General features: G+C 43.8%; 3 protein-coding genes and 2 non-coding genes across 17 annotated transcripts; 2 read left to right on the top strand and 3 right to left on the bottom strand.

The window, feature by feature from the left end:
• Window positions 1-36,707: 36,707 nt before the first annotated feature.
• On the bottom strand, window positions 36,708-36,871 carry LOC122704194. The gene has a single exon (XR_006343805.1). It is a non-coding gene; the product is annotated as a U1 spliceosomal RNA (small nuclear RNA).
• Window positions 36,872-65,633: 28,762 nt separating this feature from the next.
• REEP1 (receptor accessory protein 1) lies at window positions 65,634-195,023 on the top strand. Of its 11 annotated transcripts, none has more exons than XM_043917806.1 (12): window positions 65,634-65,894; window positions 122,812-122,884; window positions 139,465-139,541; window positions 152,870-152,990; window positions 156,984-157,097; window positions 169,131-169,316; window positions 169,537-169,626; window positions 177,015-177,192; window positions 182,069-182,104; window positions 189,329-189,480; window positions 190,192-190,295; window positions 192,013-195,023. In XM_043917806.1, exons 1-12 carry the CDS (start codon window positions 65,863-65,865, stop codon window positions 192,086-192,088), a joined length of 1,239 nt encoding a protein of 412 aa, XP_043773741.1. In that variant the 5' UTR covers window positions 65,634-65,862; the 3' UTR covers window positions 192,089-195,023. The 11 variants fall into 11 exon arrangements, with proteins under 11 accessions (XP_043773741.1, XP_043773750.1, XP_043773745.1 ...); XM_043917810.1 differs by lacking the exon at window positions 65,634-65,894 and adding an exon at window positions 65,922-66,038; XM_043917805.1 differs by lacking the exon at window positions 65,634-65,894 and adding an exon at window positions 66,375-66,635.
• Window positions 96,914-97,052, bottom strand: LOC122704158. The gene has a single exon (XR_006343775.1). It is a non-coding gene; the product is annotated as a small nucleolar RNA SNORA68 (small nucleolar RNA).
• Window positions 195,024-198,525: 3,502 nt separating the features above from the next.
• MRPL35 (mitochondrial ribosomal protein L35) lies at window positions 198,526-205,095 on the bottom strand. The gene is made up of 4 exons (XM_043917816.1): window positions 204,970-205,095; window positions 202,888-203,077; window positions 201,876-202,020; window positions 198,526-198,872 (listed from the first exon to the last, which is right to left on the bottom strand). The coding sequence occupies exons 1-4, from the start codon at window positions 205,010-205,012 to the stop codon at window positions 198,684-198,686; spliced, it is 567 nt and encodes a 188-aa protein (XP_043773751.1). The 5' UTR covers window positions 205,013-205,095; the 3' UTR covers window positions 198,526-198,683.
• Window positions 205,096-212,508: 7,413 nt separating this feature from the next.
• On the top strand, window positions 212,509-252,673 carry IMMT (inner membrane mitochondrial protein). 3 transcript variants are annotated; one of them, XM_043917804.1, is made up of 15 exons: window positions 212,509-212,745; window positions 224,626-224,699; window positions 225,418-225,607; window positions 230,256-230,367; window positions 232,771-232,872; window positions 233,234-233,329; window positions 235,959-236,095; window positions 240,155-240,258; window positions 241,497-241,632; window positions 242,181-242,310; window positions 243,721-243,735; window positions 245,050-245,273; window positions 248,898-249,029; window positions 250,284-250,413; window positions 251,720-252,673. In XM_043917804.1, exons 1-15 carry the CDS (start codon window positions 212,524-212,526, stop codon window positions 252,331-252,333), a joined length of 2,418 nt encoding a protein of 805 aa, XP_043773739.1. In that variant the 5' UTR covers window positions 212,509-212,523; the 3' UTR covers window positions 252,334-252,673. The 3 variants fall into 3 exon arrangements, with proteins under 3 accessions (XP_043773739.1, XP_043773738.1, XP_043773737.1); XM_043917803.1 differs by having other exon boundaries at window positions 232,768-232,872; XM_043917802.1 differs by having other exon boundaries at window positions 232,735-232,872.
• The last annotated feature ends 2,884 nt before the right edge of the window (window positions 252,674-255,557 follow it).

The following is a 255,557-nucleotide window of genomic DNA, read 5'->3' as shown; positions in this document are numbered from 1 at the left end:
GCCCCCAGGGAGTCCCTCTTCAGTCCTAAATCCCTTCTTAAATACTCACCTCTGATTATTTTTCATAAGTATATCTTTCTTTTTTAAGAGATTAGTCTGAAATGTTTTTAACTCTGTACTTTGTTCTTTTTAATCCTGATTTATGTTGCTCTGACTTATTTTTAAAATTTTATTGGCATAGAGTTGATTTACTCCAATAGAGCTGTTGGGTTAGTTTCAGATGTACAGCAAAGTGAATCTGTTATAAATATACATATAACCACTTTGTAAAGTTTAAAAAGAACTTTTTAAAGTTCTTTCCCCATATATTTCATTATAGAGTATTCAGTAGAGTTCCCTGTGCAATACAGTAGGTTCTTACTAGTTAGCTACTTTATAAATTAGTAGTGTATATATGGCTCTGACTTATTTTCATCATCACTTCAGTCCCTCAGTTGTGTCTGACTCTTTGAGACCCTGTGGACTGCAGCACGCCAAGCTTCCCTGTCCATCATCAACTCCCGGAGCTTGCTCAGACTTCTGTCCATCGAATTGGTGATGCCATCCAGCCATCTCATCCTCTGTCATCCTCTTCTCCTCCTGCCCCAATCCCTCCCAGCGTCAGGGTCTTTTCCAATGTGTCAACTCTTCGAATCAGGTGGCCAAAGTATTGGAGTTTCAGCTTCAGCATCAGTCCTTCCAATGAACACCCAGTACTGATCTCCTTTAGGATGGACTGGTTGGATCTCCTTGCAGTCCAGGGGACTTGCAAGAGTCTTCTCCAACACTGATATATTTTAAATGGTATTATTTTATTTCTTCACCTCTCAAGTCTTTAACAGTTTTCTAATTTTATCTTTTTAATCTTTTCATATTTGTGTTGCTTTAAGATGTTTCCTTTTAAAACTTTTATTTTTATGCAATTAAAAAAATTATAACTTCTATAACTTTGTCTTTGATTTTTAATCTTTTTGTTGCTGTTTTTCTCTCTTTAATCTTTTATTATTATTATTTTGCCCTGCTATACTTTGTCATAATATTTTGTTGTCGTTCAGTCACTAAGTCGTGTCCAGCTCCTTGTGACCACATGGACTGCTGCATGACAGACTTCCCTGCACACTATCTCCCAGAATTGGATCAAGTTCATGTTCATTGAGTCAGTGATGCTATCTAACCATCTCATCCTCTGCCGCCCCCTTCTTTTGTCTTCAAACTTTCTGGTGGCTCAGACAGTAAAGAATCTGCCTGCAATGCAGACCTGGGTTCGATTCTTGGGTTGGGAAGATCCCCTGGAGAAGCAAATGGCTACCTACTCCAGCATTCTTACCTGGAGAATTCCATGGACAGAGGAGCCTCGTGGGCTATAGTCCATGGGTTCGCAAGGAGTCTGACATGACTGAGTGACTGACACTTTCAATTTCACTACTATACTTTAACAGTCACTATATTATCTTCAATGTTTTTGATCTTCTGGTTTTACTTGTTTCAATCTGTTTTTCTTTTTTTTTTTAGTTCTTTACATTTTAAATTCCTTGTTTTGATTTATTTTAAAATTTTTATTCTCAAGCTCATTTCTCCTTTGTACCTGAACACTATATTTTAGCTTTAGGATTTATTAAAAGATTACTTGGTACTTTTTTATTGGTATTTATTTTCATATTTTACATTATTTTAAATTCCTTTAAAAATAATTTTGTATTTAAACTGTACCATTGTTTTTACCAGATCAATTATTAAATTTCTGCCTTTGTTTTGAATTTATTTCATGAATTTAAATCACAATTCTTTCCCTTTTCTTTTCATTTTATTTCTCTATCTCCTTAAAAAAAGATAACTTTATCCTAATAGTTTCATCTGTTTCTTCTTTTCTTAACTTCTACATTTTCCTGATGGTTTTCATAATAGTTATCAAGAAGTTGTTGGGAGGTTGAAAGCTTCCACAAAAACTCTCATCACAAGCTGGCAAGATTTCAGCTCTGGCTACAGCTGTCCCTCAGGCTTCTCTTAATAGATTTCACATGTGCCTGCACTATTCAAAAGATTAAAAAAATAACAATAAGGGAAACAAATGACCCCTCCTGAAAAGAATGCCTTCTTGACCATGGAGAGTTTGCTGTGCATCAGTGGAGGGCATGGATTTATCAGACACCATCACTGGGCTTGGGAGCAGCTTGTCAGAATGCAGCCACTGAAAAAATGCCAGAACTACACATGTAGTCAAATGGTGAGATTTCACCTGGGATTGTTTTGTGCTGATGTTCACTGTTCTTGGTCTTTGTTGTTTAATCGCTAAGTTCTATCTGACTCTTTTGTGACCGAATAGACTGTAGTCTGCCAGGTTCATCTGTCCATGGGAAAAATACTGGAGTAGGTTGCCATTTCTTATTCCAGGGGATCTTCCTGACCCAGGGATCAAACCCATGTCTCCTGCATTGGTAGGCAGATTCTTTACCACTGAGCCACCTGGGAAGCCGCTTGGTCCTTATGCTCCTGGAAAAAATGCTTTCTGCAAGCAAGTAGGTGTGAATCTCAGGTCTGTAAGAAATTGAAGCTTCTTTGCTTTTGGGGGAGGGGAGGTGTCATGCCCCAGGGTATGTGGGATCTTTGTTCTCCAACTAGGGATTGAATTTAGCTCTCTGCAGTGGAAGCCAGGATCTGTTATTTTACCTGGACTACCAGGTAAGTCCCAGAGCTTCTGTACTTTCTATAACTCACCTTAAATTCTATATCCAGCCTAGCAGAAGAATCTAACTTGAGTCCTGGCCAAGCTCCCACATCCACAAAGTTATATAGTGGTTTGAGAGCCTTACTCTGGTCTAAGAAACAAGTATGCTTGGATCCTGTCCAGTCGTTAGTCATCTGAGCCAAGTCTCTGCTCACCTATTCCATGCCTTCTAAAGACAGAGGCATCTTTTCAAGACTGAAAAAAAGACAGGATATCCATTCCTCCAAAATTTTACACTTCTTTTGCTAAACTTACACCTGGTTTATTCTTTTTTAAGTGGAATTATTTTCTTAATTTCATTTTTAAATTGTTCATTGTAAGAATATAGAAATATAATTGATTTTTTAATATTGATCTTATGTCCTGCAACCATGCTTAGTTTGTTTTAGTGCTAATAGTTTCTTAAGTGGATTCCTTAGAATTTTCTACATACATTTTTTTCTACATACAATTTTCTATGTATCATCTGTACATAGAGATGACTTTGCTTCTTCCTTTACAATCTGGATGACTTTTATTTCTTTTTCTTGCCTAATTGCCCTGATTAGAAGCTTCAATAAAATGTTCACCAGAAATGGTGAAAGTGGGCATCCTTATCTTACTCCTTGTCATAGGGGGAAAGTGTTTGGTCTTTCACTATTAAGTACGATGTTATCAGTGGGTTTTTTTGGTAGATACCCTTTATAAAATTGACTTTCTTCTTCCCTAGTGGCTCAGATGGTAAAGAATCTCCCTGCGATGCAGAAGATCTGGGTTTGATCCATGGGTTGGGAAGATCCCCTGGAGAATGAAATGGCAACCCACTCCAGTATTCTTAAGAGCCTGGAGAATTCCATGGATAGAGGAGCCTGGTGGGCTACAGTCCTTGGGGTTGCAAAGAGTGGACATGACTGAGTGACTAACACTTTCACTTTCATTCCTAGTTTATTTAGCATTTTACCACTAAAGGCTGTTGCATTTTTGTCAAATAATTTTTTCTGTGTATATTGAGATAATCACATGGTTTTTGTTTTTTTCTATTAATATGGTATATTACATAATTGATTTTAGATGTTAAATCAATTTCATTCCTGGAATAAATCCCACATGGTCATGGTGTATAATTCTTTTTATGTGTTGATGGTTCTGTTTGGTAATATTCTGTTGTGTCCATGTTCATTAGAGATATTGGTCTATAGTTTTGTTTTTTTTTTTTCTTGTGATGTCTTCGTCTGGTTTTGGTGTCTGGTTATTACTGGCTTCATAGAATGATTTGGGAAGTGTAATCTTGCCTTCTGTTTATTAGAAGAGCTTGTGAGAAACTGGTACCACTTCTTTTTAAAATGCTTGTTAGAATTCAGCAGAGATGAATCAGCAGAGATGACTTTTCTTTGTGTGCAGTTTTTTTGTTATGAATTCAATCTCTTCACTTGTTATAGGCCTATTCAGGATGTTTTCTTAAGTCAGTTTTGGTAGTTTTTATCTTTCTAGGAATTTGTCCATTTTATCTAAGTCATCTATTTTATTGGCATACAATTTTTCATGATAGTCACTCAGTCGTGTTCAACTCTTTGTGACCCCATGGACTAGCCCACCAGGCTCCTCTGTCCATGGATTCTCCAGGCAATAATACTGGAGTGGGTTGCCATTTCCTTCTCCAGGGGATCTTTCTGACTCAGGAATTGAATCCAGGTCTCCTGCATTGCAGGCAGGAGTCACCAGGGAAACCCTCAATTATTCATAATATTCTTTTATAATCCTTTTTATTTCTGTATGGTAAGTAACAATGTCCCCTCTTTAACTTTTGTTTCTAGCAACTTAAGTCTTTTCTCTTTTTTTTCTCTGTAAATCTAAGATTTACTAAATATTTGTCAACTTTGTTGAACTTTCAGAGAAACAACTTTTAACTTAATTTTCTATGTTGTTTATTTTCTATTTCATTAAATTCTGCTCTGATCTTCAATATTGCCTTCCTTCTGCTTTCTTTAGGTTTAGTTTGATCTTCCTTTTCCAATGTGCTTTTTTTTTTTTTTTGCTGCACTCCACAGCTTGTGGGATCTTAATTCCCTGACCAGGGTTCAAACCCAGGCCCACAGCAGTGAAAGCACTACATCCTAACTATTAGACTGCCAGGGAAGTCTCTCCAGTGTGTTAAGATGGAAGATGAGGTTATGATTTGAGGTCTTTTTTCTTTCTTTATATAGATATTTACAACTATAAATTTTCCTCCAAGTACTACTTTGGCTGTATTTTATAAATCCTGAAATGTTGCATCTTCATTTTTATTCTTCTCAAAGTATCATCTAATTTCCCTCTTGACTTCTTTGACCCATTGGTTATTTAGGAATATGTTCTTTAATTTCAACATATTTATGAGTTTCCCAAATTTCTGTTTTTGATTTCTAATGTCATTCCACTGTGGTGGGAGAATATAATTTGTGTTTATATTATTTCTATCATTTTTAATTTATTTTATGGCCTAGTATAATGTCTGTGCTGGAGAATGTTTCATCTGCTCTTGAGAAATATGTATATTCTTGTGTTGTTGGGTGGAGTGTTACATTAATGCCTCTTAGGTTTTCAGTGTTCTTCAGGTCTTCTGTTTTCTTTTTCTTCTCGATTTTCTGTTTAATTGTTCTATGCATAATTGTAAGGAAGTATTGAAGTCTCCAGCTCTATTGTTTAATTGTCCGTTTCTCCCTTCAGTTTGGTCAGTTTTTGCCTCTTATATTTTGGTGCCTATATGTTTACAACTGTTTTGTCTTCCTGATGAACTCTTTCAGCATTATTAAGTGACTTTTTAAATCTCTAGTAACATTTTTTTTTTAACTTAAAATCCATTTGTCTAGTAGTAGTGTAGCTACTCTAGCTTTCTTATGGTTGTTGCTTGCATGCTATTTTTTCATTCTTCTACTTTCAATCTATTGTATCTTTGAATTTAACCCATTTTTTTTTCTAGAGAACATATAGTTAAGATCTTATTTGGCTTTTTTAATTCAAGTCTGATAATCTCTGTCTTTCCAATGGATTGTTTCATCCATTCACATTTAATATTTTTACTGATATAGTTGGATTTACATTTACCATTTACTTTCCTGTTTTCTGTTCCTCTATCCCTCATTTCCTGCTTTCTTTTGTATTAAGCAAATATTTACTAATGTGGCATTTTGATTACTATAATGATTTTTCACTACAGTTTTCTAGGTGTTTCCTAATTTGGCTTATCATATACATCTTAACTTATTAGAGACAGCTTCAAATTTATATTAACTTAATTCCAATCAGATGTAGAATAATTACTCCTATATAGCTCTTCCCTTTTCCCCCTTTTTGTGGTATTGTTATACATATTGCATCTATAATTGTTATAATACACTGTTATAATGTTTACTTTATATACTTTGATGTTTTATACAGAGAAGAAAGAACAAGTATATATTAATACTTTCCATTATATTAATCTTTTGCTTGTCATTTCTGGTTCTTTTTATTTGTTCTTATGGATTCCAGTTACCATCTGAGTCATTTCCTTAGCTCAGTGCAGTTTTGCTCCCACCTACCTCCTTTGTGCTTTTACTGGCAAATGTAATTCTATGCTATAGACCAAACAATACATTATATTCATATTATTTATATATATATGTATTGTTTTTTAAATCAGTTGAAAAGAAGAAACTACATGCATTTATATCATCTTTATAAATCACTTACCTTCACTGGTATTCTTTCCTTCCACTCTTAACGCCCACCTTATGGATTCAAATTCTATGGTCACTTGCCTGAAGAACTTCCTTTAGTATTTAGTAAAGCAGGTCTACTAGTGACAAATTCTCTAAATGTTTTGTTTATCTGGGAATAAAAAGATGGCTTTGCTGGATACAGGGTCCTTAGCTGACAGCTTATTTTTTGATCTTTGTATATGTGATCTTTGTATGCCCCCCTGCCTTCTAGTCCCTGTTGTTTCTGCTGAGAAGTAAGCTATTTATTTAGTTCCCTTTTAGGTGATGCATCATTTTTCTCTTGCTGCTTTCAAGATTTTTGCCTTGTCTTTGGCTTTCAGCATTTTTATTATGATGTGCTTGTAGAGCCTTTTATGTTTATCGTACTTGGGATTCATTTAGCTTCCTGGATGTGTAAATTATTGTTTTTCAATAAATATGAGAGTATTTTTAGCCATTATTTCCTCAAATATGTTTTCTATTCCTTTCTCTCCTCTACTTCTGTTACTTCCATTACATGTACATTGGTACTTAATAATGCCCCATATTTCTCAAAGGCTCTGTTCATTTTCCTCATCCTTTTTTTCCTTGCTGTTCTTCTGACTGCATTATCTCTATTGATATAGTTTTTTTTTTTTACTTGATACAGCTTTAAGTTCTTTAATTCTTTCTTCTGTTAGTTCAAATCTTCTGTTGAGTCCCTCTAACTAAGCTGTCATTTACTTTGTTTATTGTACTTTAAAACTCCAGAATTTCCATTTGCTTCTTTTCACAATTTGCATCTCTTTATGGATTCTGTCAATTTGATGCGACACTGTAATAACATTTTCCCTTACTTCTTTAATCATACTTTATTTTAGTTTATTGAACATACTTATAATAGCTACTTTGAAATCTTTGTAAAATGTGACATTCATTCACAGGTAGTTTCTCTTGCCTGCTTTTTTTCCCAGAGTATGAGTCATACTTTCCTTTTGTTGTTGTTGTTGTTGTTGTTATTGTTGTTTTGCTGCAAGCTCAGTCATGTCTGACTCTTTGCGACCCCATGGACTGTAGCCCGTGAGGCTCCTCTGCCCATTGAATTTTCCAGGCAAGAATCCTGAAGTGGGTTGCCATTTCCTCCTCCAGGAGATCTTCCCAACAGAGAAATCAAACTTGTGTCTCTTGTGTCTCTTGCATTGGCAAGCAGATTCTTTGTCATTTGCAACACCTGAGAATGTTTTTAAGAAACTGGATATTGTAGCAACCTCCCCACTCTAAGGATTGTTATTTATTTGCAACTTTGTGTTTAGTGACTAGCTGGATTATTTGATATAGTGTATCCTGCCCATCTAAGAAGGCAATGGCAACTCACTTCAGTACTCTTGCCTGGAAAATCTCATGGACGGAGGAGCCTGGTAGGCTGCGGTCCATGGGGTCGCGAAGAGTTGGACACAACTGAGCGACATCACTTTCACTTTTCACTTTCATGCATTGGAGAAGGAAATGGCAACCCACTCCAGTGTTCTTGCCTGGAGAATCCCAGGGACGGGGGAGCCTGGTGGGCTGCCGTCTATGGGGTCGCACAGAGTCGGACACAACTGAAGCGACTTAGCAGCATCCTGCCCATGGGCTTCCCAGGTGGCTCAGTGGTAAAGAATCTCTCTGCAATGCAGGAGACTCAGGTTTGATCCCAGAGAAGGAAATGGCAACCCACTCTAGGATTCTTGCCTGGGAAATCCTATGGACAGAAGAGCCTGGTGGGTTACAGTGCCTGGGGTCTCAAAGAGTCTGAGCAACTAAACAAGAACATCCCACCCATCCCCACTGTTTAGCTTCTGATGCTGTTCCTTGGGGATGCAGCCTTGGGGTGTTCTTGCAGTCCCCCAGGGATGAAGGTAGTTTTGGTAGGGCTCTTTTTGACTATCTCTTTTCCTGACCACACTCAGCAGTTAAGCTCCACTATCATCTGATTTCTCCATTGTTTTCAACAATGTCCTGAGGGCATAAACTGCTTCTTAGACGAAACCAATAAAATTGGCTTCTAAGAAGGGATAGTTAGCAAAGTCAGTTTTTAAGATTTGATCTCAGGCTGGTTGGATGGCATCACAGACTCAATGGACATAAGTTTGAGCAAACTATGGGAGATGGCGAAGGACAGGGAAGCCTGGTGTGCTGCAGTCCATGGGGTTGCAAAGAGTAGGACATGACTTAGTGACAAAACAAGAAGAAGCTCCTTTCAGCTGTTTCTCTCCGTCAGACTTTTGGAAAAACCAGCTGGCCTCCAATTTAACCTATATGCCTAGTGAGGCCACTAATCTTCCTAACTGCCTTTCACCACAACCTCCACTGTTTCTGATGGTGCTCTTAGGCCTCAAGTTCTCTGTGCTCTGTTCCTAATAAAATCGGTTCCTTGAGAAGAGATTAGGAACTATTTGTTTTATGGCTTATTTCTCTTCTCAGGCAAAAATCTCTGAGTCACAGTTCTGGATCTGGGAGTAAAGACAGAAGAGACCCTCTTCTCTCTGGGTGATACTCCCATTTAGGAGTCTGACATGTGGTAGATGGGTGGGGTGAGGGTGGGTGGGAAATCAGGGCAGTAGTCTCAGATCTTGTCTTCTTTCTCTTGGTGTGAAATCACTGCCTTATGAGCTGGGACAAGGGCAGCTGGGGTCCCAGTATTCTCAGTGGCACCATGCTCAAGGTAGAGCGTCCTCCTTATGAGTGGCAGCTGGGTGAAAAATGGCAGCCTCCACCAGCCAGCCACTTACCTGGCACAGGTAAGTGGGGGCCAGATGAGAAATGCTGATGTCCTGCCTGTTGTGCTGCACCATGCAGGCCTGCAAGGCCTGTCCTTGCCAGCTTCAAACCTAAAGAGCTCAGATCAGTGACAGAGACATCAATGGTTAAATGGATGGAGAAGTTTACACATCTGAAGCAAGGTCCTGGAATGACACACCACTGTGTACGGTGGACAGCAGGCAGGACATGGCAGCAGTCTTTGCTCCCAGGCGGAAGTGGAGATTGCCAGTTATCAGGGAAATGGCCATCAGGTTGGTTCATGTGTTACCAGGGAAACCAGCAGAGGAACACACCCCTCAACGCTTCTTTGATAAGAATAATCATTATCTGGTGCCTGGGGTAAGTATGTGTAAGTTCAGTCCTGTGAGTAGGATATATGTGAAGTAAACACTGGTCAAGCAGGAATGTACAGAGAGCAGGAGAACAGACACTTTGAGTGGCCTGACCACACACTGCCCCTTTCAGGAAGACAGTTCTCCAACTGGGAGCTAAGGAAGAGGTGGGAGCCCTGAGTTCTTGGCTGAAGCAGTCTGGAGTAGAGTCTCCATCCTGCCAAGTTGGAAAGCTGAAGGCAGGGAGCACATCTGGGTTCAAATACCTTGGAATTATTCATATTGATTTTTAAAAAATATTGAATTTTAATATTTTCATGAATAAATATTTGCTCAAGGACTTCCCTAGTGGTCCAGTGGTTAAGAATCTGCCTGCCAATGCAATGCAGGGGACATCGGTTCTATCCCTGGTCCTGGAAGATCCCACAGGCCTTGGGGTTACTAAATTCTTGTGTCGCAACTACTGAGCCTGTGCTCTAGAGCCCAAGAGCCGCAAATAGTGAAGCCTACACACCCTAGAGAAGCCACTGCAATGAGAAGCACATCCACTGCAACTAAAGAGTAGCCTCTGCTCACTGCAACTAGAGAAAGCCTGCTTGCAGCAATGAAGACCCAGTGCAGTCAAAAATAAAGAAATAAAAATTTAAAATATGTGTTCATTTGCTGTATGTCTTTGGGGCCATTTCTAGAGACTTTAAATGATTTTTTAAAAAATTTTTACCAGTTTCACTAGAGAGTGCATCCACAGAGCTCCAGAAGTCCTTTTTCCAAGATCTTTCTTTTCATATTGGCCCAATTAGTAAATCTTTGGTTGTGGGATGCCCTTGGATGGGGAGTAAATGAAAGTGTTAGTCACTTAGTCATGTCTGACTCTTGGTGACCCCATGGACTATAACCTACCAGGCTCCTTGGTCCATGGGATTCTGCAGGCAAGAATGCTGGAGTGGGTTGCCATTTCCTTCTCCAGGGGATCTTCCTAACCCAGGGATCGAACCTGGGTCTCCCACACGGCAGGCAGATTCTTTATCTTCTGAGCCACCAGGGGAGCCCAGAAGAGAGCAAAATATCCCACCTGCTCTCCCTGTCTCCGCTCACTGGCAAGTCAAGATGGCACTGCTTCCTCAGTCAGGAATGCTTCCCCAAGGTGATGTTTTCTTCTCTGTTTGTTACTGCCTTCCAAAGAAACTCCTTGGACTCCAGGGACAGGTGGGGTGGGGTGGATGGGGATCGTGTTCTCACCTGGCCAGAGGGCCTGGGATGTGGCCTTGGCACTCGACACACAGCATTTACCTCCATACCCCATTGTGAGCCTGGACCTAGCTCACAGCAGAGTTTTCTTAGATAGTGATTCCAAATCGCAGTTGTTCCAGAGTCCAGAAAATTCTGTGCCAGGATAATCTGACCCTTAGAAGTGGGGAAGGAAGAGCCAGGCTCAGCCCCTCTCACCCATGTTGGCTGCCCCTGTCCAGTCTAACATCTTTTGTTTGTTTGTTTTGGCCAAGCTGCATGTGGGATCTTAGTTCCCTGACCAGGGATCAAACCCAAGACCCTTGCAGTAGGAGTGCAGTCTTAACCTCTGGACCACAAGGTACGTCCCAAGCTTTTTCAGTAGCAAACTACAGTGGGCTGTCATTGCCTCCTATTCCCACCACCCCAGGCTCTGGGCTGCAGTTACAGTGGCTGCAGGACTCTGAAAAAGGAGTCTCAAACCAACCCAGCCTTTAAAGCCTCAGAAGGGAAATGCTGTTCTAAGTTAGGGGATCTCAAACAGGCCTATCAGCCACCTGGTTGTTAGCAAAGTCTCTCCAGGCCTTGAGTCTATGGACCCTCATCCTCGTGTCTGGTCTTAAGGCAAGTTGCACAGTATGTTTCCACAGTTGCCTGAATGATTCAACTTAATGGCACTAACAATGGGGCTCATTGCCATAATGTGTGCTATAAACTGAATGTGCATCCCTCCATTGAAGCCTAATCCCAATGTGATGGTGCTTGGAAGTGGGGCCTTTGGGAGGTAATTAGGGTAATTTGGGTGGAGTCCTCATGAATAGGGGCTTCCCTGATAGCTCAATTGGTAAAGAATCTGCCTGCAATGCTGGAGACCCTGGTTCAATTCCTGGGTTGGGAAGATCTGCTGGAGAAGGAATAGGCTACCCACTCCAGTATTCTTGGGCTTCCCTTGTGACTCAGCTGATAAAGAATCCACCTGCAATGCGGGAGACCTGGGTTCAATCCCTGGGTTGAGAAGATCCCCTGGGGAAGGGAAAGGCTACCCACTCCAGTATTCTGGCCTGGAGAATTCCATGGACTGCATAGTCCATGAGGTCACAAAGAGTCAAACACGACTGAGCAACTTTCACTTCATGCTTCTCATGAATAGGATTAGTGCACTTTTAAGAAAAGGCTCCAGGCTTCTTTGGTGGCTCAATGGTAAAGAATCCACCTGCAATGCAGGAGATACAGGAGATGCAAGTTCGATCCCTGGGTTGGGAAGATTCCCTGGAGAAGGGCATAGCAACCCACTCCAGTATTTTTGTCTGGGAAATCCCACAGACAGAGGAGCCTGGCAGGCTAGAATCCATGGGGTCACAAAACAGTCAGACATGACCTAACAACTAAACAACAAGAGGCTCTGGAGAGCTCCCTGCTCCATTTTGCCATGTGAGTTTGTAGGGAGAAGACAGACATTGATGAACTAGTAAGAGAGCTCTCACCAGACACCAAGTGTGTCCACAGCTTGACCTTTGACGTCCCAGCCTCCAGAACTATGAGAAATATTAATAACTAATGCTATTATTAATGTAATCCACCAAGTCTGTAGGATTTTGTCATAACTCTTTATATGCTGTCCTAAGAGCAACATGACATCATCTGTGAAACATTCCTCCTAAAAATATTGAACCCGCGACTTCCCTGGTGGTCCAGTGGTTGAGAGTCTGCCTTACAATACAGGGGACACAGGTTCAATCCCTGGTGGGGGAACTAAGACCTCACATGCAGCGGGGCAGCTAAACCTGTGTGCCAGAACTTCTGAGCCCACGAGCAAGACAAGGGAGTCAGTGTACCATAAGGAAAATCCCACATGCCACAACTAAGACCCAACACAGCTAAATAAATAAATATTTTAAAAATACATTGAGCTTAAATGTGATCATGAGAAAACAGCCAAACAAATACATTGAGGGACATCCTGCAAACTAGCCTAGAATCATCACAAATGGCAGTCAACCCTCCCTGAGTATGTGCGCCTAGGAGTAGGAGGGTGGGCTGGTCCTGGGACACTAGGGAGACCAGAAGTTCCTGGGCATCTGTCGCCTGCCCGCTACAGTCCTCAGCCCATCTCTGACCTGAGCACAACAGACTCCCCAGCAAATCCACTGCAGGATCACCCCCAAAGCGTCCAAGGCAGAATCAGGCTGCAATGCCCCTCCCTGAGACATGGTGGAAGCTACTACACTCTTGCTTCCCCTTCTTTTCCCTGTCCTGCTGGTCCCGCTCTGTGATGACTTCTTTCTTGGGAAGTCTCTTGCACAGGAATTCTCCTCTCTGGGTCTGCTTCTGGGGAATCTCTCCAAAGTGGGGACACCCCAACCTAACAGAGATTTTTCTGTGTGCCCTCAGGAACTCCTCCTTAGGCCCTACTCAAAAATTGACACCCTGGTCACTCTCCTAGGCACAGATCTTCTCTAAAACCTGTGTCCTGACTCCTTCCTTCCATTTCTTCTCTAATGCCGCCTCCTCTGCTTCCCTCTCTGGCTGAGATCACTTGCTCCACACATGAATGGAGTGTTCCCCAGAAGTTTTGCTTTTTGTCTTTTCTCTCTACATTTCCTCGCTTGACAAACTCACGTACTGTCAGAGTTCAGCTGTTACCTTCACACTGTGTGTGTTAGTTATTCAATCCTGTCTAACTCTTTGTGACACCATGGACGGTAGCCCGCCTGGTTCCTCTGTCCTCGGGACTTCTCGGGCAAGAATACTGGAGTGAGTTGCTTTTTCTTCCCCAAGGAGTCTTCCCGACCCAGGGATCAAACTCGGGTTTCCTGCCTTGCAGGCAGATTCTTTACTACCTGAGCCACCAGGGAAGCCTGCCAAAATCCATCTTCTTTCTTGAGTTTCAGTCTCGTGGTACTACCAGATACTGGCAGCTCATTCTCACTGTCTAAAATGGGACTCTTGGTATTTCCCTGGGGGTCCTGTGGTTAGGACTCTGTGCTTCAGCTGCAGGTGACACTGGTTTGATCATTACTCAATAAACCAAGATTAAATTCTGCAAGCTGCTCAGTCAAAATAAATAAATAAAATGGGACTCTCCTTCAACAGACTTTGCCCCCCCCCCTCCCCCGTCTCCTAGTTCTGGGACCAGTACCTCCACCCTACTTCAGTATCATTCCAGGCTCCTCACTCTACTTTGTCCCCTTTTTCCAAGCACTTGCCAAGGACTATTGGTCTTGCCTCCACAATTCTTGACTCTTAACCCACCTTTCCCATCATACACCACGTCAGCGAATCAAGTTCATACCCAGGTCTGAGCCCCTCACATTCTCTGTGGTCTTGGGTACTTCTGGTTCTATTCCAAGACATCACAAAAGTTGGAATAGATCCCAGGATCCCAAACTTCTCTCTGAAAGCATCATTAATTAATTCAAAGACTATTGTATCTGCTTATATCTAGTAGATTCACATTATGATATTGATGTCAGAAAATGTTAATATCAGGATTGATAGGCATTTAGGGTCACAGAAAGAATCCCTTTGCACTACGGGGTAGACTGGAAAGGTAACATAATTCAGTTTACCCCAAATCATGACATACTAAAGCCTTTTATAAAAGGTTACTATAAAGATTAAATGAGAGACGTTTATCTCACGGACATGCATTGAATTGGGAAGCTATGGTAATTTGCTAAAAATAACGATAAATTTTTTTCTAAAAATTTTAAGTGTTTTAAAATTAGTTTTATATATTTATTTTTGGCTGTGCTGGGTCTTCATTGCTTCTCGGACTTTTCTCAAGTTGCAGAGAGTAGGGGCTACTCTCCAGCTGCAGTTCACAAACTTCTCATTGCAGTGGCTTCTCTTGTGGAGCATGGGCCCTAGGGTGTGTGGGTTTCAGTAGTTGTGGCACACAGGCTTAGTTGCTCCATGGCATGTGGGATCTTCCTGGACCAGGGATTGAACCTGTGTCTCCTGCATTGGCTGGCAGATTCTTTAACACCAGCCACCAGGGAAGCCCTTTCTAAAACTTTTAAGTACATTGTCAGTTTCTATTATCAAAAGACAAACACCTTGTTCTAATTGTGTAGAAGACAATTACTGACACTATCAAAATAGAATTTAAGAATATTGACCTTTTTCACTAATTATGTCACTGACATGTATTTCCTCCATAGCAACATTTAACATGCATCTATGTGACAGATTATTATTTATATTATCTGCCCATAACTGTAACTTCCTTCTGGGAAATTGCCCCTGCCCTCCAGACACACAAGTCTGTCATTCTTGATACATTGCACTTCCAGCTACCAGTGAGGATAGATCCTAAGGATTCCTGGACCCAATTCCAGTGTGTGTGTGTCTGTGAGTGTCTTTGTGTGCCTATGTGTACGTGCTCACACATGTATGTGTTCATGTGTGCACACATGAACTTCCCCATACCAATAAGTAATTCTTGGATGCCAGCAAGATGTCAGAGATTTCAGCTCAGTTCTGACACTATCTACCTAGAGATAGAATCAGATTCCACAGGTACAGGGCTCTGTCCCACAAGACCACCCTCCACTTCAGACCAATCACAAGCCCAGGTTGCTACCTGTACTTCTCACTGATTGGCTATAAATCAGAGGTTCCCATGATCTCCTCTTGGGGTTCAGTTAATTTGCTAGAATGGCTCATAGAACTCAGGAAAACCCATTTACTCACTAGATTACCAAGTTATTATACAAGGATTATTCTGCATGCTCACTCATGTGCAACACTTTGCAACCCCATGGAACTGCAGCCTGCCAGGTTCCTCTGTTCATGGGATTCTCTGGGCAAGAATACTGGAGTGGGTTGCCATACCTTCCTCCACGAGATCTTTGGAACCTGTGTCTCTTATGTCTCCTGCATTAACAGGTGGGTTCTTTACAATTACCGCCACTTGGGAAGCCCCAATAAAAGGATATCAAAGATCGCAAGTCAACTGCCAGATGAAGAAATACTCAGAGTGACATCCCAAACAAAGGAGCTTCTCTCCTCATGGAGCCTGAAACCTGGCATGGTGGCACTTGTAACTGTTCTTGTTCTCCAATGTGGAAGCTCTCCAAAAAGGGCCAAAAAGTTATCCTTTGGGGTTTTATGGAGGCTTCATTCCATAGTTATGATTGATTAAATTGTTGGCAAATGAGAAGTGATTCAACTTTCAGCCCCTCTTCCCTCCCTGAAGTCCGAGAATAGGGAAGGACTGAAAGTTCTACCCTCTAATCACATGACTGGTTCCTCTTGCATTCAACCCCCATCCATAGCTGCTTCTAAAAATCATCTCTCTTATTAAAAAAAAAAAGACAGCTTTATCACTTAGGAAATTCCAAGATTTGGGGAAGCTGTGAACCAGGAACTGTGGATAAAGACCTAATATATATGAGAAATGTATTTTGGTTATCTGAATGACCAAATACATATTTCTTATAAATTACAGTATCAGAGTGGGTAGTGTAAGCCAAATGCTAGTGATCCCTGGAATCTCCCTGGTGAGTTCAGTGGTTAAGAATGTCTTGCAATTTAGGGGACGAGGGTTTGACCCCTAGTTAAGGACCTAAGATCCCACATGCTGCTGAGCAACTAAGCCTGTACACAGCAACTACTGAGCCAGAGCACCACAACTAGAGGATCCATACGCCACAATGCAAGATGCCCTATGATGGAGCGAATGCCTGTGTGCTGTGGGAATGCCTGTGTGCTACAACGAAATCCAACACAGCCAAATAAAAACAAATTAATTAATTAAGATTTTAAAAATTAAAAAATAAACCAAAAAACATCGATTCCTGGGACTTCCCTGGTGGTCCAATGGTTGGCACTTCATGCTTATACCAGAGGGTTCTGTCTCTGATCAGGGAACTAAGATCCCACATGCTGTGCGGTATGGCCAAAATAAACAACAAAACAACAACAACAAAAACCCATTATTGATTCCTAAGGCATAGTGATTGGGCCAGCAATGAATACATAACTTAAGCCTGGACAATCAGAGCCTTTCTGTAGGACTTCTCTCATTAGAACTTGTGGGAAAGAGCCTTGTTTTCTCTCTGGCTGTATGTTCTGAAGATGCAAGATTGAGGCTGCCCTATGGCCATATATCCTACCCCATGGAGGAGCCAGTCTAAGAGCAAAGGTTAGAATGAAGAAAGGAAAAGAGATTCAAACACAAGAAGAAAGTCCTGACAGTTTAAGCCCTGGATCCAGCTGAATCAGAAAACAGATAGTTTTCTACTCTTTCTGTAGTCTTTTTACTTGAGCCAGTATATTTCTGCATCCTGAAGCTAGTTTGAAGAGTCTTGACTAGTAAATCCTTGTAGGCAGAAAGCATTATCTCATATTGATTTGTGCTTCATGGAATCTAGAGCAAGCATAGAGTAAGGTCTTAATGATGACCCACTTTAAAAACTAACAGACGATGATCTGAGTCAGGTTTAACGGATTCATTTTCTTGGGATCGCCAAGATAAGCATGCAAATACACACAAACATACTCACATACACAGCAGACTGATTTTGACCTTCTCCCTTTTAGCAGAACTAGAGCATATTTGCATGTGTACACAGGCATACACAAACACACACATAAATGCTGTTTTCTGGACATACAGAAACAGTCAAAGGCTAAATTGCCAGAGTAAAGTTTTTTAGGGAATATATCTAGCATTATATTCAATAAATGGAATAAAAATTAGTATATTTTTAAAGTCTTATTTTTCCAGTACTGGGCTTTGTGTTGCTTTCTCCTCCCTTTCATTTGCTGTCCATGGAATCCTGTCAGGTAGATATTATTCCCATTTCACAGATCAGTGAGCTGGAGGCTCAGAGGCATGAAGCTCAAGGCCACACAGCTAATAGGTAGATTGGAATTCAAGAACCAAGCCTGGGTTCGGACTTCCCTGGCAGTCCAAGATTCCATAATTCTAATGCAGGGGGCATGTGTTTGATCCCTAGTTGGGGAATTAAGATCCCACATGCTTTGTGGCACAGTAAAAAAAAAAAAAAAAAGCTTGGTTCCAAGCTCTTGGATCATAGTTTGTGGATTATGAACTGCTCTGAGTTGGAACAGAACATAACAGTTCATTTCTGAAAACACACTTCATATTTTCCAGAATCATAAGAGGAATGTAGGTAAGGTTTCAGGCTAACCCAACTTCTGGGGACTCACCCTCGTGGAAAGAGGTGGGCACCCTGTTTATGGGTGTAGAGTAGTATCTGTGGCATTGGGGCTGGTTTGCTCAGTGAGTCTGTGGAAGCTGCACTGTGAGGAGCAGAAAGAAGAAGACAGTGTTGGGGGCGGTGGGAAGACCAGGGTTATAAAGGGGAAAGAGGTGAAGGCAGAGAGGGAGAGACAGAGACCCAGACTTCCTTGTCCCGAGGCTTATAGTTTTGTTCTTCAAAAGCCAATGACTATCTTCCAACCCATGAACTATCGACTGTAAATTGATACGTATACCCTGGGCCATCTTTCCATTAATAGGATGACAGATGTACACTTATAACACTCTCAGGGCTTCACTGATAGCTCAGTGGTAAATAATCTGCCCACTAATGCAGGCAATTCAGGTTCAATCCCTGATCCGGGGAGGGCCCACATGCCAACGAGTAGCTTAGTCCATGCATCACAACAATTGAGCCTGTGCTCTAGACCCCAGGAGCCACAACTACTGAGCCCACATGCCACAAATACTGAAACTGCTCACCCTAGTGCCCAAGCTCCACAACAAGAGATGCCACTACAATGAGAAGCCCGTGTACTCGCAACTAGAGAGTGGCCCCTGCTCACTGCAGCTAGAGAGAAGCTTGTGCAGCAACAAAGATCCAGCACAGCCAGAAATAAATAGATACATAAAATAAAACAACAACAATAACAACAAAAAACCCAACACTGTCTATTGGGAGGATTTCCCTCCTTTCCTGTCTATCAGACTTGTTTCTGAAGGAAGAGGTAAACAGCATCTGTTCACTTGAGGCCATATCATATACACCCATCTGTAAATTAAGCCTGCCCTTTTCTTTCCACTGTCAATTAGCAATAATTCCCCATGAGGCTGTGGATATGTGCTGAGAGAGAAATGGTAGAACAGTGGGAGCAAGAACCATGCGAGTACAGCTGACCTGCTCATGCAATTTTCTTTAGCTTTTAGACCTGCTGGAGCCCTGTCTTCTGATTACTATTTCCATTATACACTGAATGCTGTTCCAACTTTATGTCTCAGTGGATCAAATAACATCCAGTTCATGAGGGAGAGTTTGGGATGCCTAGTGTCCCATGTTCAAGATTCAATCTCTATCGGGCCCAAACTCAGCCTTGTTCTGATAATTGGTGCCTGGGGACTTGTGGGTTCATGGAGTTTCTAGGCTTCTCTAGGATCACAGGGTTTCCTATGCAAAAGAGGGACTTGTACAAAAAGGCTAACTGAAAGCCTCCATCCTTAACATGGTTTTGTTGTTGCATAAATCAGGATAATAATGACTAGCATGGTTTTCATTTCTATTGCCTTGGTTAAGCTTCGTAGCAATTTGGTGAAGTAGTTTTATAATCTCTATTTAATCAGAGAGGAAAACTAAGACATGGCTCTAGAAGTTAAAGGCCCTGCTCAAGTTCAAGTGGCTCAAAAGTGGTGACACCTGGGGCTTTCCTGATAGTTCAGTGGTTAAGACTTCAAGGGTTCAATGCAGGGGGCAAAGGCTCAATCTGTGGAAGGAGGAATAACATCCCACATGCTGCATGGTATAGCCAAAAGATAAATAAATTTTTAAAAATTAATAAAAGTGATGGAATCTGGATTCAAACTGCCAGCTGCAACATTATTGCTTTACCCATCCAAAGTAGCTACCTAAGATCATGTACACATCATCAGCTTCCGGAGTCTTCTCAATGAAAAGAGTCAAATTAGATTGATCCAGCTTTGGTCAAGAGAGAAGGCACAGGGTGGGGGGGGGTAAGGGTAGGATATCAATGAAAATCAATGAGTATCAGTGGGCATAGGCTGATTTTGTTGAGCTTAGAAGGATCACATTTTCAGTGGTGATAACTACACTGTGATATATATTGAAGTATTTATGGATAAAATAATATTGTCTAAAATTTGCTTTACAAGGACTTCCCTGGTAGTCCAGTGGTTAAGAATCCACTTTGCAATACAGGCGATGCAGATTTGATCCCTAGTAGGAAACTAAGATCCCACATGCCTCAGAGTGACCGAGACCCAGAGCTGCAACTACTGAGCTCATGGGCCACGACTAGAAAGTTTGTGCACCACAGTGAAAGATCCCACGTGATGTGATGAAGATCCTGTGTGCTGCAACTAAGACCAGATGCAGCCAAACAAATGAATAGATGTTTAAAAATAAATAAATAAAATTTGCTTTACAATGGCCAGGAGAAATCAGTAAGGAAATAAGATTGGTCATGTGTGGATAACAGCTGGAGATGAGTGATGAAAATATAACTCATTATGCTATTCTTTTCACATAATAAAAAAATGTATTATATTCACCAAGATAGATCACATTTGGGATCACAAAACACACCTTAACAAGGTGAAAAGTATAGAAATCATATAATATCTGCTCAGATAACAATGGAATTTAACTAGAAATCAATAACAACAAAATATCTGGGAAAATCTCCAAATATTTGGAGACTAAACAACATGCTTCTAAATAACAAGTAAGTCCAAAAAAGAATCTTAATATAAGTTTTAAAATATTTTGAACTAAATGAAAATATAAACTGTATTTCATTTACAAGTTCTACTCTGTGAAAGAAAATGGTTTTTTTTTTTTCCTCCTTTATTTATTTATTTATTTTTTCAGTGGGTTTTGTCATACATTGATATGAATCAGCCATAGATTTACACGTATTCCCCATCCCGATCCCCCCTCCCACCTCCCTCTCCACCCATTTCCTCTGGGTCTTCCCAGTGCACCAGGCCCGAGCACTTGTCTCATGCATCCAACCTGGGCTGGTGATCTGTTTCACCATAGATAATATACATGCTGTTCTTTCGAAACATCCCAACCTCACCTTCTCCCACAGAGTTCAAAAGTCTGTTCTGTACTTCTGTCTCTCTTTTTCTGTTTTGCATATAGGGTTATCATTACCATCTTTCTAAATTCCATATATATGTGTTAGTATGCTGTAATGTTCTTTATCTTTCTGGCTTACTTCACTCTGTATAATGGGCTCCAGTTTCATCCATCTCATTAGAACTGGTTCAAATGAATTCTTTTTAATGGCTGAGTAATATTCCATGGTGTATATGTACCACAGCTTCCTTATCCATTCATCTGCTGATGGGCATCTAGGTTGCTTCCATGTCCTGGCTATTATAAACAGTGCTGCGATGAACATTGGGGTGCACGTGTCTCTTTCAGATCTGGTTTCCTCAGTGTGTATGCCCAGAAGTGGGATTACTGGGTCATATGGCAGTTCTATTTCCAGTTTTTTAAGAAATCTCCACACTGTTTTCCATAGCGGCTGTACTAGTTTGCATTCCCACCAACAGTGTAAGAGGGTTCCTTTTTCTCCACACCCTCTCCAGCATTTATTGCTTGTAGACTTTTGGATAGCAGCCATCCTGACCGGCATGTAATGGTACCTCATTGTGGTTTTGATTTGCATTTCTCTGATAATGAGTGATGTTGAGCATCTTTTCATGTGTTTGTTAGCCATCTGTATGTCTTCTTTGGAGAAATGTCTGTTTAGTTCTTTGGCCCATTTTTTGATTGGGTCATTTATTTTTCTGGAATTGAGCTGCAGGAGTTGCTTGTATATTTTTGAGATTAATCCTTTGTCTGTTTCTTCATTTGCTATTATTTTCTCCCAATCTGAGGGCTGTCTTTTCACCTTACTTATAGTTTCCTTTGTTGTGCAAAAGCTTTTAAGTTTCATTAGGTCCCATTTGTTTATTTTTGCTTTTATTTCCAATATTCTGGGAGGTGGGTCATAGAGGATCTTGCTGTGGTTTACGTCGGAGAGTGTTTTGCCTATGTTCTCCTCTAGGAGTTTTATAGTTTCTAGTCTTACATTTAGATCTTTAATCCATTTTGAGTTTATTTTTGTGTATGGTGTTAGAAAGTGTTCTAGTTTCATGCTTTTACAAGTGGTTGACCAGCTTTCCCAGCACCACTTGTTAAAGAGGTTGTCTTTTTTCCATTGTATATCCTTGCCTCCTTTGTCGAAGATAAGGTGTCCATAAGTTCATGGATTTATCTCTGGGCTTTCTATTCTGTTCCATTGATCTATATTTCTGTCTTTGTGCCAGTACCATACTGTCTTGATGACTGTGGCTTTGTAATATAGTCTGAAGTCAGGCAGGTTGATTCCTCCAGTTCCATTCTTCTTTCTCAAGATTACTTTGGCTATTCGAGGTTTTTTGTATTTCCATACAAATTATGAAATTATTTGTTCTAGTTCTGTGAAAAATATCGTTGGTAGCTTGATAGGGATTGCATTGAATCTATAGATTGCTTTAGGTAGAATAGCCATTTTGACAATATTTATTCTTCCAATCCATGAGCATGGTATATTTCTCCATCTGTTTGTGTCCTCTGATTTCTTTCATCAGTGTTTTATAGTTTTCTATGTATAGGTCTTTTGTTTCTTTAGGTAGATATACTCCTAAGTATCTTATTCTTTTCATTGCAATGGTGAATGGTATTGTTTCCTTAATTTCTCTTTCTGTTTTTTCATTGTTAGTATATAGGAATGCAAGGGATTTCTGTGTGTTAATTTTATATCCTGCAACTTTACTATATTCATTGATTAGCTCTAGTAATTTTCTGGAAGAGTCTTTAGGGTTTTCTATGTAGAGGATCATGTCATCTGCAAACAGCGAGAGTTTCACTTCTTCTTTTCCTATCTGGATTCCTTTTACTTCTTTTTCTGCTCTGATTGCTGTGGCCAAAACTTCCAAAACTATGTTGAATAGTAGTGGTGAGAGTGGGCACCCTTGTCTTGTTCCTGATTTCAGGGGAAATGCTTTCAATTTTTCACCATTGAGGGTAATGCTTGCTGTGGGTTTGTCATATATAGCTTTTATTATGTTGAGGTATGTTCCTTCTATTCCTGCTTTCTGGAGAGTTTTAATCATACATGGGTGTTGAATTTTGTCAAAGGCTTTCTCTGCATCTATTGAGATAATCATATGGTTTTTATCTTTCAATTTGTTAATGTGGTGTATTACATTGATTTGCGGATATTAAAGAATCCTTGCATCCCTGGGATAAAGCCTACTTGGTCGTGGTGTATGATTTTTTTAATATGTTGTTGGATTCTGTTTGCTAGAATTTTGTTAAGGATTTTTGCATCTATGTTCATCAGTGATATTGGCCTGTAGTTTTCTTTTTTTGTGGCATCTTTGGTTTTGGAATTAGGGTGATGGTGGCCTCATAGGATGAGTTTGGAAGTTTACCTTCCTCTGCAATTTTCTGGAAGAGTTTGAGTAAGATAGGTGTTAGCTCTTCTCTAAATTTTTGGTAGAATTCAGCTGTGAAGCCATCTGGTCCTGGGCTTTTGTTTGCTGGAAGATTTTTGATTACAGTTTCGATTTCCTTGCTTGTGATGGGTCTGTTAAGATCTTCTATTTCTTCCTGGTTCAGTTTTGGAAGGTTATACTTTTCTAAGAATTTGTCCATTTCATCCAAGTTGTCCATTTTATTGGCATAGAGCTGCTGATAGTAGTCTCTTATGATCCTTTGTATTTCAGTGTTGTCTGTTGTGATCTCTCCATTTTCATTTCTAATTTTGTTAATTTGGTTCTTCTCCCTTTGTTTCTTAATGAGTCTTGCTAATGGTTTGTCAATTTTGTTTATTTTTTCAAAAAACCAGCTTTTAGCTTTGTTGATTTTTGCTATGGTCTCTTTAGTTTCTTTTGCATTTATTTCTGCCCTAATTGTTAAGATTTCTTTCCTTCTGCTAACTCTGGGGTTCTTCATTTCTTCCTTCTCTAATTGCTTTAGGTGTAGAGTTAGGTTATTTGTTTGACTTTTTTCTTGTTTCTTGATGTAAGCCTGTAATGCTATGAACCTTCCCCTTAGCACTGCTTTTACAGTGTCCCATAGGTTTTGGGTTGTTGTGTTTTCATTTTCATTCATTTCTATACATATTTTGATTTCTTTTTTGATTTCTTCTAAGATTTGTTGGTTATTCAGAAGCGTGTTATTTAGCCTCCATATGTTTGAATTTTTAACAATTTTTTTCCTGTAATTGAGATCTAATCTTACTGCACTGTGGTCAGAAAAGATGACTGGAATGATTTCAATTTTTTTGAATTTTCCAAGACCAGATTTATGGCCCAGGATGTGATCTATTCTGGAGAAGGTTCCGTGTGCACTTGAGAAAAAGGTGAAGTTGATTGGTTTGGGGTGAAATGTCCTATAGAGATCAATTAGGTCTAGCTGGTCCATTGTGTCATTTAAGGTTTGTGTTTCCTTGTTAGTTTTCTGTTTAGTTGATCTATCCATAGTTGTGAGTGGGGTATTAAAGTCTCCCACTATTATTGTGTTACTATTAATTTCCTCTTTCATACTCGTTAGCGTTTGCCGTATATATTGCGGTGCTCCTATGTTGGGTGCATATATATTTATAATTGTTATATCTTCTTCTTGGAGTAATCCTTTGATCATTATGTAGTGTCCTTCTTTGTCTCTTTTCACAGCCTTTATTTGAAAGTCTATTTTATCTGATATGAGTATTGCGACTCCTGCTTTCTTTTGGTCTCCGTTCCTTCAAGGAGGAGCCAAGATGGCGGAGGAATAGGATGGGGAGACCACTTTCTCTCCTACAAATTCATCAAAAGAATATCTGAACGCAGAGCAAACTTCACAAAACAACTTCTGATCGCTAGCTGAGGTCATCAGGCGCCCAGAAAAGCAGCCCATTGTCTTTGAAAGGAGGTAGGACAAAATATAAAAGATAAAAAGTGAGACAAAAGAGCTAAGGACGGAGATCCGTCCCGGGAAGGGAGTCTTTAGAGGACGTTTCCAGACACCGGGAAACCCTCGCACTGGCGGACCTGGGGGAAGTGTCTGCATCTAGGAGGGCAACCTGACTGGGAGGGAAGCAATAAATAAAACCCACAGATTACTGTGCCTAAAAGCAACTCTCAGCAGAAAAGTACCCCAGACACCCGCATCCGCCACCAGCAAGTGGGGGCCGCACGGAGAGGAGCCGGCAGCATTGCTTGGGGTAGGGTCCGGGCCTGAGTGCCCTGAGAACAATCAGGGAGCTTTTGTGAGTTGCCAACTTGAACTGTGGGATAGCGAGAGAGAGAGAGAAAATTAACCAGCCCGAACTCGCTGCCGGCTGTTCGCTGAACAAAGGGACCGAGAAAGTCCAAAGAAGAGCTCACAGACTGCGGACAGGCCCAGACCCGCCGGAGGCGGGAGCAGGTCGCGGCGAGACACAGGGCGCAGGCACCCGACCGGCGCGGGCGGGGACTGGGGCTGGGGACGCAGAGGGCAGAAGGCGCACGCACCCGACTGGCTCCGGCGGAAACCGAGATTGGGACCGTGGAAGGGAGTGGGCGCGCCGCACCCCAGGGAAAGTGCGCCTGTCAAGCCCCTGGCTGCCTGGACCGCTCTGACGGGGAAGGCACAAGAGCGGATGCAGCCTTTTGTTCCGCGCTTTTGTGGAACACCGGAGGGTTGGAGCTGCACGCAGCGTGGGGCGCGCTCTATACGGAGCAGCCAGGAGCCTGAGCAGCGCAGACAGAGAAAGCAGCGCCAGCCTCTCCCCGCAGCGCCAGCCCCTCCCCACAGCACCAGCCCGTCCCCGCAGCGCCAGCCCCTCGCCGCACTGCGACAGAACTAGCTACCTGAATAAGAGTCCACCTCCGCCCGCCTGTGTCAGGGCGGAAATGAGGCTCTGAAGAAACCGGCAAATAGAAGCCAAATAAACAAAGGGAACCGCTTCAGAAGGGACCGGTGCAACAGATTAAAATCCCTAAGTGTAAGCTGGAACGAGGAGATATCTGAAACTGAGCTGAACCCACACTGACCGCAACAGCTCCAGAGAAATTCCTAGATATATTTTTACTTTTTTTTTTTTTAATTTTTTTTAATTTTTTATTTATTTATTTATTTTTTATTAATTTTTTTTTTAAGGAAGAAAAAAAAATTTTTTTTCTTTTTTATTTTTTCTCTTTTATTTTCCTTTAAAATTCCCTATTACTCCCCCATTACTCCTTAACTTTCATTTTCATAGATTTTTACGATTTTTTTAATTAGGGAAAATTCTTTTTTTTTTTTTCTCCTTTTTCTCTTCTATTTTCTATTTTTCTTTTTCTCTTATTTCTTTTAAAGTCCTCTAGTACTCCTCTACTACTCCTTAATTTTCATTTTCAATACACTATAACCTTACCAAAAAAAAAAGAAGAGAACCCCTATTTTTAAACTGAACTTCATATATATTTTTAAAATTTTTTGTGTGTGTTTTGGTTTTTGTTTTTAATATAGTATTTTTAAGAGTCTAACCTTTACTCTAGATTTTTAATTTTTGTTTTTCAGTATATGATATAAATTGTGAACATTTAAGAATCCAATATTCAGTTCCCATTTTTATTCAGGAGTGTGTTGATTATTCTCTCCCAATCTTGACTCTCTGTTTTCTACCTCAGAACACCTCTATTTCCTCCTTTCCCCTTCTCCTCCCAATCCAATTCTGTGAATCTTTGTGGGTGTCTGGGCTACAGAGAACACTCTGGGAACAGACAACTGCATAGATCTGTCCCTCTCCTCTTGAGTCCCCCTTTTTCTCCTCCTGCTCATCACTATCTCCCGCCTCCCTCTCCTCTTCTTCATGTAACTCTGTGAACCTCTCTGGGCGTCCCTAACGGGGGAGAATCTTTTCTCCATTAACCTAGAAGTTTTATTATCAGTGCTGTATAGTTGGAGAAGTCCTGAGACTACAGGAAGAATAAAACTAAAATCCAGAGGCAGGAGACTTAAGCCCAAAACCGGAGAACACCAGAAAACTCCTGACTACATGGAACTTTAAGTAATAAGTGACCGTCCAAAAGCCTCCATACCTACACTGAAACCAACCACCACCCAAGAGCCAATAAGTTTTAGAGCAAGACATACCCCGCAAATTCTCCAGCAATGCAGGAACATAGCCCTAAACGTCAACATACAGGCTGCCCAAGGTGACACCTAACACATAGACCCATCTCAAAACTCATTACTGAGCACTCCATTGCTCTCCAGAGAGAAGAAATCAAGTTCCACGCACCAGAACACCAACACGAGCTTCCCTAACCAGGAAACCTTGACAAGCCAATCATCTAACCCCACCCACTGGGTAAAACCTCCACAATAAAAAGGAACCACAGACCTCCAGAATACAGAAAGCCCAGTCCAGACACAGCAATCTAAACAAGATGAAAAGGCAGAGAAATACCCAACAGGTAAAGGAACATGAAAAATGCCCACCAAGTCAAACAAAAGAGGAGGAGATAGGGAATCTACCTGGAAAAGAATTTAGAATAATGATAATAAAAATGATCCAAAATCTTGAAAACAAAATGGAGTTACAGATAAATAGCCTGGAGACAAAGATTGAAAAGATGCAAGAAATGTTTAATAAAGACCTAGAAGAAATAAAAAAGAGTCAATTAAAAATGAATAATGCAATGAATGAGATCAAAAACACTCTGGAGGGAACCAAGAGTAGAATAACGGAGACAGAAGGTAGGATAAGTGAGGTAGAAGATAAAATGGTGGAAATAAATGAAGCAGAGAGGAAAAAAGAAAAAAGAATCAAAAGAAATGAGGACAACCTCAGGGACCTCTGGGACAATGTGAAATGCCCCAACATTCGAATCATAGGAGTCCCAGAAGAAGAAGACAAAAAGAAAGGCCATGAGAAAATACTCGAGGAGATAATAGCTGAAAACTTCCCTAAATTGGGGAAGGAAATAGCCACCCAAGTCCAAGAAACCCAGAGAGTCCCAAACAGAATAAACCCAAGGCGAAACACCCCAAGACACATATTAATCAAATTAACAAAGATCAAACACAAAGAACAAATATTAAAAGCAGCAAGGGAGAAACAACAAATAACACACAAAGGGATTCCCATAAGGATAACAGCTGATCTATCAATAGAAACCCTCCAGGCAGAAGGGAATGGCAGGACATACTGAAAGTAATGAGAGAGAATAACCTACAACCTAGATTACTGTACCCAGCAAGGATCTCATTCAGATATGAAGGAGAATTCAAAAGCTTTACAGACAAGCAAAAGCTGAGAGAATTCAGCACCACCAAACCAGCTCTTCAACAAATGCTAAAGGATCTTCTCTAGACAGGAAACACAGAAAGGCTGTATAAACATGAACCCAAAACAACAAAGTAAATGGCAATGGGACCACACCTATCAATAATTACCTTAAATGTAAATGGGTTGAATGCCCCAACCAAAAGACAAAGACTGGCTGAATGGATACAAAAACAAGACCCCTATATATGCTGTCTACAAGAGACCCACCTCAAAACAAGAGACACATACAGACTAAAAGTGAAGGGCTGGAAAAGAAAATGTTAAGAGAATGAAAAGTGGAGCCACAGAAAATGTTTGCCAAAGACACATCTGATAAAGGACTATTATCCAAAATATGCAAAGAACACAATGTTCAACAATAAAAAAATAAACAACCTGTTTAAAAAAATAGATAAAAAACCTGAACAGATACCTCACCAAAGAAAATATACAGATGGCAAGTAAGCATATGAAAGGATGTTCAACATCATATGTCGTTAGGAAGTTGCAAATTAAAACAACAGCAAGATACCACGACACACCTATTAGAATGTCCAAAATCCAAAACACTGATAAACACCAAATGCTGGCAAGGAGGTGTAGCAATAGCAACTCTCATTTACTGCTGATGGGAATACAGAATTGTACAGCCACTTTGAAAGTCAGTTTGTCAAATGTTTTTAGTTTAGTTTTAGTTTAGTTTACAAAAGTTTAGTTTTGGTTTAGTTTTAAAAACTAAACATACTCTAACCATGTGATCCAGTAATAGCCCCTCCTTGGTATTTACTCAAAGGAATTTAAAGTTTATGTTCATGCGAAAACCTGCACATGGAGGTTTATAACATCTACGTTCATAGTTGCCAAAACTTAAAACAACCAAGATGATCTTTAGTAAGCAAATGGATAAATAAACACTGGTACATTTAAACCGAGATGTTTATTTAGCACTAAAAAGAAATGAGCTATCAAATTGTGAAAAGTCATGCATATTACTAAGTGAAATAAGTTAATCTGAAAGGGCTACATATAGTAAAATTCCAACTATATAACATTCTGGAAAAGGTAGTAAAAAGATTCATTATTGTGGGGAGGTGGGGAAGGGAGGGATGAACAGGCAGAGCACAGAGAAGATTTAAGGCAGTGAAACTTCTTCTGTATGATACTGCAATGGTAGATACATGTCATTACACACTTGTCAAAACCGATAGAATGTTCATCAAGAGCAAACTACAGGAACTTTCCTGGTGGTGCAATGGCTAAGGCTCTGCACTCCCAATGCAGGGGACCCTGTTTCGATCCCTGGTTGGAGAACTAGATCCCACACTCTGCAATGAAGATCCCGCTTGCTGCAACTAAGACCTGGCACAGCCTAATGAATAAATAAATTTTTAAAAATATTTTTTAAAAAAGGTAAACCACAGACTTTGGGTGATAATGATGAGTCAATATAGGTTGATCGATTGTAACAAATACACCATTTTGGTGTGGGATGTAGAGAGTAGGGAAGGCTATGAATGTGTGAGGAGAAGGGGTATATGGGGAAAACACATGTATATAATATAGCTTTCACAAATGGTAATCTACTTTTAAGAGGGGTGAAGTAGGAAAGAGGGAGCTACGGAATCAAGCAAATATAATGGGTATGAATCTTAGTTTGCTAAATTTATTTTCCTTAAGTCACCTTAATTATGACTCTAAGACTTCATCCTTCCTACAAAATCCATCTCGGACACTCTGGGGCCCCTCCCCCTGATGCAGAAAGCTCAGCTTCTTTGTGTTCTGGTGCCAAATTGAATCTCTGAGACAGAGTTTAGGATGAAGTAGAAAAGGATTCTTTTGTTGACTAAGATGGCTACTCTATTTCTTCTAAGGGATTCTTGCCCACAGTAGTAGATATAATGGTCATCTGAGTTAAATTCATTCATTCCAGTCCATTTTAGTTCACTGATTCCTAAAATGTTGACATTCACTCTTGCCATCTCCTGTTTGACCACTTCCAATTTGCCTTGCTTCATGGACCTAACGTTCCAGGTTCCTATGTAATATTGCTCTTAACAGCATCAGACTTCACCTCTATCACCAATCACATCCACAACTGGGTGTTGATTTTGCTTTGGCTCCGTCTCATCATTCTTTCTGGAGTTATTTCTCCACTGATCTCCAGTAGCATATTGGGCACCTACCAACCTAGGGAGTTCATCTTTCAGTGTCCTGTCTTTTTGCCTTTTCATACTGTTCATGGGATTCTCAAGGCAAGAATACTGAACTGGTTTGCCATTCCTTTCTCCAGTGGACCACATTTTGTCAGAACTCCCCACTGTGACCTGTCCATCTTGGGTGGCCCTACACAGCATTGCTCATGGTTTCATTGAGTTAGACAAGGCTGTGGTCCATGTGATCAGATTGGTTAATTTTCTGTGATTGTGGTTTTCAATCTGTCTACCCTCTGATGGAGAAGGATAAGAGGCTTATGGAGCTTCCTGGTGGGAGAGACTGATTGAGGGGGAAACTGGATCTTGTTCTGATGGGTGAGGACATGCTCAATAAATCTTCAATCCAATTTTCTGTTGATGAGTGGGGCTGTGTTCCCTCCCTGTTATTTATCTGGGGCCAAAGTATGGTGGAGGTCATGAAGATAATGGCAACCTCCTTCAGAAGGACCCATGCATGGACTGCTACACTCCATGCCCTCAACCCTGCAGCAGGCCACCGCCAACCCACGTCTCTGCTAGAGACTCCTGGACACTCACGGGCAAGTCTGGGTCAGTCTCTTGTGGGGTCACTGCTCCTTTCTCCTGGGTCCTTGTACGCACAAAGTTCTGTTTGTACCCACCAAGAGTCTATTTCCCCAGACCTGTGTAAGTTCTGGTAGCTCTATGGTGGGGTTAATGGCGACCTCCTCCAAGACAGCTTATGCCATACCCAGGTCTATTGCACCCAGCCATACCCGAGTCTGCTGCACCCAGAGTCTCTGCCCCTGCGGCAGTCTACTGCCGACCCGTATCTCCACAGGAGCCACTCAAACACAGCTCTGCCTCAGTCTCTGTGGGGTCTTTGTGTCCTGGTGTGCACAAGGTTTGTTTGAGCCCTTTGAATATCTCTGGCAGGATGGGGTTTGATTCTAAACATGATTTCACCCCTTCTACCATCTGCCTAGGGCTTCTCTGCCCTTGGACATGGGGTATCTCCTCACAGTCACTCCAGCACCATGCAGCTGTGCAAAGAATAGCAAGGAGAGATGAGAAAGCCTTCCTCAGTGATCAATGCAAAGACATAGAGGAAAAAAATAGAATGGGAAAGACTAGCGATCTCTTCAAGAAAATCAGAGATACCAAAGGAATATTTCATGCAAAGATGGGGGCAATAAAGGACAGAAATGGTATGGACCTAACAGAAGCAGAAGATATTAAGAAGAAGTGGCAAGAATACACAGAACTATACAAAAAAGATCTTTATGACCCAGATAATCATAATGGTATCTAGAGCTAGATATCCTGGAATGTGAAGTCAAGTAGTCCTTGGGAAGCATCACTATGAACAAAGCTAGTGGAGGTGATGGAATTCCAGTTGAGCTTATTTCAAATCCTAAAAGATGATGCTGTGAAAGTGCTGCATTCAATATGCCAGCATATTTGGAAAACCCAGCAGCGGCAACAGGACTGGAAAAGGTCCATTTTCATTCCAATCCCAAAGAAAGGCAATGCCAAAGAATGCTCAAACTACTGCATCTCACACGCTAGTAAAGTAATATTGAAAATTCTCCAAGCCAGGCTTCAACAGTATGTGAACCGTGAACTTCCAGGTGTTCAAGCTGGATTTAGAAAAGGCAGAGGAACCAGAGATCAAATTGCCAACATCTGTTGGATCATCGAATTAGCAAGAGAGTTCCAGAAAACATCTATTTCTGCTTTATTGACTATGCCAAAGCCTTTGACTGTGTGGATCACAACAAACTACGGAAAATTCTGAACGAGGTGGGAACACCAGACCACCTGACCTGCCTCTTGAGAAATCTGCATGCAGGTCAGGAAGCAGCAGTAGAACCCAACTTGGAACAACAGACTGATTCCAAATTGGGAAAGGAGTATGTCAAGCCTGTATATTGTCACCCTGCTTATTTAACTTATATGCAGTGTACATCATGAGAAATGCTGGGCTGGAGGAAGCACAAGCTGGAATCAAGATTGCCGGGAGAAATATCAATAACCTCAGATATGCAGATGACACCACCTTTTTGGCAGAAAGTGAAGAAGAACTAAAGAGCTTCTTGAAGAAAGTGAAAGAGGAGCGTGAAGAAGTTGGCTTAAAACTCAACATTCAGAAAAGTAAGATCATGGCATCTGGTCACATCAATTCATGGCAAATAGATGGGGAAACAGTGGAAACAGTGACAGACTTTATTTTGGGGGGCTCCAAAATCACTGCAGATGGTGACTTCAGCCATGAAATTAAAAGATGCTCGCTCTTTGGAAGAAAAGTTATGACCAACCTAGACAGCATATTAAAAAGCAGAGACATTACTTTGCCAACAAAGGTCCATCTAATCAAAGTTTTTTTTTCCAGTAGTCATGTATGGATGTGAGAGTTGGACTACAAAGAAAGCTGAGCACCAAATTATCAATGCTTTTGAACTGTGGTGTTGGAGAAGACTCTTGAGAGTCCCTTGGACTGCAAGGAGATCCAACCAGTCCATCCTAAAGGAAATCAGTCCTGAATATTCATTGGAAGGACTGATGCTGAAGCTGAAACTCCAGTACTTTGGCCACCTGATGCAGAGAGCTGACTCATTTGAAAAGACCCTGATGCTGGGAAAGATTGAAGGTGGGAGGAGAAGGGGACGACAGAGAATGAGATGGTTGGATGGCATCACTGACTCAATGGACATGGGTTCGGGTGAATTCTGGGAGTTGGTGATGGACAGGGAAGCCTGGCATGCTACAGTCCACAGGGTCGCAAAGAGTCAGATATGACTGAGCAACTGAACAATAACCAAGAGGGGGAACAACGTAGGGGGTGAGGTGGGGGGAAACACTACATTATCCATAAAGTGAGGCTTCCAGCTCTTGGTGGTGTTCTTATACAGCCATGGTCACACCACTTTCTAAGGCAGCATCCCCTTGATAAGACCGAATGTGACCCTTGGAGGTTAGCATTCCTCTTTTTTTAATCTAACTTCTGTACCTTCTAGGGGAGGTGGGCTGAGGAATGTGTGACTGGCTGTTCCCTCAACACTATGGAAAGAGTCATGGGAAATTAGGGGAAGTTGTCCTAGGACCTCTGTGTCCCTGTCATCCCAGCCAGCCACTTTTCCTCTATGGCTGCTACTGCAGGAAGGCTTGAGGAACTGCTGTATGGTGCCAGAGTTCTGGAGAGAAAAGTGGAACAGAGCTCTTCTGCTTTCCGATCTCTCAGATCTCCAAACTTACATCTCTTTCTGTCCTGCCCATACAGTAGCCACTAGCCACATGTGGGTTATTTAATTATAAATTCATTTACATAATGTAGAATCTGGGAGAAGGATAAATCAGGAGGTTGGGATTAACATATACACATTACTATATATAAATAGATAAACAACAAGGACCTACGTAAAGAGCACAGGGAACTGTATTCAATACTCTGTAAAACCCATATGGGAAAAGCATCTGAAAAAGAATAGATATATGTATATGTATAACTGAATCAATTTGCTGTATGCCTGAAACTAACACATTGTAAATCAACTATACACCAATATAAAATAAAAATTTTTAAATAAATTTTAAAAATTAAGTAAAATCTGAGACTTCCTAATGGTCCCATGGCTAAGACTCCACGCTCCCAAAACAGGGGGCCTGAGTTTGATCACTGGTCAGGGAGCTAGATCCCACATGCTGCACCTAAAGATCCCAAGCACCACAAATAAGGGGCCTCAGTGGTAAAGAATCTGCCTGCCAATGCAGGAGATGTGAGTTTGATCCCTGGATGGGGAAGGTACCCTGCAGGAGAACATGGCAACCCATTCCAGTATTCTTACCTGGGTAATGCCCTGGACAGAGGAGCCTAGTGGGCTACAGTCCATGGGGTCGCAAAGAGTCGGACACGACTAAGCACAAGCATGGTATCTAAGACCTGGAGCAGCCAAATAAGTAAATATTTTTTAAAATGAAGTAAAATCTACAGCTCACTCCTCAGGTACACTAGCCACACTTCAGGGGGCTCAACAGTCACATGTGTCTAGTGGCCACTGCATTGGATAGTACAGAGATAGAATGTTCCCATCAGCACTAAGAGTCCCTCTAGACACCTCTAAAGTACTGTTTTCCATTTCATTTGGATCTGAGTCGGGTGAGAAACCACCAGTTCTCCTGCTTCCTCACTAGCTGTCTTCTATTCCACAGGCCAGGGAGAACTTTTTATCTCCTTTCATCTCCTGTCAAGAGCATGTTTGTGTGTGTGTGTGTGTGTGTGTGTGTGTGTGTGTGTGTTGCAGGGGGCACACATTGGTTAATGACAATACCCCTCTCCTCAGCTTTCCCATTCTTCTTTGTCCATTATTTCCTCAGTGATTCCTGTCATTAAATTGCTGACCTTTCCTCAGGCTCATGAGAAGAGGAAGGAGTCGTCACATGGTGATTTATTAAAAGTGTCGTATCACAATGCAATTCCTTTTATTATAAAGGAAGCTATTAAAATAACTATTGATTACTACTCTTTATTGTTCGACATGAACATTAGACTTTATTGTTGTGTTGCATGCATTTCTTTTTACCATAACTGAGGTCTGTTAAAAAACAAGATTCTTGGATTGCTGATCTGGCCATTCATCCCATCCGAGTGGTTGTTTCAGAGGGAACACTGAAAACAAATGAATTGGTAAATATCTAGCAAATCAGGAGGAGGGTCTTGAGGAGGGAGGGAAGCGGGGGTTCTGCAGTTAGTTAATAAACCAAAATGCCCTGCTGTCAGCTGTGACTCTCAGACACAGAGTTTTATGAGATCATGTTATCATCCTGCTGCATGATTTTGCTCTCTCTCTCCTCTTGCACAAAGAGAAGAAAGATTCAAGGGAAACGAGAAGGGCAGAAATAGACCACTGCTCTCATCCCAGTGGACTGTAAATAGTTCAATGTCTGTGCCCCTGGAGGGAAATCAGGTCTTGAATGTAAGGCTCCAGAAGGAATTGTGAAGTCAAGCTTTCCTCCTGCTACTGAATGCTGGAGATGTGCATATTCCTTAAAATGTACCATGCATTTTCTTTTTTAAAAAATGTGTATTTATTTATTTTTGGCTGTGCTGGGTCTTCGTTGCTGCACAGGCTTTTCTCTAGTTGCAGTGAGTGGGGGCTACCCTCTAGTTGCAGTGCTTGGGCTTCTCATTGCCATGGCTTCTCTTGCTGTGGACCATGGGCTTAGGGTGCATGGGTTACAGTAGTTGCATTTCCTGGGCTCTAGAGCACAGGCTTGATAGTTTTGGCATATGGGCTTAGTTGTTTCTTGGCATGTGGGATCTTCCTGGACCAGGGACTGAACCCATGTCTCCTGCATTGGCAGGCAGATTCTTTACCACTGACTCACCAGGTAAGCCCCACATTTTCTTTTAGTTATGAAAGTCACATATGCTCAGTTTAGGAAACATGAAAAATATAAATAAATATAAAAAAGAAATGAAAAATTAGTCACGATGCAGAGATAAACACTAGTATGATTTCCTTCTGTTTCATTATACAGACACCCACACACCTTTTTTATTTGAACATAATTGGAATATACTATACATAATTTGGATCCTTTTTCTCTTTTTACATTGCATCCTCTTTTCCCATTTCATCAAAAAATCATTTTAAAATGGCATTCATTTTTAATGACGACATAATATTCCATTCTGTAAACACACACATCATTCTCCTGTTGTCAGACTTTTAAGGACTTTTTTTTCTTATAAATAGCATGGTGGGAATTCCCTGGTAGTTCAGTGGTTAGGACTTCACATTTTTATTGTCAAGGGCATGGACTCAATCTTTGAAAGGGGAATTAAGATCCTGCAAGCTGAAAGGTGCGACCCCCTCAAAAAAACCAAAACAAAACATGGGCAATGAACTTTTTTGTTTGTTTGTTTTGCATGTGCCTATTGTGAGTCTTCAGAAGCAAAAACTCTTCATCAAAGAACATGAATTTTTATATAGTTTTTGGTGCCTTCACAGTCAGGTACTCATCAGGCAGGTCTTCACCTGCCAAAATTACAATTTAGACAAATTTAAGCTGTTTTCTGGGCTTCCCTGATAGCTCAGTTGGTAAAGAATCCGCCTGCAATGCAGGAGACCCTGGTTTGATTCCTGGGTTGGAAAGATCCCCTGGAGAAGGGAAAGGCTATCCACTCCAATATTCTGGCTTGGAAAATTCCATGGACTGTATAGTCCATGGAGTTGCAGAGTCTGACATGACTGAGTGAGTTTCACTTTCACTTTCAAGCTGTTTCCTAAGGCAGTGTGCATGTATGCGTACGTGCTCAGTCATGTCTGACCCTTTGTGAGCCCATGGGCTACAGCTTGCCAGGCTCCTCTGTCCATGGAATTTTCCAGGCAAGAATACTGGAGTGGGTTGCCATTTCCTTCTCCAGGGGACCTTCCCAACCCAGGGATCAAACCCATGTCTCCTGCATCTTCTGCATTGGCAGGCAGATTCTTTTTTTTTTTTTTTTTTTAATCAGGGGAAAGCGCGAACGCAGTCCCCCACTACCACAAATTATGCAGTCGAGTTTCCCACATTTGGGGAAATCGCAGGGGTCAGCACATCCGGAGTGCAATGGATAAGCCTCGCCCTGGGAAAACCACCTTCGTGATCATGGTATCTCCCCTGCCAGGTAAGTATGGCAGGCAGATTCTTTACCACTGAAGTACCTGGGAATCCCAAGGCAACATGAGTTCCATGAAAATCAAAGGAAACTATTTTTTCCTGTCCTGAACATTCTAAAATTGTTACAGAGTATGCCAGTTATCAGTTGATTGCGTCTCAACTCCAAATTCACCCTTTTTGACTGCTCTCTGAAAATGAGGCTGGGACCTTGAAATATTTTTTTCCTTTCCCGACTGGCTGTAAAGCTTTGTCAGTAGAGGGTGCTGGAGAGACACTGCAGGAAGCTTTGCTTCCTCATTCCAGTGTGCCTGTCCAGCAGGTTCCTGCAGCAGGCACGGTGTCTCCAGCCCCAGGCTCTGCCAGCACGGAGGGGTGTAGCTTTCCCAGGCACCCTACCTCTGGTTATTTGTAGCGGAATTCCTCCTGTGTCACCTTCCAGAAGCAGCTTTCCCTAGTGCCCTAGACAGCTGATTCCCAGCAAGTTCTGCTGCTGCAGTATCCGCACCCCTGCCATCCTGTGCATCATGGCAGCCCTAGGGGTCGCAGCTGCTCCTTGTATCTATCTGCTACAGCTTTATTCCCTTTGCTTCTTACTAGCCAGTCCTTTGTTATTCCAATCCACTATTATAGTTTATAATTCTTTGCATTAAACCCTTCTTATTCAAATCACTCTGTGGTTTCTCTTTTCTTTAAGAATTAAAAAAATCTGGGGGGCTGTGCTGGGTCTTTATTGCTGTGCAAGGGCTTTCTCTAGTTGCAGCAAGTCAGGGCTACTGTCTAGTTGCGGTAAGCAGGCTTCTCATTCCAGTGGCTTCCCTTGTTGCAGAGCAGTAGTTGTAGCTCTCAGGCTCTACAGCACAGGCTCAGTATTGTGGTGCACTGGCAAAGATGCCCCATGACACGTGGGATCTTCCCCCATTACAGATCAAACCCAAGTCCCTTGCACTGGCAGGTGGATTCTTAACCACTGGACTACCAGCAAAGTCCAGTTTCTCTTTTCTAATCAGACCCTAACTGATCCTGGGGCTAGATTGCCCTGATCTCTCTCATGTGTGATACAGCCTTACTCCTCAGGCTTACTCCTCCTTACTCCTAGGCTCCAACCTAGATCTCAGCTCTGACCCAGACCCAAATATTCTGTGTTGCAGTATTAAATAATCAAAACACTGATTTAAAAGTCGACACGACTGAGCGACTTCACTTTCACTTTTTCACTTTCAGTTTAAGGATATATTAAGTATTATTGAATGTGTGCATGCTAAATCACTTCAGTTGTGTCTGACTCTTTGTGACCCCATGGAATGTAACCTACCAGGCTCCTCTGTCCATGGGATTTTCCAGGCAAGAGTACTGGAGTGGGTTGCCATTTCTTTCTCTAGGGGACCTTCCTGACCCAGGGATCAAACCCACATCTCCTGCTGGGGTGATGTTGTGTTGTGCTTAGTCGCTCGGTTGTGTCTGACTCTTTGCAACCCCATAGACTGTAGTCCACCAGGCTCCTCTGTCCATGGGGATTCTCCAGGCAAGAATACTGGAGTGGGTTGCCTTGTTCTCCTCCAGGGGATCTTCCTAACCCCAGGATTGAACCGTGTCTCTTATGTCTCCAGCATTGGCCTGCAGGTTCTTTACCACTAGCGCCATTTGGGAAGCTCTTAAATACTATTAAGTAATAATAAATTCCTCCTTCTCTGGCTTGCTGGAAATTGCACAGTCCTTCAAGATCCAAATCACATGTCACTGTTTTGTTACCTGAAACCTAGGTTTGTCTTTGATGAGTGTTGAGCCTAAAGACACAACCAAGCCAAAAAGCAGAAGGAAGGATTTATTACTTGCAGCAAGTAAGGAGAACCCCAAGGATCTTTCCCAAAGCAGGTCTCCTGGACAGCAAAACTGGAGGAGTTTTAAGGTAAGAGTACCTACATACTGAGGGAGGCTTGAGCAGCTGAGAATTCAGCATAGAATTGGGGCAAAGGTTGACAGAATCCAAGCTGTAGTTGACAGAAGTCACAATAGTCAGAAAAAGTCAAGTCATTATTCCTTAGATTCCAGTTGATCTGGTTGTTGAGCACTGGAGGGGGTTTTGCACTTGGGGAAACAGCTCAGGAAAACGCTTCAGGCTACTCTTTACTATTGAAACAGAACTGGGAGTCTTTAATGTATTACCTTTGCTTTCATTATTTCTCTTGCCTGAAAACAGTTGTTTGTTTCTGCATTCTTTTGTTCCTTTAAGATCACTAATTACTGAGACCTGTTTGAGAGTAAGCATTGTGACCAGGCTTAGACCCAAAATGGCTTCTCTTATGTCAAGAAAGTCATGCCTGGTTCTCTTCCTCTGGGACCTCTTACCCTACGTACTCACATTTCAGTGATGCTTTCTCTCAGTTTATCAGTGGGAATAAATTCCTTCTTTCCTCTGTGTCCTTAATATGTTTACCCCTTGGCTGTAGAGCAGATCATAGTATGTCGATGGTATGTTTGTCTTGATGGGAAATCAAGTTTCCCATCAGATTGTGAATTTCAACTGAGAAGTAACCATATCTTGTTCACTTCTGTGTTGACTCTTAAGTGCCTAGTTAATGAATACTATGTTGTTATATTAATGGGTAATAAAATTGATACTATGTGATCAACATTTAAGGACAAGAACAACTAGTATAAGATGCACTCTAGATAAGTGGTTCTCAAACTGTAGCTTGCATCAGAATCTTGGAGTGGAGGTGAGGTGGGATTAGGGTGAAGAAGGGAGGATTGTTAAAACACAGATTTCTGAGCCCTACCAATTTAGAGTTTCTAAATCAGTAGGTCTAAGTAGGGGTCCCCAGATCTGCATTTTCAACAAATTCCCAGGTGATGCTGAAGCTGCTGGTTTGGAACCACATTTTGAGAACCTCTATGAGACAAGAGGGCAGGGGGCAGGGCACAATCATTAAAAGAATGACATAGCCACTGAGAATTGGATTCACCAAAAACTGATTAGAAGTGATTAGGTGCAAGATGACAGAAGATTGACTTCCAGTGGATTTCAAGCCTCATTATACTCTCATTGTAGCACATCAGCTAAATGACACAGTACAGGTCCATGATAGTTCCGAGACCCAGCAAAAGAGGCTAAAAATGGGCAGTGGCTAACTTCCTGGAAATCCATGCCCCTTCCCTGAAATCCTCCCATAATCCTCCCACTCATTAGCCTATGACATTAGCCAGCCCGTAAAAATGAACCACTCCCCAACACCTTGAGGTTCTCTCACCTTTTGAGATAGATCGCATTCAGCCTCTGGATTGTGTACCTCTGCTTTCACTTTACTATGACTGCCTTTGAATTCTTTCCAGCTCACCTGGTTACCTGTCCCAGGAACTTGTCAGAGACCCAGGACACAACCATCCTCTCACACCCCATTTTCGTGTAACTTCTTTACAAAAGATATCAATAAATTTGCTTCTTACCTCTTACTTGACATCTTGCTGAATCCCTTCTGCATGGAGACTTAAAGAACCTGAGCTTCATTAAGTCCTGAGATGAGTTTTATAGTTTCAGATGGAAGATTGTGTTTGAGTCCCGTCTGAGTTGAGGTTTCAACTAGGTTAGCCCACCCCCATCTTTCTCAATCTTTCCTCCAAACGTGCTTCTGTCAGCCTCAATGAACCCCAGGTGTGAGAAGACTCCCAAAATGTGCTTTTCCCTAAAGCAGCACCTGTCATAGATTATTTTATTATTATTATTAATTTTAATAAATAAGCCACCTGGCTTGCTGGATCTTAGTTCCCCGACCAGGGATTGACTCCAAGCCCTTGGCAGTAGAATCACAGATGTTTGATACAGAAACTTCAATTAGAGGAAGTTCAAGGACTTCCCCGGTGGCTAAGATAGTTAAGAATCTGCCCTTAGTGTGTGAGACTTAGGTTCAGTCCCTGGGTGGGAAAGATCCCCTGGAGAAGGGAATGGCAACCCACTCCTGTTTTATTGCCTGGAAAAATCCCAGGGACAGAGGAGTGTGGTGGGCTGCAGTCCATGAAAACCTACTAGCATGAATACCAGACAAACCTAGCAACTTTCACTTTCAGAGTTTTCTATTAATTCCTATTTTGTATCCAATTCGGGAATCCTTTTGACTGTCAAGTGGTCCACTACACTTAAAATTTCACCTTCTGTAACAGTCTGTGGCCCTATTTCTCTCCAGTTCTGACACTCTCTGAGTTGGATCTCACGTGGCCGCTTCTGACTAGCTCCGGGAACCTCCCCTGTTTTGTTATTCTCACCCACCTATTCCCGATTCATTCTAGATCCTCCCAGGGCATAAGTGTTGGAGCGGTCCGGGTTTGAACTTGGGTTTCACTCAGGGACTTGACTGAATTGCCCTGCCTGGTGAAGAGCAGAGCTCCTCCTGAAGGCAAGCGGGGTCCTCACTGTCCTGCCCTTCCTCCCAACCCGGCCCGGTGACTTTTTTCGAGCCCTCCCCTCCGGCTCCCCTAGGGGGCGCACGCGCCCCAGGCCAGTCCCAGCGGTATCCCTTCTCAGGGAGCACAGTGGGTCTTTCTATTAGCGAGACTGTCTTCATTGGAAGAGAAATTGGGTCCGCTTGGGCTTAGGAGTCAGATTGCTGGGTCCTGTCTGACCCTGTATTTTTGCGTGACCATGAACAAGTTATTCACCATTTCCGAAACCTTAGGAAACCTTGCAGGATTAGTGTGAGAAAAATACATTTAAAGCACTTGCCACTAGCGTGGTAGATAACGATATTGTAAAACACCTACTTCTGCTTCATTGACTATGCTAAAGCTTCTGACTGTATGGGTCACAACTAACTGTGGAAAATTCTGAAAGAGATGGGAATACCAGACCACCTTACCTGTCTTCTGAGAAATCTGTATGCAGGTCAAGAAGCAACAGTTAGAACCAGACATGGAACAATGGACTGGTTCCAAATTGGGAAAAGAGTACGTCAAGGCTGTATATTGTCACCCTGTTCATTTAACTTATACGCAGAGTACATCATGTGAAATGCTGGGCTGGATGAAGCACAAAGCTGGAGTCAAGATTGCTGGGAGAAATACCAATAACCTCAGATATGCAGATGACACCACCCTGATGGCAGAAAACGAAGAGGAACTAAAGAGCCTCTTGATGAAAGTGAAAGAGGGTGAAAAAGCTGGCTTAAAACTCAACATTCAAAAAAACTAAGATCATGGCATCTGGTCCCATCACTTCATGGCAAATAGATGGGGAAACAATGGAAACAGTGACAGACTTTATTTTCTTGGGCTCCAAAATCATTGTAGATGGAGACTGCAGCCTTGAAATTATAAGACACTTGCTTCTTGGAAGAAAAGCTATGACCAACCTAGACAGCATATTAAAAAGCAGAGACATCGCTCTGATGACAAAGGTCTGTCTAGTCAAAGCTACTGTTTCTCCAGTAGTCATGTATGGATGTAAGAGTTGGACTATAAAGAGAGCTGAGCACCGAAGAATTGATGCTTTTGAAATGTGGTGTTGGAGAAGACTCTTGAGAGTTCCTTGGACTGCAAAGAGATCCAACTAGTCCATCCTAAAGGAGATTAGTCCTAGGTGTTCATTGGAAGGACTGATATTGAAGCTGAAACTCCAATACTTTGGCCACCTGATGCAAAGAGCTGACTCATTTGAAAAGACCCTAGTGCTGGGAAAGATTGAGGGCAGAAGGAGAAGGGGACAACAGAGGATAAGATGGCTGGATGGCATCACCAGCTCGATGGACATGAGTTTGAGCAAGCTCTAGGAGCTGGTGAAGGACAGGGAAACCTGGCATGTTGCAGTCCAAGGGGTTGCAAAGAGTTGGACACAACTGAACAACTGAACTGAAATGTTAGTGGTTATTAAGTTTAGGGGCTTCCCTTGTGACTCAGTGGTGAAGAACCTTCCTGCCAATGCAGGAGACGAGGGTTCAATCCCTGGGTCAGGAAAATCCCATGGAGAAGGAAATGGCAACCCACTCCAGTATTCTTGCCTGGGAAATCCCATGGACAGAGAAGCCTGGCAGCCTGCAGTCCATGATGATCACAAAAGAGTCGGACATGACATAGTGACTAAACAAGAAAAATTTATTTTAGTCACACATCTGTTTTCTCCATCTCCATATTCAGTGTAGACACATGACTCCAAAATAAAATACTCACTCCTGAATCTCTACTTTTCATTGAATAATCTTTCCATCTAGAAAGTTCTAGCTCTCTGCCCTACTCATTTTAATAGTAAATGGAATACCTAGTATTTATTGACAGCTTACTCTCTGCGAGATACTTTAGAAAAAAATCCTCTGAAGCATGAGCTCCTTTAGACTTCAGAACAACCCATGAGGTTGGAATTAATTTTGTCACTATTTTACAGATTTCTCTGCACTGAGTGTTGATCATGTTCTGAAAGTGTTAGTCGCTCAGTCGTGTCCAACTCTTTGGGACCCCATGGACTGTGAAGCCCTCCATGGAATTCTCCAGGTAAGAATACTGGAGTGGATAGCCATTCCCTTCTTCAGGGCATCTTCCCGATCCGGGGATCGAACCCAGGTCTCCTGCATTGAGGGCGGATTCTTTACAGTCTGAGCCATCAGGGAAGCCCAAATCACATTCTAAGCACATATTATCTTCAGCTCTGTTGTCTATTTCTGTTTATGTGCACTTGTCTTATCTGCCCTTCTCTGTTACCTACTGGCTTTTTTACTTTGGGCATGTTATTTATTTCCAAAGGCCTGATGTGAGGCTAAAATGGGATAATGCTTGTAAAGTGCATAGCACACCTCCTGGCATGCTAAGTGCTCAGTAAATGGTAGTTTTTTATCATTACATTATTAACAAGAGCAGGATCATAACCTCTAAGTGCTTTTGCCTCCTCATTGTCTCCCCAGCACCCAACCTTGCCTATTTTTAGTAACAATCTGCTCATTCACTAATATCACCTACACACTGGCTCATTTCATCACCTCTACAGTAGAGAGGGGATGACTGAGCTGTGGATGGCCTCCTGGCCCTGGGCCCGAGACTGGACTTTGCATGGAGCTGTTTTCAGAGGGCGGCTTTGTGGCTGGCTGTCACAAACCCAGGGCCCTGTATGCTTTGCTAACGTGACTGTGATTCCCACTCTGTGCCTTGCCAAGGATGCAGCAAGAGCCCAGCCTCCAGAGAACACGGAGAAAAACAAAGGCCGATCTCCCGGAATTTGGAAAGTACTTGCCTGTATCAGTTTCCTAGAACAGCTGTAACAAATTGTCACAAACTTGGTGGCTTAAGACAACAGAAAGTTATTCTCAAGACTTCAGGCTAGAAGTCTGAAATCAAGGTGTGTGCAGGACTGGTTTTTGGAGGCACTGGGGGGCAGTGGGTTGGGGGGCCTCACTCATGCCTCTGTTCTAGCTTCTTTCTTTCAATATTCACTTTTAAATTTTACTTGTTTATTTGGCTGTACTGGGTCTCAGTGGCAGGAGGCAGGATCCTCGATCTTCACTGTTGAATGCCAGAACTATAGTTGCAGCATATGGGATCTAGTTCCCTGACCAGGGATTGACCCTGGGCCCCCTGCATGGGGAGCTTAGAGTCTCAGTCACTGGACCACCAGGAAGTCTCTGCCTTATCTTCCTATCGTGCCTGGTGATCGTTGGTATTCCTTGGCTTAGAGATGTATCATTCTCAACATCCCGGTCTCCATCATCACAGGGCCTTCTTCCCTGTGTGTGTCTGTGTGTCCTTGCGTCTTCACCTAAGGACAGCAGTTATCAGATTTAGGGCCCAGCCTAATCTGGTATAGCCTCACCTTAACCACTTACATCTACAAGACTCTATTTCCAAGTAAGGTCATATTTTGATTTCCCAGGGGGATATAAATCCTGGGGGACCATTAGTCATCCCACAGTATCCCCTCCCCTCCCCAACTCACCAGTGGGGTTGCTGCTGTTCCTAGGGTGCGGTCCTGGTCCCTCACAGAGAGAGGGTTACATGGTCTACAGAGCCGAGGCTGCACTCAAGTGCGTGTCTGCTCAGTCATGTTTGACTCTGCAACGCTATGGATGGTAGCCCACCAGGCTCCTCTGTCCACAGGATTTCCCAGGCAAGAATACTGGAATGGGTTGCCATTTCTTTCTCCAGGGAATCTTCTTGACCCAGGGATCAAACCTGAGTTTCCTGCACTGGACATAGTCCTGAAAGTAAAGAAAGAACAGGTCTCAGGAAGCAGCTCTAGGGAAGACTCCTAGGTGACTCAGGGAGCCTTTTGACCAACTGCCCCCCTCCCCCCTGCCCCCCCAAACCCCTCAAATGGATTTCTCCAGTGGCTTAGCAGTAAAGAATCTGCCTGCAATGCAGGAGACCCAGGTTTGATCTCTGGGTCAGCAAGATCCCCTGGAGGAGGGCATGACTGAAGTGACTGGGCACTCACGCACACCACCTCAAATGGGGAGAATGGGGGGAGGTCTGTGCGTGGTGGGGCATGCTGCCATGAGGAGATCCTTGGGGAAAGCAGAACAGAAAGTGAGATGGAGCCAGACTGTCTAAGGTCTGTACTAAGACAAAGGTTTCTAACCTTTTGGGGTGGGGGTGAGCAGGTGGAGGTGTCCGTGACAGTTCTGAGAGTCGTGGGAACTCTTTGGAACCACTCCCCAGATCGAAGCTCAAATGCACACATAAAACAATGTTTGCGGGCTACCCTAGTGGTTTGGTGGTAAAGAATCCACCTGCCAATGCCAGAGACTCACTTCAATCCCTGATCTGGGAAGATTCCACATGCCTCAAAGCAAGTAAGCCCATGTGCCACAACGACTGAGCCTGTGTTCTAGAGTCTGGGAGCCACAACTACTGAGCCCCTGTGCTGCAACTACTGAAGCCACGCTCCACGAGAAGAGAAGCAATGGCAGTGAGAAGCTCACACACCACAACTAGAGCAGAGCCCATGCAGCAGCAACGAACACCAGCACAGCCATAAATGAATCAGTAAAATTAAACAAATATCATTTTCACAGACTTTCTGGGGTCAACAGAAAACCTGTACTCTGGAAAAGAGAAACATTACACCAGCACCATCTCCCTGCCTCCCACATGGGCAGGCTCCCTGCTCCTGGGTTCCAGAATTCAGGCTGGAACACTCAGCTTGGAGGGGTCATCAGAGAAGCAGTGCTGTTCTGGATGGAGCGTCAGTTTCCATGGGGAAATGCAAGCCTGCCTCTGTAGAGGGCTTCTGAAGGGCTCTTGCAGCACGGCTGAGTTTGTCATTTGGGGCTTGGTTGTCCTGACGGTAATCCACTTTAATGAGCTCAACAGTAAGAACAGACAAAGCAGCCTTTTCACGTGGTCTGGCTCTGAGTTGAAACGCTTCCCAACTTCACATCCAAGTGTCCCACAAGCATCACTCTGCCATGCCTTGGCTAGCCAGCGCTCCTCACAATAGCGGGGCTCTGGGTGGATTAATTAGAGTTTATGGTAACAATTCAGCCACCTTCCATACAACCTGCTTCTGCCTGGAGAGCAAAAGAAAAGGCTTTAATTAATTCTGAATTAAAATAACTAGAAAGAAATCTCAGCAGTCTACCAATCAGAGAAGGCAAACTTAAAATTAAGCTAATCACAGAAGCCAGAATTTCACACACTCAGATAGCTCAAATTATGAGTGTTGGTCTTGTATTTGGAGGAACTGTTTCCAACTAAATCAATTAAAATATGAAAGTAAAAGATTTGTGTTGTTAAAATAATAGTACACAGTCATTGAAAGTAAAAAAATCAAATATCCAGAATAAATGTGTGTGTATATGTGTGTGGGGAGGTGGGTATATCCATTTAAAGTTATTATTTATGAAGAATTCCCTGGTGGTGCAGTGGTTAGGATTCTGTGCTTTCACTGCTGAAGGCCCAAGTTCAATCCCCAGTCAGGGAACTAAGATCCTGAAAGTCTTGAGATATGGCCAAAAAAAAAAAGTTATCATTTATGGACTTTCATTCTCCAGTTCAGGAAGATAGGTGCTGGTTGTGTCAAGTAACAGGAGAAACTTAAGAGTGCTTCCTTTGTGTCTACTCCCATATTTGCTTCATATATAGGGAAAGGAAAGGGAAGGGAAAGTGCTAGTCTCTCAGTATTGTCTGACCATTTACGACCCCATGGACTGCAGCCCACCAGACTCCTCTGTCCATGGAATTCTCCAGGCAAGAATACTGGAATGGGTTGCCATTTCCTTCTCCAGGGGATCTTCCCAACCCAGAGATTAAACCCTGGTCTCCTGCATTGCAGGCAGATTCTTTTACCCTCTGAGCCACCAGGGAAGCCCTATTATGAAGTCATATGTATAACTTAATTTAAATCTTGTAAATAATCCTGTGGGAGATCACCATTTTGTGGATAAGAAACTGAGTTTCTAAAAGCAAATGTTCAGATAGCTCAACATCATCATTATTGCTGTTGTTGTTTCTACTGAGGTAGACTCTTCTTTCCTGGATAGCCTAAGTGTTATGTTCCCTGAAAGTCAGGTGGATGAACCAGGTTTCCTCTGATCTGGAAATTCTCTACGTGTAGAATCTGCACAGTTCTCACTTGTGGAGTGAGCGCTGCTTGTTTTCCCGGATGTGTCAGCCAGGTGTTCTGGAATGATGGCATTGCAGGGAAGTGTGAACTTCCTTCACTTTTCTCAGCAGGACATTACCCTGAAAGCTAATCAACTCTCTCTGGGCTCTGGCCCAGAGGATCCTGGGCCTTTGGGAAAAGAGGGGTGTGCAGTGAGCTCAGTTCAGCCCTTGCCCAGCCCAGCTGTCTTAGTCCATTCAGGTTACTATGACAGAACACAGTAGGCTGGGTGGCTTAATCAACAAATGTTTATTTCTCGGAGTTCTGGAGGCTGGAAAGTCCAAGACCAAGATGCAGTTTCCATGTCTAGTGAGAACCCACTTCCTAGTTCATAGTCAGCAGTCACTTTGCTGTGCCCTCACTTGGCAGAAGGGGTGAGGTGGGCAACCTCTTTTTTCAGGGCACTAATCTCATTCATGAAGACTCTGCTCTTATGACCCAATCTTGTCCCAAAGGCCCCACATCCAATGGGGATTTTTTTTTCAGTCACATTTAAAAATTTTTTTTAATTGAAGGATAATTCCTTTACAATGATGTGTTGGTTTCTGCCATACAACAATGTGAATCAGCCATAAGTATGCATGTGTCCCCTCCCTCTTGAACCTCCTTCCCATCCCGCAACACAAGTTCCTACTAGCTATCTATTTTACACATGGTAATATACATGTTTCAAAGCTACTGTCTGTTTGCCCCACCCTCTCTCTCCTTCCCTCACTATGTCTACAAGTCTGTTCTCTATGTCTGAGTCTCTGTTCCTGCCAATGGGGATTATTAACATATGAATTTGTGACATGATGAGGGGAGGACACAAACATTCAGTCTATAGCACCAGCTTCGTGAAGTAGTAAATGAACCCCTTAGATGGTCTCACTGACCAGACTGTAACACTCTTGGAAACTGTTAACAGTCTTGAAAGATGTCAGAAAGCTAAAGAGGTTGGGTTGAAGTTGGGGATGGGGGAGAAGCAATCAGCTTCTCCTCTGAGTTTGATACAAGGGAATAGAGATTCTCTGTCTTCTGGAGCGGCTAACCTGGGAGGACAGAAATCTGGGGCTGCTGGACCATCTGTCTTCAGCCCTCTGTGTGGCTACCACCTCCACACAGACACAAATATCAGAGAGGCAGAGTGAGGGAAATACAGCTCTGGTAAACTTGGCATAGCCTGGGAGCTTGTCTAGTGTGTGTGTGTGTGTGTGTGTGTAATTGCTTTACAAGATTGGTTTCGCTTCTGACGTACATCAACCTGAATTAGCTATAGGTGTACATATGTCCCCGTCTCTCTTGAATCTCCCTCCCTCCCACTTCCCACCCTAGTGTTTTTCATTCTATACTCATTCAACAAGTTTATACGTAATACCTGCCACATGCCTACCATTGGGTCATGAACCAAGGAGCCCAAAACCATGGATGGATAAACTAGGCCTATGTTCTCCAGAATTTCCCAATCTGCTAGGATTGAAGGATGTGTCATCAAATATAAGGCATCTCACTACCCCCTGCTATGTGTGAATGAAACTTCAGAAGAAACAAAGTAAGGAGCAGGTTTGCTCCAGTGTTTATGCGTGCTCAGTCATGTCCAGCTCCTTGTGACCCCATGGACTGTAGCCTGCCAGGCTCCTCTGTCCATGCTCAAGACAGGATGCTATATAATGTATAACAGTCAGGGTGATGAGAATAGGATCTTATTTGTGTGCCATAGAGAGACAGCCAGCAGTGGGGAAAGCAATATTAAAATCCACCTACAAGGGGGCATGTGCTGTGGATCGAAACTCCACTCTTCCATAGCTGAGCTGTGGGGAGTCTGGGCTGTGGGTGTGGGCAGCAGGGTGCTCAGAGAACCAGTACCTGGAGCTGGGTATGCCTGTAGTTGGCTATTGATGGATATCCTTCAGCATTCTGGTGTCCCCAGCAGTCAGAATATCTTTGATGGGAACTGGTGGCCCTTTGCACACCTTTTTGTCCCTATGTGATTTCATTTTCGTTTCCGTTCTAGGAATGAACAAACATCTCATGGGAATAATGGGAATCATGTTAAAGACTTTATGAGTCAGTTTCATTTGAGCCTCACAGCCTCACAGGTAAGCAGGGCAAAGATAATTTTCCCTACGTTCCATGTGGAAAACAAAAACCTGCAGCTCGAACAGGTAGTAATTTGTTCCAAGATCAATGGCTCACTTGTTGTGCAGGCAGAACTCTGGAAATTCTGACTTGCAGCACAGTCCACATTGCTTAATCGGCATTGCTTGTCTGGCATGTTATCTTATGAAGCATGCATTAGTAGCTTCACTTGTGTGGGATGAGTTCAGGGGCCCCATAGGTCCTATGGACCCTGAACCGTTACCCCCAAAGAACTTCCCTTCTTGCCCAAGTTGAAGTTTTTGTCTCCAAATACCTCTTTTTTAAAATGCTAGGCTCTTGGGACTTTCCTGGTGGTTCAGTGGTTAAGACTGGGCTTTCAATGCAGGGGGCTGGGGTTCAATCCCTGGTTGGAGCACTGGGATTGCACATGCCACACCACATGGAAAAAAAAAAAAATTCAGGGTTCTTACCTTGAAGACCTTGAAGGTTGGGCTGTTATAACAGGAATACCATAGGCTGTGTGGCTTAATCCATAGGAATTTATTTCTCACAGTTCCAGAGGGGGGGAAGTCCAAGGTTAACGTGCCAACAAAATGGACAAATGTCCTTATTTTCTTGGAGCTTACATTTTAGTGATGATGCTAAACAAGAAAATTAAGTAAAAAGACAGTACACTGCAGCCGCCACCTCTTTAGGTCACCTGTAACTCATGTTTGCTGAAGGCAGCCTGGTCTAGAACAAAAAGCATGGAAGGCTGTCCTGGGTCCCAGGGCTGCCCCTTGCTGGCTGGGTGACCTGGGGTCTCAACGGCCACATCTGTGATTCTGAATGTATAGGCTGTAGAGGTCAGGGGCAGGTGTAACCAACAAGATTACAACTCCCCAGCTGTAGGAACATTTAAACTATCATCAAACATTTCAGGCAGGGGTTTCCCTGGGGGTTCAGTGGTAAAGAATCTGCCTGCCAATGTAGGGGACAAGGGTTCAGTCTCCGGTCCAGGAAGATTCCACGTGCCGTGAGGCAAGTAAGCCTGTGCACCGGTTACTGAAGCCCCACACCCTAGAGCCCGTGTTCTGCAACAGGAGAAGCCATCGCAAAGAGAAGCCTACACACCGCAAGGAAGAGTTGTCCCCATTTGCCACAACTAGAGAAAGCCCACTGGCAGCAACGAAGGCCCAGCACAGCCAATAAATAAATAAAATTATAAAAAATACATTTCAGGCATACAAAATATATAGGGAGAATAGCAACATGAACACTTACGGAACTACCTACCAGCTCTAAGACATGAAACTGTACATTCAGGGTTGGCTTTGTAATGTGTCCCCTTGACTGGCCTAACTGAGTTTCCTGGAATTCCCTTCCCTGGATGTTTATGCTGAATTGGGCCACGAGAGACTTTTCCTGAGATTTGGAGAGGCGAACTGAAGCAGCAGTCATATTATTTCTCACATGTGGGAGGTCAGGACGGTTGCTTTTATTGCACACTCTTGCGTCTCACCTTGGTGACTGGGGCAGCCATCCAGGCCTGCACTGCTCCATCGGGTCCTGCTTTTTCCTTCAGTTTCTCTGACTGTTGAGCCAGGTGTGTGCTAAGCTCTGTGACAAAGGAGGTCAGCTTCTCCTGCAGGATTCCCTTCATCGGCGTTGGAGGTGATGAGTGACTGACATGGCTTTCTGCCCATCCTTGTGGGTTTCAGCTCAGGCCCATGGGTTCTACCTCATTCTCACTCTCCCCAACTTTATATCTGTCTTCCCTTCCTTAGCCCAATTTTCAGCTAGAGCATCATGTTATACACAAATAGGTAGCTGTGTTTTTTTATTTTTGTTACTTTTGGCTGTACTGAGTCTTTGTTGCAGCACAGGGCCTCCATCAGTTGAAGCACAGGGGCTTAGCTGCCCCCTTGGCATGTGCGATCTTAGTTCCCCAACCAGGAAGCGAACCCGTGTCCCCTGTTTTGGAAGGCAGATTCTTCTTTTCTTTTTTTTTTTGGAAGGCAGATTCTTAACCACTGGGCCACCAAGGAAGTCCCAAACAGGTAGATTTTTAAAAAATCAATTTACTGAGGTATAATTTCCACATAATAAAATTCATGTATTTTAAGTGTATGGTTGGTTGTATTTTTTTTATTTTTAAATTTTTAATTGGAGGATAATTACTTTACAATATTGTCTTAGTTTCTGCCCTACCTTAACATGAATCAACCATAGGTATACATATGTCCCCTCCCTCTTGAACCTCCCTCCCAGGTTGTATTTTTAAAACTGCATACACTAGGCTGCATCCATCACAATATATAGAGAGAGAACATTTCTTTTTTTTTTTTTTTTTTTCATTTATTTTTATTAGTTGGAGGCTAATTACTTTACAGTATTGTAGTGGGTTTTGTCATACATTGACAAGAATCAGCCATGGATTTACATGTATTCCCCATCCCGATCCCCCCCTCCCACCTCCTTCTCTACCTGATCCCTCTGGGTTTTCCCAGTGCACCAGGCCCAAGCACTTGTCTCATGCATCCAACCTGGGCTGGTGATCTGTTTCACCATAGATAATATACATGTTTCGATGCTCTTCTCTCGAAACATCCCACCCTCGCCTTCTCCCACGGAGTCCAAAAGTCTGTTCTGTACATCTGTGTCTCTTTTTCTGTTTTGCATATAGGGTTGTCGTTACCACCTTTCTAAATTCCATATATATATATGTGTGTGTTAGTATGCTGTAATGTTCTTTATTTTCCTGGCTTACTTCACTCTGTATAATAGGCTCCAGTTTCATCCATCTCATTAGAACTGATTCAAATGAATTCTTTTTAATGGCTGAGTAATATTCTATGGTGTATATGTACCACAGCTTCCTTATCCATTCGTCTGCTGATGGGCATCTAGGTTGCTTCCATGTCCTGGCTATTATAAACAGTGCTGCGATGAACATTGGGGTGCACGTGTCTCTTTCAGATCTGGTTTCCTCAGTGTGTATGCCCAGAAGTGGGATTGCTGGGTCATATGGCAGTTCTATTTCCAGTTTTTTAAGGAATCTCCACACTGTTCTCCATAGCAGCTGTACTAGTTTGCATTCCCACCAACAGTGTAAGAGGGTTCCCTTTTCTCCACACCCTCTCCAGCATTTATTGCTTGTAGACTTTTGGATAGCAGCCATTCTGACTGGCGTGTAATGGTACCTCATTGTGGTTTTGATTTGCATTTCTCTGATAATGAGTGATGTTGAGCATCTTTTCATGTGTTTCTTAGCCATCTGTATGTCTTCTTTGGAGAAATGTCTGTTTAGTTCTTTGGCCCATTTTTTGATTGGGTCATTTATTTTTCTGGAATTGAGCTGCAGGAGTTGCTTGTATATTTTTGAGATTAATCCTTTGTCTGTTGCCTCGTTTGCTATTATTTTCTCCCAATCTGAGGGCTGTCTTTTCACCTTGCTTGTAGTTTCCTTTGTTGTGCAAAAGCTTTTAAGTTTCAGTAGGTCCCATTTGTTCATTTTTGCTTTTATTTCCAATATTCTGGGAGGTGGGTCATAGAGGATCTTGCTGTGGTTTATGTCGGAGAGTGTTTTGCCTATGTTCTCCTCTAGGAGTTTTATAGTTTCTGGTCTTACGTTTAGATCTTTAATCCATTTTGAGTTTATTTTTGTGTATGGTGTTAGAAAGTGTTCTAGTTTCATTCTTTTACAAGTGGTTGACCAGTTTTCCCAGCACCACTTGTTAAAGAGGTTGTCTTTTTTCCATTGTATATCCTTGCCTCCTTTGTCGAAGATAAGGTGTCCATAGGTTCGTGGATTTATCTCTGGGCTTTCTATTCTGTTCCATTGATCTATATTTCTGTCTTTGTGCCAGTACCATACTGTCTTGATGACTGTGGCTTTGTAGTAGAGTCTGAAGTCAGGCAGGTTGATTCCTCCAGTTCCATTCTTCTTTCTCAAGATTACTTTGGCTATTCGAGGTTTTTTGTATTTCCATACAAATTATGAAATTATTTGTTCTAGTTCTGTGAAAAATACCGTTGGTAGCTTAATAAGGATTGCATTGAATCTATAGATTGCTTTGGGTAGTATAGCCATTTTGACAATATTTATTCTTCCAATCCATGAACATGGTATGTTTCTCCATCTGTTTGTGTCCTCTTTGATTTCTTTCATCAGTTTTTTATAGTTTTCTATGTATAGGTCTTTTGTTTCTTTAGGTAGATATACTCCTAAGTATTTTATTCTTTTTGTTGCAATGGTGAATGGTATTGTTTCCTTAATTTCTCTTTCTTTTTCTCATTGTTAGTGTATAGGAATGCAAGGGATTTCTGTGTGTTAATTTTATATCCTGTGACTTTACTATATTTGTTGATTAGCTCTAGTAATTTTCTGGAAGAGTCTTTAGGGTTTTTTATGTAGAGGATCATGTCATCTGCAAACAGCGAGAGTTTCACTTCTTCTTTTCCTATCTGGATTCCTTTTACTTCTTTTTCTGCTCTGATTGCTGTGGCCAAAACTTCCAAAACTATGTTGAATAGTAGTGGTGAGAGTGGGCACCCTTGTCTTGTTCCTGATTTCAGGGGAAATGCTTTCAATTTTTCACCATTGAGGGTAATGCTTGCTGTGGGTTTGTCATATATAGCTTTTATTATGTTGAGGTATGTTCCTTCTATTCCTGCTTTCTGTGAGTTTTAATCATACATGGGTGTTGAATTTTGTCAAAGGCTTTCTCTGCATCTACTGAGATAATCATATGGTTTTTATCTTTCAATTTGTTAATGTGGTGTATTACATTGATTGATTTGTGGATATTAAAGAATCCTTGCATCCCTGGGATAAAGCCTACTTGGTTATGGTGTATGATTTTTTTAATATGTTGTTGGATTCTGTTTGCTAGAATTTTGTTAAGGATTTTTGCATCTATGTTCATCAGTGATATTGGCCTGTAGTTTTCTTGTTTTGTGGCATCTTTGTCTGGTTTTGGAATTAGGGTGATGGTGGCCTCATAGGATGAGTTTGGAAGTTTACCTTCATCTGCAATTTTCTGGAAGAGTTTGAGTAAGATAGGTGTTAGCTCTTCTCTAAATTTTTGGTAGAATTCAGCTGTGAAGCCATCTGGTCCTGGGCTTTTGTTTGCTGGAAGATTTTTGATTACAGTTTCGATTTTCTTGCTTGTGATGGGTCTGTTAAGATCTTCTATTTCTTCCTGGTTCAGTTTTGGAAAGTTATACTTTTCTAAGAACTTGTCAATTTCTTCCAAGTTGTCCATTTTATTGGCATAGAGCTGCTGGTAGTAGTCTCTTATGATCCTTTGTATTTCAGTGTTGTCTGTGTGATCTCCCCATTTTCATTTCTAATTTTGTTAATTTGGTTCTTCTCCCTTTGTTTCTTAATGAGTCTGGCTAATGGTTTGTCGATTTTGTTTATTTTTTCAAAAAACCAGCTTTTAGCTTTGTTGATTTTTGCTATGGTCTCTTTAGTTTCTTTTGCATTTATTTCTGCTCTAATTTTTAAGATTTCTTTCCTTCTACTAACCCTGGGGTTCTTCATTTCTTCCTTCTCTAGTTGCTTTAGGTGTAGAGTTAGGTTATTTATTTGACTTTTTTCTTGTTTCTTGATGTAAGCCTGTAATGCTATGAACCTTCCCCTTAGCACTACTTTTACAGTGTCCCATAGGTTTTGGGTTGTTGTGTTTTCATTTTCATTCATTTCTATACATATTTTGATTTCTTTTTTGATTTCTTCTAAGATTTGTTGGTTATTCAGAAGCGTGTTATTTAGCCTCCATATGTTTGAATTTTTAATAATTTTTTCCTGTAATTGAGATCTAATCTTACTGCACTGTGGTCAGAAAAGATGACTGGAATGATTCCAATTTTTTTGAATTTTCCAAGACCAGATTTATGGCCCAGGATGTGATCTATTCTGGAGAAGGTTCCGTGTGCACTTGAGAAAAAGGTGAAGTTGATTGTTTTGGGGTGAAATGTCCTATAGATATCAATTAGGTCTATCTGGTCCATTGTGTCATTTAAAATTTGTGTTTCCTTGTTAATTTTCTGTTTAGTTGCTCTATCCATAGTTGTGAGTGGAGTATTAAAGTCTCCCACTATTATTGTGTTACTATTAATTTCCTCTTTCATGCTCATTAGCGTTTGCCTTACATATTGTGGTGCTCCTACGTTGGGTGCATATATATTTATAATTGTTATATCTTCTTCTTGGATTGATCCTTTGATCATTATGTAGTGTCCTTCTTTGTCTCTTTTCACAGCCTTTATTTGAAAGTCTATTTTATCTGATATGAGTATTGCAACTCCTGCTTTCTTTTGGTCTCCATTTGCGTGAAATATTTTTTTCCAGCCCTTCATTTTTAGTCTGTATGTGTCCCTTGTTTTGAGGTGGGTCTCTTGTAGACAGCTTATATAGGGGTCTTGTTTTTGTATCCATTCAGCCAGTCTTTGTCTTTTGGTTGGGGCATTCAACCCATTTACATTTAAGGTAATTATTGATAGGTGTGGTCCCATTGCCATTTACTTTGTTGTTTTGGGTTCACGTTTATACAACCTTTCTGTGTTTCCTGTCTAGAGAAGATCCTTTAGCATTTGTTGAAGAGCTGGTTTGGTGGTGCTGAATTCTCTCAGCTTTTGCTTGTCTGTAAAGCTTTTGAATTCTCCTTCATATCTGAATGAGATCCTTGCTGGGTACAGTAATCTAGGTTGTAGGTTATTCTCTCTCATTACTTGAAGTATGTCCTGCCATTCCCTTCTGGCCTGGAGGGTTTCTATTGATAGATCAGCTGTTATCCTTATGGGAATCCCTTTGTGTGTTATTTGTTGTTTCTCCCTTGCTGCTTTTAATATTTGTTCTTTGTGTTTGATCTTTGTTAATTTGATTAATATGTGTCTTGGGGTGTTTCGCCTTGGGTTTATCCTGTTTGGGACTCTCTGGGTTTCTTGGACTTGGGTGGCTATTTCCTTCCCCATTTTAGGGAAGTTTTAGCTATTATCTCCTCGAGTACTTTCTCATGGCCTTTCTTTTTGTCTTCTTCTTCTGGGACTCCTATGATTTGAATGTTGGGGCATTTCACATTGTCCCAGAGGTCCTTGAGGTTGTCCTCATTTCTTTTGATCCTTTTTTCTTTTTTCCTCTCTGCTTCATTTATTTCCACCATTTTATCTTCTACCTCACTTATCTTATCTTCTCTCTCCATTATTCTACTCTTGGTTCCCTCCAGAGTGTTTTTGATCTCATTCATTGCATTATTCATTTTTAATTGACTCTTTTTTTATTTCTTCTAGGTCTTTAATAAACATTTCTTGCATCTTCTCAATATTTGTCTCCAGGCTATTTATCTGTAACTCCATTTTGTTTTCAAGATTTTGGATCATTTTTATTATCATTATTCTAAATTCTTTTCCAGGTAGATTCCCTATCTCCTCCTCTTTTGTTTGACTTGGTGGGCATTTTTCATGTTCCTTTACCTGTTGGGTATTTCTCTGCCTTTTCATCTTGTTTAGATTGCTGTGTCTGGACTGGGCTTTCTGTATTCTGGAGGTCTGTGGTTCCTTTTTATTGTGGAGGTTTCACCCAGTGGGTAGGGTTGGACGATTGGCTTGTCAAGGTTTCCTGGTTAGGGAAGCTCGTGTTGGTGTTCTGGTGTGTGGAACTGGATTTCTTCTCTCTGGAGTGCAATGGAGTGTCCAGTAATGAGTTTTGAGATGGGTCTATGTGTTAGGTGTGACTTTGGGCAGCCTGTATGTTGACGCTCAGGGCTATGTTCCTGCGTTGCTGGAGAATTTGCATGGTATGTCTTGCTCTGGAACTTACTGGCTCTTGGGTGGTGGTCGGTTTCAGTGTAGGTATGGAGGCTTTTGGATGGTCTCTTATTACTTAATGTTCCGTGTAGTCAGGAGTTTTCTGGTGTTCTCAGGTTTTGGACTTAAGTCTCCTGCCTCTGGATTTCAGTTTTATTCTTCCAGTCATCTCAAGACTTCTCCAACTATACAGCACTGATAATAAAACTTCTAGGTTAATGGTGAAAAGATTCTCCACCGTGAGGGACACCCAGAGAGGTTCACAGAGTTACATGAAAAGGAGGAGAGGGAGGAGGGAGATAGAGATGAGCAGGAGGAGAAAAAGGGGGACTCAAGAGGAGAGAGACAGATCTACGCAGTTGTCTGTTCCCAGAGTGTTCTCTGTAGCCCAGACACCCACAAAGATTCACAGAATTGGATTGGGAGTAGAAGGGGAAAGGAGGAGATAGAGGTGTTCTGAGGTAGAAAACAGAGAGTCAAAAGTGGGAGAGAGTAATCAACACACTCCTGAATAAAAATGGGAACTGAATATCAGATTCTTAAATGTCCAAAATTTATATGACATACTGAAAAACAAAGATTAAAAATCTAGAGTAGATGTTAGACTCTTAAAAATACAATATTGAAAACAAAAACAAAAACACAAAAAATTTTAGAAATATATATGAAGTTCAGTTTAAAAATAGGGCTTCTCTCTCTCTCTCTTTTTTTTTTTTTGGCAAGGTTATAGTGAAATGAAAATGAAAATTAAGAAGTAGTAGAGGAGTAATAGAGGACTTTAAAAGAAAATAAGAGAAAAAGAAAAAGAAAAGAAAAGAAAAAAAACAAGAAAAAAAATTTTTTCCCTAATTAAAAAAATCATAAAAATATATGAAAATGAAAGTTAAGGAGTAATGGGGGAGTAATAGGGAATTTTAAAAGAAAATAAAAGAGAAAAAAATAAAAAAGAATAGAAAGGAAAAAAATTTAAAAAAAAAAAAAGGTAAAAATATATCTAGGAATTTCTCTGGAGCTGTTGTGGTCAGTGTGGGTTCGGTTCAGTTTCAGATAGCTCCTTGTTCCAGCTTACACTTCTCGATATCTATAGGCCCCTTCCAGTATAGTCGGTGTCATCTACAGGGATTTTAATCTGTTGCACCAGTCCCTTCTGAAGCGGTTCCCTTTGTTTATTTGGCTTCTGTTTGCTGGTCTCTTCAGTGCCTAATTTCCGCCCTGACACAGGCGGGCGGAGGTGGTCTCTTGTTCAGGTTCGCTAGTTCCGTTGCGCTGCGGGGAGGGAGGGGCAGTGCTTTCCCCATCTACGCTGCTCGGGTTCCGGCTGCTCTATATGGAGCATGCCCTGCGTTGCATGCAGTTCCAGTTTTCGGGTACTCCACAAAAGCGCGGACTCGGTTGCACCTGCGCTTTGTGCCTTCCCAGGCCCAAGCAGCTCAGGCAGCCAGGAGCTTGACAGGCGCACTCTCCCCGGGTGCGGAGCTCCTTCTCCCCTCCGCGGCCCCAGCCTCAGTTTCCGCCTGCGCCGGTCAAGTGCGTGCGCCTAGTGTTTAGCTGTGACCCTCCCAGCGGATGTCGACCATCCAGAATCTCAGGAAGTCTTTGGTTAGAAACTGGAGGCCTGTTTGCAGTGTGGTAGGGGGCGTGCTGTCTTTGGGGCCGAGTTTGTCCCTTTCCCCTCCCCCCTGCCTCCTGCCTCTGGCGGCGGGGCTGGGCCAATCCACAGCTGGCTAGCTCCTCTGGACTTGCTCGGTCCCTTTGTTCTGCGAACGGCCGGCAGTGTGTTCGGGCCGGTTAATTTTCTCTCTCTCTTTTGCTATCCCACAGTTTAAGTTGGTATCTCACAAAAGCTCCCTCCGATTGTCCTCAGGGCACTCAGGCCCGGTCCTTACCCCAAGCAATGCTGCCCGCTCCTCCATTCTGCCCCCACTTGCTGGTGGTGGATGCGGGCATCTGGGGTCCTTTTCTGCTGGGAGTTGCTTTTAGTCACGTAATCTGTGGGTTTTGTTTATTTTTCCTCCCAGTTAGGTTCCCTCCGAGATTCGAAAACTTCCCGCAGACCCGCCAGTGTGAGGGTTTCCTGGTGTTTGGAAGCTTCCTCTATTAAGACTCCCTTCCCTGGACGGGTCTCTGTCCCTAGCTCTTTTGTCTCTCTTTTTATCTTTTATCCTATCTCCTTTCAAAGACAATGGGCTGCTTTTCTGGGTGCCTGATGTCCTCAGCTAGCAATCAGAAGTTGTTTTGTGAAGTTTGGTCTGCATTCAATTGTTCTTTCGATGAATTTGTAGGGGAGAAAGTGGTCTCCCCGTCCGATTCCTCCGCCATCTTGGCTCCTCCAGAGAGAACATTTCTATCATCTCAAAATTTCCTTCTGCTCTCCCCCAGTCTTCTCTCTCCACCCTATATAAATAGCAGTCTGCTTTCTGTCACTCTAGATTAGATTTGTCTTCCCTAGAGTTTTTTAAATAAACGAACAACCCTTTTGTTGTTGCCTTTTTAAATTTTTCTTAGCATAAAGTTTTTTTTGAGATTCATTCATGTTGTTGCATGTATCAGTAGATCCTGCCTTTTTACAACTGAGCAGTATTTCATTGTATGGAAACACCACATTTTGTTTATCCACCCACCCTGTGGATGGCCATTTACATTGTTTACATTTTTAGCAGTTACAAATAATGCTACTATGGCTCTGTGGTAAAGGATCTGCCTGCAATGCAGGAGACTGGGGTTAGACCCCTGGGTCAAGAAGTTCCTCTGGAGAATGGAATGGCTACCCACTTCAGTATTCTTGCCTAGGGAATCCTATGGTTGGAGGAGCCTGGCGGACTACAGTTCATGGGGTCACAAAGAGTTGGACACAACTGAGCAACTAAACACACACACATGCACAAGAACATTTGTGTACAAGTCTGTGTGATCATATGCTTTTATTTCTCCTAGGTAAAATATCCAGGAGGTAAATGTATATTGGGCCATTTAGTAAATACATATTTCTTTTTTTTTTGTAAAGACATGCATCTTCTAATATTTATGCATTGTATGTGTTTTAAAATACTTTATTTTATGAATGAAATTTTTAAAAAACATTTGGCATTTTATAAACTGCCAGCATGTTTTCCAAAGTGGCTGTGTCATTTTTCATTCCCATCAACAATGTATGAATTCTACTTGCGCTTCCTGTTCATTAGCATTTGGTATTGTCATTCTTTTTCATTTTAGTTGTTCTCCTGGGTGGGTGGGCTATCTCATTGTGGGGTTTTTTTAATCATCATTTTTATTTTTGGCTGCCCTTGGTCTTCATTGCTTTGAGTGGCCTTTCTCTAGTTGTGGTGAGCAGGAGTTACTCTTTTTGCAGTGTGTAGGCTTCTTGTTGCAGTGGCTTCTCTTGCTGCGAAGCACAGGCTCTAGGTTCATGGGCTTCGGTAGCTGCAGCACGTGGGCTCAGCAGTTGCACCTTGCAGGCTGTAGAGCTCGGGCTCAGTAGTTGTGGTTCACTGGCTTAGTTGCTCTGTGGTATGCGAAATCTCCCCAGACCAGGGACCAAACCCATGTCCCTGGCAATGGCAGGCAGGTTCTTATCCACTAAACCATCGGGGAAGTCCTCATGTGGTTTTTTTTTTTTTTTTCCCCTCATGTGGTTTTAAATGGCCTTTCCTAGGCCCTATTTGTGTTTTTCTGGGGACTGTACCAGGCCTCAGTTTCAGCATGTGGGGTTTTGAGTTGTAGCAGGTGAACTCTTAGTTGGGGCACATGGGATCTAGTTCCTTGACCAGGGATCGAACCAGTGCTCCCTACATTGGGAGGCAGAGTCTTAGCCACTGGACCTCTAGGGCAGTCCCCAGGCCCTGTTTCACGACCAACTCATGACGTATGTTCTACTACTATCACCCTCACTTTACATATGAGGAGACAGAGACCTAGGAAGGTTCGGTAGCTTGCCCAAGGTCATGATACACCTAGTAAGAGGCAGAACTAGGGTTCAATCCAGGGACTATTCCTCCAGAGATCAGACTCTTAACTCTTCTGCTACATTATTCTCCCAAGAAGTTTTGGGGTCCTATTACGGGTAGTCATTTATAAGGGGGGTGACAAGAGCACTCCGTCACCTGAAGGGAAGAGTGTGGCCCAAGGCAAAGCTTTACAGCCTAAAGATAGACTTCTGAAGAACCACATGCCAGGAGACAGAAGCTGCAGCTGCCGGTCCACAGTTGAGGGCTGGCCTGGGACGCGTGCCAAGGGCCCCTGGTCTCAATCTCTGCCTTTCCCTGCTGAGCTCTGCCAAACGGCAATGTGGCAGCTCTGCCTGCAATAGATAGCGCAAGATCATGCCTCATCCTCCCACTCCTGCTGCTTGAATCCTGTCGGCACCCAGGAAAGGGCCCCATCTGACTCAGTAACCGTTACAAGAGTCTGGGGGGATGCCAGGGGAAAAACTGTCTTGCGGCCTTGAATCCTTCTGGAAACAGGTGGGGTATAAATTATAAATCAATACATATGCTAGTTCTACAAGGGAAGATGGAAAAACAACAACAACAACAACAACCACAGAACCCTACAACAATGTCAAGTGTCCAATTATGCACCTCTTGAGTCCACGGTACCCAAGGACTAGGGCAGAGCAATGGCCCCTGGACGTTTGAATTTCAAGCAACAGTGACACTTGAAAAAAAAGAAAAAAGGAAGAAACTGAAGGGAATGACGTTAGTTTGGTAGTTTTTTACTTTGCCAGGAAGGACATTAATAAAATAACAACCACAAATTGCTATCACCATGATGTCATAAAAGAAAGGACATATTAGGAACCCCAAAGGTATAAAAGACAATCTCAGATTAAGAGATGGTCTTTTAGATGGCATGCATTAGCTTTATGAAAAGTGCACTATATTGTCTTGATATTTCTCACTGAAAATGCTATCATTGTCAATTTTTTTCATCACCTAAAAGTTCCTTCTTGCCCTTTTGCAGTCAATTGCCTTCCCCCATTCCTGGCATCTGGGAAACACTGATGTATTTTCTGTTACTCTGATAGTTTAAGCAGGAAGCTAGAATTTGCAGAGTCAAAGGTTTTGTCTTGACTAGAATTTCATATAAACGGATGAAAAATTAAAGTCTCTCTTTCCTATTTTCGACTTTAAAAATCCCAGGGGAGAACTTTGGCTCAGCTGATGTCCAGTGCTCACCCGTGGCCAGTCAAGGTAGCAAGGACCTGTGAAAAATGACACTTGAAGGACCAGACAATTAACACAACATTGTAAATTAGCTATAAACTTTAATTTAAAAAAAAAAGATTGGAGGATAGGGAAAATCACTCCTCGATGCAAAATGGATTGATCTTCTCAGAAGAAAGGGTACAGGGAAAAACAGAGTGTAAGTGTCCACCTAAGTATCCATGGCAATAGCAATTCATGTGAGAAATAACTTAAAGCAAACCAGCTGATAGGGCTGTAAGAGATTCATTGTTACAAAGGCTCCATCTATTCCCCTGGCTTGAAGTTTTCCAGGGTCAAGGACGAACTGGAAGGAGTCTATGAAGGAGAGAGTTAATATATGTAACAGTTACCCTGAAAGAGATTGAAAGAAATAGAAAAGCAAATTTCTTCTCTGTGTTCTTTCCTCTCCCCTGCCTGTTTGTGCTGTTGAACATGTTTTTTTCCCCAACCCTTGAATGAAATCTGGTTGGTCCCACTAGCTTCAGGTAACAGAAAGATCTTCAGATATTCTAATCCCAAGAATAGTCTCATTTCATTAATGAAAATGTCCAGTTGTGTGCATCAGTCAAACCTAAGAATTCTATTTCTAGGAATAGGGGGCATCTTCAGGAGAGAAGGGCTTTCCTGGTGGCTCAGTTAAAGAACCCTCCTGCCAATGCAGGAGATGCAGGTTCAATCCCTGGGCCGGGAAGATCCCCTGAAGGAGGAATTGGCAAACCCACTCCAGTATTCTTGCCTGGAAAATCCCACAGACAGAGGAGCCTGGTGGGCTACAGTCCATGTGGTCACAAAAGAGCCGGACATGACTTAGCAACTAAACAACAAAACTAGGAGAGAAATAGCATGTGACCAGCTTCTCTAATTTCCCACCAAAAGTCTCTCTTTAAACTACAATATTCCTCCCGTATCCACCCCTCAACACCACTAACAGCATTTTCTGACCTGGGTGTGGGGAGGGGATGGAGAAAATTCCTATTAGCTTGGTACTGTCCTGATCTGTCTAGCAGGTATTCCAAGCTTTTTCCTGTGGGGTTCTGTTTTCACCAGGCTTCTCCGGTGGCTCAGTGGTAAAGAATCCATTTATCAATGCAGGAGACATCCGTTTGATCCCTGATTCGGGAAGACCCCCTGGAGAAGTAAATGGCAACCCACTCCAGTATTCTTGCCCGGGAAATCCCATGGACAGAGGATCCTGGTGGGCTACAGTCCATGGGGTCACGAGGAGTCAGACATGACTTAGCAATTGAACAACAACAACTATGTTCACCATATTATCTTGAGTAAAGTACGATGAGCCTGGATCAGGAGGTAGAAAACAAAATGTTTTACAGTTTTGTTATACTCACAGTTCCCTGGACAGAGCACATCCTGCACATAGGGCTACTCGCTGTAAACATAGGGGTGGATGACACGGCAGACAGACAGAGGGAAACTGTGGTTTCCGTGGGAAGGAAAAAGCAAGGCAGGATAAACAGGTTTAGGACTAGCTAATTTGAATAATTTCGGTGGGCTCGAGGATATAGAAGCTGTCCCTGGCCATCTGGTACTTGGCCCTGGAGCGATAAGCTGGGTTATGGTGGCCTGTGCCAGAGTCTGATAAGGCAGGTGGTGGGGTGTGGACTTGCTTGGCTGCCGACGAAGGGGAACTGACTAGTCCCTGCTGGACCTCAAACCTGGGTCAAAACAGCGTTAAACAACAACAACTACTACTCTATTACAGGTATTTGATGGGTTCTTTGGTGGTTTAGATGCTAAGTTGTGTCCGACTCTGGTGACCCTGTGGACTGTAGCCCGTCAGGCTCCTCTGTCCATGGGATTTCCCAGCAAGAATACTGGAGTGGGCTACCATTTCCCTCCCCAGGGAATCTTCCCAACCCAGGGATCGAACTCAGGTCTCTTGCATTGCAGGCAGATTCTTCACTGACTGAGCCACCTGGGAAAGGCCATGCACTCTTTGGAGACCCCTTATTATAGAGAATGTCTTGTCTCCCGTTCCCTTATTGTGGGCCAAGTCTTTTTTCTGCCTGTATTGCACCCTTGCTGTCTCTCTGCTCCCTCTGAAGGAACATTTCAGCCTCTTTCTAAGGTCTGAGGTCTCCTCTCCTCTGCTAGGGAGCTGTCTTGGGCAAGTTTCCTTTAAAGAAGGCTTCAAGCTGGCTCTTTCCTGTGTCTCTGGCATCTGACACTGAATTATACATGACATCGCATCAGCAAAGAAGAGGCTCTCAGAAGGCACCATGGAGGCAGTGAGGAAAGCAGCAGCCAAGGGCAGGCGCAGTAGACAAAGGTTTTTCAAGCGCACATGGAACAATGTAACAGGGAGCACGTCTATAATAAGGGCCAGGGTGAGAAGGTTGAGGCACTTTTTCAGTGGCAAAATATAAGGGAGTGCCACAAGACGCAGTTATCAAGATAAATCACATTTTGTGCAATGTTTAAAAACAAAACAAACGCTATAGATGCACATTTTCCCGTTTGCTTAAGACTCCAAAATGGCTCCACAGGGCCCTGGCGCTAGGCAATACCAGCTTCTCTCTTCCTCCAGGGCCCTGGGAGCCACTTCGACACAGAGACGCTGGAGCAGCCTCCAGGAAAGGCTGTCCTTAGGAAATAACCCTTATCTGAGCCTTGAAGAAGGAGACAAGGCATGGGGAGTATAAACAGGGGAGAGGGGACAACGTGGTCTAAGTCCAAAATGCCTGAAGCAAAAAGGCCCGGAGAGGGGATCTGGGCCATGGTGGTAGCTGTGAGTTTGTAGGCAGAGACCAGATTTTGTAGGAACTCTTCAGAATTTTAACCTCGGGAGACACAGGCCCAGATTTGTTTCTTAGGCAGATAACGCCTTGTGAGGGACAATTGGAGAAGTCAGATGTGGATACAGCTAAGTCCCTTACGCGGCCAGCGCGGTATCCGGGCGAGGGATGGCTGTATTCTACTCAGAACAGGTGGACACAGGTTCCCAAAGTCCACGCCTCAGTTTCTCCCCCGGAGCACAGAGGGTGGGGAGGCCCCGGGGTCGCTGCCCTGCCCACTAGGCCACCGCAGGGTCCCCTTGTGAACGGCGGGGGCACCGGGGCGCGCGGAGGAACCGCCCGAATTTAGCCGGGGGACGCGGGGCCAGCGGGGCGGGGCGGGTCCCGCGGGTGCCCGAGCCGCTCGCCGCCCAATCGCCGCGGGCCCGCGGTGCCCCGGGGGGCTGGGGCCGCCGCCGGAACGTGCCGCGGCTGCGCCGACGCGCGAGCGCCGGGCAGGGCGGCGGGCGCGTTCAGTCTGGCGGCGGCGGCCGTGCGCGGACGGACGTGCCCGGAGCGCCGCAGCCGAGCCGCCCCGCGTCGCCGAGCCGCGCCCGCCCGGCCCCCGCCATGGTGGCATGGATCATCTCCAGGCTGGTGGTGTAAGTGGCCTCCTTCCCCGCGTCCCTTCCTTCCTTCCTTTCCCTCCTTCTCCGCCGCCGGCCCCGGGGGCTGCGGGCGCCCCTGCGGAACGCCGGCCCCGGTGGCTCCGGCTATTAATACCCGGCGGCCGCTAAATTTAGCAGGTACAGTAGCTGCCGAGGTCGCGGGCGATCTGGCGGCGCAGGACGCGGCTGCTGCCCTGCGGGGCCGGGCCTGGGGCGCGGGGGACCGGCGGGTGGGGCCGCGAGGGCTGGGGCGCACGGGGCTGCGCCGGGGGACGCGTGTCGCCGCGCCCGGCCGCTTTGTTTCCCCGCTTGATGGGCTTGGTAGAGGCCCCGAGTGGGCGCGCCGCGGGGACACGCGTCCCTCTCCTTGGGGGAGAAACGCTGGCCTGGGATCGCCCCGCCGCTACGCTTTGGTCGGGTGAAATTGACGGCAGAGCCTGGGCGCTGCCTGGAGGGGTAGTCGAGGAGAAGGGCAGAGAGGCAGAGGCGGGGCTCCCCAGGGGGTTGAAAAAGACTCCTTTTTAGGGTTTTCAAATTGACAGCGGCCAAGGGAAGTGGAACGGAGAAGGACACCTCTGAATCTCGCGTCCCCTTGTCTGAGTCCTTTGGCGGGGGGTTTGAAGGAGAGAGAGAGATAGACAGGTATCTCCGGGAAATTTCCAAGTGACAGACGGCCACCCTGACGGTGGCGATGACACCTCCCCGGCCTTGCAGGAGAGCGCAGAGTCATCCCGGGTGAGGCCTGCGTGAAGTCATCGCGGGTGGGCGTGGGGGGCGTTTTCTGCTCTGACAAGCCCCAGAGCTGACTAGACCTTTGAAGAGTTCCTTCTCTCGCGGATTTGCCCTCCTTTGGAGGTAGACATAGCCATCTATTCGAGTTCCTCCCCTTCGTTGACCAGCCTCTCCTGAGTCAGATTTGCCACCTGCTCGGGGAACCGGGGTGAAATTGGTCTGGGAACGGGGGCCAGGTGGTGCGATTCTGGTTTTTTCTTTGTCTGAGAAAGAGGGGCTCCCGACTCTGGTTGATTCTGCACCATCACCCTCCACGTTTGGAAACACCTCCCATCTCCTATCCTTCTTTCCTGATTTTCAAAGAAGCCGGTCAGGGGCCGCTTTCTGAAGCAGTACTTAGCATTGTCTCACGGCCACCATTCTGGGCTTTCCTCTGAAAGCCAGTGCATGTGCCTTTCAGCCCCCCGAGTTGCTCATTCCTTGCGGGCCTGTCCGCAGCTGTTGCCGCCTGCTGGGGGTTTGTCCTGTACCTAGAGGTGGCATGTTAAATATTTAGAAGATTTCTGCAGGCGGGGCTGGCATGAATAACCCAGGGAAGTGGCTGGCACAGCTGGCCCCACCTCATGCCCGATCAAGGCCTATCTTGCCTTCTGGGTGGTTTTATTTTTTTTTTTTCTCTCTGTCCTGAAGTAGTGCTGTGATTGTCATATTTTCAAGTGGCTTCTGGGGGAACTTCAGGGTGGGGCCAGAGAGTTGAGTTGGCCAGGCTGGAGGGCTCACTCTCCAAAGGTCCTGCTGGGCTGGGGCTGGAACACTAAGGAGCCAGGCTTTCTGGGGTCCATGTGTCATAAGGGGTCCGTGTGACCATCTTTAATTTTATTAGCACCCTCAGCCTGTATATGAGGCCACTGAGAGGAGTGGAGAAGAGAGACATAGGTTTGGGTGGGGTCTTAAGGACTTGCTGTTATTTTTGAAAATAACCACACTTCCTAGAAGTGAACAGTTTCATTTCAGAGAATGTGTTGTTTATTTATTTATTTTTAATTGAAGGATAATTGCTTTGCAGTGTTACGTTGGTTTCTGCTGTGCAACAACATGAATCAGCCATAAGTGTACAAATATCCTCTCCCTCTGGAGCCTCCCTGCCCCCTCCCTTCCACACCTCTAGGTCATCACAGAGTACTGGCCTGAGCTCCCTGTGTAATACGGCAGCTTTCCAGTAGCTATTTTACATATGTGTGCTTAATCGCTTAGTCATATCTGACTCTTTGCAACCCCATGCACTGTAGCCCACCAGGCTTCTCGGTCCGTGTGGATTCTCCACGCAAGAATGCTGGAGTGGGTTGTCGTGCCCTCCTCCAGGGGATCTTCCCAACCCAGGGATGGAACCCAGGTCTCCTGCATTGCAGATTCTTTACCGTCTGAGCCATAGTAATATATATATATGTCTCTTCTATGCTCTCAATTCGTCCCACCCTCTCCTTCCCCAGCTGTTAAATGACCATGAGAACTGCTCCTTAGCCCAGGGCCCTCTACTCCAAGGGAGAGTTTTCAGAATTTGGGGTTGTTATTCCCACTGTCAACTCCAAAAGTTCAGAGATACCACCTATCCCTCCAGCCCCCAATTCTACAGAAACCCAATATGTGTCAGTTGTGAATTGTTAAAACCATTTTAATAAGCAGTACCTGTTTTGTATAAAAATGCCTATTCATTATAGGAAAATTAGAAAATGTAGACCAGATAGACTATAAGTCATCTACATGGCTGCCATATGTGCGTGCATGCTAAGTCACTTCAATTGTGTATGACTCTTTTCTGCCCCAAGGACTGTAGCCCACTGGGCTCCTCTGTCCATGGGATTCTCCAGGCAAGAATACTGGAGTGGGTTGCCATGCCCTCCTCCAGGGGATCTTCCCTACCCACCCATTAAATCTGCCTCTCTTGTCTCCTGAATTGGCAGGCAGGTTCTTTACCACTAGCGCCACCTGGGAAGCCCAGCTAATGATAATTTTAAGAGGTGTATTTGTCAAGATGTGTTTTCCTAGGCATATATGCATGTATGTTTGTATTTACCATTCAAGGAGATTATTGATTCAGCCCACATTTCCACACACCCCTTAGCAAAGAGTAGAAATCCCATGTTTGGAGCCAGAAAATCGATTCAAAACCCAATTCTGCCTCTTGCCAACATTCCAGTTCACAGCTCAGATCCAAGGAGACGCTAGTTCACAAGCACTAGTTGAACTTATGTTACTGTTGCAGATATTTCAATGATCCTTGACTGATAAATTGTCGGGCACCACAGAAAGCATTCAGTCAACGAGAATCCCCTCCTTCTATCCTCCAAGCGAGGGTGTACAAATTCTGGAAGGAGCTTTCAGATGTTATTCCTACAGATTTCAAACCGGCTGCCTTGGTGGCCACCTAGCGTTAGTGGGTTGGCTCTGGGCTTGCAGCCCTGACCCCTTTTCTTTGTTTTATATATTGAGGTTCTAGATCAAATGTAATTTGGAGACTATGTGGGTTTTCCTGCTAATAAAAATCGCTGAACCAGTCCTTCCCTCTGTAAAACTCTTAGTGGAGTGTGCCTTGCTTCAGGGCAGGAGGTGAGCTGGAGAAAAACATAGGCACTGTGCCTGTGCCTTTTCCACCTCTGCTGGCCCTTGACCTAAAATGATGTCTTTCAAGCTTTCGAGACTTCTAGTATGAAGTCCTGTGATTTTGTCCACAAGTCCCTTTTCCTGTAAGCAATCTTTTCATGATTCAGTAAGCCTCTGTCACATCAAAGAATGTGTAAGGAAGACCTATCACTGTGTTCTGAGAATGGGGAGGGAGTATCTTCCTTCCAACCCGAGGCATCAAGACAAGCTGATGGCGTCTGGGGACAGCCAGCTGTGTTTGTGGCTGTCTGTGTTGCCATGGACTGTGAGCATTTTGAGGGCAGTGGTGGTAGCTTTTCTTCCTCTTCCACCTCTTGCCCCTTCCCAAGGCTCTTTTGTGAAGTCCCTGGCACCTCAGTGCCCTCAGTAAATGTTGGTTGTGTTGAATGAGGTCAGAGGCCCTGGGATAAGCCAGGGAGCTGGTCAGGGATATTCTCTGGGGATGGAGGTGAGTGGGCACTGGGACAGACTTGTGTCCAATGGGCAAAGCTCTTGGAACAGGAACCAATTTGAGATTCTTCTCTCTTGCCAGCTGTCTTCCTCTTAACTCCCTTCACTTAGCTAGGAAGAATTAAGGAAGAAATATTAGTGCAGTAGCAAGGTAGCCCTTAGGGCTTCCTTGGTGGCTCAGTGGTAAAGAATCCTCTTGCAGTGCAGAAGATGCATGTTCCATTCCTGGGTCAGGAAGATCCCCTGAAGGAGAAAATGACAACCCACTCCAGTATTCTTGCCTGGAAAATCCCATGGACAGAGGAGTCTGGTGGGCTACAGTCTGTGGGGTCACAAAGAGCCAGATATGACTTAGCAACTAAATAGCAACAACAACAAAGTTGGCTTTGTTAAAACCTGGTTGATATCTGCGTGAAACTTGGAAGCTCATTTAGGCCTGGGCTGCCTGCCTTCTTTAAAATACTTTGTTTTCTTTCCAGACAACTCAAGGCCTAGGTGTGAAAGAATTTCAAACTGTGGAGTAAATTCATGTGCACTGGAGGGAATTGGGGGCACACAGAGCGTGCTCTGTGCCTTCTTGGGAGAAAGCACTGTCTTGAAGCATTTATTCCAAGGAGCAGGTGTTGCCTTACTGTCTCTGGACAGACTTTTTTTGATATTGTACATTTGATTACCTGGTCTTAGTTGTGGCAAGTGGAATCTTTAGTTCAGCATGTGGGATCTAGTTCCCTGACTAGGGATCGAACCTGGGCCCTCTGCATTGGGAGCTCAGAGTCTTAGCCACTGGACCACTAAGAAAGTCCCTGGACAGAATTTTGTCTGAGACCCAGGATGTTGGCTAAATGGATCCAGAGCTTCCCACCACTTAACTGGGTTGTTGTTGTTTAGTCACTAAGTTGTGTCTGACTCTTATGTCTCCATGGACTGTAGCCTGCCAGGTTCCTCTGTCCATGGGATTTTCTAGGCAGGAATACTGGAGTGGGTTGCCATTTTCTCCTCTAGGGGATCTTTCTGACCCAGGGATTGAACCCTAGTCTCCTGCATTGGCAGATGGATTCTTTACCACTGAGCCACCAAGGAAGCCACTTACTGGGTTAGTAGACCACAACTCCAACTCACTGCAGGGGGAGGAAAGAGAGTCCTAATTCAACAATAATTTTAAATAACCAATAGCTATGCCAAAAAATGGCCTTTCCTCGTAGCTCAGCTGGTAAAGAATCCTCCTGCAATGCAGGAGACCCTGGATCAATTCCTGGGTCAGGAAGATCCCCTGGAGAAGGGTTAGGCTACCCACTCCAGTATTCTTGAGCTTTCTTGTTGGCTCAGATGGTAAGGAATCCACCTGCAATGCAGGAGACCTGGGTTCGATCCCTGGGTTCAGAAGATCCCCTGGAGGAGGGTGTGGCAATCCACTCCAGTATTCTTGCCTGGAGAAACCCCATGGACAGAGGAGCCTGGTGGGCTACAGTCCATGGGGTCACAAAGAGTCGGACATGACTGAGTGACTAAACACACACACATGTGCTGAAAAATGCCACTTTTCCACATTGCACATCTTTTAAAAAATGTTAATTTTTAGAAAGTGAAAGTCTGATGTTTAAAACAGAGTCTTGGATTGATAGCTGAAGATCTAGCTGAGTCCTAGGGTTGGGATTTGGAGTGTAAAATCTGTGTGCTCTGGGTCAAAGATGGACACATAGAGGAATCTGGAAGGAATGTGGGTTGTCCTTGAGATATTCCCCAACTATTGCAACATAAATGGAAAAAAGAAAAAAACCATACACTCTTAAATATAAGCTTGCTTTTCTTTGGGGCCTGCTCTGAAAAGTGGAATGCAGAAATGTGATCCTGTTAATGGAGGGTTCAGGTGGATTAATGATTTTGTTCCTGGCACTGGGTGTGGTACAGGGTAGGAGCCTGGTGAACGTTTCAGTTGAACTATTGAGAGGAAGGATGCCAGGTTCTAGTCCAAGTGCTGATCTGACCTGCTGGCAGAGTCCTAAGGGCAACTCATACCCGTGCTAGGGCCCTGCTTCCGGTCTGTTGTTGTTGTTTAGTCACCAAGTCACGTCTGACTCTTTGCAATCCCATGGACTGTAGTCCACCAGGCTCCAGTGTCAATGGGATTTTCCAGGCAAGAGTACTGGAGTGGGTTGCCATGCCCTTCTCCAGCTCCCGGTCTATGAGACAAGATTTTTGACCAGCATCATTCTTGGTGACATTCCAAGAGCCATTGCTCCTCTGGGCCCCTTCTTTTCCCCAGATCCCCTAGCTGGCCCTTATGCACCATGTTTGTTTATAAACAGGGGCAAGTATCCGCAAAGAAGTGAAAAATATCAGCTTAGATTCACTGATGTTCTGTTGCCCTGATTTTTGTTTATTAATCCTGCCTGCCTGCCAGGAAGTAGCTTTTGTGCCCTTCTTCCTGCTGGGTCTTAATTTGAAGGGTAGCTGACAAGTGACGGTCTCACCAGGCTGTAATGGCTCAGTCCTCCCCTTCCTTTTAAAGCTAGCTGTCCTCTTTGGGGTATATATTATCTGCAGGGAGATTGAGCCCTGGGAAGAATGAGAGAAGGGAGGATCAGGCCCTCAAGTAGCCACCTGGAGAGGTTGTTATTTTGTATTGTGTATGTGTGTGTGTGTTGTCCAAGGGACTTCAAGAGGGTTGGAGGTGGGGTACACTTGACTGTGCAATAGCCTTTGGAAATTTTAGAAAATATTTATTTTTGTTTATTTATTTGGCAGTGCCAAGTCTTACCTTCAGCCTAGTGGGATCTAGTTCCCTGACCAGGGTTTGAACCTGGGTTCCCTGCTTTGGGAGCACAGAGTTTTAGCCTCTGGACCACCAGGGAAGTCCCTGGCATCTTTGGAATTTTATTGCCAACAAAGAGCCATGCACATGCCCAACTGGTGACCAGGATTCTTGGTGTCTATGGAAATTTTTCCGAGAACCAACAAGTGTTAAGAGAGTTTGCATTTGGGCCAAGAGAATATTTTCCTCTCACTTCTGGGCCTTGGGAAGACCCTGATGGGTTGGAAGTTGGATAGGTACATGCATATGGTTTGTTCTGAACTTTCACATCTCAGCCATCTTCACACAGAAGTGCATTGTTTTCCCTTTGGTTAATTTCAGTTGCCCTGGGGGCCTTTCCTTTGATTTATAGAGAAAAAGTAAATATGAAGAACCAAGTATCTGGTACACAGTAGGGGTGTCTGAAAGAATCTTGACAGGTAACCTGGTATAGTAGCTCTCAAGTGCGGTATGCATACCTCAACCAGGATGGCCGGTGGGTTTCATCTCTTATAATTGACAGGGGGTTGCTTGGGACCAGTCTTGAGATGGGGTATAAACCTGAGTTGGGCTCATTGGTGAAGGAGACCAATAAGTGATTCACGCAGGGAAGACGGTAATGGAGCTTACAGGTTAGTTCAGTGTTTGCTCTTCCAAACTTAGCCTGTTCCGCGTCACAGAAGGTCCATCCCACTGTTCCCTAAATTAGTAAACAGAGAGCAACATCCCTTATCTGACTTAACATCCCCTCCTCATATCCTGTCTCCACCAGGCTTTGAAAATTACATGGCAGTACTACACCCCGGGTGCCTCCTTGATACCAGCTTAGGGAGCTGTCCAGCCAGTGGCTCTGTAGTCTGCCTCTGTCCTCTTCGGCTGATCACACATATGCCACGTTTTCCTTTGTCTTTCACCGGTCTCAGCTCAGTTACGTTCTCCCTTGGCTTCTCTCATGTACTTGTACACTCATAGCCTTTCCACTTCCTTTATGGATGTGGATGGTACTTTGGGCTTCAAAACATATATCCCATTCCCACTTGGTAACATACCCCATCCTACCTCCCTCCACTCCACTCCGCTGTGGACATGGGCAGTGACTCAGGCCTAGCTGCACATTTCCTTGGGCACAGAGATTGGTCCAGAGGTGGGTATGTGACCCTAATGGAACCCCTAGGCCCTTCCCCTGGGTTTCTTGATTTGAAGCTGAGAGAGAATAGACTTGCCTGGGGGACCCAGAACTGGAAAGATGTGAAGTTGGGACTGCTGGTGGCTACCTGGCACATGAAGAACGTGTAGAGACCGAAGAGGGTAATTATGGCAAAGCAGAGGTAAACAGGGATGAGATGCAGGAATAGAAGCAGGAAGCTGGCACCAGAGTCTTGATTCTGGTTTCTCAGGCTCTGGTTCCTGCAGCTCCTCTTTTGAGTCCTTGATCTATCCCATATCCTACAATGCAGGCCTTGAGTAGTGCTTGTAGGTTTTTTTGGCTGTGCCTTGCAGCATGTGAGATCTTAGTTCCTTGACCAGGAATCGAACCTGCATACTACATTGGGAACTCAGAGTGTTAACCACTGGACCACCAGGGAAGTCCCAAATAGTGCTTGTGTGAATTAAATATTTATTGTAGTGGTAAGGATGGGCTGGGTTATGCTGCAGCAACAACCCTTAAATCCCAGTGGCTAGAGACAGCAAAGATTTATTTCTTGTTTTATGCTGCCTGTTCACTGTGGGTTGGCAGAGGCACTCTGCTCATGGTCATCACCAGAGGCTCAGGGTGACTGAGTATTTTTTGTCTCCAGGTGCTATTATTACAACATAAGGCACCAGGATTCACTGGAGTAGGGAAAGAAAATGGAGAGTCATGTACCAGCTCTTAAGTACCTCTAACCAGAAGTGACATGTGTCATTTCTGCTCACATTTCATTGGCCAAAGATCATATGACTAAGCCTGAATTCAACTGGGTGGAGACTTCCAGTCTCACGAAATATCTGTAATCAGCTCCAGTGACCACCATATGTATTGAATGAATGAATCTTCACCAGCTTTGCAAACCTCTACATGGCCTTTTTTTGTTAAAGTTGGGGTAAGATGGGATTTTTTTTCCTTATTGCTACCAGGACAGTGCTAACATACTCCTTTACCTCTTCACAGTAGAAAAATCTTTCTCTCTCCTTCTGACCTACTTTCTTTATCCTGTTGGATAGTTTTAAAAGGAGGTCTTGGGACTTCCCTAGCAGTCCACTGGTTAAGACTCCATGCTTCCACTGCAGAGGGCACGGGTTTGTTCCCTGGTTTTGGAACTAAGATCCCACATATGGCACAATGTGGCCAAAAAATAAAACTTATATATATATAAAAACAAGAACCTAGTGTATAGCACAGGAACTATATTCAGTATCCAGTAATAAACCATAATGAAAAAGAACATGAAAAAGAATACACACACATACATATAACACACACACATATATATTTATATAACTGAATCAGTTTGCCATAGACCAGAAACTAACACATTATTGTAAATCAACTATATTTCAATAGAGACTTCCTTGGTGGTCCAGTGGCTAAGACTCCATGCTCCTAAAGCAGGGGCCTGGGTTTGATCCCTGGTCAAGGAACTAGATCCCACATGCCACAACTAAGAGTTTGCATGCTCCAACTAAAGAGATCCCACTATAATTAAAATATGCTGTGTGCCACAACTAAGACCCTGTGCAGCCAAAAAAAAAAAAAAAAAACCCACAAAGCTATACTTCAATAAATAAATATTATAAAGGAAATATTTTTTTCCTTTTTAAAAAATTATATATTCCTTGTTAAAATTAATTTTTATTGGAGTATACTTCATTTGGGGAAAAGATTTCAAAAAATAAAATAAAATAGATCTTAGCTTTCCCTACTGTTTAAAAACTGTCTAAAGATCTCCCATCACACAGAGAATAAAATTCAGACTCCTCACCATTCTCAACAAGACTCAGCAAGGCCTAGCCTTGCCCACTGCACCTACCTCACTGGTACTGCTCCCCCATTGCTCACTCAGTTCCATCATCTTCTTTATTCCTGGAGGGCGACAAGCTTGTCCCACCCAGAGGCCTTTGCACTTGCTGTGCCCTCTGCCCTGAACACCCTGGAGTGGATGGGCCGTGGCCCTGAACACACTGCCCTGGATCACGCATGGCCCTTTTCCTCTCTCTATTAGGTCTCTGCTTACATGTCATGTATTCAGGAGAGGCCTCTTTTGATCACCTTCTCCAAGATATCCCCCACCCACACCTCTGTGCTCTTGTCCCTCCCTGAAACTATGCTTTTAATTCTTTTCTTACTTGTTTCTGGTCTATCTCTCCAGAGGATATGATCTCCGTGGTTTGTTTTGAGACTTTTTTCTTGTTTTATCTTGTAGCTGTTTTTCGAGTGTCTAGAGCAGTTTAAGCTCATAGTAGGTGTTTAAAAAATATCCAGGGACTTTCATGGTGGTCCAGTGGTTAAGACTCCTTGCTTCCACTGCGGGGGGTCATGGGTTTGATCCCTAGTAAGGGAGCTAAGATCCCATATGCCGCAAGGTCATAAATAAATAAATAGATAAAAATGTGAATGATGACTTTGTATTCCCTTCGGGGTTAGAAGATCTTTTTAAAAATTTTTTATGATGTCTTGATCCTCTTGATGTGTTGTCATGCCCTGTCCACCATCTGCATGCCCCACAGAGAAGCTCCTGTCCCTAAGATTTGTGATCAGAATAAGTGATGTCAAAAGTGAAACTGTATAACTCAGATTGGGACTTGAACCCACAGTCTTTTAATTGAGGCTACACCTCATCTCAGGAGTTAATGAAGCTCGGGTTCTTGATATCTTATCATGGAAAGAATTCAGTGAGAGACAAAGTGATCGGTAAGAAGTGGATTTATTTAGAGAGAAACACGCCACAGACTCAATGTGGGCCATCCCAGGAGGTAAGAGCAGCTAGAAGATCCCTTTTTAAACCTAGGTTTGTAGAACCCTGATTTGTGACCATGACACATAGCTTAACCTCTCTAAGCCTCAATTTTTTTCATCTGTTGAGTGAAAGATTTGGCATCTACCTCTGGCAATATAGAAAACTATATAGCTTGAAACTCCTCCCATAAGAAAACTGAATGAAACATTTTTCTAAAACTTTTGGATGAAATCTAAGTGATCCCCTAAAAACATAGCCAAACTTTTAAGTAAGTAAGAAATTTGCCAAGAGACAGGACAGAGAGAATTGTTTTGCTGGGCTGTAAACCAGTCCTGCAGCAGCCGCACAACAGTCTACCCTGAGATTTAGCTTCAAACAGCAGCCGTTTTGTTATCATCTCCTCTGGCTCTGTGTTCAGGAAGTTGGGCAGGACACGAACCACAAAACTCATTTCTGCCCCGTGATATCTGGGCATCAGCTGGGATGATGCAAATGGCAACGAGTGGCAAACTAGCCATTTCTCACTTTTCATGTGTTCCAAGACCTCTCCACTTGGTCTTTTTATGTGATTTCTCCAGCATGGAGGCCTTGGAATAGTCAAGTTTCTTACATGGTAGCTTGGAGCTGCAAAAGTGAGTGTCCAAGAGGGACTTCCCTAGTAGTCCAGTTGCTAAGAGTTTGGCTGGTCTTGGTGTAGTACAATGTGGGTTCAATCCCTGGTCGGGGAACTAAGATCCCACTTGCCATGGAGCAACTAAGCCTGCATGTTGCAACTACTGAGCCCACAACTGAGCCTGCACACTCTGAAGCTTGTGTTCCACATCTAGAGAGTCCATGCACCACAATTAAAGATCCCACATGATCCCACATGATACTGTCATACGGGATCTTTCCTTGTGGCTTGCAGACTTTCTAGTTGTGCCACCCAGGCTTAACTGCTCCATCTCATTGGGGTTTTAATTCTCCCACCAGGGATCAAACCTGTGTTCCCTGCCTTGCAAGGTGAATTCTTAACCACTGGACCATCAAGGAAGCCCCCTGCAAAACTTTTCATCAGCTGGTCTCAGAAGTCCCAGGACAGTATTTCAGCTGCATTCTATTGGCCAAACAAGTCACTAAGGCCATCCTAGATTTGAGAGAGGGAGTTTACTCTCCCTCTCCATAGGATGGGGAGAAGTAATTTGCAGCCATCTTTAATATACCATCCTATAGGACTGGCCTAACTTGGTTTTAGTATCTCAGTAGAGAAAAGAGGGGCCTTGAGTCTGTGGGGGTAATAAGTCAGAGCTGAATGTTGAATACAGCTCAGACTTGAAGGGCATTTTGCAGCCTAGTCCTGAGTAAAAGCATAGACCCACTGGCAAAGGAAGATGACAGTGAAGTTTGTCTGTCTTGCCCAGGGTTCTTGGTGGGGGGAAACTCTCCCTTGGGAATTTGAAACCTTCTATGGCCCTGTCCTTATATGGATTTGGGGTTTAAATGAACACATTCTGCATGGTCTCTGTACCCTTAGCTGAGAGATTAACATAAACATTGGTCCTGGGACAGCATTACTCCTGCAGCATCTGATAGAAATTAATCCAGCCTCTTTTCTGGTGGCCTAGATGGTAAAGAATCTGTCTGCAATGTGGGAAAACAGGGTTCGATCCCTGGGTTGGGAAGATCCCCTGGAGATGGAAATGGCAACCCACTCTGGTATTCTTGCCTGGAGAATTCCATGGACAGGGGAGCCTGGCAGGCTACAGTCCATTGGGCCGCAAAGAGTTGGACACAGCTGAGCACAAGGACAATGGAAACAAAATTCAGCCCACCAAACTGCTGGTTCTGGTGCTGCTAAGCTGAGGGGAGTTAAGAATAGCCTAGAAAGGGACTTCCCTTGCAGTCCAGTGGTTAAGACTTCACCTTCTAATGCAGGGGGTGTGGGTTCCACACCTGTTTGGGGAACTAAGATCCCACATGTCTCGGGGCCAAAAAAACAAAACATAAAACAGAAGCAGTATTGTAACATTCAATAAAGACTTTTAAAATGGTCTACATAAAAAAAAGAATCTAAAAAAAGAATAACCTAAAGAAAGAACACTCTGATGTCCTTAGTTTGTGTCTATTTCCAGAGTTTCCGTGATTTGTAAGAGTTAATTATTGAGTCAGTAGAAAAGATTACAAAGAAGTGGTTAGGATACACATTAGTAATGGATAATAAATGAATGCTTCTTTACTCCCCAACCAGTTTAAGAAGTAGAAAATTACCTTCATTTTATCAATATATCACTGTTTACAGACATTTGGGGTCTTCCTAGATTTTTGTTTTTCTCTTTTGCTTGTGAAAAGAAAGGATTTCTGCAGTGGACATTCTTGTGTGTGTTTCCTGGTACACCGGTGCACAAATTTCTTTAAGAATGGAATGGCTGACACATAGGGTATATGTATCTTTCACTAGGCCAAATAACATAAATTAAGTTTCCTAGATGTATGGGTCTCTTTCTGGGCTTTTTATCCTATTTCATTAATCAACTTGTCTGACCCTGCACCAGGATCACACTGTCTTCAACACCATAACTTTTACGAAAATTCTTGGTATCTGGCCTGGTGAGTCTCCACATTTTTTCACTATAAATTGCTATCTGAAATGATTTTTCTCCAGCGAAATATATTATTTCAGTTGTGCCATATCTTTACCATCTCTTGCTATTGTCACACTTGGGAATTTTTGCCAGTCTGGTGGGTACAGAATGGAATCTCTTATAGGTTTTAATTTGCATTTCCCTGAATACTAATGAGGTTGAACATCTTTTCATATGTTTATTGCCCATTCATGCTCTCTTTTCTGTGAAGAGCCTGTTTAAGTCTTGCCAATTTTTCTCTTATCCTTATCCGACTGATTTGTAGGAGTTCTTTAAATATTTTAGATGCTAATCCTCTGTCACTATGCATTACACATGTTTTCTCCCAGCTTCTGGTTTATTTTTTCATTTTCTTCGTGGTGTGTTCTGATAAGCAGAAGTTCTTAATATGAGTGCAATTGATTTAGCAATTTTTTTCATTTACAATTTGTACTTTTTGTGTCCTAGGAAAACCATACTTACCTGAAATCATGACGCTATTCTCCTTTATTGTTACTATCGAGCAGTTTTATAGTTTTGTCATTCACATTAATTTCTTAATCCATTTTGAGATGATTTTGGTATATGATGTGGAATAGGACTACAGAACTTTTTTTTCTATTAAAAAAAAATCAATTGTCGTAGCACCGTTTATTATAGAGTGTGTCCTGTCTCTCTACATCTGTGATTTCCAGCCTGTCATAAAGTAAGTTTCCATGATGTGTAAGTCTATTCTGGGCTCTTTATTCTGTTCCTTTGAACAGTTTGTCTGGCCCTGTACCAATACCACTGTTTTCATTACCATAATTTTATGAAAATTCTTGGAATCTGTCCTGGCAAGTCCCCCCCCGCCACCTTCAAAAGTGCCTTAGCCCTTTCTCTTCCATATACATGTTTTGAATTATCTTAAAATTATATGTTACAGCACAGATGTATACACACAGAGACATACACATACTCACTCAAAAATCTTTTGGGGGTTTGATTGTGGTAACATTGATGTTCTTGAGGTACTGAATGTTCCAATCTATTAAACTTGGTCTCTTTCTATGTTTATGATCTTTAGTGATTTTCAATATAATTCTATAATTTTTAATGTAAATATGTATCATTTTTTAGATTTATTCCCAGTTACTTTATGTTTGTTGATGCCTGTGTATTTGGTATCTTATTAAAATTTTCACCTTCCGGTTTGTTAAAATTCATCCTTGTCAAACTATAGATTCTTTTGGGCTTTCCAGATAGTCATGCCATCTGAGAAGAGCAGTGTTGTGTCTTTCCAATAATTATCCCTTTTTTCCCTACCCCTGACTATCCTGGTTAGGATCTCTAGTGCAAGATGAAAAGCAGTGATGAAGGCAAACCTTCTTGTCTTGTTCCTGATTTAAAAAGGAATGCTTCAACATTTTCCCATAAAGTATTGTGCTTGCCATAGGGTTTTCAGAAAACGTTAAACAGTAAAGAAAACTTTAAAGACACTTTTAAAGAAAACTTTAAAGAAACTTTAAACGATAAAGAAAACTTTATCATTGTAAGTTTTGTTTTCATCCTAGTTTGCTGAGAGTTTTTTAATGAATGATATGGTATTTTATCTGATGCTTCCTTGGAGATGATAATGATTTTTTTAGCCTTTAATTTGTTAAGCGACAAATTAGTTTTACCTTTAATCAATTTTGCCTTCTTGGATAAAGGCAATTTGGTCATAAAGTTATTTTTCTTTTTTGTTGTTAGAACAACCTGAGATTCAGTTTATTAGTATTTAGTTTTTCTTTTTAAAATTGTATTTGGAGTGATATTAACTGTGTTATCTTGTCTGGTTTGGTTAAAAAGATTATGCTAGCCTTATAAACCAAGTGGAGGGCAGATATATCCTCCTTTTTATACTCTGGAATAATTTGTGTAATATTGAGTTTCTTTCTTGTGTGTAAGATAAGTGACCTTACCAGTAAAATTGTCAGGGCCAGGTGTATTATTCTATGGAAAAAACTTAACATACCTGTTTGATTTCTTTGATGATTTTAGATTTTCTCTATTTTCTTGAGTCAGTGTCAGTTTAGAGTTCATTCATTTTACTAATTTTTCAAATTTATTGATAGTTAGCAACACTGCTTCTGTCCCCCACTCCTGTTTTCCTCTTTTTTTTTAAAAGCAACATTTATGATTGGGATTAATGTCACTACTTCAATAAGCAAATTACCCCACTGGCGGAAAAAAGGGAATTAAAAAAAATTTTTTTTAACCTAGCTCTCATTAGATATATGGTAGGTGTTCTTACTCTGTCTTCCATATCTCTTCATTTCTTATTTCTGATTCCTCTTTTCTCTTTACTACTAAAAAAAATTATTTATTTATTTGGCTGCATTGGGTCTTAGTTGCTGATCTTCCTTGTGTCATGAGAAATCTTTTCTTGTGGCCCATGGGCTTTAGTAGATGTGGTGCATGGGCTTAGTTGATCTACAGCAGGTGGGATCTTAGTTCCCCTACCAGGGATCGAATCCTGTGTCTCCCACATTGCAAGGTGGATTCTTAACTACTGGACCACCAGGGAAGTCCCTCTGCTGCTTTATGAATAATTTTCTCCATGTCTGTCTCTAATTAGCTGCTTATTTCTGTTTGGTCATACTTTATGGCCTCTGTTCCCTCCACATATTTAAGGACTTTTTTAAAACATTTATTTAATTATTTGTTTATTTTTGGCTGTGCTGTCTTGGTTGCTCTGCGGGCTTTTTTCTAGTTGAGGTGAGTGGGGGCTATTTTCTAGTTTCGGTGTGTGGGCTTCTCATCGTCATGGCTTCTCTTGTTGTGGAGCACAGGCTCTAGGGTCACAGTCTTCAGTAGTTGCAGTGTATCGGCTCAGTATTTGTGGCTTCCAAACTCTAGAGCACAGGCTCAATAGTTGTGGTGCATGGCCTTAGTTGCTCTGCTGCATGTGGGATCACACCCACGTCTCCTGCTTTGGCAGGCAGATTCTTTGCCACTGAGCCACCAGGGAAGCCCCCTTCCACATATTTTAAATTCATGGATCTTTTGTCCGTGCATTATTTGTAATGTCACACATGAATCATTTAGAAACTATTGTCTCACCAAGTTAAATGCAGATCTTCTAAATGTTGACAAATATATGATATCAAAAAATCACTTTCATTAATGTTACCATCAGTCTCATCAGAAAAGTCTTTTAAGTGTTAGGACACTGTCAAATTCATGGTAGGAGAGGAACATTTTCAAAAATTCTAGTCTTTGGTTGAAATATCAAATTTTATCATTGACAACAAACCTTATTTGTTTTTCTTGAAGAAATGGACTCATTTCCTAAAACATGCTTGCCAGATGAATAACCATGGTTTGTTAGTCAATCAAGTAGCCATAGTGTTCTCTGGAAAATAGTGGATAATCAACACATAACTCAATGACCCAAGGGCTTTTCCTCATGACAGTGATCATACGTTGGCATGCAACAGTGCTTAATGCATACTTCCCTTTTCATCACAAAATATTAAGAACAACTGTACTTCAAGGTCAAGATTTAATAAAATCGATGATTTCTGCTTCATCATCAATGACATTCTTAAATGAAACAGGCATTTTTTTTTCCCCTGCTGGGTCATGGTGAGGAATACAGTGACTACTGCCAAGGTTTAGTGCCATTGCCTTGATTCATGCAAAGGCCGTGGTTTTACCCTCTATTGTTTTTGCACCATCAGTGCAAATTCAACGCAGTGAAAAAGGCAGATGTCTTCGTATTATTATTAAAATTGTTTTGACCTCATGAACCCTCTGACAGGGTCCCAGAAACCCCTGGAAAGGGTTTGGGGGTCTCCCAGAAGTCTGTGGAGCCAGCTTGAGAACCATTCACTGTTCTATACAATCAACAATCATCTCCATACTTAAGAAAATCAACTGTCACTCCAGGGCTTCATCCAACATGTGGTCCATACTCAAATTAACCCCAGTTTTTAAGCAACTCTTTATTTTTTTCTTGTTTCTATTTGGATCCAGTTAAAGCTCACACATGGAATCTGACTATTGCATCTTTGATTAACCTAGAACAGTCCTCCCACGCATATGTGTTAAGTAACCTCAGTTGTGTCCAAATCTTTGCGCCACTGTAGACTGTAGCCTGCCAGGCTCCTCTGTCCATGGGATTCTCCAGGAAAGAATATTGGAGAGGGTTGCCATGCCCCTCTCCAGGGGTTTTCCTGACCCAGGGGTTGAACTTGCATCTCTTCTATTTCCTGCATTGTCAGGTGGGTTCTTTACCACTAGCACCACCTGGAAGTCCCAGCAGTCTCCCCACTACCCCCCAAATTTATGGAGACTCTGACTGTGATATAGATGTTCTGGACTTGTCAGACGTGTCCTCATGGTTAGACTCAAGTCAAACATTGTACAGATGGTGAGATGCATTTCCCACTACCTTCTGTCAAGCGGACAGAATGTCAGGCTGTCCTGTGATTGATTATACCAAATTTGTCATCGTTGTTGTTGTTTAGTTGCAAAGTCATGTCCAACTCTTTGTAACCCCATAGACTGTAGCCCACCAGGCTCTGTCCATGGGATTTCTCAGGCCAGAACACTGGAGTGGGTTGCCATTTCCTTCTCCAGGGGATCTTCCCAATCCAAGAATCGAACCCACATCTCCTGCATTGGCAGGTGGATTCTTTACCACTGAGCCACTGAGGAAGCCCACCAAACTTGAGCACTTGGTAAAAAAAAAAAAAAAAAAATTTACAGTTTCTTTAAATCCAGAATTTTTGGTTGTTTTCAATCGGTGGGTAATATCCAAATATCTTGTCTGATACTATTGGAAATAATGATATCCTTTTGAGTGTTCATTTTTGAGGTTCAGAGGTGTAGCAGATAGAATTCTTTTGGTTCCAAGAAAAAAAAAAATACAACTCATGGTGGCTCATATAACTTAAAAGTCTAGGGTGGGGCTGACTTCAGATGAGGCTTGATCCAGCAGCCCAGGGTCAGCACCAGAGTGGCAGGTTCTCTTGGTCTCTCCCCTGCACTGATGTTAGCTGGTTCCCGTTGTGGACATATGGTGATTGCCAGCAGCTTCTAGGGGGTTTGGGGTCCAGGAGGAAGAGGGCATCTCTGTGAGTATCTTCGTGGGACACAAGGAAGCTTCATCCTCAGAAGTTCCTAGCAAGCATCTCACTCTCCTGATTTTGGTTACACACCTGTCTGGTTAGATAGCATCACTGTCTCAATGGGCATGAGTTTGAGCAAACTCCAGGAGTGTGGGAGATAGTGGAGGACAGGGAAGCCTGTCATGCTGCAGTCCATGGGGTTGCAAAGAGTCGGACTCAACTGACAACTGAACAAGCCCAGGTGCTGTCTTTCCTGGCCTGGCTGGCTCAGCCCTGCCTACTTGCTCCCCCGACCTGTGCTTGCCTCATCTCAGGAGAGGTGGCCTCCAAACTCTGATGTCAGCCCAGCCCTGCAGTCTCCTCCCAGTTGTGACTGAGGCTCAGCACTGCCCTAGGGGCAGCTCTTCGAGCTTAATGAGGCTCTGAGGGAGCAGATGCTTTCCCTGCAGGACATGGTGCCGGCCGGGGGCAGGGTGAGGTCAGCGGTGGTTGCGGCAGGCCTGTCACCGGGCTGGGTGAAGTCACTTGGAGTGGGAGCTCTGATCCTGGGAAGACAGTTTGGAGGCAGCTTTCCAGGTGGATGGACCATCCCACTCACCGTGGGGCAGTCCTTACTTTACCCCACAGTGTGTACATGCATGCACAGTCGCTCAGTCGTGTCTGACTCTTTGAGACACCACGGACTGTAGCCCACCCATCTACATGAGACTCTGTCCATGGGATTCTCCAGGCAAGAATACTGGAGTGGTTGCTGTGCCCTCCTCCAGGGAATCTTCCCGACCCAGGGATTGAACCTGCTTCTCCTGCATTGGCAGGTGGATTCTTTACCACTGAGCCACCAGGGAAGCCCCTCTCGTTGGATACAGAGTCACAAACATGGTGGCTTGCAGGCTGAGACCAGCTCACCTGTGCTTATTTGCCTTGTGGTATTTGAAACTTGAGTCATTCACCACATTTAAAATTGAGAGCTGTGGCACCCACATCCAGATTTCTGTCTTCTCTGGAAGACTCGGACAGTCGAGGCCCCAGGGTGATTTGAGCAAGGCAGCATCAGCTGAGCTGAGCAGTGGCTGCCCCTGGGGCATGTGCCCCCGGGTCTACTCAGCCCCACAAGGTCCGGTTACTGAAGGCTGCTGGAGATTACCACTGCTCATCGTACACCTGGTCATTTCCCTCACCAGCCTGATGCAGTATTTCCAAAGCAACCTGGGCAGGTAGGCATTAGTATCCCTGTTTTACCAGTGAGGTAACCAAAGCCCAAACTGATTTCAACATTTGATGTAGGAAAATAGTCATGGCCCAATTCATTCGTGGCTCTGCTGCTTAACAGTTCTGTGAGCTTGGGTGAGTCACTTTGCCTGCCTGGGTCCCAGTCTCCCCATTCATAAAATGAAGGGCTGCTGCTGCTGCTGCTAAGTCACTTCAGTCGTATCTGACTCTGTGCGACCCCATAGACAGCAGCCCACCAGGCTCCACTGTCCCTGGGATTCTCCAGGCAAGAACACTGGAGTGGGTTGCCATTTCCTTCTCCAATGCATGAAAGTGAAAAGTGAAAGTGAAGTCGCTCAGTCGTGTCTGACTCTTCACGACCCCATGGACTGCAGCCTACCAGGCTCCTCTGTCCATGAGATTTTCCAGGCAAGAGTACTGGAGTGGGTTGCCATTGCCCTCTCCAAAAATGAAGGGAGTGGCAGCTAAATGCTACAGGGTCCTAGACATATGCCACCTGATTAGTCTTTGGCTGTGTGCTGCTTGGTTCTGGAGGGACACATCTGTGCCTTGGTCCCCAAATCTAAAGGCAAAACTTGGGTCCAACCTGCCTGCCAATGCAGGAGACATAAGAGATGTGGGTTTTGATCCCTGGGTTGGGAAGGTCCCCTAAAGAAGAAAATGGCAACTCACTCCAGTATTCTTGTCTGGAGAATTCCGTGAACAGAGGAGCCTGTTTGGCTCCAGTCCATAGGGTTGCAGTCTGTCTGCAGAGTCAGACACGACTGAGGCGACTTAGCACAGCACAACCATGATATAAGCAAGTACTTTAAAAAATATATTTATTTATTTATTTGGCTGCACCAGGTCTTTGGCTACACCACCTCATGCAACTGCAGCGTGAGGATCTCTGATCTTTGTTGCAGCAAACAGGTTCTTTTAGTTTTAGTTTTTTTTTTTTTTTAGTTATAGCATGCAAAATCTTTAGTTGTAGCATGCAGGATCTTTAGCTTTCGAACTCTTAGTCACTCTTTATTATAGCATATGGAATCTAATTCTCTGACCAGAGATCGAACCCAGGCCCCTGCATTGGCAGTGCAGAGTCTTAGCCACTGGACCACCAGGGAAGTCCTTTGAGTCACTTCTCATGCAGGATAACGGAACAGTTGCTTATGTGGCTGTTACTTTCTTGAACCAGCACGTAAGGATGGGAGTTACTCAGTGTCTGTGCTGATGTGAATAGAGTCTCCCCAAAGTTCATGTCTACCTGAGACCTCACATACAAAAGACACAAAGATGCGTGCATGCTCAGTCATGTCTGACTCTTTGTGATCCTATGGATTGTAGCTCGCCAGGCTCCTCTGTCCATGGAATTCTCCAGGCAAGAATATTCAAGGAATGGGTGGCCATTTCCCTCTCCAGGGGCTCTTCCCCACTCAGGGATTGAACCCACGTCTCCTGCATCTCCTGCACTGCAGGCAGATTCTTTACTGCTGAGCCATCAGGGAAACCCACCCGAGACCTCAGAATGTGACTTTATTTGGGAATAGAGTCTTTGCAAATGTAGTCAAGTTAGGATGAGTTCACACTGGATTAGGGTTGGCTCTAATCCAGTGACTGGTGTCCTTATAAGAAGGAAATTTGGACCCAGCCTGAGCCATGCAGGGGGAGGATACCATGTGACAGGTGAGGCATTTTACAGCGATGCCTCTGCAGTCCAAGGAACACCAGGGATTGCTGGCAACCTCCAGAAACTAGGAAAAGACAAGGAAGGATTCTCCCTTTAAGCCTTTGGAGACAGCGTGGCCCTGCCGATACCTTGGTTTCAGACGTCTCCCCTCTGGAACTGAGAGAATAAATTTCTATTTTAAGCCATAAAGTTTATGGAAATTTCTTATATCAAGTTTATGGGAACTTGTACTCATGACCGTGCAAAGCCCACAGTCCCCTGCTGGCCTCCCTGTTTTAAGAAGCAGCAGGGCTGCCTGGCCTGACTGTCCTCAGAACACCCGTTCAGGGTCCGGGTACTTGTTCTCGCTCCTTCCCAGTGCTCCTTTGTGTACTCAGTTGCTCTGTCGTGTCCAAGTCTTTGTGACCCCATGGACTGCAGCCCACCAGGCTCTTCTGTCCGTGGGATCTCCCATGCAAAAATACTGGAGCAGGTTGCCATTTCCTCCTCCAGGGGATCTTCCTGACCCAGAGATTGAATCTGTGTTTCCTGTGTTGACAGTGAATTCTTTACCACTGAGCCACCTGGGAAGCCCTTCCAGTGCTCACAGTCATTCAGTTATCCAGTCTAGATTTTGCAGTTGTTTAGGGCCCTCTTGATGTCCTTCTAAAGGACCGTATGCACTGTTCCCTGTGACTATCCCTACATATGTCATGTGTTTTCTATGCTTTGACTTGAGTCCCTGCTACCCTATTCCTGAGGCCGCATCCCTACCTCCCCAAGCTGTATCCCACCCATCTTTAACATCTGCCCTTTCTTCCTGGGCCACTCTAGACCAAGGTGGATTCCGTGTCCTGCCCCCTCAAAGCACACTTTGCTTGCCAGCACCAGTCTTTGGGCAGTATTCTTCCCAGCCGTCTTGAGACATATCACCTGTTTTCTTCTTAACTCATATTTTGTTTTACTTCACCAATATTGTTGGCTTTTCGGTTGGGCTCAGGTCTCAGTCCTTGAAGGTAGACAGTCTATCTTTTGATCCTTTTTCTGCTCTGTACACTTTATACATTGTTAGTATTCAACAGAAATGTAGTGGAGTTTCTAAGCAAGGTAGGTGATAATTTCCTTTGCCTGGGAGAGATTAAAAAACAAGAAAGTTTGACTCAAAGGAAAGTCTTCTTGACGTTTAGGGTGGAAATCATACTCTGGCTCCAAGAAGGTGATGGTATGTCTGTATATATCTTTGGAGTACAAACTCTTTATCCTTCTCCCATTTTAAAAAATGTATTTACTTTTCACTGCACTGGGTCTTGGTTGCTGCACGTGGGCTTGCTCTAGTTGTAGCGAGTGGGGGCTATTCTCTAGTTGCAGTGCACGGACTTCTCACTGCGGTGGCTTCTCCTGTTGCAGAGCATCAGTTTGTGAATTCAGGCCAAGTAGCTGTGGTGCTCGGGCTAAGTTGCCCTGTAGCATGTGGAATCCTTCTGCACCAGGGATTGAACTTGTGGCCCTTGCACTGGCAGGTGGGTGCTCAACCACTGGACCACCAGGGAAGTCCATCCCCATTTAGCCAAAAAGCAACCACTAGGCATTGAACATCTTCTGTGTGCCTGTGTGCCTATGATGGGCTTGAGAAGGTGGTGGTAGATAAGGCAGAAATGACCTTTATCCTCCATGAATGCTTAGTTTTGTGGGAAATATTGACCAAGAGGATATGAACAGTTCTTGACTTGCTGCTTTATAGCTTTTCATTCAGGTGACAGGGTAGAGATAGGACTGGGGAATCAATCCTGGCAGCCAGGATTGTGCTGGATGACCACATGACTCAAGACTGAATCAATTCTGTTTTCCCTCTCTTGGCAACAGAGAAGTGAGATTCAGAGGTAGCCAGTTGCCATGGACTGAATTGTGTCTTCCTCCAATTTATATAGGGGCTTTCTAGGTGATTCAGGGGTAAAGAACCTGCCTGCCAATGCAGGAGATGCAGATTCGATCCCTGGGTCAGGAAGATCCCCAGAGGAGGGATCCACTGCAATATTCTTGCCTGGGAAATCCCATGAACCAGAGGAGCCTGGTGGGTTATAGCCCATGGGATCACAGAGAGTCAGACACGACTGAGCATGCAGGCACAAATTTATATATTGAAGCCCTAACGTCCAATAAGAAGGTATTATATTTGGAGGTGGGACCTTTGGGAAGTAATTAGGTTTATTTATTAATAATTTTATTTATTTAGTTTTGGCTGTGCTGGATCTTGTTACTGTACACGCTTTTCTCTAGTTTCGGTATCAGGGCTTCTCCCTTTGGCAGCTTCTCTTGTTACTGAGCTTGGGCTCTAGGGGGTGCGGGCTTCAGTAGTTGTGGCTCCCAGACTCTAGAGCACAGGCTCAATAGTTGTGGCATATGAGCTCAGTTGCTTCACATCATGTGGGATCTTGCTGGATCAGAGGTTGAACCTGCATCTCCTGTATTGGCAGGTGGATTCTTTACCACTGAGCCACCAAGGAAGCCCGGTAATTAGGTTCAGGTGAAGTCACAAGGATGGCACCCCCATGATGGGATTAGTGCTGTTGTAAGAAGAGGCACCGGAGAGCCCTCGCACCACCCCCTGTCTCTGTGATAGGAGGACCCAGAGAGAAAGCTGGCCATCTGTCAGTCCTCACCAGATCCCAGCCATGCCAGTGCTCTCGTCTTGGACTTTGAACCTGCAGAACTGTGGGAGAATAAATTTCTGTGATTTAAGCCCTCAGTCTGTAGTACGTCGTTATGATAGCCTGAGCTAAGACACCAATTATTTAAGAGGCAGGAGCCGTAATAAGTAAGCATGAGGAGGTGTGCAGGCTGTGTTCTGCCACAAAGAGCATGTGGAAGATGGGTTAGCAGAGAAGGAAGAGTGACAGAGATACTTGGCACAGAGGTGTCAGAAACACTGCCTGCTTTCCTAGGCTCTCCAGTTCCCGGTTCCAGATGCTCCCAGAGCCCAGCTGCCCTGGGGTTCTGACTTTACCCCAGTGTCTTCCCCACAGATTCCCTTTGTTGCTTATGCCAACTTGGTCAGTTTCTGTTACTTACAACCAAATGACTCTCTTCCAAGACCCTCCCATTTTACAGAGGAGGACAATAAGAGCCCAGAGGCTGACTAGTTCAGCTCTCCATTAGCGAGTGACAGAATCTGGGCTGCAGTTCTGGTCCTTAGACCAGCTGTCTGCAGTCCTGCCCTTCTGGGCTAGCGGGATGAACTTGTTAAGCAGACCTGGGAGGCTCTGAGACCCCGAGGAGAAATGCTGTTATTCTCTCACTGCCAGCAGTTTAAAACACGATCTGTGTTGGGTCATCCTTGAAAATGCCTTCCTAACATCACATGTGTTTTCTCCCCTTTTTCTGTAATCCTGTCCAATTGAGCAGCAGGGCTGTCACCACTCATGGTTTGTTTTTTTTTTTTTTTTTTTTGGCCTTTGAATCTTGCATCTAAAAGATTCTTAGCAGCGTGCACTTGGCTGACAACTAAGATCTCCCCAGTCCTTCCTGCCTTCTCTGCATTTGTCTGCCTTTTGTTCTCGTAATCAGATACATGTTTCTATCGAGAACAGGTGATTTTCTCCAAGCTATGTGATAGGGAACACCTGACGCCCATACCCCCATTTGGTTTCTATATTTATGTTAAGCTATGTTTTAAAAATGAGCTCATTGTTAGTTGGAAGATGTGTAAAAATAGAAAGGAAAAAAATATTACTATTTCCATGTTCCCACCGGGACTGCTGATAACATCATAGGGAATCTTTCTGGTCTTTTTCTTCTTATGAAGTTAATTTGTAAAAATATACAGTTGTACTTATACATAGTAACAATTTTGTGTGCTACTTTTCACCTGAAGATAATGTTCTAAACAGTTTTGTGCTGTTTCTGACATTTTGTAAATATCACTTTTAAGGGCTGTTATCCATTCTAGTAAATTGAGCACAATTAAGTGTATAGTAAATCCTTTTTGGCATGTGCTAAGTCACTTCAGCTGTGTCTGACTCTTTCCAATCCCATGGACTGTAGCTCACAGGCTCCCCTGTCCATAGGATTCTCCAGGCAAGAATACTGAAGTGGGTCACCGAGCCCTCCTCCAGGGGATCTTCCCCACCCAGGGATGGAACCCACATCTCCTGCATTGGCAAGCGGGTTCTCTACCACTAGCGCCACCTGGGGAGCATGAGTGACAATAAATAAATATATGAATGTGAAAGCCATGCTCATGTGAGATGTCTTGTTTGTTTCTGACTTTGTACATGTGTGTGACTATAGGGAATGGTATTGTTGGCCTTTGTTTTTCAGATGTTTTCCTTATACAGATAGAATTAGGGATAAACAGGTGTTAGTCTTTGAAAAGCTTTTGATGCGTGTCATCAAATGGCTTTCATATACAGAGCACTGATTCCCCTGCAACCAGGAGAGTGAGCGGCCCTGTCAGAATTTCCTGTATGGTTCTCTGCCCAAGACTCTGAGTGAGAACAAATAGCTGTTTCTATTAGCGTTCTTTGAGGTCTGTCCGGAGAACTCCCAGCCGCCCGTTTGTAGATCGCATGACCCTTAGCAAGAGGGAGGGACATACATTTTGTTCTTTCATTTGATAAAGTTACAGTAACTGTTTGTCTCCAGCATGTGGAAAAATGTTGCCAGTGTGATGCTGTAGATTGTTTTACATGAAAAGCCATCAGTCCTTTTTTTTTTATTTATTTATTTTTTTGATGAGTGGTTAAAGACTACCTAACAATGTAAGCCAATTGGAAGTGTTTTATTATGATCACACTTTTTCAAGCAAAGGTGGGAAAATGGGAAACTAGATTATCTTTACTCAACTATTTTTGTATATTCTGCATTTCAGGAAGAGAGTCCTACAGTTTTGTTTTTTTTTTTATGAGGGTGGGTGGGAAATGTCTTAATTTAGAGTAGGAGCAGAGCACAGGGAACATCATGAGGACCCTGTGAGAACTCCTGTGGTGAGCTGGGCTTGGCTGGATCGGCCAGACTGCACACGTGTGTGTGTGTGTGTGTGTGTGTGTGTGTGTGTGTGCGCGCGCACGCGCTTAGTTATATCCAACTCTTTGGTGACCCCCTGGACTGTAGCCTGCCAGGCTTCTCTGTCCATGGAGTTTTCCAGGCAAGAATACTGGAGTAGGTTGCCATTTCCTCTTCCAAGGCATCTTCCTGACCCAGGGATTGAACCTGGGTCTCCCACATTGCAGGTAGATTCTTTAGCGTCTGAGCCACCAGAGAAGCCCCTGAACAAGGGCAGATGCCCTGTTTCTGTGGAAGGAAATAGGGCAGTGATCTTCAACCTGTGCGTCGGGCCAGCAGTAGCACCACCTGGGATCTTGCTAGAAAGGCAGGCTTGGGCCCTATGTTAGACCTACAGACTCAGACACTCTGGAGGTGGCCCAGCAGTCTGTGCTTTAACAAGCCTGCTGAGAAATTCTGATGTACCTCACATTTAAGAGCCCCTGACATAAGGAAATGGGGGTTGAGGGGAAGTATATGATCCAAGAGGAAATACTGACAGGATGTTGGAGATTGGAGGAGGAGGTGGAAGCTAGGGAGAGGGGTGGTGGGGCCGGTGTGATCACTGGCCTTGCCCGATCTGTGCACCCAGGAGTGTAAGGAGTGTTCTGCCTAGGCAGTTTTGTAGGTGTCTCAGTAAAACTCTGGTTGCAAGTAACAGAGTCCCTTGGACTGCAAGGACATCAATGCAGTCAATCCTAAAGGAAATCAGTCCTGAATATTCATTGGAAGGACTGATGCTAAAGCTGAAGCTCCAATACTTTGGCTACTTGATGTGAAGAACTGACTCATTGGAAAAGACTCTGATGCTGGGAAAGATTGAAGGCAGGAGGAGAAGGGGACGACAGAGGATGAGATAGTTGGATGGCATCACTGACTCAATGGACATGGGTTTGAGCAAGTCCAGGAGAGACTGCAGGTGTGCTGCAGTCCATGGGGTCTCAAAGAGTCAGCTATGACGGAGCGACTGAACTGAACTGAACAGAGATGTGTTTCTGATCAGCTTCAGTGAGAGAGGACGTTTGTGGGAAGGATGTTGGGGTGGCTTCCGGAGTATGAGAGGACAGAGTCCACCTGGACTTCAGGAAGGACTGAAACCAGGAGCTGAGCATGGTGAGAACCCAGAGAGAATATGAGCTTAAAAAAAAGAGACTCAGCTCTGTCCTTATAGAGGATGTCTATCTGTTTCTTTTAGCATGAAATATTGTCTTTGCTTCTCTGTACTTCTTTCTGTCTCTGCAGACATCCTTTTTTGCTTTGGTGAGCATTTGGTCAGACATGGCTATTCAGTGTGTGTGTGTGTGTGTGCTCAGTTGTGTCTGACTCTGTGCCCCCGTGGACTGTAGCCTGCCAGGCTCCTCTGTCCACGAGGTTCTCCAGGCAAGAATACTGGAGTGAGTTGCCATTTCCTTCTCCAAGGAATCTTCCTGACCCAGGGATTGAACCTGTGTATCTCTTGCTTCTCCTGCACTGGCAGGTGGATTCTTTACCACTGTGCCTTCAGTCCTCCTTTTCAGTAACCTGCAGATCTCTCAGCTCTGATTCTAAATTCCTGGGGGTAAAAATCAGAGAGGTCCAGCTGGGGGCCAACAGTGGCGGAATCAGCTTTGGCTGGAGGCAGGGTCCTCTGTTCGTGCCTGGGGGTGGGGATGGGGGGTGGGGGGTGGTCCTTTTAAGAGAGGTGAATGGGCAGCATGGCTGTGCCAAACTCTGTTCCTCAATGCAGTGTTTTCATGGTTACTAGGGTGATCCACGGAGAAGGCAATGGCAACCCACTCCAGTACTCTTGCCTGGAAAATCCCATGGGCAGAGGAGCCTGGTGCAGTCCATGGGGTCACGAAGAATCGGACACAACTGAGCAACTTCACTTTCACTTTTCACTTTCGTGCATTGGAGAAGGAAATGGCAACCCACTCCAGTGTTCTTGCCTGGAGAATCCCAGGGATGGGGGAGCCTGGTGGGCTGCCGTCTATGGGGTCAGAGTCGGACACGACTGAAGCGACTTAGCAGCAGCAGCAGCAGTGTGATCCACTAGTATGGGGAAATGGTTTTTGTTTTCATTCATAATGAACTTAACAGCACACTCTTGCAATGCTGTGGGACCCCTTTGAGGGTTTGTGTGTACTAATTATTAGAAACACTTATTGTTGGTGGAGTCAGGAGGAGGGGATGGGAGGGGAGGAGCTTGTTGGTGCAGAGGGACTGACACAGTGATTCTTTTCCTTTTGGGGGCAGAGTGATAAGTTTTTAAAGCTGCTCTGCCTGAGAGTCTGTGATTACAAATGAAACAACGGAGTTTGGGCATCTAAGCCTGATGGAGGGGAGTGGAGGGAATGGCAGTGACTTGTGTGTTCCTTCTTGAGCACAGTAGACTCACCTTCATCTGGTTGGTGCTGTGGTGTGTTCAGGTCCATGCATCTTTCTTTCCCATGAAATCTAGGACTTGGTTGCTAATGGTTTTACAAGAATTGTTCTTTTGTTTTATTGGAATATTTATAAGTTCTGGGAGACCATAGGGCATACGTGTGAATGGATCTCTACCCACTCTCCAAAGAGGGGAAACTCCAACTCACTGGTTTCCTTCACTGTCTTGGTTGTAAACTGCTTCTCTAACCGTCTCTCTGCCCCTGAGTCATTCATTCATTCATTCATGCATGCATTCACTCATTCCTTCACTCATTATTCATACCTTCTGTGTGCCAAGCACTGTGTAAAGAGATAGACTTTGTCCTACTTCAAGTGTGTTTTATTTAATTTTTGGCCACGCCCTTCAGCATGTGGAATCACAGTTCCCCACCAGAGTTCGAACCCACATCCCCTGCGTTAGAAGTGGGGGAGGTTCTCAACCCTTGGACCTCCAGGGAAGTCCCCTAGAGTTGTCCTGCTTCGTATTTTCGATCACCCGCCTTGGCACTTCCTTTTTAGTTTTCCCTCCTCTGCTCAGCCTTTGGAGGGACCCCCCCTGGCAGAATGTGCCCTGGAAAATGACAGCTCCCCCCAGTCCATATCCAGCTGGCCTGGTCCCAGCTTCCCTGAGCCCCTGGTAGCCCAAACCCACGATGCTCTCACTTGTTTCTGGGATTTCCTCATGTTTTCTCCCTTCCTAAAGTGTCCCCTTCTTCCTGCCAAATCTACCAAGCTCCTGCTCATCGTTCAACATCTGGAGCATCCCCTGCTAATTTAGCAGCCCAGCCTCAGCTCACAGAGCATGGCTGTGGGTGTGATGATCTGTCATTCAGCTAGACTTGAACTTGGTGATGTCTAGGACTGTCCCACTCATCTTTAGATCCCGACAATGATGGATAAAATGCTACTCTGGGCAATAGGATGAGGAAGAAAAGGAAAGGATAAAGAAGATAAAGTCACTCATAATTCCATTATGGAAATGCATTCTGGGGGATCCTTAAGGCTTTTTGAACACAAACATTTTGTGTGGTTGGAGTTACTGTGTATCTTGCTTTCCCATTAACATTAATATATTAATATATCCTTGTGTCCACAATATTTCTAAACAGAATTTTAGTGACCTTTTAAAATTGTACAGTCAGTTCCTTTTTTTAAATTTTTGGACAGCTGTATTATTTTCAGTTTCTTTTGTAATAAAAAGCCATGGGATGTGTTTGTGCCTTAATTTTTGTTTGCCTCCAATGATTTCTTTTGGGTGGGTTCTCAGGAGTACAGTTATTGGGTCAGAGGGTAGCAAAGCTGTAAAGATTTGAGAGATAAGGGCAACTTGCCTCCCAGAAAGATCATACCAATCTCTCCTCCCATCTGCAGTTCTGGATGATTGGGTTTGTAAATTCCTAAAAAAAAAAAAAAAATGGAGGCAGAAAAAAAAAAGAAGCACTGATAGCCTCTTTTTTAAAAATTTTAATTGAAGGATAATTGCTTTACAATGTTGTGTTAGTTTCTGCCATACTTCAACATGAATCAGCCTGATATCCTCTTAACTGGCTGTGACTTCCACCTGGAGGGGGCTTTCCAGGTGGCGCTAGTGGTAAAGAATCCAGCTGCCAATGCAAGAGACAAAGGAGATGCACGTTTGATCCCTGCAACGGGAAGATCCCCTGGAGAAGGAAATGGCAACCAGCTCCAATATTCTTCCCTGGAAAATCTGTCTGGAGGAAGTGGCAGCTTTTCCTGTGTTTGGAGCCCCTGTGTGGAGACAGGCTTGTTGCCTTGCAGTCCGGGGCTGGGAGCTTGGCCCTCAGTGACAAGGGCCAGGGCTCTCAGCATAGCTGCCCCTTCCATGACCCCAGAGCCTCCCAGAGAGACTCTGTGGCTTTCCGAAGTAGGGAGGGAAAGAAGCTGCTTGCTGACCTGTGGGTAGGGCGCTTCAGACAGCAATGCATTGGCTGAACATCCATCATTGAGGAACTCAAGCTTCAGCAAGCCCATCTGGCTTTATAAAATCTACCGGACATTAAAGGAAAATGGAATGAGGGTGAAGCATTCGTTGCTGTCATGGTGCAGGGAGGTCACTACTGTGCATTCATCCGCCTGGGGCTTCCTGGCCAGTTAAGCCCAGGAGCAAACAAAGATGGGTTTCCAAGAGGTCATTCATTTCCAGATAGGAAATTGAACCTGCCTGGAAGCTGAACTTGCACCCTGTTGCACGTATACATCTGTTGAAATATTAAGTATACTCTGCATTAAGCAATTCAGGAGACACAGAGATGTAGTTTCGATCCCTCGGTGGGGAAGATCCCGTGGAGGAGGAAATGGCAAACCACTCCAGTATCTGGCCTGAAAAATCCTATGGACAGAGAAGCCTGGTAGGCTGCAGTCCACAAGGTCTTAAAAAGTCAGACACAACTGAGTGACTAAGCACACAGAACCTGCAAATTCACTTTGAGGGGCACAATTGTAGCCCCCCAAAGGCAATAAGATCCACTTGCTTTTGGCACCCCTGTTTAAACCATGGTATTGCTTATTTTTGCTGATATACTTCTGGAATTGGTGCCATTTTGAGGATACTTAAAAAATAAAATGAACCCTAATCAAGTTTTTATTTTCCAGCTGAGGAGGATCTCACATAGATTATGTTTTTTAAATTGACATTATATTGTCACCTAGTAAACTGAAAAAAATTACTTAAAACATTTAATATGAATGGGCTTCCCAGGTAGCACTAGTGGTTAATAACCCTCCTGCCAATGCAGGAGACGTTAAGATGAGGATTTGATCCCTGGGTGGGGAAGATCTCCTGGAGGAGGAAATGGCAACCCAATCCAGTATTGTTGCCTGGAGAATTCCATGGACAGAGGAGCCTGACAGGCTACAGTCCATAGGGTCACCAAGAGTTAGACACAGCACACAGTACAAATTGAAAAAGTTAATTAAAACATTTAATATGAACAAAATCATGAAGTCAGTATATGGTAGAGATGAAATGCCCTTCTCGGTCTTTAGGGGGTGGTTTTTCTCCTGGCTCTGGCAGGAGCTGGACTAAAGAGGGTGGTAAGCCAGCTGCCATTACCTGGTCCTGGGAGGGACAGGGCTCTGTGCTCCTAGGAGAAAGCCTGCTGTGGTTTCTGCTGAGGATCTGCTCTGAGAGGAGCTTAGAGGCCCTTCAAAGGGAACCAGATGGAGAAGTTGGACAGCTCCCAGCTTCTCTGGCCTTTGACCTTCACTGTGGGTGCTTGTGTTTAGTTGGGGTGATCTGAATCCTTACACAAACATACACTCTGGGTGGGTACTGCTGTACTGAATTTCCAGCTCTCTCAGCCCAGGATCTAGAGCCTCACCTTTTGGTACCATCATAATGAGTTTGTCGGTAGTACTGCAGTGTGAATGGCTTAATGCACATGGGTGCATAATCTACCCTCAGGAGGCCTCAGTCAGCACCAGAGGATATGAGTTCAGGTTGGAGAGGAGAAAGTTAAGGGGTTCTGAGTTTTTAGGCATCAGTTGTCAGAGGCTTTGTCTTAGTCAAGTCTTCACCACCCCCACCCCCAACCCCCCACTGCTCCCTCTGCATGAACCAGGAGAGATAAAACCAACTGGACGATTTAGCATCATCCAAAAAGGGGAATTGGGGGCTTCCCCGGTGGTCCAGTGGTTAAGATTATGCTTCCACTTCAGGGGGTGGGACGCACAGGTTAGATCCTTGGTTGGGGAACTAAGATCCCACATGTTGAGTGGTGCGGCCAACAAGGAAAGAAAGTATGCATTCTGCTAATTCCTAAATCAGCAGAGTTTAAACTATTACTGGTACACATCCCTCCTCAGGGCTGCCCTGGTGGCTCAGTGGTAAAGAATCTGCCGGCCAGTGCAGGAGATGTGGGTTCGATCCCTGGGTCCGGAAGGTCCTCTGGAGAAGGAATTGGCAACCCACTTCAGTATTCTTGTCTGGCAAATCCTATGGACAGAGGAACCTTAAGTCTAAACTATTCCTCAAACTTAACAACAAGAAACCAAAGCTTGCCGTAAGATTCAAACTCTGTAAATAATGGAAATAGGGGAAGAAGTAAAGTAAAAAAAAAAAAAAAATTTTTTTTTAATTAAAAAAAACAAAAACAAAACAAAAAGGGGAATTCTCTGTAAAGAGTTAGGGAGTTGCAGCTGGACTCGATGGGGTCCTAGAAACTAGGCTGGAAGCTATTGAAAAGCCTGCTGTTCTCACTTCCTCCCCCTCCCCAAGACCCTGGTCTCACATCTCTGCTTCGTTTTCTGTGTATATATGTGTATGTGTGTGTGTTCACTGTTCTCTTTCTGACTCTGACTCTCTCTCTAGACTTCAACTTTTCATGTGCGTGCATGCTAAGTGACTTCAATCATGTCTGACTCTTTGTGACCCCATGGGCTGTAGCCCACCAGGCTCCTCTGTCCATAGGATCTTCCAGGCAAGAATACTGAAATGGGTTGCCATTTCTTTCTCCAGGGGACCTTCCCGACTTAGGGATTGAACCCACATCTCCTGCACTGGACGGCAGATTCTTTACCACTGAGCCGCCAGGGAAGCCCTGAGGAGGGATGTGTACCAGTATTTTATTGGTATACCAGTATTAGAAGGACATATTTAGTATAACAATTTGTTTTAACTACTGTTGTTGGTGTATGGTGGGATTCTGGGTGATTTTTATTTTATTCTTTTTTTTTTCTTTTTTAAGGATCTTAGTTCCCTGACCTGGAATCAAATCTGTGTACCCTGCAGTGGAAGCACAGAGTCTTAACCACTGGACCACCAGGTCCAGGTCTTGTCCTTTTCTGTCTTAAAATTTTTTTCTACAATAAGCATAAACAAGTAACGTAGACAGGTTATGTTTATGTTAACAGTAAGCAAGTTAAACCCAGAGTTTCACTAGGCCAGTAGGTAATGAGTGGCTTGTAGAACAATAGGCTTGTAGATGAACAATAGGTGATCTCTGCCCTCAAGGAATTTATGGCCTGATGGGGAGGGTGATATAAACACATATAAATCAAGCTGAAAGGAAGCTATGTTAAATGCTGATAGGTTATTACAAAGCATGTAAAAGCCATTTACACTTCTAAGAAGTTCAGGGAAGGGCTTCATGAAAAGAGTAGCACTGGATCTGAGTGTAAAATAGGGGTTCTCATACAGGGGCTCTTTGGCCCCCAGAGGACATTTGCCAGTATCTAGAGGCATTAAAAAAAAAAATTATGTATGTATTTAGCTGCACCAGATCTTAGTTGCAGTATGTGGCATCTAGTTCCCTGGCCAGGGATTGAACCTGGGCCCCCTGCATTGGGAGCACAGAGTCTTAGCTTCTGGACCACCTGGGAGGTCCTTCTCGAGGCATTTTTTTCCTCTTTTTAATTTAAATTTATTTATTTTTAATTGGAGGATAATTACCTTATAGTATTATGTTGGTTTCTGCCATACATCAACATGAATCAGCCACAGGGATACGTATGTCCCCTCCCTCTTGAACTTCTCTCCCTCCTGGAGGTGTTTTTGATCCTCACAGATGGGGTGGAGGGAATGCTACTGGCATCTATTGGAGAGACCAGGCTTGCTGCTGAACATCCTTCAGTGCCCAGGACGGCCCCCTCCCTGACCAGCGAAGAATTACCTGGCTCCAGATTCAAGGCTTCTCATCCAGGGCACGGGGTTTTGGCAGACAGAGCCGGGAAAGAACCTTCCAGGCAAAGAGAATGATGGCAGAGCACAGTGGCAAAAACACCTGATGTGTGCCCAGGAGTTAGCGGAGGGCACACGAGGCTGGCGGGGTGGGCCCAGCTGGATGGTGGGGGCCCTCAATACCAAAGCAAGCAATTGGATGTGTTCTGCGGTCAGTTGGGAGCTGTGGAAGTTTTGCGTTTTTATTTATTTGGCCGTTCGGGGTCTTAATTGCAGTGTGGAGGGGGTTTGTTGCAGCATGCAGGATCTTTTAGTTGTGGCATGCAAACTCCTAGCTGTGGCACGTGGGATCTAGTTCCTGGACCAGGGATCAGACCCAGGTCCCCTGCATTGGGAGGGTGAAGTGTTAGCCACTGGGCCACCAGGGAAGTCACACCATGGAAGATTTTGGAGCAGTGGAATCACTCCATCAAGAAGGGTATCATTTCTCATCACCCCAGCTTTGCCTCATTGCTGGCTCGTCTGCACACCCACAGATCAATCACACCGTATGTTCCTGTTTTCCACCTCAGGCCGTCCATTCTTTGTTTTGCATGCATCCGAGGGAAAGCTGTGTCAGCATTCTGCCTTGCTGACCCGTGATTCCCATCTACTGGTGACATAGGGATACAGCAAAAACATGATCCCCATTTGAACCGCTCTATTTCCTGCTACAGTTTCCCAGGAACCTACCCTGGCGAGGGGTAACTGTCCACATCTGTGCAGATGGCCTTGGAGCAGCTTTGCTTGTTTGCTCATCACCACTGTTTGGGTGTTTGCTGACATCCTCGTGCTCTCTCAGGATGCAGAGTGGGGCGGGGGTGGTGGCCAGGGGACAGTTCACACTCAGCAGTGTCCACACGGGGCAAGTGGCTAAGCAGAGGCCAGGACTGGAGCTGGGTCAGATTTCAGTCATCAGATGAAAGAATGCCTGAGCCAGGGGAAGGGGTACCCCAGAACTCAACAGGGTTCTATCCCCATCTGTTCACCGCTGGTTTGTCATCAGAGCAGTGCTGGACACTTGCTGGACCAGGTCAGTACAATAGGTACAATAGGTCAGTGGGTCAGTGATTTCTTTCTTTTTTTTTTTTTTCTTCATATTTATTTATTTGGCTTCACTGGGTCTTAGGTGGGGCACTTGGGATCTTTGGTTGCTGCATGTTCACTGTTAATTGTGGCATGTGGGATCTAGTTCCCTGACCAGGGATTGAACCCAGGCCCCCTGCACTGGGAGCTCAGTGTCTTAGTCACTGGACCACCAGGGAAGTCCCAGTATGTCAGTGATTTCTGAATGAAAGGATGAGGAGAGGTTCCAGGAGGGATGGTGTGATGGCTCAAGATCATACTGCCAGTTGGGATCAGAGCTGAGTCTAGAACCGTGGTTCCTGACGCCCAGCTGGGAGCCGTCCTCCTGTGCTGCACCCCGTTCAGTGCATAGGGACCCAGAGATGCCACCCTAGGCCCTGACTGATGCAGAGCTTCCTGAAGACCAGGCCCCTGTACCCAGCACTCTGCGCTCTAGTCCCCTCCTGTTGAAGTCCACGGCTAACCAACTAACCAACCCACCCTAAAAAGTAACTTGCCTTCTCTACCTGAAAACGAGCCACAGAACCACCCCATACTACATCACAGGCTTGTGGTCCCTTTAGTTATCCCTCCCAGGATAGCATACCCCCAGGGACACCTCCAGGAGTGGTGCCTTGTTGTTTAGTTGCTCAGTCGCGTCCAACCCTTTGTGACCCCGTGGACTATAGCCCGCTAGGCTCCTCTGTCCATGGGGTTTCCCAGGCAAGAATACCTGGGAATGGCAAGTGGGTTGCCATTTCCTTCTTCAGGGAATCTAACCCACCGAGTGATTAAACCCACATCTCTTGCATTGGCAGGCAGGTTCTTTACCACTGAGCCCCCTGGGAAGCTAGCCTAGGCTTAATTCTTCACAGACCAGTCAGGGCTGGGGTTTGAGGAAAGATCCTATCAACGCCGAAGTTTGGGCCAAACTATACCATTCATGGACTTCCCAAGTGGCTCAGTGGTAAAGGGTCCATCTGCCAATGCAGGAGACATGGGTTCAGTACCTGGGTTGGGAAGATTTCCTGAAGCAGAAAGTGGTGACCCACTCCAATATTCTTGCTTGGGAAATCCCATGGACAGAGGAGCCTGGCAGGCTATGGTCCATGGGGTTGCAAAGAGCTGGACATGACACGTGAGCCCATGAGCACGTGTACCATTCATAGTAAAACCTTCTTGGTCAAATGCACGCAGGGAGAGGAAGCAGTGTGAACTTGTCCATCGTTTTCTTTGTTTTGGGATGGAGGCAGTATGAATACAGGTGTTCCTGATGCCCCCAGAACCTTCTGGGAAGAGGCATTTCCCTGCTGTCACGCAGCCAGAAGGAAGCAACGAATCAGGGTGGGATGCTTTTAAGAGTCCACTGGGACAGCAACACTCCTCCCTGTGCTCTGAAAACCATGCTCATTGGATGTTAGTGTCCACTAACCCCAGGGAGGGGCTTGCAGGCAGTGCTATCCCTGTTCTCCCAGCCACAAGGCATCCCTGGGTCTTATAGGCACAAGGGCTGGGCTCAGCCCCACCCAGGGCTCCTCAGGTATAACTCTCACGGTGGCTCCTGCTTCACCCTGCTGTTAGTGGGACACCATCATCCTTTGCTTGCAGCCTCCACCGTAGGGAAATAATGTCACAGGTCTGTACAGCATTTCTTTTCAGTGTATTTTCTTGTTGTTGCTCCGTTGCTCAGTTGTGTCTGACTCTTTGTGACCCCATGGACTGTAGCATGCCAGGCTTCCTTGTCCTTAACAATCTCCCAGAGTTTGCTCAAACTCATGTCCACTGAGTCGATGATGCCATCTAATCATCTCATCCTCTGTCTCCCCTTTCTCCTCCTGCCATCAATCTTTCCCAATATCAGGGTCTTTTCCAGTGAGTTGGCTCTTCACATCAGGTGCCTAAAGTATTGGAACTTCAGCATCACTATTTTCTTGTATATCATCCATTGACAGGACTCCCAGCTCTGGTGGGGACACCCCGTTGTGTAGAGGACATAAACCCAGTGAGTCTCCTGGGTGCTTGTCCAAGGACTGTCACCCAGTGAGTGGTGCAGCACAGACCGGCACTGAGGTCCCTGACCTCCAAAGCCTCCCGTTTTGCTCACTCCTTCCATTGGCAGCTGTGGGTTCAAGCAGCTTTCTAGCCAGGTCACATCCCCCATTAACAGATACTGACCAGCTCTGTGGACAGCGAAACCTCTGGGCATCATGAAGATGAGAGGAGATGGAATGGGGGGTTTACAGTGCAGTGCTGGGCGCAGAGCAGGCAGTGGGTCTGCCTGGGAGAAGGGCATGCTGCACACACTCTCTGGGGAAGGTCGTGAGGCTGGGGGAGTAGACTCGCAATGCTGTGGGAGGTTCTCCCGAGCTTTTGTTTGATTTCAGCAGAAGCCAAGTTATGTTACAGTTTGATAGAGCCTTGGGAAGTGGGCTAATGTATTAGATAGGCTCATTTTAGATAAAACCAGCCTTCATGATGACTTAACAGGATTTCCTCAGCAAAGCCTGAGGAATATCATAATATTTTACTGATTTTGTGCTGCCAAAAAAAGTCGGGACATCCGTTTAGCACCGAGGTCTTCAAATCTCACATTCTAGTTTCAGTTCTGACGTGGACTCCCTGTGTGACCTACAGTTCAGTTCAGTTGCTCAGTCATGTCTGACTCTTTGTGACCCCATTGACTGCAGCACATCAGGCTTCCCTGTCCATCACGAACTCCTGGAGCTTGCTTAAACTCTTGTCCATTGAATCAGTGATGCCATCCAACCATCTCATCCTCTGTGTGACCTTAGCCTGATAATTTAACTTCTCTGATCGACATCTTCAGTGTGAGAAATGGAGATGAGAATCATGCCTACTTCTTAGAGTGGTTGTACTTGCAAATGCACGTAGGGTGCTCAGGGCTGTGCTCAGTAACCAGCACCACTTATTATGGGATGTTAACTTTTTTTTATTTTCCAAAATGTGAAGCGTTTCTGCTTGCTGTTGGTTCCCAAGATAGCAGGCCATCCCTCACCAGGACTTGCCTGTCTGTCCGCCCTGTCTTCATGGCCATCTGGAGCTCACAACAAATGGAAAGAAAGCATACTGTTTTCATTCTGAATTGACAAAATTTCTTATTTCACCCTCCTCTAATCCAACTCTTTGTGTTCTGTGTTGGAATTGTTTTCTCCTTAGTGACCTAGCTTTATCCATTCTTTTCAGATCTGCAAAAGCAAATGGAACAGATGTTCCAAAGTAGTTCTCATTCTGTGTAGTTGAGAGGAATATCTTCTCTAAACAAAGCAAACTGTTTGATGTATTTCAGCTTGTTAACTCCCAAGCATCATTCTACCTCATCTGTTTTATAAAAAATAATTTTATTTATTTATTTTTGGCTGTGCTGGGTCTTCGTTGCTGCATGGGCTTTTCCCTAGCTGCAGCGAGCGGGGGCTGCTCTCCAGTTGTGGTGCACGGGCTTCTCACTGCGGTGGCTTCTCGTTGCAGAGCATGGGCTCTAGGGCCGTGGGCTTCAGTAATTGTGATCAGTGGTTGTGGTGCACGGGGCTTAGTTGCCAGTGGCATGTGGGATCTTCCCAGACGAGGGATAGAACCTGTGTCCCCTGCATTGGCAGGCAGACCCCTACCCCCTGTTTAAAAAAACTTTTTTCCTTTGTGGCCGAGTGGCTTGCAGGATCTCAGTTCCCTGACCAGGGATTAAATCCAGGCCACGGCAGTGAAAACCCAGAATCCTAACCAGTAGCCAGTAGGGAACTCCCTCCTCCACACCTTTTAGAGCACTACCAAGGATTACCTTTTCAAGCGTCAAAATGTTGTTACCCAAACCAGGGCCTTGCCTTCCTCTCTGAGGTTCCGTCTGCTCTTGATGGCTGGACCCCAGGAGTTGTAAGCAATCAGCACAGCTGGGAGGCTGGCACGCGCTGATCTTCTCCCAGGGGAGCTGTGGGCTTCCTTGCATCACCTGAAGCACAGGTGTTCTTGATGATGGATTGGCCCGCTCAGGAGCCCAGTTCACAAGGCCCAGCCAGATCCGTTCTGTAGCAGTCATTAGCTGCATTTTTTCCTTAACTGTCCCTCGTAATTAACAACTCCCTCACGATTGAGACATGTGCTGGAGAACCTCCTCTCAAATTGAAATTTCACTCACCAAAGAAAATCTGGCTGTTTTCCACTCTGCTTTTTCTTTTCTTGGGCTTTTGTGGTCTCATCAGGGAGGCGTTCTGGGCACTGGCCAGACAGCCCTGCTGCAGACAGTCTCCTTTCTTCCATGAGCAGGTGAGTCAGGCCTGGATGTGATTAGCCTTCCTCTAGCTCCTCCCACTTTGGGTAAGGTGACAGTGATTTTGTTAGCTGCCCAAGCCTTCCTGCAGACAAGCCCAGGGGCCTGGAATCGTGATAGTTTCTTATCCGTCACACGATTTATAACCAAGTCACCTCCAGATCTTTTCTGGAGGAAATCAAGGTGTATATGTCTATGTGTATATATATATATATATATATATATATATGACTTCCCTGGTGATCTTAGGTTAAGAATCCACTTGCCAATGCAGAGGACACAGGTTTGATCTCTGGTGCAAGAAGATCCCATGGGCCGCAGGGCAACTAAGCCCATTCACCACAACTACTGAGCCCGTGCTCTAGAGCTTGTGAGCCGCAACTACTGAAGCCCATGCACCCTAAAGCCTGTGCTCCGCAACAAGAGAAACCATTGCAATGAGAAGCCCGTGCACTGAAATAAAGAGTAGCTTCCACTCACTGCAACTAGAGAGAAAGCCTGTTCGCAGCAACGAAGACCCAGCACAGCCAAATATACATGTGCGGAGTGTGTGTGTATGTGTTTGTGTCCATGCTAAGTCAATTCAGTCGGGTCCGATTCTGTGCAACGCTGTGGACTGCAGCCTGCCAGGGTCCTCTGTCCATGTGATTCTCTGGGCAAGAGTACTGGAGTGGGTTGCCATGCTCTCCTCCAGGGGATCTTCCCGACCCAGGGAGTGAACCCAGGTCTCCAGAATTGCAGGCAGATTCTTTACCGTCTATCAATAGGAGGAACATACTTAGTAGTGAAACTTCTGGATATAACATAATATACAGGCTTTGCTTTTTCCTCTACAACCAGAACCATTTAAAAAATACGATTTTTGCATTGCTTGCTAATTTTCATTCATCTTAAATGTCATTATATCCTCTATAATGAATTGAGATGAGTTTACAATGCCATCTAAAATTGGTAAATTTTATTTTGTTAGACAATTTCAGTAAATTAAATAAATGACATTGTACCATGAAGCAGAACAGATGTAACTTGAAAAATTATAAATTCTGTTTTCCTCTAAGTTTGTTACAGTGAACCATTTATGGATTAAATGAGCTAATGGCCTGTACTCAATATATTCTGTTTCTATAAAATTACATATATATATATATATATATATATTTATATATATATATGTATGTATGTATGTATGGGCTTCCCAGGTGGGTCAGTGGTAAAGAATCCATCTGCCAATGCAGGAGACATGGGCTTGATCCCTGGATGGAGAAAATCCCCTGGAGAAGGAAATGGTAACCCACTCCAGTATTCTTGCCTGGGAAAATCCCGTGGACAGAGGAGCCTGGTGGGCTACAGTCCATGGGATTGACACAATTTAGTGACTGAACAACAATAAAAATAAATATACATTGCATTTTGTTTCTCCTTTCATCTGTCATTGGACATTTAAGTTCCTTCCATCCCTTGGCTATTGTGAATCATGCTGCTATGAACATGGGTGTGCAAATATTTTTCTGTAATAGAATTGCTTTAAAATTGGAGCTGCATTCTACTGATAACTTGGCTGATTTTAACCATTAAGAAATCAGTAACTCCACCCACAAGACCAGCCTCACTTGGCTGTGTTTGTTCTTGTAGTATATGAGATTGTCCTCATGAAGGATGAATTCTTGGAGTCAGAGGGCTGCAGGGACCTGGGTTCATACCTGGGCAGGTGTGTCTTCACAAACACACACCCCTGCTGGAGGGAAGGCTGGAAAAGTGGACGTCAACCATTTTCCATTTCAGAAACATAATGTAAAATTTCCCTCTTTTGGGCATTGGGGGGGTCATTGCTGTGTGGGTAGCCAGAAGAATGATACAAGCTTGTTACACTGGCATCTAGGATTTTCACATCCTGTTAGGTCACAACTCTACCTGCCTTTAATGGCTTGATGTGCCTGAAGAGATCACACCATGACATCTGTGTCTGAGTAGTGAGCATAAGTGTTGGGACACCAGTTTCCTGATGCTCATGACATCACCGGGAACCATGAGAAACCCCTGAACTTGGGTCCATGCTGGTTCTGCTCCCTGGGTTGTCTTCCTTACCTCCTTCTGCTGGAACCAGGTCTTGCCTTTCTTTAGGGTCCCACTTGAGTCTTAATTCCTTGGGAACCCACCATTCTTCTCTTGATCTGTTCTTATACTTTTATTCAGGCATGGATCTAGGTTTAATAGATCTTGAAGCATTTACAGTGGAAGAAAGGCGCCTTCTCTGAAAAAGTCATAAAAAATTTGATGAGTACGCTTACTAGGACCCCTCCCAGGACCCATGCAGTTGAGGGGTCTTGAAATTTAAGCTTCTTTAGCTTCTCTGTAAATCTGCTTCTGCTTATATTCATTCTCTTTTTCTCTTTCTTCCCCCTTTAAAAAATTAGAGTATAATTTATATACAATGAAAGTTACCCTTTTTACCATGTAGTTCTATGAACTTTAACAGACGCATACAATCGTGTAACTGTTATCACAGTATATAGAACCATTCCATCACATTCAAAAATTTCCCCATACCCCTTTGAAGTCAACTTCTCTCGCATCCCCAGCCTCTGGCAGTGCTTTCTGTTTCTGTCTCTAATAGTTCTGTCTTTTTCAGAATGTCATATAAGTGGAGTCAAGCAGCACGTAGCCTTTTGAGTTTGGCTTCCCTGGTGGTTCAGAAGGTAAAGAATCTGCCTGCAATGTGGGACATCCAGGTTTGATCCCTGAATTGGGAAGATGCCCTGGAGAAGAGAATGGCTACCCATTCCAGTATTCTTGCCTGGAAAATTCCATGGACAGATGAGCAGGGCAGGCTATAATCCATGGGGTCGCAAAGAGTTGAACACAACTAAGCAACTAACACCTTCACCTTCTTTCACTTAGCATAACACATTTGAATTTCAGCATGTTATTGCATGTCTCACCCATTCTGTGCCCAGCACTGAAGATGAAAGGAGGGGAAAGTCCCAGTTCCTGCCATCAGAGAGCTCACAGTCTAATGGAGGAAGCTCTTGGGCCCACCTCCATAGGCTTTTCCATCAGTATTTAGCACATGCAGCTTTGCTCGGCTAACTATCTCATTCTCATACACTTGGCACTCCAGGTACTTCTGATGACCCTGAACATAAAACCTTTTACCTTCTTGAGGTATCATGTTGGACTGGAAAGAGCAAAGGGTTTGAAGCCAGGAAGTGATGGCACTTTGAATCCAGCTTACCCACCTGGCAGCTCTGTGACTTTGTGTTAGACTCAGAATTTGGCACAGTGTGCTGAATGAATATCTGATGAACGGATGTAAGAATGGAACCTCCTTAAGTACCGGGCCCTACCTGTTTATAAAGGGGATAATAGTCACGACTTCACCCGACTGCCGTGGGCATCAGTGAGCACCTGGCGGGCAGCAGTAAAGATCTGTCCTGTTCCCCTCTCTCCCCTGGAGCCCTTTGATACCCCCCTTGGACAGATGTGTGCACATTGTGTAGACCTCCAAGCTGGGCACGGCAACACCAGCACCTGCTCTGTGGGAATGGTGGGGGGCACAAGCTGAGCAGACAGGTTCCCAGAGAATCCCACAGGTACCCCACAGCTACCACCTCAAATCTAGCTCAGAGTACCCCTCAGGCTTATTCCCCTTCCCCCTCTCTCATGGTGCAGGTAGGAAGGTCCATCACTACTTTCCTCTCACCAAGTATATCCCTTGTGCGTGCATGCTCAATCACTTCAGTTGTGTCTAAATCTTTTCAACCCCATGGACTGTAGCCCGCCAGGCTCCTCTCTCCATGAGATTCTCCAGGCAAGAATACTAGAGTGGGTTGCCATGCCCTCCTCCAAGGGATCGTCCCAACCCAGGGATCGAATCCAGGTCTCCCTCATTGCAGGCAGATTCTTTACCCACTGAGCCACCTGGGAAGCCCCATATCCCTTGCAGGGTGCTTTAGAGATAAGTTCACCAGGAGGAGAGCCATAACCCTTTACGAGGGGGCCATCTGGCCGAGAATAACTTTTCTGGCTCTCAGACCCTGGGAGGGGTTGTGAGCTGGGAAGTGGGCAACCACAGGACCGTCATTGTAAAGGAAACCCATTCTCTCCTTCAAAACACACTCAGTGAGACTCAATGCAGCAGTTATCAGCCAACTATTTGTATAATTATCTGTTTGCTGGCTGCCTTCCCTACCAGAGGACCCAGGGTAGATAGTAGATGCTCAAGAAATAATGATTGGATGAAAACTATTTTGTGCCTAAACAAATTGGCATTTGAAGACACTATTTCTGTAAATACAAGTGATCCTTTTATTTCTGTAGAAGGGAAGGAAACTAGTATTTGTCATCCTTCTACACTGCCTCTGAAATGTTAAATTCTCACCTACAGTCTCCTTGTTTAATATGTGCAGTGGCTATTGACCATAGGTGTTTTTCTTCTCTAGCCTCAAGGAAACTGGTCCAGAGGAGTTAAGAAACACACTCCCAGTCCCATAGGTAGTCAGTGATGAAACTGGATTCGGACTCAGGTCTGATGCCAGAGCTTGGCTTCTGGATTTCTTAAGAATAGAAATCTCAATCATATATATTTTTAAAAAAATACTCAGAGCGATACTTGAACAGGACTTGAGTGGGCTGGATTGCAGAGTTTAACACTTAACAGCATGAACTGAAATCTGCAGCATGTCTGTTCTGTTTTGTGTTTTTCTAAATTGGACTTTGGAGTATTTCTGTAATCCAATTTAAATTTGTATTTTTGCCACACACATTATACACCACTCTAAATAAGTAATAAACTCTTCTCTGTGCCAGGGCGATGGCTTCAGGATGGTTCTGGACTTCAGGGCAGGAGACCTGGGTTTGAGTCTTGTCAGATAAGGAAGGGGCCTTTGGTGGGTCTCTGAACCACTCTGAGCCTCAGTTTTTTATTGACTGTGAAAAGAACCCCAGTTGACTCAGAGGGTTGTGGTGTAGACCAAAGGAGCAAATAAAAGAATAAGGTGTTGGTTGGGGTGTTCCCCCAGGAACAGTTTTGTATGTTAGTCTCAAGTCTGCAGAGAGGAGTTGGACTTGAAGCACCCTGAAAAGAAAGTCTACGGGACTTCCCTGATGGTCTAGTGATTAAGACTCTGTGCTTCCAATGTGGCGGGGGGCAGCAGGGAGCATAGATTTGATCCCTGTTTGTAGAAGTTCTGCGTGCCTCCCAGTGAGACCAAGAGAAAGAGAGCAGGGTCTATAGGCAGGGGCTAGCAGAATCACATGCCACGTTGAGAAAGAAGGACATGGTTTGTTTATTTTTGGCTGAGATCAGCTTTGTTGTTGTTCAGTCACTAAGTCATGCCTGACTGTTTGTGACCCCATGGACTGCAGCACGCCAGGCTTCCCTGTCCTTCACTGTCCCCCAGAATTTGCTCAAACTCATGTCCATTGAGTCGGTAATGCCATCCAACCATCTCATCCTCTGTCGCCCCCTTCTCCTCTTGCCTTCATTCTTTCCCATCCTCAGGGTCTTTTCCAAAGATTCTTTGCGTCAGGCTAAAGGATTGGAGCTTCAGCTTCAGCATCAGTCCTTCCAGTGAATATTCAGAGTTGATTTCCTTTAGGATTGATTGATTTGATCTCCTTGTAGTCCAAGGGACTCTCAAGAGTCATTTCCAGTGCCACAGTTCAAAAGCATCAGTCCTTCAGTGCTCAGCCTTCTTTATGAGATTCCTTGTCTGTATTATAAGAAAAACAATTTCTCTCTCATAGGACATATGAAGATGAATAGTGATATTGCTTATAAAGAAGTTTGCACAGCCCCTGGTAACTAATGGATACTCAATAAATAAAGAGGAACTTATAAACCATAGTCATATAGTCTCCAAGGAGCCCAAATGCCCAGTGGGCCAGTTCTGCTGTTCTCGTGTTTTCTCCCTCTAGCCTTTTAGAAGGTCACAGTGGGTAAACAGAAGCAGGAGCCCAAGGGGTGGGACCCATGGCAACCAGAGCCCAGCTGGCTTGCCGTGCCATGGGAAGCTTGAGCTCTGCACCCGGCCTGAGAAGCGGCCCAGCTTAGGCTTGTGGATAACCACTGTGAAGGACGTTCCCTACACAGCATGGTAAAGATCAGGCTTGCTCAGTTGCATGTAGCACCCAGGCCCATAGTGTGTCCAAGACAGTCCTTTCAGAGCTATAGTATTAACAGCCCCTAGAGGTATATTATGTTTTTTGCAAATCGTTGTTTTGTCACATTGGACCCTCCAATATCAGGAAGTTGTGTCAAGCTTGGAGGCTAATACCTGGCCAGCTTTATGCATTTTTGGACACTAATACACACACACACACACACACATACACACACACACACACACACACTTACACTTATGAGTGTGAATTCTTCCAGATGTTTTTTCTTTTTAAGGTCAGGTTTTTTTTTTTTTTATCGATTTAATCAGTTTTATTTTATCTATTTACTTTAAAATTTTTTGCCGGCATTGCGTGGCATGTGGCCACACATGGTTAGTTTTTCCCTGACCAGGAATTGAACCTTTACCCCCTGCCTTTGGAAACTTAGGTTCTTAGTCACTTGACTGCCCCAGGGAAATCCCAGTATGAGTGTTTTAAGTGTGAGTTTGAATTCTGAGTTTTGATAAATGGACAATTATGTAGCTACCACTGCAGTCAAGATACAAGAAGGTCCCATCATTTTCCATAATTCTTTCACTCTACTTTGTAGTCACCTCTCTCACCATCTCTAGTCCTTGCACAGCTACTGATTTTTTTTTTTTTATCCTTGTAAACTTTCCTTTTTCAGAATAGCATATAAATGGAATCATACAGTATATTGGTTTAGGGTTTGACTTTTTTCATGGAGTTGTAACGCATTTGGGACTCCAAATGCTTTTGATTGCAGCAAGTTGAGTGGTTCTGAGATCCACATGGAAAACCAATGGCATTCCTGTAGAACATTAAAAACCAAGAGAAAATCTAATTTTAAAAACTCATAATACCATAAAAAAACCTCTTGAAATATATACTTAAGAATAAAGAAAACAAAACAAGTCCAAGGTCTTTATAGAGAAATCTGCAGCATATCTTGAAAAGACGGTGAGGAAGACTCAGTGGAAGGGACCATGTTCATGAAAAGGAAACCTGATGGTGACTCTTCCCAAGCAAATCTGTAATTTCAGTGTACTCTCAATCAGAATAGATTAAGTTTTTCATGGAACTTGGCAAGCTGTCATGAAATTCATATAGAAAATCTAAGGGCAAGAATAGGCAAGACAACGTTAAGAATATCAGGATTTAGGGGACTTCCCTGGTGGTCCAGTGGCTAAGACACTGTGCTCCCAATGTAGGTTCGACCCCTGGTCAGGGAACTAGATCCCACATGCCACAACTAAGAGTTTGCATGCTGCAGCTAAATCCTGCATGCTGCAATAAAAACTGAAGATCCCATATGCTGCAACTAAGACCCAGTGCAGCCAAATAAATAAACATTTTTTAAAAAAGAATATCAGGATTTATTATAAAGCTATGGAAATTAATACCCTGTGGTATAGGTGCATGGTTGGTTGGTAGACCAGGGTAAGGGAATGAAGAACTGAAATAATATCTATACATATTAGAAAACATTACATGTGATGGTAGAATTGAAAATCAGTGGGAAAGAATTTGGTAATTGTTATTAGAACAGTTGGGATCCTTACAAAAAAGCATGAAGTTGAATCCCTAACTCATAACGTACATAAAGATAAGTTCCAGATGAATTAAAACCTAATAGTGAAAAAGTGAACCTGAAAAACTTTTATGAGAAGATATATGTGGCCAGGATTTCCTCAACAAGCTATAAAAAAGCAAGCTATAAAAGACTGATATATTTATCATTTAAAATTTAAAACTTCTGTACAGCAGAAGGGACCACAGCAAAGAAAGTTAAAAGGGCCTTTTATTGGGAAAAGATGTTTGCAATCCATATGTCCGAGGCATAATTTATACCCAGAATTCACAAAGAAGTCCTAAAAATCAGTAAGAAAAAGATAAAGAACTGAGTGGGGTGGGGGAGGGAAGCAATATAAATAATTCAGTTAAGGGGGCCGAATGGCCAAGAGGCATAAAATGTTAATCCACTTCACTTGCAATTGAGGAAATATGGATTAAAACAAACTTGAGATACTGTTTCACATCCTTCAGATTGGCAAAAAAATTTTAAACCTGACTGTATTAGTTTGGCAAGACTGGAGAATCCTGTGCTTTCCGACGCAGGGGAACAGGTTTGATCCCTGGTTCAGGAAGATCCCACATGGCACGGAGCAACTCGGCCCATGTACGGAGAACCTCGGCCCATGTGCCACAACTGCTGAGCCTGCATGCTTCTACTGAAGGCTGTGTGCCTGGAACCAGTGCTTTGTAACAAGACAAGCCACTGAAATGAGAAGCCCACTCACTGCAATGAAGAGTAGCCCCCTCCTCATTGTAACTAGAGAAAGCCCAAGTGAAGCATTGGAGACCTAGCGCAACCAAAAATAATAATAATAATGGAGAACATCAGAACTCATTTATACTGCAGGAAGGAGTAGAGACTGGTATAACCTCTCTGGGGAGTGGTTTGGCATTGTCTGGAAGAAGGTGCTGTGCCCTGCAACTCAGCAGTTCCACACTGTGTGTAAACCCTAGAGTAAGTCACATGTGCCCAGGGAGACTTGTATGAGAATGTTCATTCTGGCTCTGTTTGTAATAGTGACAACTTGGAAAGGACCTAAATATGCATCAATAGAATGGGTAAATAAGCTGTGATAAATTCACATAATGAAATGGTATACAGAGGTTTACAGTGAGCTAGAGTGACTTCCCTGGTGATCCAGTGGTTAAGAATCTGCCTTCCAGAAATAGATCGCCAGTCCAGGTTCAATGCATGAGACAGGGTGCTCAGGGCTGGTGCACTGGGATGACCTGTGGGATGGGGAGGGAGGTGGGAGAGAGGTTCAGGATGGGGAACACATGGACACCCATGGCTGATTCATGTCAATGTATGGCAAAAACCACTACAATACTGTAAAGTAATTAGCCTCCAATTAAAAGAAATTAATTAATTAAAAAAAAATGAATCTGCCTTACAGTGCAAGGGATGTGGGTTTGATCTCCTATCAGGGAACTAAGATCCCACACACTAACTAGAGAGCCTGTGTACGGCAATGAAGACCCAACACAACAACAAAAAAGATCTAGAAAGACAAGTCTCAGTATGGATCAAAATTTCAAAACCATAAGTTTGAATGAAGAAAGATTTCAATGGAATACATATAGTGTGATTCCATTTATATAATGTTTAAATAGAAATACATTTTTGTCTGTTTCAGCATGGCTTACAGAGTTAGTGAAATATTAGTGAGAAATAGAATGAGAAACACTGAATTCAGGAGGTTATTTGGGGGAAGGAAAGAAAGAAAAATATGAGAAAAGAGTACATATGGGAGACTTCAGGTCTCTCTCTCCTGTTTTAAGTTTTTTCCATCTTAAAAATTATAGCATATTTATTGAAATGCCAGTAGGCACTCTAGCACCAAGGAGGACCCTTGTGTGACAGCAGCAAGTAAAAATGGTCTTGGAAATTAATTCTCTTGGAAAGTAATCAAAACTGATTTGTAGGGACTTCCCTGGTGGTCCAGTGGCTAAGACTCCATGCTCCCAATCCAGGGGACCCAGGTTCAATCCCTGATCAGGGATCTAGATCCCACGTGCTGCAACTAAGAGTTCTCATGCTGCAGCTAAAGATCCTGCATGCCACGACAAAGATCTAAGATCCTATGTGCTGCAACTGAGACCCAACACAGCCAAATAGATAAAAATAAGTAAATATTTTAAAAAATGGATTCATAAACTTTCATAGAAAAACCTACATAGGACGATAATCAGAAATTGTATATTTTGCATCAATGCCAAGGGTGCATATTGCTGCCAGTGCTGGGGTCCCAGCAGGGCTGGGAAATGGTGAGGCGGCTGGAAGCAGAGCTGACTGAGTGTTGAGGGGGGAACCTGTGGACTTGGCCAAGATGAGATCAGGCATGGGCTCAACCTCTTGGACCCTCCACTGTTGTTTGGCTTGGTGAGCCCAGTGAGGGGCTCAGTGGGGCTCAGTCAGGCTTTCAACAGACCCCTTACCTCTCTTCTTGTGCAGTGCTAAGTCGCTTCAGTCGTGTCCAACTTTTTGTGACCCCATGGACGGGCCATGGCTACTAGAGTAGCCTGCCAGGCTCCTCTGTCCATGGGATTCTCCAGGCAAGAATACTGGAGTGAGTTGCCATGCTCTCCCCCAGGGGATTTTCCCAACCCAGGGATTGAACTTGAGTCTCTATGTCTCCTACATTGGCAGGTAGGTTCTTTACCACTAGTGCCACCTGGGAAGCCCTTTCTTCTTAGGAAATTTTAACTCCTTGGAAGTTAACTGGAGAAAGAAGAGAGGCCCCTGGGTCCTGCTCAAAGCAGTTATCTTATGTCATTTAAGCTGAAGGAAAGGAGCAGGGCCCAAGGATTGAAAAACAGCACCTAGACAAGGGTTTCTCCACCTTGGCACTTCTGATGTTGTGGACCCGATCAGGCTTTGGGGGGCTGTCCTGTGTGTTGTAGGATGTTGAACAGCATCCCAGGCCTCCCCCTACGAGATGCCAGTAGCGTTCTCTGAGTTGTGATGACCTGCATGTTTCCAGATGTTGCCCAGATGTCCCACTCCCAGTTGGGAACTGCTGTCTCAGAGGTTAGCGTTCATAGGAGGCACATTGCGGCGCCCACCCACCCCCTGCAGCTGGGGGAAAGCGAAGGAGGCAACCCAGATGAAGCTCCTAGTTTGGAGCAAGGGGAGGAATGAAGGGCAAGATAGCAGGGATGCGGCAAGCAGATACATGGAGGCAACAGGTTGGGTTGGGGGCTTCCGGGGAGCGGTAAATGGCCATGGGCAGAGGGTGGGTGGGTGCAGAGCTCTGTGGCTCTGGAGCGCCGGGTGGGACTCCGTTCACAGACAACCAGGTGGAGTGTGTGAGCACAGAGCCTCGTTTCCCCTCTACAGAAGGCACTCAAGCCTTCCTTCCATGCTTGAGCCAACCTTAAGCACTTAAGTGGCTTTATTCCTCCTAAGCATTGTACAGCTTTTCTCTTGACCTTGTAGAGAGAGTTATGTGGATATGAAGTGGGCTGAAGTTCCTTGGAGAGAGGTTGCAGTTGTTTGATATTTATTCATCCATCAGACGTTCATCCAGCACCCACTTGGGCAGGGGCTGTGTCCGGTGCTGGGGACCCCACTAATCCCCTAGGCCTGGATGGTCTGACCCAGTCAGCACAGGCCACCCTGGGAGAAGACAGTCAGCCTGTTGTCAGGCTGCCCGGGTCACATCCCAGCTTAGCTCCTGGCTGTTTGTCCCTGTAAGCCTCAGTGTCCTAGTCTGTAAAATGGAGTAGTAAGAATTCTTCCCTGTAGAGAGAAAGGGCAACCCACTCTGGTGTTCTTGCCTGGAGAATTCCATGGACAGAGAGGAACCTGGCGGGCTACAGTCCATGGGGTCGCAAAGAGTCAGACACGACTGAGCACCTAAGCACAGGAATTCTTAGGGCTTCCCTGGTGGCTCAGATGAAAAAGAATCTGCCTGCAATGCAGGAAGCCTCGGTTTGATCCCTGGGTCAGGAAGATCCCCTGGAGAAGGGATTGACAACCCACTCCAGTATTCTTGCCTGGAGAATTCCATGGACATAGGAGCCTGGTGGGCTACAGTCCATGGGGTCACAAAGAGTCGGACATGACTGAGCAACTAACACTACAAGAATTCTTATCCTGTTGATGTTGAGAGGACTGAGAGAATAGATAGCCTATAGAGCAGTGCTTGGCATGGGTGAACACTCAGTGATTTTAATATCATTATTTTTAATGTCTTATTATTAAAATATAAGAGCTGTAAGAGACTTAACACGTGTCAAGAAAATCCTGAGAGACAACAAATCAAAGACTCACAGAAGTGGCTCTGTTGAGATGGTCTTAAAGGATTAGTGAGACTTGGGGGGGGTGGTGTTGGTGAGGTGTGGATTTGTGGGAAGGTCATGCACTAAGATGCAGGCAGAAGAGCAAGCTGGGGGACTTCCCTGGTGGTCCAGTGGCTAAGACTCCAAGCTCCCTTGGTCAGGGAACTAGCCACAGCTGAGTTTGAATGCTGCAAGTAAGACCTGACACAGCCAAATAAGTAAATTTTTAAAAAATTGAAGAAGAGGTAACCAATAGGAAGTCACACACGTTTTTAAAAAAGTTTATTTATTTTTATTCTTTTGGTTGTACTGGGTCTTAGTTGTGACATGCAGGAACTTCCATCTTTAGTTGCAGCATGCAAACTCTTTAGTTATGGCATGTGGGATCTAGTTCCCTGACTGTGGATAGAACCTCGGCCCCCTGCTATGAGAGCATGAAATCTTAGCCACTGGCCTACTGAAAGGTGGTTGCTGAGCCACGAAAGACGCTTCTTGGCCTCTGGAAGAGAAGAATTCAGTCCGGGGCCAGTGACAAAGACAAGTCTTGATCACTCAGAGCTTTTGTATAATAAAGTTTTATTAAACTATAAAAGAGATAGAGAAAGCTTCTGACATAGACATCACAAGGGGGTAGAAAGAGTGCCCCCCTGCTAGTCTTTAGCCAGATGTTATATAGCTATTGGCAAGCTGTTAATTATAGAAAGGAGATGTCTCAAAACTCAGAGTGGCACCAGGCCCCTCACCCACAATATTCATTTTGAGATAACATTGGCACTAGGTGAGTTATCCTGGGCCATAAAATTATTGACTTGAATCTTGAGGAAAGGCAGGTTTCCAAGTAAATATATAGTTTCATTAACATAGATTAGGAGAACAATGTATGTGTTAAATATACAGGTTTGAAAGACAGAGTCTAGGGTAAACTCATAGCTCATTAACATAGCTTAAGACAAACATTTCCATAAGAAAAGTGCATTGGTTAGCTCAAGGTTTGAGAAAAGTTAAGTTCAGGTAGAACCAGGTGTCATTATGGCAACACAGAATTTTAAGAGAAACCTTTTTAAAATTTGTATAGAGAAGGGGAAAAAAATCTAACACTTGTTTGCTTCCTCCTGCTGCTTAAGAGAGAGAGAAAAAATGTCTGACACTTGCAGCCTATTTCCTCCCTTTGGAGACCCCTGGCCTTCCTGCCTGTTACCCACTCATTACCAGGGAAGTCCCAGGAAGTGACACGTTGTAAACCTGCAAGCGTGGCTCAGTGGGGAACAGCCACTGGCCAGGAGGTTAGGGTTAGGTCTGGAGCTGAGGGAGGCGGGGAAAGAGAAGGGCCTGGCCAGGGGGACTTGCTCTGAATGGACATCAATCCCAAACCCCTTTGGCATGGACCTGCTTCATTTATTTTTTTTCTCCAAAATAGATTTAGGAGAACTTGCCCTTTTCATTCCATTCTCCTTCCTCTGGGCAGTGAAATACTGGGTCTAGTCCCTTACATGCCGGTGTTTCTGAGCTTTTGGAGACTGGAAAGCACAGGCACATTTGTCTTGCTGTCCCTGTGCTGTCAAACGGGAGCCAGGTGGGGGGATGCTGGTAGCCATTCACACCTGAGTCCCCCAGGCAGATGGAGCACAGGCCTCCTTTGTCTTGGCCCTCATGAGGCTTTCCACCTCTATGTCCACTCGGGGGGTGTCGCTGGCCTTTGGGGTTCACAGAAGACCTGATCCATGGGCTGTCAGGTCAAGATGGACTTTCCACCTGTCTCTCCTGCTGCTCACACGCTGCCTCAAGGCAGGGGCTGGACACTCTCCTGGCCATTGCTGTTGTTCAGCCTTGCTTGTTGTTCAGTCGCATCTGACTCTTGGCGACCCCATGGACTGCAGCATTGCAGGCTCCTCTGTCCTGGCAGACGTGACTATTGACCAGGGCCTCTGTGCCAAAGGAGGGCGTGTTTGTTTCTCTGGGGCCTGTGACCTTGTGCTGGAGGCTTTGCTGAAGCAGCCTGGTGCTGTCCAGCATCTCCTTGCTACTGAGACCTCAGCCCCAAAGTCATGAACATCCCTTGGGTGGCTCTGACCCTTGCTTCACCACTTTCTGAAGCTTCCCAGAGGAAACACTTATTTACCAAGCACTTCCTCTGCCCAAGGGGTGTGGGTTAGACTCATAAGCAGACAACATCAAGTCAACTTTGTGGAACTTGTCTTGTGGGAGAGAGAGACATGGAAAAAACTGATGCAAGTGATATGGATCAGAGCTAAGAAAGGAGACCATCCAGGGTGTGGCAGTGAAGAACAGAACAGGAACCTAATCTTCAGGGGATGCTGAGGTCAGGAAAGGTCTCATGGATGAAGGGGGATTCTCCTGAGTATCTGAGAATATTGCTTAGGGGCGAAGTGGGGCTAGTGGCCGGGGGGAAGGGGGGAGGTTGGGGAAACCTCCTCCTCTGAGCTGACTTGTGACAGATCCCAGTGGACTTCTTTGGGCTGCCTGTGTCTTTGGCACTGTGGCCATCTTTTTTTTTTTTTAATTAATTTTTTGACATTATATTTGGCTGCACCAGGTCTTAGTTGCAACACACAGGATCTTGGATCTTCACCGTGGCATGCAGGATTCTTTTTTAGTTGAGACATTCGAACTCTTAGTTGCGGTATGTGGGATCCCTGACCAGGAATTGAACCTGGGCCCCCTGCGTTGGACTCAATGGACATGAGTTTGAGCAAACTTCAGGAGATGGTAAAGGACAGGGAAGCCTGGCATGCTGCAGTCCATAGGGTTGCAAAGAGTCAGACATGACTGAATGACCAAACAACCCCTGCATTAGAAGTGCAGAGTCTTAGCCACTGGACAGTCAGTGGAGGTCACCCTCTCTTTTTGAATTTTCTTGTTTTCTTTCAGACTATGTTTTTGTCCCTTTGGCTGTCTTATCTAGCTCCTTAGATACAATTTCAGCCTTCCCAGGGCGTGGCCTTGCTCTCCAATGCGGTGGACAGTGTTGGTAAGGAGTCAGGCACAGAGGAGGCCAGTCTGGCTTCCCCTCCTTTATCCCTTACTGGTCATGGAACTAGGCAAGCTCGGACTAGCCGCTCCAGCCTTGGTGCCATGTCTATGGACGAGGTTCTTATTACCAAGGCTGTCTGAGCTCGTGTCTGCAGAGCATTTAGTGCAGGGCCTGTGTGAGTCAAGGTTACAAAACCCTTTCCCCTTCCCATTCAGCACCAGAAACAGACTTGGTTCAGTTAGCTTTCTGTTTTTCCATGGAAACCTGATGAATGTAGACTGTCAAGGTATTACCTGCCACAGCTTATTGTAAAACTAAGCCCTGCTTGATAAATAGCATCTGATGGGAGTCCTCTGTATGACAACCCCCCCCCCACCACCTCCCGGTGAACTAGCCATGGCTTTGGGCTTCCTGAGTGTGGTGTCCCCTTGCATGGCTCTGTCCATAGGGTTGTCACATGCGTTGCTGGCCCTTGTGGGGACAGAGCCAGGATGGTACAACAGCTGGCACATGAATTGACACGTAGAGGTGACTTCACCTGTCAGGTGAAAGGATGAAACCCTTCCAGTGCCAGCATCCTGTCAATTCATTCATTTAAAAATATCTATTGAGGGGACTTCCCTGGTGGTCCAGTGGTTAAGAATCCACCTGCCAATGCAGGGGATATGAGTTCAATCCCTGGTCTGGGAAGATCCCACATGCCACAGGGCAACTAAGCACCACAGCTACTGAGCCTGTGCTCTAGAGCCTGCAAGCTGCAACTACTGAAGCCCGCACACCCTAGAGCCGACGCTCCACAGCAAGAAAAGCCACCACAATGAGAAGTCCAAGCACCACAACTAGAGTGTAGCCCCCACTCACCACAAGTAGAAAAGCCTATGCCCAGCAATGAAGACCCAGCACAGCCAAAAATAAATAACTGAATAAAATTAAAATAATAATTATTAAAGTATCTACTGAGTCTCCTATGTGGTAGGTGCTGGAAATACACTGTTGAACAAAACAGATCCATTCTGTGCCCTGAGGCACTTAGAGTCCAGTTGGGGGATGCTGTCAATCAAAACATCACATGCCCTGGTCAAATTGTGCATCATGCTTTGAGAGCGTAGTGGGAAGATTTAACTTAGGGGGAGAGGTCAGGGAAGGCTTCCAGGAAGAGGTCATATGGAGCTGGCATCTGATGAGTGAATAGGCACCAACCTGACAAAGAAGGAGGTGGGGGGGTGTGATGCAGAGATTCCAGAAGGAAAGGACAGAACAGGCAAAGACTCGGCTGTTGGGGGTGGGGAAGGGACAAAGTAGAGAGAATGAGGGCAAGTGGAGCTGTGTTATGCAGAGTCTGATTATTTAATGACCTGGTGCAAGGCCCCAGGTGTGATGACTCAGTGAGAGCTGAAGCCCAAACAGTCACACTGGTGTCATTATTTTTGCTTCTACATCTTCAGAGCAGCAGGACGCAGGTTAATGCAAGGTGGGGATTTAGCTGTCTGGTGGGAGGAAGGGTTGGATTTACAAACTGAACAGCTGATTCTGACTGCAGGATGCTGAAATCCAGTCTGAAGGGGGTGAAATTTGAAGAAACTTGGAGTGGTGTGGTTTTGGTAGAAAAGGAAGCCCAAGGTGTAGGTGGGCTTAAGAGAGCATCTGATGGGGACTAGCAGCAGGGAGGAACATCGGGCCTTTTAAAAACATCTGTATAATTATTAATTTGTAGCTTTGGCTGTGCTCCATCTTCGTGGCTGCAAGGACTCTTTCCTAGTTGCAGAGTGGGGGCTGCTCCTCCTTGCGGTACGTGGGTTTCTCTTTGTGGGGGCTTCTCTTGCTTCGGAGCACAGGCTCTAGGTACACAGGCTTCACAAGTTTCAGTGTGCAGGTGTGGTTGCTCCACGGCAGGTGGGATCTTCTCAGACCAGGGATGGAATCTGTGTCCCCTGCATTGACAGGTGGATTCTTATCCACTGGACCAGCAGGGAAATCCACTGGGCCTCTAATTTCAGGGGTCTTGGCTGCTCAGCTTGGTTTCCCACCTCCAGAGCCCCTGATCCTCCCATTTTTGGCTTCCATGACCCCAAACCACCCTCCTGTGTTGCCAAATGACAGATGGAAGGAGGGTGGGTGTAGAGTTGTAACAGATCATAGAGGTTCCTAAGCATGTCCCAGCCATGAGCAGAAAAGCTTCAGGGTCTTCAGAAAAACAACCCAAGCCCCACAGAAGCATGTTCCGTAGCTCAGAGGATGCTCTGGCACTGAAGACAACATTTTCCACCAAACAGAATGAGTGAAAATCACACTTCTCACTTTTTCCCTCTTTCTCTTCCCTCCAGGCTAATATTTGGCACTCTTTACCCTGCGTATTATTCCTACAAGGCTGTGAAGTCAAAGGACATTAAAGAATATGTAAGTAGCACAATTTTTGAGTGGGTGGGGTGGGTGATGATGGGGTTAAGTGGGGGAGGCTGAGCATGAAGTGGAGGCAGAGCAGATGCCCTCTTTGGTGGGTGCTGGGAGCAGCGTGGTACAGTGACCTGCCAGATATCACCCAGGAGTCCTCTCCTTTAACCTTGCTACCCTTTAGCAAGGTTAAAGGAGATTCCATACCCTTTTAAGAAGAGTCATGAGGTAGAGGCCATAGGAAAAGAGATGATTGCCTATTCACACAATTTTTTCATTGACTGGTGGTCATGACTGTGACATAATGAAGCATTATTTTAAACAAATGAACTACTATGCTGAGTAACAGCGATGTTACAAGTAGAGTGTGGAAGTGATGAGAGCAGGGAGGCCTGGCAAGAGGAAATGGTAGCTAGAGTTGGAGGCTGCCAGAGGCCACAGGCCACGGGCTTGTAAGTATGACTTCATCCTCTGAGTGTCAGTTTCCTTGTCTGGAGCGGAAGGCAATGTTACTGGGAAACAGTCTTGCACTGGGGGCAGGGACTCGGATCCTAATGTCCAACAGACCCGGTTCAGCAACTCTGAACCCCACTCCAGTTCTGTGGTTTGAGCACCCCACGATCTAAGCACTGTTGCTTTATAAACTTTTAGAGAACAGGAGCTACCATCCTCCTATGGCCGTACCATCCTCCACATATACCTCCTATACTATCTTCCACAACACCTGGCCAAGGGCTGGAAACACAGGTAGGGGATTAGGAAGACTTACTGGTGGGAGGATTGTGTCACTGTTGGGTGATCTGGGTGCCCCAGTCACAGCCCTAAGTGTTCTGGGCACCTCCAGGCAGGAGAAACCTCAGACTACCACTGATCGACAAAGGCCTGTGGGGAGTAGGGGGTGGGGGGTGTCCCTCCCCAGAGGGGACAGAATCCTCAGTCAGAGTACAAAGGATAGAGATTTTTGTCATCAAAAGACAAGTTAAGTCCTGGCTCCGATGTTTGATTGACAAAATACTAGATACGAACTTTAACTTCCAAGAGCCTTGATTTCCTCATCTGAGCAGTGGGTTGATATCAACAGTCCCAGCCCTTAGCGTTGGGAGGGAAAAAGGATCTTTGCTCTCCTTTTACTCAGAAGAGGTCACTTGGCAAGTTAGGCACAGCTAAAGAAATCACTCAGAGCAGTAACCTGCCCTGAAGTTATTTTCTTGGCTTTCCCATGATGTCTTTAGGATGGAACCAGCCACCTCTAGATCAACTCAGACAGACCTACCTCCACCCCCTCAGAGTTTCCCAGAACGGCTTGCCTGGCTTGCATTTGCTACCATGCAGGGGATCCAAATGGGGCATGTCCCCTCTGGAGGCTGGGTCCTGGATAAGCGTACGTGAAGGAATCTCAGAGTGTGAACTATAAATAGCAGTGAAGTTGCAAGCACAAAACTTCATGATTCCTAGTTGACTTGGCCTGGGGGACAGCACTGGGCAGCCTCCCCACGTCTCCCTCCCTTTCTCTGACCCCTTCCAGCCAGGGACTTGGGGACGCTGTGCCCAGGAAGGAGGCGAAACTGGGGTCACCACAGTTCAAGGTCTCCTTGATCCTCCGCTTTGCAGGGGTACAAAACTCAATTCTGTCCACTCATTCGGGAGACAGTGAACCCCGGGGAATTGTTTTGCCCTGATTAAACTCAGGGGAGCCTGGTGCAGGACTAGAATGGCAATTCATTAATTTAAACTGAAAAATATAACTGACAGGCAGAGCAGCTGTTTATGTTGGCTGTGCTGTTCTCAGGAGGGAAAGCTTGAGAGTTAAGATTAGCCAGTTTCTCGGTAAAAATGGAACTGCAAAGAAAGAGCCCAGTGGTATTAAGGGAGACTCCTTCCTTTTTCTGGGATCTCTCACATGCCTTCAACTCACACACTTGCATGCACACTTACACATTCTCTCACACTCAGACTCACACTCACTTCTTTCCTTCCTTTTGACCAACAGACCCCTTTGTCCGAGAGAGAAACCTGAAAACTTCTTTTGACTCCTGCCTCTCCTCACCACCCATCCCCACCCACACACCCGGCTGGTAACTATGACCCTCCCTCTCTATCGTCTCAATAATCTTTCAAACCAGGTCTCTCCTTTTGTGCTGCCCTCTCTCTTCAATGAGATCTTCCCTGGTGGCTCAGACAGTAAAGAAACCACCTGCAGTGCAGGAGACCCGGGTTCAATCCCTGGATGGGGAAGAACCATTGGAGAAGGGAATGGCCTCCCACTCTAGTACTCTTGCCTGGAGAATTCCAAGGACAGAGGAGTGTGACAGGCCACGGTCCATGGGGTCTCAAAGACTCGTCAGACATGACTGAGAGACTAATACTTTCTCTTCAATGAGGCTCTCATCATTGTTCACCTGAATATCCCAGTGTCTTCCTATATCCTTTTTTTTTTTTTTTTTTTTGCCCCTGTAACAAATTACCATGAGCTTTGTGGCTTGAAAGAACACAAATGCAGGCATCCCCTGGTGGTCCAGTGTTTAGGACTCCATGCTTCCATTGCAAGGGCAGAAATTTGATCCCTGGTCGGGGAACAAAGGTACCACAAGCCCTATGTACAGCTGCCCCACACCCCTGCCAAAAAAAGACTAAAAGCAACCAAACCAAAAAAGCAAAAATGTGCTATCTCACAGTTATAGAGGTCAAGTCAGATGGGTGTCCCTGGTTGAAATCAAGCCTCCATTTGGAGGCTGAAGGGGAGAGCCCACTTCCTCGCATTTTCCAGTTCCTGGAGGCCACCTGCGTGTCTTGGCTTAAGCCTCTTCCTGCACCTTCAGGGTCACCAGTGTTGCGTATCTGACACACAGTACACACAGTGTTGTGTATTCTTCTGTAATCCCGTCTCCCTCTGGCTGGGAAGGGTTCTCCACTTGCAAGGATTCCTGTGATTACATTGGGCCTGCCTGGTTAATCCAGGATTATCTTTCCATCTGAAAGCCCTTAACTTAATAACTGCAAAGTCCCTTTCATCATATAATGTGACATATGCACAGGTTCTGGGGATGCAGAAGAGGACATCTGGGGGTGGAGGCTGTTGTTCTGCCCCCCGGATCCCTCCCTGCTTCCTCCGCCTCCTGTCTTCTCAGGCTCTGTTGTCTACATCACGTCTACAAGCCCTCGAGAAATGGAAATCTATTCATCTCACTCCCCCGGGTCCTTTCATGGCTGCTTATCCCCTGCAGGATCAAGTCCGAACTCCATTAGATAGTGTTGAACCTTGTTGATCTTGCGCCTTCCTACTCTCTAGCCACTTCTATACAAGCATTCAGCACTCCTGAGTTCAGCACCCAAGGAGTGGTCTGTGGACTGGCATTATCCCACATCATCTGGGAGCTTGTTAGAACTTGGAATCTCAAGCCCTACCTAAACCTCTGAAATAAAAATTGGCATTTAAAAAAGTTATCATTTAAATTTATTTTTATTGTATTTATTTACTTTCAGTTTTTTAATATTTATTGGCGTATAGTTGATTTACAGTGTTAGTGTCAGGTGTACTTACCTGTACTCTGCTCAAAAATCGGCATTTTTGACAAGATCCTTAATTTGAGAGACACTGCTCTCGACAGTCATAGCTTTTTATGTCTTTCCAAACTTACTACACTAGTCAAGGTTTGATGGGCAAATGCTTAAACAGAAAGGAATTTATAGGGCTTCCCTGGTGGCTCAGACGGTAAAGAATCTGCATGCAGTGCAGGAGATCTGGGTTTGATCCCCGGGTTGGGAGGATCCCTGGAAGAGGAAATGACAACCCACTCCAGTATTCTCACCTAGAGTATTACACAGATAGAGAGGCCTGGCAAGCTATAGTCCACTGGGTCAAAAAGAGACACGACTGAACGACTAACACTTTCATAGAATTAACTAGAAGGCTAGGGAAAGATACTCAGAAATTGGGGAAGGTCTGAGAAGGCTGGATGATGGCCAAGCTTGTGCTGCAGGAAGGGTCTGGTTAGGAATCTGCTGCCCAGGTCACCACTACCAAATTGGCTGCCAACTGCCCATGCCTTTGGAACATTCTTGCCTTTGGAACATCCCATGAAGATTCAAAACCCTGGATAGGGACATTTGATTTTTCCAACTCTGGGTAATAGACTTTGCCTTCCATAAAGACCCACATTCTGGGAGATGCCCACCAGATTAGAATGCTTTGGATGCTAGTAGTTCATAATTTTTTTTTTGGCACACCATGAGGCATGCAGGATCTTAGTCCCTTGACTAGGGATTGAACATGTGTCCCTGCAGTGCAACCCAGGAGACTGCCAGGGAAGTCCCTGGATGCTAGGAGTTTTAAAAATATACACACACACACACCCTACACCTCAGAGATACTGCCTGTTTGATTTCAGACTACAACAATAAAATGAGTATCACCAAAAAGCAAGTCACATGCACTTTTTATTTTCCTAGAGCATACAGAACTTGTGTTTACACTATGCTATAGTCTATTAGGTGTGTAATAACATTATGTCTAAGAAACTATATACACCCTTATTCAAAAATAACACTGTTGGGAAAATGGTGCCAGTATATCTGCTTAACTACAAATTTTCAATTTGTGAAAAAACTCAGTGTCTGCAAAGAGCATTTAAAAAAAATAAAAGGAGATATGCCTGTATATTATATATATGAAACTATATAGTGATCTATATTACAGTTATTTCTTGGGCTGCACAACATCTGCATCCACTCCTTTACCTAGGTTTCGGCTTTTTAAAAAAATCCTTCCAGAACAAGTGGAAGATAGAACACCCTTGATGAAGTATTCTTCAGAGAAGATCAGGAGACCACTTGAGGCCAGAATAAAACTCCTCACCGGTTCTTTCCAGGTTGGGACACACAGTTTTGAGAGGCACAATCCCACTGTGTCCCCCTTTGCCTTGCAAAGCAACAAAGCTATTTTTTTCTGCTTCACCCCAAAACAAAACAAATTCTTCCAATAAGAATTGTATACCATATACTTGCCAAATCCAAATTTCTTCATTTGAGTCCAGCTTCAGATCCATATCTCTGGCAAAGTCCTCTCTCTTCTGGCTCTGACAGGATCTAACCTTAATAGTCAACACTCTAAAAATTAAATTGTCAAGTGAACCATCACTGGCAGAGCCCATATACTATGTTAAGGGGAGAAGGAGAATAAATAAAAATAAAATTAGTTAAAATATGTAAATCTATACATGACGTAGAATGAAAGAAAATATGAATAGAAGCTAGAGTCCTTATTTAAGTCAGTGGTCATGACTTCATACTTGTATGTATGTCTTTTATTAATATGCCAGCAAATTTGGAAAACTCAGCAGTGGTCACAGGACTGGAAAAATTCAGTTTTCATTCCAATCCCAAAGAGAGGCAGTGCCAAAGAATGCTGAAACTACCGCACAATTGCACTCATCTCACACACTAGTAAAGTAATGCTCAAAATTCTCCAAGCCAGGCTTCAACAGTACGTGAACCATGAACTTCCAGATGTTCAAGCTGGATTTAGAAAAGGCAGAGGAACCAGAGATCAAATTGCCAACATCTGCTGGATCATCGAAAAAGCAAGAGAGTTCCAGAAAAACATCTACTTCTTCTTTATTGACTATGCCAAAGGCTTTGACTGTGTGGATCACAACAAACTGTGGAAGATTCTGAAAGAGATGGGAATACCAGACCACCTGACCTACCTCTTGAGAAAGCTATATGCAGGTCAGGAAGCAACAGTTAGAACTGGACATAGAACAACATACTGGTTCCAAATTGGGAAAGGAGCACATCAAGGCTGTTTATTGTCACCCTGCTCGTTTAACTTATATGCAGAGTACATCATGAGAAATGATGGGCTGGATGAAGCACAAGCTGGAATCAAGATTGCCAGGAGAAAAATCAATAACCTCAGATATGCAGATGACACCACCCTTATGGCAGAAAGCAAAGAAGAACTAAAGAGCCTCTTGAACAAAGTGAAAGAGGAGAGTGAAAAGGTTGTCTTAAAACTCAACATTCAGAAAACTAAGATCATAGCATCCGATCCCATCACTTCATGGCAAAAAGATGGGGAAATGGTGGAAACAGTAACAGACCTTATTTTCTTGGGCTCCAAAATCATTGCAGATGGTGACTGCAGCCATGAAATTAAAAGATGCTTGCTCCTTGGAAGAAAATTTATGACAAACCTAGACAGCATATTAAAAAGCAGAGACATTACTTTGCCAACAAAGGTCCATCTAGTCAAAGCTGTTGTTTTTTCCAGTAGTCATGTATGGATGTGAGAGTTGGACTATAAAGAAAGCTGAGTGCAAAAGAACTGATGCCTTTGAACTGTGGTGTTGGAGAAGTCTCTTGAGAGTCCCTTGGACTGCAAGGAGATCCAACCAGTCCATCCTAAAGGAAATCAGTCCTGAATGTTCATTGGAAGGACCAATATTGAAGCTGAAACTCCAATACTTTGGCCACTGGATGTGAAGAGCTGACTCATTTGAAAAGACCCTGATGCTGGGAAAGATTGAAGGCAGGAGGAGAAGGGGATGACAGAGGATGAGATGGTTGGATGGCATCACCAACTCAATGGACATGAGTTTGAGTAAACTGGCAGTTGGTGATGGACAGAGAGGCCTGGCGTGCTGCAGTCCCTGGGGTCGCGAAGAGTCGGACATGACTGAGCGACTGAACTGACTGAATTAAAAAAAAATAAGGGGTGAAATCATGATTCTTATACAAATATAAAATTAACACATGTTGAAAATTTTACTTAACTCATTGAGTAATGTGGGAACCAATAAGGTGTTAAAAAAGAAAACAGTCCAAAGGAGACTCCAAAGAACAGATACATATGTAAGCAATGAGGTATGATGAAATGTTTGTTCATAGATATTCAACTGATTTCTTGGGAAATGTGATCATTGGACCCAGTTGTATCTCCACTGGACAAAATTATTGTTCACCTCTATAGACTAAATTATCTGCATTGCAGTCAGTTTTTGGTCACTCACAAAGTTGGAAAATAACTCAAAGATATTGTAAAACAGCACACCTGCAGAGTTAAAATAATTCAGGAGGCTGCTCTGGTTAGCACCTAGCAGTCCACAGGACACCCATTCCGAAGTCTTTCACAGAGTTTCCTATTACTTTTCCTTTTCTACCATCCAGTCCATGCTCCCTGTGCCTTCAACTTTAGTGAGTGTGGTTTCTTCTCCAAGTGTTAGTGTTAGTGGCTCAGTTGTGTTGGACTCTTTGCAACCGCATGGACAGTAGCCTGCCAGGCTCCTCTGTCCATGGGAATTCTCACGCAAGAATCCTGGAGTGGGTTGCAATTTCCTTCTCTAGGGGATCTTCCCAACCCCGGATTGAACCCAGGTCCCCTGCATTGCAGGCAGATTCTTTACCATCTGAGTCACCAGGGAAGCCCTCTTCTCTTCTCCAAGGTTGTGGCCTAAATCTTCATTCCTGGGGAATCTGAGGCCTTAGTGGTCTTGCCTCTGGAGGCTTGTGGTAATGATCCATTGACTTTTACCTCTGAACAAAACGATGCTTGCAGATCCCCTAGAGCAGAGGTTCCCAACCCCCAGGCCACAAACCTGTATTCATGGCCTGTTAGGAACCAGGCCACACAGCAGGATTTTGGTAGTGGGCAAGCGAGTGAAGCTTCATCTGTATTTACAGCTGCTCCCCATCTCTCACATTACCGCCTGACCTCCACCTCCTATCAGATTAGCAGTGGCTTTAGATTCTCATAAGAGCACGAACCCTACTGTACTTGAACCATCCTGAAACCACCCGCCAACCCCCATCCATGGAAAAATTGTCTTCCAAGAAATTGATACTGGTCCCTGCTGTCAAAAAGGTTGGGGATGGCTGCCCTAAAGGATTCTTAACCTCCATCCAACCTCCTTCCCACCACATGGTATAATAGCAACTCTAGTTCCCCTTCATAAGCAGTATCAGTTACCCTACAAAAGCCCTGTTCTGTTCAGTTCAGTTCAGTCACTCAGCTGTGTCTGACTCTTTGCGACCCCATGGACTGCAGCATGCCAGGCCTCCCTGTCCATCACCAACTCCCAGGGTTTACTCAAACTCGTATCCATTGAGTTGGTGATGCCATCCAGCCATCTCATCCTCTGTTGTCCCCTTCTCCTCCCACCTTCAATCTTGAAAAGACCAGCATCAGAGTCTTTTCAAATGAGTCAGCTCTTTGTATCAGGTGGCCAAAGTATTGGAGTTTCAGCTTCAGCATCAGTCCTTCCAATGAATATTCAGGACTGATTTCCTTTAGGATGGACTGATTGGATCTTCTTGCAGTCCATAAGCCCTTTACTATCTGTTTCCTAGTGACATAGTGGTCTTGAAATGGCCAGGTGACCTTCTAGTCTCTGCTTCTACTTCATCAGAACCATTTTATATCCCTGGTGGAAGCATCCATCCTTCAAGTACTAAAATTATTAAAAACCAGAGCTCAGAAGCTTGAGGGTGAGAATTGAAGTGTTTTGAGTGGGTTAGACCAGTGATTCTCAAACTTTAACATGCGTATGAATAAGCAGAGAGTTTTATTAAAATGTAGAACTGATCCATTAGCTCTGGAGTGGGACCTGAAACGCTACACTTCTAACAAACTGATTCTACATTTCTGACAAACTCCTTGGGGATTCCAGTGTTGCAATCTCATGAACCGTATTTTGAATTGCAGGGAGCTAGCATTAGGCCTAATTCTAAGAAACACCACCCTCATTTCCTTGGTTCCTGAACCTTTAGATTCTGGCTAAGATGTAGTACCATGTGTTGGTCACTAGTTCAGAGAGGAAACTACATTGTCTAGGAGAGCATAGCAACTTCCCAGAATGCTAATTACCACCTGGCTCTTTTCAGGCACTCTCCGAAGCTCCTGCAGCATTATATAAGGCCAGCTGCTTCTGGGCATTGGGATACATGATTAGACCAGAGATTCCCCAAAACATCAGCCTATTGTTGCATTTCTTTGGCTGTAAAAGAGGTCCCTTGGTCAGAGGCAGTGTTGGGTATGTGTGTGTGTGCTCAGTCGTGTCTGACTCTTTATGACACCACGGACCTGCCAGGCTCCTCTCATGGGAATGTTGGGTGGAATACATCAAAATGAGAAGGATATTCAATGGAGTCCACAGTTTCTTGTGTGGATGCCAGAAACATGGCAGTGGGGAAAGCAAGCCCATATGCCCAATAAATGAATATTCCAGAAAGACTCTGTGCTACCCTTACTATGAAGGAAGGGGCTTGGTATGATGGCCTGCTCCCAGGAGGCTGGCTGGTGCCTTGAGTTATGGTACCATCCTGGAGATGCTTAGTCACTGCTGTTGGCAACTTGCTGTCTGAGCAGTGGTCATGGCCAGGTCATCCTTGGTGAGAGAAATGCACATTGCTGAGCTAGTGTGTTTCCTCTGTCCACATGACCACTGCTACATAAGCCCATTGATCAAGCAATATCATGCCTGAAGTAAAAGGCTCACAGACATCGACAGAACTGGTCATCTCATCCACCTGATTACCAAGAGCCTCCTCTGCCATTGGGACCTTCTGGTGAGCATTAGCATGAGCCACAAATATCTGCATTCTATGGACCCATCCACATAATTTCTAAACCACCTCAACACCAAATTCTCAGTCTTGCCCCTTCCAAGCACCTCATCATCTATCCAGATTCTTACCTGGTGTTTTAAAATGTATCCCATATTTGTTCTAATCAGCTATGGTAAGGCATGCAGACACAGAAGTGACTCATGGAGGAAGACGTTTTTACTCACAGTTCCTTGGAAGTAGGAGGTTCAGCACATCATGCAGGGCCAGTGGAGAAGCACCAGGGTCAGTTAGGAGTTAGAGGGAGAGCAAGGGGAAAACATGGGCATTGACCTTTATTACAGTTTCTGTGGGGAATTCAAGGCAAAGCAGAGTGAGCAATCTTATGACTGGCTAGTTTGAATAATTTTAGCAGGCTCTGGGGTATGGGATCTGCTTCCAGTTATCTGGCAGCTGACCCCACAAGATTAGGGCTGGGAAATATTAGCTCATCCTGTGAGAGCTGCATAAAGGAGGTGGTTTGTAGTATGGACCCCAGATTGCTCAGTTTGCAGATTTGCTCTGGGATAAGAAATTTACCATTGCTATGAATTAGCTAGTCATAGGAGAGGCAGACTCTCCAGTCAGCAAGACCCCAGATGTTACAACATCAAGAACACAGAAAATGGGACTTCCCTGATGGTCCAGTGGTTAAGACTTCTTCCAATGCAGGGAATGCAAGTTCAGTTCCTGGTTGGGGAGCTAAGATCCCACATGCCTTGTGGCCAAAATACCTTGCAGTCATAAACAGAAACAATATTGTAACAAATTCAGTAAAGACTTTAAAAATGATTCACATCCAGAAAAATCTAAAAATAAGAATACAGAAAATATGAAAATATAGTTAATATACATGGTGACAGTATAAATGCCTTACCTCAGGACAGTTCTTCTTCTGAACTGAGAGCACTGCTCAAAGTTCTGCCTACAGGGAATTTCCCTCCCTACTCTCTCTGGGCCACCTCTGACTATACGGTTGTCCCCTGTGAGCTTGTACCAGCAGATGGTGCCAACTCATCTGTCAACCAGGCTCAGATATTTCCTTCCTCATTCATTTGTCAGAGAGGGTTCCCTGTGAGACTGAAGCAGTGTTGGGGTCCTTTAATGGACTGGAACCTGGTGGTACGGAGTCGACAATAAAAAAGTAAAAGAGAGAAAGAGAGAGAGAGACAAAAAAAGACCCAGGGACCTAAGCTCTGATGGAGCAAAGGTGCTTTAATGATTTTTCTATGAGTATATATAGGCTGTGGTACAAGAAACTTCTTTTGGGAATGATAGAGATCAGAAAACCAAATGTACAGCAACCGTTACCAAGGGAACAAGGGGTAATGTTAGTCACAAGGTCAGGAGACAATCCATATCTCAAGAAAGGGGAACGAGACTAAGCAGTTTTGTCCTAAAGAGAATGTTTACTAAAGGAGACCCAAGCCTGCCTCACACAATGACCTCAGTCCCTGGGAGCAGCGTGCTGTTCCGCTTGAAGAGGGACAAAGGACTCATGAGAGACAGCACGTAGGAATCCTCCCATCAAACATTCCCTGACAAAGCAGAGCTCAGATGTGGAAGGGAGTTTGAGAGGCTTAAGGAATATTAGTGTGACTGGTGTGGGAGAGGGTCCACAGGTGAGGTGAGGCTAAGAGTTGACTGAAACTGCTGCCTCCAGAGTTCATGGAGGAGGCCTTTCACAGGCTCCCAGGAGCCCTGGGGGCAGGATCTGATGGGTCCTGGGGTCTCAGCCCATTCTGTGACTCATGGAAGGTCACCAAAATCTGCTTCGCACCCTCTTGTTGTGACCTAGGGTCATTGCTCCTCTCCTATCTCCTCATTCCTGTGCTTGACCAGTCCAGAGGGAGTTCCCAGTTGTGCTGTCAACTGTCCACTCCAGAGTTGCCCCTGACAATAACGTCACAAATCAACAATAACTTCCTCTCTCTATTCTGGGTGCTGGCCCACCCACACTCCCACTCACCTTGCAGGGAGTTTGGGGTAGAATCCCTCTAACCTGGCAAGTTCTATTTCAAATCTTGGAAAAACAGCTTCCATTTGGTTTCTCTGAGGAGTGGTCGGGAGACCATTTCCAGATATTTATTTATGGTTTCCATGTCTGAGTCACCAGTATTTCATTTACCTTGTTAGGCTCAGTGAGTCATTCTCAGATCCTTCTTTCTACATGAAAGTATTTTAAGGTGAAGGAGTACATGACAGAAAATCCTTTAGGCTATCCCTTCCAGCCTCCTCTCTGCCATGGCTTCCTCATCTTTGTCTTCAGTCTTCAGCCCCAGTCTCTTTCCTGAGATTTAGTTTTGCCTCTCCAGAGCCCCATTGGGCATTTTTCTTAGAGGTCCTCCGAGACCCTCAGATTGTCCTCAGCCTCACAGAGCTCAGCTTCTTCTCCCTAATTTGGCTTTTTTTTAAAAAAAAAACTTCTTGTTAATGTGAGTGGTTCCATAACTATCAGTCACTCATGCCCTGACTTCAGCAGGTCCCTTCCCTCCCATGTATACCCAGCCATCCTTCTCTTGGGGAGCATTTCTTGCCTTGCAAGCTTTCTAATCCCATCTTCCCAAAAACACACTTAGTCCAGTATTCTCTGAAGTGCAGCATCTTAACTATTGGACCTCCAGGGAAGTCCCTAGAACATGGTTTGAACACTGAAAAGGAAAAACTTCCAGAGAGGGAATTCAGGCTCCTTGCATTGTATATGGATACCAGTGTTGGGAATTCTTAGATCCTGGGCCCCCATATGCCATGGAGTTTACAGCTAGATAAGATTGTTGGCTGCCTGCTAAGGAGCCCATTCTGCTGCAGATAACCTTGGAAGTATCTAGTGTCACAGATAAGTTTCTTTTGATGGACTAAGCCAGCCTTGTTCCCAAGGGATTATTCTGTTTTTCTAAATAGAGAAGGCCTCTAATTGATCTACTTTGCCACATGTTTCAGTGTCACAAAGGCAATGAGATTCACCAGAACTGCCTTTGGTTTTTGAAAGATATTTTTGCTGGGTATAGAATTATAGGTTGGCACTATTTGTGTGTGTGTGTATGGCACTTTAAAGATGTTATTCATTTTCTTCTGGTATTCATTGTTTCTGATAAAAAGTCAACTGTAATTCTTACTGTCGTATGTAATGTCTTCCCCCCGCCCCAACTTAAGATTTTCTCTTTGTTTTTTAGTGGTTTTACTATGATGTAGCTAGATGTGGTTTTCTTCATATTTATCTTGCTTCAAATCACTGGGTTTTGTGGGTTTGATATGTTGGTCAAATTTTGGAAAACTTTAGGCAGTATTTCTTCAAATAATTTTTCTGTCCAATTCTCTTTTTTCTCTTCTCTCAACTTCCTATTCCATGTATATTTGACTGCTTGATGCCTGTTCCTCAGGTATTGAGACTCTTCATCCCCCACCCCATCCCCTAACCTAGGCTTTGGTCTGCTTGACTCTGTTGTCTTGTCTTCAAGTTCACAGATCTTTTGTTGTCCAAACTGCTATAAATTCCATTCAATAATTAAAAGCATTTTTTTCCCCCAGATATTGTGTTTTTCAGTTCTAGGTTGTCATTTAGTTCTTTTTAAAGATTTTCCTTCTTACTCTTGAAATCTCCCATCTCTTCACTCATTATATCTACCTTTTCCTATAGATTTTTTAACATATTTATACTTAAGAAAAATAATACTGAACCCATCCTTTTCCTCCTAGGATAAGTGTCTTGTTAAGTGGTGGTAAAAAAAAAAAAAATCTTATAACAAAATATCCGTTATTAAGTTGCTATATATCTTCTTTGGTGAGATATATGTTCAGATTTTTTGCCATTTTTAAAATTGGGTTGTTATTTTTGTTGTTGTTGTTGAGTTTTAAGTATTCTTTGAATATTTTGGATACAAGTCCCTTTTCAGATATACGTATTGCAAATATTTTCTCCCAGTCTGTGGCTTGTCTTTTCATTCTCTTAACAATATCTTTTTTTTTTAACAATATCTTTTGCAGAGCAGAAATTTTTCATTTTAATGAACTCTGGCTTATCATTTTTTTCTTCTGTGGGTCATGGTGGTGTGTTAAAAGACTAATTACTAAATTCCAGATCACCTAGGTTTTCTCTTGTGTTATCTTCTAGAAATTTTATAGTTTTAGTTAATTTTTGTGAAAGATGTAAGATCAGTGCCTACATCTATTTGTTTTTTGAATGTAAATATCCAATTGTTCCCAGCACCGCTTATTGAAAAAACTATCTTTTCTCCATCAAATTGCCTTTGTTCCTTTGTCAAGGATCAGTTGATTGTATTTGTGCAGTCTGTTTGGAGGCTGTCTATTCTATTTGTCTAGTCTATTTGATATATTTGTTATTTCACTAATACCACACTCTCCTGATTATTGTAGCTTTATAGTAAGTCTTAAAATTAGACAGTATCAGTTCTCTGACTTTGTTTCTCTTCTTCAGTATCATATTGGCTATTCAGGTCTTTTATCATAAATGGGTGTTGGATTAATTACTGATTCATTTTCTAAAAGATATGGGCCTTTGACACATTTTAAATTGGGTTATTTGTCTTTTTATTGGGACTTCCCTAGTAGCTCAGTTGGTAAAGAATCTGCCTGCAGTGCAGGAGACCTGGGTTTGATCTTTTTATTGTTGTGCTATATAAGTTCTTCATTATTTCAATACAAATACTTTGTCAGATACAAATTTGCAAATATTTCCCCCATTTTGTGGGTTGTCTTTTCACTTTCTTGATGATATCTTTTGAAGAACAAAAATATTAAATTTTTACAAGGTCTAATATATCTATTTTCTTTTTTTGTTGGTTGTGTTTTTGGTGTCACATCTAAGAAAACATTTTTTAACCCAAGGCGGCAAAAATTTACTCCTGTGTTTTCTTGTAAGGTTATTACATTTAAGTCTCTGATCCATTTTGAGTTCACTTTTTGTATATAGTGTGAGGTAGAAGTCCATCTTCATTCTTTTACGTGTGAATATTTAGTTGTCTCAATATACATTTATACTTTTTAACATCTTTGCTAATTGTAACATCTAAGTCAAATACAGATCTGTTTCTATTGACTAGTTTTTCTCTTAACCATGGAGTATATTTTCCTGTTTCTTTATATATATATATATACACACATATATATACACCTTTTTTGTTTGTTGGAATTTTTATGTATACTTGATCATAGGAATTCCAGATCTGTGTTGTCTTCTTGTGAAGAATGTTAGTTTTTATTCTAGCAGGCAGTTAACTTCTGACAGATCATCTTGATCTTGTGGTAGTTAAGTTTTACATTTTCTTGGGGCAGGTGTATTTCAGTTTTACTCTTAATCCTAGAGCTAATCTCTTAAATCCTAGGTTGTAATTTTTATTCCTGAAGTATGACCTTTTAGATGTTCCCCTGGAAATTCCCAAATGTTTACCAACCTCCTCTAATTAGGCAAAACTTGAACTCCAAACTCTGTTTCTCCTGTAGTGGGCAGAAACTGAATCTCTGCTCAACTCTCCACTTCCTAGCTGTATTTTACTCAGCCACCTTGGAATAGTACCTGATTCTGTACAATTCAGGAGCCAGCTAAGAAATTGAAAGGAATTTATATGTGAGTTTGGTTTATGACTTATACTTCCCTTTTACTGAGGATTTTTCCTTTTCATTTTCCAGCACCTTTGACAGTCTAAAACTCTTATTTTCCACTTCCTCAGGCAAATTTGGCTATGGGTTTCTTCTGGAGTTCTATCTACCCCATGATTTGCTGGCCGGGTGGTTTCTTTAGCTGCATCCACGTGGATTTACTCTGTGTGGTCCCCACATTTCAAGAGTTGGATCCTTTCCAGTTTCTGCCAGCTTTTGATAGCTTTTCTAGCCTTCAGACAGTTATTTTAAAATACTTTGTTTAGGGAATTCCCTGGCAGCCAAGTGGTTAGGACTCTGTGCTTTTGATGCTGAGGGTGTAGGTTCAATCTCTGGTGAGGGAACTAAGATTTCCCACATGCCACATGGTGTGGCCAAAGATAGATAGAATAAAATAAAACATTTTGTTCTGAGTTTATTATCATTATTGGCAAGTGGATTAGTCCAATGCAAACTACCCCACCATTTCAAAAAAACAGGAGGAGCAGACTAAAGACTTGGGACTTTATTCTGCAGGCTGGAAGATTTTAAATGGAAGGTTAGTAGGATGAGTTCATGCTTTGTGGGGGATTAGTGTGGGGATAGTTTGTAAGATGGATTGTTAAGAGAAAGTCAAGGGTCAGGGAAGTAGTTAGGAGACTCTTACAGTAGTTGAAGAGAGCAGGGGTGGGGGGGCGGGGAGGGGGAAACCAAGGCTTCTACTGGGGAAGAGAAACAGTAGAAATGGAAAAGGATGGTCACATGGGGGAGATTAAAAGACAAGATCCAGTTTCTGTGAGGGCTTTCCCACATGAAAGAGTTTTTTGTTTGCTTGTTTTGCTCTACCTCAGCATGTGGAATCTTAGTTCTCGACCAGGGATCTAACTTGTGCCCCCTGCGGTGGAAGCTCTGAGTCCTAACCACTGGACCACCAGGAAAGTCCTCAGAAGTGTTTTTAAGTGACCAGTGAGGATTACCATTATTCTATCTCAGAGAATATGGCCAGGTTAAAGTTCATCCCAGAGTATGTCTCTGTGGAAGCTCAGAAACTTTATTCACCTGATGTTAGTCCTGGCAAAATGACCTGACTGAATCCTGAGTCACTGCTGGTCTTCAGGTCTCACTGGCTCACCTGAGGGCTAGTGAAGGCCACCTAAAGTCTACTTTGAGCTTGATCCTGGGTCAGTTGTGGAAATGGCCTATTTGCTTGCAGTCCCAGGGTCTGGAGTGGAACTGGACTAACCTGGGGAAGGATAGGAGAAGGAATGACCAGAGTAGGCCAGGCTGCCTGGACCCATCTCAACATCTGCTGTTGGAGCCTGTTCTCTTGAAGTTGGCAACCATTCATCCTTGACCTTTTCTGCTAGCTTTGTTGCTTTTTCTTTCAACAGGTCAAATGGATGATGTACTGGATTATATTTGCACTATTCACCACAGCAGAGACATTCACCGACATCTTCCTTTGTTGGTAAGTACTCCAGGAATTGGGACTTTTCCAGGAAAGATGTTGTCTAGTCTCAAGGGAGAGGTGGAAAAGGTCTGACAACAGTCTTAAACCTAATCAGCAGAGAAGCAGGTGCAAGGATGTTCACTGGAACATTTCAAATCAACTAGTCTATGAAGTTGTTCTTCAAGTAAATATTTATTGAATGCCCTTATCAGAGCAGGTATTGTTCCTATAATGATGGGCAAGATAAACAAAATTCTTCAATTAATGGAGTTGGTAAAGAAGCATTCATATGTTAAAAAATTAAAAGGAAAATAAGAAACAATACACAAAAGTGTGCAATAAAACTAAATTTCTCCCCAGCACCATTCACTCTCACCATTACTGCTTTTCACAGTTGTATACAATTTTTAAAAATGTGTGCGTGTGTATATGCACACACACTTTTGTTGTTCAGTTGCTAAGTTGTGTCCGACTCTTGGTGACTCCATGGACTATAGCACACTTGTCCTGACTATCTCTCAGAATTTACTCAAATTTATGTTCACTGTGTTGATAATGCCATCCAACCATCTCATCCTCTGCCATCCCCTTCTACTTTTGCCTTAAATCTTTCCCAGCATCAGGGTCTTTTCCAATGACTGGCTCTTCACATCAGGTAGCCAGAATATTGGAGCTTCAGCAAAAGTCCTTCCAATGAATATTCAGGGGTACACACATATACACATACTTTTCCTTTTTTTTTTAAGGATGTACCAAATGCTTTGGACTTCCCTGGTAGCTCAGACAAAGAGTCTGCCTGCAATGCAGGAGACCTGGGTTCGATCCCTGGGTTGGGAAGATCCCCTGGAGGAGGGCATGGGAACCCACTCCAGTACTCTTGCCTGGAGAATCCCGTGGACAGAGGAGCCTGGTGGGCTACAGTCCGTGGGGTCACGAAGAGTTGAACATGACTGAGCGACTAAGTACAATGTACAGCACTGTATGCTTCAGCATTATGCAAACCGAGAACTTCCAGATGTCTAAACTGGGTTTAGAAAAGGAAGAGGAGCTAGAGATCAAACTGCAAACATTCACTGGATTATAGAGAAAGCAAGGGAATTTCAGAAAAACATCTATCTCTGTTTCATTGACTATGCTAAAGCCTTTCACTCTGTGGATTATGACAAACTGTGGAAAGCTCCTAGAGAGATTGGAATACCAGACCATCTTACCTGTCTCTTGAGAAATCTGTATGCGGGTCAAGAAGCAACAGTTAGAACCCTGTCTGGAACAAGTGATTGGTTCAAGATCGAGAAATAATACAACAGGGCTGTCTACTGTCACCCTGTTTGTTTAACCTATACACTGAGCACATCATGAGAAATGCTTGACTGGATGAGTTACAAGCTGGAATCAAGATAGGCAGGGGAAACATCAACAACCTCAGATATGCAGATGATATCTCTTTAATGGCAGAAAGTGAAGGGGAACTAAAGAGCCCCTTGATGAGGGTGAAGGAGTAGAGTGAAAGAGCTGACTTAAGACTAAATATTAAAAAAACTAAGATCATGGCATCCGGCCCCATTACTATATGGCAAATAGAAGGGGGAAAGGTGGAACTAGTGACAGATTTCCTCTCCTTGGGCTCCAGAATCACTGCAGATGGTGACTGCAGCCATGAAACCAGAAGATGATTGCTTCTTGGCAGGAAAACGATGACAAACCTAGACAGTGTGTTGGAAAGCAGAGACATTACTCTGCCAACAAAGGTCCATATAGTCAAGGCTATGGTCTTCCCAGTGGTCATGTGTGGTTGTGAGAGTTGGACTGTAAAGAAGGCAGAACACCAAAGAATTGATGCCTTCAAACTGTGGTGCTGGAGAAGACCCTTGAAAGTTCCTTGGACAGCAAGGAGATCAAACCAGTCAATGTTAAGGGAGATCTACCCTGAATATTCACTGGGCGGATTGATGCTGAAGCTGAAGCTCCAGTATTTTGGTCATCTGATGTGAACAGATGCTTATTGGAAAAGTCCCTGATGCTGGGAAAGGTTGAGAGCTGAAGGAGAAGAGGGCATCAGAGGATGAGATGGCTGGACGGCATCATCAATGCAATTTACATAAACGAGCAAACTCTGGGAGATGGTGAGGGATAGGGAGACTTGGCGTGCTGCAGTTCATGGGGCTTTGAAGAGCTGGACATGACTGGGAAACTGAACAACTCTAGTATACCTAATAGGTCTTACTTTGTTTTTTAAATTTATTTTTTAAAATACTTTCATGAAAGCATAAACAGATCTACTTACTCTTTTTTAAAGGCCACATAGAATTTCATTCAGAGAAGGCAGTGGCACCCCACTCCAGTACTCTTGCCTGGAAAATCCCATGGATGGAGGAGCCTGGTAGGCTGCGGTCCATGGGGTGGTTAAAAGTCGGACACGATTGAGTGACTTCACTTTCACTTTTCACTTTCATGCATTGGAGAAGGAAATGGCAACCCACTCCAGTGTTCTTGCCTGGAGAATCCCAGGGATGGGGGAGCCTGGTGGGCTGCCGTCTATGGGGTCAGAGTCGGACACGACTGAAGCGACTTAGCAGCAGCAGCAGCAGAATTTTATGGTATAGATGGACTGTTACTTATTTAATCTATTCCCTTTTGACAGCTTTTTTTCTCTTATGACCAGTACAGTTATAGCAGTGAATCAAGTGAAAATCATAAGCTATGTGTTTGTACTGATATATTGTGTCTTAGCTAAAAGAGGTTGTAAATAATATATAGCATCCTGTTTATATCTAAAGCATCTGAGTTTATGCACATGTGAATGTATACTAAAATAGTGTGGAAAATATTCATCACTTAACTAGGGTTATTTCTGCAGTTTGGGATCATGAGGTCAGTTTCACATTTGCTGTGTTTTATGCATGTTTTACCGTGATCAAATATCATCAGAAAAAATAATAAGGATATTTCCATTTTGGAGAAAAAAGTTCTCATCCAAAAAAGGATTCATCTGGACTTACCCTTTGGGGTGTCCTGGGTCAAAGACATCCACTTCTCTGAACACTACTTCACTGACTCCTGTCTTGGCTCAGAGTGTATATAGTTTTTCCACTGAAGGAGCCTGGCTTTCATCTCCACTGGGAGAGATAGATGTCTCAGCTATTATGACCTCAAGCTGGAAGGAAGGAATCTGGATTACCTAATTTAATATGCTTGTGCCATCCGGCCCTGTTCTGTGCCCAGGTAAACAACAGACTGGAGATGGGCTGAGTCTCTAGGAGTAGAGACAGAACTCTGCTGAGCCATTTTTTTTCCTTCCCCAGGCCCCATGAGCTGGCACTAGGAGGCAAACCACATTTTGATCAGAGCTTCAGTGGGGAGGCTCCTGTCTGTCTTGTGGAGATGAGGAGAATAGGCTGGACCTAGTGAGGACTGTATAATCGATTAAGGATCATAGCCACCATATGACCCAGCAGTCTCATTACTGTGCATATGCTCTAAGAAAATCACAATTCAAAAAGACACATGTTACCCCAGTGTTCACTGCAGCACTATTTACAGTAGCCAGGGTATGGAAACAACCTACATGTCCATCAACAGATGAATGGATAAAGAAGTTGTGGTATATATATACAATGGAATATCACTCAGCCATAAAAAATGAATTTGAGTCAATTCTAGTGAGGTGGATAAACCTGGAGCCTTTTATACAGAGTGAAGTTAAGTCAGAAAGAGGAAAACAAATATAGTATATTAAAGCATATATATGGAATCTAGAAAGATGGTACTGATGAACCTAATTGCAGGGAAGGAATGGAGACACAGATGTAGAGAATAGACTTGTGGACACAGTGGGGGAACGAGAGGGTGGGATGAATTCATAGAGTAGCACTGACATACGTACACTATCATGTGTAAAGTCGATAGCTAGTGGGAAGGCGCTAGTACATTAATAACACAGGGAGCCCAGCCTGGTGCTCTGTGATGAACTAGAGGGGTGGAATGGGGGCAGGAAGGGAGGCCCAAGAGGAAGGGGATATAAATATGTAGTTATGACTGATTTGCAGTGTTGTACAGCAGAAACCAACGCAACACTGTAAAGCAATTGTCCTGCAATTAAAAAGAGAGAGAGAGAGCATGGCCAGCACTTCTTGTGGTCCAGTCTTCTGTCTTACTGCCCTCCTTTTGGCTGGCACTGGTGGCCTCCTGCTGTCCTCTCATCCTTTATCATGAACACTAGGGGGAAGAATGTTAGTCTCATGAGCTCTTTCCTGGGGGTCCTGGCATTTCAACCACTTTGCTGTGTGGAAATCCTACCTAATGATGGATGTGCTGCTCCCTAATAGCTAGGATATGTTTAACCCATGGTCCTGGAATTTCAGTCTCATGCCTAATAAATAGACTTCCCAGGTGGCACTAGTGGTAAAGAATCTGCCTGCCAATGCAGGAGACATAAAGAGACCCAGGTTCAATCCTTAGGTCAGGAAGATGCCCTGGAGGAGGGCATGGCAACGCAAGTGTCAACAACTATTTCCGGGGTTGATTTAATTTTGATTTGGGGGAGGTGTATTACTTTTCTATTGCTGCCATAACAGATTACTAAAAATTTAGCATCCTTAAACAGAACAAATTTATAATTTCATAGTTGCTGTGAATTAGAAGTTCAAGTAGAGTCAACTGGTCCTCTGCTGAGAAGCTCATGAGACCAAAACCAGGGTGTGGGTCAGCCCGGGCTCTTATCTGGAGGCTCTGGGGAGATTCCACTTCCAGGTTCATTCAGGTTATTGGCAGAGTCAATTCCTTGGGGCTGTAGGACTGAGGTCCCCACTCCCTTGACATGTGACATCCTGTCATCTTCAAGCCAACAATGGCATGTCATTTCTGTCCTCTTCTGTTACCAGCCAGAGAATGGTCTCTGCCTTTTTGTTTAAGTTATCATGTAATTAGATTAAGCCCACCCCAATAATCCAATATAATCTCCCTATCTTATTGACTTGAACCTTGAAATTTTCCTGTGTTCAGTTTTCTTTTCTTTTCTTTTTCTTTTTTGGCCATGCTGAGTCTTCACTGTGGCATGTGGGCTCAATAGTTGCAGTGCACAGGTTTAGTCTCCCGATCCGGGATTGAACCTGCATCCCTTGCATTGGAAGGCAGATTCTTAACCACTGGACCATCAGGAAAGTCCCGATCTCCCTAACTGAAAGTCAGCAGATTAATTACCTTAATTACATCTGTAGAATCCCTTATGCCATGTGAGGTAACATATTGGTGGATAACATGGGGAGGAAGTTTATAGGATCAAAATGCTGCCTGTCACAGGAAGGCATCTGATAGCTGGTGTATTTGGAGTGTGTGTGCAGTGTGGGCAGAACCCCACTCTCTTCCTGACCCATATAGAGGCGTCATCTGGTCCCTCCTTGGTCCCTCTGAGCTCGCACCATCCAGGCAGTTTGTGGGTGGAAAGTGAGGGTCCCTTGCCTGTCTCCTGGCACCTGGGCTCCGCTTCTGCAGGGAAGGGCTCATAGGATCCTTCCCTACCTGCCTTACTTCCCTGGTGCCTCAGTTGGTAAAGAATCCACCTGCAATGCAGGAGACCCAGGTTTGATCCATAGTTCGGGAAGATCCCCTGGAGAAGGAAATGGCAGCCCACTTCAGTATTTTTGCCTGGGAAATCCCATGGACAGAGGAACCTGGTGGGCTATAGTCCATGTCGTTGCAAGAGTCAGACACGACTTGCCGCTGAACCACTACCACCTGTACCTGTCTCAGCTTGCAGTCTGGACATGCCTCAGCCTGCTCTGTCTTTTCCTGACAATCTCCAGGTATCACAGATCCTGGTCTCCTTCTGGGATAGTCCTCCCTCTCCATCCTTGCTTTCACCCTGGGATTGGACACAGAACAGGCCTATCAGACAGACAGAGCCTCTTTCCCTTCCAGGGAATGGACCCCAATTCAGCAGCTCTAAGTTCTTTTTATAATTAAAAAAGTGGGGAGGTAGTTCTACACCTTCTGGCATCCTAGAAGCATCTTTCACTTTTCACTTCCTGGACTGGAAATCACCCCTCATGTTTATACTTTTCCTCTCACTCTTCATGCATCCATCCCCGCCCTGCTCTCTCCACCTCACCCTTAGAACAGTTCTCTCTTCATAGGTAACTTTTAAAAGCTTTCTATCTTGATGAAAATAGCAGTTGTGTATGGTCACAGAAGTGATAGGATGGTGGTTTGTTTCACAATTTATGTAGATTATTTCATTTAATTTTTTAAAAATTATATAATACTACATGCACATGGCAAAATTAAATTGAAACAATACACTAAAAAGTAAGTCTCTCCTCCCCCAGGCCCTTGGCTCTCTCCCCAGAGGTTAGCATGGTCAAAGTCAGTTGTGTTTTCTTCCAGAAATTTTCTATACACATTAATTGCTTGTATTTTTGACAGTTTCATCACTTGCCCAACCCTCTTTGAAAACTCTTAGAAGTTCCCTGGCAGTCCAGTGGTTAGGGCGCAGAGCTTTCAGTGTTGAGGCTTTGGTTTGATCCCTGGTTGGGGAACTGAGATTCGGCAGGCCACCCGGCATGACTGAGAAAAAAAGAAAACTCTTACCCTCTTGAGTGTGATGCTATTATATTGGGAGCATAGAAATGCACCTGAGTGCTGTACAGATGCCTTGGATATGATGGGTTCATCCGGCCTTTTCTCCTCAAATACATCCTAATTCTCAAGGTCAGGGCAATTCAAGGGCTTATCCTCATAGAATTTTGTTGTTGTCCAGTAACTAAGTTGTGTCTGACTCCCTGCAACTCCATGGACTGCAGCACGCCGGGCTTCCCTGTCCTTCACCCTCTCCCAGAGTTTGCTCAAACTTGTGTCCATTGAGTCTGTGTTGCCATTCAACCATCTCATCCTCTATTGCCCCCTTCTCCTCCTTCCTTCAATCTTTCCCAGCATCAGGGTCTTTTCCAATGAGTTGGCTTTTTGCATCAGGTGACCAAAATGCCAGAGCTTCAGCTTCAGCATCGGTCCTTCCAAGGAATATTCAGGGTTGATTTCCTTTAGGATTGACTTGTTTGATCTCCTTGCTGTCCAAGGGACTCTCAAGAGTCTTCTCCAGCACCACAACTTGAAAGCATCACTTCTTTGGTGCTCAGCCTTCTTTATGGTCCAACCCTCACATCCATACATGACCACTGGAAAAACCATAGCTTTGACTATATGGACCTTTGGCCAGATGCATAGTAAGATTATGAGGTGCATGTTTGTGAGCAATGGATGATGATTCGGAGAGAAGCAAAGCCCTTGAGCCTCACTGAGACATTGTTCCATTACTCACTGCACATTACAGGATTACCTGTTGGTCTTGCTGTCTTGCTAGATGACAAACCACTAAGGGCGAGGATGTTTCTACCCCAGCTTTGGTTTCCATGAACTGCTTAGCCTAGGCCCCTTACCTCACAGCTTTTCAGTTGAATTTTCCCAACTGAATGAATCACTCAATAAGCCAGCAGTTGTCTTTGAATAGAAAGTGGGGCAGGAAAAAAGCTTGAGGAAAAAAATTGAAAGAACATGTAGTGATTGCTAAGAGTAGCACCCGCTCACCACAACTAGAGAAAGCCGATGTACAGCAATGAACCTGGAGAAAGAAATGTAAACCCACTCCAGTATTCTTGCCTGGAGAATCCCCATGGACAGAGGAACCTGGTGGGCTACAGTCCATGAAGTCACAAATAGTCAGCTATGACTGAGTGACTAACACAGCAATGAAGACCCAGTGCAACTAAAAATAAAATTTTTTTAAGTCATATTAATGTGGATGGGGTGCACAGGAAAGATCTGGAAGAACAAGGAGGCTTAGTAGCAGGCTGACCAGAGAATACAGGGGCTCTGGCAGCTCAGAAGAACTGCTCAGGATCTAATGCCCATCCTCCCCCCTCACCCCCCACCCCGCCAATCCTCATCACCTGGGGCAGGCTCTTACACTGTCCTACACTGTGAGCATGAGGCTGGGGGAAACCAGGCTTTTGTACCCGTGCTTGCATAAAAGTGAAGCTTCTATCTATAAATCAGATACCTGCAGAAATTTCACTTCTGAGCATTTTCTTAAAGGTACATTAGCATCAGGACATAAAGAAGCATACTCCAGGAGATTCACGCAGCTCTGTTGTAGTAGCTAAAGGTTGTGACCTTCATAAATATCCATCTGTGGGGGGCTGGGTAGATGCTCATGCCCCCTATACAGCCATTAAGAAGGGTAAGGCCTGGGGAACTCCCTGGTGGTCCAGTGGTTAGGACTCAGTGCTTTCACTGCCCTGGGCCCAGGTTCAATCCTTGGCCAGGGAACTAAGATCCGGCAAGTCACATGGAGCAGCCAAAAAAAAATAAATAAATAAAAGAGAGAGAGAGAGAGAGAAACCACTCTTCATGTACTGGTATGAGAAAATTTCCAGTTCATTTCAGTTCAGTCACTCAGTCATGTCCGACTCTTTGCGACCCCATGAACCGCAGCACGCCAGGCCTCCCTGTCCATCACCAACTCCTGGAGTCCACCCAAACCCATGTCCATTGCCATCCAACCATCTCATCCTCCATCGTCCCCTTCTCCTCCTGCCCCCAATCACTCCCAGAATCAGGGTCTTTTCCAATGAGTCAGCTCTTCGCATGAGGTGGCCAAAGTATTGGAGTTTCAGCTTCAACATCAGTCCTTCCAATGAACACCCAGGACTGATCTCCTTTAGGATGGACTGGTTGGATCTCCTTGCAGTCCAAGGGACTCTCAAGAGTCTTCTTCAACACCACTGTTCAAAAGCATCAATTCTTCAGCACTCAGCTTTCTTTATAGCCCAACTCTCACATCCATACATGACCATTGGAAAAACCATAGCCTTGACTAGATGGACCTTTGTTGACAAAGTAGTGTCTTTGCTTTTTAATATGCTATCAAGGTTGGTTATAACTTTTCTTCCAAGAAGTAAAGGAAGGAAATTTAATTTTAATTTCATGGCTGCAATCACCATCTGCAGTAATTTTGGAGCCCAAAAATATAAAGTCAGTCACTGTTTCCACTGTTACCCCATCTATTTGCCATGAAGTGATGGGACCAGATGCCATGATCTTACTTTTCTGAATGTTGAGCTTTAAGCCAACTTTTTCACTCTCCTCTTTCACTTTCATCAAGAGGCCCTTTAGTTCTTCTTCACTTTCTGCCATAAGGGTGGTGTCATCTGCATATCTGAGGTTATTGATATTTCTCCCAGCGATCTTGATTCCAGCTTGTGCTTCTTCCAGCCCAGCGTTTCTCATGATGTACTCTGCATATAAGTTAAATAAGCAGGGTGACAATATACAACCTTGATGTGCTCCTTTTCCTATTTGGAACCAGTCTGTTGTTCCATGTCCAGTTCTAACTGTTGCTTCCTGACCTGCATATAGCTTTCTCAAGAGGCAGGTCAGGTGGTCTGGTATTCCCATCTCTTGAAGAATTTCCCACAGTTTGTTGTGATCCACACAGTCAAAGGCTTTGGCATAGTCAGTAAAGCAGAAATAGATGTTTTTCTGAAACTCTCTTGCTTTTTCAATGATCCAGTGGATGTTGGCAATTTGATCTCTGGTTCCTCTGCCTTTTCTAAAACCATCTTGAACATCTGGAAGTTCACGGTTCACATATTGCTGAAGCCACCAGAGTGTACTGTTAATTGTATGTGTGGTGGGGAAAGTAAGGTGTGATGTGAAGGGGAGCAGAGAATACCACCAAGTGAGTGTAGGGAGCATTGCAGGTGTCCTACATACCCACATGATTGTACATCTTAGCCCTAGTCCACTTCTGGAAGGATCTGCAGGAAACCGATGATGCTTTTGTGCTTTTGGAAAAGGGTCCAAGATGGGAAAGAGACTCTGTTATGTCCCCTTTTGGACTTCTAAAATCTTTTAAACTATGTGCACACACAACCTATTAAAAACACACACACACACATCTCTTACATAATAAACAAAACAGCCACAGTGTGACAGATTCCCCCTAGGATTATCTGTGTATCTTGGATTGGTGCCTGAGCTTGCCAGGTTCATTTGCCCCTTGAGGCTGACAAATACTTGTTTTCAAGACCAAATTTCCTCCATTGTTAATCACCAGAGTGTTCAAATACGAGGGGATCACATCTCTGTTCCTTCAGCTCCTTCTCTTTTCTGGCTGTGAAGCATTAAATGATCTTGACATGAAAGTGTCCTTTAGTTGCTAGGGGAATGTTCAGGAAGGGCCTGCCAGGAGCAGAAGGCAGTGGACTAAGATGGGGAAAGAAGGGGTGGGTGGAGCTGCTGTCTGGAGTGATGTGAGAGTTAAAGACCTCTGATATGTCTTCTTAGAAATTACTGTTTGTGTTTGCTGTCTTATCACGAGGATGGCCTAGAAGGGCTTTACTTTTCCTATGCCTCAAACCTGCCCAGGTGTCATGTTCCCTCACAGCATCATGTTTGAATGGTACCCAGGATTTGTTTTTAAGTCTGGTAAGGCATGCAGAGGGGCTTCCCTGGTGGCTCAGTTGGTAAGGAATCCTCCTGCAATGCAGGAGGCCCTGGTTTGATTCCTGGGTTGGTCAGTTCCCCTAGAGAATGGATAGTCTACCCACCTCAGTATTCTTGGGCTTCCCTGGTGGCTCAGACGGTAAAGAATCTGCCTGAAGTGCAGGAGACCTGGGTTTGATCCATGGGTTGGGAAGATCTCCTGGAGGAGGGTGTGGCAACCCACTCCAGTATTCTTGCCTGGAGAATCCCCATGGACAGAGGACCCTGGCGTGCTACAGTCCATGGCGTCACAAAGAGTTGGACACGACTGAGTGGCTAAGCACAGCATAGCACAAGACATACAGACACAGAAATGACTGTCATGAAGGAGTAAGTTTGTTAACTTCACAGATCCCAAGGGACTTCCCTGGTGATCCAGTGGCTAAGAGTCCACACTCTCAGGGCGGGGATCCTGGGTTCAATCCCTGGTCAGGCAACTACATCCCACATGCCACAACTAAGAGTCAACATGCTGCAACTGAAGATCCTGTGTGCCACAGTGAAGACCCAATACAGTCAAATATATAATAAATAAATACATATTTTTAAAAAGATACACAGATCCCTAGAGGCACAGTGTGCCATGCAGAGTCACACAGGGCAGATCAGGAAGCAGAGGAAGGAAGGGGGGCAGGAGCCTGTATTGTGGTGTCCATGAGAGAGGCAGCCTTTCCATCAGCAAGGTCCCAAGATGGCAAAGCAGCAGAATACAGAAAATAAAAAGACCTGATTAATACCCATTTGACCTGCCAAGAATGGTTGCACAGGTCGTTAATAGCACAAGATACCTGGCCAGTGGAGCTGAAATTCAGATGAAGCCCTGTTTGCAAGTCATATGCTCACAGGACTGCATCCAGTCGAAGGGCTAGGCTTTTTCTTACATGTGCAGAAGTACCACGTGGGTTAACAGAGACCCTTGATGGTGCTTGTCTAGGATGTTTTTCTATACTAATTGTCTTGATTTGAGCAATCTCTGTTTCCTTGACTGGACTGTCAGTCCCAAGGATGCCAGAACCTTGTCTGTGTTTCCTGGTAGACTGGAAGCTCCAAGAGAACAGGGCTCAGGTCTTCTTTGTTCCCCAGTGTCCTCTTGGTGCCCAGCACCAACTGCCACATATGGGTGCTGGCGAAGTGTTCATGGGATACATCAGTGAGTAGTACCCAGGACTTTAAAGTTCAGAGTTACATTTTATCTATACCTTGAACTCTTCTTTCTTTTGGCACCAAAATGATCAAAACCTTTTTGCCTGCTGTTGGTTTTTAAAATTTAGGTTTTTTTTCTATTGAAGTATAGGTGGCGGTAGTGGTAAAGAACCCACCTGCCAAAGTAGGAGATATATGAGACAAGGGTTTGATCCCTGGGTTGGGAAGATCCCCTGGAGGAGGGCATGGGAACCCAGTCCAGTATTCTTGCCTAGAGAACCCCATGGAAAGAGGAGCCTGCCAGACTAGAGTCCATGGGGTGACAAAGAATCGGACATGACTGAAATGACTTAGCATGCACGCATAGTTGATTTACAATGATGTGTTAGTGTTGGGTGTACTGCTGAATCACTTTGTTGTATACCTGAAACTATGTATATGTTCAGTTCAGTCGCTCAGTTGTGTCTGACTCTTTGCAATCCCATGGACGGTAGCACTCCAGGCTTCCCTGTCCATCATCAACTCCCGGAGCTTACTCCAGCTCATGTCCATCGAGTCGGTGATGCCATCCAATCATCTTATCCTCTGTTGTCCCCTTCTCCTTCTGCCTTCAATCTTTCCCAGCATCAGGGTCTTTTCAAATGAGTCAGTTCTTCACATCAGGTGGCCAAAATATTGGAGTTTCAGTTTCAGCATCAGTCCTTCCAATGAATATTCAGGACTGATTTCCTTTAGGATGGACTGGTTTGGTGTCCTTGCTGTCCAAGGGATTCTCAAGGAGTATATATATACATACATGTATATATATAAGTATATAAATATATATAAGTATATGTATATAAAGCAGTTATATATATTATACTTGTTCAGTTGCTTAGTCGTGTCCAACTCTTTGTGACCCCATGGACTGCGGCATGCCAGGCTTTCCTGTATTTTACTATTTATATTCTATTCCCTGCCCCCTTCCCCCAAGTCTGCTGTTGGTTTGAGCACGGTAAGTAGCATCCTCTTTCCTGCACGAGTTGGGCTCCTGTCCAGCTTGTTTGGGGACTAAGAAGACAGCCAAGGAACAGAGGCTTTATTCTAAGTGGAGATTCTTTGTCAGCTCTGCCCTGCTGTGAATCCTCCAGGTGTTTGTCCCTTCTTGGCCTCCAGGAAAGAGTGAATGACTGGGAACTCAGGCAAGGGTGGCTGCGGCATCTGGGCCTGCAGGAGCTCAGGTTCTAGCCAAAGTGAACAGAGCCTGGCAGAAAGCGCCAGTTGTTGTCAGGCACAGTCATAGAGTGACTGCTGAGAGACCCTGGGCCCCTAGCATGTTTGACAACAAAAGAAAACGTGAACGGGCTTTGCGAACTCCCTGCTGGTACCATAGATAGGACGCTGTGCTTTCACTGCTAGGTGCCTGGGTTCAACTCCTGGTCAGGAAACTAAGATCTTACAAGCCTCATATTGAGGTCACACACACACAGAAAAGGAACTGGTTTTCAAAAGAGGCCCTGGACTTGTACCTTGGATGTGCGTGTGTGCACACACGCTCATGGGAATCCAAGGACCAGGCTGTGTGCAGGCAGGAGAGCTATCTGTGCTCCCAGGTTCTGTCTTTTGTAGACTCAGGGCAGAGTTGCTGAAAACCTAATGGAATGTGTATTTTTCTCATCTCTCTCCAGGTTTCCATTCTATTATGAACTAAAAATAGCATTTGTAGCCTGGCTGCTGTCTCCCTACACAAAAGGCTCCAGCCTCCTCTACAGGAAGTTTGTACATCCCACGCTGTCTTCAAAAGAAAAGGTAATTTGTGTTGTTTCACCTTTCACTCCTTCCAGTGAGTGAAAAAAAATTTTTAAGTGATTCTTTTTTAAAGGCATATGATTTTATTGAAGGAGACTCTTGATTGACTTATTTGCCCCCTACCCGAAAATTGTTCTTTCTAATCTTTCTCTTTTAAGTCTATTTTTATGACCTGGTGCAATTCTCAAAAGCATATTATTCTTCACTATTATTGTAAAACATTTCCATGCATCGAAACAAAAGACAGAAAAAAATTCACTTATAATTCAACTCCCCAAACTGAATTTCTTTCCTTTTATCAGGCTCAGTGCCTGTCCTTTTGCAGATGGAATTTTTATATAGACTACTAAAAAATACTTTAAAAACTTAGTACAGGGCTTCCCTGCTGGCTCAGTAGTAAAGACTCTGCCTGCCAGTGCAGGAGACACAGGTTTGATCCCTGGTCTGGGAGGATCCTATATACTGAGGAGCAGCTAAGCCCATGCACCACAACTACTGAGCTTGTGCTCTCGAGCCCAGGAGCCACAACTACTGAGCTCACGCGCCGCAGTCATCGAAGCCTGCTCGCCTTAGACCTCATGCTCTACAGCACGAGACGCCACTGCGGTGGGAAGCCCACAAGCCACGACTGCAGAGTAGCCCCCGCTGTCTGCAACTAGAGAAAAGCCTGAGCAGCAACCAAGACTCAGCACAGACAAAAACATAAAAATAACAAATTTTAAAGATACAAATAATAAATTTTTAAAAACCTAACATAAACAGGAAAGTTGAAGCCTAGAGAGATGAAAAGACTTGAATTTGTGCCTGGATAGCTACAACAGAGACTGGAATATAATAAATTTTTAGTACATTTGCATTATTGATCAATGATAAAATGTATGCTACAAATGAAATACCTACTCTTTTTATACTTTATAAGTTATCAGTTGATAAGTGTGTTAGTGAGAATAGACATAGTAATTTATTTCATGCTATTTACCTTTTGTGTTTTGCTTCAAAGTTTTGCTTCACATACATCCTTGAAATGAAAATGTAGATTTGTCTAATGTCAGACATGGAAAAAATAAGATAGGGAGAAATTGCAGGAAGGAGTCAACAGTAACTAAGGATTCAAGGAGGAATTACAATGTACACCTCTTGAAAAGAAATTTAAGCTACTTTTAAGATAATGTCACTGTCTATAAAATTACTTTTTGTTTAACATCTCCACTGAACCTAATTTGCCAGATTTGTTTTCAATGGATTGTTCCATGGTTTTGTTGAGATTTCATACAATAAGAGACATGCACATGCTAAGTTGCCAAGTCATGTCCTACTGTAGCCTGCCATGCTCCTCTGTCCATGGGATTTCCCAGGCAAGGATATTGGAGTGGGTTGCCATTTCCTCCTCCAGAGGATCTTTCCAATCCAGGGATCAAACCCACATCTCCTGTGTCTCCTGCATTGGCAGGTGGATTCTTTACCACTGAGACATTAGGGGAAATAATAGATGCAGAGACCATTAAAATAAATGACCTCTGTCTTATTAATTTGTTTGGTAGTTCCTTTTTTCATTCAATCCAATCTATGTAATGTTTCCTTAAAATAAAATATTAAGCATACACATACATACACCAAAAAACCAAATCAAAACCAAAAAGCAATAACTACAAAAAACTGAACAGATGCATTACTTGTCTTCTGAAATCTTAAACATGTTTGCATACCATCTTTTCTACTTGTTCTTCATAAGGACCCACAAACATCACCACACATAGTATACAGTCAACTTCTATTGACTACTTGTCTTAGAATAAATTCTTGAGAGTTGGATTATTGGGTCCAGCATTCTATAGTTCGTTAATGATATTATATGACTTTCCGAACTGGTTGTGTAGTGAGATTCTACCATATGAATTAAGAGTGCTATCAGTTCAGTTCAGTTCATTTGCTCAGTCATGTCCAATTCTTTGAGACCCCGTGGACTGCAGCACACCAGGCCTCCCTGTCCATCACCAACTCCCAGAGTTTACTCAGACTAATGTCCATTGAGTCAGTGATGCCATCCAACCATCTCATCCTCCATCGTCCCTGTCTTCTCTCGCCTTCAATCTTTCCCAGCATCAGAGTCTTTTCAAATGAGTCAGCTCTTCGCATCAGGTGGCCAAAGTATTGGAGTTTCAGCTTCAATGTCAGTCCTTCCAATGAACATTCAGAACTGATTTCCTTTAGGATGGACTGGTTGGATCTCCTTGCAGTCCAAGGGACTCTCAAGAGTCTTCTTCAATACTACAGTTCAAAAGCATCAATTCTTTGGCACTCAGCTTTCTTTATAGTCCAACTCTCACATCCATACATGACTACTGGAAAAACCATAGCCTTGACTAGATGGACTGTTGTTGACAAAATAATGTCTCTGCTTTTTAATATGCTGTCTAGGTTTGTCATAACTTTTGTTCCAAGGAGCAAGCATCTTTTTATTTCATGGCTGCAGTCACCATCTGCAGCAATTTTGGAGCCCCCAAAAATAAAGTCCACTGTTTCTCCATCTATTTGCCATGAATTGATGTGACCAGATGCCATGATCTTAGTTTTCTGAATGTTGAGCTTTAAGCCAACTTTTTCACTATAGGCGGCTTGATATATTCGTTTCTGTTGCTTCTGAAAGTTGGACACTTTGGATTTCCAGGGCAAGGCTTTGAGTACATCAGTTGGAGGTACTCCAGTACAGGTTACTGTAGCCATTTCTGAGATGCCCTTTAGGAACTAGGACACAACACTTACTGTCTCAGAGGGTAAAATTTGAGAAACAGTAATCCCTACCTCCACCTCATTATCAAATCTCTACTCTTCCTACTTCCCTTTCTCTAAACACTGGACTTAACCCTGAAGCCGCTAATGTCATTTCCATTGACACGAATGTGACTGACTCTTAAGAGCTGCCAAGAATCACATCCAGAGTCAGCCAGGGGTCACAATGGAAACTGAGTGTTGTGACTTCCTGAGGAATTTTAAACAAGGACCAGGCAGGGGGTCGAATGCCCACCTGTGTGCCTCAAAGTGAAGGAAGTGCACCAATGTGCTGAACTTCAGATGAGACAGAGGCCAAGTGTCATTGACTGAACTCTGCTCCTATGATTATAGAGTGGCTGTTTTCTTAAAACAATGACAACAGCAACCCAAACACAACAAAAAGAATGAGCCAGTATTGACCCAAATTTTAACTAAACCAATCTTTTACTTGTTCTTGGTCCCTAAGTAGACCTCAGTCCTCTCTCCCACCTCACCTTTACCTTGTAGTTGACTTCTGATTTCTGTTTTTATTTAATTATCTGTAAAATGATCTCCTCTATCAACAAAAATATCCCCTGTCTCTTTCTGCATTCTGATTTCTCCCATCGATATACACACGAGGAGGCATTTGGATATTGTCTGAAATTGCTATGAAATAATAGAATTTCAGAGATCCTGGGGCTTTACCTACTTGAGATAAGGAAGATGACAATGGTTCTTGGTTTTTGAAACCAACCACTGTTCAGGTGCTTTCCTGGAATGAATGCATGTAGTCCTTGCCGTGGGGTTTCCGCGGTGGCTCAGCAGTAAAGAATATGCCTGCCAATGCAGGAGATACAGGTTCGATCCCTGGGTTGGGACAATCTCCTGGAGAAAGAAATGGCAACCCACTCCAGTATTCTTGCCTGGGAAATCCTATGGACAGAGGAGCCTGGTGGGCTACAGTCCTTGGGGTCACAAGAGTCAGAGAGGACTTAGTAACTAAACAACAACAATGAGTTCTCATCATGCTCCACAGGTTAGGTGCCACCACTGTCCTCATTTCTCAGAAGACAGAACCATGTGTAGAGGCTAAGCACTCACCCAGCTCTGACAATTAGTGGCAGTGCCAGCGAGAATCAGTGATGGAGCAAGCTGCCAAGCTCAGCGCTCAGGAGAGGGGAGAAAGAAAAGAGGTTTATTTGGGCCTTCCAACTCAGAGTGTCTGCTTTCCTTTGACAGGAAATTGATGATTGCCTGGTCCAAGCGAAAGACCGAAGTTACGATGCCCTTGTGCACTTTGGGAAGCGAGGCTTGAACGTGGCGGCCACGGCAGCGGTGATGGCTGCTTCCAAGGTACCGTGCCAGGACCTGACCACCATGGCTGTAACTCATCCCAACAGGCTAAGTATAGCTGGGGTACCCTTGAAAATCTGAGGGGATAAAGGGTGAATATTACCCTCAGAAAACTGCATGCTTGTGCACACACACACATGCAAATGATCTATGCAATACCGGGAGGTTCCCAGAGCCCCTGAAGCTCACCTGTGGTTCTCATGTTAAGAATTTCTAAGTTACTTGAAGCATAAACCTTGGACACAGAGAAGAGGGGAGGGGAGGCGACGGGGCACTTCTTTGCAATTTCCCAGCATGCACTGGGAGAGTCACCTAAATAGACAGGTGCAGAGACTTACCTGAGTGAGCAGGTGCACTCCAGGCTCACATGACCCTGAAGATCCAGGGGAAGGAACCCAGGGTCCTAGAATAAGTTGAGTGGTTTAAATGTGGAGGACAATATGTGTAGTAGCAGTAACTAGAGTAGAAGAGTGTTTAAAAAAATTTTTTTTTTACAGTGTTGTGTTGGTTTCTGCCATACAACTTGAATCAGCCATGATTATACATATATTCCCTTCCTCTAGAGCCTGCCTCCCCTCTCCCCACCTCACCCTTATAGGTCATCGTGCACCAGACTGGGCTCCCTACGTTATACAGTGACTTCTCACCAGCTATCCATTTTACACATGATAGTGTGTGTGTGTATATATATATTGATGCTACCTTCTCCATTCATCCTACTCTTTCCCTACCCCTCTGTGTCCACAAGTCCATTCTCTGCATCTTCATCTCCATTTCTTCCTTGTAAATCAGTTCATCAATACCATTTTTCTAGATTTCATATATATTCATTATGACCCAGCAACCCCACTACTGGGCATATACCCTGAAAAAACCACAATTCTAAAAGATACATGTACTCCAGTGTTCATCGTAGTACTGTTTACAATGGCCAGGACATGGATGCAACCTAGATGTCCATCAACAGATGAACGGATAAAGAAGATGTGGTGGATATATACAGGGGAATATTACTCGGCCATAAAAAATGAATTTGAGTCAGTTGTAGTGAGGTGGGTGAACCTAGATCCTGTTATATAGAGTGAAGTAAGTCAGAAAGAGAAAAACAAATGTCATACAGTAGAGGAGGTTTGAAATAAACACAAATCTGTGGGATATTGTGATGTAAGTCATTACTTCCTTCTCTTTTCCACCCAGCCCTGTTCAAAGGCCCTCTGTGTTCCTTCCCAGCTTCTTCTTCCATCACATTCTCTTTGTCGTTGTGTCAGTTTCTTATCATGTGCTCAACCCTGAAAAATGTAATTAGTAGACGTTTACTTGTAGAGCAAATTCAGCAGATGGCCCATGTAAAAATCACTTCCCCCAAACTCGGATGTAGAGTAGGGGTCTACAGTTGGAGGATGGAGAAAAAATAGTTATGCTTATGTCTGGGGAGACCCCGTGGTTGGGAGGTGAGTTGTATTTGCAAAGGGAAGCTATGAGTCCTAGATGGTGATGTGAGAGTTTCGGGGAAGGAGAGGGTAGAGCTTTGAAAGGATTTGGAAAAGGACTTTGAATACTGATCTTAGTGCTCCATGAGCTTCCAGTGGATGGTGGAATGGAGTGTGTGGACAGTGAGTTGGGTCAAGGGACTGAGCTGGGTTTTCTAGGCCCAGGGAGAAGCACTTTAGGAGCATTTCTGGGAGAAAGATATAGCACACGGGGCTGAGTGTGTGAAAAGTACCATCCACATAAAGTCAGGGAGTTCTGAAGACATAGGTTGGCAGGGAGATAAGAGAACCAAAAGGGAATGATTCCTGTTTCAGAGAAGGACCACTGCTTATGTAATACAGAATCGTAGTGAAGTGTCTCGCTGCTTCTACAGCTGGTACCTGGAGGGTCCCTGTCTACCTTACTACAATAGTTGCTGGCAAAGCAGCGAATCCCAGGGAGTATCTTTAGAGGGGAAATCCTGCTGCTTTATCTTCAGATATATCAGAATTTACAAAGAGCAGTGAATTCCAAGATCATTCTATTTGAGATACAATTGTTTTATGCTTTTGTGTTTAAGCTGAAAGAAAAGAGAACTCGGAATTGCTAAATTCTGAATTGATCAGGCCAGCTTGGCCACTTGAGGTTTATAGAAGCCTTCTTCCAGGCCCCCTCCTCCACCCCATCTTCTCTGCTTCTTCACCTAAAGGACTGATTACTGCTCTTTCCTCAGCTCAAACATAGAGCATCAGTGTGGTATGTTTATCAGAGTGGCTCAGTGCAGGCCGCGCGGCCACTCAGCCGTGTGTGTAAATTATATTCTGATGGTAATTCTGTAGGGCCATCCTTTTCCAGGTCCCTGTCCAGCCGGAGTCTCCTGAGTCTTGATACCATCTTGGCTGGTCACCATCAGCCCCTCTGACCACCGGGGAAGCCCGTGAGCCCAAGCCTCCAGCCGGGTACCTTACAGCTAACCTGAAGGATGCTCCAGACAGTCTGAAACTTGCTTCAGAAAATAACTGCTCACTGGTTCTTGTCTTGCTAAAGTAGTGAGGGACGCCTGCTTTCTGCTGAATTTGGTTTCAGACTAGAAATTTTTCTGCCTCTTAGGAGCTTTGCTTTTCCTCTCTAAATGTCTTAACAGAGAAAATACTCTTCTCTCCCTAAAATAATGTCCTCTATTTTTTAAACAGATGTGTACTTAAAAAAAAAATAGGAAAATTCAGTCTGGCTGAGGGGTAGATCAGTGGTTTCCATAGCAACAAGGGACCACTCCAGCCAGCGGTTGAAGAATGATGACTCATCAGTGGGTTCAAATCTGGCTTCAATGTTCAAACCACCTGGGAAGCTTTGTTTCTCGTTTTTAAATAGATTCTCAGATGTGCTGAATCAGAATTTCAGGCCATGGGCCCTTGCATCTCTATTTTTAACAAGTTCCCCAGGTGATTTTCAAACAGCGAGCTCATTACGGGTCACTGCCTGACACCCCATGTAGAGCCATAAACCACAGGTGATTAGGGTTAAAACAATTAACTTCTTTAACATTCCTGGGATGCAGATTTAGCCCCTTAGAAGCATTAACCTTGAGAATGAGAAAGCTGAGTCCAGAACAACCTTGTCAATGACCCCAGGGCAACAGTCAAACCAATTTTGTGGGGGGAAAAAAAAAGACACCATGTCAAGTCCCGGAGGCTAGGGTGACCATATAATATAATATGCAGACAGGACACATCTGAGAGTGAAAGGGTGCTCTAATTATTATGCTAGGACAACAGGCATAAACTAGGTCTGTTCCAAGCAAACTGGAATTTATGGTTGCATTGCTCGTGGCCCCATTTTACATCTCCTGGACCCTGCCTGTCTCCTTTACGAAAACACCTTCAACTGACAAATCAATTCTCACTCTAAATACCTACTGCATTTAGCTCAACAGATGCAGAACACAGGGTGAGGTGCCTGAGAGCCTCTCTGAGTTCAGACAGATTGAAGAGGGCCTGGGCCCAGGTGACCAGGTGAGCAGGGCGCTTCTTCCTCATCTGATATCTTTTCCATCCTTTGATGCTTCTCCAAGAGGAACTGCAGAGCTTAACTGGAGGAATGAAAAGTCTTTTACCTACACTTTTAGTTCATTCTTTTTCCTTGTAACTTTGAGCCCTGAGCCGTTTCTCAAAAAAAAAAAAAAAAAATGTTTGCAGGGTTTTTGCAAATAATCATGAAGTGTGAAGAAGGTTTGTAAACCATTTGTTCAGTTGCTCAGTCATGTCCAACTCTTTGAGACCCCATGGACTGCAGCACACCCGGCTTCCCTGTCCAGTTTCCAGGAGTTTGCTCAAGCTCATTGAGTCAGCGATGCCATCCAGCCATCTCATCCTCTGTTGCCCGGTTCTCCTCCTGCCTTCAATCTTTCCCAGCATCAGGGTCTTTTTCCAGTGAGTCAGCTCTTCATATCAGGTGGCCAAAGTATTGAAGCTTCAGCATTCGTCCTTCCAATGAATATTCAGGGTTGATTTCTTTTAGGATTGACTGGTTGGATCTCCTTGCAGTCCAAGGGACTCTCAAGAGTCTTCTCCAGCACCACAGTTTGAAAGCAGCAATTCTTTGGCCCTCACCCTTTGTCGTGGTCCAACTCTCACATCCGTACATGACTACTGGAAAAACCATAGCTTTGACTATATGGACCTTTGTCAGAAAGGTGGTGTCTTTGCTTTTTAATATGCTGTCTAGGTTTGTCATAGCTTTTCTTCCAAGAAGCAAGCGAATTTTAATTTCATGGCTACAGTCACTGCCAGCAGTGATTTTGGAGCCCAAGAAAATAGGGCCTGTCACTGTACGAATTTAAGTTGCTATTGATGTTTTACCTTAGAACTAGAAAATCTAAAATAAAAATATTGCACATTGGAAATGTCTCTCCAGACCTATTAACCCCAACACATCCCCCAGTTTTCCCTAAGGTTTAGTCCTTGTTCCTGGGAAGTAGCAGTGCATCTTTGCTTTCAATGACAGCTGCTCTGTCTCCTTCCTGGGAACACACTTCTCTAGTACCTTCTTTCTAAGTGTCCCTCGTCTCCTGGTTGGTTCTGAACTTAGATGTTAGCTATTAATATTTCCCAGTCAGTAATTCCACCTGGAGGGAATATTGAGCCCCACATCTTTTTAAGACTAGAATTGGAAAGCTCTCTTTTTAAAAATAATTCTCTAGAAATTCATTGGGTTTCCCTGGTATGCTGAGACAGCAAAGAATCTGCCTGCAACGTGAAAGACCTGGGTTTGATTCCTGGGTCAGGAAGATCCCCTGGAAAAGGGAATGGAGAAATTAATTAGTTAAGCAAAATACATTCTCACATGAGGAGAAACCATCATGAGAAAAAAACATTGAGTAAGAGTTTTAGTGACTCTCTCTGGCTCTGCCCATGTGTCTATCCACACGAACTGTAGTCTTTTCCTCCTAATAAACACTTTTCACTAAAAAAAAAAAAATTTAAGACTGTGAGATATCCAGGCCCCCTCACTCCCCTTGACATTTGAACTATACCCTCCGTCTCTTCCACCTGCCCGGTTCTCTGGCCTGGTAAACCAATCTTGTTTTTTACTTGTCTCATAACTTGGAAAATAATGTCATTTTACTTCCTCTGGAAATCCTATCCTAGAACAGTTCCAGCAGTGCCAATAATGTTATTAGAGTCAGCTGTTCAAGTCAGCTACCCTCAGTAAAGCTGGCACTCTGCGTGAGGGATGCTTCTGTCCCAGATTGCCTGTGGATTCTTTGCTCCCTAGAATCGGATATTTCCTGTTAGTTTGTGAGCTCCTGGTGATGAGTGGCTCTGGTTTCTTTTCCCTTGTTCCTCATTTAGGAAAAAACCAACACTGCCATCTTGTTTGTTGTTTTACACTCATTAAATCGATCTGAAGAATAAACTTTTTGAGACCTCCAATCCTCTGTTCAAAATGGTAGCCACTTGCCACATGTGGCTACTTAGATTATTTGAAATTATTAAGTTTTAATATTCAATTCCTCAGCCTTTACTAACCCCCTTTTAAGTCCTCAGCAGCCAGTGTGGCTAGTAACTGACACAGGTATAGGATGTTCCACCGTCACAGGAAGTTCTCCTGGACAGCACTGCACCAAGACCTCTGTTATGCCTCTTGGGTTCTCCTTTGCCTTATTTCCATCTTCTTACCTACAGTGCTCTGCTTTAACCAAGGCCTCTCCCTCCCTCACCTGCTCAGCCCTTTGGGCTTTTGTATGTGAGGTGTACCAGGAAAAGAAGGGCATGGAGACTCAGCCTACAGCATTGCCCATGGTGGAACTTTTGCTTCTTCACCTTCTCCCCTGGTCCAGCCCTGCTTTTACACTTTGCTGACTTGTCAGGCAAAGCTCAGGCACTTTGCCTGCAATTATGGTCAGCGGCCACCAGGGTATAGCCAAGCCTTGGCTATAGCCCTAGTATCCAAATAGCCAGGCACAGTCACAGAGAGATAAATTACAGTGTCTTCCCATTCATTGGAAAAAAAAAAAAATTCCCCTTCTTTTTTGCTTTAAAAATAAACTCTATGGAACAATTCACCATAATTTTTTTTTTTAAAGTTGTCTGCCTCCGATCCTTATTTTTTATCCATCATTGCTTTCTCTGAAAATCTTGCTTGAATAAAATGCTGCTTTCAAATGACCATGGAACTTTATTTTTGGAGCCAGAAGCTAATTCTGGAAAGTTCATAAGCCTAGTGATTTGAGATTTCTGACCAGACTGGAGTTGTTTGCCTTTGTTTTTTTTCTAGCAAAAACCCAAAAGACAAAAAAAAAAAAAAACCTACCTGTTTATAATCTGTCAGATTAATTACAGTTAATCAGATTTAATTATATTTAACCCATTTAATTAATTATATCAATTAAATATTGATTCTCTTTTTATAACATCTCCCTATATCCACTCATGCTTGGAAGGCATGCTTTCCAAGGAAGAAGAAAAGACTGCTGGCCCCTCCAGGTTCCCGTGTCTCCCTTGCATGGCTTCACACCCTTGTGTCTGCCGAACCCAGGGACTCCAGGAAGCTTCGTGCTTGTCCCTTCACCCCTCAGAGCAACATTTCCCAGCCTCTGTGCTCACTTACGTCAGGTTAGCCCTCTTTCTGTTTCAGCCAAGGACTGTGTGACATAAAATTAATGTTTAGAATTCACTATGGCAACCGTTTAAACACCAAGATTATCTAAACCATATGGACAACCCACTGAAAAAATTTGGAAGTATTCCCTGCCCTCTAGTCTCCCCAACAAATCAGCCTGCACTGGAGCTTGTTGCCAAAACAAGCTGAAACAGAACCAAGTAAACCTTGTTCACTGTGGTTCTGCCATGCTCGCCTTTGTTACCCAATGCCCTTTCTCTCCGGATTTCTGTTTGGAATCCACTCCTGGTGGATTAAAACAAGGAAGAGACCCAGCCTCACAAGTCAGTGGAAGGGCCGGCACTCCACAGTAACAGAAAGAGTTACTGATCTGATGTCACTTGCCCCACCTCTGCTCCAAGTTGGCCTGTGGGGGTGATGGTGCTGGATGCACCAAGGGTGGCAGTGGAAGAAGAGATGCCCATGTGCCTGCCTGGCCTCTGAGGACCACTCTGAGCGTGGTTGAACCTAGGAGGTCTGAGAAACCACTTTTAGGATCACCATGAGTGGCTGTGGGGATGGCACCACAGCCTCCATGGAGGAGGATGGTCGCCTCGTCCTCCTTGACTCATGTCTCTACCATCTCCCTCACCTGCTCAGCCCTTTGAGGCCTTTGTATATAACGTTCACCAGGAAAACAGGGGTATAGAGACTCAACTTACAGCACTGCCCATGATGGAGCTTTTGCTTCTTCATCTTCTCCCCTGGTTCAGGCCTGCTTTCACACTTTGCTGACTTGCCAGCCAAAGCTCAGGCAATTTGCCTGCAATTATGATCAGTGGCCATATGTCTCTCCCTGCCCCCTCCCCTAACTCCCTTGTGTTTGGATTCTCCAGGACCCCAGCTTGCTCCTTTGCCCCTCCAGGGCCAACTCATCCTTTCCTCGCCTTCAGTTGTCACCTGATGCTCCTGGCTCCCAAATCAGCTCCTCTCCCAGGTCTCAAGTCCAGCATTACTGGTTCTCTGAACATCTCCCTCTTTCCTGGGCCATTAGTACCAGGTTCCTAACTCCAAATCTGCCCCTCCTCTTGTGTCCCAGCTTTCTGATGATAATGAAATCACCATCCTCTCTGGTCCCCAAGCTCTAAATCTTAGCCATCTTTGATGCTCTTCCTCTGACTTTCTCTTCAAGACCTGCCCATCTGACATCCCTTCCTTCCTTCCTCCCTTCCTTCCCCTCTTCCCATCAGCCTCCCTTCTAGCTTGGACTACCGCAGTAGCTACTCAAGTGTTACTGCCACTCTCCCTGTTTGAGGCCTGTGCTTTCCGGTACTGATCCCTGCCTCCCTGTCTAGTTGCTCCTGGCTCTTGTACTGTATTTACAGCGCCACCTCCCGTGCTTATCTAGCAACAGCGACTCCATATGGTGTTGCCTGGTGATTCAGATGGTAAAGAACCTGCCTATGATGCGGGAGATCTGGGCTTGATCCCTGGGTTGGGAAGGTCCCCTGGAGAAGGGAATGGCTACCCATTCCAGTGTTCTTGCCTGGAGAATTCCATGGACAGAGGAGTCCGGCGGGCTACAGTTCATGGAGTTGCAAAGAGTCGGACATGACTGAGTGACTAACATGCTATTTCCAGAGTTTTCTCTTTCCTACCTCTTCTGATGCTGATTCTTCATCTGCCTCTGTCCCAACTGCTTGAAATCCTATCCACCCTTCAAAATCAAGAGCCACATCCTCCACAGCTGCCTCCTCACATTCCTGGTGAAACCAGTCTCTCGATTCATGGTCCCCCAGTGGCCCTCTTGCCGTAGTTATAGCCATGTCTTGTCTGCATCCCTACTAGTTACACAATAAATAGTAAGGAATGAAGAACGGTTGTACCTGTTTTTAGCTGTCACAGCCAGAAGAACAATGCTTAGTATCAAGTGTGGGCTTTGAAAATGAGCAGGCCCAGGTTAGAAATCCCAGCTCCAAGACTTCGCTTGTGGTCCAGTGGTTAGGATTCCTTGCTTCTGATACAGGGAGTGTGTGTTCGATCCCTGGTCAGGGGACTAATATCCCACATGCTGTGAGGCAAAAAAAAACTCCAACAAACCTCAGTTCCTCCGCTTGCTATTGCATCTCTGTAAGCCTCAGTCTCTTCACTTGCAAAATGTGCATGATGATGGTTTCTGCCACAAAATAGTCATGAGGCGATGTCCAGAGACTTCTTAGGATGCAGAGCTCATGTGGAGGCTGCCTGTCGGTCACTCCTCCTGTGTCCATTTACACCCTGAGGTTGATTATGATCTTCACTCACTGATGAATCAAATAAAAGAAACAAGTCTGACGCTGGCATCACAGTGTGATTTACAATCCCGTCTTTTCTCTGGGTGTGGTGGCGTGAGCTGGGCGTTGCCCGTGCTCTGTCCACCTTGCCTGTGCTGAGTGGCCTGCGAGAGACACTCCCCCACCCTGGGCTTCAGGTCCCTCTTAACTCTGGGCTCGACTTCTGCCACCTGTTCAGCTTTGAGGCGGGCAGTGCCTGGGCAGCAGCTTCTGTATAACACGTGAGCCCCTGCCCCCATGCCCCCACCGAGAGAGAGAGAGAGAGAGAGAGAGAGAGAGAGAAGAATGTTACCCTGTGAGTGACTAGAACAAGAGCCTTAGATGCCGCCATCTGTAGCCCCTCACTGCACAGGGGAGGACACAGAGATCCTAGGGCCGAGCAGCTGCCGAGGGTCACACAGCTGTTAGATGCCCAGCTAGGCTGAGAGTGAGACTCTAGTTGCCAGTCACTTGTTCCTGCATCACTCCAGACACCCCCACAGCCCCCTCCCCTCCACACACCCCAGACCAATGCTTCCTTAACCACATTCTGCTTGGATCTCACCCCCTGGCCAGGAGGACCCAGGACTGAGGGCCTGAGAGATGCCAGTCTGCCACTGAGAATTCTAGAACCAACCCTGGGTACTTTTAAGGTTGTCTGTCAGTTTTTCAGGCAAGGCTTGGGGCTACACTTAAATCCTGGGCAGTAGGTCACAAGTTACCTTAAGACATTAAAGGTAGGGACTTTTCTGGTGGTCCAGTGGTTAAGCGTTCACCAGCCAGTGCAGGGGACATGGGTTCAAATCCTTGGTCCAGTAGGATCCCACGTACCGCAAGGCAACTGAGCATGCCTGCCACCACTACTGGGGATCATGTGCATAGAGCCTGTGCTCTGCAACAAGAGAGGCCGTCACAATAAGAAGCCTGAGTACCGCAACTCGAGAGTAGCCCTGACTAGCCACAACTAGAGAAAGCCCAAGTGCAGCAATGACGACCCAGCTCAGCCAAAGAGAAATGAATTAATTAACTTTTTAAAAAGATACTGAAGATAGATTCTCTAAAGCTTTATCACTGTGTCCTAATTGGTTTTTCAGTCGCTAAGTCATGTTCAACTCTGCGACCTCATCGTCTGCAGCACACCAGGCTTTCCCTGTCCTTCGCTATCTCCGGAGTTTGCTCAAACTCATGTCCATTGAGTCAATGATGCCATTCTGTTGCCCCTTTCTCCTCCTTCCCTCAGTCTTCACCAGCATCAGAGTCTTTTCCAATGAGTCAGCTCTTCCCATCAAGTGGCCAACATATTAGAGCTTCAGCATCAGTCCTTCCAATGAATATTCAGGATTGATTTCCTTTAGGGTGGACTGATTTGATCTCCTGCTGTCCAAGGGACTTCAAGAGTCTTCTCCAGCACCACAATGTCCTAATATTACATTGTAAATCAACTATACTTCAATAAAAAAACAGAAAAAAGAAATTAGATCCTGGAACAGGGATCTGCCTCACACAAAGCTCCTTCAGGGTCTGATCTCTCCAAGGACCAAACAGGGCTTCTGGATGGGTCTCAATGGTGGCCTTCTGCATGTGAGGGCTGGGACAGCTGGAGTCCTTCCTGGTGACCCTGAAAGCCCACCACCTGGGTGCTGGCCTGGCTCAGAGGACCAGGCCCAGCTCTGGTTTATAGGGACTCTGCTCATTCGTGCACTGTCATTGTCCTGCATAATGTCCTCATTTCCCATCCCTCTCCTCATCTCCTCAGCAGCTATTGTGGGCACCTCAGATCCAGCCAGTGCTCCAAACCAGCCTTCCGTCACCAGAGCTAATGTTCATTTTGCACTTCATCTCCCCTTAAGGGCACTGCTAGTCCCTTTTTTTTTTTTTTTTCCTGATGTGGACCATTTTTTAAAGTTTTTATTGAATTTGTTACAATATTTCTGTACAATTTGTTACAAAATGTTTCTGTTTTATGTTTCGGTTTCTTGGCCATGAGGTATGTGGGATCTTAGCTATCAGACTACAGATGGAACCTGCATCCCCGGCTGTAGAAGCTTGGAGTCTTAACCTTTGGACCACCAGGGAAGTCCCGCACTTCAGTCTTTCCTGCAGACATCCATGTGCCTGGATCCAACTTGAGAAAGAAAGACAGAGCACACACCAGGGGCCATTCTCCCTGGGGGCCACACAGTATATCTGGAATATTCACATGACTCTTAAGTGTTAGTCACTCAGTCATGTCTGACTCTTTGTGACCCTTTGGACTGTAGCCTACCAGGCTCCTCTGCACATGGGGATTCTCCAGGCAAGAATACTGGAGTGGGTTGCCATTCCCTTCCCCAGGGGATCTTTCCAACCCAGGGATCAAACTCGTGTCTCCTGCATTGCAGGCAGATTCTTTACCATCTGAGCCACCATGGAAGTGACTCTAAAATCCCACTTATTCACTTGGATCACCACTCAGAAACCGTCAGTGGCACTGTCATCGAAGTCCAGGTTTAGACAAAGCACAGTTTTTCCAGACTTACCTCCTGCTGCTCACCAGGCACCTGAGCCCCTTCTCTGATTGGTTCAATCTCAGTTTCCCAAATCCGGGTTTTCCTCTCTCACACCTTGGCTCCGACAACTCTCCGGCCACAATATCCCTCCTCTCTCTGATGCTGCAGCCCTCATCTCTAACTCAAGTTTGAACTCTTGGACGAAGCCTCTCTGGGTGTTCCTGCCCACACTGCTCTCTTTCTCTCTGTGCCTTGAACGTCTGTCATGTGTTTTGTCATCTGTCCTTTGCTGTCTTGTTTGCGTTTGTGTCTTGATGCCTGGCCAGACTGTGAGGCCCTTAGAAGCAGGAAAGTGTTAGTTGCTCAACTGTGTCTGACTCTTTGTGACCCCATGGACTATAGCTCGCCAGGCTCCTCTGTCCATGGGATTCTCCAGGCAAGAATAGTGGAAGCAGGAACCGTGTCTTGATTCATATTCATTTCTGTTTTCTTCCACCGGGCTTCCCTCAGAGCTTCTGGAACACTATCAGCATTGGTGGTGAATGAAGGAATGAAGACATGAGTGAATGAGTGAGTCTGAGGCCAGGGCAACAGAATGGTGCCCTTCAACCCATTTCATAGGCTTGGTGCCCATGGCTTTTTTTTCTTTTCCCCTTTATCAGGTGGCTCGACTTTTTCCTTTTGTCTCCTCTTTGGACCTCAGAGAAGGGCAGGTAACCCCGTTGAGAGGTGTGACTAACTTCGAACTGATCCAGTCGGGGAGAGAGGCCAGTAGCCACCTCTGCCTACCAGCCCATGGTCTGGATCCAAGCCCGGTGTCTCTCCTGCCGACACCCGTGTGTGTCCATGTGCGTTAATCCCAGAGCCGGGGTCAGCCTCCGCCCAGAGCCTCTTATTGTGTTAACGTGGTGGCATCTAACATGCGATTAACTTATTTGTTTTTGTTTGTTTGTTTGTTTCATGCCTGGAGAGTGAATTGGATTTGATGATTGATGCTACCGTTGATGCTATGGTGGGAAGGATTCTTTCTCTTTTGTTTGATAACCCACTTCTGTGGCACAAACGCAGGCCCCTGCCTTCATCCAGCATGCCGAGAAGGAGCCTGCTCGGGCTTGGTGTGGAGCATGTGTAGCTGTAGAGGCTAACTGTGTCAATGAGGTGCGTACCCCATGGGAATCTAGAAGGAAGCACTCACGCTCTTTGAATTGCCAGTGGGAATTGTGGTTACTGCTGGCGGCTTTGTTGTCAACTGACTGACTCACTGCAGCCTTCTGACTTCATTCTCATTGTCATCAGTCACAGGCCTTAGATATGGTGTGAGGTGAGGTGTGCTAAACTTTATGCCCTGCTAGAGCCCCCTCCATGGGAGTCCTGGTGTCCCTTCCCCACTGTGTCCCTCCAGAAAAGAGGACCTCCTCAAGGGCCTGCAGCCAGACTTAGTGACTATGTTAAATCGGGGCTCTCTGGGCTATAATGGCAGGTGTTCTATTAGTGGTCAATTTTTTACCTAGAATATCAGATTACTAGAGGTCTGGTGGGTTTTCCCAGGAACACACTTGCTCCCCCGACTAAGAAAAGCATTAAAACATAGAGAATTTGGTGTGTGTTGGCTACATGGATTTCTTATTCCTTACAAATTAGGGAAAGAATTAGGAATTAAAGATCTCAGATTTCCAACACTGTAAATCAATCATACTCCAGTAAAAAATAATTATAAAAAAGTCTTTTAAAATTAAAAAAAAAAATTACAGTACGTGTTAGGTATAAATATGTATGTGAAAGTACTTGTAAGCACCTAAGGTTTATATCTTGAATCCATCTACAAAATTAGAAAAATGTAGTAATGAAGTACAAATGGAGGGACTTCTCTGGTGGTCCAGTGGTTAAGAATCCGCCTTGCAATGCAGGGGACTTGGGTTCGATCCCTGATTGGGTAACTAAGATCCCACATGCCACAGGGCAACTAAGCCGGCGCACCACAACTAGAGTTCAAGTGCTGCGGTGGAAGATCCAGAATGACCCAAGGAAGATCCCATGTGCCGCAAATGAGATTGGACACAGTCAAATAAGTAAATTAAATAAATTAAAAAATACAAATGGAAAAAGTACATCAATAAAATTGAAACACACACACACAAAAATAAAGATCTCAGATTAATAGAAAATTCAGTGACACAATTTACCTCTTAAAGTTCAGTTTTCTGAGTTTTAGCCAGGAAAAAAAAAATTTAAATAATCAGGAATAGATTTCCCTTCCTCGCCCCCAAGATACTTATGTGGGATTTCTGGTGTTTTAAGGAGCTGAGAGAGCCACTGGGCCACATGCTATCGACATGCCAGGAAAAACGTAAGGTTGAGTCTGTTCAGACAAACAGTGTGTGAACAAGCAGCTGCAACAAGACCGGGTAGAGCATGCTTATAATACGGTGGGAAATAAAGAGCTCCAAGTAGGACAGAATACAAATAGGAGACTCGTTTTCATGGAAGGCCAACTACGTCTCCCTTTCTGGTCCCATGATATTGGGCCACGGGGAGGTTCTTCCAGGCGTGAGATGCTGAAGGCAGTGCAGACCTGTGGTGTGACAATCCTGGGGCAGGTGCTCGCAATGTGCCTGAAGTAGGCTGACCTTGGCTCATGAAAGGGCTCCAGACTTCCCAGCTTTTCCTATGGTTCATATTCTAAACTTGGTGTTGGCTGGGAAGGAAATTGATACAAGAATTTAAAGACACCCACCCTAGAATTTTATTTACCTTTCCTCAGAAGTACCTTGGGAGGCCCAACGTTTATTCTAGAGATTTTCAAATTACTCTGGAAAGTCTCAGGGTTGCAATCAGAGCCACATAATCAACTGTAGAGGAGAAGGCCATAGATTCTTGAAGTTAAAATTTTCCAGTTGGGAACTCCAGAAGGGAATCTTACTCAACCCTTTAACTTCCCAATGAGGTTGCAAGGCTGAGCAGGACCAAGTTGATGGGTTGGGGTCCCCCAAGCAAGAGTTGAGACCAGGCTCTCAAGGCTGGAGGGTGAGTACATGGCAATTTCTGGAGAAACCACTTCTTCCTCCTTTTTTCTCATTTGTTTTAAATAATTCCATGTTGTTTTTTCAGTCTAGATGGCATTTGTCAGCATCATGCAAGACTCATATTCACAGATTGGGGTCCGCAGGGTGGTCATGGAAGAGTGCTGTGGGTGTTACTGGAAATGCAACTGTAATGATTTATTATGTGAAAGGTGATACATGTTCATTGTACACAATTCTAAAAGTACAAAAGAGGGCATCAGGTGAAAAGTCAGTCCTACTCCTCTGCCCCCGCCCTCCTCTGGCACTGTTTTGTTTTGTTTTTAAGATTTATTTATTTTATTTTTTGGCTGCGGTGGGTCGTCATTGCAGTGCTTGGGCTTTCTGTAGTTGCAGTGAGTGGGGGTTACTCTTCACTTGTTGGGTGTGGGCTCCTTGTTGCTGAGCACAGGCTCTAGGTACACCGGCTTCAGTCATTGCAGTGTGTGAGCTCAGTAGCTGTGACACACAGTCTTAGTTGCATGTGGGATCTTCCCAGACCAGGGGTGGAACCAGTGTCCCTTGAATTGCAAGGTCGATTCTTAACCACCAAACCACTGGGGAACCCTGACACAGTTGTTTTAAAAGAAATCCTGTAATGGGACTTACCTGTGGTTAAATGATCCAGTGGTTAAGAATCCACCTTCCAATGCAGGGAATTCGAGTTCAGTTCCTGGTGGGGGAACTAAGATCACGGATGCCACGGGGTAACTAAGTCCCTGTGTCACAACTACTGAGAAGCTCACAGGCTGCAACTAAGACCTGATGCAGCCCAAAATAATAAATAAATACATAATTTTAAAATCAATAAGTAAAAGAAACCCTGTAACCTTTCAGCAGGCACTTTCACAAATGTAACTATTTGGCCATTAACATGGTATAACTGGGGCTTCCCGGGTGGCTTATTCAGTAAAGAATCTGCCCACAGTGTGGGAGACCCAGGTTTGACCTCTGGGTCGGGGAGATCCCCGGAGAAGGGAATGGCAACCCACTCCCGTATTCTTGCCTGGAGAACCCCATGGACAGAGGAGCCTGGCGGGCTACAGTCCATGGGGTTGCAAAGAGTCAGACACGACTGAGTGGCTGACACACACACCAGGGAACTCCTCTACTTCTTCTTATTAAAACGGCTTTCTTGGAGTCTTCAGATTTCTTCTGTGTGTCACTTGCATACATGCAGTAAAGGGAAGCTATAGACACAATAAATTGGTTGAAGTCTTTCTAAGATTCTTTTGAACCACTTATCAGTATCCGTATATGATGAAGCCACATCACTTTCTGTGCTCTCTCGAGTACTAGTGATGCAGATATTTTGTCTCTGAGATGTTCATCCATGTTGCTGTTTCCCATTCTGCCACTTCCTGCATCTTACTAGAAGGTGTCAATGGAATGTGTTTTAAACAACCTGGGCTCATAATCCTTCTTCCAGTAGGTCTTGGTTTGTTAACAGTGAACAGTCTAGAGTTTCCTTTGTCTGGTCCTGCCTTCGGGAATAACGACCGAGTGCATTCGTGTGTAAGCAGTGACGACAAGAATAAGGCAAGCGATCGTACGACTCACCCTAATTTCAGAGGTGAAAAAAATATATGTCTTATAATTGATGCACATCATTCAAAAGACGTCTAGGAGTAAGTGGACACTCAGTATCCCCGTGTCTTAGTGATGCCAAGGCTCCGGGTGAATGTCTTGGTGAGTCTTTTTGTCACAAGATGGCAGTTCCCACACTCAGAGGCAGAAAGCAGGGAGCAGGGTCAGGCCTTTCTCCTTCTGCATGTCAGAGAGAGAAAATATCTCTCCCAGAAATCCCTTAGCAGGTTCCCCCTTACCTCCCATTGTCCAGAACTGCATCACATGGCCATGCATAGTAGGTAGGAGGGAGTTTGGGAAATCTGTTTTTTCTCACCATTTTGAGAATGGGATTGAGGATGGCTTTTGGATGGTCAGTTAACAGTCTATCTCACTGTGGTCAAATGCATTTGGAGTTTTCTCATTTTTAAAAAATTTATATTTTATTTATTAATTTGTTTTTGGCCACACTGTGTGGCATGTGGGATTTTGGTTCCCCGACCAGGGATTGAACCCACACTCCCTGTATGAGAAGCATAGACTCTTAACCATTGGACCACCAGGGAAGTACCTGATCTTTCTGTTTTTTATTTTAGGAGCAACTTGTTTGTCTCAGGTAGCTAGAGTAATATGTTAACCATCATCATAGTTGACGTTTTGGGACCACTTACTACACGCTGGGCTCTGTCATGGACGGTTTATGCCATCATCCCATTTACTCCTCCCACCCACCTGCCACATGGATGCTGTTGTACAGATGACAGGCTCAGGTCACCCAGCTGTAAGTGATAGGACTGAATCCAGGTCTGACTCTAGAGCTGTGGTTTATTCATTTATTATTGGAGTATAATTGCTCTACAATATCATGTTAGTTTCTGCTGTACAGCGAAGTGAATCTGCTACATGAATACATACATGCCCTCATTCTTGCACCTACCTTCCACCCGACCCCCATCCCACCCCTCCAGGTTGTCACAGAGCACCAAACTGAGCTCCCTCGGCCACACAGCAGGTCCCCACTGGCTATCTACTTACACGTGTAGTGTCAGTCACATAGTTGTGTCCAGTTCTTTGGGACCCCGTGGACTGTAGCCCACCAGGCTCCTGTGTCCATGGGATGCTCCAGGCAAGAATACTGGAGTGGGTTGCCATTCCCTTCTCCAGGTGATGTTCCCGACCCAGGGATCAAACCTGGGTCTCCTGCATTGTGGGCAGATTCTTCACCGTCTGAGCTCCCAGAGAATATACACATGGTACTGTCTATATGGGAGAAGGCAATGGCACCCCACTCCAGACCTCTTGCCTGGAAAATCCCATGGACGGAAGAGCCTGGTAGGCTGCAGTCCATGGGGTCGTGAAGAGTCAGACACAACTGAATGACTTCACTTTCACTTTTCACTTTCATGCGTTGGAGAAGGAAATGACAACCCACCCCAGTGTTCTTGCCTGGAGAATCCCAGGGACGGGGGAGCCTGGTGGGCTGCCGTCTATGGGGTCGCACAGTCAGACACGACTGAAGTGACTTAGCAGCAGCAGCAGCAGTGTATATATGGCAATCCCAATCTCCCAATTTGTCCCACCCTCCCCTTCCCCCGCTGTTTTCCTATGTCCATTCTCTACTGTGTGGTTCTTAATCTTCAGTTTCTGTAGCTTCTGGTATGGCACTTCTAAATGGTTATTTGTCCATTTGTCTATTTACATTTTGTCAGAAATCAAGCTGTATTTTTGGTACTTCCTAGTAACACCTAGCACAGTGTCTTGCCCATAGCCAATCCTTGATAAATCTTTGTGAAATAGATAAAGGAATAAATGGAAGAATGAATGAAAGAGCAAATTTATAAGTAGTTTTCCTGAATGCTAACCTAATATTGAATTAGTCCATTATAATTATCAGAATATTTCCTCCCTCTTTTCAGGATCAGTTTTTGTTCTTTAGTCTCATTTCTTCTAAATTCTAGATGTCATTGTGAATGTTTCTGAGTAGAAATATCATGGGTCATTAACTGATAGATTTGGAGAGGTTTATACTGGGCAGCCGGTCCTACCCTCATTTTCTTGGCAAAGACTACCAAGTCATCATATCTGGTAGGTTAAGCCTCAAACCCCTTGCCCACCATCATCCCAGGGCAATATCTGAGGCAACCAGGACAATTTCTGCCTTTTTCATACGTGCATGCATGCTAAGTTGTTTCAGTCATGTCCGACTCTTTGCAAATCTATGGACCATAGCCCACCAGACTCCTTTGTCCATGGGATTCTCCAAGCAAAAATATTCCAGTGGGTTGCCATGCCCTCCTCCAGGGTATCTTCCCAACCCAGAGCAAATCCATATGTCTTATGTCTCCTGCATTGGCAGGTGGGTTCTTTACCACTAGAGCTACGTAGAAAGCCCACCTTTTTCATATAATGCCCTCCAAACACCCTTTGCCTGGATTTCATATTCTAATTGTGTATGTATCTGATTACTTAAATAGTTTTCTTTGTGTTGTTGTTAGTTTCCAGGAGACATTGCATCACACGGGATCTTTCTTTGTGGCACATGGACTCTCTAGTTCTTGCACACAGACTAGTTGCTGTTGCTGGGGCTTAGTTGCTCCGCCATGTATAGAATCTTAGTTCCCCCACCAGTGATGGAACCCGCATTACAAGGCAGATTCTTAATCAAACCACCAGGGAAGTCTGCCTGTCATGTCTTGTTTCAGGTCCCAACCCAATCCTCAATAACCCCAGTCTCCTACCAGCCCCTCCCACCTCAGGTTTCCTTTTCTGCAAACAGGAGTCTGTCCTCCAGCCCCCCAGGTGCACCTAAGACGCCATTGTCCCTGTGCCTGCCTTACAATCCTTTTCACAATGACAGAGTCTCTCATCCAGACAACAAGGCCCTTCCCTTTCATAAGTATAATGGATCGATCTTGCTTTCCTAAACAAAAGAACAGTTTCTGCCTGAGATGATGTCTGTGGCTCCCTCAGGACAGTAAAGGGCTTCCCTGGTGGCTAAGTGATAAAGAATCCACCTTTGATGCAGAAGACGCAGGAGAGGCAGGCTCGATCCCTGGGCTGGGAAGATCCCTGGAGGAGGGCATGGCAACCCACTCCAGTTCTTGCCTGGAGAATCCCAAGGACAGAGGAGCCTGGCAGTCTAGGGTCCACAATGTTGCAAAGAGTCGGATACAACTGAAGCCACTGAGCAGGCAAGACAGAAATGGTTACAGTCAGCAGGGTTTTGTTGCATGTATGTTACTATTTTTTTAATAGCATCTTTTTCCTTCCTGATTCATTACCTTTGGCTATTTTATGAAGCTCAGATGCACCAGTGGCAGTCAGTCTGACTCATGGACAGTCACATGAGTAGATAAAAGAAATTGCTGTTGTCATACATTTAAAAAATATTGTCTGCATTTAATTTCCTTTGAAAAGACTAAGGACTGAGCACATACAGATTATTAAATTCTGATCTTCTGGCCAGATTCCTGTGTCCTGATGATTGAGAAAAATGTAGCTATATAAGGATTTTTATTTCTGTAAAGCTGGAGAAGCCACAGAGAAGCCCTGGAGAGTAGGGACTGAAGGCAACGGTAGTGTCCTCCACCCTGGGCCTGGCTGAGACCCTGCTTTATTGTGGGGGCATCTGAAGGAGAGGAGAGTCAGGAGGCAGAGACACAATGGCTGAGCCTATAGGAGGCCCTGGGACATTCTGGGCCTGGTTCCCCTCTGTGTTTTCCAAAAGTACGCGGGGAAGCTGCTAGTGCGGAGTCCTTCCAGGGGCTTGGTCTCTCCTGTGCTCACTGTCAGAGTCCCCTGCAGCTCCCCCTGGCTTGTGGGGCAGGCCTCTGATGGGTGCCCCCTCTGCGTGTGTCCCCCATGCTGCCCCTGGCCCATGGGGCAGGCCTCTGACAGGTGTCCCTCCTGTGTTGCGTCCAGGGACAAGGTGCCTTATCGGAGCGACTCCGGAGCTTCAGCATGCAGGATCTCTCCACCATCAGGGGAGACGGCACCCCTGCTCCCTCGGGCCCCCCTCCACCGGGCCCTGGGCGGGCCAGCGGCAAGCACGGCCAGCCTAAGATGTCCAGGAGTGCTTCTGAGAGCGCTGGCAGCTCAGGTAAGTATCACTTCACTTCCCTTCTTTCTCACCTCCTAAGCCTTGCTTTCCTAGTGAGAGGCCCAGGCCACCCTAGCACCCTTTCCCCAAGGACTCAGCACTCACACAGACGCCCATCAGGCCATTCAGGTCAGCCAAGGGACTGAGTGCCACTCAGGCCAGGATGGGAAGCTGGCCATGGGAACTCTGATGGGGGCAGAGTTAGGTCACCTACACCGAGGGTCCTGCTTCCTCCATCTGATTATCTGGGTTGGGAGGGTGTTGAGGGTGGTTGAATAGTGGTACACAGACCAAGCCTAGAGGTGACTGGCCCAGCTGCCCTCAGCCAAGGCAGCTTTCTCTCTTTCCTTCCTCTGTCCGCATGCTCCCAGGAGGGCTCACCTGTCATGAGCACCTGAATGTCTCCCCCCCACACCCAGGGCTTACGGCTCCCATGGTCCCTTTTCTTGACATGGTGTTTCCTGTCCTCTCATTCTACCATCTCTTCCTTCCTTGTGCCCCCACCATAAACCTCACCATGGGCCACCACGTGCCAAGGCCACACTAGCCCTGAGATCTAATTCCTGTGGAGGCCAGGGTTGTATGAAACCATACCTCTGCCTCCGTGTCTGCCTGGTAGAGAGGGGTCCCTGTGCCAGAATTGACATGGGACCTTATTATTAAATATGTAGAGTCCTGGGCCCACCCCCAGGGGATTCAGTTTGTTGAGGATGAAACCCTGATACTTGATGCTGTCAAGGTGCAGCCACATTTGGGACCCACCGACTTCTGATCCATCAATGGGTTTCTGGTTTGTGGAGGCTGGGGTCGGGGACTGGAGGGTTAGGGAGCCGGCCAGGACTTCTGGCTCCCCAGACTGCTCCTAGGGGAGGTTACAGGACTGAGCACTCCTGCTGCCAGCAGAGGGTTGATGGGGGGGGGGGGTGGGAGGGGGGCTGCAGGGCATGGTTCTGAATCTCCACCTCTGCCCCTCTCGCTTGATGGGACATTGAGCCTGGGGGTGGATGTGGGGCCACTGTGGCAATCTCTGGCTGTGATGTGTGCCAGGTGGCTCACCTGCCCTTAAATGTATAAACAGGGATGTCCAGGTCACTTAGACCTGGGTCGTGTGCTGTGAGATGCAGCCTGCAGGGGGCATCTTAGAGTCCTGAGCATGGGGTCCTTCCAGGCCCACACAACTTGAGGGTCTAAGACATGGATGGGAAAGAGGAGCTTCATGGCTGCCCTGGGAATGACAGCGTGTGCTCCCTGCCCAGAAAAGGAGACCAGCTCAGAGCCAGGCCTGGCATCCTCCAGTTTCCTCCCCTCTCGGGAATGTCCCCTCTACCTAGGATTGAAGATTGTGGCTTTTCTGTTGGAAGAGAGATGTTTTAGCCCTACGAGGGTTGGGGAGATGGAGGCTTGGCCATGGGGGTGAGATCCACCTCGGGTAGGGAAACCCTGTCCCTGAGCCAGGAGAACTTAGTATGGAATCCCTAAAGGCCAGGCAGGAAGGGATCTTGGGGATCACTCAATCTCACCCTCTGATTTTACCAATGAAGAGACAAAGGCCCAGGGAAGGTAGCTGTCATCAGGTTTGCGCCTGCTGGTGACATTCTCCTGTGGCCCCCGACTCCCGGGTCAGCACCTTCTATCCACTCATCCACTGGCCATCAGGTTTCCTTGAGCATCTTTGGCCTCTGACCTCCTGGGCTCCTAGACATGCAAGCCTCCACCCTTGATCAGTTTATGGGCTACAGAGCCTCAAATGAAAGCTATCACTTTGACTTGATAAAGGGTCCCGATTCTGTGAGGCTCAGTGGGCAGAGCTAAAACCAGTGGGGTAGAGTTCTGAGGGGGCAGCCGTTTACCAGCTGTGTGGCCAGGGCAAACGCTTTATCCTCTCTGCACCACAGAGTCCTTATCTGAACACACGGAATGACTAGCCCCATGTGCAGAGTTGTCATGAGGATTCAAATGAAATAATCCACGTGAAGGTGCCTAGGTTCATGTCTGGCACTCTAAGTAGTAGCTGCTATTACTGTTCTTGTTGCTGTCTAACTTACCTAGAAAAGCACTTTAATGTTAAAGTGTCCAGGATGGAAATGGGTTGCCTTGTGAAGTATTGAGATCCCTGACATTGGAAGGGCCCAAACCAGAGTTATCATGTACCAAGTTCCTGCGTTGGCCAGGAAGTGAGTCTAGGTGGCCCTGCAGTCCCTTTCTCTCTCTGTTGTCACTATAGAGGCAAACTTAGCAGAGGAAGTAGGCTCAGAGAGGTCACATACTGTGCCAAGGCCACACAGGACCAGAATCCAGGCCTCCTGCCTACTCCTCCCTTTGGCGGATTATTTGCAGCAGCTTCAAAATTGGGAAAAAGAGAGGTCTGGTAGGATCTAAAATGAGATGGATGTTGCTCAGTCATAAAAAGGAATGAAATTTTGCCATTTGCAGCAACATGGATGGACCTGGATGGTATTATGCTTATTGAAATAAGTCAGAGAAAGACAAATACTGTATATATTTACTTATATGTGGAATCTAAAAAATAAATGAGTATAATGAAATAGAAACAGATTCATAGGTACTGAGAAGAGACTGCTGGTGGCCAGAGAGGAGAAGGTTGGGGGAGGGTAAAGTGGGTGAGGAGAATTAAGAGCTACAAACTGCTGCATATAAAATAGGTTACAAGGATGCCGTGTACAGTGCAGGAATGTAGCCAATATTATGTGAGATTTTTCTTTTCCTTTTTGGTCACCCTACGTGGCATGTGGGATCTTAATTCCCTGACCAGGATCGAATCCATGTCCAGTGCAGTGGACGCACAGAGTCTTATCCGCTAGACCACCAATAGTCTTACCAATGTTACTTATAACATCTTTATATGGAGTATGATCTATAAAAAATATTGAATCACTGTGTTGTACACCTGAAACTAAATATTATAAGTCAACTGTACTTCAGTTAAAAAAGAGAAGGCGATGGGGCCATCCCCTGGGCTTTGAACATTTTTCCAGGCCAGCACTCGATGGAAATGGACTTGGGCTGATTTGTCTTCCTGGCCCTGCCCCGCTCCATGCTCCGTGATGCCCCGGAAAGCAGGGGAGCACTCTGGTTGTAGGTCTGCAGGCTGAGCAAGTGGCGTTCACGGAGAACCAGAGAGCCTGCTGCACTGCAACAAAATGCACTCTCCTCACTGCCTGCCCTTGGCCGTGGCACCCATGATTTCAGGGCCAACAAGTGGGGTGTTGACCTAGCAGGAAGGACAGGGACCATTGATTTGCCTTCACCCTAGCTGTTCTGGGCCTAAAATAAAAGGCAGCTCAGAAAGAAAGACAGGTGAAAGATGGCCCAGGGCCTGGGTCGAGGGTAGAAGCACCCAGGTCAGAGGCTCTGGAGTTGTCATAACCCCGGAGGGGAGGGTCAGGGTGCCTAGGAGGAAGTCTGCCAAAGGAGGCCCAGCTGGTGTGCCCTTCCCAGCCCTGGCCTCGGACACCAGGCATGGTTTGGTCTGGGAAATGGCCCCGAGTCTGGGCTTCTGTCCTGACTGAGTGACCCTGGGCCTGGGCAGAGATGGCAATGCAGCGAGGCTGACGTCACCAAGCAGTCACCACTCTCATTCCCACCGAGCCTATATCCAATCTCAGAACCTTCCTGAGAGTGATTCCGTGGGCAGTCACTATCAGAGGATTTGTCCTTGGACCAGGAAAGGAGCCCAGTTCGCTTCAGCCTTTGCCTTTGAAGGTGAGATACCAGAATCCCTATTTGGCCTCCATCTCGGGATTGTGAGGAGAGCAGTTGAGGTATTAATAATTGCCAGTCCTGGACCAGAGGCCACTGTTGGAGACAGACTGGGTAGGAGGCGGTGGCTGCACACCCCAGGGAGTTGTGTGCGGCTGTTGGAAGCAACAGTCTCAATACACATTTAGGTAGAGTTTGAAAACATGAGGCCTAGTGAAAAAAGTACAAAATGGAATAAGAGATTAGGTAATAATTTATGTAAAATAAAAATATACATGCCCGTTGGTATAAAATAACACCATGCAATTTCTGTGACCCACCCTGCAGAATAAATGGCCTGAGAAGTATTTTGTCAGACATCATTTATTGCAAGTCTGGCATTGAACCCAGGGAAGGGTACAAAGGGAATTGAAAGAATGATCTTTGCCCTCCATGAATTTGGAGACAGCCTGTATTTAGTGAGCAACTACTGTATACCAAGGGCTTCCCACGTGGCTCAATGGTAAAGAATCTCCCTGCCAATGCAGGAGATGTGGGTTTGATCCCTGGGTTAGGAAGTTCCCCTGGAGAAGGAAATGGCAACCCGCTCCAGTATTCTTGCCTGGAGAATCCCATAGACAGAGGAAGCTGGCTGGCTACAGTCAATGGGGTCACAAAGATCAGACATAGCTGAGCGTGCATACACACACATACACACTGTATATACCAAGGCCCAGATATGCACCAAGACCAGTGGAGTGTGTAAGGTAGCAGCCAGTTAGCCACTGGGGCCAAATGGCCAGACACAGAGCCCTTTGTGGGTTCAGAGGTCAGTGTGAGCAGCTGCAGTCCATGCCGAATTGGGAGAGAGAGAGAAAGGGCAGTTGGAGTTATTTCTCAGAGGAAACTTGGACTTCATCCTCTCCCGTCCCTCGAGCTGCAGGTCACAAGGACTGGCCTCTGTGCGCCAGACAAGGGCATTTTCTAGCACCTGTGAGGAAGCGGAATCTGGAGTGATCCCCTCTCCCACCTTGGTGTCTCTACAGAGACCCACATTACTGGGACCCCTGTAGTGAACACATGGGGATGCCCACACCTCCCTGGGGCCTCCCTCTTGGCCTGGGGCTGGTTCCTGTCCAGGTGAGGGGTATCACTGATGATGCCCCCGTCCCCACAGTGTGTACCTGCTGCTCCACCTGCAGGACCCGGAAAGGTGAGTACACAGCCAGCCTCCCTGCAGCGTGCGAGACCTGCCTTGGGAGGAGGCTCTAACCGTGAGCTGGTGTCTGACCTTGGGGCTCCCTTTCAGCTGCAGGGTCAGGGGGTGGGGTGGGGTGAGGAGGTTAACTCCTTAAAATAGCAAGTGTGTATTATCTTGCAGCAAATTCAGGCTAGAATTTGGGAGCAGCTTAATTGGGTGTCTGTGGCTCAGGCACTCTCAAGAGTTATGGCCTGGGTGTCAGTCAGGGCCACAGCTGTCTGAAGGCTCGACTGAAAATGGCCATCTTGTGGCTCTTGGCTGGAGGCCTCAGCTCCTTTCCACGTGCCTCTCTGGGGGCTGCTTGAGCATCCTTACCACACGGTGGCTTCACCCAGGGTGAGTGATGCAGGAGAGAGAAGCCAGGTGGGAAGCCACAGCACCTTTTAGGACCTGGTCTTAGAAGGCACAAAACCACCACTTCTGCCTTGTTCTGTTTGTTGGAAGTGAGTCATTAAGTCCAGCCCATCCTCACGGGGAGGGGAATTCATCTCCACCTCTTGGAGCGAGGAGTAACAAGGAATATGGAGATACTTTAAAACCATCACAAAGTCATAGTGCCCTGTGCTCTTGGTGATAGGAGTGCAGGCCCTTACCCAGGTCCCCAGAAGTGATGGAGCCCTGCAGTTCTGGGGGTTTCGGTCCTTGTGCAGCCAAGGGAGCCCTGGTCCTGCTTTGCCACTTACCAGCTGCGTAATTATGTGCAAATCACCTAACCACCATAAACCTGGGTTTCCTTCCAATAGAGGTAAAGCTCCCCGCTTCCCCACCTCACTGTGCAGCTATGACAATATCTGTGAAAGGGCTTTTTGAGGAATGATGATGGTAACGATGCTGACCGTGATGGCTAGAAGGCCACAGGGAGATGGGACTGGGCTCTCCCAGGCCTGGGCAAGGTGCCTGCTGCCAGCCTCCCTGGGTGAGGGAGATGTCTGGGCTGTGTTGCTGTCTTCTGACCTGCTCCTGCTCTTTCCTTGATCTTAACATGTGAGGGACAGGAGACTGTGCTGGGCTAACCCAAGTCCCCTGTACAACCCCTTGAAGGAGTTTCCTTTGGCTCAGAAGGCAAGAGGGGCCACGCCTGGCCTGCGGCTGCTGGCGGGTGTGGGGGGTGGGGGAGGAGGGAGACAAGCCCAGTGCCACTGTTGCCTGCACCCCCAGCCCTGTTGCCGCCGAGGCATGGTCCATGCTTCCCACAGAAGTGGCGAGCAGGAAGGCATGGAGCTGTGTTCTAAGAAGGATCCTCTCGTCCCTTTATTTCTTCAGTTTTAAGATGTTTCCTTCTTTTTTTGGCCACACCACACCACATGGGGGATTTTAGTTCCCAGACCTGGGATTGAACCCGTGCGCCCTGCGGTGGAAATGCAGAGTCTTAACCGCTGGACTGCCAGGGGAGTCCCTTAGACCAGTGGTCCCCAACCTTTCTGGCACCAGGGACTGGTTTCATGGAAGACAGTTTTCCATGGACTGGGGTTGTGGGTGGATGCTTTCAAGATGATTCAAGCACAATACATTTATTCTGCACTTTATTTCTATTATTATTACATCAGTTTCCCCTCAGATCATCAGGCATTAGATCCCAGAGGTTAGGAACCCCTGCCTTAGACATTTCAGCTCTTGGATTTTTAAAGGTCTGTACAAGACCTGGAGGTTTCAGAGGCCATGAGCCTAATGAGAATGGATGGTCTAAAGATTCCTGAGCAGGAGGCTGTGGGGACCATCGTCCTGCTGGAACAGAGGAGTGTACATATGCTCAACAAGGATGAAACAAACCCGGGGGCTGCACACAGCTGTGTCCAGCACTAGCACATAATACTCGGGTCTGCTGGACGCTGCTGCTGCTAAGTCGTTTCAGTCATGTCCAACTTTTTGTGACCCTATAGACCATAGCCCACCGGCTCCTCTGTCCATTACATTTCCCAGGCAAGAATACTGGAGTGAGTTGCCATGCCCTTTCCCAGGAGATCTTCCCAACCCAGGGATCAAACCCACATCTCTTACGTCTCCTGCATTGGCTGGTGGGTTCTTTACCACTGGTTCCACCTGGGAAGCCCGCTGGACACACTAGTTCGAGGAAAACAACCATCCCAGTGACCTCAGGCAGTTATGTTTATTTCTATCTAATCACCCTACAATTTGGAGCTTGTAAATACCTTAAGCCACTCAGAAAGCCTTTCCCTATGGGATCCTGTCATCTTGGGGACCTGGGGGAGGAGAGAAGCAGGTGAGCCTGCTCCATGCTGCCCTCTGGGAAGTCCCCCTCCCCCGCCACCCCCGTGACACCTGGTGATTTCATCATCAAAGCCTGCCTTTCTAGGACAGAATAGAAGTTAAAATAGAATTATTGCTGATGGTGAGTGTTGAGTAGAGTCTGGCCTTCCCGGGAGCTGTGGGGATGGGGATTGTTGGGGATGGGGCCGCAGGTAGGGCTCGGTGGAGGCCTCAGGCTGGGGTGGACCTGCTCAGAGTCATGATCTGGGAGCCTCTGCCCCAGCCCTGCCTTTCTCAGCCTTCTGAACATCCAAGGCCCTGGAGTTCTACTCCATCTCCCTAAAGTCTGCTTGCAAGGAAAAAGCTAGTGAGTCACCTGCACCATTTCCCTCTGTGATGGTGGGAAAGCCCCTTGACTCTCCAGGCCTTAGTCGCCTCCTCTGTAAAATAGGGTGAGGGATTAAACTCTAGGCTCCCGGGACCCTTCCAGCTCTGAAGGGTGCTGGCTGTGAAGCGTCAGCAGATGGTGTTGGGGGAGGTGTGTCTCACATCTGGGGCTGGGGCACCGATGCTGCAGATCACAGATGCTCTGGTCAGAGGGGCCCTCCTGGTCCCCTGAAATGATTAAATGATTTTCATCCATGCCTCTCATGTCCCAAGAGAACTTTCTGCTCCATTCCTGCCTGTCAGCTGTCTCCTGTTGTTTCCTGCACATCTGTCTCTCTTTTTCTGTACTTCTATTATTATCTCTGTCTCCCACCCCTACTGCACTTTCTCCCCACTTTTCTCTCTGCCTGCCTTGATGTTATATAGAACTGAAGACTGAATTCTGTCACTGCTTGAAATAAGTCATAGAGGGGGGGCCCCCCCCCCCCCCCCCTTTTTTAAATCAAGTAGATGGGACATATTTTTAAAAGCAGAATCATCCCTTTTTATCCTATTAAAAGAGAGAGAGAATTGCATTTTTTCATGAGAGGGGCCCTGGGGCAGTTTCTTCCCTCAGTAGCAGGAGCTGTCAGAGGTTTGGAGTGTGGGCAGTGAGTGAGTGTGTGTGTGTGTGTGTGTATGTGTGTGTGTGCATGAACACTCACACACATGTGTGAGTTTCATCCCCAAAGGTCCTTCCTTAACAGGATATTCTTTCCTTTCTCTTCGGTGGCTGTTGGGGACTCAAATGTAAGTGGTCCAGATAGGCGTGCTCTCCTCAAATGTGTTTGCTGACTTTGATTAATGGCTCCCACTAATGTGTGCTGTGTGGAAGTGTTCGCTAACCTGGAGTGTTTGCTGCACTGGGGGAGGGGTGTGGGGAGGCCTGGGGCTCCTGCAGATGGATCAGCTCAGCCTTGAAGGGCTGGGAGTTTCTCCCTCCTTGCACTCCCCACAGAGAGAAGAGGTGCTGCCACTTTCCAGCCTGCTCTACGCACATTTGCTAACACAGAAAGTAAGCCAAGGCCACACATTCATTCCCCCACTGAGGAAAATAAGAGTGACCCCTGTCTTTTCCTGGAGACCGCCCAGCCCTGGCCACCGTGGTCAGCTCTGTGGGCTCAAGGGCTTGGCCGCCATCCCCTGAGGTTTGCAGGTGGCTGTGGCCATGACCTTGCATGAGACGTTCCCCTCATACAAGTTGTCTTCAGGAGCCATCAGATTATTACGATGTAGACAGAGGCACCTTTTTGGGTGAGGACCTGGTGGATCACAAATTCTGTTTGGATGTACAGCAAGAGGAGCGCTGAGGAGGCCCGGTGCCACAGTTCTGCTCAGCCACTGATTTTCATCTGATTGCCCATAAAGACGGGACCATGTTCGTGGAGTTTATTTCTTCACTGATACTCCTCCCTGTGCCCTAAAGGATTTAAGTCTGCTTGTGGAAATACAGATGATAGGTCAAACCAAATAAGAAAAATGAAGCTTGGAGGGGAAGGGAGGAGGCAGGTAAGATGGAGTCAGAACGAGAAGAAAAATATAGGTGCTTGTCACAAAGTCATAGACAGTCTGAGATGCTGGGCTTCCTTGCAGCCAGCGCAAAGAGGGAAATTCAGTTAAGCAGTTCATTGTCCAACTTCCCTGGTGGTCCAGTGGTTAAGGATATGCCTGCTAATGCAGAGGACACGGGTTCAATCCCTGGTCTGGGTAGATCCCACATGTCACGGGACAGCTAAGCTTGTATGCCACAACTACTGAGTCTGCGCTCTAGAGTCTGGAACCTGCAACTACTGAGCCCATGTGTTGCAACTATTGAAGCCCGCATGCCCGAGAGCCCATGATCTGCAACAAGAGAAACCACCGAAATGAGAAGCCCGTGTGCTGCAACTGGAGAAAGGCCATGTGCAGCAACAAAGATCCAGCGCAGCCAAAAATAAATAAGAGATTCATTGTCACAGCACAGAAGACATCTGGAGACTCAGAGGCTCAGCTTGTCTACAGTGTTTCGTCTCCTGGGTCCCGAGAGTCAAGCAGAATATTACAAACAACATTCTCAGTGAAAACTCGCCACGAACACAGTGACCAGTAGGATTCTTCTCCTTTCAACAGGTTCTCTCTGTGTCTTCTATTAGGATACTCCCGGTCCCCAATCTGCCCACACTGACTTCCTCACTCCCCACCTCTGCTGAGTTGAAACCTTGTTTCCCATTCTTGCCGAGATCTCTGGACTTCCCTTGATCCGTCACTCCTAGTGGCCCTTCTTTTCTACCATTTAGTCCATGCTCAAGGATTCAGTGGAGAACTAACTCAAAGCATTTTGCTTCTTCTTGAGATGGCACTTGTTGTCGTTATTATTATTGTTACTCTGACTGTGTGTGAGTTCACTGCTCAGTCCCAGTGAGTCCGGACTGGGTGAGCAGCCTGAACTGTGCCATGCCTGAGGATCTTTTGGTGACTCTGGGCTGCCTTCTAAACCCCAGAGTGATATGTTGAGGGAAAGCCTTGGCCCTGAATTTAGAGGGATCCTCATGGGCAGAAGCACAGACTCAAACCCTAGTCTGCTTTCAAGATGGGGGATTTTGTGCTGGGGCAGACCTGAGCAGGTTGCTTCTGCCCTGGTCTTTCGGTCCTAGGCAGGCCCGCCTCTTTGTTGTCCTGTTAGGTGTTCAGAGGAATGTCCTTGTGATGGGTATTGAGTTCTGTTTGGGACAAGGGTGGAGCCCTCTGAGATGATGTCAGGACTCCACCTCTTTTAGTGGATGGTGGCCACTGTGGGCGCAGTCCTGGATCAGCTGCTCAGAGGGACCAAGGAGGATTAGCCATAGCTCAGGACACTTTCTTTGAAGCTGAGGCAGAAACTGATGGACAGGAGAACTAGGGCTCGAGGCACAAGCCATGTGGTACACATCCCAAGACCTTTTGGGTGAGTTGATAGGCTGGGGAAGACCAGAGCATTCAAGGAGGGCCAGACTGACCAGTTTTCACATTTATCCATTTAACGATGCAGCTGACTTGGGCAGGGGAAGGGACCAGAGAGAGCCTAAACCCAGAGGTAACAGGTTGGGGGATGCACAGGAGCAAAAAATGCAAAGGAGGGTTAACAATCTCAGGCTTGGCTCTATCCTGTCTCAGCTGGTCACTCCCAGTCTACAATTCAGCTTTGAGATTCTTGGTTAAGACAACTGTGTTCCCATGCTGCCCCCTGCTGTTTGTTTGGAGTATAGCAGCAATGACTGGGAAAGCGGCTCAAGACTAGGCTTCCGCTGTTAGTTTTATGAAGTCCACACTGGATGCTGTCATACCCCCTTTGATGGGGAGAACACATTTGGTGGCTGAACGTGTTTTTAGGAGAAGTAGCAGGGCATCCCAGAAAGAGCTCTGGTTTCTGTCTGCAGGCCTCAGGTGGTCAGATCAGGTGATCTGAGGGCCCCCTGGCTCTGCCTTCTGTGGTTCTAGGTAAAAACAATATATGAAGCCTAGGAAGATATGTCTCTGAGTGTCAGATAGATTGGGACAGGAAGTATTTTATATCTCGACTGAGATAGGTTCACGTGGCGAGATGACATGGAATATGCTCTACATTCGATGTTGCAGAAATACTCAGTGACGTGAAGCTGAAGCTCCAATATTCTGGCCACCTGATTCGAAGAGCCAATTCATTGGAAAAGACCCTGATGCTGGGAAAGATTGAAGGTGGGAGGAGAAGGGGGTGACAGAGGATGAGATGGTGGGATGGCATCACCGACTCAATGGATGTGAGTTTGAGCAAACTCCAGGAGATGGTGAAGGACAGGAAAGCCTGGCATGCTGCAGTCCACGGGGTCACAAAGAGTCAGACACGACTGAGTGAACAACAGCAACAGTGACACAAATAAGTTCTGGAGTTTTCCACGTGCATTAGTCATGGCAGACCAAAACAGGAATCCCGCTGCTGCTTTTTGAGGGGAAGACTGCTGCTAGATTCTCTTTCCACCGGTCTCCTTTGCTTCTCTATCTAGCACTTGGCCTTTGAAATGAAAAATCTACATTGCTTAAGGTTCTCTCTGAAGGCTTCCTGGCATTTTACATCCTCTCTGTTAAGGACAGCTCGCAGCTGTATATGCAAGTATAATTAAGGCACCATCCACTTGTATGTATCACGCAGAAAACTGTCACTCCCCTCCTGAAATTACTGCCACCATCCTTTCCAGAGGATATTCTTTCCCCCTGGTGTTCTTCTGGTGTGGCCTCTCAGCTCTAAGCTGTAGGGTGTGATCCATCTGTTAAGACAGAGGTACCCCCAGCTGGACCCCCACCTCCCCCTGGTGGCTTGTCAGTAGATTCTGAAGCCTGCACTTGTTCCTGTGCATAGCGTCTCACCGTTGCAGTGATCCTGGATCCCCTGCAGGGTTCCGGGAAGATGTCGGGGCCTCGGTTCTCCTAACTGGCCTGGCTTGCCGTGCTGCGTGCCTAACCTCGGCCTGCCTGTCTTCGCTCCTTTCTTCACTGATCCCACCTTGCTGTACTTTGTCTCCCCTGCGTAGATTGTAAATGGCCATTCAGTGGTTGAGGGCGATGTGGATGAGGGTGGTGTAAAGGCCTGGGGGCCCCACCAGGTCCAAAACCCATTGGCGTTTTCTGATGAGGAGGAGGAAGACCTGCTGGACTTCATGTACAAGTTTAAAGCACCTCGAAAGACGGAGTTCCCCCTGGAGGTACACGGTATCGGGGGCTGCGGGGTGGAGCGTGTGTTTTCACAGAGGGCTTTGCCCTGGAGATCTGGGGCTCCTGGGAGTGGCATCTCTTGGGATACCCAGCAGCTCCTGAGTGCCTGAGGAGGGGAGACCTCCCTCCATCAAACAGGCAGGAGCAGCCACTAGGTAGCATCTAGCTACTTGCCAAGGGGTGAAAAAGACTCTACCACTTTTATTTGGGAATAGAGGAAATGAGATCATGTCTAGGGATTAAACATAACAAACAAAACACCCAGCTACCAACTGAAGATGATGTGTGAATGAAAAGCAACCCAAATGAGTGTTTTGGGGGAGAGAAAAATTCAGAATGTCTTACGACCTGTCTTTATAAATAGACCTTGTTCATCTCTCTATCTCCATGTCACAACATAGTGACGATACAAAATATTGGGTTAGCCAAAAAGTTTGGTCGAGTTTGGAAACACCCAGACGAACTTGTTGGCCAACCCAGTAGATGTTCATAAAATGTTATTAAAAGGGCACGGCCAAATGAGCAAAACAATACACTTGATATACGTATTCTAGCCAAGTGCAGACATAGATGGAATTTTGGCAGCAGGAGGCCAAGCCTAGAGCCTCAGGTCGTTGCTCTGGGAAGGGTCACAGCCTTGGGCTTGGATGCAGGGCCTGCAAAATTGGGGGACCCCAGAGTCTTCCTCTCTGTTTCATCAGGTCTCCCCTCCTTCCCCTTCTGCTGAACGCTGCAACCTGAGAGTCCAACTGAGGCAAGTTGGGAGCCCCCCTGCCCTCAGTGCAGAGACCCTTGTGAGACTCAGGTGAGGCAGTGTGTGGACAAGCTGCCCTTCTCCAACACAGCGGCCTGGTGGCCTGTTCCCACCAGGGTCACAGCTGTTCCACCGCAGAGCGCATGTGTTCATCAGATTCCTTCCCAAAGTGGGGCACGCAGGGGTCCATTTTGAACTGAGAGGTTTTGGTAGAAGATATTCTGGGTTTGGACTCTGTCCAAGGAGTCCTTTACAGCCCAGCCAGCCCCATGATGGGGAGAGGGACCCAGCCCGGAGGGCATGCAAGGTGCTAGAACCATTCTAGGTCTGGAGGGTTTGTGCCTCTTTTTTTTTTTTTTTTTTAATGTGGACCATTTTAAAAGTCTTTGTTCAGTTTCTTACAATATTGCTTCTGTTTTGTGGCTTTATGTTTTGGTTTTTCAGCCACGGGGCATGCAGGATCTTAACTCCCTGACCAAGGATCAAACCCACTCCCCCTGCATGGGAAGGTGAAGTCTTACCCACTGGACTGCCAGGAAAGTCCCTGGTTTTGTTTTTTAAAACTGCCCACGTTGCTTTACTGTTTTTGGTTAAACTGCCCGAGGCAGGTCACTGATTCTTCCCTCCTTCTGTCCAGAGGTGGCTGGTAAACATTCCCACCATTCAGGTGTGGTGGGAGGACTCAGTATATGGAAGGCCAGAGCCTTCTGTTTGTGCTTGTTTTCCTCCCACCTCCCTTCCGTGCACCCACTGGGCACGAAGCTCCTTGCTGGGAGATGGTGGTGCATTTCCTGCCCCCAGGAAGGCACGGTGTGGCCGAGGAAGACTCCCCCGTGGGAGCGTGGGCATCCGTCTCTGATGCCCTGCCATCTGCTAAACAGTGTGAGAACCAAGGAGTTGATCCTGGCTGTGACTGGGCCGTGGGGGTGGGTCTCAGGAGTGACTCTGGAGCTTGTTCCTAAGAGGACTAGAAATAACCAGACAGAGAAGGGAGAAAAGGCCTCTGGTCAGAAGGGATGGAGATGTGAAAGGAGAGTGTAGAAATCGAAGCTGAGTACGGAGAAGTGGACAGATGGGGGTTGAGGGTAGGTTAGGGCCAGTGGTGAATCCCCTTGAGGGCGCTATGCCAGGAGAAAGTATTCCCCTTTTCTTTAATCATGACAGTAGCATCCCCTGTGATCTGCGTCCCATGGGAGGAGGGGTCCCTTGATAGCCATTGGTAGGGGAGATGAAGTAGAACTCTTCGTGCCTAAAGCCAGTGTTTCCTGTGTTGTTTGGTTTGCTTGTGCATGAGAGGATTTCACATCTGGGAGGAGGACTGGAAATTCAGTGATGGAAATTTTAAGCATGTACCAAGAAAGGCGAGGCCAGTTCCCAAAGGAAATAACAAAGACCAGGGAAGCGACGGGGAGGCCTTTCTGTCTGCTGAGTCACTTGTTAAGATCATTTCGCTCCCAAGGCAGAAACAAGTTGTGTCATTCTTCCATGCAACTATGCACTCGGGAGGTGCAGGGACTTAGGAGACCATGAAGACGGGGGCACTGGGCTCCTCCACTGGCTCAGCTCTATGGGGATGCTTGGGAGGCCACTCTGATTGCTGTGGTGGAGACCCCAAGGGGGTCCCCAGTCCCACCAGCCTGCTCACACACATGGACATTTGACCCGAGGAGCTGAAGTCCCAACACAAACCCATCCAGGTACTGTCCTCAAACGCATTCGTGTTTATACCAAACGGAGGGGTCAGTCCTGTTTCTGTTTTCTCTGCCAGGCACCGCCTAGAATCCTTCGATCTCGCTTCAGGAAGAAAAGTACCTCATCCTCGGCCACTGAAACCACGTGAGTGAGATGAGCCAACAGCACCGGATCCACAGAATGTTTCTTCTCTGCCTTAAAGAGCTATTTATTCACTAACCACATAGAAAACCGCAAGCTGGTGTGCCCTGTGACAGCCTCGGACGTGGCCTTTCCTCTCTCCCCTCTAAGAGCCCCCCCTTTCCTTTTATTTTGTTGGGGAGAGGATAAGGAAAGGTAGTGTGTGGGGGGTGTGATCTTAGGTCTTCTGAGGTTAGTCATTTCCCACCATTGGATTGGCATACAGACAGCAGTGTTTTTAGAAGAGAATCCCCCCACCAAGCTGCTGAGATGTACATTTGTAACTTATTTGTTGCATACTTTGTTTTTAGTCCTATATATGCAAACAAAGCAATTTTTTAAAAACTTCTTTTTTTTTGGTTCTTGATACTAATACTTTGGACTATGATGTACATATTTGTGGCTTTTGGCTTGATACCGTGGACTTGCAAAGGCTGCCAGAGGTTCTGATGTATAAGTAAACTGCAAAAACAGAAGCATAAAAGATTAACTCTGGAGGGTGTCTCAGATGTGCTTACGAAGCTTCCAAACACACCTCAAGGACATCCGTTTTTCCTGTAGGGCGATGCTCCGTATTCTTCAGTCAGTATACCAGAGAAGTTTAGAATGGAGACATGATATTTCAGTACCAGAGGTGGGTATGAAGTCAGGGGAACATCCTAGCATAAGGGAAAAGTCACAGGAAGCTTGTCTCCCCCATGGGCACAGGATTAGGAGCTTCTGAGTCCTTCCAGGGTGGGGACTTCTCATTGCCTTAGGCAGGTTGGCTCACCTTTGGTAGAAATGTTCGGGGATGTAAACTCCTGGGATTGTTGTGACAAATCATTGAGTGTTGATTTCTCCTTCATAGTACCCTGCGCTGTGACTGGCAAAAACGAACCAATCCACCCAAACAAAACCAACCCTAGAACCACGCTTTGTTTCAGATGTTCCGTGAAGCACATCTGAGACATCTGGGTAACGATCCCAACCCTGGGTTCTAGAAGGTTGTAGAGGGTGCATCTTCACGAATGTGACCTGCTGCTCAGCTCCACGGGCAGCGGTGGCTCGCGCCCTCTGTTTGCTTCCTGGCTTGTGTGGAGTGTGAGCCAGAGAGAAGTGGCACGTTCACGGGCACTTGTATTTCATACAGGCCCACTTCTTTTAGGAAGAGAACAAAGCGCCGTCTGAGGCAACTCCCTAATTAGACTGAGAATTTTATCTGAAATGAAGAATCTGGCTGAAGTAGCATCTTGGTCAGAGGCAGCTGCTCCCCACTGGGAGCGCCGAGCCTAAATGTAGGACTCGTCTACTTGTGCTTAGAATTGATGTTTCCTTTCAGTGTGATGCATGCAGTGGTCACGACCCAGTTACTTATTATACTTGGATTGTGTTTGTTCATAGATAGGCCCTGAACACTAGAGAATTAGTGTCACGTACCACATAGAACCTACTGTCAGTCAGCTATAAGCAGGCCCAGTTAGAGACAGTAGCATGACTGAGCTACACAAACCTACATCAGTCTTTCCTGATGACACATTGGCTGGATCTTAGCCACATCGGAAAGGGTTTTACTTGAAGTTGTTAGCAGATTGCAAATTTAAATCCCTTTTCCTCATAATGCCTCTGAAGGTGACTTGGTAATTTACAAAAGGATTTAGGAAAATAAACCTAAAAGCAAATGTGGGGTTCAGGAGGGCAAACAGAGGCTGGCTGTTTAATGTTTGTGCCCCATACCCATCAATACCTAAATCTGTTAGTGAAGACAGAAAACCTGTTTTCTTCAAGCTCACAGAGTAGTTTCAGACAGAGGAAAAATATATGCTTTAAAATGTATTTACCTGTTATTGGGAGTACCCAGAATTATCAGAAACAAATGCAAAAAAAAAAAAAAAGCTTACTAAGCAGCTTTTTAGCAACTTTTTTTTTCTTTCCTGGCCAAAATAATAAATGCCTTTAGCAGCAGAGATTAAAATCCTATTGTAAACAAGCTATATTTTCACCATTTTACAGTGGAGAGTTTTAACAAGTATGGGCTCTCAAGTTTGCACTCAACGATGCCAAAAACGAGTTTGAAGCACTCTACTCTCAGACAAGCTGTATTACTTCTCATTTAAGATTTTAAAAAATAGAAAGGTACCCAAACTGCTGTCTTAATGTAACTATTTTTCCTTCAGGTGTTGCTTAGGGAGTTGGTTTCTTTCTTAAAAACACTCACTGTACCACTGAGAGCAGCTGTCGTATTTCTGGCAAAACGTGTTTACTTACCCAACAAGCTGTATATTTGTGTGGACTGACGTAAAAATGTGAATGCCTCCAAGTGTACACATAGTGGTGTGGAGTTCTGTCGAGACGATAAAGCTGAATGTTTTTAATTTGCTGATTTACAGACACGGGCTGTTTACAAAATGCTAATGGAAAGTCTGTACCTTTCACATAGTAAATTTTTCTTTGCTTTTGAGCACCTGTTCTGTTTCTGAGGAGACGAGAGAGGGTGTTGTACTTACAAACTGGAGAGTTAGGCATAATCCCTCCTGGCTTTGTGTGAATAGCTTGCTCACTTTGCTGGCCTCTGAATTGTGTGTTCTCTGTAGTAAACTGTCCGTGTGTCTGTGATAACAGTGCTTGTCAACCACGACCACCATTGAGTACCTTCCTAGTTGTTCATCTTGCACAGCACTGGAAATGGTAAAGGATGTGCTTCATTCGTGAACGGCAGGCACCAGAAGGCTGGCGTTCTGGACGGTGACTGTGCACACTCCCCCTTAGTTTATCTCTGTAATCCTATAGGACGATCTGTAATCAAATAGTATACTGGACTGTGCATCAAAGGGATGTAAAATTACAGTATTCCAAAGGTTGAAGTTCTGTTTTGTTATAATGCCTGATCTATATCTTGAATAAAGTCTTAACATGTTTCTTTTAAAAGATATCTTTGTAAATATTGGGCTTATGAAGAAAGAGAACATCCTTTTAAAAAAATGTATTTGGGCTTCCCTGGTGATCCAGTGGTTGAGTCTGCTTTGCAATGCAAGGGACACTGGTTTGATCCCTGATCCAGGAAGATCCCACATGTCGCGGAGCAGCTAAGCCTGTGTGCCACAACTACTGAGCCTGTGCTCTGGAGCCCACATACCTAGATCCCGTGCTCTTCAAGAAAAAGCACTGCACTGAGAAGTCTGTGTACTGAAACTAAAGAATGCTCGCTGCAACCAGAGAAAGCCTGCGTGCAGCCATGATGACTCACCACAGCCAACAAATAAACAAATATCTAAAAAAAAAAAAAATGTATTCATGAGCAAGGACTAGAAGCTGAATGTGCAGTCACTAACAGGCCTGGTGTCTGGGCTCTGTGCATACTGCATAGAATTGTTGCAGAGAGAAAATAGTAAATGCTATCAGTGCTTTGAAAACCAGTTGATCACATAAACATTCATCTGGCAGTATGTTTGTTTTACATTTTTAAAGATCACCAGTGGAAACTAGGTAGCTGTGAAAGCAGAGCAGTTCGGCTGGAAGGCAGTTTCAATTGTGCAGATAGACCTTTGGTCTGCTACGTTCCTTTTTGGAACCTGCTCTCTTATCTGCAAATGTGGGAGAACGTGTGCAGGTCAGAAGAGGGCATTGCACACACAAGGAGATGCACCGGCTGGTGTGGAGTCCCTTAATGCCACTACAGCCCTCACCTTAAGACAGAAACGGGTACATATATGCTTCAGTGGGTGGTCACAAAGACTTAGAAACTCAGAAACATCACAATGAAACATGCTTTTTCTTTGCTTTTGTAGTCCTAAACATTTGACACGAGGACTGTAAAGCATAGGCTCAGCAGGTAAAGATGACGATTCCGAGATGGACAGAAGAGATCAAAGGAAGGCTGAAAATCCACTCATTCATTCATTTACTGAGTCAAGTCCATGGTCAATGGAAATGCGATTAACCAGGTTAAGATAACGTAACAGAAAAGCAAAGTTATCAAATTTAAAAGCTGACTTGGTTCAGTATCATGAGGAAGTGTTTAGTATTCACGGTGCTAGATTTCAGTCACTTGTGGATTTCAGTGTGAATTTTCAATGTTGTTGCAAGACTTGGAAATACACAAGGTTCCAAGGAGACAACCTGGGTTCTGGGACTCACTTGCTGTACTTTGGGTAATGTGTTTCCCTTCTGTGAATTTCAGTTTCTGCACATCTAAACTAGGGATGGATAGTGTCACCCTCTTTCTTGGAAGGGCGATAGGAGGGTTTGCTGTTTTGTGGCTACATGTTGAGACATACTAGGTGCTTAATAAATTACACTTTTACATATACTTGAATGTCACTTATATAGACCTTTAATTTAATAAGATATCTTGTTGTCAAACTACAAAATTAGTGTCTGATAAGCATGCTACCCACAAAACAAAAATTATATATGTGAAAATTCCTTTTCCTAAATCCAGTTAGCCCTTCAACTTCAGTCCATCTCTGGCTGCTGGGCCCATCCTTGTCTCTACCTCTCCTGTCACTGGCCTAGAGGGGAACCAAGGTGCTCTGAGTCCCCAAGACCTGTTTGTGCACACTGCATTAAGAAGTCACAGAGGCATGGGAAAGGCTCTGTAGGGCACCAGCTGTATCCCGCTTCCAGGGGTGAGCGGAAGAGGTAAGGAGCCAGGCCAGTGAGAAATGATGGGGAGCTGTTGTGAGGGATGGGAAGCAGGTGGAAATGAAAACTCATCAGAACAGAAAGCCATCCCATGCTTCAGGCTCTTGAGATTCTCATCTCAAATCAAATGTCTGTTCTTTTTCAATTGGTCCCATAAATAGACATACACTTGGTGGTGGTGGTGATGGTGAAGTTGCTAAGTCGTAACCGACTCTTGAGATCCCGAGGACTGCAGCCCACCAGGCTCCCCTGTCCATGGGATTCTCCAGGCAAGAATGCTGCAGTGGGCTGCCGTTTGCTTCTCCAGAGGATCTTTCTGACCCAGGGATCAAACCCGTGTCTCTTGCGTCACAGGGTGGTGTCTTGCATTGTGGGTGGATTCTTCACTGCTGAGCCACCAGTGAAACCGGACACACATTTGGCCTTGCAGTTTTAAAACACTCTGTTGTCACCCTTTTTCCTTTTAATGAACACACTAGTTTCAAGGAATTCCTCCAATAACCCTAGTCTGATATGCCACAGAATGTCAATTTGGTTATATTTTAATTTATTTGAACTACATCTTATCATCATCAACTATTAAAGGATCTGAAGCAGTAACTGAAACATAATCGTATTTAATAACGGTTTTCAGCCAGGCAAAATGCTGTTGTTTCAACATGCTTCCCAGATGATTCTGCTGGGAGAGCTGAGAACCACTGCCCTAGACTGTAACCATCCTGAAAAACAGAATTTTCCTCAGTGCTGCTTACCTGGTCCTCTTCAAGTGAATAATGCATCATGTATCATTTCTAAAAATGATTGAAATTATCTTTTCCCCTTTACATTCTACAATGTGGAAAATTTTGGAAAACATTTACCCTCACAGTTAAAAATGTGAAACCTCAAGGGGATAAATTAACTTTCATGAAATATAGTATCTTTTAATTCTTGGTTAAGTTTTTGTCTCCATTTATATAGCCTCTTTATTTCATGAATGGGCAAATTGAAAGGCTATTTCATCTATGTTCTCTCAACAAAAAATCCTGTTCCAGTAAACTCAGTGATAACTGTTTATGTGGTATACTAAGTGTGTGTTATTACCCCAGGCTCACCTGAGGGAAGCTGCTCACATAACTATCTTTGGCTCTACGTGAACCTCGAGCATAATCAAATAAGCCAGTGTGGGCTCCTGACCTAAGAAAAGTCAGTCCTTACATTGATTGGTCAGTGACCCATGATGAAACCTAATATAAAAAGACAAACTGGTCCTATTAGAGTCTCTTGGTAATTAGAGACGGGAGACTGGAGCTGAGGGTCATGATGTAGAAAAGAACCTCAAAGCTGCAAGCTAGCATTATTATGAGGCAGCAGACACTAGAATAAACAGCAGCTGTGAATCAGAGGAGTTGGAGAGGAGAGAATGGAGCCAGTGATGTAAAAAGAATTTAGTCACATGCATGGCAGACCACCCAAGCCTAAAGAGCCACTGTTTCTGCCACTGGGGCCCCTAGAGGTGCCTTGGACCCAGGATCACCCTGTAATTTCTACTCTCCCTGAGGCCTGGGGGTTAGTTCTGGGTGGTGTGAGGTATTCCTGCATTTCTGACACATGTCCTTAAAATAAAGTCACACTGCTTGAACTAACTTGTTAGCTTTACAGTCTTTTCATGTCTGTCCCAACTGGAGATGCCTTGCAACTAAATAAGCCTAATTGGAACAACTAGTTAAGTCATTGCCATTTATTAAAAATAGTCAATAATTTAAAATTTATATTTCCCCAAACAAATCTGGGAATGTTTAATCCATTAAGTTTTAAAACATTGTTAAGTTTAATGTTGGTACCCCATGTTTCAAGTATCAGTTGGTACAATTTACATCATGTCTGATACCACTTCATCTTTGCAAAGACACCGTACACACACAAATACACAGTTAACAACTGAGAAATCATAGATCTTCTGATCTATACTTTCAAGTTTGTTCGATCGTGATACATCTGATAAGGATCATCAGCATACCAGTTTCGCCTCTTCCAGAAAGACGTTGTCATTTTATCTAAGAGCTTACTCTGGGTTTTACTGCAGAAGACAAATTCCCTCAAGCGTCTTTTTCTTGCAACCGTCTTTTTCCATAATTTTTTCTTATAACCAGCCTGTTAAGATAATATTACAGAGACATTTACAACATTATATTATATAGAAAAAAACAGATTATCTTCACTACTTATGGTTTATAGGCCCACTGGGAACAAAGACTAAACTTTCATAGGGGCTGGTATGTTTTTTCAGAAAAATAGAATTCTCAATGTAGGGTAGGCAGAGAAAGCATGCATAGTTTGTAAAACAAATATTAACAACTTCAACGGTTTTAAACAGATTATTTAAAGTCACAGAAAATAAAGCTAAATAAATTGTGGCTTCTGAAGTACAGGGTAATGATACACAATTTTAACAGCTAACTTTATATGCATTACTTTATTATCTCTTGAACAGCAGTGTGCTATTATTCTGATTTTACAGATAAAAGAGAAACAATTAGAGCAATTAAGTAGCAGACTGAGGTCCCAGAACTATTTAGAGTTCTTAACCGCTACACTACTCTCTTGCAAATGTCAAGGATAATGCAGTACTAGCTAACTGGTGACACTTATGTTCATTTATGGGAGCTAAGTATTACAAGGGCTGAGAAGCAGAGTTCTCAAGTATACTATGTCATTTATCCTTTTCACACATGGGGACTAGTTTCTATAATAAGTACTCTTCTGAGGAATAATGACTACAGGAAAACTATTAGGAAGAGTGCTGAAGGAATAGTTACTCCATATGTTTAATCCAGAACTGCCATATATATCATCCATACATTATTAATTTTGAAGAATTTCTGAAGAAACAGATAATGAGATTGAATATAAAAACTATAATCATAGCCTATTTATTTTCTTTTTTCTTTTTTATTTTTTTTGCCTTGTGGCTTGTAGAATTCCCCAGCCAGGGATTGAACCTGGGCTCTTGGCAGTGAAAACATGAAGTCCTAAGCACTGGACCTCCAAGAAACTCCCAATCATAGCCTATTTAAAGTAGAAGAGACCTTAGGTGCCATCCAGGTTAATGCTTGGCTAAAATCATACAGTAATTTACAGGGAAGGTGAGACTAGAACCCAAGCCATTGGTAAGAGCCAAGGGCTCCTTTAGGGCAGCATGCTAAGTGAACAAAACCACAGCTCTCTGACGGGAAGGTGCTGTGGGTTTCACATGCCTTAGTGTCATCGTGTGGTTAGCAACTTCTAGAGTACAGTGATGCTTAGAAAGAAGGAAGGATTATTTCAGAGTTTTGACTTTACAATGCCAGAGATTAGGTGGTTACTTCTCATTACTTACAACTTTAAGTTGAAAGATTCAAAGCAAAATCCCCCTATCTGTTTAACAGGTTTTCTAGTTTGCAAGCCAAACTGGGTCCCTGTGGATCTGACAGCTAGCTAGCTAGCTTACTGTCCTGCCCGTCACCAACAGAATTATCTCCTTCAAAGATTATTCTGTGGAATGTGGCCACTGAGAAAGCGCTTGAGACTTCTTAGACAGTCTCTAGGGTCAGAAATGGAAGGAGGGAGTAAAGACTAATTAGGAACACGTGGCTGAAACTGCTGCAGAAAATAAGTTGTTTTTATACAAGTGTTTTTATGTTTGTATTTTTTATATATAAATATATATATTATATTTTATATTTACACTATTTATACTAACTTATATAAACATTTATACAAATGTTTCTACTAATGTTTTTATACATTAGTGTAAATTAACCCATCCGGATTTTTTTGTTTTCTTCTTAAAATCAGATTTTGATGAAGCAGGCTGTTCTGTATATGGAATACTTTGGGCGGTCTTGAGCAGGGGCTAGATATTATGACTGGGGAGCTTGCCCAGGTCATTTATAATAGTGAGAGGGTTTCAGAGCCCAATAAAAGGGATTGTGGAAAGGAACGCAAGGAAGACCAGCCATTTCGTTTTGTCTTGGGTCACATGTGGACCTGGAAATAATTACTAACAAAGGGGAAGGAATGTTTCCAATGGCACAGAATTCACAACTATCTGCTAATTACTTAGTCCAGGTACTTAACGGATTACATGAGCTTCTACTGACTAGTGTAAGAAATTAACTACCACAGGATTGTTCCAATGGAGAAATGAGCTGAGAGTGCCAGTCAACTTATTTGTCTACAAATTTAGGATAGTTTGTAAGACAGAAGATAATCCTTTCAACCCTTCAAATAGTGAGACCATCCTACCAATTATTTTATTTTCACAGGGAAACAAATTTTGACCTTTAAAGAATTGCTTGTTAACTTCCAAATAGTAAAAGGGAATTAGGATTTTAATAGTTATCAAAAGTGTCCTTGAAAACTCAGGTCTTCAGCTGCTTTCTAATTACTACCCATTCTGCTTCCATGAATATTTAAGGACATGAATGAAAAAGCCCACATTCACTTTTACCACCTGTTGCTGCAGGAGAAGACAGAACAGGAATACTCTGTAATCTGTCAGAGTCCTCCTCTAGAGGCTGTGGTCCCTGGTCAGAATTAAGAACTAAGAGTTCTGTCTGATACGGTTGCCAGTCATACACACCAACAGACAAAAACTTGTAAAGTTAAAAAAAAAGAAGGGGGGGCGCTTATGAGGGGCTACTATTCTGTCATAAAGATTAAGTCACCTTGAGAACCTAATCCAAGGTCAGCTGGAAGTGCTTCAGTCCCAAACCTCGCCATGGGGCTAAGCCCTTGAAGTCCCCTCTGCTGTTTCAATGCTTGGAGCTTAAACAGAGCCTCCCTACAAGATACTGCACATCAGGAGCCTCAAAGGGATTCTAGTAATCTTTAGGTAAGCCAGATGTGTAACAGACCTGAGATGAACCTGTTTTGCAGTATAGACTTCTGCCATTGTGAATAATATTTTGTTATATGAATGCTAAAACATGTTTTTTTCACATGGATTCGCTTACATGAAGAGATGCCCACAAAGCTGGGACTCAAGCACAGCACTGTAAGAGCTACTGCTAAGATGTGGGGAAGATGTGTCAAGGAACAGGCTAACTGAATTTTGCTTCAGTTTCATCTAACCTCACACTCCTTTTCTAAACAAGTCACTGTGTGAAGACTCACCTTCCTCCTTAGCCACAGGCCACTATGAAGTCGAAGAAACCTATAGATGACAGCTTTCACAGTCTTCCTCTTGCCTTTTCTTGAACTGTAGTATGTTACAGTTCTGACTGGTGGCTTCAGGACGTTTGGGAGCAAGAGGGCCATTCTAAAACACATTTAAAAAATTTAAACTCAGCAGCAAGACATTAAAGGATAAAATCCACTTCGTAGAAATGAAAGAAGCAACTCCACTGGAATAAAGCTGACTTTCAATATACACTGCTACTTCAAATGATCCATGATGCTACCCATAAGAATAGCAATTATCATCAACTTGCAAGCCCTCCATAATCTACTCCCTTAATCCCTGCAGAAGAATTTATGCAGGTATAGCTTAATCACCTGATTTCTTACCCACCTGCCCACTAGATTATAAACTGCTTGAGGGGGACTTCTCTGGTGATCAAGTGGTTAAGAATCCGCCTTCCAATATAGGGGACGTGGATTCGATCCCTGGTGGGGGAACTAAGATCCCACATGCCATGGGGCAGCTCCTGAGCCAGACTACTCTAGAACCTGTACCCTGCAATCAGAGAAGCCCACATGATACAACTAAGACCTGATGCAGTCAAATAAATAAATAAAAATTAAAAAACCTTCCTTGAGGGCCTCAACTTTTTTTATCCTTGTATGGTTTCTGCCGAGTATGGTGCTGGCACCCAGGAGTGCTTAAACTAAACCTTGGCTGAGTGAATGAGCACCATGTGCAGCCCAGCCTTGTTAAGTTGAGCATTTTATCCAGCTTCTCCTTTGGCTGACAGCTTCCACCCAGGAAACCATATCTAGAACATCAGAAGTGGGTCCTGGTTGTTGTCGCTGCTAACATGCATATTCTCCAATCTTATCAAGCGAAGTCTATATAATCAACTGTTGGTAGGCACAGAATCTCATCTACTCCTAAGATATTGTGGTAGGCATGAAGATTTTAGAATTTTTGTCCAAGAGTCATGTCTACTGAAATATAATACTCAACCTATTGAGGACTGTGGCAGTCTGCCCACATGTCAGGTTTCTGACAGATGTGATCAGTCTGGGAGCAGAGGACACAACTGGTGTCTGAATATGACTGAAATGTCGGGAGGACAGGACAGAATTAAGACAGGCATTTTTGGTGCAGTTTCGATAGGCTGAAGATGCCAAAATGTTCAGGGGCCGTAAAATTCCTGCAGAGAAAGAAAAGCATATACACTTAATATGACACTCCAAAATATGCATCCAGGGAATTCCCTGGCAGTCCAGTTGTTGGGACTTGGTGCTTTCACTGCTGGGGCCTGAGTTCAATCCCTGATTGGGAAACTAAGATCCTGCAAGCCAAGGGGCACAGCCAAAACACACACACACACATCCAGATATTTAAAATGAAGTAACATCAAAGCAACCAAGTGTTCTAATTAATTAATGGATCCTGAGCATCAGACTCACACGTGGAGCTTTTTATCCTTATTGAGACATAGTTTATACACTACAAAATTACCCATTTGTGTACAAGTCAATTATTTTTTAAGTTAGAGAGTTATGCTACCACCACCACAATCCAGTCTGATATGTCCTAGTTCTATGGTCAACAGTAGATGACAAAGTATATGTACAGTTAATTCCCACCACCAGATCTTACACTGTGATGACACAGAACTCCCACACAGAGGAAACAGCATGGCAGAGACATGAAAGCTCCACAGCTCCTTGGAGAGACAGCAGAGCAGCAGAAAAAGGATTCATAAAGATAACATAAGAGGTACTTGAGCTTCCCTCTCGAAAATGAACAGGCCACAAGAGGAGGAGGCACAGACTCTAGGTAGGATAACACATGCAAAGGTGAGGAAGTTGAGACAAATCCTTGTTGGGAGCAGGGACCAGACCTAACATGGAGGAGTGGTGGCAGCTCAGAAGGCAGATCATGGAGGGTCTAGGTGTCTTCTCTATCAATCTTTCACACAATCACCAGACTCAGAGTCCACGGCTGCAAAGCAGAATCACTCACAGAGCTCGGGCTCCACTTGCAGATTCTGACACTAGTGAGGGACTCAAGAATGTGCACGTTAAAAGAAACAGAGTCACAGATGAAGAACACAATCTTATGGTTACCAGGGGAGAAGGATAAACTAGGAGATTAGGACTGATATATACACACTACTATATATATAATAGATAACTAATAAGGACCTACTGGAACTCTACATACTCTGTAATGACCTATATGGGAAAAGAATCTAAAAGAGAGTGGATATATGTATATGTGTATGTATGATCCACTTTGCTATACAGCAGAAAGTAACACAACATTGTAAATCAACTATATTCCAATAAAAATTAGAAATAATAATAATAAAGAGTGTGCATATTGATAAAACTCCACAGAATGATGGAAATGTTCGACAACTGGATGGACCATAGCCCACCAGGTTCCTTTGTCCGTGGGACTCTCTAAAACCGTATCTGAATGATCTCTAACCTTTGCAAAAGTCTTCAGAGTGAAGGCAATCCTTCACTCCTGTCTCTCTTAGGACCCCTTGTAGCGGGACTGAGGGAACCAAACAGGCTCATCCCCTGCACACTCACTGAATCTCATACATACACCACGTCCCAGATAGTACACAAGGAACTTTCCGTGGATGCTGTTAGCCCTATTTTAGAGTCGTAGCCTCTTAAGTTCAAAGATATTAAGTAACACCTCAAGGTCAAAGGTTGAGAATGACGGATCCTGGCCTTGGTGGAACTTTTCTGTCTTCCTCGCAACCCCCTACCACAACCCTCGTCCTTCGGGATTGTTTTCTAGGGAACGCGGAATGGCTACGAGCCGGTAAGGAAGAGGAACCCGGGGGAAACCCCAGGTCCGTGAGGGTCCAAGAATTTCGGGGCTCTCTCGAGCTGAGATCGAATATCGAATACAGGCCACTCCGGAGAAAATTCGGAACAAGCTTCTGTCCTCAATAACGACCACCTCTCCTTTTTTTTCCTTTCCTGTTAACCCCCACCCACGTTAAACGTCCACTCCATCCCACGCCAGTCCCCGCTTCTATGAAGGCATAAACCAAGCGCGTCGCTTCTCACTGACCGGAGCCTGCTCTCACCGCACCGGCGAACACGGAGACCGCCATCTTGCAACGCTGCCGTACGGCAGCCGCGTTGGGTCTAAAAGCCTCAGGACTAGAGGTACTTTAGGAAAACTAACCTGGGCGGAGTCAAGAAAGGGAGTTAGAAAAATGAATAAAAGGACGGTCAGCTCTGCCTTTGTTCAATGTCTTCTATATGCCAGACTGTCCTCCAGCGCTGTAAAACAAGTGCCTATAGTATCAGTTCAGTTCAGTTCAGTCGCTCAGTTGTGTGTGTGCCTGGCATAAAGCAGGCTCTCAATAAATTCCTACTGAGCATTTGATTGAATGATGTATTTTAGTACCAACACATTTGAAACATTTTCTTTTTGCTCATTTCATTCAATTTATTTGAGAATACAGTGTATCCTCCAAAAGCTGGTATATGTTAGGTTAAAGGGATAGGAAGTAGAGACACTATTAGAAATTTTTAAAAATTGAATTCCAACTCTAATAAAAACAATGTAAATATCCAGAGGACATCATACACACACACACTCTTTTTTCTCTAATCAATAGCACTGTCGCTTGGTAGAACAGCATCTCAACTCTTTCTGAACAATTTACATTCCTTATCTTATTCCTGAGAATTATTGATCACACATTAAAAAAAAAAAAAGGTTCATTCAAACAGAAAATAAACAACTCTCTCCCATCCTCATTGTCTAAGATACTTGAGGCATATACAATATATGGCACTATTTACAGGCTTCCCCCCCGGGGCTCAATGGTAAAGAATCTACCTGCAATGCAGGAGACACGGGTTCAATCCCTGGGTGGGGAAGATCCCCTGGAGAAGGAAATGGCACCCACTCCAGTATTCTTGCCTGGAGGATCCCATGGACAGAGGAGCCTGGCAGGCTATAGTCCATGGGGTCATAAAAGTCAGACACGACTTACTAAAGAACAGATCAAAAATACATGGCAGATAACTGACTCACAGGGCATTCAAAGTTAAGGAAAGAAGGCTTTTGGTTGAGGTGATCAGGGACAAGGAGATGGAATATAATATGGATCTTAAAAAATGGTGAGGATTTTAACAAGAGCAAGGTCACTATTGGTGGTAAGAACACCAGGAGCTAAGGTGAAAAGAGAGGGAGCCAAGAGAGAGACACACAGAGTTTATTTAGAGCAGTGGCTCTCAAACTTTTCGGTCTTAGAACCTCTTCACATGCTTAAAAATTGAGGACCCCAAAGAGCTTATAATTATATGGATTATATCTATTAATATGTATTACATTGGAAAGTAAAACAGAAACTATTTATTTTACTAGTTTCTTAATGCTGTTATAACAAGTTAACTCAAATTTGGTGGATTAAAGCAACACAAGTTTATTGTCTTACTGTTCTGTAGGTCAGAAGTCCAACATGGGTTTCACAATGCTAAAATCAAGGTATCCAGGGCTGTGTTTCTTCTAGAGGTTCTAGAGAAATTTGTTTCATTGCCTTTTCCAGGTTTTAGAGGCTTACTGCCTCCTTCCATCTTAAAGCGACATCACTCTGACTTCTGCTTTCATTGTCATACTTCCTTTTCAGACTCACCCTCCTGCTTCCCTCTTTCATTCCTAAGGACCCCTGTGTGGACATTTGGTCCATACATACATTTCAGAATTATCTCAATCCCCATCTGAAGATTCTTAGCTTAATCACACCTGCAAAATTCTTTTTTTGCCATGTAAGGTAACATATTCACAGGCTCCAGGGATTAGGAGAACATAGACCTGTTGGGAGATAAGTATTCTGCCCGTTGGTCTTACTATTTTATTACAAAACAATTATAGGGATTTTCCCATCAGTCCAGTGGTTAAGAATCTGTTTCCACTGCAGAAGACAGGTTAGATCCCTGGTTCAGTTCAGTTCAGTTGCTCAGTCATGGCCGACTCTGCGACCCCATGGACTGCAGCATGTCAGGCTTCCCTGTACATCACCAACTACTGGAGCTTACTCAATTTCATGTCCATTGAGTCAGTGATGCCACCCAACCATCTCATCCTCTGTTGTCCCCTTTCCTCCCGCCCTCAATCTTTCCCAGCATCAGAGTCTTTTCAAATGAGTCAGGTCTTCACATTAGGTGGCCAAAGTATTGGAGTTTCAGCTTCAGTATCAGTCCTTCCACTGAATATTCAAGACTGATTTCCTTTAGGGTGGTCTGGTTGGATCTCCTGGTAGTCTAAGGGGCTCTCAAGAGTCTTCTCCAACAGCACAGTTTGAAAGCATCAATTCTTTGGTGCTCAGCTTTCTTTATAGTCCAACTCTCACATCCATACATGACTACTGGGAAAACCACAGCTTTAACTAGATGGACCTTTGCTACCAAAGTAATGTCTCTGCTTTTTAATATGCTGTCTAGGTTGGTCATAACTTTTCTTCCAAGGAGCAAGTGTCTTTTAATTTCATGGCTGCAGTCACCATCTGCAGTGATTTGGGAGCCCCCCAAAATAAAGTCTGTCACTGTTTCCCCATCTATTTGCCATGAAGTGATGGGACCAATGCCATGATCTTAGTTTTCTGAATGTTAAGTTTTAAGCCAACTTTTTCGCTCTCCTCTTTCACTTTCATCAAGAGGCTCTTTAGTTCTTCGCTTTCTGCCATAAGGGTGGTGTCATCTGCATATTGGAGAAGAAAATGGCAACCCACTCCAGCATTCTTGCCTGGAGAATCCTATGGACAGAGGAGCCTGGTGGGCTGTTTTCATGGGATCGCACAGAGTCAGATACAACTGAAGCGACTTAGCATGCATGCATGCATTGGAGAAGGAAATGGCAACAAACCCCCGTATACTTGCCTGGAGAATCCCAGGGACAGAGGAGCCTGATGGACTGTCATCTATGGGGTCTCACAGAGTCCGACACTACTGAAGCAACTTAGCAGCAGCAGCAGCAGCAGCAGCATCTGCATATCTGAGGTTATTGATATTTCTCCCGACAATTTTGATTCCAGTTTGTGCATCATCCAGTCCGGCGTTTTTCACGATATACTCTGCATATAAGTTAAATAAAAAGGGTGACAACATACAGCCTTGACATACTCCTTTCCCGATTTGGAACCAGTCTGTTGTTCCATGTCTAGTTCTAACTGTTGCTTCTTGACCTGCATACCAGATCCCTGGTAGGGAAACTGATATTCTACATGCTGATGTGGTGCAGAAAAAAATTATAAGCCTGTTACATATTAACAAATATTTTAGGAAAAATTATTTCAAAATTAAAAATTAATGAAGGCTTCCCTGGTGATCCAATGGCTAAGACTCTGTGCTCCCAAGGCAGGGGGCCTGGGTTCGATCCCTGGTTAGGGAACTGGATCCCACACGCCACAACTAAAAAACCCTGGTTACAACTAAGACCTGACACAAACAAAAAGTAAATTAAAAGAAAATTAATGAGAAGAGTGGCATTGTTTAATCTCTTTTCAAGTCTCTGCAAGGTCTGGTTTAATAGAAAACTGGATTCTGCAATTTGCTTATGCATTCAATTTGTTGTGGTATCACCTGTTACCTAGTGTCTGGGAAAATGCTACAAATATGAATAATGAGTTAAAAAACAGCAAATATCTAAAATTATGAAGGTTGCTTTGATTTTATGGACCCTCTTTAACGCTTTCAGGTTCACCAGGAGTCCCAGGCTACACTTTGAGAACCACTGAGTTGGTTATATTTCAGTTTCTCTGGGTTTTAGGGTAGACAAGAGGCTGATGAGCTTGAATTGCTATTGTTGCTATCTTGACCTCCGACCTACAGTGACCACTTTGAGCCATAAAACATGAACACAGGCTGGAAAAGTACTCTGAGACATTTCTTAAGGATCTTTGAATTGGCAGTGGGAGTCGCCTAAAGTTTTCAACGAGGGAACGAATTACATTTCTAAGTTACTTTAGGAGAGTCCATTTTAAAGCAAAAATAAAAAATCTTACATTGCACGTGGAAGATGAGGATTAAGGACTTGGTTAAACTAGAGGTTAGGAAACTACAGAAATTGACAGTAGTGGGCAGGGATGGGATGGAGGGGTTGTGACGACAGTTCAAGAATAAAATTAATTTAAAAAATGGGATCTGCTCTGGAAGCTGTTAAGTGATAGCAGTATGAAATAGTGTAATATAACTACAAAAGTACTCTGAAAAGCAATGAACCTATACAAACATAAGAAATTACCTGGTTTTAGATAATTTTCAAATCTATTTCTCTACTTTATAAATTGGATTTGGTAGCATTAAGACTTGAAAGTCCTTTGCAAATGCAACAGATACACAAGTTTAGTTTCCACTATACTGTGATGGTAAGATCATTATTACTATTAATAGTATTAAATATGTTGCTTAATATTTAACGTGTTAAATGATTTTCATACTGTTTTTCATACTTGAAATCATACTGATTTTCATACTGTTCATGGGGTTCTCAGCTAAGATCAAGTGGCTCAGATGGTAAAGCATCTGCCTGCAATGCAGGAGACCGGGGTTAGATCCCTGGGTGGGGAAGATCCCCTGGAGAAGGAAATGGCAACCTATTCCAGTACTCCTGCCTGGAAAATCCCATGGTCAGAGGAGCCTGATAGGTTACAGTCCATGGGTCGCAGAGTCGGACATGACTCAGCGACTTCACTTTCACTTTCATGGGGTTCTCAAGGCAAGAATACTGAAGTGGTTTGCATTCCCTTTTCCAGTGGACCATGTTTTGTCAGAACTCTCCACCATGACCCGTATGCTTGGGTAGTCCTACACATCATGGCTCATAGTTTCATTGAGTTAGACAAGGCTGTGGTCCATGTGATCAGACTGGTTAGTTTTCTGGAATGCAAAAGTAGGAAGTCAAGAATTACCCAGAGTAACAGGCAAATTTGGCCTTGGAGTACAGAATGGAGCAGGGCAACAGCTAATAGAGTTCTGCCAAGAGAACACACTGGTCATAGCAAACACCCTCTTCCAAAAACACAAGAGAAGACTCTATGCATGGACATCACCAGATGGTCAATACCAAAATCAGATTGATTATATTCTTTGCAGCCAAAGATGGAGAAGCTCTATACAGTCAGCAAAAAGAAGACCAGGAACTGACTGTGGCTCAGATCATGAACTCCTTATTGCCAAATTCAGACTTAAACTGAAGAAAGTAGGGAAAATCACTAGACCATTCAGATATGACATAAATCAGATCCCTTACGATTATACAGTGGAAGTTACAAATAGATTCAAGGGATTAGATCTGATAGACAGAGTGCCTGAGGAACTATGGACAGAGGTTTGTGACATTGTACAGGAGGCAGTGATCAAGACCATCCCCGAGAAAAAGAAATACAAAAAGGCAAAATGGTTGTCTGAGGAGGCCTTACAAATAGCTGAGAAAAGAGAAGTGAAAGGCAAAGGAGAAAAGGAAAGATATACCCACTTGAATGCAGAGTTTCAAAGAATAGCAAGGAGAGATAAGAAAGCCTTCCTCAGTGATCAATGCAAAGAAATAGAGCAAAACAATAGAATGGGAAAGACTAGAGATCTCTTCAAGAAAATTAGAGATGCCAAGGGAACATTTCATGCAAAGATGGGCACAATAAATGACAGAAATGGTATGGACCTAACAGAAGCATAAGATATTAAGAAACGGTGGCAGGAATACTCAGAAGAACTGTAGAGAAAAGATCTTCACGACCCAGATAATCACGAGGGTGTGATCACTCACCTAGAGCCAGACATCCTGGAATGTGAAGTCAAGTGGGCCTTAGGAAGCATCACTATGAACAAAGCTAGTGGAGGTGATGGAATTCCCGTTGAGCTATTTCAAATCCTAAAAGATGATGCTGTGAAAGTGCTGCACTCAATATGTCAGCAAATTTGGAAAACTCAGCAGTGGCCAAAAGACGAAAAGGTCAGTTCTCATTCCAATCCCAAAGAAAAGCAATGCCAAAGAATGCTCAAACTACTGCACAATTGCACTCATCTCACATGCTAGTAATGTAATGCTCAAAATTCTCCAAGCCGGGCTTCAGCAATACATGAACCGAGAAATTCCAGATGTTCAAGCTGGTTTTAGAAAAGGCAGAGGAACCAGAGATCAAATTGCCAACATCCACTGGATCATCGAAAAAGCAAGAGAGTTCCAGAAAAACATCTATTTCTGCTTTATTGACTATGCCAAAGCCTTTGACTGTGTGGATCACCATAAACTGTGGAAAATTCTGAAAGAGATGGGAATAGCAGACCATCTGACCTGCCTCTTGAGAAACCTGTATGCAGGTCAGCAAGCAAGAGTTAGAACTGGACATGGAGCAAGACTGGTTCCAAATAGGAAAAGGAGTATGTCAAAAATGTATATCACCCTGCTTATTTAACCTATATGCAGAGTACATCATGAGAAATGCTGGGCTGGAAGAAGCACACGCTGGACTCAAGACTGGTTGGAGAAATATCAATAACCTCAGATATGCAGATGACACCACCCTTATGGCAGAAAGTGAAGAACTAAAGAGCCTCTTGAAGAAAGTGAAAGAGGAGAGTGAAAAAGTTGGCTTAAAGCTCAACATTCAGAAAACTAAGATCATGGCAGCCGTCCCGTCGCTTCATGGCAAATAGATGGGTAAACAGTGGAAACAGTGGCTGACTTTTATTTTTTGGGGCTCCAAAATGACTGCATATGGTGACTGCAGCCATGAAATTAAAAGATGCTTACTCCTTAGAAGGAAAGTTATGACCAACCTAGACAGCATATTAAACAGCAGACATTACTTTGCCAACAAAGGTCTGTCTAGTCAAGGCTATGGTTTTTCCAGTAGTCATGTATGGATGTGAGAGTTGGACTGTAACGAAAGCTGATCCCCGAAGAATTGATGCTTTTGAACTGTGGTGTTGGGGAAGACTCTTGAGAGTCCCTTGGACTTCAGGGAGATCCAACCAGTCCATCTTTAAGGAGATCAGTCCTGGGTGTTCATTGGTAGGACTGATGTTAAAGCTGAAACTCCAGTACTTTGGTCACTTGATGCGAAGAGGTGACTCATCTGAAAAGATCTTGATGCCAGGAAAGCTTGAGGGCAGAAGGAGAAGGGGACGACAGAGTATCAGATGGTTGGATAGCATCACCGACTCAAGGGACTTGAGTTTGAGCGAACTCCCGGACTTGGTGAAGAACAGGGAATCCTGTTGTGTTGCAGTCCATGGGGTTGCAAAAAACTGGACACGACTGAGCAACTGAAGTGAACTGAACTGAACCTCCCTTAAGCAGGATGACTCCCTGAAGGGCTGTGAAACGAAAGGAACGCGCAAACGGAGACCAAGTGTGGCAATGGTCTTTTGGCAAATCCATTTCTTTCTACGAAATATCCAGCCGACAGAAATGGCTGAGATAGTTTCTTGCTTTAATTATCGACGAGTCACACCTGCTCGGTTCCTGGGCGACCAAAGCCCGAGTTTCATATCCACTGCCAACGCTCGCGTTTACCTGGTAACCTACACTTCGGGTAACAGAGGCTACCCCTCAGCGCGACCCGGAAGGAGAGACCGCCCTTTCCGCCTGGAAAGGGCCCACCCTCTTCGAATGGCCGGGACAGGAGCGAGACGGGGCTGCGCGTGCGCAGTGGCGTTGGCTGCCCTTCCGGTACGCCCGGCGCGGACAGGCGGCGCGGACGCAGGCACGCACGGACGCACCGTCTCCCCTACACGCGCCGCCGCCCTAGCTCACTCTTACACCCGAAGCGGCGTCAACGCAGCAGAGATGCTGCGAGCCTGTCAGTTATCCGGCGTGACCTCCACCGCCCAGGTGAGGACGGGGGCGCCGGGAGACAGCGCATGGTGAACTGACTCTCGGCAACCAGCGGAAAATAAGGGAGGGCTTGGCTTTGCCTAGGCCCCAGGACAGAGGCGTGTCTCCGGGCCGCCCTTATCGCGAGAGTCCTGGGTGGGCCCGTGAGGCAGTTAATTCGGGAGTTCGGTGGACGGGAATGACTGGAGGGTTATTGCTGAAACGGGATGGGGCGTGGAGGAGAGAAGGTGGCGGGGAGGCGGGCGTAGGACGGGAGGCACGGCTTTGGGGACGTGCCATCCAATCAGCCCCTCGCTGCCTCAGTCTAGGACCAATCGAGGCTGCTGCCGCCCGGGTCGCCGGTTGGGCGCGTGAGAGGTTTCGCGGATCCAGTGGTTGAAGGTCGACGGGGGGAAAACTACAGTTCCCAGCGGGACACGCATATCCTTGGCTGGTTGCACTTTAAGGTGCCTGGACTGCTGGAGACCGCGTTTTAGGGGTCAAGGTTGTAATTATCCAGGAAGGACTGCCTTTCTTTTCATAACTGAGCACGCCTCTTGAGTTATTCTTACTTTGAATAAAAACAGTAAGAGCTCGAGCTTCTAGAACTCGAGGAAGGTTAAGCGCCTGACCTTGTGCTCGTTTCTGAGATTAGCCTGAGGATCTCGGTCTCTAGGTGCTGGGACAACTTTGGCAGACGTCCAAGGAGTTACTTGTATTTCTGCATAATTATCACAGTAATTTTGGAGAAGGACATGGCAATCCACCCCAGTAGTCTTGCCTGCAGAATCTCATGGACAGAGAAGCCTGGAAGGCTACAGTCCATGGGGTCACAAAGAGTCGGACAGGACTGAACGACTAAACACACACATTAAAGTAATTTACTGAAATTTAAAGTAGTAAACCTGCTTCCATTGCTCACAATTGAAAGAGAATTGGTATTTTGGCAAAATGTGGAATTTACCAAACAGGTTCTGTGACTCAAGCCATTGAGCAAAGTCCCTGGACACAGTCAGTTAGAAAAGTCAGATTTTTTTTTTTTTTTCCCCACGTTTGCTTATCTTCCATCTCCCCTTTCGTTTCCAGGGTAAAAGAAGCAGGCTCTTCCATAGTAAAGTGGAGTGTGTATTAGTTTCCTATTGCTGTGTGTACATAGCAGGTACCACAGATGGAGCAGCTTAAAACAACACCCATTTATTACCTTACTGTTTCTAGAGGTGAATGGTTAGGGTTATCTGCTTGCTCTCATACAGGGGTGCAGTCAGAGTGTGTCCCTGCTGTGATTCGCATTTGGAGCTCAGGGTCCTCTTCTAAGCTCCTTCCGTTTGTTAGCAGAATTCAGTCCCTTGCAGCTGTAGGGCTGAAGTCCCTGTTTTCTTGCTAGCCCTCACCTCACCTACCTGGGGGCTGCCTGAAATTCTTTGCCACAAGATTCTTAGAAGCAGTTTATAGCAAAGATGTTTACTTTGTTGCAGGTTACCAGGAGCTTGTCTCTCAGACTTTAATATCTCTTCCCTGTTTCTGATTTCCAGACCTAGGTTTAAAAGGCTTATGTGATTAGGGCAAACCCACCTGGATAAATCCCTTTTGATAAATCAGGTCAACTGATTAGAAACCTCATTACATCTGTAAAATCCCTTTTGCCTGTACAACTCTGATCATGGGCTTAACCACTGGGGACAGAGATCGTGGGAGCCATCTTAGAATCTGGGCTACCAAAGTGCCCAAGTGGGCCTGGGAGGATGCACGAAGCAGAGCAACCTTTCAGGGCAAAACTGTTGAGGTGTACCTTTGGGGCCCTGCTTTCAGGCCCACTCCTCATTATTCTGCCCAAAGGTTACAGCATGGTTGTCACTGATCTGTCTCCTCTGTCTACCCTAGGGTCAGTTCTTTACCTCGTTGTTAACAAAGGCCTTTAAAAAAGCACACAGACTGGACCATGCCATGCCCTCCAGTGACATCCCATCATATCAGAATAAAATCTAAACTCTTTACCACATCCACAGGGCTCTTTGTGATCTGGCTCTTTGCATATCTTATTTTTTTTCACTCTGCTTCATTCTGTTCTTCTGATTGCCTTTTCAGTTGCTATTTGCCCTGAAGTCCTCCCACACATCTTTGCTTAGCTCACTCCCTTCATTCAGATGTTTTCTTAGATATCACTTTTCTTTCAGAGAGGCCTTCCCTATCTAAGACACGTCTGCTCGCTCTCTCCTTTGCATCCCTCTGGAACCTACCCTTACCCTCCTTGGTTTTACTTTGTAGCTCTTACACCACCTGACATGCTGTGTATTTATTATGTGTTTACCACATTAAAATGGAAGCTCCTCAAAGGGACTGTATTTACATCAGTACTCATAATAGTCCCTAGCTCCTAATAGATGCTCAGTAAATAAACATGTCACAAGTGTGACATGTTTGAATGAAAGATTAATGTGTTCTGTGAATTTTTCTTAATTTCCATGAGAAGATGTGACCTCCCTTAAACCTCCATAGGTTTTAGAACTTCTCTAGAGAAACTTGGCTCAGGTGGTAAAGAATCTGCCTGCAGTGCCGGAGACCTGGGTCCAATACTTGTTGGGAAGATCCACTGGAGAAGGGAATGGCAACCCAGTCCAGTATTCTTGCCTGGAAAATTCCATGGACAGAGGATGATGGTGGGCTATAGCCCATGGGGTTGCAGAGAGTCAGACACAACTGAGTGACTAACACACAAAGAGAAATAGAAACAATAGGATGCGTATATAGATAGACTTATTATAAAGAATTGACCCATGCAGTTGTGGAGACGGTCAAGTCCAATATCTGTAATGGAGGCTGGCAGGCTTGATATGCACATACTCAGAAGAGATGGTACATTTTCATTCTGAAGGCTGGCAAGCTAGAGACCCAGGAGAGCTGATGGTGCAGTTTTGGTTGAAGGCATTCTGCTAGAGAATTGCCTCTTGCTTGGGCAGGCTGGTCTTTTTGTTCTATTGAGGCCTTCAGTTGGTTGGATGAGGCCCACCCACATTGTGGAAGGCAACCCACTTTACTTGTAGTTCACTGATTTAAATGTTGATCTCGTCCAAAAACACCTATTTTGACATATAAAATTAACCACCTCAGCTGACATCTAATTGATTCTCAGTGTCTGGACTTAGTCATCCATGTGGGTATTCAGCAGGAATGAATTGCTCTTTCTTTCCCAGAAATGAGCTTCAGAGCTCTGATTCTTCCTCACTTGCCAGACCTGACACCATCCATCTTCTCTTAGTCCCAGGACTGCATGGCCAGGCCCAACCGTTTTTGAGGTGGATCCAGGGTTTGGAGGACCTGGGCTTTCAGTCTAGCCTGACCCTCTCCCAGACTATAAATTTGGGAGTAGTCACTGCATATGCATTGATCTTAAAAGAGAAGGAGACATCATTATTCTTGAGGATTGACTAAGCTAATTTGTTTAACTAAGACCAAGTTTGATAGCAGGGCTAGTTTAAGACTGAACTTGTCTTGTGAATATTTTTAGCTATCATCTTTTAGAATTCTTTCTTTTCACTAGGATAATAAAATACTGTTGCTCAGTAATAGATGTAGGTAGCAAGATGTACCTGGTAGAAAGTAGTTTAATATATGATGCAGCCTGTTTACTTCTATGGATATTAGAATCTTTTTTTTATTCTTTATTTTTATTTCTCTAGATGAGTTGCTTTCAAACCATTTTGAAATACATTTTATGTCATGACTTAGAACACAGATTGAGAATATATAAGTAATATATATCCACACATAGATGCAGAGAAAACTAGGGAAATGTCACCTTCCTGCTTTTGCCATGCTGATGAATATCTGCCATTTCTTTATCATAATTAAAGAGCCCTTTTTCTCCTAGATCTAGAATATGAATTTACTGAGAAATAATACTGCTTTCATGTCAAATTTACTGTATTTTTGTGTGTGATAGATTTTTAACCTTAATGCATGATTCCTATAAAATATTTTTAGTTAACTATAGAAAAAGTTGTTGCATATTAATCTGTATTTCAAATGTAGAACTGACCGTTAATGTCTGGATGTCTTTTGTTTGTGTGGGAGGAATTCTTCTGACAGAATTCAAAAATATCAGTTACAACTACCCCCTAGTCTAGAAAGGAAACCTGCAACCTCTAGATAGGGTTTATATGAGGGGCCTTGTATTACAGTCTCTGTTTCCAGGATTGTGGTTTCTTTTTCTGTGTTCACTTTAGTTTGGTAGGGCTAAGGAATTAGTGGTTTGTACCAAAACATCACATGGAAATTGTGTTTTGTTTTGTTTTTAAAGATTTTGCACAGGTTTATCAGCTTTCCACATTGTGCAGGTTACATACAATACAATACCAACCTTATTCCTAACAGATCCTAAAAAGATTATTTCAAGGCCTAGCTGTAAACTACAGTACTTTATATCTATACTCTTAATAAAAATAAAATTCACAAATCTTAAAAAGGAATTTTAAATGCAGGGCTATATTGAATCGGTAAACTGCAACACAAACTGGCGCAACAGAGGTAACTGAATACCACTCTCACTCTATGTGATGCAAGCATGCTACTTTCCCACTAATTTAAAGTACTTTCAATCACTATGAGCCAGAACGCATGCCTGAACCTTAAACTGCACTTTAAAAAGAACAATATCTTGGCCTAGAAATTAAATCTAATGATGTACAACCATCAAATGGAAATTGTGTGTTTTATCTCTCCTTTTGTTTGTTTTGTTTGCTAAAATCACATTTTTATAGGTTGGAGGCAGCACTAACCTTAACAACATTTATTACAAAGTTATATGTCAAGACAAATTGTTTTGAAACAGTAATGTCTCTTCTGTATTGTTGTTTATTATTATTAAAAGGTATTCCAGAATTAAGAGGTGTCCAGTATCTTTTGTGTTAAAGTTAGGATATTTAGTTTGTATGAATAAACAGAGAGTTTAGTCTGGTGCTTAAGAAAGAGTTTTGGAGGTAGACCTTGGATTTGGCAGTGGTTTCTTAACACAGGACACCAAAAGACATAAGATAAATTTGATTTCACAAAATTAAAAAAATTTTTGCATCAAATGACACAAGAATGAAAAGAATAGGAGGGACTATTTTCAAATCATATAACTGATGAAGTTCTAGTATCTGTAATATGTAAAGATCTCCTACAACTTAGGAATAAGAAGACAACCCAAATAAAATATGGGCTAAGGACTTAACTAGACATTTATCCAGGGAAGGTGTATAAATGGCCAACAAGCACTAGAAAAGAGCTCAAAATCCTTTGACATTAAGGAAATGTAAATCAAAATCACAGTGAAATAGCCACTTTGTAGCCAACAGGATGGTTCTGATAAAAACAGAAAATAACAAGTGAGGATGTGGAGAAATTGGAACCCTCATACTTCATTGTGGGAATGTAAAATGTTGCAGAGTTAAACACAGAATTAACCTTATGACCCTGCAGTTCCCCCCCAAAGAACTGAAAACAGGTATTCAAACAAAAACTTGTAGGTGAATGTTGATAGCAAAAGATAGAGACAATTCAGATGTTCAGCTGATGTCTAGATAAACAAAATATGGTATATCTATACAACAAACTAGTTCATTCAGTTTGAACTAGGGTTTGGCAGTTCAAACTGAATGAACTAGTTTCATACTAATTTCACAAAAAGGAATCAAGTATGAGTTACATACATGATACGTGTGACAACATAGAAGGACCTTAAAAACAAGCCACAGAAAGCAACGTATTGCATTATTCCATTTATAGGAAAAGTTCAGAACAGGCTCTGTAGAGCCAAGGTAGATAATTGCTGCCAGGAGCTAGGGAGAAGGGAATGTGGGGAGACCTGATGGTACAGGAATTTATTTTTGGAGTGATGAAACTGTTCTGGAACTAAATAGTGGTGATGGTTGTATAGCATTGTGCATGTACTAAATGGCACTGACATGTGCACTTTAAATGGTGACTTTTATAAGTGAAATTTACCATGCAGAGAAAAAGCACCAGGTAGTTGGAAATGACCTGATATATGAAGTGTGTGCATGCATGCTCAATCATGTCCAACTCTTTGCGACCTTATGGACTGTAGCCTACCAGGCTACTCTGTCTATGGGATTCTCCAGGCAAGAATACTGGAGTGGGTTGTTGTACCCTCCTCCAGGGGATCTTTCTGACCCAGGGATCCAACCCACGTCCCTTACATCTCCTGCATTGGTGGTGGTTTAGTCACTAAGTCATGTCTGACTCTTGCGACCCCATGGACTGTAGCCTGCCAGTCTCCTCTGTCCGTGGGATCCTCCAGGCAAGAATACTGGAGTGGGTTTCTATTTCCTTCTCCAGGGGATTTTCCTGACCCAGGGATCGAACCTGGGTCTCTTGTGCTGCAGGCAGATTCTTTACCAACTGAGCTACAAGGGAAGCCCTTCTGCATTGGTAGGCAGGTTCTTTATTACTAGCACCACCTGGGAAGCCCTCCAGGTAGATATCTAAAGATAGATAAATAGATGTGTGTGTGTATGTAATATTAAAGAAATATAACACATAATAAACTTGAAGTAGTATCCATTGACCAAAGTTGGGACAATTTGAGTTTTCAAACAGATAATAATTGCAGCTGGTTTAAATACATCAAAAGTATTTAAATCTATGAGTTGATAAAGATCCTGTTTTAGTTTGTGGTAACTACATAAGGCACCTTGAGCTTGGGGTAAAAGATTATTGCCTCACTCAGTTCTGGGGGTTTCCTGGTCTCAGGTGGCCAGTTTGGTCAGCATCCCTTGTGAGGCTGTAGTCAGGCAGTGGCTAGGGCTAGAGTCATCTCAAAGGCTTCCTCAGTCCCATGTCTGGCAGTTGATACTGGTGGCAGCTGAGACCTCTGCTGGCGCTGTTGGCTGGAACACCTGCATGTGGGGTTTTACATGTCTGGGCTTCCTCACTGTTTGGTGGCTGGGTTCCAAGAGCAAGTGTGATGAGAGGCAGAGCCAGGCAGAAACTGTGTTCCCTTTATGTCCTGGTCCCACATGTCACAGAGTATCACTTTCACTGCCCTTATTAGTAAATTGATAACTTAGGCCTGTCCTGGTTCCAGGGAGTGGTGCATAGATGTCAGTTTGATGGAAGATAGCGAGTTGCTGGAAGAAACATCACAGGAAGTATTACTGTAGTCACATGGTCTGTCTGTAGCCACAGCAGCGCGCATCCCTCCCATATGCAGATGTGTTCACAGTCTTCCTTAGAACCCTCCAGAACCTCATCCCGTCACAGCATCAGACTTAGACTAACAGACCAGGGTCTTGTCATCAAATCAGTTACCTTTGCACACAAAACACCTTGCACTTGGGTGCAGTTTCTTAAGTGCTTTTCCTTTCAGTCTAAAGACCTGTGAACTAAAGAGACAAGTTATCTGTTCCCCATGTGTCCTATGTACAATAAAGTGTGACACTCCCATCCCAAAAGGCAGAAAAGAAAGACACAGCAGTCACTGTTCATAACAAATGTCAGGTCTGTCTGGCATGAGTTGCTGCTTGCCTAATTAGGACTTAGTCCTTCTGCTTGGGAATGTTTCTCCTTAACTTGGTTCTACCCTCTGGGCTTCAGGTTTCACTCCTTAAATTATCCTTCCTATTCTAGAAACGTAGCCTGTTGGCAGCTACGTTTTCTCAGGCTGATGTCTGTCTGCAGACGTTCTGGAGTCCAGAAACTTCAATTCATTTTGTACTCTTTCCCCTTTAATCCAGGCTGGCCTGTTTTTCATCTTAATGACTTTGTGGGTTTCTTGTGGGTCTTTCTGGGGTTTTCTCCATTAGACAAAAGCCACACCCATAAATCGGACCAAGATAAGCTATTCTCCATTTTAGGCTTCCTGTGAGGCTGCTGTGGTCTAAAACCCCTAAGATTCTCAGCAGTCCTGTTGTTTAATGAAAGGAATATGGGTTGCATACTCTTAATGTTGTCCTTAGTGAGCCTATTCTCAGTGTAAAAAGTTCTATGAGGAGCACCTCCTGAGATCCTTCTGAGGTCTTAAAGGATCTTTGCTAACTGGAGAGGCTGAGAATGAGAAACAGTCTCATTTTTTAACCCACCAAATACTGGGTCCTTTATATTTCCTTCAAATTTTGCTTGCAAGCTAAACAGTTTTTTTGGCTTACGGTTTTAGAAGCTTGACTCTATCCTTATTATACTCTGCTGAAAGGAACCATTTGGCACTTGTGAACATTCTGCTTGATACTCTGTCTAGCTAAATCCATCAGTTCATTAGATAGTGTGTACTAAGTCGCTTCAGTCATGTCCGACTCTTTGCAACTCCATGAACTGTAGCCTGCCAGGCTCCTCTGTTCATGGAATTCTCTAGGCAAGAATACTGGAGTGGGTTGCCATGCCCTCCTCCAGGGGATCTTCCCAACCCAGGGATCAAACTCGTGTCTCCAGCACCTCTTGGATTGGCAGGTGGATTCTTTACCACTAGTGCCACCTGGGAAGCCCCTTTCATTATGTACAGTGATGCCTACTTTTCTGTTTTCCACATCTTACCATCGTGAGAGTTTTGATGAACGTCTACCACTACATACAAAGATTCCTTTCTCCTCCAGATTCCCAAAATATTTTTCATGCTTTTCTTAAGCCCTCACCAAAACAGCTTCCGTGAAGATCATTAGGCTTCTGCTAACAGTCTCCTCAAGGCCCTTCCAACATTCAGTTCCACCCCCCAGTCCCATCCCAAAGTCATTACCATGTGTTTCATGTTTTATAGTAGCACCCCATTTCCAGGTGCAAGCATATGGTTGGTTATAGCTGTATAACAGATCACCCCAAACCTAGTGGTATTAATTAACCATAACATTATTTGTTCTTTCACAGTAAATTATATTTTTTATTATACAGATAAAAATTACATTGTATTATATATACATATGGTTCCCAGGTGGCGCTGGTGGTAGAGCCTGTCTGCCAGTGCAGGAAATGCTAAGAGATGTGGGTTGGATCCCTGGGTTGGGAAGATCCCCTGGAGGAGGGCATGGCCATCCACTCCAGTATTCTTGACTAGAAAATCCCATGAACAGAGAAGCCTGGCCAGCTATAGTCCGTGGACTCAAAAGAGTCAGACACGACTGAAGTGACTTAGCACACACGCATGCATATATACATACAAGGAAATAATATATAAGTAAGTATTTACCTTTCATTTCTGAGGAGGTTACATTAGGAGGTTCTTGGGATAGTATAAGCTTGCAGGGTTCTGGGGAGGTGGCAAGGTTCTAGAAAAGCATGTGAAATGGGGCAAGTTTTGGAAAATACAGTCTGTCAACAATAAATGAAAATCAAAAAACCCTGTAATTGTTCCTCATGAGAGGATAACTGGATAAAAGGATAAAAAGAATAAACCATTTATTCTTCTTTTCCTCTTTAAACTCTACTGCTGAGTAGCTAAATTGTAGATGAGGGTAAGCATCTCTTTAATGAATATATCAAATTATAAATGAAAAATAGAATCAGAGTCCACTTTTGGCAACTTCCAATAAATGAATGGATCTAGACATTGTAAATCAGCAGTTGATAACATTACAAAAAGAGAGACAGGCAGGCATTGTGTGCCTCCATAGTGAAAGAAGACACTACCATGTAAAGTCTTGCCAAAGAGAGTAAACCTGAGTCTGGTCAAGTGTCTGGTTTCTGCTCCAGGTTGCAGGAAATACAGAGGACTGGCATGTTTTAAGTTGCACCTTGAACAGAATCCAGTCTGTGGAAAATTCTGCAGATCAAACAAGCAGATTCTTCCAACAGAATAATTATTGGAGGAAACATCTATAGAGTAAAAGACTTGAGGATTAAGAGACTTAGAAGATACAGGTATATATATATTTAATAGGCAAGATTAAACTTTGTATCTAGGGATTCATACTTATATGATAAAACTGTAAAAAGCTTCAATTTCCTGACTTTTAAAGCTCTATTTGGAATAAAATTTATTACAGACTATGCAGGTAGCCAATTTTTAAAATCAGGAGCCACTGTTTCAGATTTAAAAAACCCATTAATTTGAGTCAAGATACAGTCAGGTTTTTTTTTTTGTATAGAGGTATGAAACTTACTGCTACTGTTTTTTGGTCATAAAAGGTAATTTTTTCCCCACATTTAATCTCTTCTTAAATCAGGGTGCATATTACAGCTGTTATAGTTGTTTAATTGAAAGCTCGGCTTTCAAAACAACAACAAAAGCAAGAAAATCCAGAAAAATTCTGAAAAAAAAAAAGTACTAGAAGAGAGGACTAGCTCTACCAGGTTAAAACCTAATTGTAAGATGCAGTCGTTAAAACATTGTGTTATTTGTCTATGAATAGAAGTGTGTGAATAGGGTGGATCAGTGGAACAAATTAGGAAATCTAAATGCATCAAGAAATTGAGTATTTTTTAGGGTGGCATTTCAAATTGTTGGAAGAAATGTATTATTCAGTTTGTGATTTAGGGACAACTGAATAGACATTTAGGAAAAAATAGTTAATCCATACCATATACTTTACACTGGATTCAAAGATTTAAACGTAAAAAAATGAAACCATCAGAGTAAAATCATGCAAGGATTATTTTATAATCAGTGTGCTAAGTGAAATAAGTCAAAGACAAGTACTATATGATATCACTTACATGAACAACAGGACACTTGTGTACAAGTTTTTAAAAGTTGCAGCATTACTCTTAGAAGCCCTGTGTGAACCTTCTCAATTGCATCCTCCTTTTCTCTCCAGAAAAAAGCTACAGCTTCCCTTGTAGCTCAGTTGGTAAAGAATCTGCCTGCAGTGCAGGAGGCCTAGGTTCGATCCCTGGGTTGGGAAGATCCCCTGGAGAAGGAAATGGCAACCCACTCCAGTATCCTCGCCTGGAAAATCTCATGGACAGAGGAGCCTGGTGGGCTGCAGTCCATGGGGTCGCAAAGAGTCAGGTACGACTGAGCGACTAACACTCACTTACTTACAATAAAAAGAAGCAGACTCACAGATAAAGAGAGCAGACTAGTGGGTTACCAGTGGAGAGAGAACCAGGAGAGGTAAGGTAAGGGTAGGGGACTAAGAGGTGTAAACTTCTGTGTGTAAAATAATAAGAGGTGTAAACTTCTGTGTGTAAAATAATAAGCTACAAGGGGATATTGTACAACACAGGGAATATAGCCAATATTTTATAATAACTATGAATGAAATATAACCTTTAAAAATTTGTGAACACTGTTTTGTAAACCAGAAAGATAATATTGTACATCAACTATGTTGTTGTTGTTGTTATTTAGTCACTAAGCTGTGTCTGATTCTTTTGCTACCCCATGGACTGCAGCCTATCAGTCTCCTCTGTCCATGGGATTTCCCAGACAAGAATACTGGAGTAGGTTGCCGTTTCCTTCTCCCAGGAACTGAACCTGTGTCTCCTGTATTGATTGACGAATTCTTTACCACTGAACCACCAGGGAAGCCCACATCAACTATATACTTCAATTAAAAAAAAAAAAAAAGTGGTCTGGAGAATTCCCTGATGGTCCAGTGGTTAGGACTCCATGCTTCTACTGCCAGGAGCCCAGATTCAGTCCTTGGTCGGGAAACTAAGATCCCACAAACTGCATGGTGCAGTCAGTGGGGGAGGAGGGGAGAGTGGTTTCATATAGTCTCTTTTTTTGAAATCTTGAAAATAGCCCCTTTTTTTGAAATCTTAAAAGTAAATTTTATATGAGTCTTGGGATACAGGAAATATCACTGGTTTTAAGGATCTGTAAATATGTTTCATGGTAAGTTGGTTTATGAAAGTAAAATTTTAAGAAAGACATTTATATTTGTAGTAAAAGGATTTACTTCCCGACCCTGAAAGCCTTCTAGGTTCCTGTACTATTGGTTGTAATGTTTTCTCCTTCCCCTCTAGAGTTGTCTGTGTGGGAAATTTGTCCTCCGTCCCTTGCGACCATGCCGCAGATACTCCACTTCAGGCAGTTCTCGGTATGTAGCACATCTCCCTGTAAACAGACTTTTAACTGTGTGCTGAAGTGTGTGTGTGTGTATTCATTCCTTGAATATGGGAATATCTGCTTAAAATCTTGATTTTTAAAGGGTAGAAACACTGGAGTTTTCTCATAATACCTTGGGAGCATATGTATTTGTAGGTGAAAATTTGTTAATGGTGCTCTTTTTGGCTCTGGTGGTTGGATGTCATCCAAGATAGACATCCCCCTCCCCCTGTGCTGGCTTCCATTATATGACAAATAGATTTATATCTAGAACTCAGCACACTGGAACTTAAAAAGTATTTGTTAGCTCTTCTTAATATTTATTTCATTGTATTTACAGAAATGCTTAATTAAGGGAGAGGAGCTTTGAAAATTAGTGATACTTGTTTTTGGGGTTCAAAGGAAGCCTCATGAGTGTGAACATGCTAAGTTTTAAGTATGAAAGGGCCAGTTGCTTCATTCTTCCTATCCTAGATATTACTGTATTAAGGAAAAGTTATCCATAAATGTTATTTTTTATTTTGGACATGTTAAACAACAAACCAGAGGAAGGTGATGTGCAGCGTGTGGAGATACACTGGGCTGCTGTGATCTGAATCAGTGGCAGAGAAGTGGAGCTTAAAGGTCTTTGAGACTTAGGCTGGTCTAGGAAAGAAGATTTAGGAGAGTCAAAAAAAAAAAAACCTGTGTTTCCTGTTTCTTTCACTTAGGTTGTCTGCTAGCAAAATTGCTGGAGCTGGCATTTTGTTTGTTGGCGGCGGTATTGGTGGCACCATCCTGTATGCCAAATGGGATTCCCATTTCCGGAAGAATGTAGAGAAAACCATACCTTACTCAGATAAACTCTTTGAGATGGTCCTTGGTTCCCCACCTTACACTGTTCCATTGCCAAAGAAACCGGTGAGAGTTTTAAACAGTTTCAGTTTATCCTGTGGAATACTTTGAAAAGCAGGTTGTTTTCATCTTGAAAATGTTTTGCCAGCATTGTTTGTCATTTTTCTTTAACTTGAATTAATGTTTTGTAGAGCAGGATTTTTATCCCTTTGGAGTCCCGTAAGTGCCCTCATTTAGTCCACATCACATAGAAAATAATTATGTGGCCCATAGGTTAAATGGAAGGGCAGCTTGGGCAGACGTAACCCTGGCTGCCCTGCAGACCCAGGGGTTCCGTGTCAGCCTCCAGCACTGCAGCTCTCAGACTCTTAGAACGGTAAAAGCGTAAACGAAGAATGGCCATGACACCAGGATCCCCATGTTATAGTTAGTCATGGCTCCTTTTAGATCACAAAGCAGTCACAGAAATTTCAGCTACATACTGATTCAGTGATGGGAGTATCTTCCAGTATTCCTGGAACTTTGTGCATTTTCTTCAGTTTCATCTTTCTTTTCTCCATGAGGCTTACAATTTTTTTTTTTTTTTTAACATTGGACGTATTCCTTCTTTCAAACAGGTGCTTGAAAAAAAGATTGATGAAAGAGAGCATGAATTTTGCTGATTTGGTGTTGAGTATTTCCTTAGTCTGTGAGGTTGAACATGGCTGACCAGTTCTTTGTTAGAAACTGGGTAGAGGTCTTTTCTCCAGTATGTAGCAAGGTCTCGAGACCAGACCTGTGATACAGTTACTATGTGGAAAAGCAGGTGTCCTTTGACTTCTCCTGCCCCTACCCCAAATGATACAAAATGTTCTTAGTTTTCTACATGGTTTATTCATCCCTGTGAACTTTAAAGTGTTTATGCTGGCTCAGGAAGATAGAGTTGCAGCTTCAGTAGGAGCAGAATCCTGTGGCTTCATTCTAAAGTCCTGAGTCTGTTTTGAGCTAACATGACCTGGGAGAAATAGCTGGAAGCATCCAGGAGCATAGAGTCAGGCTACACAGTTCAGAGTAGTAGTCTTTTCTCCCTGGACATGACTTCCAAGTGTCATTCTCAATAGCCTTGACCTCTTCTTGCTCCACTTTTGCTAACCTGCTGATAAAGGTCAGAAATAGGGTAAGAATGGTGTCAAGAAAAAGAATAAATATTAGAGGTTAAACAAGAGAGGATAGCAAGCAAAATATGGGCAATTGTGAAGGTGAATCCAAGAATTCTAACCTAGCTACCTGATAGCATGGTACAATCATTAATATATTTTTAAAAAAGCAAATTAAGAAGAGTGCAAAAAAATAAAAGAGTGCAAAGGCTTCTCTGATGGCTCAGTGGTAAAGAATCCGCCTGCCAATGCAGGAGACACAGGTTTGATCCCTGATCTGGGAAGATCTCACATGCTGTGGAGCTACTCAGCTCATGTGCCACGACTATTGAGCCTGTGCTCTAGAGCCCAGGAGCCACAACTGTTGAGCTCACGTGCCGCAATAAGAGAAACTGCCACAATGAGAAGCCCACACACTGCAGCAAAGAGTAGCCCCTGCTCACCGCAGCTAGAGAAAAGCCCATGCAGCAATGAAGACCCAGTACAACTAAAAATAAATAAAGTTATTAAAAAATAAGAAATTTAAAAAAGACTGCAAATTGTGAGGTGGTGTAATGCAGACATGCAGAGCTGACAGGTGGAAGTGCTCAGCAGGTCAGCAGTGCTGTTCCTCCCTACACACAGCGTTTCTTTCCCACCTCCAGGCTCCGCCCCCCAGTCACTCTTAACATCATCTAGGCTATCCCTTTATCAGTTTTAGAGAATCTTCTAGAATAAGTGTTGTGATGTTTTCATGATATTTTCACTGTATCACTTAATCAGGGACTTTGATTCCTATTGTTTTAAAGACAGAATATAAAAGCAAGTAAGGCTTTGAGATTGTCTCATGGTATGAATAAGGAAAGTGAAACCAAGAGTGGTTAAATGTTAGCCTGGGAGCTGACGATTGGTTCCTTTATTTCTGTGGTTTATGGTTTTTGCTGGTTCTTTGGTTGACACTCAGTACCCTTGGCAGTGTGGCTCTTGCTTACACTTCTGTCCGTATCTCTGTATGGTCCTGCACATAAATCTGTGCTCTCATACTTGTTTACCTTATGGATATGCCTGTACTTTTCATTCATTCATTTACTCAAATGTCAGTCAAGTGATTATTATGTACCAGGCATTGTTCCAAGGTCCTTGGTAAAGCAGAAGACTAAACAGAGATCCTTTCTATTTGTATACCTCTTCCCATGGTCGTCTTCTACCCAGAATGACTTCCTTTCTTTTGTCTTCTATTGTTTTCTTCAAGACCGGCTTTCTTCACTACACAGACCAAAGTCAGTTTTCTGTCACCTCTGAATTCCAGTAGCAGTGTTTTTATTTTTATTTTGTCCCATTTATTGAGTACTCTCAGTTGTTGTGCACTGTTACAAACTTGTCGATTTTAGAAACTATGCATTTCATTTGATGGTAACCCTTTTAGTGTCAACATGGTTATTTATGCATAGTCAGTAAATACTGAGAGAAGATAATCCTAAAATGTTTTTCACATGGTTAGTTTATTGTCTCATTATAGATACAAGTGCTGTATCTGAATTTAGTTTTTTTCTTGTTTCTTTTAATCAGAGAATAATTGCTTTACAATGTTGTGTTGGTTTCTGCTGTACAATAATGTGAATTAGCCTTAAGTATACATATACTCCCTCCCTCCTGAACCTCCTTCCCACCCCTCCACCCCGATCCCACACCTCCAGGTCCTCACAGAGCGCTGGGTTGAGCTCCCTGTGTTATATATAACTTCCCACTAGCTCTCTGTTTTACATATGGTAATGTATATGTTTTAATACTGCTCTCTCAGTTTGTTCCACCCCCTCCTTCCCCTGCTGAAATCTTTTTGATGAACGTAGACGATAACTTCCCTAAATGGTGACAAATGTTATGTACCTGGATAGAATATAGTACTATAGAAATGTCATTTTTCTTAAAATATATGTTTCTCTCAAATCTCTTAAATATGTATGTGAGAGAAGTAATATTTTTATGATGTGTATGTGTGTTTACATAAATACACACACAGATCTAATAAAATTTCTAATTGATTTTTCCAGAGGGTGAAGAATTAGACAAGATTTAAAGTTCACATGGAAGAATAAGGAATGTACAAGGCTGGTCAAGGACATTTTGAAAGTGTTGGGTTAGGGAGTCAGACGACACTTGCCTTTCCAGATACTGACTTTGTTATAATCCTACTGTTATAAACAAGAAGATTTTGATATAGGAATAGAAATTAGAGAAATAGAACAACTAAGTCTACAGATAGATCATATTTGTACACATACATGTTCATTGTGAGAGTGTGAGTTGCTAGAATCTCATGTGAAAGTGATAATATCTTAAAAATATACAAGCCCTCTGACCCAGTGTTTCTTGGGGCAAACTACCCTGCAGACATCATACTCTAGTGCTTTTCAGTTGTCTGTGGACAAGAATGCTTAACAAAGAACAAGAAACAGTTTGAATGTCCATAAATAGTGGAATAAGAGACCCAGATTACGGAATTTGAAACTCCATTAGGATATACAATTAAATTGGGATATTATTCAACTAAAAAGAATTTCTTAACCTGGAAGCAAATGAGTTGTTGTTAAATGAAAAAAATATATTAATGTGTTGCTAAATGAAAAAAAGCAAGTTATATGATAATTAGTATAATATAGAATTACCTATTTTAGATTGTTTAATGAAATGAAAAACTGCATATATGTATATATCTGAGCTCATGGGTGGAAGGATAGATTTCAGGGCATTAGTAGTGGCTCCCTGAGAAGGCTGGAAGGAGCAATGAAGAGGCTAAATAAAACAATACTTTATCTTGATACTATTTTGCTTGTTATAATGAGCATGCATTTCATGAGATAAAAATAATAAAATTTTAATAAGAAAATGGGTATATTTCTGATTTCTGGTAGTGACAAAATTCAGAACCATTTCTATTATGGTTGAGTAGTCATCTTAGGATATCCAAGTCCCAACGCCAAGTTCTTGCAAAAAGAGAGACCACATAGACAGTAAATGAAAATATTTCTGTTACTCAGTAGTTTTCTCTGGCATATCATTTGACAATCCTGTTCATGAATGGTGCTTTAAACTTAAAGCATGTGGTTATTAAGAAAGAGGAAAGCAGGCATTACAATTGCATCATATATCTTGGAAGTGCAGGTGCATGAATCTTGGAGATTAAAGAAAGGAAAACGAATTTTTATTTTTACTCAGAGCTTTTAAAAAAAAATGTTTGTTTCTAACTGAATGTATTTAGAAGACACCATAATTGGATTTAGAAAGTGAATGGAAATAGCCTTCTCAGTGTTGTACACATAAAAGTAATGGTATTTAAAGGGAAGGTCATATATCAAGTACATTAGTTACCCTAGGAGTAGTTTTTGTTATTATTAAAATATGGACTACTTTTGGACTGCATTTTCCTAGTATGATGGGTTCTTTTACTGTGGTTAATAAAATACATTATTGTGAATTATTGATAACTCCCATGTTAAAAGCTTGAAAAACTTGACTTTTTAAATAATACAAGTTACTGTATGCTGCCTTTTTAAAAAACACTATTATGTCTGAAACCTTAAATGTTTTTCGTTTCCAAGATTCAGTCTGGTCCACTGAAAATCTCTAGTGTATCAGAGGTAATGAAAGAATCAAAACAGCCTGCCTCACAACCTCAAAAACAAAAGGGAGATACTTCAGCTTCAACAACAGGTACCTATATTCAGAATCCTTCTTTTAAAATTGTGGGTAAATAAATTGTTTTAATGTATTTGTACCCATGGTCAAGGGTGAGGGAGTCTGTCCCCATGAAGGAGTCTTCCCTCACCCTGGGGAAGGAATATTCTCTTGTGTCTTCTTGGGGTTGAGTGGGATATGGAATGGGGCTTTTGTTTTTGAACAGCTACTGAGTACTGGTAAGAACAAGAATCGGCCTTGCCTGAAACAGTTACTTTTTTCCTTTTCTCTGACTCCTAGTTTTCCCTCTCTTTAGATTTTAAGATTTGCTCTCTTTCCCCACTTCTTTTTTCTATTTGTTCACTAATTCGTTCTCCTCTCTTCTGTCTTAGTGATTGAAGTGTCTTGATCTAGGTTTTGATATGCAGGTATTTTTTTGTCTTCATGATTTATAAGTAATCCCACACCAATTTACAGCATTTACCCATCCTAACCTGTTCAGCGGAGAAGGCAATGGCACCCCACTCCAGTACTCTTGCCTGGAAAATCCCGTGGACGGAGGAGACTGGTAGGCTGCAGCCCATGGGATCATGAAGTCGGACATGACTGAGCGACTTCACTTTCACTTTTCACTTTCATGCATTGGAGAAGGAAATGGCAACCCACTCCAGTGTTCTTGCCTGGAGAATCCCAGGGACGGCGGAGCCTGGTGGGCTGCTGTCCATGGGGTCGCAAAGAGTCGGACACAACTGAAGCGACTTAGCAGCAGCAACCTGTTCAGCATACATTTGAATTTATTGTTTGTCTGTAGTCACTTCTGCCTTGATGAAATCACCTTTCATTCAGTAAATACTGAGTATCTCTTTTGTGCCAAGTGGTGCATGTCTTCTAGGCACTGAGGTTATAGCCATGAACAAAATAGTAAAAACAAGCATACAAAAGCTATGCATATTTCTTAGTGGGATGAGGGGAGGGAAATTGTATATAAATGCACAAGTAATTTATGTATAGGATGGCATAAAATGGTAAATGTGGGAGGGAATATTGCAGTTTTAAATGGAGTGGGCAGGAAAAGTTTCCTCTGGAAGGCAAAGACCAGAAAGAGATGAGTGAGTCAGTCATGTAAAAGACTGGTGGGGAAGAGCATCCAGGTGGAAGGATTAGCTAGTACAAAGAGTTGGCATGTTCTAGCAAGGAGTTAATGAAACTGGGCTGGCTGGAGTAAGCGGAGAACAGCAAATGAGGTCAAAGAGGGAGCAGAAAGCCAGCATGTCAGTTCTTGGTGACCATCGTAAGAGTTTTGCTTTCTAGTCTGAGTAAGGTGGGAAGCTGTTGGGAGGGTTATGGGTCAGGGGATTGATATCTTTTATTTTAATAAGAGTATTGGCACTGGCTATTGTGGGCTTCCCTGGTGGCTCAGATGGTAAAGAATACACCTGCAATGTAGGAGACCTGGGTTTGATCTTAGGGTCAGGAAGATACCTTGGAGAAGGGAATGGCTACTCACTGCAATATTCTTGCCTGGAAAATCCCATGGACAGAGGAACTTAGCAGGCTATAGTTCATAGGGTCACAAAGAGTCAGGCATGACCAAGCAACTAAGCACATATGCCGACTGGCTATTGTGGAGGACAGATAAAGGAAACAAGGACAGAGCGAGGAGACCAGGTAGCGGGCTTTGTGATAATCCAACTATAATTCTTAAGTGGAACCTTCAATTTATTTAAGAAACTTTTTTCTCCATTTTATTGTCCCCTGCATCTATTCTGTCTTCAGAATTAATCACTTTCCTTTCCATCAACACTTTTATTTATAATTTATAGGCTCTTGATTTTTAAACCTTCCTTTCTTTAAAAATATGTCTATGGCATAAGTTTTTTGACTGAGTTCTGTAACTCACCATCTAAGCTGTGAACCTTTTTTCTCTGTGTTTAAACTTGCCATCTTGTTTTTCTTCACACCTCTTCATTCATCTCTGCCATTTTTCAAAGCAGTTAAAAAATGGTTTTTGGTTACTTTTTTTTGCTTACTTTCTTCGTCATAGGCTCCTTTTCCCCCCTTTGTTATTATTTTCACATGTTATGTAAATCTTATGCCCCCTTCTCATGTTAAGTATTAGTACCATTTAGTACTATTACTAGACGCCTTGCCTGAGAATAATGGTTAGAATGCATATGGATGCTGACCAGATTCCTTTCTCTTGTGCTTTCCCAACCATTGTTCATTGCTTGTGGATTTATGCAGTGGACAGAGCCCCTGACTAATTTGTGTGTTTGAGTAGTGGCATCACAAGCATTTGTGTCTTCAAGGAGTCAGATGTGACGTGGCAGTAGTAGTAGTAGATTCCTGTGTGTTCTCTGTTAACCCAGGAAACTATATACCATGTGTGACATATATTTATAGCACCTACAGAGGCAGCTCAAATTATCTCCGCAGCAGGTGAAGCACTGTCGGTCCCAGCCCCTGTGGTTCAGCATGAGGAACCTGTAAAAACCGATCACCCTGAAACTGGTGAAGGAAAACCCAAGCCTGCAACTTCAGGTAGTTAAATTCTCTGTACATGTGGTTTTATAAATGATGTGTTCATCAAACTATGTACTGTCTAGGCAATTGCTAGACACTCTTAAGTGCATATTTATACTGGCTTTAGGTCTGCAGTCTTGCTTAGCTAATTTTTGATATTTCAGAGAATAAATCTTTGAAAACAAGGGACTTTAGAGCTGACCCTGTATTTCTTCATGTTGGAATCATTCAGTCATGATGTGGTTTTATAATCTTTATCACAAAAATGCCCTCAAGTTGATATAGCTGGCAAATACAAATGATGGTATTTTTATGTCCCCATTAGCTGTTGAAATTCTGTGCTGAAATTTGATTTCCTCTTATTTACTTTTGCTGCAAGAGGAAGCATCCTCAACTTCTGTAAGGGAGCGGCCACCTGAAGAAGTTGCAGCACGGCTTGCCCAACAAGAGAAGCAAGAACAAGTTAAGATTGAGTGTATGTAACCGGATGCTTTCTAAGCACTTGGGTCATGTCTCTCAGTTGCTTTCTTCTTCAACCTTCGCGCAAGTTTCTCATCTGTCAGCTGTTTGTGGTTTCTTTAGTGGCATTGCTCTTACTCACCTTTATTTCATCATTTGTGTTCTTTCCATCTACACTTTTACCCAGGTGACAAGGGGTTATTCTTAGTGTAAAATTGGTGTAAATTCCAAGTGATACATGTACTTCCTTCATTTGTTTTTAGTATGGTTAGTGCTGAAGATTCTATATACTTTGCAGAAGGGGAATAATTTATGTTTTGGCAACTTGCCTAAGAGTCTTCTAATTGTTACACTTACACATTTATTTGTGCAGGTTGGAAATGGCTCCTTCTCTAGTTTGTTACCTGGCCTCTGGACTCAGTGTCATTGTCCTCTTATATGACATTGTTGAGAGATGGAATGTTCCACACACTGCTGGTTTCCACCCAACTGAGGCTTATTCCTTTTTAGGTTTCAGTTTTATATTTGGTTTTTTGATGGTTTAAAGAAAAAAGATAAGAGTTATCTAAAAATGTATTTTCCTGCCTTAAGGCACATGGAAGGAACATAGTTTATTGTATAATGCTGCAGTATATTGATGTCCCTGGAGGTAGTGTGCATGTAGTTTTTTGCTGGACTGAAATTTGTTAGTTTTAAACTCTTATGACAGCTGTTTGTAGGTGGTTTTTTTGTTTTTTTTGTCTTCTCTCCATTTATTTCTGTTTGTCTTTCTGCCTTTAGTGGTTCTTGGTTTCCTTCAATTTGCTAGTTCTGTCTTATTCCTAGGAAGCTAGTTTGTTAAAGTTGTGTAAAGAGTAGATGGGCCGGTATAAGCACATTTGTTGGGCTTGTTTTGTGTGCAGTTATGTAGTCTATCCTAGAGAATGTTCCATGCATGCTTGAGAACAATGTGTATTCTGATTTTTTGGATGTGATGTCCTATTGATATCAATTAAGTCTGTTTTACTGTGTCATTTACAGTGTCTGTTGCCTTACTGATTTTCTGTCTGTAGGATTCTGTTCATTAATGGCAGTGAGGTGTTATAGTCTCCTGCTGTTAGTGTACTTGCATCAGATTCTCCCTTTATGTATGTTAGTATTTCTTTTATATATTTAGGTTTTCCTGTATTGAGTGCATATATATTAATGAGTATAATATCCTCTTTTTCTATTGATCCTTTTATCATTAGATAGTGTCCATCTTTGTCCTTCTTTATGGCCTTTGTTTTAAAGTTTGTTTCATCTGATATGAATATTGCTACTGTTGCTTTCTTGTTTCCATTCACATGAAATGAAAATATCTTTTTCCATTCCCGTCCCTTCACTTTCGGTCTGTGTGTATCTTTCACCCTGAAGTGGGTCTTTATAGGCAGCATATTGTAGATTCTTGTTTTAATATCCAATCTATAACTCTTTTTTTTTTTGGCTATGCTGGGTCTTTTTTTTTTTTTTTAATTTATTTAATTTTAATTGAAGGATAATTGCTTTAAAATAATGCATTGGTTCCTACCAAACATCAGTATGAATCAGCCATAGGTTTGCCCATGTCCCCTCCCACTTGAACATCCCTCCTCCCTCCCTCCCCATCCCACCCCTCTAGGTGCTGGGCCTTTGTTGCTGCATGTGGGCTATTCTCTAGTTGTGGTGAGCAGAATTCTCATTGTACTGCCACTCTCTGTTTTTGTTTTGTTTTTTTTTTCACTCTCTGTTTTTGTTAGGATTAGTCAGTCTGTTGACACTTAATGTAATTACTGATGTATATGTATTTATCTCCATGTTAAACCTTATTTTCCAGTTAATGTACTGTTTCTTTCTTCCTTTGTTCTCTTTTGTGTTTTGATGGTTTTTATTTGTATTATGCTTGAATTCCTTTTTTTTTTTTTTTGGTGTTTGTGAATCTGTGGCGTGTTTTTTTGATTTTTGGTTACCAAGATTTTCAAGTATGTTAGCCCATTACTATATGTACTTGTGTTAGGCTGATAGTGATATAAGCTCAAACACATTCTAAAAGACCTGTTTTCTTACTCCCCTCCCCCACATTTGTTGATTTTGACATCCTGTTTTATATCTTCATGTTTATCCTTTTGCTGTTCATTGTAGTTATAATTGCTTTCACAGAATTTTTTGGATTATTTTCTAAACTATGTACTAACTTATTTAAGTGACTTTCAATCCTTTCATACATTTGTCTTTCCTGTTGTGATTTTCCCTTGTGTATAGAAAACCCCAGACATGTTTTATTTTGGAAAAATTCAGATATACATAAAGGTAAAAATAGTATAATAACCCCCATAGGTTGATCATCTAGATTCAATAAATTTTTTAAGAAAATTTATTTGGCTACACTGGGTCTTAGTTGCAGCATGTGGGATCTAGTTCCCTGACCAGGGATCAAACCTGTGCCCCCTCCAGTGGACTACCAGGGAAGTCCCTGGATTCAATAATTTTATCATACTTTTAAGTGTAACTTTGATTCTCTAAAACTGTATTTTGTTTGTTCATTTTGGGGGGAAATGTGACACAGGACTCAACAGGTAAAGAGGGGAAAGATTAAAGTAATTGGTGGGGAAGGATCTGGTCTTTAACTTTTTTTTTTTTAACTTCAGCATTAGCTAAGAGCTTAGAAGATACTCTGAGCCAGACCGCCTGCATCACTCAGCAGGCTATTGTGGCTCAGAATGCTGCGGTGCAGGCTGTCACTGCCCACGCGAACATACTGAAAGCAGCCATGGATGATTCTGAGGTGGGCCAAGAATGTTATACGTGATTCTTCTCCTAGGTTGGGCTTTCTCTCACTAAGTGAAAGCAAACTAGAATGATTGTCGTTTTAGAAAAACAAAGCAAAATGAAAAAAGAAAAGAAAACTTGAAATGTTCTTTTTAATGAATTTTATATATGGTGCTTTATCTCACAACCATGATGTGGTGTAACATGAGAATGTTTTAATACTGCTTGAATGTATTTGTTGTTTGGGTTTTTTGTGTGTGTGCTTTAAAATTGCCAACCATTTTTTAAAATATACTTTTTTATGAGATACTTTGAGATAGATACACAGTTGTAAGAAGTAATACAGAGATCCCAGGGTTCCCAAAACACTAGCTACTTTAAATGCTTATGCTGATTATTTACTTTACATTGTACACTTCAAAGAATAAAGTAACACTAATTAAAATGTAATACTGAGACTTAGTAAATTTCCTTTATTACATTTAGTTATTCAATGTATAAAAATGCATCTTGACATCAAGTCATTTAAAGAATAAAATAAAGTAGAGAACCTAATAAATCTCAGGGATCGGGATTCTGCATCATCAGTAAAGTTCTTTTGCCACCATGACTGAGGTTTTTTTAAAAAGTTAAATACACTTTACAGTGCTTTAGGCATATGCACATACATCGCAAAGCAGTTAAATTATACTTCTGATGCAAACAGCCAAGTAACTACAACCTTGGAAAAATTAAAAGAAGATTCTATTTTATTTAAAGTCCAAGAAGAAAGCTTAAATCTTAGAGTTCATTCTAAGAAACCACACAGGGAATATTTAATATACTGATTTTACACATGTGAGAAAGCTTGAAGTTGCATGATATCAGGAAATTGAGTTTGAACCCAAGTGAGTTCTTTTAGAAGGACAGTAATTAGAAGCTTTAAAATGTCCATGATACTACTTTGGTGGAAGGCTATACATAAGAGGGTATTTCCTCTCCCCACTGAACATATAACATGTGGTGCATGTGGTTTGAACAGTACAAAATCTATTATAATTAAGATTTTACAACTAAAGGATACCTTATAGTAGAAGTTAACCAGAATAGGCATAGTTAGCTGGTGTTAACAAAATAATCCAGAAAAATGTATGAGCACAAGTTTTGGAATGTTAAAAATTGATGCCAACTCTGTTTCTTCTAGTAAAAAGCTGTAGGTGCATGTGGGCTCACTCTATAATATATACTGAGTTACTTTCTAAAAGGCAGTGCCTGTAAACAGTTGGACCAGGGGATCGTGGGGGAATCTGGTGTCTATTTTATAGGACAGCTTATCTTTGGATCTTTACAAGTAGAGGGAGACACATTTTGGCCCCCAGATATGTCATTGACACTTACATGATTCATGAGTCTATTTGGGTTAGTTATGAAGAGTTATCCTAATATAATGTCAAGGTCTTGTAACAGTATACAGTAAGGTCTTGTAAAATTTTTTGCACATGACAAGATACTGACATGGCCCAAACCAGCATCCTTTCTTTTTTTTTTTTTGGTAATTGAAAAAATTTATCTATTTTTGGCTGTGCTAGGTCTTCCTTGCTGTGCGGGCTTTTCTCTAGTTGTGGCAAGCAGGGCCTGCACTATAGTTGTGGTGTGTGGGCTTCTCTTGTCGTAGATCCTGGGCTCTAGGGCGTGTGGGCTTCAGTAGTTACAGCACCAGGGGCTCAGTAGTTGGTAGCTCCTGGGCTCTGGAGCACAGGCTCAGTAGTTGTGGCTCACGGGCTTACTTGTTCCAAGGCATGTGAGATCTTCCCAGACCAGGGATCGAACCTGTGTCCCTGCATTGGCAGGTGGATTCTTAACCACTGGACCACCAGGGAAGCCCCAGCATGCTTTCTTGATATATTTTATTTTGCAGGATGGCTAGAGTGGTAGTTTACCTAAACCTCAACTTGATTATTTGCACCATGAAATACTTTGTTTTGTTACTTTACCACAATCTATGTAAAACATAAAAAGTTCAAAAGTGTGATAAAAAGGTAAAAAAGAAAGTACCAAGTATTTCTTCTAAAAGTTCTTAACCTCAGGTCAAGTCTGTGGGTAGAATTCAGGGGCTCATTAAACTTGGATGGAAAATATCTTTATTTTCTCTAGCCTCAGAAGCTTTTCCTTCATTTATGAATATTGACAACAAGAGCCGTAGTGTTAGTAGCAGTCATAACTTTATTAGCAAGAGAGAGCACAAGGATTTTCCTGTCACATTGTGGTACTTACAGACTGTTGAAATATCATTTATGCCCATCACTACTTCTAGATTAGGGTATTTATTAGTCCTGCCACTAGACCTTGGTTTGTGTGTCACAGAATTTAAAAATACATATTTTTTTTAAATCAAATTTCAGTGTAATTGGGCTCCTCTGTAATCTTGTAGTTTCATTTTAAGCATTTAAAAATGTTATTCAGAGAGGCTTCCTCAGACTGCCACAATGGTCCAGTGGCAAGGTTAACCCTCCATAAGGAACTTGGTTGTTTAAACTTTCTGTTGATAACGAATGTACCTTTAAAATCAAGATCACACTTAATGTCAGGGGGAACATAAGGTTGAGAATTGCTTGTGAATGATCCAAAGCAGAGACATTACTGAGTCCTCTTCCCCTTCAAGTAGCATGCCTAGGGCTGCAGAGGCAAAACCACTTGTGTTTCTGACAGGGGAAAATACAGGTTGGTTATCCAAGGCCCATGACACCTAATTCAGAGGGCACTCATGTTTTGGGTGTGCAGCAGCCCTTGCAGTCACTCTCTTTGGTGACTTGTGAACTATAATTACTGGACTACTGTAGTCATTTTTTTCCTTGACAATAAATATTTTATTTTCGGTAATTTAATATGTTCCTGTTTTTCACCAAGGTCCTGGTATAGTGTATAGTCACCTGTCAGTATGTACAGGGGATTGGGTCCAGTATCTGCTAGGGATACCACAATTAAGGGATGCTCAAGTCCCATAATTGGCCCTTCCGCATCTGAGGATTGAGCCAGCTATGGACTGTGTAGTACTCTGCTAAAAAAAGATCTTCGTATAAGTGGTCCCATGCAGTTTAGACCTGTGTTGTTAAAGGGTCAGCTGTACTTTGAAGGTAAGCCCTAAGGTGGTTTTTTTTTCGTATCTACACATAATATACTACTTTAAGCTATATCTACTTGGCAAAAGGAAAGGGAGAAAGAAAGGTCATTTAAAATAAGTATTAACTAATTTTAAAAGTAGTTTTAAAGAGTTGAAACAGTTGCAAATAGCATTCTGCTCATTGTTTATATGATGCAGAGTGAGGGGCAGGATGGAAGCTGGACTCATCTGTGCCATGCCTTCAGTTGCAAGGGTTCTCACACATCTCTTGTGTGAGCATCTTGCTGCACAGAGTGTGATTATTCTGCTAGAGATGGTTTTTGTTTTTGGTATGATATATGCTCTAAATAGGAGCCAGCTCTGAAGAAGGTGGCAGTCAGTTCCAATGCTAGAGCAAAAAATGTTGAACCTGCGCAAGGAATTTCCAAGGGAGACATTTACATAAAGTCCACATTGTGTAAAACCAACTCAAGGTGGAGTGGGGTTCTTGACAAGACTTGATTTTCTTCTTAAAGATTATGGAGAGTCATTCTTTGGGGTAGTGTTTTGGAGGAGTAGAGATCCCACAAGTGTGTAAACGTTCTATTATTAATATTTCAGTAGACCTGCAAGTAAGAAAATTTTAAGTACTGGTGCTTCGTTGAAGAAAGGTTTAATCAGCAGAGAGTTCATGACAAGTTGTTGTTCTTATTCATCTTTTCTGCTTCATATCTCCTTTTGAGAATCGAGTAAAAATATTATCTATCCTTAGAGCATGTTTGTGCACTGGAACACACTCTTACAGTTTTGGTGGGTTGGTTGATGGGAGATGATTCAAGGACTTCTTTGAACCTCTCATGAGCATTAGATTAAGAGTTCCTGTTTGGGAGAAATGTTATATATACTTTTTTAACCTTTGACTTTCTGTATTTAGTCATGTTATTGTGACAGTACCAGTAGTTATTCATGTGTTCGTAACTAAAGCTTTTTGTTTAGGTTGCAGGTGACAAGAAGTCAGCTCAGTGGCGCACCGTGGAGGGCGCGTTGAAGGAGCGCAGAAAGGCAGTAGATGAGGCTGCTGATGCCCTTCTCAAAGCCAAGTAATTACTCATGGACTGTGACAAGTAATTGGGGCCTCCTGCTGGCTTTCTTTTGGCTCTGTTTTCTTTGTACTGTCTACATAGAAAGAGGAGGCAGAGAAACCCTTCCCTTCTCTACCTGCACTGTAGTTTGGTATTAGGAACATGAAAATTTAAAAGGAAGAGAGAGAATAAAATATATAATCTGGCCAAAATAAATTTTGGAAGAAACTTAACGTAAACAATCTTGTTGTATAAAAAGCAGTTTTTCTCTGCAGTATTACTTAGGTGATATGTCTCTGTAGTTTACAGAGATTCTGCCATTATTTCAAGGTTTTTCTGGGATGGCTTGAGCAGTTTTAACAGAATTTAAGGAGTGTGTCACACTCTCTTTGCCTTAACTACCAAAGTAGTTAGCATATAATAGGTCTAGTTTTATGCTACCTTGACCTTGATTCCTGAAAGCTGGCTAAAACTAGAATCAAGCAAGCAAACCAAATATAAGTTCAATCTCTGTCAATAGGAACCTGTATTTGAAAAGGGGTTCTCATCAACATTGTGGAATTGTTATGATTGAAAAATTTGTTGTCTTAATGTAATATTTATAATTGATAGAGAAAGGGAAGCTTTCTGATAAAGCCAGCATGTCTTTTAGGAGATTGACAGCATGATGTTCATCACATCAGTAGACCATGAGTCAGGGCTCTGAGTTCTGTGTTGGTGGTTCGTAGACTATAGTCTATCCAGCCTCAATCGAGAGGGCTCCTGAAGACCCAGCTGTCTGCTCAGTGAGCTCTGCGACTTGCTCCCTTGCCTTTGTCTTCCTCAAGCTCTCATTGGCAAGGGAATCAACCTAATCCTTGCAAAAGCTACCGTTTATTGAGTGCTCTCGATGTAGCAGATACTGTGCAAAGTACTGCTCATGAATTACTTCTAATCCCTATGCCAGGGTGAGCAACAAAGGACAGGCTGGTCTGGGAGCTAAATCCAGGTCTGCCTGGTTCTGAAGCCTATGTCTTTTCCTGTATACCATGCTACTCATCTGGTCCACTCTTTAAATCTAGCTTGAGGTGCTAAAAAACCGAGGTGTTTTCAGTTGTTGGTGAGGAAAACTTCTCTGCCTGTTAAGTGTGAAAAAGCATTGAGTAGTTGTTTCAAATTAAATGTTTCATAGACTTAATTGTAACTTGTATTGATTTCAGTTTTTTTAATCAAGTTGACAAGGATTAATACTAAACCTTTGTTTTATTGGTTTCCAGAGAAGAGTTAGAGAAGATGAAAAGTGTAATTGAAAATGCAAAGAAAGAAGAGGTTGCTGGGGCCAAATCTCATATAACCGCTGCAGAGGGGAAGCTTCACAACATGATAGTTGATCTGGATAATGTGGTCCAAAAGGTGTGTTTTTCAGGTCTTTTATAAGTATTTTTTATTTTTTGATATAGTTGTTTTGTCAAGGGGTTTTTAAGAATTCAGGAAAATACTAAGAGTCCTGTCATCTTTCTTCCTTCCCCTGGAAAAGAATATTAGTTGTTACTAATTTTAGAAACTTGCTTTGGCCATGAAGTGGATTGTTCAGTATTGTTGATACATTTTATAATAGGTAAGTGTTTGCTTATGGTCATTACTGCGTATGGAAATTTCCATTTTGTAGCGTCTCTTTTGTCTGCACTTCTGATCTGTGTGGTTAGTTTTTCCATGACCCAGAGAAAGAGGGACAGTGGCCTAAGAAGATGGGAAAGGGCTTATCCATGGCATTTGAACAGAATTAGACGGAAACAAAGACAAGACTTACATTCCTTTCTCTGACCTTTGGATTTCTTTCTGTGTATTACTTATATAGTCACAACCAAATGTAAATAAATACATGAATATGACTTATATTTTTTGGAATGTTTATGGTATTTTTTGTTCATTTTAACCACATACCCCTTGTATTTGTTCAGGTTCAGGCAGCTCAATCTGAGGCTAAGGTCGTGTCTCAGTATCATGAGCTCGTGGTCCAAGCCCGGGACGACTTTAAACGAGAGCTGGACAGTATTACTCCAGAAGTCTTGCCGGGGTGGAAGGGGATGAGTAAGTGCAACTGAAGTGCTGGTATTTTACTTTTTCAGGTTTTTTTTAAAACAACTGATCATCTGATCTAAACTTGTCAGCTCCATTCTCTAGTCTAACCCCCTCTGACATGCATTATTTTATCTCGTGTGCAGTGTAGTGTTTTCAGCATTTTATTTCAGTCATACCTGTGACAGGTGACACACCCAGTTTAGCAATGGTGAACACAAATTCCACCCAGTGTAATTTGGAATCTTAGGGAGTGAAGTGACATTTTAACCTTGACTCTATTTGCCTATTATATATAAAATTATTGAAAACCCTTGGCACTTTAAAAATATTCATAATGAATTACATAAGGCATACCTTGTGACTTCTCTGTGACAAGCCTAATTGAGAACTCACCTGGGATGTTAGGTGAAAAGGGAATTTCAGGTTGTGTGGCCTTCAGCTTGCAAATAGCTCAGATTACAGGGAATTTGGTGGCTAAACAATTACACATCTTAACTGCAGGGAGTAGTCACACCTGCATGAAGAGCTGCGCGCCTGAAATCACAGAGATCTGGAGTCTCAACAAGATCAAAATAGTACTCCCTAAATGCCAGCATCTTTTAGAAACTGAACGTCAGGTAGCATTTGAAGAACTAGTGATACAGGCCTCTCTGGGGTGAAGGTGTCGAAGTTGCATCACAGAACCAAGGCTGGTCTGAGTAGCTCAGGTAATAGCCAGTGCAGGGATTTTAACAGCTTCAGGGCCAACCAGGACGATTTAATGCCACGAAGTAGAATCAAGGCTGTCAAAAAATAACTCAGACATGAAGTTAGTTTTTTTTCATGTGGTTGACTCACTTAAGAGGGAGATAGATAGCAGTTTCTCGTCAAAGCAGAAAATAAAATCAGGATTTGTATGAAAGGATTAAGTGGAGAAATACACAGAGTTCAGTCTGGTTATAGGTTGAGACAATTATTTACCTTGTCCATCTTTGCCCGTTCTTCCTGCAGCATTGGGTCAGCTCCCTATTTCTTTGGTTGAGAACCAGATTAAGTGGTTGACTTAATGGACTGTGACTTCCTGAAATAGCCTGCGAGCTAATGTGAAGTGGGGGAATAAACGAGAATTGTAGTTTCCGTGTAAAAATATAGTTGATTGCTTTACAAAAAGAGATGAGTCCCCAGAAACCAACTACTTTGAATGTCATTGACTCTGATTTTCTGAAATGTTAGAATTTACCTTGATTTATATTGTTTTATGATCCTTTAAAAGTTTTTTTAGGAAATACACTCATCATTTTGCTTTTCAATACTAAAATGTGCTTTTTCTATTACTGGCTTCTGGTTCCTTCTTGTTTTCTTTTGGATATTTCTGTGCAATGATTAATAACTGATACATGTACTTTCTTTTTCTCAAACCGTTGTTCTTTTCCTTTGTAGGTATTTCTGATCTAGGTGAGTAGTTACATGTATCTTATGTTTAAAGACTTGTGTTTTAAGTCTTAAAAAGGCTCAAGTCTTTATTTTGCCTGTGATTCTCATACTAAACTATCAAAATTAATATAAAGTAGAATTATGTTGCATGCCATAAATCTAATTTGGATAATTTTGTCATCCATATGTTCTCAGGAACAAAAATGTTTTTACCATGTGATTGGCAACCTGTAGATGTGATATATGTGAAGATATATATTTTAAATTTTTATTTTATAAAATTTCAAACATTAAAAACTAAGAAGAAAATTGTAATGAACTCCTGTGGACCTGTCTCCCAACTTTGGCCATTACCAACACCTGGCTGGTTTTGTCTCATTTATTCCCCCAGCTTATGTTGAAGCAAATCCTATTCTTTCACTTGTAAAAACTTTCTGTATTTTTTAATGTTATCACCAAACCATTGTCACGCTCAATAGCAGTTCTTTGTGTTATCAAATGTTGCTTCAGAGTTCAGATATCCCCACTTTATAGAATGAGTTTTTTTTTAGTTCTTTTTGATCAAATCAATATCTAAAGGAGCTACACATATTGAAATTGGTCTATAAATCTCTTATTCTTTTTTTGCTTTTTGATCTACTTAATTGTGGAATTGCGTCATTTGTCATATGGTATTTCCCATATTCTTTATTTTGCTGTTATAGCCGTAATTCTTATCCTGTGGTAATATCTCAGAACACTTGTGGAGTGTGAGATTGGGAAAGAAAAAAAAATGAGAGTCCGAATCTTTGAGTATGATTATTTTGAAAAGCTCTAAAAATGATTCTGATGGACAGCTCTGGCTGCAGATGACTGTTCTGGATTATATTACCTGTGTAAGAAAAAGTACAAAGCTCTGATTAGGGAAAAGTCTGAGAGAATTTGAATTTGAGTCAAGTTTTAGCAGAAAAGAATCTTTATTTGGATTCCTGTTATGCTTGAAAGAAAATGATTGTGTATGTAAGCTTGTCCTGAGAGACAAAATTATATTGAGTTATAAAACCAGTTTATTATTAGGTTAGATTGGAAGTACTACTAATTTGGGTTACTGGAAAAAAAGTGATTCTACACTTGAAGGCCTCCCTGAACAGTTTTGCTTCGAATTGAAAATATCTAGTTGTTGGCCATGAGCTGTGCATTTCTGATTATACTGCAGCCTCTGTATCTCTTAGGAAATGTCAGCTCCTCTTGCCTTTTCTTTCTAGCTGTGGAAATTAAATTGCAGACAGTTGAGGCAAGTTACTTGGATGTATGATTTGGGTGACATCATTGACATTTTCATGTGGTTTGGTTTAGCTGACAAGCTGTCTGCCGATGACCTGAACGCCCTGATTGCTCATGCGCATCGCCGCATTGACCAGCTGAACAGAGCACTGGCCGAACAGAAAGCCACAGAGAAGCAGCACATCGCCTTAGCCTTGGAGAAACAGAAGCTGGAGGAAAAGCGGGCGTTTGACTCTGCAGTGGCAAAAGCATTAGAGCATCACAGAAGTGAGATACAGGCTGAACAGGACAGAAAGGTGAAGAAATGAGTGCAGTTAACCATATTTATGTGAATCTAGCTTGATCACCTACTTCGAAAAAATAATAGCAGCAGTCACTGACTTCAGAATACTAGCTGTCAATTAGGCCAGCCCACCTTTGAGTGGAGCTTCTGCCCTTGCCCTTGTCAGAACTTCTAGGGAAGGACGGGTCTCACAGCGAGCCTTTATGTGGAGCAGATGTGGAAGTGCCAGAAAGCAGCGAGGTGCGAGCATCCAGGGTTATCTAGCTTGTCTTTTCCCAGTGGAGCCTTTCAGCCCCTTAATCAGTGTTGAAAGAGTTTCTGTGGTTTAGTCACTCAGTTGTGTCCGGTTCTTGTGACTATATATTGTCCCAGGGACTATATATAGCCTGCCAGGCTCCACTGTCCATGGGTTTTCCCAGGCAAGAATACTGGAGTGGGTTGCCATTTCTTTCTTTAGGGGATATTCCCGATCCAGGGATCGAACCCATGTCTCGTGCATTGGCAGGCCAGTTCTTTACCACTGAGCCACCTGGGAAGCCCAGGAGTCCCTGTTGGACTTTGAGAATATTTTTCTCTGTGAGTGTTTCTGAGTGGTTGGTAGTTAAGCGTGGATGAAATAGCTGTGGTCTTCTGCCTGTGCACATTGTGTATTAAAGAGGTGTCTGCTGACTGATTAGGATCCTCGCTACTCATTCTACCTTCGGGTGTTCTCAGCTGCACAGCTGACCACTTACTCCTAAAAGTGCTTTCTTCCTTAGACTCCCAGATACCACACTCTGCCGGCCCTTCCCCCACCTTGCTGACACTCTTTGGCCTCTGTTGCTCAGCCTATCAAATATCTGCATGCATTCGCATTGTCCTAAAACCTTTTATCCATCTTGCTACTTCCAGGTGCTCTTAGCTAGTCCTGTGGCCAATGTCACTGACATTTATTTTGCAGGCTCTGACCTCTGCCTTGGTTTCTTGGGCTGACTTGATGATTCCAGCTGGATTTTCAGTAGTCATTTCAGGTTCAAAATGAATTTCTTGATTCTGTGCAACCTGTTTTCCAGCCCCTCAGCTTGTTTCTCTCTAAATAAATCTCCGTGCACTCAGTTGATCAAGCTAGAAATCGTGCTCAGTTAGTTGTTCCTCCATCAACTTTCGCATTCAGGCCACTGAGAGTCTACCAAGCTCTGCAGCAAGAGTAAATCCCTGGAGAAGGAAATGGCAACCCATTCCAGTATCCTTGCCTGGAGAATCCCATGGACAGAGGAGCCTGGTGGGCTACAGTCCACGGGGTCGCAAAGAGTCGGATACCACAGAGCGACTTCACTTTCACTTTCAACCCTCAGCTGAGAAGACTTTCAGCTCTTGTGTTTGCTATTGATTGTTTCCTTGAGTTCTCAATACCTGTGACCATATTTTTTTTTAAGTTGCCTGTTTTCTAATTGCATCACTTTACACACTGTTGTCTAATGATATGTGGTATTTAGAATGCCGCCTTAGTTATTTTGAGCAGCCATTGCCTGTATTTTCTTAGCACCTCCTTGGTTTTCTTACGTGAATTCATCTGACAGGGAAATGCAGCTTTTTTGTTTGCCCTCTCTGCATACTGGACCGTCTGAGTCAGTGTTCTAACTAATCCCTGATGGTCTCTGAGCTACTGTTCTACAAGACTCAGTAGTTATCTGCTTCAGGAAATTTTCAGTAGAATTGGTTCTATTAGGAGACTCTTAGTGTCACCTTTGTTTTTTTTTTTTTTTCACCTTTGTTATCTTAAAAGCTGGTCCCTTCGCTGAGGCTCTTAATTTTTTGAAAACTTGATGCTATTTCAGCTGAAAAAAATTGGCAAGGCTATTTAAAATATTGAGGGAAGCCATTTAAGAAATTGAAGAGTAATCGCAAACAACATTGGGTAGTTGTGACTTTCAGTTCTGTATCAGTTGAATTTTTGTGCTCTTTTCCCTGTGTATGTGGTGGTTCTATTTTTCTCCAGTAAAACTTTTTATTTAAAAAAAAAAAAGTAAATCCCCAATCTCTCCACTAGTCTCAGTGACCACTACCTTAGTCCACATTGTCTTCTTGACAGGTTCCCTGTTTGCATACCCATCTTTCTTTGTTTACACAGGCAGGTGGTCTTTATTTATAAAATATATTCTCAATCAGACACTGTGCTGCTGAAAATTCTCCACAGACTGCCCACTGCATTTAATATAAAATCCAAATTTGTAACTTATACCTGAAAAGCCCTTGATCTCAGTCTTGTTTGCTGTGAGCCAGGCTTCCCTTATTTGTTTTATTTCACAGGTTCCCTGAGTTTTTTTGTTGATGTTGTTTTGGTGCCTTGACTACATCTGTTTGAAGGCAGAAGGAGAAGAGGGTAGTAGAGGATGAGATGGTTGGATGGCATCACCAACTTAATGGACATGAGTTTGAGCAAACCCTGTGAGTTGGTGATGGACAGGGAGGCCTGGCGTGCTGCAGTCCATGGGGTTGCAAAGAGTTGGACATAACTGAGCAACTGACCAACAGCCTCCCGTTCCTATTCCCTTCCCTCTAAAGTAGAGCATCTGTATTACTTTTTTGTCTGTTGCCCTATTTATTTTCTTAAAAACAAGTATCACAGTCTGAGATGTCACTCATTCCTCTCTTGAAATGTATACCTTGGCAATAGTGCAAGAAGTTTGTCTGCCTTGAGCACCATTTCATTCACACTTATAGCGGGCAGTACCTGGCACAGGACTGGCACTTTATAAATATTTACACATTGACTGAATGGATTCATTAACTATATTGTTTCTGAGAAAAATTAAGTTATGAATTCCAGGTAATTAGTGTTAAGTAATTTGTAGCATGAGCGATGTCTAATTGTTAAACCAGACTTGATAGACTTTTCAGTTTTGCCATGATTTGGCCTGTGTGAATCTAAATTCATATGAAAACCAGCAGTTTCAGAGCAGCTTTCTTTGTTGAGTGGAGAAGGAAATGGCAACCCACTCCAGTATCCTTGCCTGGAAAATCTCATGGACACAGGGGCCTGGTGGGCTGCAGTCCATGGGGTCGCAAAGAGTTGGGCATGACTGAGTGACTAACACTTACACTTCTTTGTTGAGAGAGATTGTGTTCAGTAACTGCCAGATATTAGTTAATTTTCTTAACACTTCTGCATGGTAGGCATTATTATTCACAGAGGAGAAAATGGAGACAGAAGATGAATAATTTCCTTGAGGGCACACGGATGGTTGTAGTGACTGTGTTTGATCTCAAATCTTTATAGTTGTTTTTTCTATGAGCTTGGATTTCTTAATTCCCAAGGGAGTTTGTGATTCAAGAGATGACAGTGTTTGTTTAGGAGGCAGCCTGGTGATATGGAAGAAACACAAGTTTGAGGGGGAGGGGTCAAAGAAGCCCCTGTTTGGAATCTGATCTTGCCATAGCCATGTGACATAGCTGTGTGACCTTATTTGAGTCGCTTTCCAACACTTAGCTTTCTGATTCATATTAGCATTCGAAGTAAACAGTGTGTTCACGTTCACTGCCTATCATAGGGGTTCCAGACCAAGAGGCTGCCATCATCGTTGTTACTAGTCTTTCTCGTTTGCTTAAGCATCTGTGCAGATTTGAGAACTCCTCATTACTGTGCTTGGCTTCACAGGTAGAGGAAGTCAGAGACGCCATGGAGAATGAAATGAGAACCCAGCTTCGCCGGCAGGCTGCTGCCCACACGGATCACTTACGAGACGTCCTTAGGGTCCAAGAGCAGGAACTGAAGTTTGAGTTTGAGCAGGTGAGGACCTGTTGTAAAGCATCGTTTCCTCTTCAGCCTTCTTTTCCCATTTATGTTATAAACAGTCTCTGCTTTCATCTCACGTGCTCCACGTCCTTTCATATGAGGTGTGGAAGCATGGGGAAAAGTTTCTAACGGTACCCATCGTGGAGTGCAGGGGAGGGGGGAGCTTTTTTGTCTTGTAAATATTCATTGATTTGACTGCGTTGGGTCTTAGTTGCGGCATGTGGGATCTTTGTGAGGCTCACAGACTCTAGTTGTGGTGTGCAGGCTCAGCAGTTGTGGCGAGCGGACTTAGTTGCTCCTTAGTTGCTAAGATCCCGCATGTGGGATCTTAGTTCCCCAACCAGGGATCAAACCCTAGTGCCCAGCATTGCAAGGCAGATTCTTAACCACTAGACCACCAGGGAAGTCCTGGTTGAGGGGTGGGTGCGTGAAGTGGTGGGCTTTTGTATATTTGCAAATCTGCTCCTTTTTACATTAAGGTGTACCTGCGTGTTACTGATCAGATATATGTTTTATATCTATGTCCTAGTCATTTGGAGACTTCAAAGCTTTAAGGAGTATTGGTACAGGAGTTTCAGGTATGTAGGTGATGATACTTGACACATGTATTTCCTGCTTTATCTCCACAAACTGTGGATTACGTAGTAGTTCTCAGATTCTTATGTCTGAGGAAACATCCCAGAGAGGTGAAGTTTGGAAATACAGCAAATCATGAGGATACCTTTCATAATTAGTTTCTACTCAGGCCGTTTATAATACATTAACTTGTTATCTTGTCTCACAAGAAGGGAATGAGGTTTTCTAAGTAAGGAAAGCTTCTGGAAAATTGAGATTTATGCCAATAGGAAAAGGTGTATTACTTTAAATTCTATTAGTTGAGTATTTTTCTGAGAAAAAAATGAACTCAAAGTAGAAAATACTGAATTCATTGTAAATATGGGTAGCTATGTAGTTACTTTATTTTCTAAAGTTGTCATTTTCTCATTTTAGTAGACTTCTTCTTTCTGGTCTTCTTCCTCTAATATTAGGTTCCACCAGTCAATTTGTAGAAGATTAAGGTTAAACATCAGATATAAGCTTTAAGAAATTTTTGAAACTGGACACACAGTGTAGGAGTTTCATGCCACCTGTTTTGAGATAAAGGCCCTCTTTGCTTTTGAACGTAGCAGTTGTTGGAAGACTTAGTGGCCCAGTAAGTGACACACGTGGAGGAAGCGTCACTTTTTTGTCAACTGTTTATAATTTCAGGACCTGTCTGAGAAGCTTGCTGAACAAGAGTTACAGTTTCGTCGGCTCAGTCAGGAGCAGGTTGACAACTTCACTCTGGATATAAACACTGCCTATGCCAGACTGAGAGGAATCGAGCAGGCCGTTCAGAGTAAGCATGTGGAACCTCTTACAGCTGACTTCATTCAGCCCTACTTCTTAGAGTAAATTCTCGTTACGAGGATAATGGTGTACCTGCATTGACATTAGGGAATGAAGATGACAAAATCACTCTAATAAGTTTTATCAATTTCTTAGAAAATTAGCCTCAGGTTTGGTTAAGTTTGGATTACAGAGTTGTGAGAGGAAACTTAAAGGAATCTAAAAGTTAACAGTGTTGGTCACTGAGTCGTGTCCAACCCTTTGTGACCCCATGGCCTGTAGCCTACCAGGCTTATCTGTCCATGGATTCTCCAGGCAAGAATACTGGAGTGGGTTGCCATGCCCTCCTCCAGGTGATCTTCCTGACCCAGGGATCGAACCCAGGTTTCCCGCATTGCAGGCAGATTCTTTACCATCCGAGCCACCAGGGAAGCCTAAAACTTAAGGAATCTAAAACTTAAACCTAAATACCTTGCAGTTATACTCATTATGTGACCAGCATGAGGTCACCATTTACGTGGCAGTTTACCCTACACACGTTGGTTGTGTCCCATGCGCTGAGTGGAGAGAAGGTCAGTGTTGTGGCCTCAAGGCTCTGCTGACCCATCTCCAGCCCTGCAGTCACAGGGTTAGCTGGGGGTGACTTGCTGTTCCACCCACCAGACGGACAGTAGTTACACTGAAGCCCCCATGGGCCACACTGAGAGGGAAATGTCCTGACAGTAAGATATTAATGAAATGGGCTTCTTTGGGGTGTGATGGACCTTGTTTTGTCAGATTAGTAGAACAAACTGAGTACTCATGAAATTTCAGGATCCAGTAGCCTTCCGTTCCTTTGCAGGAAGTTTCTGATGGCCTTAATAGACGTCTTAGCCTAGATTAAGAGTTACGTTTTTTTCTCAAACATTTCTGGAGATAAACATATCTGAATTAGATACCATGCATTGTCCCAGATGTTACAGGGAGAGGGAAGGGAGACTCACTTGTGTACCTCCATCTGCCCTGCTTCCTCCAGGGCTGTAGTCAAAACAAGTCCTCAACCACTGATGGACATTGGGTTGTTTCCAGTGATTACAAATAAAATTGTGATGAAAATTTGTACAAAAAAACCACCACCACGTCCTCAGCCAAGTATGTCTTGCCTCGTGGCCTCAGGTGAAGAGGCCAGCTAGGAAAGACTGCACCAGAAGCAAGAGGCTCTGTCCAGCCCCATCTTCCCCTTTTGTGGACTCAGCTTGTTGAAGGTGCATCAGTTCTCTGCATGTATGAGGACATGTAGTCAGGTGGAGAAAACAGTCTCTTGTCTTTTTCTGTAGGTCATGCAGTTGCTGAGGAGGAGGCCCGAAAAGTGCACCAGCTCTGGCTCTCAGTGGAAGCCTTGAGGTACCGCATGAAGACGGCGTCTGCAGACCTGCCCACGGTTCCCCTGGGCAGTGCAGTTGAGGCCATCCGAGTCAGCTGCTCCGATAGTGAATTTGCCCAGGCGCTAACCGCGGCCCTCCCTCCAGAGTCCCTGACCCGTGGGGTATACAGTGAAGAGACCCTTAGAGTCCGTTTCTATGCTGTCCAGAAACTGGCCCGCAGGGTAGCCATGATCGATGAGACCAGAAATAGCTTATACCAGTACTTCCTCTCCTACTTACAGTCCCTGCTCCTGTTCCCACCTCAGCAGCTGAAGCCACCAGCAGAGCTCTGCCCCGAGGATACAAATACATTTAAGCTACTGTCATATGCCTCCTATTGCATTGAGCACGGTGACCTGGAGCTGGCAGCAAAGTTTGTCAATCAGCTGAAAGGGGAGTCCAGACGAGTGGCCCAGGACTGGCTGAAGGAAGCCCGAATGACCCTAGAAACTAAGCAGATAGTGGAGATCCTGACAGCATATGCCAGTGCTGTAGGGATAGGAACCACTCAAGTGCAACAGGAGTAAGGCCTAGGAAGAGTCCCGTAAAGTCATGTTATATATCAGAGGAAATCAGCAGTAATACCTGAAGGGTTTGCAACAGGGTCTTAGAATTGTCTAGAAGTGAGAAAGTTACAAGTACTGTTCCAAATGTTAACACCTGTTGCATTTATATTATTTCCACTTGCTATCATGTCAGTCAACTCCAGGAGTATTTTATTTGCAACTTGTGTAACATTTTCTGTTTTTCAGGTTTTACTGATCAGGCTGGTGAGCCAGTCAAAATAATGTTTGTGATCACTATTACTATTGATTTTGCCCTTGGAGCAAACTGAATAAAATAAAAAGATGACAACTGAGTAGCTCATCGTGTTTCAAACAGTACCATTTCTGGTTTGTTGTGTACATAAAACATTTCCTTAAGCAGCAGCAACAGCAGAAGTAGGAACTCCTTGGGTGCTCAGTTTCTAGGCTGTGAGTTGGGTTATATAGATAAGCCAAAATGGCAATATATTTATAATTAGAAATATATCATTCCAGTGATTCGAAGGCACTAGAAACAGTATGTATCCCAAACTTTGATTGCTTCCACAGGGAAAAACTGTGTTTCACACTGGGGCGCAATACATTCACACACACCCTTATGTGCATGTATACCTGAAACAGTTTCTGGAACCACTGCTTCTTTTTTATTGTTAGCATCATTTATTTGGCTGCGCCAGGTCTTGGTTGTGACATGTGGGATCTTTAGTTGTGTCACACAAACTCTTAGTTGGGGCATGTGGGATCTTATTCCTTGACCCAGGATCGAACCCGGGTTCCCTGCGTTGGGAACGTGGCGTCTTAGGCACTGGACCACCAGGGAAGTCCCTCTTTTCTACTGTGATGTACTCTGTTCTGGTCTGTGGTATTAGAGAAATGTGGGTCTCTTCTCTACCCACAAAGTAATGGCACAGCCCTCAGAAGAGTTCCTGGCTCTGAGTTCTGACACTCTGGTAGCTACCCTTGCTCCTATCTGGTGTGTAGACTGTGAATCTCTCCAATGAAGTGGGGTGGTGAGCCTGGAATCTTAAAGGGATTTGAACTGGATTGCTGTAAAACCCGGAGAACTTGCTTACCTTGCTTCTCTGAAGACCAGAACAATTTGCTAGTCGATAAGCATTAACAAATGTTTTATCTTTTATTTTTCATTTCATGAAATTACTGTCAACATTTTTTCCAAAATCATAATTTTGTGGAGGCTTGTTTTCATAAACAGATTATTGAAGAGGCATTTTAATCTGAGCAACATACCTGGAAATCATGAAAAAAGGAGACAGTTGATTATATATTTCTGCAGGAGTATACCAGCTGATGATTGTTACATGAACAGTATGAAAAGGCAAAAAGGTATGACACTGAAAGATGAACTCCCCAGGTCAGTAGGTGTCCAGTATGCTACTGGAGAAGAATGGAGAAATAACTCCAGAAAGAATGAAGAGGGAGCCAAAGCAAAAACAACACTCAGTTGTTTATGTAACGGGGTGATGGAAGTAAAGTTCAATGCTGTGAAGAGCAATATTGCATAGGAACCTGGAATGTTCGGTCCATGAATCAAGGCAAATTGGAAGTGGTCAAACAGGAGATGGCAAGAGTGAACATCAACATTTTAGGAATCAGTGAACTAAAATGGAATGGAATGGGTGAATTTAACTCAGATGACCATTGTATCTACTACTGTGGGCAAGAAGAAATGGAGTAGACCTCATAGTCAACAAGAGTCCAAAATGCAGTACTTGGATGCAGTCTCAAAAATGACAGAATGATCTCTGTTCGTTTCCAAGGCAAACCATTCAATATCACAGTAATCCAAGTCTGTGCCCAGACCAGTAATGTTGAAGAAGTTGAAGTTGAATGGTTCTATGAAGACCTACAAGACCTTCTAGAACTAACACCCAAAAAAGATGTCCTCTTCATTACAGGAACTGGAATGCAAAAGTAAGAAAAAATACCTGGAGTAACAGGCAGATTTGGCCTTGGGGTACAAAATGAAGCAGGTCAAAGGCTAACAGTTTTGCCAAGAGAACACACTGGTCATAGCAAACACCCTCTTCCAACAACACAAGAGACTTTACACATGGACATCACCATCACCAGATGGTCAATAGCAAAATCAGATTGATTATATTCTTTGCAGCCAATGATGGAGAACCTCTATATAGTCAGCAAAAACAAGACCAGGAACTGACTGTGGCTCAGATGATGAACTCCTCCTTATTGCCAAATTCAGACTTAAATTGAAGAAAGTAGGGAAAACCACTAGACCATTCAGGTATGACCTTAAATTCCTTCTGATTATCCAGTGGAAGTGACAAATAGATTCAAGGGATTAGAGCAGATAGAATGTGTGAAGAACTATGGACAGAGGTTCATGACATTGTACAGAAGGCAGTGATCAAGACCGTCCCCAAGAAAAAGAAATGCAAAAAGGTCATCTGATGAGGCCTTACAAATAGCTAAGAAAAGAAGAGAAGTGAAAGGCAAAGGAGAAAAGGAAAGATATACCTATTTGAATGCAGAGTTCCAAAGAATAGCAAGGAGAAATAAGAAAGCCTTCCTCGTGATCAGTGCGAAGAAATAGAGGAAAACAACAGAATGGGAAAGACTAGACATCTCTTCAAGAAAATCAGAGATACCAAGGGAACATTTCATGCAAAGATGAGCACAATAAAGAACAGAAATGGTATGGACCTATCAGAAGCAGAAGATATTAAACAGAGGAGGCAAGAGTACAGAGAAGAACTATACAAAAAAGATCTTTAGGACCCAGATAACCACGATGGTCTGATCACTCATCTAGAGCCAGACATTCTGGAATGCGAAGTCAAGTGGGCCTTAGGAAGCATCACTATGAACAAAGCTAGTGGAGGTGATAGAATTCCAGTTGAGCTGTTTCAAATCCTAAATGATGCTGCTGTGAAAGTGCTCAAAATGCCAGCAAATTTGGAAAACTCAGCAGTGGCCACAAGATGAGTTTTCATTCCAATCCCAAAGGCAATGCCAAAGAATGTTCAAACTACCACACAGTTGCACTCATCTCACATGCTAGCAAAGAAATGCTCAAAATTCCACAAGCCAGGCTTCAATAGTATGTGAACAGTGAACTTCCAGATGTTCAAGCTGGATTTAGAAAAGGCAGAGGAATCAGATATCAAATTGCCAACATCTGCTGGATTATTGAAAAAGCAAGACAGTTCCAGAAAAACATCTAC

The sequence above is a fragment of the Cervus elaphus genome, chromosome 11 (genome assembly GCF_910594005.1).
Source record: "Cervus elaphus chromosome 11, mCerEla1.1, whole genome shotgun sequence".
Taxonomy (NCBI): Eukaryota; Metazoa; Chordata; class Mammalia; order Artiodactyla; family Cervidae; genus Cervus; species Cervus elaphus.
The sequence above is the reverse complement of the archived record's forward strand: the minus strand, read 5'-3'. Positions and strand labels throughout refer to the sequence as shown.

Excerpts from the sequence above, each read along its gene's own strand:
- REEP1 (XM_043917805.1), top strand. The coding sequence starts at position 66,592 with ATGACACCTCCCCGGCCTTGCAGGAGAGCGCAGAGTCATCCCGG. Across the intron at positions 139,542-152,869 it reads ACCGACATCTTCCTTTGTTG|GTTTCCATTCTATTATGAAC; the intron begins GTAAGTACTCCA and ends ATCTCTCTCCAG. Across the intron at positions 190,296-192,012 it reads GAGACCCTTGTGAGACTCAG|GCACCGCCTAGAATCCTTCG; the intron begins GTGAGGCAGTGT and ends TTTCTCTGCCAG.
- MRPL35 (XM_043917816.1), bottom strand. The coding sequence starts at position 205,012 with ATGGCGGTCTCCGTGTTCGCCGGTGCGGTGAGAGCAGGCTCCG. Across the intron at positions 202,021-202,887 it reads ACTGCCACAGTCCTCAATAG|AATGGCCCTCTTGCTCCCAA; the intron begins GTTGAGTATTAT and ends AATGTGTTTTAG. Across the intron at positions 198,873-201,875 it reads GCCTGTGGCTAAGGAGGAAG|GCTGGTTATAAGAAAAAATT; the intron begins GTGAGTCTTCAC and ends TTATCTTAACAG.
- IMMT (XM_043917802.1), top strand. The coding sequence starts at position 212,524 with ATGGCCGGGACAGGAGCGAGACGGGGCTGCGCGTGCGCAGTGGCGTTG. Across the intron at positions 224,700-225,417 it reads TCCACTTCAGGCAGTTCTCG|GTTGTCTGCTAGCAAAATTG; the intron begins GTATGTAGCACA and ends TCTTTCACTTAG. Across the intron at positions 249,030-250,283 it reads TGAAGTTTGAGTTTGAGCAG|GACCTGTCTGAGAAGCTTGC; the intron begins GTGAGGACCTGT and ends TTATAATTTCAG.